The 288,358-nt window shown below is 46.0% G+C and overlaps 9 protein-coding genes and 3 long non-coding RNA genes across 13 annotated transcripts; 8 read left to right on the forward strand and 4 right to left on the reverse strand.

The window, feature by feature from the left end:
* Positions 1–6,582: 6,582 nt before the first annotated feature.
* LOC139061006 (uncharacterized) lies at positions 6,583–44,413 on the reverse strand. The gene is made up of 4 exons (XR_011515133.1): positions 44,267–44,413; positions 39,119–39,179; positions 10,311–10,592; positions 6,583–7,028 (listed from the first exon to the last, which is right to left on the reverse strand). It is a non-coding gene; the product is annotated as an uncharacterized lncRNA (long non-coding RNA).
* LOC139061007 (uncharacterized) lies at positions 14,533–30,193 on the reverse strand. The gene is made up of 3 exons (XR_011515134.1): positions 30,154–30,193; positions 17,858–18,130; positions 14,533–14,978 (listed from the first exon to the last, which is right to left on the reverse strand). It is a non-coding gene; the product is annotated as an uncharacterized lncRNA (long non-coding RNA).
* On the forward strand, positions 23,310–28,641 carry LOC139046859 (TNF receptor-associated factor 6-B-like). Its single transcript, XM_070520778.1, has 2 exons — positions 23,310–24,091; positions 27,843–28,641. Exons 1-2 carry the CDS (start codon positions 23,789–23,791, stop codon positions 28,143–28,145), a joined length of 606 nt encoding a protein of 201 aa, XP_070376879.1. The 5' UTR covers positions 23,310–23,788; the 3' UTR covers positions 28,146–28,641.
* A 3,964-nt stretch (positions 44,414–48,377) lies between the features above and the next one.
* LOC139061004 (uncharacterized) lies at positions 48,378–62,253 on the forward strand. The gene is made up of 6 exons (XM_070540386.1): positions 48,378–48,561; positions 52,224–52,369; positions 54,475–54,552; positions 58,688–58,726; positions 59,444–59,494; positions 61,953–62,253. Exons 1-6 carry the CDS (start codon positions 48,405–48,407, stop codon positions 61,980–61,982), a joined length of 501 nt encoding a protein of 166 aa, XP_070396487.1. The 5' UTR covers positions 48,378–48,404; the 3' UTR covers positions 61,983–62,253.
* A 6,375-nt stretch (positions 62,254–68,628) lies between these two features.
* On the forward strand, positions 68,629–83,015 carry LOC135920951 (uncharacterized). Its single transcript, XM_065455235.2, has 6 exons — positions 68,629–68,804; positions 73,048–73,193; positions 75,251–75,328; positions 79,463–79,501; positions 80,219–80,269; positions 82,714–83,015. Exons 1-6 carry the CDS (start codon positions 68,648–68,650, stop codon positions 82,741–82,743), a joined length of 501 nt encoding a protein of 166 aa, XP_065311307.1. The 5' UTR covers positions 68,629–68,647; the 3' UTR covers positions 82,744–83,015.
* Positions 83,016–89,457: 6,442 nt separating this feature from the next.
* Positions 89,458–111,172, forward strand: LOC135920953 (uncharacterized). Its single transcript, XM_065455236.2, has 6 exons — positions 89,458–89,637; positions 93,881–94,026; positions 96,073–96,150; positions 100,470–100,508; positions 101,228–101,278; positions 110,880–111,172. The coding sequence occupies exons 1-6, from the start codon at positions 89,481–89,483 to the stop codon at positions 110,907–110,909; spliced, it is 501 nt and encodes a 166-aa protein (XP_065311308.1). The 5' UTR covers positions 89,458–89,480; the 3' UTR covers positions 110,910–111,172.
* LOC139061008 (uncharacterized) lies at positions 93,971–216,694 on the reverse strand. 2 transcript variants are annotated; one of them, XR_011515136.1, is made up of 3 exons: positions 216,250–216,694; positions 139,061–139,184; positions 93,971–94,052 (listed from the first exon to the last, which is right to left on the reverse strand). It is a non-coding gene; the product is annotated as an uncharacterized lncRNA (long non-coding RNA). The 2 variants fall into 2 exon arrangements; XR_011515135.1 differs by lacking the exon at positions 93,971–94,052 and adding an exon at positions 122,110–122,240.
* On the forward strand, positions 117,628–129,489 carry LOC139061005 (uncharacterized). Its single transcript, XM_070540387.1, has 6 exons — positions 117,628–117,810; positions 122,069–122,214; positions 124,221–124,298; positions 126,138–126,176; positions 126,896–126,946; positions 129,199–129,489. Exons 1-6 carry the CDS (start codon positions 117,654–117,656, stop codon positions 129,226–129,228), a joined length of 501 nt encoding a protein of 166 aa, XP_070396488.1. The 5' UTR covers positions 117,628–117,653; the 3' UTR covers positions 129,229–129,489.
* LOC139061003 (oplophorus-luciferin 2-monooxygenase non-catalytic subunit-like) lies at positions 136,443–168,242 on the forward strand. Its single transcript, XM_070540385.1, has 5 exons — positions 136,443–136,560; positions 161,001–161,388; positions 163,564–163,810; positions 166,758–166,950; positions 167,999–168,242. Exons 1-5 carry the CDS (start codon positions 136,557–136,559, stop codon positions 168,157–168,159), a joined length of 993 nt encoding a protein of 330 aa, XP_070396486.1. The 5' UTR covers positions 136,443–136,556; the 3' UTR covers positions 168,160–168,242.
* Positions 195,026–204,804, forward strand: LOC135916316 (leucine-rich repeat and immunoglobulin-like domain-containing nogo receptor-interacting protein 2). Its single transcript, XM_065449649.2, has 5 exons — positions 195,026–195,117; positions 195,797–196,181; positions 199,175–199,421; positions 203,687–203,873; positions 204,552–204,804. Exons 1-5 carry the CDS (start codon positions 195,114–195,116, stop codon positions 204,725–204,727), a joined length of 999 nt encoding a protein of 332 aa, XP_065305721.2. The 5' UTR covers positions 195,026–195,113; the 3' UTR covers positions 204,728–204,804.
* A 5,786-nt stretch (positions 216,695–222,480) lies between the features above and the next one.
* On the forward strand, positions 222,481–226,740 carry LOC135916311 (leucine-rich repeat transmembrane protein FLRT1-like). Its single transcript, XM_065449641.2, has 4 exons — positions 222,481–222,819; positions 224,626–224,872; positions 225,267–225,453; positions 226,516–226,740. The coding sequence occupies exons 1-4, from the start codon at positions 222,554–222,556 to the stop codon at positions 226,689–226,691; spliced, it is 876 nt and encodes a 291-aa protein (XP_065305713.2). The 5' UTR covers positions 222,481–222,553; the 3' UTR covers positions 226,692–226,740.
* A 33,594-nt stretch (positions 226,741–260,334) lies between these two features.
* On the reverse strand, positions 260,335–260,760 carry LOC135916296 (interleukin cytokine-related protein 17.1-like). Its single transcript, XM_065449626.2, has one exon. It carries the CDS (start codon positions 260,758–260,760, stop codon positions 260,335–260,337), a length of 426 nt encoding a protein of 141 aa, XP_065305698.2.
* Between the last annotated feature and the right edge of the window lie 27,598 nt (positions 260,761–288,358).

Here is a 288,358-nt window from a genome sequence, read left to right on the forward strand (position 1 = left end):
TTCTGTAGAAGAAAGCGCTCGTAAGTATTAAGAAGAGCGCCAAAGACACCCCTGGTAAATACGGACCCCAATAAAAAGCATGCTCAGAAGTGGCGTCAATTATGATGTCTTTAGAAGGAAATTTCTCATTTTGACGATCAACCATTACGTCATGTGCACCATATAAAATACAGCGAATTGGGACGGTAGAAATGGCTAATAAGAAGAATACACATCTTGCTGACTCTTGCAGCAGCTGTTCCACTTGTGAACCACGCGTCCGGAGCGTGAAAATATTAGGCAAGAGCAAGCTAAAAACCGCTAAAACAAACTGAAAACTAAGAACCGTGAAACGCTAGAGGCATTTCTTTATCAGAAAAGTCAGTCAGGATTGTGTAAGCGAAATATCGATTGCACTCAACAATGCAGAAATGAAATTCCTTTCGCGCTTGGTTTAATTACTTCCTGTTGGACGAATCCCATTTATTTTTCTTGTAATGGTGCATCTGCGCAGCTTGTGCATATATATACTTATGTGTGTGGCTTCAATAGAATGAGTTGTTTGTGCCTGTGTTTATCTTCCTTTTGTTGTTCCATCCCGTTGCACTGATACTCAATATAGTTCTCATGTCAAAATACCAACTAGCCCAACATTCAACTCCTTTAAAACACCATTACGTGTCTAGTCTTCACTGGTGGCTACTCTTTCTCTGAACACGGCACCCAGCATGGCAATATCTCCCAGCGTATCTCAACACGAACGATGCATACTCGTAGGACAAACACGTTAACACGCTATTAAAACACATTTCAGTGCAGCATATGTCTAGCCCTTCCATGCACTTGAGCGCCTGCAAACAAGGTCAGTCCTTGCCGTTCTCAGTGTCTCGGTGTCTCTTGCCGTTCTCGTGTTCTCGGTGTGCTACGATGTCTCTAATCATCACATAAATAAGGAAGATAACTCGGACAAAATTTTGTCACAAAAATCTTGGATACGTTAGGTGCCTTGCCAGGCAGCACCTGTTGGCACAAAATGAAGCACTGAGCCCACAAACACGCAAAAGAAAGGAAATCATATGCGTGAGCTATACTGGCCAGGCGGAACAGAACTATGCTGCCCTGAATATTATAACAAAACAAACAGTATGAAACGAACCTTTGAGAAACGCAAGAAAAAGAAGGCACTACGGTGGCCCTTCACCCTTTCTGCAATTTTCGTACCCTCTTCTCTAAGTGACGGTGCAACGCGCTTATGTACATACAGGAAATATGACAAAACAACACTGCCTTTAGTCGCGATGTTTCTTCTCTGGGCTTGGAAAGGTTCACTGGATTTGGTCTTTGATGGAGGCTTGTGTACTCGTGCAACCTTGACCTGACGTTTTAGAAAAAATTAACTGAGTACAGCTACTTTTAGAAATGGGTTCAGGCGCAAAAGGTAAGGCACGGACAACAGAATAAAAAAAAACATGGACAAGCGCATGATGCGCCTGTCCACAAGGCGAACACTGCGGTTACTAAAACCATTTCTAAAAGCCATGTATAAACTAGCCCGGCAGCAGACGTTACTAAAAGATGGCAGCTACCTTCATAGAAAGAAGTTATATGGCTGTAAGTGTCAGGAAGTGTAATCTCTAGAATTTCTTCATTGAAAGTTTGGTACCTTGACTAATATATAAAGTGGGTAATTATTTTTTTAACCAATGACTTCAGTTCGTAGTAAATATGCTTATAATTCCTCAAGAGAACAGCGTACAAGACACTGTTGCATTATCGCAGTGCTTGCGCATATTTCTTAAATACTTTGCGCAAGTTGCCTGCGACACCCCCTATAGGAGCTCTCTACACGCAAGGCCACTTGCTTATAATTAAAAAAACTATAAAGATAGACGTACAATCAAACAACTATTTAACAAAGCACTTTCATTTTCGTTCATGCAATTGGGTGTCAAAAGTCCACGAACGGAATTTTTCTAGTCTTACGGACGCACAGATTCTACAGCATAGACCAAACGGTCTGTATACCTTTAAAGCTCATTGGTGAACCTTAACAAGGGTCGTTTAGAGCCAATGTCTAGAGAACGTGCATTTGGAGCGGCGTTAGCTTGCTCAGCTACGCCATCACACTACGCTAAGGCTACAGTGGGTTTGGATCGCCAAGAGCGAAATTTCTTCGCTGCAGTCCCACACAGGCTTTAAAGCTGCCGCCATGATGTCTTTGTCAGTGTGCCATCGTCATACCACCGTCTTCGAACCATGGTTGTCACGCCATCGTCATTCCGTCGTCATCATGCTGGCGTCATCGCGCTGGCGTCATCGTGCGGCGGCGTCACACCCTCTTCGTCATCCCCTCGACTTCGCACTGCTGTCGAAGCGCCGTTATCGTGACGCTCTCGTAAATCCGTTGCCGTAATGCCATCCTCGCCATTCCGTCGTCGTCATCCTGGCGTTGTCACACCGTTTTTATGAATCGATCGGTGTCGCCCCGTTGTCGACGCACCGCCGTCTTCTTGATGCTGTCTTAAATCGGTTGCTTTTATGCGCTCGTCGTCACAGCGTCGTCGTGAAACTTTCATTACCACACCGCCATTGTCGTCTTGTCGTTACGCACGTGGTCGCATCATACACGACGAGACATCTGGCAGGTTTGTACTAGGAAGACGTTGCATCACTTGGGGAGTCGCGTCCTCCCGATGGTTCTTCCCGAATTGTTATCTGGATGAGCAGGGCGCGCGCTAGCCATTCGAAGAAGGAAATGTATGTGGGAACTACATACAGTGGAGTAACGGAAAGATGCGTCTCGACAAGCTGCCTCGGCCTGGATTCGCTTGCCAAGCGGAAATCGGTGACCGCTGATGGAAACTGATAAAATCGTTGGCAGTTACAGCCGAATCCAAAGTATTGAGAATTACAGTAAAATATACCGGGGCGTTCGAGCCTCTCGGGTGGTGTTTCTAGAAATACGCGAACACAACGTGATGTGACACAACGCGGGAAATAACAGCTGTGTCACGCAGCAGCAACAGCGTATTGGCAAGTAGGTGCCAGTTTTGTCAAAACGCTGCCTCGATGAGGAACGCATGGTAGCAGCGTTGGCTGCGTCGCACCACCACGGTGCAGGAGACAAGGCAGGCGGAAATACTTCGCCCTCGTTCAGCGCAAAGGATAAAGGCCTAAATATAGTCCGACGTAGCGTAAACGGGCGCACACGTTACATCACGTTGGCGAGTACAACAGCGTCTATAGTTCGATGAATGGTTCGACGCACGGGCACCGCCAACGTGACCGGACGCGGCCAGCGCCCTCCGACGTGGCCGGCGTCTAACGACGCTCACCCGTGCGCCGATGGCGTCGGTATAGAAACGCGCTTTAAGGGATGTTGAGTTCGACTTTAACTGTAGGTTCGGCTCAGAGCAGTGTATGTACGTACCATGCTACCATAAGCACACGGGTCCTCAGCAGCAATGTTTGTGCAAACAAGGTTCTTGCATCTAAAGGACGCCGGAGGAGGAGGAGGAAGAAGTAAACTTTATTGCTCTAGAAAGAATAATACAGCGGTCAAGGCGGATGTTTTCGTCTTCTACTGGTTGATGACGATCTCCGGCCTGCATGGTTGGCGCCCCTATTCCAGGGCACCACTGAGCATGGCTGCTCGTCGGGCATGATCCACCAGCCTTCTTTGGAGGCTAGGGTCGCCGCTGGAGAGCAAACTCCCCCACTGCTCCGCACCGGAACTCTTGCCTGGCTTCGGCAAAGCCGTCTGTATTGGCCGGCTCGTGTATTCCTTTGTCTTTGTCGTTTTCGCAGCCAAACGAACACTGCGAGGGTTCGGAGATCTTGTGAACCTCCATGCGTTAATCGAACATGCTCGTCGACACCGTTACTGCGCGACAGCGGCGGTGATGCCGACGGCGCGTCCGTGTCCCTCTGTACTCCGTTTGAGACATCAGGTGCAACGCTGGGGAGGCTAGAGAGACTTTTTTCAATGGCTGCGTTCGCACTTAGAAATAGTTCGATGTTCTGAATCGCAATTGTGCGAAACTGTTCTTTGCACAAGCTAAGTCTTGGATGAAAAAAAATATGTTTCATTCCTCAGAAACAAACTGTAGTGTACGCCAATTTAACGCGTTGTTTACGATCAATTTGTTTTTCGTTGCGTTTCTTTTTAGATTTTTGTTATCGGTAGACCGCCGCGGCCACACGCTCGCGCGAGCGAACGTCGTTGGCGCACAGCGCAGCATAGATGAAACGCACAGAGTGACACGTTTTCGTCACCGAACTTCTTGCGTAACATCTCCACATGATGCTGCACATGTTTGAAACGGAATATAGTGTTTGTATATTTACCATTTAAATCACACGAGAAAATAATATAGAAAAGAACGATCGCTTTCAAGCAACTTGCCGAAATGAGGACATGTAGCGGCTGCATGGATGGCTGGGTGAGTGTGAAGATGCAGCAAAGTAAACATTTGTGCGCGAGACGGAAGCTCTGGTTGACAGGCCAGACAACATTGGGGTGTCGCACATGTCCACATGCTCCACCCGCGTGGCTTTGGCTCCACTTCTCTAGGAAACATTGTCCCCGAGCACAGAAACGCACGTAAGCACCACCAGGCGCCACCTTCGCCGAAGCGCCGCAGAGCATTCGCATAGGTTACAATAGTTTCTCGATGCGGGGCAGTGAAAAGAGTGCTCGATTGATGGATTTAGCGTGCCACAGTAACACACGAGCTGTGAGGGGCGGCAGATCCGAGTGCTGAGGAACTGACTTTGATCAGTGTTTTAGGAGACGAGTTTAGGCGAGCGAAGCTCGACCACCTGAAACGCTTGCTCTCTTTTCTGGTCAAAAAATGGCTGTGGCTTAGCTAAGGTTAAGCCCAGGATGCGAAGCATACTAGCCTTTATTTTGACGCGACAGCGTTAAGGAGCTCGTGTCGCAGAAAAGCCGGTGTCGTCGGCGTCGGCTCAGGCGTGCGTCGCTTGCTCAGGCGCACATTTCGTTGTCGCGCCGAACGCTGCGTTGCTCGACGCTCACCGCGTCCGATGCGGGGCGCGTAGTCGCTGCGCCATAGCCCATTGTCTTACACCCCTTGGCGGGTCGACGGGAACGCTGTCGCGTTCCACTCTTGAAGGCGAAGCTTAAGCGTCCGCTTTGCAGCTGTTATGACGTCGTATGGTAGCTACGCGGCCGCGCGCGGTGCAGCAAGGAAGAGCGTGGTTGTGCGGCTAGTATGCTTCGCATAATAAGTGCGTTATACTAATCCTACTAGTGAACAGCTCCTTATTAATCAAATAAAATCTTTATTTTCCACCATGTACATTACAGACGGAGGACAACGAAAAAAAAAAGCTGCCAGTAGGCGGCTTGACGAGTCCGCAGCTCCACGTAATTAGTGGCGGTTGGACATCAGCAATGAAAAAGAGTCAATAAACAAATGTAAACACTTGATCAGTGCAGAATAAAAGCAAAACACGATGATTCGAAAACAGTGAAATAAATAAATAAATGTCAGGATCAGTAAATTAGTTTTCTTCTTCTGCAAAAATAGATCTAAGTTTAGCAGTGGGACAAATAAATAAGTCAAGATTAGTAGATTGATAATAGTTTAACAGTGATGGCAAAGAATAACATAGGCGTTCCATGCCAGTGGTCAAGTGGGGTGCAACAACGTACCAATATTCTCAGTGTCTGGTAGCATAATAGTGCTCATTTTTTCTAATTGTGCCAGTTCACATTGGTTAACTATGTTATATCTCACTTCATATTTAAATCTAGTACTTAAACGATAGTGGTATAATTTATGAGCCATGATAATATGCACTCTATGGAAAAAACCTGCAGTTGTTGCATTAAAATCAGCATTGTACACGTGGCGTAGGTATCGTTTCTGCATAACATGAATTTTTCGTAGGTTCGCAAATGTTGTTGTACCCTTGACAAGTTGGCAGTAGTTAACATTTGAATAGAAAAGAGAATTTTAATTAGGTATTCTAGCTTTTGCAAAAAGAATGTAACTGAGATGACCAATTATTCAAGTTATTCGAGCAAGATTTGTTACTGGTAGGTTCACATGGCATTCCCTGGACATGTGTGCAGTAAATGTCACACCGAGACATTTAAAATGGCAAACATGGTTAATATGTTCCTTACGGAATGCTACCTCTGAGGCTGGGATTGAATGTGCTTCATGGCTGGCGGCTTCTTTGTTACGGTAGATATAACGTCTTCACACCAGGTGACATCCTCCTCTGGCTCTGGGAGTGAGAGCGCGGGGTGGTGTGAAACGAGGAACGATATTTAATGCAGAACACCTCTGTTTATATGTTGTGAGGTGCATTTGCGAACAATCTCCGAAGATGTAAAGCATGCGCTTGCAGAGAAATTACTCTGCGCGTTACTGTGCACGTCAAGTTTTGGCAATGCCGGTGCAAATTCCACTGGGTCCAGTTGGAAAAAGTCAGCTTTTAAGTTTTTAAACTGTCATTGCAGCTGCGGCAAAACTGTTGGAAAAGTTGTAAGCACTAACACTTGCACGCGTCTCGTAGATATTTAAAAGCCGCATGACCAATATTTTCGCGAAATGAAGTAAGAGTCAGAGATTCGACAAATCTAAAATTTATTGCAAGACCTACGACAGAAACTGATTCAAGACCTGCGACAGAAACAGGTCTGTGAATCAGTTGAAAAAAATTCGAGTGAATAGGTTTTAAACGAAAAAAATAACCAAATCTACGAAAACTCCGGTGCCGATCGGAGCCCGTGCCTGAACAGTCCACTTGAATCGTCCGGGCGAACGTTCATTCCGGTGGGGCTCGACTCTTCTGCGATGCCCCCTTCTCGGCGGACGGAGACCTTGGGGAATGTGGTTCCACCACAGCCTCCGTTGTGGACAGCCACGCTGACTGCTGTCGTGTTCTGCCACGTGTGTCCCCCTGTGGTAACGTGTGTGGTGTCCAAGGCAGCGTTCGTGGAATAGTTGCTCAGGTGAACAGTACGCGCGAACGTGAACCGCATGACGAGGGGGAGGGCCTTTGCTCTTGAACGCCTGCAAAGCAATGTTTGAGCGGTTTACAATTACGCTGAACATTTTCTGCTTACTTGTACATGTGAGCTGCGTATGTCTTCAACTGTGATCGGCGACTTAAGATAAGTGCTGGAGAGATTATTCGAGCATGCCGGAGGAAATGATAACCACTTACTAGAGCCAGGCTATTCTTACGTCTTGAAGCAGCGTTGGAAAACGCAATCGTAATTCAGACTCGTAGAATACTAAACACCAGGAAACGACTGACGCGAATACTGACGCCCGAGCGGAGACAACGTATGTAGCTGAATAAACTGCAGCTACATTAATTAAGTAGCATCTAGGTGAAATGTTCGTAAATGATTAACCGCTATTTCAAATACGAAGCGATACCTAAATTTCTAACTTCCTGAGTGTACGTGAATTCCCAGTTCCTCACTCAATTATGACCTAAAATGCTCGCGTAACAGCTCCCTACTATTTTTGGTTGCGATTCTGCTTGGTTGCGCGAGTATGCCATGACTGCCATTGGTAATGCCGTATTTGCACCTGTAAGGTCCGCACGGTTTTAAAGTTTAAACGTATCGATGAAATTCCTGCCTTAGAGTACTCGGACTGAACCAGCTTACACAACATGCACTAGATGTCAGTATCGTTTCACGTAACATGCAATCAATGACAGCCTGTAAAAAAAAAGCTTTTCCTTCTTTATTCACCCTTCACTCTCTCTCTCTCTCTTGTAGCCCAAACTAAACTGTTGTAGGGCAGGCAAATTGCTAGAACTATGGGGATGCTTGGTACTGCTGTTTGTTGTGCCTATTGCTTGTCCTGCAGTTATCCAGGTTTTTGGAGAGTTTTCGTTACTGCAATGAAATCATTTCTGTTGCTGTGATAGGACGCAAGCTGACTAGAATTACTCCATTGTGACGGCCTGCAACTCTCGAAGGTTGACGCAAACAATTTTTTTTAGAGCATACCGTGTAGTAAAACGAACCCATAGAGCACCATCTCCACCCCTGTCCTTGCTACAATGGTTAGTCAACAAGATTATCTGCGTGCTAGCCCAGGTCGCCTAAATGACTCATTGCCCTTGAAAAAATATATCCTGTAGGACACTGGCCAAATTATACCCTTGTACGCACAAGACTACTCTGAGATTATTACGCAATGGGGGGTTACGACCTCTTTTGACAGTGCCAGCGAGTGTTCCTCAGCAGATGTGCATGCTCTTATGTCTTGCCCCACAACAGTAAGCCTGAATATCTCAGTGAGCGTGACATACCGTCCTGTTCGCTTTTCTATCCGTCTATTTCAACGACAGTTCAGCACTCCGAAGGTTTAGCTGTGGAGCCTACACACTATACAGAAATGAGCCGAGGTGGTCATAAACGCCTCGTTGCTCTGTGCACTACCGAATGAGGGCATAATATACACTACTTGGGTGCAGTTTTAGTTAGCGCCACCTCTCAATAATTTTTAACATATTAGAAATATACTCGTGCGTCGCCCACTGCTTGCAGGTTAGAGAAACGCGGGTGGGCAAAAAGAATCAAGATCCCTCACAATGTGTATTTCATAGCCCCCGGACTACTTTGAGGCCTTTCGTCAATCATCGCAGTGAATCAATCAAATCGGTCAATTACTGAAAAAAAATTGAATACTGCATTCAATATGATTGAAAGGTAGCGGATGGGTGCTTAGACATGACGGCCAAAGCTACAGGGGTACTGAAATTTCAAACAGTCAGCCATACATCTGGAGGCCGGGCAAGTTACCGTTCTCTCGCCTTTCCGATTTCTGAGAGCCACTATCTCTTCTAGAATCTTCACATCGAAAACCACATTGGACGTCCCTGTCGTTGTCTTCCGCCTTCGGAATGGTGCATATTTACCTCATTCCCGTACTGTGCAATTCAGAACTACTTTTCAAGCTTCTCTAAAGCTCTTTGCATGAAACAGTAAGTGGCACGCGCGCTGCTGCAGCTAGGGCGACAATTAGCAAACAAGACGCATCCACAAGATGAAAATAGCACGCTGGACGATATCTGGTCTGGCTGGTTTTTGCGTTACTTCATTGTGCAACAACTTTGTTGCAATAATTCGCTCTACACTGGACTTTCTAAAGCTGCACTGGCGCAACAAGCTTTTCGAAAGAGACTGCGTCGAAGTTCCCCGCCATTTGTTTTCCGCACTCCTCATATATTGTGCAGGCGTTTCTTTCGCTGGTTTCGCCTTAGCTATGTTAGAAGAAATAAACACGGTGGCGATATGGGAGGGAACACGAAAATTGAATTTAATCCCACAATTACCCGCGACGTGTGGCTTCTAACATTAGGTGCTCGTACGCAAGAAATGGTTTTCTGATGGGACGTTTCATCTCACTGAGCATTTATTTTTTGCAAAGAGCATGATTGCTTTGCCGGAAATTTCGAAAGTAATTTCGAAAGTGTTGCTTTTCGTACTGCTCGATGGTAAAATTTTCTGATCAGTGAAAACCTTCTCAATTGATCCCGTGTATCATGATGTGTATTGTCGACGAAGTAAAGGCCCGTTTATAGTCCGACGTTATCGGCGCGCGGGCGAGCGTCGTTTGCGGTCAGTCACGCTACGTCGGTTGCGCTGCGCCAGCCGACATGCCATCCCCTCTATACTTCAACGCGCGCGCCGTAGGCTGCTATCTTCGGAGCATGCGCAGAAGGTTCACCAAGTCGCGCGCCGTCCGCAAAAGCCGTCTGCGGAGTTGTGTTGGCGCCTTTTTCTTCGCGCGCAGTGCATTGTGGTGCGAGAGTTCCGCCGACTTCGACGCGCGAATGGCTCCGGAGCCAAATCGGCGCCGGGCCCGTCGGGGCGCGTTGGAAGCCGCCGGTTACGTTGGCTACGCCGGTGCGCCCGACTATAGAGGTGTCGTTTTCGCCGACGTGACGTAGCGTGCGCGCGCGCGCGCGTTACGTCGGACTATAAACGGCCCTTAACGGGCATGGGAAGGGGGTGCAGTGCTCAGCTATTTAAACGAGGCGCTTTGAGTGCGTGGCTGCCCCCGCTTTTTCGCGTTTCCGGTGATCGCTGGATGCTCACTGTGGGACCAAATGCTGTCAAAATGCCTCACAATGGCTCTCGAGCTCCCATTGCGTATCAATATGCTGGTTTCACCGCCCGTATGCTCGGTGTCCACAGCGCTCAGGCTGGGCGTAAAGAGCACCGGCAGCGGTGCTCTCCACGTATTGCGTTTCAATCGCGAAACCCTAGGCGCGTAGAAAACATGCTTATAGAACAACGAGCTTGAAGCAATAACATCGCAACTTGCCTGAAATTGACCCTGCTGACCCTGCTGAAGTCCGTGGCTCCACAGCGATTGGAGCTGCGCGCTCGGACGAGACTGGACAGGCCGCTGGTCAGGTGGCTTTCCCGGGGTTCAAGAATGGAGCGAACGTCGCTGGGTGGCATGCTGTAATAGTCCGACGACCCGCTGACCAATCTCGTCGTTGTTCTCTCCGTGGCTCGAAATTTCTACACGGCTGATCTCTGGTTTCGTGAGCGAATTCGATGACGAGAACGCGCCGATCGCACTTCTTTGTCGTCCTCTTTCCTGAAACGCACGAATGTTTCGTTTCGTTTTTTTCTTCTCATGTCTACTGCGGGGAATCGACCGAACGCGAGCGCGCGTTCGTCTTCACGAAAATATACGTTTGTGTTGCTGCGTGTTTTATTTTGTAAAATTTGTGTAACAATATTCAGGATAAGAGACTGCATTAAAGAAATAATTATGTACGTGCGTGCGTGGATGCAGAGGAAGAAGACACAAGGTGTTTTGTTATGGGTTCGTTTCGGTATGAAATCAAGAAGAAATTCGAAGAAGCATAAGATTTCCGTCATTTTTTTTTGCCTTTAGAGCAAATAACAATAATAACGCTTGGTCACACCTTTACTTTGGCCACGTGCCACAACTCTCTCCGAAAAGAAGACAAATAAGTAGGTAAAGCGGTCAGCATGTGGCGACGTGAGGTGTCTTAACTTAAGTATACTTATTCTGCAAATCATATTGACCGCAAAAAAGACGGGGACATAGGAAGAAAACACATAAACAGCACATACATATTCTGTCGAGATCATGGTATTTCATGTCCTATCACTCCCGGTTAGAGGAGCATGGACGGGCATAAGTTGCGGTGTTGCATATGCCAGAGAGGCTTGCGACCCGGATATTGTACATCTTAGTGCAGTATAAAGTGCAAAAGAGAGAGCCAGATATGGGAACGCGCACGAGTGACTGACGAAGTCACCCTGATGACATTCAAAATCTCATGCAAACTAGCACTTCTTTGTTTAAACTAATTTGTTTAATTTGTTTAAACTAATTTGTTTAAACCTTTGAGAAGCGCAAGAACAAGAAGGAACTATGGGGGCCCTTCACCCTTTCTGCAATTTTCGTACTTTCTTCCCTAAGTGACAGCGCAACGCGCTTATGTACGTACACGAAATACCGCAAAATAACACCGATCTCAGTCGCGATGTTTCTTCACTGGACTTGGAAAGGTTCACTGGATTTCGGCTTTGATGGAGGCTTGTTTACTCCTGCAACCTTGTCATGACAGTTAAAAAAAATTATTCCAGCTACTTTTAGAAATGGGTTTAGGCGCAAAAGATAAGGCACGGACAACAAAACAAAAGACACGGACAGGTGCACTGCCCACAAGGCGAACACTGCGGTTATTAAAACCATTTCTAAAAGCATGTATAAGCTAGACCGGCAGCAGACGTTGCTAAAAGATGACACATACTTTCATAGAAAGAAATGATATGGACTGTAAGCGTAAGGAAGTGTAATCTCTACAATTTCTTATTAAAAGCTTGGTGGGTCGACTAATATATAAGCCGGGTAATTATTTTTTAACCAACGACTTAAGTTCGTAGTAAACATGCTTACGATTCCTCAAAAGAACAGCGTACAAGATATGGTTATATTATCACAGTGGTTGCGCATATTTATTAAATACTTTGCGCAAGGTACCTGCGACACCCTCTATTGGAGCTCTTTACATGCAAGGCCACTTGCTTATAATTAAACAAATTATAAAAATAGACGTACAATCCATCAACTACTTAACAAAGCACTTTCGTTTTCGTTGATGCAATTTGGTGTGAAGAGTACAGGAATGGAATTTTTCTAGGCTTACGGACGCACAGGTTCTACTGCATAGATAAAACGGTCTGTATACCTTTAAAACTCCTTGGTGAAATTGAACAAGGGTTGCTTAGAACCAATGTCTAGAGAACGTGCATTTGGAGTGGCGTTAGGTTGCTCAGCTACGCCATCACACTACGCTGAGGCTACGTTGGGTTTGGATCGCCAAGAGTGAAATTTCTTCACTGCAGTTCCCACACAGCCTGTAAGCTGCCGCCATGATGTCTTTGTCAGTGTGCTATCGTCATACCACGGTCTTTGAGCCATCGTTGTCACGCCACCGTCATTCCGTCGTCGTCATGCTGGCGTCATCGCGCGGCGCCGTCATAGCGCGTTCGTCATCCCCTCGACTTCGCACTGCCGTCGAGGCGTCCTTGTCGTGGCGGTCTCGTAAATCCGTTGCCGTAATGCCATTGTCATCATGCCACCGTCATCGAGCCATGGTTGTCACGCCATCGTCATTCCGTCGTTATGATGACGTCACCGTGCTGGCGTCGTCACACCGTCTTTATCAATCGATCAGCGTCGCCCCGTTGTCGACGCACCGCCGTCTTCTTGATGCTGTCTCAAATCGGTTGCTTTAATGCACTCGTCGTCACACTGTCGTCCTGAAACTCTCATTACCACACCGCCATTGTCGTCTTGTCGCTATGCACGTGGTCGCATCACACACGGTGAGACATCTGGCCGGTTTGCACTAGGAAGACATTGTATCACTTGGGCAGTCGCATCCTCCCGATGATTCTTCCCGAATTGTTATCTGGGTGAGCAGGGCGCGCGCTTGCCATTCGAAGAAGGAAATGTACGTGGAAATCACATACAGTTGAGTAACGGAAAGATACGTTTCGACAGGGTGTCTCGGCCTGGATTCGCTCACCAAGCAGAAATCGGTGCCCACTGATGAAAACTGACAAAGTTGTCGGCACTTTCGCCCGGAGGCAAAGTATTCAAAATTACAGCAAGATTCACCGGTGCGTTCGAATAATTCTCCCAGTGTTTCTATCGATATGCGAAGACAACGTTGTGCGGCGCAACACTGAAATCAACAGCTGTCAAGCGGCAGGAACAGCGCCTCGGCAGATAGATACTAGTCTTGTCACAACGCTGGCTCGATGAGGAACGCATGGTAGCAGCGTTGCCTGCGTCGCACGTCCATCGTGCAGGAGACAGGGCCGGCGGTAATACTACGGCGTTTTTCAGCGCAAAGGATAAGGGATGATGAGTTTGACTAACTGTACGTTCCGCTCATAGAGGTATATGTGCCGTTCTATGGTAAACACGGCTCCTCAGCAGGAACGCTGATGTACTACGTTCGGACAAGGTTCATGCAGCTAAGGACGCCGGAACTGTTGCCTGGCTTCGGCAAAGCAGTCTAGGTTGGGCGTCGTTGTGTATTCACTTGTCATTGTCGTTTTCGCAGCCAAATGCACACTGCGATGGTCCGGAGACTTTTGAACTTCCATGCGTGAACCGCACATGCTCGTCGACACCGTTACTGCGTGACAGCGGCGGTGACGCCAACGGCGCGACCATGTACCTATAGTGTTTACATATTTGCCATTTAAATAACAAGAGAAAATAAAATGAAAAAGAATGATCTCTTTCAAACAGCTCGCCGAAATAAGGACATGCAGTGGTTGTATGGACGGCTGCGTGAGTGTGAAGTTGCAGCGAAGTAAACATTTGCACGCGAAATGTAGACTCTGGTTTGAGAAGTCAGACAATATAGGGGTGTCGTACAGGGGCACATGCTCCACCCGAGTGGATTTGGCTCCACTTATCTAGGAAACGTTGTCCCCGAGCAGAGAAACGCACGTAAGCATCACCAGCCGCCACCTTCGGGCAAGTGCCGCAAAGCGTTCGCATAGGATACACTAGTTTCCGAATGCGGGGCAGTAAAGAGAATGCTTGATTGATAGGTTCAGCGCACCGCAGTAACACACGGGCTGTGAGGGACGGCAGATCCGAGTTCTGAGGAACTGACTTTGATCAGTGTTTTAGGAGACGAGTTTAGGCGAGCGACACTCGACCAACTGAAACACTCGTTCGCTTTTCTGGTCAAATAAGCGCGCTGTACTAATTATACAAGTGAACAGCTCCTTTTTTGTGCGTTCCTTAGGGAATACTGCCTCCGAGGCTGGGATGGAATGTGCTTCATGGCTGGCAGCATCTTTGTTATGTTAGAGAGAAAGTCTTCACGCCAGGTGACGTCCTCCTCTGGCTCTGGGAGTGAGAGCGTGGGGTCCTGTGAAACGAGCAACGATATTAAACATTTGCACACGTCTCGTAGATATTTAATAGCCGCATGACCAATATTTTCGCGAAATGTAGTAAGAGTCAGAGATTCGACGAATCTAATATTTATTGCAAGACCTACGACAGAAACTGATTCAAGACCTGCGACAGAAACAGGTCTGTGAATCAGTTCATAAAACTACAAGCGAATATGTTTTGAACAAAAAAAGTAACCAAATCTACGAAAAATCCGGTGCCGATCAGAGCCCATGCCCACATAGTCCACTTGAATCGTCCGAGCGAACGTTCACTCCGGTGGGGCTCAACTCGTCTGTGATGCCCCCTTCTCGGTGGCCAGAGACCTTGGCGAATCTAGTTCCACGACAGCCTCCATTGTGGACAGTTACGCTGACTGCTGTCGTGTTCTGCCCCGTGTGTCCCTTTGTGGTAACGTGTGTCGTGTCCAAGGCAGCGTTCGTGGAATAGTTGCCCAGGTGAACAGTACGCGCGAACGTGAACCGCATGACGAGGGGGAGGGCCTTTGCTCTTGAACGCCTGCAAAGCAATGTTTGAGCGGTTTAAAATTGCGCTGAAAATTTTCTGCTTACTTGTACATGTGAGCTGCGCCAGTCTTCAACTGTGATCTGTGGCTCAATGTAAGTTCTGGACATATTATTCGAGCATTCCGGAGGAAATGATAACACCACTTACTAGAGCCAGGCTATTCTTACGTCTTGAAGCAGCGTGGGAAGACGCAATCGTAATTCAAGACTCGTCGACTACTAGACACCAGGAAACGACTGACGCGAATACTGACGCCCGAGTGGAGACAACGTATGTAGCTGAATAAATGGCGGCTACATTAATTAAGTAGCACCTAGTTGAAATGTTCGTAAATAATCAACCACTATTTCAAATACGAAGTGATACCTAAATTTCTAACTTCCTGAGTGTACGTAAATTCCCAGTTCCTCACTGAATTCTTACCTAAAATGCTCGCGTAACAGATCCCTACTATTTTTGGTTGCGATTCTGCTTGGTTGCGCGAGTATGCCATGACTGCCATTGGTAATGCCGTATTTGCGCCTGTAAGGTCCGCACGGTTTTCAAGTTTAAATGTATAGACGGAATTCCTCGGACTCGGATTCCTCGGACTCGAAGAGCACTCGGACTGAACCAGCTTACACAACATGCACTAGATGTCAGTATCGTTTCACGTAACATGCAATCAATGACAGCCTGTAAAAAAAAAAAAAAAAAACTTTTGCTTCTTTAATCACCCTTCACTCTCTCTCTCTCTTGTAGCCTAAACTAAACTGCTGCAGGGCAGGCAAATTGCGAGAACTATGGGGACGCTTGGTACTGCTGTTTGTTGTGCCTACTGCTTGTCCTGCAGTTATCCAGGTTTTTGGAGAGTTTTCGTTACTGCAATGAAATCATTTCTCTTGCTCTGATAGGACGCAAGCAGACTAGAATTACTCCATTGTGACGGCCTGCAACTCTCGCAGGTTGACGCAAACAAATTTTTTTAGAGCATACCGCTTAGTAAAACGAACCCATAGAGTGCCATCTCCACCCCTGTCCTTGCTACAATGTTCAACAAGATTATCTGCGTACTAGCCCAGGTCGCCTGAAGGACTCATTGCCCTTCAAAAAATATATCCTACAGGCCACTGGCCAAATTATACCCTTGTACGCACAACAGTACTTTGAGATTATTACGCAATGGGGGGTTACGACTTCTTTTCACTCTGTCAGCGAGTGTTCCTCAGCAGATGTGCACGCTCTGATATCTTGCCCCACAACAGTAAGCCTGAATATCTCAGTGAGCGTGACATACCGTCCTGTTCGCTTTTCTATCCGTCTATTTCAACGACAGTTCAGCACTCCGAAGGTTTAGCTGTGGAGCCTACAGACTATACAGAAATAAGCCGAGGTGATCGTAAACGCCTCCTTGCTCTGCGCACTACCGAATGAGGGCATAATATACACTACTTGGGTGCAGTTTTAGTTAGCGCAACCTCTCAATTTTTTTAACGTTTTCGAAACACACTTGTGCGTCGTCCACTGCTTGCAGGTTAGAGAAATGTGGGTGGGCAAAAAGAATGAAGATCCCTCACAATGTGTATTTCATAGCCCCCGGACTACTTTGAGGCCTTTTGTCATTCATCGTAGTCAATCAATCAAATCAATCAATTATTGAAAAAAAAATTGAATACTGCATTCAGTATGATTGAAAGGTAGCGGATGAGTGCTTAGACATGACGGCCAAAGCTACAGGGTGACTGACATTTCAAACAGTAAGCCATAAATCTGGAGGCTGGGCAAGTTACCGTTCTCTCGCCTTTCCTATTTCTGAGAGCCACTATCTCTTCTAGAATCTTCCCATCGAAAAACACACCGGACGTCCCTGTCGTGGTCTTCCGCCTTCGGAATGGTGCATATATACCTCCATCCCGTACTGCGCAATTCAGAACTACTTTTCAAGCATCTCTAAAGCTCTTTGCATGAAACAGTAAGTGGTACGCGCGCTGCTGCAGCTAGGGCGACAATTAGCAAACAAGACGCATGCAAAAGAGAAAAATAGAACGCTGGACGATTGCTGGTCTGGCTGGTTTTTGCGTTACTTCATTGTGCAAAAACTTTGTTACAATAATTCGCTCTACACTGGACTTTCTAAAGCTGCACTGGCGCAACAAGTTTTTTGAGACAGACTACGACGAAGTTCCCCACCATTTGTTTTCCGCACTACTTGTATCTTGCGTCTGCGTCTCTTTCGCTGGTTTCGCCTTAGATGTGTTAGAAGAAATAAACAGGGTCGCAATATGAGACGGAACGCGAGCATTGAATTTAGTCCCACAAATATTCGTGACGTGTGGCTTCTAACGTCACGTGCTCGTACGCAAGAAATGGTTTTCTGATGGGACGTTTCATCTCACTGAGCATTTATTTTTCGTAAAGAGCACGATTGTTTTGCCGGAAATTTCGAAAGTAATTTCGAAAGAGTTGCTTTTCGTACCGCTCGATGCGAAACTTTTCTGATAAGTGAAGAAGCTTCACAATTGATCCGGTGTATCATACTGTGTAACGTCGACGAAGTAACGGGCATGGGAAGGCGGAGCAGCGCTCAGCGACTGAAACGAGGCGCTTTGAGTGCGTGGCTACCCCCGCTTTTTCGCGTTTCCGGTGATCGCTGGATGCTCACTGTGGGACCAAATGCCGTCAAAATGCCTCACAATGGCTCTCGAGCTCCCATTGCGTATCAATATGCTGGTTTCACCGCCCGCATGCTCGGTGTCCACAGCGCTCAGGCTGGGCGTAAAGAGCACCGGCAGCGGTGCTCTCCACGTATTGCGTTTCAATCGCGAAACCCTAGGCGCGTAGAAAACATGCTTATAGAACAACGAGCTTGAAGCAATTACATCGCAACTTGCCTCAAATTGACCCTGCTTAAGACCGTGGCTCCACAGCGATGGGAGCTGCGCGCTCGGACGAGACTGGACAGGCCGATGGTCTGGTGGCTTTCCCGGCGTTCAATAATGGAGCGAATGGCGCTGCGTGGCATGGTGTAGAAGTCCGCCGACCCGCTGACCAATCTCGTCGTTGTTCTCTCCGTGGCTCGAAATTCCTACACGGCTGATCTCTGGTTTCGTGAGCGAATTCGATGAAGAGAACGCGCCGATCGCACTTCTTTGTCGTCCTCTTTCCTGGAACGCGCGAATGTTTCGTTTCGTTTTTTTCTTCTAATGTCTACTGCGGGGAATCGACCGAACGCGAGCGCGCTTTCGTCTTCACGAAAATATACGTTTGTGTTGCTGCGTGTTTTATTTTTGTAAAATATGTGTAACAATATTCAGGATGACAGACTGCATTAGGGAAGTAATTATGTACGTGCGCGCGTGAATGCAGAGGAAGAAGACACAAGGTGTTTTGTTATGGGTTCATTTCGGTATGAAATCAGAATAAATTCGAAGAAGCATAAAATTTCTGTCATTTTTCTTTCTTTTTTGCATTTAGAGCAAATAATGATAATAACGCTTGGTCACACCTTTACTTTGGCCACGTGCCACAACTCTCTCCGAAATGAAGACGAAGAAGTAGGTAAAGCGGTCAGCATATGGCGACGTGATGTGTCTTAACTGAAGTATACTTATTGTGTCGAGATCACGATATTTCATTTGCAATCAATCCCGGTTAGAGGGAGATGAACGGGCATAATATGAGGTGTTTCATATGCCAGAGAGGCTTGCGACCCGGATATTGTACATCTTAGTGCAGCATAAAGTGCAAAACAGAGAGCCAGATAGGAGAACGTGCACGAGTTACTGACGATGTCAACCTGATGACATTCAAAATGTCCTACACGCTAGCATATCTTTGTTTAAACTTATTATAAAGATATCTTGTGGCGTTTTACTTGTCAATATATAACGTATTATATTCTTTTCCAAGGTATTATTTGCTGTTGAAACTTTATTTCTCTTATTGCTGTGTAGTTTAATTGCAGCACTACGTTAGACAAACCTATTTTGTGATCTCTGCGCTCTACTTGCATTTGTACTCTGCAGAGGCGGAGAACACATATTGTACAAGGGTCAAGACATCAGCCAGGTGCCAGGAGCGCCTTTAGTCTTTTGCCCTTTTGTGCTCGTATGGTGCTGGGAAACAATAACAAAATTTGCAAATAACAATCCGTAAGCACTCTTCAGTGCGCGTTGCTGCGTAACATTTATATGGAGTAATTTCACCTCAGCAGTTGGCAGTAAGGCAACCTCAGCTATGTCAGGCACTTCATCGACTATTCAACAGAATTGCGCAGAACGCTAGTTAGTGGTGGATATTTTAGACTACACGCCATATCACGTAGGTCATGTCGCATGAGATATTGTGATTTTGTCCGGGATTTCATCCGTACATTGTCATTGTCAACAAGAAGGTCCAATAAATTCTGGTTCGTAAGTATGGTCAAGCGAGGATTTTGTGCCGATGTAGTCAATGCAGCTGCACCTCCGTAAGCTGCACTGTATATAGTTTTCAGGTCGGAGAAGAAGCGTGGCGTGATGGAGGTGAACGAGACTGACGGCAGGAGGGAGAAGGTGAGCGGGCGTAGCGGGGCCTTGTCGGAGGTACCATAGGGTCAGGTGAAAGATTGATCACAGAAGGAGCGATTGAAAAAAGCGAACTAGGGGGGAGGAGAGTGATCTGCGAAAGAATAGAGTGTCCCAGAAGTCTAGCGGCTGCGCCAGCGGCAAGCGATATGCCCGATGCGTCGGCAGTTAAAACATGTCGGCTTGTCGTCAATGGTGCGCCATTTGGATGGGTTGTTTTGTCCATAATAGTAATAAAAGGAGCGAGCTGGGAACATGGGTGGATAGAGAGGTTAATAGCGCACGGGGCTAAGGGTCTGAAGGCCGAAATTTGTCAATTCTTGGCAGACGACGGCCTGTATCAAGGAGAGCATCGCCGGGGAAGGATCAAATGGCAGCAAGGAAGCGGCCGCTGGCTGTGCTGTTTCGACCTCACGAGGAATGATGCGGCTACAGTTGTCACGTGGTGAGGGCTGGTGGAAGAGGTCGTCACAAAATAACGTAGCAGCTGTGTCGGTAAGGCACGTGATGTGTAGGGATACTCGGTGGCCTTTAGCATGCTCGAGAGGGCGGCATTCCTTGAGAAGCGTATCGATTCTGGTGGCGTTGTTAAACACCGGTAGATTGAAGGCGTCGCCAGAAATGCCCTTGAGGACTTGACTAACCTCATCTTCGTCCGACATGTTCTGGTCGGCCTTGCTACGAAGGACCAATACGTCGAGAATGTACGACACGTAGGATTCGGTCGATGTCTGTAGGCGTGGGGCAAGGGCCTTCTTTGCATTGAGTTGGCAACCAGAGGGATTGCCAAAAAGTTCATGGAGCTTTTCATTGAAAAGATCCCACTTCGTGATCTCCTGTCGTGAGTCTGGAACCATGCCCCTGGAGTGCCGTTGAGGTAGAAAATAACGTTTTCGAGCAAAATAGTCGGATCCCACCTCTAACGTTCGTACAAGCAGAGCCAGTCGTCACCATCAGGACTGCTGACTCAAGTGAAAACGCGAGGATCACGAGGGGGGGGGGGGGGGGGGAATAGTGACCTAGGTCGTGGCTTCAGGCGTAGCGACTTGTGTAGATGAAGTGGCGTGAGCAGGAGCCGAAGTTTCAGTGTCGGAGGTGCGACCGCTGGGTAGGTCCATGGCGGGCACGGGGAATGTTCACCTCCACCAGTAATCTTACATGTGACTTATGCACAAGACTACTTACAATATATTTACAAGTGGACCAACGGTGGCCAAGATGGTGACCCTATAGCAATCGCGAATTTCCTCTCTTCATCGGGTCTTCCTCCTTAGCGCAGCCACAGTGTGGCGGCTGCTTCGTATCAATGTTGAGCAAGGCAGTACAAGGTGAACCATGGAAAAAAATATTCGGGAAGGGTGGTACTTAAGAGGAAGCTTTAGCATGGCAGCTCCTATCTAATTCATAGGAATGGGAAAATCACTTTTCTTCGCAACCACTGCACCGATTTTGATGAAGCTTGTTGTATCTAAAGAAAGAGCTTAAAATCTCATGAATGCTGGAAACAGAATTTCCATTTAAGCCAGTAATGCTTTCATAAATATTGTTACATTTTACAGTATTTCGGAAAACGAAACTTTAAATTTTACAACTCACCATCTGTGAAATTAAAAACGATATCACATGTCTCTAAATTGTGTCTGACATTACATCTAGAACAAACAAAAATTGCTGTATTATAAGTGGCATTCAAATATACCACTAATTGCGAGCAGGGACTCTTACAAAAACCTTTTGCACTTTGCAATAATTTCATGCAAGCTGTGAATTTATATACTAAATTTGCCCTGTTTCGATGTTCAAACGGACAAAGCCTACATAAGTGTCCTACCTGTTTTTGTGGCAGAGTTACGGATTTGCAAACTCCGCGCTGCCATTTTTTTAAATTAACCAATTTATATATCAAAAAGATAATGTAGAAGCTTTCTTCCACTGACTCAAAATTACGCTTCCAGCAGTCACTTGCATATAAATTTCCCTCTCAAGTGCAAAAGATCTCATTTAAATCAGTTCTGGCGTTATTACATCAAAGCCTTTCCGCGTTTTACGCATGATGGGACAAGTGGCATCAGAGTGGGGCGAGAGCTAAAGCTTCCGCTTAGATTGACATTCAAGAGAAACAACACATCAGGTTAGATTGACCAGGTCTACTCTAAGCCTACATTTTTCGTTCATTTTTTTTACGGTGAGAGGTTGATTATTACCATACAAAATGAACGTAAAAGTCCAGTTTTTTTTTATACTTCGCGCCAGGAGCCCCAGCACCTGTGCGCCAGTTATCGGGCTTCAAGAATTTCAAGCTCTCTTATCGTATGTTTGGCCTTTCTGGCTCGGTAAAATTTCTTGAAACTCACTATATGAAATTTGACTTCTTTAAAATACGATGTAGTCGACATTTATCCACAAGATCATAGGGTTTACGGATACAATTACTACAATAATTACTAAATTACTCTGGCGCTAGTGCCTGTGAGAGCTGCATTGGGAGTGCTTCAAGCCAGCATGGGAATTACGGGAAGTACATGGATTTGCCTGAACTTCGTCCTTCCGGCTTCAAACGGCTTCGTGACTTTGTAAACGCGTCATTTTCAACAATGTTCAGCGTAATAACTAATTAAGTAGACAATATTAAAGATGTCCGACGTCAAAATTGGAACACAGGACCTCTGGCACAGAAGCCCGACATCGAAACGGATGCATACATCGACAAGCGATATGAAACTCCTTTATGAATTTATAGCGGGCTAGCCATTGCCTTGAGGCGCTTTGCGCGTTTCGATTTGGCCACCTTGACAAGCTCAATCGTTAGTAGCGATTGTGCGTTTCCGCGGCGACTCGTACAATTCCGAGAGTACAGACTGCTTTGAAATTTAGTACAATTAAGACTTATGTAGCGTAATAAACAGAGCCAGAAGAGCGTCTGAATCCACAAGCTCGAAGATCCGACAAATCCATGTGCTTCCCATCATTCCGTTGGTGGCTCAACAATTGCAGCGCGATAGTTCCCTCGAGCACATTGTACGCAACTATACGGGTAAGGAATTAACTAGGCCCGAGCAGGCGCTACTAAAGCCTGTGACGTCAGGGCCATCTGATTCGGGAACTTTAGGCGACGCCGCCACCCGTCTTTCGGCTTTTGCGTCTTTTATGGCTTACCATGCCTCCTGTCAGGTTATGAACGACGGTTAAGGTTTTGATAGTAATATTAATGCACCTAAATTTGTTTATTTTTCTCTTTGGCGTCCCGTCAATTTCACCTGCAGTTCTGCTATTCCACATTATATGATACATTAAAGAGCAACGCGCTTATGTAAACACGCCCAATTTTACCCTTAATATCTCTCTATTGTCGACTGCACGGAGCTTAAACGGTGTTTATAGCGGCGACAGGCGGCTGGATCGGTGAGAGTATATATGCGAGGGTTCGCAAGGCAATTTCGATGAAGCTCAAGGGCACCTGCTGTGACGTTCATTTAGGAGTACCCTTCGACGCTGCAAGGCTGCTGACGCGACAAGCGGCTAACGGTCGTGCGGTATTAATAAAAAAAAAAGTTTACAAGTGTCTACATACGGGAAGGATGGCGAAACAACGCCGCCATATGTCGCAATCTCTCTCTCTCTCTTTCTCTCTTTTTTTCTACATTTTGAAAGGTTCTGTGGCCTAGCTGTAAACACGCATGTTTGGGTACTGGTGGCGCAACCTCGTTCTGACTCACAGCGACATACGCGCATGTAAATGCGGCGAGCCCGTACTTTCCGCCGCCGTTTTCCCCGGCACTTCGACGGGTGCGTTGGCTGCTCCGGCCCGCCCCCGTCGAAGCGTTTATTTTTAACTCGCGTGGCCAGTTGCAGCGGAAAGCGAAACGTGGCCAGACGAAAAAACAAACCTCTAAAGAACACGAAACAAAAAGATGCTAGAGTTCTCGTCTCCTAGCTGCAGTTATCCGCCGAAGAGAGTCGGTCGGCATTTTCATCCGGCTCCGTGCGCTATCTTATCACCGTTCGCATCCACGTTATCGGATGTAGCGGTACGTTCGTCCAGTGCTCCGCAATGCATTCAGACACACGCAATGCAGGTTCTAGCGAGTGAGAGAGTAGTGAAACGAGTGGGCGTGTGCAGAAACGACGAGTTAAAATTTTTTTCGCTTAGCACGCTGTTATGGAAACGAAAGTAGGTGCGGTTGTTCGTTTCTGACACGTCGCAGACGCCCCCTTCTCCTGCGGTCGGATCAGCGCAGGCACCGCAGCAAGAACAACATGGCCGATGCCGACAGGGACCCTCCTGTGCACAGAGTTCGTCACCACGCGGGCGGCGTCAACTGGCGGCCCACGCGATTCGTCGACGACGTGCCGTACTACCACACCTGCGGCCTGTGCAAGGTGATACCGAAGCGGACGGTGTTGCTGCCCTGTTCACACGTGCTGTGCCAGTCGTGCCACAAGGGCAGCGTTGAGGAAGAGGGTGGCGACAGTGGCGTGTGTCCGTTGGACCAGGAACCGTTTCAAGTGAGCGAGTGCGCCCGGATTAAGTTGTCCGTGACGAAGGCTAACAGCCTCAAAGTGAGTAAGATACAAATCAGATTTTTAATATTATTTTTTTAAGCATTGCCCCAAAATGGGATTCTCAGCTGTGAAATGGTCTTTCAAGTCCTGACCGTATATATGTCTTAACCGCATTTGTCAAAACATCGCCTATGCAGTGCACGTTTTACACAGACTGCAATGGATGCGATCGCCACTGTATTGTGTGTGTAATGTGTGCGATGACTTGCGTAATGTTTGGCGGATCCTAACACCCGCTTTGCAACCACAAGAACAGTTTCAGAATGTGCTCTAAATTTACCTGACCGCTCTTTCGAATTTAAACGTGTTCTTTAACATTGGAGCAGCGCTGCTACCGGTCCACGCGCAAGAAAGGCGCTGTTAGTATTTGTCTGAGACGCTAACCTGAGCCTGGCACTTTAGATGCTTGACTGTGTACGCTTGTGCTTAATACTTGTGCATGCTGTGTGCGTGTACTGCATGTCAGTGCATCCGCAGTAGCATACTAAGCGTACAGCTAGGTATACATCTCCAGCACCAATTAAATATGTCTCTCGCTCTCTCAATGAAAGTGTATGCTTTGGCGAGTTAGTCATAGATGTCGTTTAACGGAACGCATAATCGAAGAGCATATTAATCCGCTATCTGGCAGCTCAACGATACTTTTGGCCCCAGAAAGACATCCGCCAAAATTAGACAAATACAAGTATTGGTCTGCGCTTTTAAATTTACTTTTATATCTCTACCTGTGCAAAACCAGTAGTAAAAAAATATCGATCGCGCGCTGCAGCTGCAGATTTTTTTGTTGTTGTTATTGTTGTCTCGAAATTGGTGACCAAATACGCAGGCTTAATCGTTCTCTTCTGAGCGTACGTCGTGGTCATATTCTTTCACTGCGAAAATTGTTTCATTTGTTTAAACAAGCTACTATTTTTTATACACGAAGAAGTGTATCTCAGGAACACACATTAGCCATGTCAAGGCACGTACCAAACACCATTCGTAGAAATTACATTTACCTCTAACCAGCAGACCAGCAATATTTGTGACCCACTGTATCTCGCTTAGCTGTTGGAGAAACATTATCATATTTAATTTGGTACGTATTTGTGCATTACGAAGAAGAAATAAAGCAATAAACAAATTCTAAACCAAGTCTTTCGCACCTTGTCAGCAAAAGGGTTGAAGGCGTACAGCACTCTGGTGCAGCTGTTCCTTGTCCTGAGCGTAGCATTGTTTCCTCACACGTCACACCTAGTCTCCCAACAGGTGTCACCGTTCATGCCAATCATTTGTACACCCCAGTACTTGTGGCCAAATTGGGCGCTAGAAGCTGTGCTTTATAGTGACGCAGCAGTCGCGGGATGATCGGACAATGTGTTTGAGACAAATGGCTAACGAGAAACCTAACGCATTAGCTTTGGTGTTTCGCACAAATGTGGGCAATAAATCAGTTTCTTTAGACCCATTTGGCTTATAGCGTCATTGGAATGTTACATTCACGTCACGAGACTAATATATTGCCTCATGTCTAATACGTACAATGGATCAGTATTGATACCATTCCGCGGTTCTCTGGTAATGGAGGATAAGGATGTGAGTCACTGAATATATCAAAACAGTTTACCCGTCTTGAATGTTACACTAACAAAACAATGCTTATTTACGGATAAGCATGCTCCGACCTGCAGTATATTATTTGTACCTTGGAAATTAATTATGGAACAATAGATCACTCTCTCACTCCTCAAAAGGAGCGTCACGCAACAAGGGCATTGTAGAGCTGAATCTTACTCAAATGAGTCTTCATAAGGCCATGACAACCGCACATGTATGTGCGAAATACAGCATTTTATGCTTATCTAAATGATTGTCACCACCAGATCGCCGTCTGGTCTTCGTCTTTTCGTAAAGCACTGTGTAACGGGCACGGTTACGCTAGTACCTGAGTGTTGGCGGATCTTGGAGTCCATGTTCTGCTACCAGCTTAGTGTCTAGAGAATGCAGCGGCTGCCACCCTCTCGCACACGGACATTGCTGGCATACGCGCTGCCGCGCCATATTGCATGGGCTTCAGTGTCTTTTCTTGCGTCGGTCGAAGTCGGCTGCACCTTGTTCAAGGCGACGGCAAACATAATGGGTCATAACAACGGCATTAGTCGTTTCGTCGTCCTTCAGCGTACTGTAGTACTCGCTGCTGCTTAAAAAAATGCCGCCTTGTCGTGCGCCTGCGTCTACGATGGCAGATATGTTATCTCTTTGCGAGTCCGCTTGGTCTAAGGATAAATGATAAGAATTACTTGACGTTTTCGCAGAGCCATTAAGCGCAGGAAAAGGTGTTCTTTGAAAAAGAACACGATGTCCTTTTTGTCAGCTACAAAATTTAGTAATGTAATGTATTCCATGCAGTTAAAGTATAGTAAAGGCTCCTCAGTACCGGATTTTAAATTGTAAATGCTATTTGAGTGCGGCTAACGTAGCAAGTAGATTAGTTAGCGCATTTTAACTTGCGATATGTCAGCGCTGTTCGTAGTCATTATTCCAGATGTGTGTGGTTTGCGTGACTATTCTGGATATTCGGCACGTGACGGCTCCACTTCAAAATAAGATGGAACAGCCCTCGTCTCGCGATGGTCATGCATTGTACACACGGATGCAATAATACCTCGCCAAGTCTAAAAGCACGCTCTGTCACAGATTTTGCGTATCCTACACGAGCTGTGGAATCGTTTGAACATTTCCGCAGACGATCGCCGAGTAATAGTTGGAAGAAATGCAGAAATACATACTAATTGAAAGAATCCTTCCTTGCATTGTTTCACGAATGAGATGAATTATATATTTGCGGAATAAGCCCTGAACTTGCCACTGCCATTCGAACAACAAGAACGAGCCAGAAAGTAAAATAAAAACACGAAGCCAGACTTGTGTGCATCGACCATTAAGTTGGAGCAAAAGCTGCCCTACTTTGTTGAACTTCTTCCTGGACAGCAAATTTATGCACCCATGCCCAGGCTAAATGGAATTTCTGCGATGTTTACACAATTTATTATGGATACAGTTGCCTTATAATTTCGATAATGTACATGTTTGCGTGTTTTTTACAGTGGCAGAACTAGCAGTAAGTACATTGCCGCTGGGTTGCTCAATGCGCGATGCGACAGCATATCGGTCATGTCCGAGTACTATAATCTTGTTCTGCTGGCACTTCGACTCGCAGTAATTTACAGCATGTTCATTTTAATCTAACCACAGTATACTAAACCTCATTAATCAATCAGACAGTCGGGCTCACAAGAGTTTTGCTTGCACTGTGCTGCTTTCGTTAATGTAACTGCCGCATGATCGAAAGGTGACTGAAAAATAAAAGGAACTTACTTTTTGAAAAAGTATAGACATAAGGACGGCGCACTTCTTACAAACAATAACAAAAATTTAATTTCTAAGTCAGAACGAACTTGTCTTGAGGGACAATATATATTTTTATTAATGGGCAGTTTTAGTGGCCGCATAATAATTTTTTGCTGATACGGTTGGTGCTGTAGTGTTGTAGCACCTGGCACAACTGAAGCATCACCTGTCGTTGGCGCGTGCGAAAATTCTATTATAAAATTTTGAGTGTGTGAAAAAAAGTTCACGTCTTTCTACGCATTTCTAACAAAGCTGCATCCTGGTAACATGCCACACTTAGTTTAAACACATGTCGGTTCAGAAGATACGGCAATGTGTTGACAGCTACTCGTTCTCTTTTCTTTATTCTTAATTCTAGGCGTACTGCTGGAACCAGGAGCACGGCTGTGAGTACGTGGGTACTCTGCAAGACATTCTCGCACATTGCGAAGAGGAGTGCGCCTTTCATGCCGTATCCTGCCCGCGTTGCAGAGAGAACGTTCTACACGCCGATCTGCCGGCACACTACACGGCCGGTTGTGGTGGGGGAGACAGCGAGTCGTCGACCGAAACCCAAGAGTCTTCGGAACAGAACGGTGAATGCAACTCTCGCGACGAAGGCTTCAGTCTAGAAGATGTCAAGGCGTTCCTGGCGGAGCTTGAGGTACTCGACACTGATTAGCAGGAACAAAATTGAGAGCCTGCTGTCTCGACCGAAACGACATGAGAATTCTTGCGAGAACGACCTTTGTTATTTCCCCTTTATGTGATACAGTCGTGATGAATCGGGAACAATTTCTCGAGTATTTATTCTTCTTCGATGTCGGCTGACGTTTGCAAGCGTATTTAGCAGCCGTGATATTTGTTACAAGAATGCAGGGCCTAAGACTGTTCGACACAACGACACACCTTAGTTTGTGTGTGTGTGTGTTTCTTTTGCATATTCGTTGGCCAATCAACACTGATCATCCCAGGAAGATGAAGGCTTCAAGCAATGAACAGTGATTGAGACAGACATCTCTCCTTCAGCAACATGCCATCTTCGACCACTGTTGGCGAGTTCTTGTGTTGCTTTGTTTCCATTTGTTCTTGTTTTTCAATCTTTGCGCTGCCTCTGACTCGTCGAGGGAAGTGCGGGAATTGAACCAGTGAAAATAAAGATTTTCATACTTTTGCTATGCTAATTGCGTAAGTGATAAAAGTTGGAATGTGCGCAGCACACATCCCACTTTTTCTTTCCGCCAATGCAGTGGTGTAGCAGTCGGCGTGCTGTTTTCAACTTTTCAATGTAAATTCCAGTTAGGCCTACCTATGATATTAAAACCATGTAAGCGCGCATTTACACCGAGAGACGTATGTGATTTCTTCATTTTGTCCTCGTCTTCCGTGCCCTACCCTACACCAAACCTCACAACCAAACCTTAAGACAGCTCAGCCTAAGCAACCTAAACCCACTTTAACCAAACGTTGGGAGAGCACATTTTTGTTTGATGTGCTTTCCCATGATGTGATTTCGCACGATATGATGTGCTCTCCCAGAACATCGGTAGATGGCTTAATGAAGAGAAAATTGATAACTGCCACTGATGACAACTGCACCACAAATGAGGAGCATCGTAATCATCATCGAAGGCTGTGTGACCATTTTTTTTTTCTTTTTGTGTAATGTGGCCACTTAGATCCTGTTGCCATTTGTCAAACCTAACGTTTTCTTTTTTTTGCTCTTTCTTGTATCTACAGTTCCCATATCATACTGTCTCGCTTATCATCCTCTTTGATGTAAGCCACACCCGCCGTGGTGTTTAGCGGCAGTGGTGCTGCGCTGCTAAGCACGAGGTTGCGGGATCAAATCCCAGCCGCGGTGGCCGCGTTTCCACGGAGGCGAAATGCAAAAATGCCCGTGTGCCATGCACTGACGGCACGTTAAAGATGCCTTGGCGGTCAAAATTCGAGAATTGGCGGTCAAACAAATCGAGAGTTTGGCACGAAACACACAAGAATCCAATGTGAGCCTGCCCTACGCAGTCCCGATATCGAAGCCCAGCTATGGGCAGTCTAAAGGGCCCACAACGTGGCGGAGAGGCTATGGGCCTTTCGGTCCCGACGTAGGAGTGGCCCGCTACGTGCTAGTGCACGTTCCGAAGGATCTCATTAAAGTTTTCCCTTCCATTCCATGTGCTCAGGCCATAACAGTGCGTGTGCATGCGTACGTGTGTGTGTGTGTGTGTGTGTGTGTGTGTGCGCGTGTGCGTGTGCGTGTGCGTGTGCGTGCATGTGCGTGTGCGTGTGCGTGTGCGTGCGTGTGTGTGTGTGTGTGTGCGTGTGTGTGCGTGCGTGTGTGCGCGTATGTGTGTTGAGTGCCGGGACAGACGATATAGGGGGGGGGGGGCGAATCCTAGGAGGAGGAGGAAATAACTTTATTGTGTGCCCTGCGAGTTGGTGGGGAGGGCCAAAGGGCCCGCCTAGGTGACGGCCAGGAGTTCTTGGGTCCTGGCGGCATCCTCGGCCCGCTGGACGGCCCATAATTGATCTTCGAGGGCGGGGCTGAGCAGCGCGGCTTCCCAGCGCGTGCGAAGGCTGCTAGCAAATAAAAATAACCTGCTGCAGCCAGGCCTTATCTGGTATTCTAAGCTTCGTGCAGTGCATGCACAAACAAGCCAATATCAGTAGTAAATGGACGAGCCGCTTACTTTTGGCATTCCGAAGATTGTTTCTCCATGTCAAAGCTCGCGCATGTTCTCAAATTTCGCTCTGTAATATTGGGGACAGCTGCAGGCGCTTGCACCTTCCTACATCTTACAGCTGGTGACCTGCGGATATATAAGTGTCATTCATTTTGCATCGGCATCCACTGTGACAGCTAACTTGATTACGTTCCCCTGCTGAATACAAAGTTGTGAGTTCGGTTCTCGTGTGTATCAATTTACTCCTGGTTAATGTGAGAGAAAACAAAAGAAAATGAAAAAGAGAAGAAAAGGAAACGCCCGTCTAGCGAGATTTGGATGCAGGTTTTTTTAGAAACATGAAGTTCGATCATTATTCCGTAGTCTAAACTATGGTCCTAAAACACCTCTTAATTTAGTATGTTGTTTGTAGGCCCCCAGCAAAATGCATGCTGAAGAAACAAGAAAGCGTTATATTGTGCGAACAAAAAAAAACGAATAAAACAGGAATGAATGTAGATTTAAAGCTGAATTCATTTCCCAGCCATCGGTGTATTTCAAAGAATTTTCGAAGTTGGACTTATTGCCATCGAAGACGAAGGACCTATATTTAACGGTTTCCGTAACGTCGCAAAGAGAACGAGGAAATCCCGAAGCAGATATATATGGTGGGACTCCCGTCATGCTTGCAGCGCGCAAATGAAAGAGACCGGCTGGTGATCGAAATGGCGCATACGTTGTAGGCATACATTAAAATGGTGTCAATTGAGAGCAACCGCGTGTATGTCATAGAGGATATGCAAATTTAAGCTTGCGAAATAATATTGACAATATCTAAGGCACTCACTAGTACCGCCATCGATGTGCAGTCAATAAGAAACAAAAACGGCAAAGGCTATGTAAAATTGGGCCTTCTCTGCCGGTGAACGTTCATGTTGATTGATCCGCGTTGGTCCAATGGCGTCGGGCTGCTGCGAAAGAGGTCGCCAGTGCAATCGGCATCGGCGGGAGCCGAATACCAATATAGGACGTATACGAAAACACCAGCGTCACGTCTTGCGAGTGCCCTTTAAAGAACGCCCGGTGGTCCAAATTAATCTAGCTCTCCACTACGGCATCTCTCACGACTCACTATGCAGTTTCGGTACGTCAAAACTAAAAAATTGATTATTTCAACAAATTGTGTTCGTCTAGGAGGACTTTTCGGGAACAAATTGACGAACCTTTTTATTTCAGCCGATCCCAGTATTATGCAACGTAGTGCGCCTGTCAATGCTTGTGTTTTCCTTTTGCAAACTTGTAAGCCATAAGTTTCGGGATTTTTCCAGGTGTACTTCAAGCGGGTCAGCACAATCTACGAGAAATCTGTGTTACGTATGTATCCCCTTATTTTGTGTAGCGTAATTCAATTTCTATTCCACTGGTAAGTGTGCCATACAAACCCCTAATCTCCTACTTTAGCGAGGTCTGCTTCGAGAGCTTCTTTATGCATCTTGCTATCCTTTTCAAAATCACCATAAAGTAGAGTGAAAATGGTAGCTGAGACGCGACGAGACCGGAGATTTATATAATTTGCTAAACGTCCACTGAACAGCTGACGTTGAGTTCTCGTCGCCGCTTTAAATGTGTGGGGTTAGAACAATGTGTCAAACAACCGACGTGTGCTACTATAAGTGAAGATCTGCCGCAACGTCGGATTTGTCGAATGTTCAAAAAGCGAATTTCCTGACGGATTAAAAGAAAATGTATGTCTAAACCATTGGCTAAATGCTTTATCGCGTTACGGCTAAATTATAGTGACCATTTATGGGCACAAAAATATTTGTTATGTGTCTCAGCATACAAGTTCGGACCAGTCTTGCTTTTCAAAAGAAGTTCAATCCCTCTTAAAAAAAGCACGGGCGGAGATGCAACAGCGCTACACATGGCATGTTGCGGATGCTACCAATACAAACAAAGAGGTTGTTTTCATATCTCGGCCCTCAACTCAACATGCGCTCCGAGATTCTCGTCATCGCTGCTCCTCATAATGACCCAGCCAGAGATATCGGAGGGCGAGCAGCACATACTGTTTCTAAGGCTTATCGACAGATGGCAGCACCATCAGTAAGTCTAGACCGACGCTATAAAGTCTCGTTGCATACTACTTTCCTGCTTTATAAAAACAAAGCAAACTGCGCTCTGAATTAGTTGAGGTCTCTCCGTAAATGTTACATTTAGCAATGAAGCATTAAAGAATGTTTTTGTGTTATGGTTAAGCGAGACTGCGGTCAATTATTTTGGCCACGAACATTGAAAATTGGATGAAGGGGACAAATGACAGTGTCAAGTATAGGTACCGCCCTTCGTTTAAAGGGTATAACAGAGTTTGTTATCATTTTTTTCACCCTAAGTAATCTTTTCTTTCTGCATGTAGAGTCACATTTCTTATTTTTTACTACGCAGCTAGCCTACCTGAAACCATTTCTAAACAAAAACCTTCCTTGGCGGTCTTCTTCAGCCAGTCAGAGCAATGCTGGCAAAACCTCGGTATATTCTCGCTTTTTAATAACCGCAGAAAAACGGGAAGGCAGGCCAAACTGGCGGTTGTTATCGCAAAACACAGTTGCAAAACTAAGGTTCTGTGGGGATGTCGCGGCTAGCGAAGGACGAATCCCAACATAAAAACGTAACGCTTCTTTATTCGGTGAACGATGTCAGCGGACGGGCATACCAACGCTACGTTCGTCACGGTAGCGGGTGGTAGAAGGCGGCTTTTATCAGCCAGGCAGCCTGTTCTTATAGCCACCGTCGGTGACGCATACCTCGGGTGACATGGCAGTGGCGCTATGCTTTATCGACCATGCAACCCAGCGTGCAGCTGTGGTATGCTTGGCCAGATGATAAGATGGAAGGGTGCGCAGAAATATGCGCGGTGTGTGTCGCCACATCACCCCCCCGCGGAGTGGAGAGCCCTCAGGGCTTGAAAAAATCTGGGCAGCGTACGCGACGTCCGCTGCGCGTAGTGACGGAAGCAGGCTGCGATGTCGGCGGTCGTGGATGGACGTCCGTGGGTGTACTGGTATTCGCTGGTTCGGCGGAATCGGTGTAGGCCGGCTTCAGCCGGTCGATAGAGACGCGGATGGCGTTCCCTTTAATGCGCAGGGTGAAGGTTTTGTCGTCGCGACGGATGACTGGGTAGGGTCCGCTGTAAGGTGGCTGTAAAGGCGGGCGGACGGTGTCGTCGCGGAGAAAAGTGTGCGAACACGTTGCCAGATCCTTGAAGACGAAGGGCGCGGTCTTACAGTGGTGAGCTGCAGGTGACGGGCGGAGGGTAGCGATAGTGCGTCGGAGCCGGGCGATGAAATCGGTGGGATCTGACGTCGCGGTGGTATATGGCGGTGCAGCGAGAAATTCGCCTGGAAGGCGGAGAGGTTCCCCGTAGACGAGCTCTGCGGGTGTAGCCTGAATGTCGGGCTTAAAGGTGGCGCGAAGACCTAGGGTGACGGCTGTGATGGCTTCAGGCCAGGTTGAGTCCGGGTGGCACATGATGGCTGCTTTGAACTGTCGGTGGAAACGTTCGATCATCCCGTTGGCGCATGGGTGGTAGCTGGTGGTCCTCGAGCGTTCGAACCCAATGGTCAGCCCGAGCAGCCGGAAAAGGTGCGATTCGAACTGTCGTCCTTGGTCGGTGGTGACGCGGCGAGGGGGCCCGAAGCGGGCAATCCAGCCGGCGAAGAAGGCCGAGGCGACGTCTTCCGCAGTGATTCCCTCGAGGGGCCATGCCTCAGGCCATCGAGTGTACCGATCGATGGCGGTGAGGCAGTAGCGATAGCGTCCAGCTGGAGGCAAAGGCCCTATGATGTCAAGGTGGACGTGTTGAAACCGACCAGAGGTCTGGGGGAATGCGCCGAGTGGTGAAGTGACATGCCTGGTCACTTTAGCGCGCTGGCATTGAATGCAGGAGCGCGCCCAAGTGCGGCAATCACGCTGCATGGAGGGCCAGACATAGCGGTCAGCCACGAGGCGTGCAGAGGCGCGTATGCCGGGATGGCTGAGATTATGTAGCTGGTTAAAGAGGCCACGGCGATGGGAAAGGGGCACGTAAGGCCTGCTTCGCGCTGTTGACATGTCGCAGTAGATAGTCTTTGTCGAGTCAGGTATGGGGACTTGCTGCACTTGTAGCGAGGACCTGCCCTTAAGAAGCTCCTGCAGTTCAGCGTCCGTAGTCTGAGCCTCGGCGAGGACATCAGCTGTTATCGGTGAAGGGCTCATAGCTGCCACACGTGAAAGCGCGTCGGCGACCACGTTGTCCTTCCCGCTGACATGTTGGATGTCGGTGGTAAACTGGGCGATGAACGAGAGCTGGTTCTGCTGAACCGGTGGGAGTTTGTCGCGGCGCTGAGAGAAGGCGTAGGTCAGAGGTTTATGGTCGGTGTAGATAGTGCAGTGTTGTGCTTCGAGAATGTGGCGAAAGTGCTGAACTGCTTCGTATATCGCCAGAAGTTCTCGGTAGTAAGCTGGCGAACTCGACGGCGCGGGGGTCGTGGTTTCGTCGGTAGGACTGGCCGCAGAAGGGGTCGTTTTGCGAGCTGAGAGTTTCTTGGAGAAGAACGCCAAGGGATGCCAGGTGTTGTCTACGTGCTGCATAAGGGCGGCGCCTATGGCGATGCTAGAGGCGTCCGTGAAGAGCCCCAAGGGAGCGTCTGGCACAGGATGGGAGAGAAGTGTGGCGGTGCAAAGCGCAGCTTTGCATTTTTCATAAAGTGCTGTTAAAGGCGGTGTCCACGTGATGGGTTGGTTTCCTCGTAGACCAGCCAAGGCATCATGGAGGGGAGCCTGGTACTCGGCTGCGTGTGGCAAGAAATGCCTGTAAAAGTTCAGCATGCCGAGGAAACGGCGAAGGTCTTTAGCGGTGGTTGGTTGAGGGTAATTTTGCATGTCTGAGATGCGTTCAGGTAAGGGTCGAGTTCCCTCTGATGAAACTTCATGGCCGAGGAATTTGACGACTGAAGCGCCGAGCGTGCTCTTTGGGACATTGACGAGAAGGCCGTGGTCGTCGAGGCGTTGGAAAAGGAGACGAAGGTGCCTGTGGTGTTCGTCGGCGTTGCGGGAAAAGACCAATATGTCATCAAGATAGACGAAGCAGAAGTCGAGGCCGCGGACGACTTCGTCGATGAATCGTTGAAAGGTTTGTCCAGCGTTCCGCAGGCCAAAGCTCATGAAGGGAAACTCGAACAAGCCGAAAGGAGTAATTATTGCAGTTTTCGGGACGTCGTCCGGATTGACAGGTATCTGCGTGTAGGCCTTGACCAAGTCAAGCACGGAAAAAAACGTGGCAGCCGGAAATGCGATGTGCGAAGTCCTGTATGTGGTGAACGGGGTACCTGTCCGGAATTGTGCGGGCGTTGAGGGCACGGTAGTCCCCACAGGGACGCCAGCCTTCGGTCTTCTTAGGGACGAGGTGAAGTGGTGAGGCCCATGGGCCGTCGGAGGGGCGGGCGATTCCCTCCTGGAGCATGGCTTCGAACTCTGCTTTGGCTATGCGCATGCGGTCCGGGGCAAGGCGACGGGCGCGACAGAAAACCGGGGGCCCTGGGGTGGTCCAGATGTAGTGCAAGGTGGTATGCCGCACGTCGCGTGGCAACCCGCTGGGGCGCGTCAAACCGGGAAATTCGGCGAGGATGGCGTGGTACGGTGAAGTATGTTCGATGCTGAGTACTCTGATGCTTGGCTGGTGGGTAGTCGTTCGCTGTCCCGGCGCAGAATGTCCCGTTGTCGCGTCGATGAGACGGTCGTGGCGGCAGTCCGGAAGGAGGTTGTAGTGCGCCAAAAAGTCTGAGCCGATGATTGGCTCTGTGACGTCGGCGATGACAAAATTCCAATGAAAGTCACGGCGTAGGTTTTTAAGCTGGACGCGCAGGCGGAGCGAGCCGTACGTTTTGATAGTGGAACGGTTTGCCGCGCTGAGCTCGAAAGACATAGAAGGGCGGGGACCTTGAAGGTGGGCTCGCGGGTTGCAGCAAATGTCGGAACCGCTGTCGACAAGGAACCGCTGCTTTGTAAATTGGTCGTGACGAAGATGCGACGGCCTCCAGGTTGGCAGCTCGCAGCCGTGGCTACGAGCTGCCGTCGGCGTTTCCCTGATTTCTAGCGGAGCAGGGGGGTCGACATTGCCGTGCTCTGTCCCCGAAGCGTCTATGGTAGCAACACCGGTCGTCGTCACCAGGCAGCTGCGACGGGGTAGTGTTCGGGCCACGGCTTTGCGAGTGGCACGTCGGCAAGTGTTGATCCAGGCGTCGTTGAATGGAGCTGAGCTGTCGGCTGATATCGTCGATACGCCGCGCAAGCTCTATGGTGTTCAGCGGTGCAGCGACAGCCTGGACGGTGGGCGACAACGGCGGCAAAAAGACCTCGATGACGCGATCAGCGATGTTGGCGAGTTGGTCGAGAGGTAGCGTAAGCTGAGCCTGCAGAATTGCCTGGACGTGCGGTGGAAGTCGTTGAAGCCAAAGTGCTCGCAGGAAGGAATCCTGGACTTCCATGTTGCCCGCGAGAGCACGCATGTGGCGGAGGAGCTGCGAAGGCTTGCGCTCGGCTAATTCTGCGGACTGAAGTTGTCGCACCTTCTGGTCTTCCGAGAGCGACAGGCGGCGAATAAGTTCCGTCTTGAGGTGTTCGTAAAGGTTGGCCGTTGGTGGGTTGGCAAGGATATCCCGGACCTCGCTGGCGTAGCGGGCATCGAGGTGGGCGACGACGTAATCGTAGCGGGTCCGGTCTTGTGTGATGTGCGCAAGGGAGAACTGGGCCTCGACTTGGGTGAACCATACCTCGGGCGAGTCGGCCCAAAACGGCGGAAGCTTGACAGCGAGACGCCAGACGCCGTGCGGGGCAGCGTGCGGGATGCCATCTACCGGCGTTGTGACGTCCTCGGCGGAGCCGGCAGGGTGCTGCTGCACGGAACCATTGAGCTGGTCGTGCTGTTGCTGAAGCTGTTGCTCTTGCTTCTGGATCACCTCTTGCTGCGCGTGAAGCTGCCTGTTGAGAAGTTCCAGCTGTCGTTGAAGGGCGTCTTGTTCGTCCATGGCGATGCGTTGTTGTTCGTTGTCCGGGTCACCAGATGTGGGGATGTCGCGGCTAGCGAAGGACGAATCCCAACATAAAAACGTAACGCTTCTTTATTCGGTGAACGATGTCAGCGGACGGGCATACCAACGCTACGTTCGTCACGGTAGCGGGTGGTAGAAGGCGGCTTTTATCAGCCAGGCAGCCTGTTCTTATAGCCACCGTCGGTGACGCATACCTCGGGTGACATGGCAGTGGCGCTATGCTTTATCGACCATGCAACCCAGCGTGCAGCTGTGGTATGCTTGGCCAGATGATAAGATGGAAGGGTGCGCAGAAATATGCGCGGTGTGTTTCGCCACAGTTCCATTCATTTCGCCATATAACACGCATGCGTATGCCACAAACACGTACATGCATACTCAGTGTAAAACAAAAAATAATAAATTTAAAGCACGAAAAGTAAAGCTAACCAGAAAAGGCGTCACGTATGCACCCGCGTGACTCATGTGCCCTCTGCTAGAGAGAGAGAGAGATAGAGAGAGAGAGAGAGCAAATTTATTTTCAGAAAGGCACACATTAAAACAGCATCATACGCGCACACGCGAACGTCATTGTTTCAGCAGTTAAAAATGCAAACACTTAATACAACCTCAATACAACATAAGGAGGAGGAGGAGGCAAAGGAGAGGAAAGACAGGGAGGTTAGCCAGTGTAAGTACCGGCTGGCTACCCTGTGCTGGGGAAAGGGGTAAAGGGGATAAAAGGAGAAAGAAGAAGAAAAGGAAAAAAAAATAAAAAGAAAAAAATTCGCACAGTAACGCGAAACTACGCTCTACAACGTTCAAAGGTGGTCGCACAATTCACATGTCCTTAAAAACTTCAACAAAGCCCTTAAGGCCTTGAATGCCGAAGCCCGTCCGGACCAATGTCCTAGAGCTTTTTCCTCTGTAAAGGGGCGATTGTCCAGTTTTGCGAGAGCGGTCACGAGCACTGTTCTTCGCACTGCGTAACGGGGACAGTCACAAAGGAGGTGTTCACGAACTCATTCCGCATTGGAATGGCCGACACCTGCGGCTGCGAGGAGACGATTGAATACAACATAAAGAGGTTAATCGAAGGATGGATAGTAGAGCGATAGCCTAGGCTTGCTTTGTAGCCCATTGGTATGGCTGGACCCACTACGGGGAATCAGCTTCGTGCAGCGCGCTGCCTCCCAAATTTGGCGTCAGCATCTTCAACGAGGCATTGGCGATGTTGTTGCTGGTGGTGCTCCTCTTCTTATTTACAAATACAGTTCGCAAGAATATACACAATAAAGGGATCACCTCAGCCGGACGGAACCTGTGAGTGCCGCTGTAAAGGCCTTGGGTTTTTTCGCAGCACTCAGTAATATTTCAACAGAGTGGCAGTTGTCACCATACGGCACATGTGGACATCCCTCTAGAATTCAAGGCCGTATACAAATTTACTTTTTGTTGGTTATGTAAAAAAATGATAGAAATATTTACGTACATGAAATATTTGCTACTGTTACTACTACTACTACAATGTTTGCTACTGCGCTTTCTTTTGATTACTGTAGCTGACTTTGTATTGTGTAATTCCCCTGTAGAACTAACAGCAGTCATAAATGTGTGTGTTTAATAACGATAACTCGTACATAGACGAGCTTGAAAATCTGTTCGACCCCAAAAGTGCTTACCTTGTAACTGCACGAATGACTAACATTGTATAAATTTTCTAACTTTGAATAAAAAAGTCATAGCCTTCTAGAATGTTGCAAACGCTATAAACTATGTTAAATGAGGCTTTAGAAGTACGATACAGCTCGATGACATCGGAAGAACAATGCTTGCCAGATGAAATCAATACCTCTTTCTCTCTCTCTCTCTCAACTTTTAATAGACAAAAGAAAGTCCAACATAGGTGCTGTCTACGGACTCACAAGAGTATGAAAGTAGGTTTCATGCATTCCAGGTTGTCTCGGTGAATTAGCGTCGTCAAATCTGAAAGAACAGAAAAGTTTTTTTTTTTCCTATGAGAAGAACAGCTTCTAAATTGTCCATTTCAGGGGCTCGCGTGCCAAGCCACCTGTCGCATTCGTTAACCACTGGCTTCAGGGAACTAGTCCCAGTGAATGAAGCAACTTTCAAGCATCCTTCAGTTTTCACATTCAGTTCTTTGAGGGAAACGAGACACTATGAGGAAAAAAAAATAATGTAGTAGTGTTAACGTCTCGGGCTCTGACAGGCTGCTGCATATATACTACACAAAAAAAAACGTCCAGTCACCATTTCATTTACATAGCTTTTGCACCTTTACTTATTGCTCGGAAGGAATTGAATTCTTCTTGAATATCTGGTTTGATAATTATGTACACTGTAGTCAATTAGTCATAGCTCATACCTTTCAATCTCCTCTCAATGACTCGCTTTCTGCATCGACACTTGTTCCCAACTTGGTAGTCGATGTCGAGCTTTAACAGAAATTTGAACCACAATAAAGTTTTGCTGAGATACGCAATCGAACACGGCATTGATCTCACTGGAGCTAAGTTGAAAACTGGTACCAACTGTTCTGTCTTTTTCAGGCACATATTATTATATGGAACCTAAAGTCAATACTAAAGGGGATGGGGGCACTGCAATATTACCCTGCCAAAACAGAATAAATTTAGAGAGTACTGGCGTCAGAAAAGCCCATAGAAAAACTGCACATAAATTAACAGCCCTCAGGACATTGGATGCGTGCGAGCGAGTTTTGTAAACTGATTAGAGACATGTTCGGTAGTAATGTGATCAGTCAGACCAATCGTTAACCTGGTTATATACTGCGTGATTCGCTTAATGTACTGTGCGTGCGGGATGACAGTTGCGGTCTGCATTACGGGAGTTAAGCACCTCGCGCTTCAAACTATTTTTCCCACTGTTTTTTCTTTCGCTGTCCTTTCACTTTCTTTGCAATTATTCGAAAACGGGTTTACATTTAGATCGCGAACACTTCATTACCATTTATTGCCTTCGATTCAGTAAACGGTGACCTGTGTAAAAACTCATAGCTTTTATATTATACTGTCGTTCAGCCCGATTCTTTTTCCGATATTATGCGTCACCTTGTTACACTTATCTCATGTGAGGAAACAGCTCTCACCAGTCTGAACGGCAACAATTATTCTCAATTTCCCATAAAACCACTTCACCTTCACCTTGCTTGTCGTAGCTTTGGCATGCGTTGGCCTCGGTCTTATTATGCATACATATCCAAAAGTGTAAAATTAAATTTTATCAACAATGAACATGTGGCCACATAACTACTTGTGTCAAAGACAAGCGTTTTGCTAACTCTATTTGAGTTGCGTTTCAGATGCATTGCATCCCTGTACAAATATAGTACAAATATGTACAAAGTATAGCAGCATTCAAAAACTGCCTTCAATCCTCCATTTGCATGCGCTAGTTTTTCTTGCCCGGCTATAGCTGTCTGTATCTTGGGGCAGTGTTGGTTCATGGCGCAGCTACCTTGCAAGATACGTAATAAAGTGTGTTTATTTTAGTGCCGTGTCTGTTGTTGCCCTAATCTAGGAACCTCGCCGTTAACACATGTACGTATAAATACGTTTCAAATTGGGCCTTGTCACACCGTACAAAGCCTAAATTTTGCGTCAGAAAAGAAACGGACGCCGCGGACTTTTACAGTGAATATCGCTGGCGATTTTTCACTTACTGTCACTTTTTTTCTGCAAACCTCATTAGATATGAATTCACGGGAGTAGTGCCATACGAATATACGTACGGAAAGCCGATTCACAGGCGTGCTTTGCTTTTTATTTTCACGTGGATGCCACACATTCGAGTTCCTCAAGCACGTGTAGCGCGGCACTTCGTGTTCAATTAGTTATAGCAGAAACTCAAGAAAAAAAAAACAATGGAAACTTTTTTGCGAGCCTCTCATTTCGTTCTCGCGAACGCCGACTAGCCGCAGCTGCAGAGTGACGAAATAGGCGGGTCACACCCTGCCGCCCCCCGCTATACATGCGACAAATATGAGAAGGAATGATGGAGAAGGGCTCCATCTTGTTTTGAAGAGAGAACACGGCGCGTGAAGGCGCGGTCACTCGTGAATCACGGTTCAGGCTTAAAAGAAACATCACAATGGTTGCCCATTCTCGCAATTCCGGTACAAACCGCTTGACTTTCATTGGATCCCCCGGACCGTGAAATGGTACCCACACGATGTTGCGTGTTGTGGGCTTCAAACCTTCCTCGTGTTTATTTGCATTGGTGGAATGAACGACACGGGACAAGCACGGAGTCTTCATGCTCACATTATTTAGGCAGCTGTGCGCACGCGGACATTGACATCACCGAAGACCAGACTGCACTTCGGTTTGAGGGCGCCAAAGAACCACAGCTTGAGTTGAATAGATAGCGTTGTGGTTCGATTCCATACACACTTTCGCCTACCCCTTCGGTTTCTATCACCGCTTTTTATGACCTTGCTGAGATGTGATCAATGTATGCTCGAATATAATCTAACGCGCTTGCTTTCGGCTCCAGGTTCAGCGTTAGCCCAATAATATGGGAGCCCAATAAATCTGCTGTCCCTGCTTGGGATGCAGGAGCGCTGACTAGACGAGCATGAAAAAAAAAAAAGATGAGAATACAAGAGCGCTTGTGTTGAGATCCCCTTCGTCCACAAACACTCGCAAGTTTCCCACTGTTGTTCCTGGTTTGTTTTATACTATGCACAGTGATCTGCATTGATAACTGGTTTTCTGCACAAAAGTTTTAAGCGTTTAACAGGATTGAACCATAAGAAAGCAATTTTTTTCAACCCTAAAGCCACTTTAACACTCACAAGTACTCAGTTGGTGCGTTGGCCACCTCTCCTTGGGCTTATTCTCCCAAACCATACTGTGTGCTCGGAAGCTGTTGATTTCTTTGCAAACCGCATCAAATCTACTCAGTTCTCAACAAAAAATTTTGGCATTGTTATTAATTATGGAAAATTTCTGCGTCATCGCTTCCAAGGAACCGTTCACGTACCCACACCAAACATATGCCTTATGGACTTCCATTGTATTAAAAAAAAAAAGATTGAAACTGTATCAATCAACGCTGTTTTCAAGGCATCTGTTCAAACCGTCTTCTCGCTACAGTGGCAGCTGCAAGAGAATACGAACAAGCGACACCACAGCCTGGTCCACTGCTTCCAGGCTGTGTCAATATTCCTTACCCCCGAAGAATGTCGTGATGCATTTCGTGCCACTCAGTCGACAACCCTATCATTCGCTCTGATAACACAAGAGCGTCGCGCTAGGTGCTCTTCCGGCGCCCGAGTTGCCTGGTTTTTGCGGTTTGCCTGCTTGGGGAGCGTTGCACAGTAATTCCGAGTAACGTATCGTGAGTGAGGTACTGCTTTTTTTATATTGTTCTCGGAGGAAGTCTATGAGGATGTCGGTGATAAAAACAATGCCCGGCTTGACATGGCGCCAGTCTCCTACAGCAATGATAATGTAATATATGAAACAGGCTTACACACCTGTTACCGAAAGTATATATATATATATATATATATATATATATATATATATATATATATATATATATATATATATATATATATATATATATGTATGTATGTGTGTGTGTGTGTGTGTGTGTGCATGTGTGCGTGTGCGTGTGTGTGTTTAAAAATTGGAGGACGCTTAAGCTTCGCCTTCAAGAGTGGAACGCGATAGCGTTCCCGTCGACCCGCCAATGGGTGTAAGACAATGGGCTACAGGGCAGCCATCACTTACGAGGCGCCCCGCATCAGACGCGGTGAGCGTCGAGCCATATGGTCGAGCAACGCGGCGTTCAGCGCAGCAACGAAACGTGCGCCTGAGCAAGCGGAGCGAACCAAAGAACTCGGTATCCCGGAGGGGGAAATGATGCACGCCAGCCAAACGCCGTGATCGGCACGGGCAGAGAGATAGAGAGATAGTGATCTAAAGAAAGGAAGGACGCTTGATTCTACAGAGGGAGCCAGGCGAAGCGTTGTCAGGGAAGAGAGTCCGAGCCGCGACAGCTCCAATGCGCGCGTGGCGCGCCATATGTCGGGGCAGCGCCGTACATGGAGAGGAGGGGGTCTTCTGTGTTTGCCGCAAGATGGCTCTCCGTGTGCGGAAAGCGCAGAAGAAATGCAGCGAAACGCACTTCGCTACTCGTGTAATTGCGACTTCTGTAAGTTACATGTTCATAATTACCGATATACACCACAGTATATCTTTCCACGGCTCGTTTCGAAGGCAACACCGCATTCACTAGAGGCGCGTTTGTACCTTTTGGAAGCATCGAAATCGTGGCTGAGTGGTAGCGTCTCCGCCTCACACTCCGGAGACCCTGGTTCGATTCCCACCCAGCCCATCTTTGAAGTTGCTTTTTATTTATGGAGTGCCTGCCGTGATTTATCGCTCACGGTCAACGCCGCAAAACGCCGACACCGACGCCGACACCCGACGACACCGGCTTTTCTGCGACACGAGCTCCTTAACGCTATCGCGTTAAAATGCAATGTTGTAGTGTTGAAATGCTTGCCTCGATATCAAGGCTGGTCAAGAGGACTGTGAACGCCTAACGCCACTTACACCACGATATGATTCCTCCGCTCGCTAGGCTATGGGCTCTGGCACTGCTGTCAACGTGGAAAGCTTGTGCGTCTAGTGTCCATGTAAAAAATAGGTATTGATTGATTGATTGATCGATCGATTGATTGATTGGTATGATGGATAGATTTCTTCTACCAAGCAGCCATGGAATGATACCATGAGTAATTAGCACGTGATTAGTATAACTATGAAACCTACATGAATTTTGCAAGTTTGAACGAGATCACAAAAAGAAAAAGACAGAAAGCCCTCGCTTTCAAGGGAACATGAAATAGAACTTTGCAAGTTTGCAATAGCTACGTTGAAGTGACGTTGTTCTGTTCAGATGGATGCCTTCTCCTTTTTCTAGAAAAAACGCAAAAATAAAAATGATCCAGTGGTTCAGTAGTAGTGTTATTATTTCTCCAATAAGAGCTTAACTATAGAAAAGTGCATTGCACGTACCAGCTCGGCATATGCATCCGGATTGTATCCCACCACCCGGAGCACCGTTTTAAGACACAGCGACTCCAACTTCGTCTCCTTGATCATTTATCAACGAGGTAGTCCTTCAGCCTCAAGTGGATACTTCACGTGCAAGAGTGTTCTTGGCCACCCGACATAACCGACACTAGTGTTCTACGCTACGACCAATACCTCCTGTCATATACATTTGCGCCGTTTCGGGATGCCTTCCTTTCTCTTTTTTCGCGAGTTCCTACACTCGCGCCATTCTCTTAGTCAAGCGTGTTCGCACTTGGCTGCTTTGAATGCCACTCGTTTTCAATGCACTCGTTACGAATTCACATATGAAAGCTAGGTTTTGGTTGGCAGACGAAAGGGGACGTTGAGTCACGTGCGAAGCACTTTCTGCGGGGCTGCACAAGCATAACAAGACGAGCCTTTCATCTACTCCTGTATTCGCCAAGTCTGCTCGTATATATTAAATGTGTCGCTTTCGTTCAGTTGACAAAATGCTCTGAGGACAGATGCGTGAGAAAAAAAATCCGAACGCTTTTCGGCACATTTCAATCCCTCATGTGACGAGTGTTGCATAGAGGAAACATACCAGAATTTTTTTTTGATTAATTTCGATCTTGGGTACAAAGTTTCTGGCTAACTGGTTTCGGCCAACACTGCATGACAGGCGGTAAACGTTATTTGCATGTCTAGAACAGAGGGCACAGGACGAGGAAGAAGATTGGTACGTGACGCGCTGGTTTTAATTGAATGAGGACAATTTCCTTGCTAATTTCCTAAATTTTTACCTTACTTCATTCTTTTTACGCGATCAAAACTTTCCAACAGTGCTTCTTTTTTGGCTCAACTAACTATTGTCTTAACTCGCACGATTCTTGGTCAATACCTCATAGTGGGTTTGACCCACTCATGGAGGCACGCAAACAAAGAAAAAAACAAAAAAACAACAAAAAAACAGACGAAGGCACGGTGACGGGAGACAGCGTGATGCGAAATCTCCGGCTTCAGTTGTGTCACACATGTGATGCAAATAAAATGAAATGTACACTTGTAATTGACATATGACAAGAGCTGCCTACAAATTCTAAACGAAGCCATAGGTGGCTTGGAATGAAGCCAACTGCCAGTTTTCTGCTTGATGTTTCCGTCTTACCTCTGAAAAGGTTTCTGCAAATATTTGCTTCCCTTCGTTGGTTACGCCTATTCTCCATCTGGTTTACACATTTGGATAGAGAATAAGCACTTTTTTAATATTTGTACGTCCTGTTATAAAGTGGTAAATTACAGAAAGTAAGACACAGACCTACGAAAATTGGGCTTGGAACCTAATGTCTCGGAAAGAGCAATAAGAGCAACAAAAACGCCGGCCAATACAACCCTGTGCAACCCAAAGAGAATGTGCATTCATGCGTTAGTTATTTATGTTGTGACGTGTAAATTTTCCCACCTGCGCCGAACGGCACGAGGCAGTGTTCTGCCTATACTAGAGTATTTCAGTAGCGCAGCAAAATGAATGAATGAGGTAATAAAAAAATAAAAAGATAAATAAATAAATAAATCAACCAATAAACCAACCAGCCAACGAAATAAATCTATCTATCTATCTATCTATCTATCTATCTATCTATCTATCTATCTATCTATCTATCTATCTATCTATCTATCTATCTATCTATCTATCTATCTATCTATCTATCTATCTATCTATCTATCAATGAATGAATGAATCAATCAATCAATCAATCAATCAGTCCTATCGACCCAATGGAAGGTTAGAAGCGTGTTTCATATTATGTGATATACCAACGACATAACCGTAGAGCTGCACCAAAGGTTAGCATAGCAGACACTCGTGTATTCTCATATAGTCGTGGATCCAAAACTCTCCCTTCACTCAGCAGCGTTGAGCAGAGCATACCCCATTGCCTCAAGAAGGCGTCATGCTTATTAATAATTGCCGTGAATTTTTCATGGAGCGCAGTGTTCGCGTCTCTCGGTGGACTTGGCTGTATTCCACTTTCTTGAGTCGAAGACAACTGTTCAGCAGAGGAGCATTGTAGATTGCGGGGTACCTTTGTTTCATGGTACGCCAAAGGGGTTAGAACGGTGACTATGTCTAAAAGAACTAACACCGTAACTTCGTACGGACATTGTATTCCCCAATTTATGGTTGACTACGTCCAAAAGAACTAACGCCGTAACTTCGTACGAACACTGTATTCAACACTTTGTGGCATTCAAGTCTCAAAATGACGAGTAGTCTTCGTATGCAGCCATGCTTTGTAGAACACGAACAAACTTGAGTAGGCGCCAAGGCATAGGCCTAGTGTAGTGCCATCGTCATCGTCTGACACATGGGTCTCTGAGTGCAACTGTCCATGACGTTGTCGAGGGCGACCCGTCCATATCTTCGCGGTGCGAGGGCTTTCCCTTTAGAAGCCTATGTGCCGGCGTCCATACATGTGGTCCCTTTCTGTTCATTGCCCTTAGGACCTTTAGCGCGCCAGTCAACTCATTTTGTGGTCTTTGAGGCCGTCGGCTGGTTGCTATGGAGGGCTCTGGACGATTCTCAAGAGAAGCGTTATCTCTGGCTGGCTGAGAGAGAGAGAGAGAAAGAGAGAGAGAGAGAGTGCGTGCCTTTCGCTAGCTGGTTCTTTTCGATTGTTCTCTTTTCTCGTGAAGTGCTCTCACGTGTTCCGGACCGTGTTTTTGGAGGCGAAGAATTTCTTACAAGATTTACTTGTGAAAACTCAAGTGATAGTTCTACGGGAGCTGTAATTAGGAAGGTTCGGCCAGCATGAAAGTGACGGGCGGTACATGGTTTTGCGTATACTTCAGGCTTCTGGCTTGAAACGGCTTTTTATATTTGTCCATGCAGAATCAACAAGATACCACTTTCTAAATACAACACATCGCAACGATAAGAATTTGCGTGAAGCCAATTCGTATTGCTCAGTTTAGAAAACTACGATTGCGTAGAATTTACAAAGATCAAGCACAATAAAAACAAGTTTCAAGAATGTTTCAAGCCAGAAGCGCGAAATCTAGACAAATCCACGCAATAAGCATAGTTCCCATGCGTAGTAGCTGATATGGTGCCTGAATGCTCGCCTCCTGGCGTCCGCGTAGGCGCCTTAGTTGCTGAACAATCGCAGCACCAGCGGGATTCCCTCTAGTAATGAATTGCTGCAGGGGACTCAACGGTCCGAGCAGTCATCGGGATTGAGAACATTTACAATCGTGCGACCACGCCTGAGTGTCGAGACTTTGTCGCTGTTGACGATGGTACATTATAACCCAGGCTACTCCACTCTAGCATCGAACCATAAAAAAAGAAAGAGAAAAGAACTGCCCCCTCCCCCCCCCAAAAATAATCTAACGAATATTTTGTGCATTATTTGCAACAACATAACCGGTGACCGAGACCTGGGATGGTTATGCTCGCAAACGTTTACTTAGGCTTTGCAAATGAAGGTCTCTGGATGATGCCGCCGGAAATCTGTATTGTGTGCTGCAATGAAAGAACTAAACATTTCTCCCAGTGAAGTCTGCAGTCCCTTTGCAATAGAACTGCTGGCAAATCTGTGGACCACGAATATATGAAAATAAACAGGACAACTTACGCCCTTTTCTCATTAGACATTGCACCGCATTTGCCGAGACTGTTAAAACAATCCTGTGTGCCGGGAGTACGTGACTATAATTTTTTTTTCCACGAGACTAAAAGGAAAGTAGGTGTTGTATGTGTGCGTACGCTTGCTTTAAAAGTCACTTTTGCGAAACGAAAAGCGTACAAAGACGAAAAAGACCACAGCGACGAAACATTTCTTTCTCGATCGCCGTATGTTCGCGAATGAAGTGATGGAAATGCGGCCATAGAATTCTCCACCAAGGGCACCATTATACAGGCTGTGCAGCGTACCCGTTTTGAACGACGAAAATGAAGACGACGAGGGGTTTCCTAGCCCTAACGACGAAAAGGCGCTATTCTGCTACTTTGAAAAAGAAACGCAAGAAAATTGGTGCTGTCACTCACGTATTCTCTTTCTGTCTGGTTCTATATGCGCATGAAGCTATTTAAGCATAGACAGCGGTTGTAGCCAGGGTTGTTGGTTTGCAGCGCATGGGAATGGGGGCTGCTCGACGCAGCTCAAGTAGAATAGGAATGAAGTTCACGATTGTACTGGCTCTGAGCTTCAGCACGCTGTTCGCTGCATCCTATGCACAGGGCGAAGAAAATGACGACATGGGCAGAGGGCGAAAAAAAACTGCTGACGTAGGTGAGCGACCTCACATGATATTTCCGCAGGCATTGTGACGTCCTTTCCTAGGCCGCCATTCGGTTGCTCAAGCAGAACGGCTGCTGTCTTAAATGTCTTTTAGTTCTCGCAAAATAGAAAAGTGGTTGATTTGACGCCTAGTGTAGGTATATATTTATCAAATATTGGATGCGCATGCGCTTATTAAAAACTTATGCTGCAATCTACAGCGCCTGGTTAGTAATGGTACACTGAAATTTATAGCATACCACGTTGCACTATCGGACACAAAAGTTCACAGGCGATCTCTCTTGAAGGCAGAGTGAACATGGAGCCTATGACAATGCTGTATACAACTTCTTCCACAGGTAATGATAGTGAGTATTTACCAAAGGCTGGATACTTATGTTTCCTTGCTGAACCTGTTTCACAGAAGTGCATTTCGACGCTACCTAGGTCTACGTGAGCCCGAATGGTAACCCTTCGGGTCGAGCCTGCGTCAACACGAGTTCTACCAATCAGCCTGAAATGAGTGCGTTGACTTGCCCAAACTATGTAGCAAGGTGCATATGAAAGAGGTCGAGTCGAGATGAACTAATGACTGTACCTGCTCGCCTGAAGTTCATGTAAATGAAGCTAATGTATCTATGTTAGCTACAATAAATATGCCACGTCTTGCATTAGAAACAGTGTGGTCTTTCTCAAATTCACAGGCGCTGCGTAACTGTGCCCGTACGACCTCTTAATAGGCTGCTAATTGGAGTTCGAATTGCGCCTTCGTCATGAGCTTTGCTACAGTTGTAGAGCAACCTAGGCTTGCTTCACAGAAAGCAAACACCTCTTCAGGAGCCTTGTATAAGCAGTAGGTGATGTAACCAGACGGCCTGACTAATAACAGCTCGGAGACAATCATTCGTTGTAATTAAGCAAACGCAAAGCGGCCTTTAGATTTGCCGTGCTCAAACGCAACCTGAGGGCACTATGTTTTATTTCATAGACTTTCGAGCGGTGAAAGTGACTTCCGAAACAGTAGTCCGAAATCGGTCGCATCTCATGTAGGGGGCGTTTAACTTATGTGACTGGGAACGCGCGCGATTCCGTCTTTATTTATGTACACCAATGCCGGTCATCATTCGCATTAGTCACAGGCGTCACCGAGAATAGCCGTAATGCTGATACTCATTCGAAGGATTCTGCAAACTGCTTTTAACACTAGCCAAGGTGCAGCGCGTAAATGGATGCGAGCGTACTGATGTCAAGACAGCGAGGAAAATTCTACGACCGAAAATTGCAGGACGTTTTCCCAAGTAGGTGATCCAGGCCCGGAGAACTTCAAAAGGGAATTTATTAACATTTTATTCTATGCACAAAACCTTAAAGAATTCGAAGACAAACAACAAGAACAAAAAATACTGATAAATGTAGTTAAAAAGCTCACATTACCGCTAAGCAGTGTCAGGAACGACTTCAACCAGACCTCTAAACCCTCTTAATTACTTGAAATGATTTTAAGTTACTCGAGATATTGTTACACGCTCGCTCGGCAACAATTATGCGTGGTCATCACTTCTGCAGCCTGAGAATCAGTATCAAATAGTTTCATTTCTACCAAACTATTTCCTTAGGTAAACATTTCAACTTATCGAATGAGTACAGATTTCTGCTGAGATACAATTTTCTTGAAGCGCTAAAGAAGTAATCATGTTAAAGCTTTATATATTTTTTTCCATTGTGTGTGCACTTTACGAAGTCTTCTTGCATTGCCTTTCATTCGATTTGTGGACAAGATCACGAAACCTTTGCCTGCAATCCTGACAAAAAAATTATGCATGCAGAAATACGCATACGTGTATATTAATTTGGCACTTTGTTTCAGTAAACTTCAGGTAAGCATTTGGCGTAATGTGAGAGGTCCACAATCGATGCGGGTCCTCAGCTAGCAGACAGAACTACCGGTTCGACTGCAGTTTGTTGCCTCTTGTGAAAATAATTATAAGGCGTTATTGTTGGGACCTCCGATTGGGGGCAGTGATGGCACTAAATCAATGCTTTTCTGGATACCCTAATGTAAACTATGGCACTATCAAATGCAGTGCATTACAAGTATGCGGCAAAAAAATAATCATGGCCCTAGATTTCTTAGGAGGAGCAATGATTTTGTTACGACAGTTACTTGGTATACACAGGTACCTATCCTTTTAACTGGTGCCTTAAGACGAACACAATAAAACACAAGAAGAGGCCGTAACTTCACTACCAACCTGCGATGGTATCGCAGTGACCATCTGTTGCACCATATTGGAATTAGCTATGCAATATTTCATGTTCCGTGTTTTCATGTATCATCTGTCGTGCGTGTTATAAAAAACCGTCCACCGTACAAGCTCTTACCGTTTGTTGCAGTATCGTGGCGAAGCAGGTCTTCCACTTCTCAGCTAGCTTTCCTGCATAGTTATGACATTTGCCTATCCTTATCCTTGTTAGCTGTACTTTACTGTAAACCTAACAACGTATGCGACAATTCGCACTGACCTTACGTTAACAGATACCTTTAGAGCACAGCTCTCAGGCGCCCGTTCCAGCGGCGAATGTTGGCGTCGGCGGCGTAGCCAAGAGAACGAGGATAGCGAAAGATGGAAGGGCGAACGCGGAGCGGGAGATGAAAGATGCGAGCCGCGAATGGCGAACACCAATGAGAGCGACCTCTTCAGTGACCTGCACGCGGGAAACTGGTGTCATGCCGTCGCGCCCGACCTCTCGATGCGTACTCGTATCTGGTCTCAAGAAATGGGCATGGGCAGGACATGTAATGAGGAGGGAAGATAACCGATGGTCATTAAGGGTCACGTAATGGATCCCAGGGGAAGGGAAGCGTAGCAGGGGGCGGCAGAAAGTTAGGTGGGCGGATGAGATTAAGAAGTTTGCAGGGACGGCATGGCCACAACTAGTACATGATCGGGGTTGTTGGAGAAGTATGGGAGAGGCCTTTGCCCTGCAGTGGGCGTAACCAGGCTGCTGCTGCTGATGATGATGATCATCTCTTTTCAGCCAGACCGCTCCTTTCGTACCACCATCTACTCGCATCAGCTCTCGCTCGAGCTTCTTGGGTTTGCTTAGTTTGTTCTGGTTCACGCATGTTCCGATCGTCATGGCTTGTGATTGCTTTGTAAACTGATCGTACGCGCGACACTAATATTGTAGTACTTTCTGCAAGCCACGCGGCACCAAGGCCCTTGTGCTTAAGGGCCTTGGTGGGGCAGTAGTGCTACTTGTAGCGACATATTTTAGTACACCATCTCTTTGTTTTACATCGTTTTGCCATAGCATTTGACATGCATCATTGTCTAGTTCTATTACGAATATATTTGCACACTTTCTAACGAATATTTTTATGCTTCTATACAGGCATGTTTCATCCACGTCTCGATAGTCACTATTCATTTAGCAATGGCAGTCTATTACCGCAGTCTTTGCGCTCTTTTGCCACTTCTTGCCCTTGCGCCAATAAACTCAAATCATCATCACCATTATCACCATCATCGTCACCATCATAATCATCATCATCATCGTCAAAACACGTATAGAGCTGCACTCAAATTTCATGAACGGTGAATTTTCCGTTTTGGTTTTTGAAACTGTTGTGCTATTTCAAATTGAATATATTGTATAAAAATCTCCTGCAGTGAGGAACATCATGAGCGTAATCCGCATACTTACGGATTTCCTGGTGCCAGAACCCGATATGCGGGAGAATCTCCACGAACACTTGGAGACGGCCACAATCTGCGTGAGGAAAGCTGAAGGCCTACAGCTGCACTTCATACGCCAGGCAAGCTCCGTAGTCGGTTCATCGTTCTAGAGTAGAAGTGTTAAAGAAAAAAATATATAGAAGTTCAAGGCAGGGCATTCTGTCTCTTCTTGGAGCAGCGAGAGTTGGTAGAAAGAAAACGGATTAGGTCGAAAGTAGGTTTATTCGGTTCGCAGTCACAAACCAAACATCAACATTGCTTCGTAAGATTTTTTAAGATTAATTCTCAGTGGGGGTTGTTGAAAACAAACTCGCAGTTCGACATATTGACTTTGCTCCTTTTAAGACTTAAGATGCTCTACAGAAAAGGGGTGCGTTATTGATGCATCTGCGCGGTGAAAATGCTGTGCCACATTTTTTTTTATTCAGTACCACAGGGAAATCAAAACTGGGTAGGAGATGACAGTGTAAGTCATTTCTATACAGCAAACTTTTCGTAACAGCATTAACTTCTTGCTATCCTTGCTTACGAGAAACGCTTTTCGTAACGCTGTTACGAAACGTTTTCTGTATAGAAATGACTAACGCTGTCATGTGTGCACGTGTATGTGTGTGTGTATATATATATTTATATATATATATGTGTGTGTGTATGTATGTATGTATGTATGTATGTATGTATGTATGTATGTATGTATGTATGTATGTATGTATGTATGTATGTATGTATGTATGTATGTATGTATGTATGTATGTATGTATGTATGTATGTATGTATGTATGTATGTATGTATGTATGTATTTATGTAGCTTATGCATTCTTGTGATATGTGAGATTGAGTCAGTTTTAAATAATATGGAAGATAACAGAGTGTAATTTTATACTGGGAGTTATATTACACAATTGTATTATAACTAGTTTCCATAACATGAAAGTATCTGCATATATTTGTATTTAAAATGCTGTTACGTCCACACTTTATGCGTGATTGTACTGCACACAAGCCGCTACCGTGCCTGTCTGGGAGAACGGAGCTTTGTCGAAAAGCCGAAGAAATTTCGGCTTTTTTTCCGGCTTTCCGTTGTCACTTTGTATTCAGTGGTGAAAATAAAAATCATGATGATGATGATGATCAAGTGTACTGCAATATCGCATTCATCATTCTACTGAATATCCCACCAGAATGCTTCATTTCCGCACTGCAATACATAGTTAAGTGGAACGACAAGGCATATGCAGATTTTGCGGAGAAATACCTCGAAACTTGTGTATGCCTCAAGATTTTTTTCTCAGTAGTGAGCACGTCATTTGCACTGGTCGTTTTTATCGACGCAGTTGGAACATGTTCGTTTAAGCATTTCAAATTTAAAATTAGTTAGTGATTCTTGATGACGCCCACAGTTTCATTGCGCGATTCGTTGTTCGAGTATGGTATGGTAAAACTTCATTGAAGTCCGGCATATTGTGGGCCTTCACAAAGCAGGCCGCTCCCACGTTGCAGCCGGAAGGCCAAGCCTCTCAGCAATGTCCGCCAATTTATGCACGGCGTATAAAAGGGCAAATTTGTGCTATGTTTCGTAAACAATAGACATTTATTCTTTCGACAATAAAAGAAAAACAAAACCAATGGCATAACTTGGCAGCGAAGTAAAATAATAACTAACATAAAATAAAACAAGTGTGGCTTTTCTCGCCGGCTAGAAGCCTGGTCCTGCTCTTTCGCAGCTTCTCTCTCGAGGTGTGCATCCTCAGTGCGCTAGATTAAGGCTTTCTACAAAGGCTATCGGAAAGATATTTGATTAGGTTATCGAACTTTCTTACGGCAATCAGTTTTAGGAGCCACCACCTCCAAGCACACACATGACTGTCAAATCCTACGTACGTCGTGTACCTTGCACATGTTCCGGCCCTCATTCGCGTCAAGTTCTCCCCATTGAAGGCCTTATTCATCGCATTGTCCAGTCTTTGAAAAATATGACATGCCCGGAGGAAGCTATGCTCGTGGGGGTACTTGTTTTCTTAGATCATTGAACAAGGTGTTCGACATAGCTCTATCTTGGGTGGCTGCCAGCAACAACTAGAGTGTATATAAAATGAAATCTATAGCTTTCTTCTTGCGCGGTAACATTGGTGCATATTTTTTTTTGCATTGCTACCTTCTTTACATTGGGTCTTTCTGTTGCAGTTCATTGCTGGGATTCCCAGAGCACTCGACTGCGTTGACATGGTATTCTCTGCTAAGAGCCAAAAACAGCGAGTCAAGGTAACGGCTAAAATGTGTGCTGTGTTGAACAAATTCCGAAACTATAGCGATTTGTGTAGTCCCTTAATAAGTCGAACCCACATATATCGAACCCACATATAACGAATTATTGTGTGTATGGGACAACTGTAGAATCACCTTGAAAATTTCTGTAGAATTTTTTCTTATTTTCGAAATTTTTATATCGGACTTTTCTTGTGTTACGCTTCAGATTCGATATATCTGGGTTTGACTTTAGAGCACCACATTGACAGCCATGCCCACGCGCAGATATTAAAGACTGAGCGATTAGTTTGTCCGATTCCTGCCTTATTTGTTGAAATCGGTGATGTGGGACACTTCATATGGTTGTTCGCGCAGTTCGGCGTGGAGGGAAGCACGTTGCTTCACAGCCTTGAGAAGAAATGTTTTGTACGCGAGAGATTTCAAGACCTAGTGGTCCCTGAAAGAACCGGAGTAACCAGGAACGTAATTCTAAGCCAGTTAATTGCCTTCCTTCGCCATGCTGCGTTCATCAGCGTCTGGCGACACGCCGGTGGTAACACAGCATGAGATGCTCTGGTGGACAGATTGGTGGCTGAGCACTAGGCTTTAAGCACTTGACTATTTCACTTGAGTTCTTTCGGCCCACATAAGGATACATCAAGAACAAAAGTACGCTGTAAATAAAAAGACATTACGCCGGATGATTTCGAAGAATAAGAGTCTACTTACACCGAGAGAGAGAAATACATGAGGTGGGAAAGACTGGCGAATTAGCCGTACCTACAGATAAAGAAACGAGGTAACGGGCTGCCTAGAGATTTCGAAGAAAGAGGTCGCATTGGGGGAAAAATAATTAATTGCTGCTCCGTAATTCTAATATGCGGTGTACGAGCATTTTCGCATTAAGAGGAAGCTTTAGCTCGGGTGCTCCTATCTAAATACATGTAAAAGAAGAATTCGTTTTTCTCGGCAACCACTGCACTAAATTTGACTGGGTTTGCTGCATTTAAAAGAAAAACGTAAAATCTAGTGACTGTTGGTTTCGAATTTTCGAGTTAGGCAGTCGATATTTTATAAAAAATTTACAAAATTGCAAATTTTTAGAAAACGAAACTATCAAGTTTACAACTCTGTAACTCAACAAGAAAAAATGATATCGCAATTCTGTGAATTGTGTCTGATAGCAGATCTAAGCCGGACAAAATTCGTGTGTTACACATGAACCTCAAAAAATGTCATGATATGTAATTACAACTTTTGCAGAACCCTCGTAAACAATGTAACGAATTCACGTAAGATGTAAAATGACATATAATATTTGTTCGCTTTGAATGATCTAATGGATGCCGTTTACAGAACCGCGATATCTGTTCTTGATGCTGAGCTATTAGTTTGTAAACTTCATGGATGGATGGATGCGAAACTTTAATAAGGTCCCGAGGTACGCGACTCAGCGCGCTGCGGGCCGCTCCCACGTTGGGACTGTCAGGCCTTGCCCGACCGCCGCATCGTGGGCCCTCTGGACAGCCCATTCCCAAGACATTCCAAGATTCGAATGGACGCGACTTTGTGAATGGGATCTCCGCATCTGGTGTAGAGATTAATGTGAATTTCAGTGGGGGGTTTCCAGTTCTGTGGCTTGCGGCCCTTTCTACTTGGGCTGTAGAGAAGGAGCTCCGATTTCTTTGGGGAGCACCGGAGTCCCGTGTTGGTTAAAAAGCGCTCTTTAGTGTCGAGAGCTTCCTGGAGAGCGGCTTCGACTTGTCCGTCACTGCCACCCGCGCACCAGACAGTGATGTCATCCGCGTAGATCGTGTGACCGATGCCCTGGACCTTGCCTAGATACCTTGAGAGGTCAACCAATGCGATGTTGAAGAGGAGTAGTGAGATGACTGATCCCTGGGGGGTGCATCTTCTACTCAGCTCCATTGTCTCCGATTCCAAATCTCCAGCCTTGAGGATGGCGCGTCGTTTGCTCAAGAAAGACCTGACGAAGGCATGGAAGGACGAGCCCAGGTCGAGCTTGGAGATGGCGTCGAGGACGAACTCGTGACGGATGTTATCAAAGGCCTTCTTCAGGTCCAAACCAAGGATGGCTCTCGTGTCCCGAGTGCAGCGTTCCAGGATTTGGATCTTGATAAGCTTCATGGCGTCCTGAGTGGAGAGGCCTGGCCTGAATCCTATCATGTTGTGAGGGAAAAGGTCGTTGGTCTCGATATACTCGGCAATTCCGTTATGGATGGCGTGCTCGGCCACTTTCCCTACACATGACGTCAGTGAGATTGGGCGGAGGTTGTCCAGGCTCGGCGGTTTACCGGGCTTTGGGATTAGTATGACCTTCGCCAACTTCCATTCTTCAGGTACAATTCCCTGCTTCCAAATCCGATTTATCTCATCTGTAAGAAACTCGATCGATGCGTCCTGTAGGTTTCTGAGAGCCTTGTTGTTAATGTGATCCGGGCCGGGTGCTGACCTACCAATGAGGTCGTGTAGGGCACGGCGCATTTCACTGATTTTGAAAGGCTCGTCCAGCGCGGAGTTCGGCTTCCCTTTGTATATTGGGTATGCCGCCTCATCGGCCTCAGTTTTGAGCGGCAGGTACTTCTTAGCCAACATCTCCAGCATGTCCTTTTCCGAAGACGACTTCTTGGCTTCGTGGAGCGCTTTAGCGAGGACACTTCTCTGGTTTGACTTGGTGCCGGAGTCGTCGAGCAAGTGTTTGAGAAGATTCCACTTCCCTCCCGTGCGCATCTGCCCGTCGATTGAATTGCAAATTTCGTCCCATTGCTGCCTAGACAGGGCTTGGCAGTGCTCGTCGATCTGCTTGTTGATCTCGGCTATCTTTTTTCTGAGCTTGCGATTCAAGCGTTGGCTTTTCCACCTCTCGAGAAGTGATTGCTTAGCCTCGAGAAGGTGTGCTAGCCTGCTATCCATTTTGTCTGTCTGTAGATCCGTCTATATGGTTTTGGTGGCTTCTATTTTTTTTTCAAACTTCTGAATTTTTTAAAAACCTTTCTAACAAAATTCAAGCCCTAAATCAAAATTCTGCTTCCAACAGTCACTAGAATTTACCTTACTCTCTCAAATGCAACAAATTTCATAAAAATCGGTCCAGGGGCTATGTCAGAAAAAAGTTTTTGCGTTTTTATATGTATTTGAATAGGCCGCGTCGGAGTTGGGCCCGAGCTAAAGCTTCCTCTTAAGCCCCCGTGGGAATGCGGTCGCTGAGGACGAAGTCGAGCCCGCGACCTCGTACAACAGCAGCGCAACTCCATAGCCACTGACCCACAGCGGTGGTTCATCCTAGTATCATTCCCGATGGCACTCGAGAAATCAATATGTAATATACTGACATATTGGGACAGCAGCCTACTGTGGATGTAAGCGGAGAATGTGCTCTGCCCTCCTTCCGTCCGTCTGTTTATTTGCACTATTTCTTGGCGTGTTTAGCATAATATTGATAGAGGTGGTAGAGTTAAACTTTTTCTTGTAGTGAGGTAACTTAATGAGTATACAATTTCAAAGTGTTGAGCCAATAAACTTTACAGAGGCTGCTTCTTTAAAAGTCAAAGAGGTGATTGAAGAAGAGGGTGATAATTCTCTTAGCCTTAGAGTATATATCACAGGTGGAGGTTGTTCTGGATTTCAATATATTTTTGCTTTTGATAATGAAGTAAAAGATGAAAATATGGTTATTACTAAGAATGGTGTTCGCTTTGTTGTTGATACGATGAGCTTTCAGTATCTAGTTGGTGCTGATGTTGATTATAAGGATGATGTTGAAGGCGCTTATTTTGTAATTAGAAATCCAAATGCCAAAACTACTTGTGGCTGTGGATAAAAAAAGGTCCGAGTCCCTACCATTCTCGCATTTTTGATACGTGAAACGGCCTTTCACTTGTCTCCGTTTTGATCTTTCTGACATTGTGGCTACCGTATGCATATTGTCCCCCTCACTGTATTGTATTTCTGCGTAACTATTTGCAATGTGTCATACGGACAACGTTGCTTCTGATATTCTCAAGTGCACTACACTACTCGGTTCTTCCCTTCTTATAACGAGTAAGTTTAGAGAATTTAGCGCGTATGTGTTTGATTCCTCGCATTTTGTAAAACCTGTTCTAACCATATTGATTGCTTTCTTTAACAGGCAGCGAATTGCTTCGTCAGGAGACTAATTCTTTTCCAGGTAAGACTTCAGATTTAACATTGCAGCGTCTGCAGTGTTGATTTGAACTGCATACTGGTATTGCTTCAGTGATAAAGCTCAACCACTTCAGATATCGGAAAAAAGAGGGATATTGTAACTTCACTGTGCAAAACGAGTTCTGAAAACCTGAAAAAGGCTCACGGCATATTGGCCCTACCAGTCACTTTTAATCGCTCAAATACGGTCAATGAGGAGCGCAAGGTGGTTTCGTGCATATATTATGATCATGGCTTGGTCCTAGCATTATAATCTGGCTTAATTCTTGCAGTGTTACACAGCTTATTGTTGTTACCAGCAAAAATATGGCTCGTACGCGCTATAGCCGATTGACTAAAAATAGCACGAATAATTCGAAATGATGATAGGAAATTATATCCCGAGCAAACTATGTGGAAAGGTGAAATAAGATGCTGCCAAGTAGCAGAAATATTAATCTTTATATAGTTTTTATGACTGTGAAATAAACGGCATGGTATACGCACGGGCAGTACCAACGAGCTCAATGTCTCGCAGTCATGTGTTATATGATCGCAGTGTCCATGGTACGACGCCACAAATGGTGTATTCAGCCACCACTTGAGCTGCACACTGCCAAACTTTTGTGCCTATGCAAACGTGAATTAGCGTACTTATAATATATCGATTTATATTATCGCTCAAATAATAGGTATCCCAATATCTCTATTTCTTATACAGAAAGAAACGCGATTACCGATGGATCAAGTAAGGAAAGTCGTCGCCGCCATTGTACGTATCACTACCCTATATTGTTGATGTATATTTTCGATCATGTTACTTATTCTCACGCTATATATGGTGACTTTCCATATCAATATTTCAATGTCATTAGTAATTCCAGCCAGCAGATGGCAAAATTTGTGTTCTGTCTAGAACGCGCGCCTCGTGTTATCATTTTTCTAGAAAGAAAATACCATCAGCACATGCCAACGTTTGTGTTATGTCTACTAATGGCATCGTGTTCTCATATTTACTAAAATCATACAGTAAAACGCGTAAATAAAATTTGCGAACTCATGCCAGCCGTGTGAGTTGGTGCATGCACTTTGCAATGCCCGTAAAAAAAGAAAGAAATCTAAAACATTGACACAATAAGGAGAAAAAATAAGGAGGAGGAACCGTGCTAATACAAAAACGTGCTATTCCAGAATAAAAAAAAAGAGAAACAGACGAATTACTTCAGAAAACATAAACAAAAACCAGGAATGTGTAGTAAAGGTCAGACCCATCTGAGCACCTTTTAATGGCTCGCATGAAACATCCCAATGCTGTAATGCGAGACCACGCATCACGTGCATATTAGAGTCATATGGGGGGGGGGGGGGGGGGCGGGGGGAGGGGCTCTAACCACTGTCCGTATTGATGGCAACCGATGACGTTGTCGCGAAACGCTCTTCTGCGGGAATGCGAGTCCGTCTACTTGGCTCACTGGCTAGACTTGTCATAGAGAGTTGTGCGCTGACAGAACTTAAATGCTACTAGCTGGTTTTGACGCACTGTTCTATGTGATAATCGACTCCGTTTCAATTTATAAGAATAGAAGATGCACAAATTTGTGAAGATATGCTGCTTAAGAACTTACGCACAAAAAAACCCCACACATTCAAGCGTATCTATACGTAGGGGAAATTGAGTGCACGTATCAGTAGGCCGTCGCGAGACGCCATGTAGACTCACGAAGAGGCACCGTTATTTTTGCAAACTTAGGAGCGTTGCGAAGAACTGAAAGTAATTTGTAAGGGCATTTTGTAAGTGTGCTCATGAATCAACCCGTAGAAGCTACAAAGTGGGAGAGTTTCATTGGTAATCAAAGTGATATAACAAATCTCGAGACTACAAAGAAAAATTTTTAAATTCTGGTGAGTTGCTCTGTCCCTACTTCATACAGTAAGGCACAACACTAAGATGTCATGTGGCATTTGTTTTTCATCATGGAATGGACATACTGGGGTTGATCTTTGGTGGATGTAACCGTTGCGCCAGTAGTGTGAATTCAAAGTTGCTGGACGAAGCAAGAAGATATTCAAAGTACTGGCTTGTCGATTTGCGACAGTGTGGCGCTTTTGTTGTCTTATTTGAGACACGAGTTGTTCTTTTTATTCATGGCTTTAGATACACTGCTGGCATAGGGGGGCATCACCCCTATATCACTGAAAATATCCTGTTAATCATATGCTTCAGGAGAGAAACTAGCGTCACATAGAGGGTGAAGGTTAGATTGTGCCAGTGTTACCGTTTTCAACATACTACTCTTACATGAGACCAAAGTTCATGAAATAATAGGTGGTCTTGTGGAGCTGAGGATACGCGAAAACGCATCACAATGTCATAGTAGTATATGTATTGCAGCAAGTAAATTAATGGGTTTATTGAGAATTTGATTTCGAAATCAACTGTGAACACATAGAAGGCTTTAACCACGGTGCAAATGACTCTGTTGGAATTAACCGGCCTTCAGAAGCATAAGCTCAAAGCAGTTTTCTTTCAAGAGTACACTAGGGATGAAGCGTCATAAAATCTGTGTCCAAGGGTCATCTCTCTTCTTTTCCTAATTACTGCAGCGCCGAAAGTGTGACATTTCTTATAAGAGTTCCTTCACTATAGGCAGTAACTTGTGAGGGAATGCAATATTACGCACCTTTATTGTCTCCTGGTGCAACACAATTTGAGAAAACGCGTATGCAAATCTTCACTTGGAAAACAAAACTGTTGCTATCGGGAATATTAGGTTTATCGATAGAGCGAAATTTAGTTTTGTGTGTATCCCGTTGTGGTGTCCTTGTCGCGAGATCTACAGAACGTTTCGAGTAGTCAACTTCATTTAGCCGAATTGTTACATTTCAGGCTAAGCCAAAAGCAGTTAACTTTCATGGCCTTGTCAGATATATCCCGATTGTATCGACTCAAAAACAGTGTATACGGCTTTGAACAAAACAGGGTAAAACCGATACTGGCTGATGCAACATGGAAGCATCGCGACATGCCTGAATAAACTAATTTCCTCAATCAATGACGCTCTACAGCATGGCTTTCTTCATTTTGTGGCACTCACGTAGGAGTAATGGTGGCCTGAGACGCTCCGCCAAGAATATATATAATTAATACCTCTGCAGAACTGGCCCCCAAAGCAGCGCATTTATTGCTCCTACCGTGAGGCCTTTGCACAACATTATTTTTAACATTTCAGGATTGCCTGAAAGCAAGCTTCCTGACGTGAGCTGCTTCAAACGTGACGGGCTGTGTTGAATTCAAGCTGCACCATTCACCAGCAATCAGTCAACAAAGAGAGCTCTGTAAGCAGGATAGAGAGGCCGACTGAAGAAGTTCACAAAAAAAGAAAAAAAAAGAATAAAGCACAGAGAAATACTCATTTAAATACCAAGGCAACAGTATAATGGGAAGGGCACTTCGACACGGCACCATTAGCGTCATTTTTTTTTCTGGTGTTTTGAAGTGCTTCAATAAACAAATGTTTCGCTACTTTCGCAGGCACTTGTTTCACTCCCTGAGATAACAAAAACACACCGAGTAAATGCGGTTAACCGCATAAACAAAGTTTATGCGGTTAACAATTCAGTGCGAATGCGATGCCACAAGTTGCTTGCCTATAAAAAATGGGGGCCACATATGGAAATACTCTGTGACATTAAAGCAATATAAGCGTGCGTAAAATGCCTCAGACAGACTGGCCAGCGTTGAATAGATGGGCCTATCTTTGTCAAAGGCATCTCACTAACCACCCGAATCTAGCACGCCAAGGATGACAAGGTGCCCTTTGACAAATATAGGTCCATTTATCGAAACACCAGCCATCCTGTCTGAGACAGTTTATCGCTGTTTATACAACTTTTACTCCATGGGTGCACTTTGCTATACCGAAATTTTAAAGCCTGCATGTTGAACTTCTGATGAAGTTTTTGGATACTTTTTGTCTGATGAAGGAAGGCCGCGACTAAAATAAACAAGTGTTGCGCGCACTTTATATTCTGGAAGACCAGTCCTCAGACAAAGTGCACTGAAAAGAGCGAAATTAGCTGTGCCGATCTCTAAAAGGGCCCCATACCAGGTGTGGCTGTTTTGACCTGACAAGCGCAGCGCATACAATGCGCGCTAACGGGCGTGTCTCCTGAGCATTATATCCCTAGGCGCCGCGGAAAAAGCTAAAAAAATTGAAGGACACTTTGTAAATTCCAAAGTGCGTTCCACGAAAGCCTGTGCTCATTCGACCGACTATGCCATGCCTTTTTTTATGTTAGTTATGTTAGCCCGCCACGTGCGCATTCGCTCATTCTTCTTTTGGCGTTTGGTATCGGGGAGATGCACATTCTTGGGGCGCTTCTCCGCACCGCTTGCGTGGAATCGTCACCGGGCCGCTTGGGAGTCATCCGACTAACTCGACTGCTGCAACCAGACGTCTGACTAAGGAGCGCTGCGGCGCGCGCCACTGTGCCATCACGTGGTTGCTGAAAGAGGGTAAGGGGGAGAGGCCACAGCTCCGGCAACTGTTTCTATGCGCCACTGTGCCATCACGTGATTGCTGAGAGAGTGTAAGGGCGAGAGGCCACAGCTACGGCGGCGCAACTGTTGCTATGCGCCCCTGTGCCATCACGTGATTGCCGAGAGAGTGTGAGGGGGGACAGGCCACAGCTGGCACCGTTCCAGGGTACGGACAGACGGAAGGACGGACGCCCCGAGTATGAGCCACTAAAGGCTTTCGCATTAAAATTTCAAGCCAAACGCCGTGTTCCCATCCCTTCGCGGGCGCCGCGCTCCCAGCCGTAGAGTCGACGTATATCGTGCAACTGTGCTTACGTAGATGGCAGCTGTGCTGTGGCGTCGCCCATACGATGACACGTGACTTCGAGAATTATTCACGGCAAGTTCAGTTATTTGTTTTAATCTGTTGCTTCAATAGACCAATTAAAGTTTGGAGAAGTAATAAACCGAAGAAACCAAATGCCTGTGTGTGTTTGCTTTTCTTCGTACCGTAGCAAGAACGATGCGCTTTCATTTCGTCTGCTTGTTCCCACGTCGTGATGACGTCGTGATATCGCGCGCGCAGAGAACGAAAGTGTCTCACTTTCTACCGTGTTCCAGCGTCGCGATCGCGCTCTTTCGTCCTCTCACGCCTGACTCGTTGCTCGTGATTGTGGCACTGATCAGGTGTTCTCGTGCAGAGCGCGCAAAACCGTCGGGTGAGCGAGACGAGAGAAAGGCAACAGCTCGCGCTTGAGACAGTCACCGGATGTGCGCCACTCAGCAATAAAAAAAAAGAAAGCGAGAGCAAACAAGAGAAAAAGAAGGCGGGCACTGTGACGCACTCGTCACGGGATACTCCGGCTCTGGTACGGGAGGACGCAGGGAAGGAATTTCGCTTGCCGAGGTTAGACGGGGCCAGTGGAAAGAGTGTCTATGCTGGCGGTGACGCTTGCCTCCTGAAATGTTGGGCTGGCGCCACTTCAAATGTTGCTATATCTATCTATCTATCTATCTATCTATCTATCTATCTATCTATCTATCTATCTATCTATCTATCTATCTATCTATCTATCTATCTATCTATCTATCTATCTATCTATCTATCTATCTATCTATCTATCTATCTATCTATCTATCTATCTATCATATGAAAATTTTTTGCCGCTTAACAGCTCTAGAGGGCACATAACTTCCACTTACAACCGAAATTTGCTATATGCCCTGGTGAGGAGCCTTTTAAGCAAGAGACCCTATTACAATTCCTAATTGTCTGAAGAAACTGCCCTGAGGCATGCAACATGCAATTTTTCTATTCGTGAACATTTTACTTATGTGAGAGAGAGAGAGATAGAGAGAGAGAGAGAGAATAACTTTATTGAATTGGGGAAATGGGGATAGGTGATTAGGAGCTTGATGGGTGGTGCCCCAAGTCCAGGGCTCCACTGGCTTCTGCCGCTAGCCGAACGTGACCAAGAAGGGCCTTCTGCACCTTCGGGTCTGAGCTGGCGAGTTGTGCCTCCCATTGCTCCAGTGTGTTGGTTAGATTATACCTAACTAAGTAGGCATTTAAATTCGGCGGTCTATTTTGGCATCCCCATGAGATATGTATACAAAGACGGTGGTGAGTCGCTACACCACGGACAGGCACGCCCGTACATCGTTGGGAAAATTTTGCTTAATCTTAGTAAATTTGGGTAGACCCCCATTTTAATCCTGCGGAGAACTATTGCGTCTTCCCTTTGCAAAGATGTGTGGGGGGCGCCGTATTTTTGCCGCCAACTACAGCGGTAAGAAAATAAAATCCGAACGCTTTTCGGGCACATTTCAATCCCGCATGTGACGAGTGTTGCATAGAGGAAACCTACCAGAATTTTTTCTTGATTAATTTCGATCTTGGGTACAAAGTTTCTGGCTAACTGTTTTCGGCCAACACTGCATGACAGGCGGTAAACGTTATTTGCATGTCTAGAACAGAGGGCACCGGACGAGGAAGAAGATTGGTACGTGACGCGCTGGTTTTAATTCAATGAGGACAATTTCCTTGCTAGTTTCCTGAATTTTTACCTTACTTCATTCTTTTTGCGCGATCAAAACTTTCCCACAGTGCTTCTTTTTTGGCTCAACTAACTATTGTCTTAACTCGCACGATTCCTGGTCAATACCTCATAGTGGGTTTGACCCACTCATGGAGGCAAGCAAACAAACAAAAATACAAACAAACAACAAAAAAACAAACGAAGGCACGGTGACGGGAGACAGCATGATGCGAAATCTCCGGCTTCAGTTGTGTCACACATGTGATGCAAATAACATGAAATGCACACTGGTAATTGACATATGACAAGAGCAGCCTACAAATTCCAAACGAAGCCATAGGTGGCTTGGAATGAAACCAGCTGCCAGTTTTCTGCTTGATGTTTCCGTCTTACCGCTGAAAAGGTTTCTGCAAATATTTGCTTCTCTTCGTTGGTTACGCCTAATCTCAATCTGGTTTACACATTTAGATAAAGAATAAGCACTTTTTTAATATTTGTACGTCCTGTTATAAAGTGGTAAATTACAGAAAGTAAGACACAGACCTACGAAAATTGGGCTTGGAACCTAATGCCTCGGAAAGAGCCATAAGAGCAACAAAAACGCCGGCCAATACAACCCTGCGCAACCCAAAGAGAATGTACATTCATGCGTTAGTTATTTATTTCGTGACGTGTAAATTTTCCCACCTGCGCTAAACGGCACGAGGCAGTGTTCTGCCTATACTAGAGTATTTCAGTAGCGCAGCAAAATGAATGAATGAGGTAATAAAAAATAAAAAGATAAATAAATATATAAATCAACGAATAAGCCAACCAGCCAACGAATCTATCTATCTATCTATCTATCTATCTATCTATCTATCTATCTATCTATCTATCTATCTATCTATCTATCTATCTATCTATCTATCTATCTATCTATCTATCTATCTATCTATCTATCTATCTATCAATCAATCAATCAATCAATCAATCAATCAATCAATCAATCAATCAATCAATCAATCAATCCTATCGACCCAACGGAAGGTTAGAAGCGTGTTTCATATTATGTGATATACCAACGACATAACCGTAGAGCTGCGCCAAAGATTAGGATAGCAGGCACTCGCGTATTCTCATATAGTCGTGGATCCAAAACTGCCTTCACTCAGCAGCGTTGAGCAGAGCATACCCCATTGCCTCAAGAAGGCGTCATGCTTATTATTAGTTGCCGTGAATTTTTCATAGAGCGCAGTGTTCGCGCCTCTCGGTGGACTTGGCTGTATTCCACTTTCTTGAGTCGAAGACAACTGTTCAACAGAGGAGCATTGTAGATTGCGGGGTACCTTTGTTTCATGGTACGCCAAAGGGGTTAGAACGGTGACTATGTCTAAAAGATGTAACGCCGTAACTTCGTACGGACATTGTATTCCCCAATTTATGGTTGACTACGTCCAAAAGAACTAACGCCGTAACTTCGTACGAACACTGTATTCAACACTTTGTGGCATTCAACTCTCAAAATGACGAGTAGTCTTCGTATGCAGCCATGCTTTGTAGAACACGAACAAACTTGAGTAGGCGCCAAGGCATAGGCCTAGTGTAGTGCCATCGTCATCGTCTGACACATGGGTCTCCGAGTGCAACTGTCCATGACGTTGTCGAGGACGACCCGTCTATATCTTCGCGGTGCGAGGGCTTTCCCTTAAGAAGCCTATGTGCCAGCGTCCATACATGTGGTCCCTTTCTGTTCATTGCCCTTAGGACCTTTACCGCGCCAGTCAACTCATTTTGTGGTCTCTGAGGCCATCGGCTGGTTGCTATGGAGGGCTCTGGACGATTCTCAAGAGAAGCGTTATCTCTGGCTGGCTGAGAGAGAGAGAGAGAGAAAGAGAGAGAGTGCGTGCCTTTCGCTAGCTGGTTCTTTTCGATTGTTCTCTTTTCTCGTGAAGTGCTCTCACGTGTTCCGGACCGTGTTTTTGGAGGCGTAGAATTTCTGACACGATTTACTTGTGAAAACTCAAGTGATAGTTCTACGGGAGCTGCAATTAGGAAGGTTCGGCCAGCATGAAAGTGACGGGCGGTACATGGTTTTGCGTATACTTCAGGCTTCTGGCTTGAAACGGCTTTTTATATTTGTCCATGCAGAATCAACAAGATACCACTTTCTAACTACAACACATCGCAACGATAAGAATTTGCGTGAAGCCAATTCGTATTGCTCAGTTTAGAAAACTACGATTGCGTAGAATTTACAAAGATCAAGCACAATAAAAACAAGTTTCAAGAATGTTTCAAGCCAGAAGCGCGAAATCTAGACAAATCCACGCAATAAGCATAGTTCCCATGCGTAGTAGCTGATATGGTGCCTGAATGCTCGCCTCCTGGCGTCCGCATAGGCGCCTTAGTTGCTGAACAATCGCAGCACCAGCGGGATTCCCTCTAGTAATGAATTGCTGCAGGGGACTCAACGGTCCGAGCAGTCTTCGGGATTGAGAACATTTACAATCGTGCGACCACGCCTGAGTGTCGAGACTTTGTCGCTGTTGACGATGGTACATTATAACCCAGGCTACTCCACTCTAGCATCGAACCATAAAAAAAGAAAGAAAAGAACTGCCCCCTCCCCCCCCAAAAATAATCTAACGAATATTTTGTGCATTATTTGCAACATAACCGGTGACCGAGACCTGGGATGGCTATGCTCGAAAACGTTTACTTAGGCACTGCAAATGAAGGTCTCTGGATGATGCCGCCGGAAATCTGTATTGTGTGCTGCAATGAAAGAACTAAACATTTCTCGCAGTGAAGTCTGCAGTCCCTTTGCAATAGAGCTGCTGGCAAATCTGTGGGCCACGAATATATGAAAATAAACAGGACAACTTACGCCCTTTTCTCATTAGACATTGCACCGCATTTGCCGAGACTGTTAAAACAATCCTGTGTGCCGGGAGTACGTGACTATAATTTTTTTTTTCCACGAGACAAAAAGGAAAGTAGGTGTTGTATGTGTGCGTACGCTTGCTTTAAAAGTCACTTTTGCGAAACGAAAAGCTTACAAAGACGAAAAAGACCACAGCGACGAAACATTTCTTTCTCAATCGCCGTATGTTCGCGAATGAAGTGATGGAAATGCGGCCATAGAATTCTCCACAAAGGGCACCATTATACAGGCTGTGCAGCGTACCCGTTTTGAACGACGAAAATGAAGACGAGGGGTTTCCTAGCCCTAACGACGAAAAGGCGCTATTCTGCTACTTTTCAAAAGAAACGCAAGAAAATTGGTGCTGTCACTCACGTATTCTCTTTCTGTCTGGTTCTATATGCGTATGAAGCTATTTAATCATAGAGAGCGGTTGTAGCCAGGGTTGTTGGTTTGCAGCGCATGGGAATGGGGGGTGCTCGACGCAGCTCAAGTAGAATAGGAATGAAGTTCACGATTGTCTTGGCTCTGAGCTTCAGCACGCTGTTCGCTGCATCTTATGCACAGGGCGAAGAAAATGAAGACATGGGCAGAGGGCGAAAAAGAACTGCTGACGTAGGTGAGCGACCTCACATGATATTTCCGCAGACATTGTGACGTCCTTTCCTATGCCGCCATTCGGTTGCTCTAGCAGAACGGCTGCTGTCTTAAATGTCTTTTAGTTCTCGCGAAATAGAAAAGTGGTTGATTTGACGCCTATTGTAGGTATATATTTATCAAATATTGCATGCGCATACGCTTACTAAAAACTTATGCTGCAATCTACAGCGCCTGGTTAGTAATGGTACACTGAAATTTATAGCATACCACGTTGCACTATCGGACACAAAAGTTCACAGGCGATCTCTCTTGAAGGCAGAGTGAACGTGGAGCCTATGGCAATGCTGTATACAACTCCTTGCACAGGTAATCATAGTGAGTATAATGCGAAGCATATTACTAGAGCTCAACCCAGCTCTTCAAGCGCGGCAGTATCGCCTTCAATACCACGTGACACCGTGACGTCACGACAGAGGAGAAACGGGGCTCCAACTCGCGCCGTCACTCGCGGCGTCGCCTTCAAGGCTGACCACGTGACACCGTGACGTCACGACAGAGGAGAAACGGGGCTCCAACTCGCGCCATCGCTCGCGGCGTCGCGGCGGTATATAAGCAGCTGCGCTTGCCTCTGCTAGACACTCACGAGGTGAGATGCCTCCTGGAGACAGAGCTGCTCGTTGGAATGAGAAGCGAAGGTTGCGGTGTGTTACAGAGACTGTTTCTAGGTGGCTTTGCTACGGCGCAGCAACTACGCGCCCCGCATCGGACGCGGTGAGCGTCGAGCAACGCAGCGTTCTGCGCGACAACGAAATGTGCGCCTGAGCAAGCGCCGCACGCCTGAGCCGACGCCGACGACACCGGCTTTTCTGCGACACGAGCTCCTTAACGCTGTCGCGTTAAAATAAAGGCTATTATGCTTCGCATGCTAGGCTTAACCTTAGCTAAGCCACAGCCATTTTTTTACCAAAAGCTGGATACTTATGTTTCCTTGCTGAACCTGTTTCATAGAAGTGCATTTCGACGCTACCTAGGTCTACGTGAGCCCGAATGGTAACCCGTCGGGTCGAGCCTGCGTCAACGCGAGTTCTACCAATCAGCTTGAAATGAGTGCGTTGACTTGCCCAAACTCTGTAGCAAGGTGCATGTGAAAGAGGTCGAGTCGAGATGAACTAATGACTGTACCCGCTCGCCTGAAGTTCTTGCAAATGAAGCTGATGTATCTATGTTAGCTACAATACATATGCCACGTCTTGCATTAGAAACAGTGTGGTTTTTCTCAAATTTACAGGTGCTGTGTAACTGTGCCCGTACGACCTCCTAATAAGCTGCTAATTGGAGTTCGAACTGCGCCTTCGTCATGAGCTTTGCTACAGTTGAAGAGCAACCTAGGCTTGCTTCACAGAAAGCAAACACCTCTTCAGGAGCCTTGTATAAGCAGTAGGTGATGTAACCAGATGGCCTGACTAATAACAGCTCGGAGACAATCATTCGTTATAATTAAGCAAACGCAATGCGGCCTTTAGATTTGCCGTGCTCGAACGCAACCTGAGGATACCATGTTTTGTATCATAGACGTTCGAGCGGTGAAAGTGACTTCCGAAACAGTAGTCCGAAAACGGTCACATCTCATGTAGGGGGCGTTTAACTTATGTGACTGGGAATGCGCGCGATTCCGTCTTTATTTATGTATACCAATGCCGGTCATCATTCGCATTAGTCACAGGCGTCACCGAGAATAGCCATAATGCTGATACTCATTCGAAGGATTATGCAAACTGCTTTTAAAACTAGTCATGGCGTAGCGTGTAAATGGATGCGAGCGCATTGACGTCAAGGCAGCGAGGAAACTTGGACCGAAAATTGCGGGACGTTTTCCATGTGGGTGGTCCAGGCCAGGAGAATCTCAAAACTACATTAACATTTTATTTTATGCACAAAATCTTAAAGAATTTGAAGACAAACAATAAGAACGAAAAAAATACTGATAAATGTAGTTCACAAGCTCACATTACCGCTAAGCAGTGTCTGGAACGACTTCAACCAGACCTCTAAACCCTCTCAACTACTCGAAATGATTTTAAGTTACTCGAGGTATTGTTACACGCTCGCTCGGCTACAATTATGCGTGGTTATCACTCCTGCAGCCTAAGAATCAGTATCGAATAGTTTCATTTCTACCAAACTATTTCCTTAGGTAAACATTTCAACTTATCGAATGAGTACAGATTTCTGCTGAGATACAATTTTCATGAAGCGCTAAAGAAGTAATCATGTTAAAGCTTTATATATTTTTTTCCATTGTGTGTGCACTTTGCGAAGTCTTCTTGCATTGCCTTTCCTTCGATTTGTGGACAAAATCACGAAACCTTTGCCTGCAATCCTGACAAAAAAAATTATGCATGCAGAAATACGCGTACGTGTATATTAATTCAGCACTTTGTTTCAGTAAACTTCAGGTAAGCATTTAGCGTAAAGCGAGAGGTCCACAATCGATGCGGGTCCTCAGCTAGCAGACAAATTTACCGGTTCGACTACACAGTTTGACGTTTCTTGTGAAAATAATTATAAGGCGTTATTGTTAGGACCTCAGAATGGGGGCATTGATGGTACTAAATAAATGCTTTTCTGGATACCTAAATGTAAACAATCGCACTATCAAATGCAGTGCATTACAGACATGCGGCAAAAAAATAATCATGGGCCTAGAGCTCCTAGGAGGTCAAATGAATTTGTTACGACAGTTACGTGGTATAAATAGGTACCTATCCTTTTAACTCGTGCCATAAGACGAACACAATAAAACACGAAAAGAGGCCGTAACTTCACTACCGACCTGCGATGGTTGTCGGAGTGACCATTTGTTGCGCCATATTGGAATTAACTATGCAATATTTCATGTTTCGTGTTTTCATGTATCATTTGTCGTGCGTGTTATAAAAAACCGCCCCCTGTACAAGCTCCTACCGTTTGTTGCGGTATTGTGGCGAAGTAGATCTTGCACTTCTTAGCTAGCTTTCCTGCATAGTGATGACATTTACCTATCCTTATCCTTGTCAGCTGTACTTTATTGAAAACCTAACAACGTATGCGACAATTCGCACTGACCTTACGTTAACAGATACCTTTAGAGCACAGCTCTCAGGCGCCCCTTCCTGCGGTGAACGCTGGCGTCGGTAGCGTAGCCAAGCGAACGAGGACAGCGAAAGATGAACGGGCGAACGCGGAGCAGGAGATGAAAGATGCGAGCCGCGAATGGCGAACACCAATGAGAGCGACCTCTTCAGTGACCTGCACGCGGGAAACTGGTGTCATGCCGCCGCGCCCGACCTCTCGATGCGTACTCGTATCTGGTCTCAAGAAATGGGCATGGGCAGGACATGTAATGAGGAAGGAAGATAACCGATGGTCATTGAGGGTTACGGAATGAATCCCAGGGGAAGGAAAGCGTAGGAGGGGGCGGCAGAAAGTTAGGTGGGCGAATGAGATTAAGAAGTTTGCAGGGACGGCATGGCCACAATTAGTACATGCCCGGGGTTGTTGGAGAAGTATGGGAGAGGCCTTTGCACTGCAGTGGGCGTAACCAGGCTGCTGCTGCTGCTGCTGATGATGATGATCATCTGGTCTCAGCCAGACCGCTCCTTTCGTACCATCGTCTACTGGCATCAGCTCTCGCTCGAGCTTCTTCGGTTTGCTTAGTTTGTTCTGGTTCACACATGTTCCGATCATCATGGCTTGTGATTGCTTTGTAAACTGATTGTATGCGCGACACTAATATTGTAGTACTTTCTGCAAGCCACGCGGCACCAAGGCCCTTGTGCTTAAGGGCCTTGGTGGGGCAGTAGTGCTACTTGTAGCGCCATATTTTAGTACACCACATCTTTGTTTTACATCGTTTTGCCATAGCATTTGACATGCATCATTGTCTAGTTCTATGACGAATATATTTGCACACTTTCTAACGAATATTTTTAGGCTTCTATACAGGCATGTTTCATCCACGTCTCGATAGTCACTATTCATTTAGCAATGGCAGTCTATTACCGCAGTCCTTGCGCTCTTTGGCCACTTCTTGCCCTTGCGCCAATAAACTCAAATCATCATCACCATTATCACCATCATCATCACCATCATAATCATCATCATCATCGTCAAAACACGTATAGAGCTGCACTCAAATTTCATGAACGGTGAATTTTCCGTTTTGGTTTTTGAAACTGTTGTGCTATTTCAAATTGAATATATTGTATAAAAATCTCCTGCAGTGAGGAACATCATGAGCGTAATCCGCATACTTACGGATTTCCTGGTGCCAGAACCCGATATGCGGGAGAATCTCCACGAACACTTGGAGACGGCCACAATCTGCGTGAGGAAAGCTGAAGGCCTACAGCTGCACTTCATACGCCAGGCAAGCTCCGTAGTCGGTTCATCGTTCTAGAGTAGAAGTGTTAAAGAAAAAAATATATAGAAGGTCAAGGCAGGGCATTCTGTCTCTTCTTGAAGCAGCGAGAGTTGGTAGAAAGAAAACGGATTAGGTCGAAAGTAGGTTTATTCGGTTCGCAGTCACAAACCAAACATCAACATTGCTTCGTAAGATTTTTAAGATTAATTCTCAGTGGGGGATGTTGAAAACAAACTCGCAGTTCGACATATTGACTGTGCTCCTTTTAAGACTTAAGATGCTCTACAGAAAAGGGGTGCGTTATTGATGCATCTGCGCGGTGAAAATGCTGTGCCACATTTTTTTTTATTCAGTACCACAGGGAAATCAAAACTGGGTAGGAGATGACAGTGTAAGTCATTTCTATACAGCAAACTTTTCGTAACAGCATTAACTTCTTGCTATCCTTGCTTACGAGAAACGCTTTTCGTAACGCTGTTACGAAAAGTTTTCTGTATAGAAATGACTAACGCTGTCATGTGTGCACGTGTATGTGTGTGTATATATATATATATTTATATATATATGTGTGTATGTATGTATGTATGTATGTATGTATGTATGTATGTATGTATGTATGTATGTATGTATGTATGTATGTTGTTATGTATGTATGTATGTATGTAAGTATGTATGTATGTATGTAGCTTATGCATTCTTGTGATATGTGAGATTGAGTCAGTTTTAAATAATATGGAAGATAACAGAGTGTAATTTTATACTGGGAGTTATATTACACAATTGTATTATAACTAGTTTCCATAACATGAAAGTATCTGCATATATTTGTATTTAAAATGCTGTTACGTCCACACTTTATGCGTGATTGTACTGCACACAAGCCGCTACCGTGCCTGTCTGGGAGAACGGAGCTTTGTCGAAAAGCCGAAGAAATTTCGGCTTTTTTTCCGGCTTTCCGTTGTCACTTTGTATTCAGTGGTGAAAATAAAAATCATGATGATGATGATGATCAAGTGTACTGCAATATCGCATTCATCATTCTACTGAATATCCCACCAGAATGCTTCATTTCCGCACTGCAATACATAGTTAAGTGGAACGACAAGGCATATGCAGATTTTGCGGAGAAATACCTCGAAACTTGTGTATGCCTCAAGATTTTTTTCTCAGTAGTGAGCACGTCATTTGCACTGGTCGTTTTTATCGACGCAGTTGGAACATGTTCGTTTAAGCATTTCAAATTTAAAATTAGTTAGTGATTCTTGATGACGCCCACAGTTTCATTGCGCGATTCGTTGTTCGAGTATGGTATGGTAAAACTTCATTGAAGTCCGGCATATTGTGGGCCTTCACAAAGCAGGCCGCTCCCACGTTGCAGCCGGAAGGCCAAGCCTCTCAGCAATGTCCGCCAATTTATGCACGGCGTATAAAAGGGCAAATTTGTGCTATGTTTCGTAAACAATAGACATTTATTCTTTCGACAATAAAAGAAAAACAAAACCAATGGCATAACTTGGCAGCGAAGTAAAATAATAACTAACATAAAATAAAACAAGTGTGGCTTTTCTCGCCGGCTAGAAGCCTGGTCCTGCTCTTTCGCAGCTTCTCTCTCGAGGTGTGCATCCTCAGTGCGCTAGATTAAGGCTTTCTACAAAGGCTATCGGAAAGATATTTGATTAGGTTATCGAACTTTCTTACGGCAATCAGTTTTAGGAGCCACCACCTCCAAGCACACACATGACTGTCAAATCCTACGTACGTCGTGTACCTTGCACATGTTCCGGCCCTCATTCGCGTCAAGTTCTCCCCATTGAAGGCCTTATTCATCGCATTGTCCAGTCTTTGAAAAATATGACATGCCCGGAGGAAGCTATGCTCGTGGGGGTACTTGTTTTCTTAGATCATTGAACAAGGTGTTCGACATAGCTCTATCTTGGGTGGCTGCCAGCAACAACTAGAGTGTATATAAAATGAAATCTATAGCTTTCTTCTTGCGCGGTAACATTGGTGCATATTTTTTTTTTGCATTGCTACCTTCTTTACATTGGGTCTTTCTGTTGCAGTTCATTGCTGGGATTCCCAGAGCACTCGACTGCGTTGACATGGTATTCTCTGCTAAGAGCCAAAAACAGCGAGTCAAGGTAACCGCTAAAATGTGTGCTGTGTTGAACAAATTCCGAAACTATAGCGATTTGTGTAGTCCCTTAATAAGTCGAACCCACATATATCGAACCCACATATAACGAATTATTGTGTGTATGGGACAACTGTAGAATCACCTTGAAAATTTCTGTAGAGTTTTTTCTTATTTTCGAAATTTTTATATCGGACTTTTCTTGTGATACGCTTCAGATTCGATATATCTGGGTTTGACTTTAGAGCACCACATTGACAGCCATGCCCACGCGCAGATATTAAAGACTGAGCGATTAGTTTGTCCGATTCCTGCCTTATTTGTTGAAATCGGTGATGTGGGACACTTCATATGGTTGTTCGCGCAGTTCGGCGTGGAGGGAAGCACGTTGCTTCACTGCCTTGAGAAGAAATGTTTTGTACGCGAGAGATTTCAAGACCTAGTGGTCCCTGAAAGAACCGGAGTAACCAGGAACGTAATTCTAAGCCAGTTAATTGCCTTCCTTCGCCATGCTGCGTTCATCAGCGTCTGGCGACACGCCGGTGGTAACACAGCATGAGATGCTCTGGTGGACAGATTGGTGGCTGAGCACTAGGCTTTAAGCACTTGACTATTTCACTTGAGTTCTTTCGGCCCACATAAGGGTACATCAAGAACAAAAGTACGCTGTAAATAAAAAGACATTACGCTGGATGATTTCGAAGAATAAGAGTCTACTTACACCGAGAGAGAGAAATACATGAGGTGGGAAAGACTGGCGAATTAGCCGTACCTACAGATAAAGAAACGAGGTAACGGGCTGCCTAGAGATTTCTAAGAAAGAGGTCGCATTGGGGGAAAAATAATTAATTGCTGCACCGTAATTCTAATATGCGGTGTACGAGCATTTTCGCATTAAGAGGAAGCTTTAGCTCGGGTGCTCCTATCTAAATACATGTAAAAGAAGAATTCGTTTTTCTCGGCAACCACTGCACTAAATTTGACTGGGTTTGCTGCATTTAAAAGAAAAACGTAAAATCTAGTGACTGTTGGTTTCGAATTTTCGAGTTAGGCAGTCGATATTTTATAAAAAATTTACAAAATTGCAAATGTTTAGAAAACGAAACTATCAAGTTTACAACTCTGTAACTCAACAAGAAAAAATGATATCGCAATTCCGTGAATTGTGTCTGATAGCAGATCTAAGCCGGACAAAATTCGTGTGTTACACATGAACCTCAAAAAATGTCATGATATGTAATTACAACTTTTGCAGAACCCTCGTAAACAATGTAACAAATTCACGTAAGATGTAAAATGACATATAATATTTGTTCGCTTTGAATGATCTAATGGATGCCGTTTACAGAACCGCGATATCTGTTCTTGATGCTGAGCTATTAGTTTGTAAACTTCATGGATGGATGGATGCGAAACTTTAATAAGGTCCCGAGGTACGCGACTCAGCGCGCTGCGGGCCGCTCCCACGTTGGGACTGTCAGGCCTTGCCCGACCGCCGCATCGTGGGCCCTCTGGACAGCCCATTCCCAAGACATTCCAAGATTCGAATGGACGCGACTTTGTGAATGGGATCTCCGCATCTGGTGTAGAGATTAATGTGAATTTCAGTGGGGGGTTTCCAGTTCTGTGGCTTGCGGCCCTTTCTACTTGGGCTGTAGAGAAGGAGCTCCGATTTCTTTGGGGAGCACCGGAGTCCCGTGTTGGTTAAAAAGCGCTCTTTAGTGTCGAGAGCTTCCTGGAGAGCGGCTTCGACTTGTCCGTCACTGCCACCCGCGCACCAGACAGTGATGTCATCCGCGTAGATCGTGTGACCGATGCCCTGGACCTTGCCTAGATACCTTGAGAGGTCAACCAATGCGATGTTGAAGAGGAGTGGTGAGATGACTGATCCCTGGGGGGTGCCTCTTCTACTCAGCTCCATTGTCTCCGATTCCAAATCTCCAGCCTTGAGGATGGCGCGTCGTTTGCTCAAGAAAGACCTGACGAAGGCATGGAAGGACGAGCCCAGGTCGAGCTTGGAGATGGCGTCGAGGACGAACTCGTGACGGATGTTATCAAAGGCCTTCTTCAGGTCCAAACCAAGGATGGCTCTCGTGTCCCGAGTGCAGCGTTCCAGGATTTGGATCTTGATAAGCTTCATGGCGTCCTGAGTGGAGAGGCCTGGCCTGAATCCTATCATGTTGTGAGGGAAAAGGTCGTTGGTCTCGATATACTCGGCAATTCCGTTATGGATGGCGTGCTCGGCCACTTTCCCTACACATGACGTCAGTGAGATTGGGCGGAGGTTGTCCAGGCTCGGCGGTTTACCGGGCTTTGGGATTAGTATGACCTTCGCCAACTTCCATTCTTCAGGTATAATTCCCTGCTTCCAAATCCGATTTATCTCATCTGTAAGAAACTCGATCGATGCGTCCTCTAGGTTTCTGAGAGCCTTGTTGTTAATGTGATCCGGGCCCGGTGCTGACCTACCATTGAGGTCGTGTAGGGCACGGCGGATTTCACTGATTTTGAAAGGCTCGTCCAGCGCGGAGTTCGGCTTCCCTTTGTATATTGGGTATGCCGCCTCATCGGCCTCAGTTTTGAGCGGCAGGTACTTCTTAGCCAACATCTCCAGCATGTCCTTTTCCGAAGACGACTTCTTGGCTTCGTGGAGCGCTTTAGCGAGGACACTTCTCTGGTTTGACTTGGTGCCGGAGTCGTCGAGCAAGTGTTTGAGAAGATTCCACTTCCCTCCCGTGCGCATCTGCCCGTCGATTGAATTGCAAATTTCGTCCCATTGCTGCCTAGACAGGGCTTGGCAGTGCTCGTCGATCTGCTTGTTGATCTCGGCTATCTTTTTTCTGAGCTTGCGATTCAAGCGTTGGCTTTTCCACCTCTCGAGAAGTGATTGCTTACCCTCGAGAAGGTGTGCTAGCCTGCTATCCATTTTGTCTGTCTGTAGATCCGTCTATATGGTTTGGTGGCTTCTATTTTTTTTCACACTTCTGAATTTTTTAAAAATCTTTCTAACAAAATTCAAGCCCTAAATCAAAATTCTGCTTCCAACAGTCACTAGAATTTACCTTACTCTCTCAAATGCAACAAATTTCATAAAAATCGGTCCAGGGGTTATGTCAGAAAAAAGTTTTTGCCTTTTTATATGTATTTGAATAGGCCGCGTCGGAGTTGGGCCCGAGCTAAAGCTTCCTCTTAAGCCCCCGTGGGAATGCAGTCGCTGAGGACGAAGTCGAGCCCGCGACCTCGTACAACAGCAGCGCAACTCCATAGCCACTGACCCACAGCGGTGGTTCATCCTAGTATCATTCCCGATGGCACTCGAGAAATCAATATGTAATATACTGACATATTGGGACAGCAGCCTACTGTGGATGTAAGCGGAGAATGTGCTCTGCCCTCCTTCCGTCCGTCTGTTTATTTGCACTATTTCTTGGCGTGTTTAGCATAATATTGATAGAGGTGGTAGAGTTAAACTTTTTCTTGTAGTGAGGTAACTTAATGAGTGTACAATTTCAAAGTGTTGAGCCAATAAACTTTACAGAGGCTGCTTCTTTAAAAGACAAAGAGTTGATTGAAGAAGAGGGTGATAATTCTCTTAGCCTTAGAGTATATATCACAGGTGGAGGTTGTTCTGGATTTCAATATATTTTTGCTTTTGATAATGAAGTAAAAGATGATAATATGGTTATTAATAAGAATGGTGTTCGCCTTGTTGTTGATACGATGAGCTTTCAGTATCTAGTTGGTGCTGATGTTGATTATAAGGATGATGTTGAAGGCGCTTATTTTGTAATTAGAAATTCAAATGCCAAAACTACTTGTGGCTGTGGATAAAAAAAAGGTTCGAGTCCCTACCATTCTCGCATTTTTGATACGTGAAACGGCCTTTCACTTGTCTCCGTTTTGATCTTTCTGACATTGTGGCTACCGTATGCATATTGTCCCCCTCACTGTATTGTATTTCTGCGTAACAATTTGCAATTTGTCATACGGACAACGTTGCTTCTGATATTCTCAAGTGCACTACACTACTCGGTTTTTCCCTTCTTATAACGAGTAAGTTTAGAGAATTTAGCGCGTATGTGTTTGATTCCTCGCATTTTGTAAAACCTGTTCTAACCATATTGATTGCTTTCTTTAACAGGCAGCGAATTGCTTCGTCAGGAGACTAATTCTTTTCCAGGTAAGACTTTAGATTTAACATTGCAGCGTCTGCAGTGTTGATTTGAACTTCATACTGGTATTGCTTCAGTGATAAAGCTCAACCACTTCAGATATCGGAAAAAAGAGGGATATTGTAACTTCACTGTGCAAAACGAGTTCTGAAAACCTGAAAAAGGCTCACGGCATATTGGCCCTACCAGTCACTTTTAATCGCTCAAATACGGTCAATGAGGAGCGCAAGGTGGTTTCGTGCATATATTATGATCATGGCTTGGTCCTAGCATTATAATCTGGCTTAATTCTTGCAGTGTTACACAGCTTATTGTTGTTACCAGCAAAAATATGGCTCGTACGCGCTATAGCCGATTGACTAAAAATAGCACGAATAATTCGAAATGATGATAGGAAATTATATCCCGAGCAAACTATGTGGAAAGGTGAAATAAGATGCTGCCAAGTAGCAGAAATATTAATCTTTATATAGTTTTTATGACTGTGAAATAAACGGCATGGTATACGCACGGGCAGAACCAACGAGCTCAATGTCTCGCAGTCATGTGTTATATGATCGCAGTGTCCATGGTACGACGCCACAAATGGTGTATTCAGCCACCACTTGAGCTGCACACTGCCAAACTTTTGTGCCTATGCAAACGTGAATTAGCGTACTTATAATATATCGATTTATATTATCGCTCAAATAATAAGTATCCCAATATCTCTATTTCTTATACAGAAAGAAACGCGATTACCGATGGATCAAGTAAGGAAAGTCGTCGCCGCCATTGTACGTATCACTACCCTATATTGTTGATGTATATTTTCGATCATGTTACTTATTCTCACGCTATATATGGTGACTTTCCATATCAATATTTCAATGTCATTAGTAATTCCAGCCAGCAGATGGCAAAATTTGTGTTCTGTCTAGAACGCCGCCTCGTGTTATCATTTTTCTAGAAAGAAAATACCATCAGCACATGCCAACGTTTGTGTTATGTCTACTAATCGCATCGTGTTCTCATATTTACTAAAAACATACAGTAAAACGCGTAATTAAAATTTGCGAACTCATGCCAGCCGTGTGAGTTGGTGCATGCACTTTGCAATGCCCGTAAAAAAAGAAAGAAATCTAAAGCATTGACACAATAAGGAGAAAAAATAAGGAGGAGGAACCGTGCTAATACAAAAACGTGCTATTCCAGAATAAAAAAAAAGAGAAACAGACGAATTACTTCAGAAAACATAAACAAAAACCAGGAATGTGTAGTAAAGGTCAGACCCATCTGAGCACCTTTTAATGGCTCGCATGAAACATCCCAATGCTGTAATGCGAGACCACGCATCACGTGCATATTAGAGTCATATGGGGGGGGGGGGGGGCTCTAACCACTATCCGTATTGATGGCGTCCTATGACGTCGTCACGAAACACTCTTCTGCGGGAATGCGAGTCCGTCTACTTGGCTCACTGGCTAGACTTGTCATAGAGAGTTGTGCGCTGACAGAACTTAAATGCTACTAGCTGGTTTTGACGCACTGTTCTATGTGATAATCGACTCCGTTTCAATTTATAAGAATAGAAGATGCACAAATTTGTGAAGATATGCTGCTTAAGAACTTACGCACAAAAAAAAACCCCACACATTCAAGCGTATCTATACGTAGGGGAAATTGAGTGCACGTATCAGTAGGCCGTCGCGAGACGCCATGTAGACTCACGAAGAGGCACCGTTATTTTTGCAAACTTAGGAGCGTTGCAAAGAACTGAAAGTAATTTGTAAGGGCATTTTGTAAGTGTGCTCATGAATCAACCCGTAGAAGCTACAAAGTGGGAGAGTTTCATTGGTAATCAAAGTGATATAACAAATCTCGAGAGTACAAAGAAAAATTTTTAAATTCTGGTGAGTTGCTCTGTCCCTACTTCATACAGTAAGGCACAACACTAAGGTGTCATGTGGCATTTGTTTTTCATCATGGAATGGACATACAGGGGTTGATCTTTGGTGGATGTAACCGTTGCGCCAGTAGTGTGAATTCAAAGTTGCTGGACGAAGCAAGAAGCTATTCAAAGTACTGGCTTGTCGATTTGCGACAGTGTGGCGCTTTTGTTGTCTTATTTGAGACACGAGTTGTTCTTTTTATTCATGGCTTTAGATACACTGCTGGCATAGGGGGGCATCACCCCTATATCACTGAAAATATCCTGTTAATCATATGCTTGAGGAGAGAAACTAGCGTCACATAGAGAGTGAAGGTTAGATTGTGCCAGTGTTACCGTTTTCAACATATTACTCTTACATGAGACCAAAGTTCATGAAATAATAGGTGGTCTTGTGGAGCTGAGGATACGCGAAAACGCATCACAATGTCACAGTAGTATATGTATTGCAGCAAGTAAATTAATGGGTTTATTGAGAATTTGATTTCGAAATCAACTGTGAACACATAGAAGGCTTTAACCACGGTGCAAATGACTCTGTTGGAATTAACCGGCCTTCAGAAGCATAAGCTCAAAGCAGTTTTCTTTCAAGAGTACACTAGGGATGAAGCGTCATAAAATCTGTGTCCAAGGGTCATCTCTCTTCTTTTCCTAATTACTGCAGCGCCGAAAGTGTGACATTTCTTATAAGAGTTCCTTCACTATAGGCAGTAACTTGTGAGGGAATGCAATATTACGCACCTTTATTGTCTCCTGGTGCAACACAATTTGAGAAAACGCGTATGCAAATCTTCACTTGGAAAACAAAACTGTTGCTATCGGGAATATTAGGTTTATCGATAGAGCGAAATTTAGTTTTGTGTGTATCCCGTTGTGGTGTCCTTGTCGCGAGATCTACAGAACGTTTCGAGTAGTCAACTTCATTTAGCCGAATTGTTACATTTCAGGCTAAGCCAAAAGCAGTTAACTTTCATGGCCTTGTCAGATATATCCCGATTGTATCGACTCAAAAACAGTGTATACGGCTTTGAACAAAACAGGGTAAAACCGATACTGGCTGATGCAACATGGAAGCATCGCGACATGCCTGAATAAACTAATTTCCTCAATCAATGACGCTCTACAGCATGGCTTTCTTCATTTTGTGGCACTCACGTAGGAGTAATGGTGGCCTGAGACGCTCTGCCAAGAATATATATAATTAATACCTCTGCAGAACTGGCCCCCAAAGCAGCGCATTTATTGCTCCTACCGTGAGGCCTTTGCACAACATTATTTTTAACATTTCAGGATTGCCTGAAAGCAAGCTTCCTGACGTGAGCTGCTTCAAACGTGACGGGCTGTGTTGAATTCAAGCTGCACCATTCACCAGCAATCAGTCAACAAAGAGAGCTCTGTAAGCAGGATAGAGAGGCCGACTGAAGAAGTTCACAAAAAAAAGAAAAAAAAAGAATAAAGCACAGAGAAATACTCATTTAAATACCAAGGCAACAGTATAATGGGAAGGGCACTTCGACACGGCACCATTAGCGTCATTTTTTTTTCTGGTGTTTTGAAGTGCTTCAATAAACAAATGTTTCGCTACTTTCGCAGGCACTTGTTTCCCTCCCTGAGATAACAAAAACACACCGCGTAAATGCGGTTAACCGCATAAACAAAGTTTATGCGGTTAACAATTCAGTGCGAATGCGATGCCACAAGTTGCTTGCCTATAAAAAAATGGGGGCCACATATGGAAATACTCTGTGACATTAAAGCAATATAAGCGTGCGTAAAATGCCTCAGACAGACTGGCCAGCGTTGAATAGACGGGCCTATCTTTGTCAAAGGCATCCCACTAACCACCCGAATCTAGCACGCCAAGGATGACAAGGTGCCCTTTGACAAATATAGGTCCATTTATCGAAACACCAGCCATCCTGTCTGAGACAGTTTATCGCTGTTTATACAACTTTTAGTCCATGGGTGCACTTTGCTATACCGCAATTTTAAAGCCTGCATGTTGAACTTCTGATGAAGTTTTTGGATACTTTTTGTCTGATGAAGGAAGGCCGCGACTAAAATTAACAAGTGTTGCGCGCACTTTATATTCTGGAAGACCAGTCCTCAGACAAAGTGCACTGAAAAGAGCGAAATTAGCTGTGCCGATCTCTAAAAGGGCCCCATACCAGGTGTGGCTGTTTTGACCTGACAAGCGCAGCGCATACAATGCGCGCTAACGGGCGTGTCTCCTGAGCATTATATCCCTAGGCGCCGCGGAAAAAGCTAAAAAAATTGAAGGACACTTTGTAAATTCCAAAGTGCGTTCCACGAAAGCCTGTTCTCATTCGACCGACTATGCCATGCCTTTTTTTATGTTAGTTATGTTAGCCCGCCACGTGCGCATTCGCTCATTCTTCTTTTGGCGTTTGGTATCGGGGAGATGCACATTCTTGGGGCGCTTCTCCGCACCGCTTGCGTGGAATCGTCACCGGGCCGCTTGGGAGTCATCCGACTAACTCGACTGCTGCAACGAGACGTCTGACTAAGGAGCGCTGCGGCGCGCGCCACTGTGCCATCACGTGATTGCTGAGAGAGTGTAAGGGCGAGAGGCCACAGCTACGGCGGCGCAACTGTTGCTATGCGCCCCTGTGCCATCACGTGATGGCCGAGAGAGTGTGAGGGGGGACAGGCCACAGCTGGCACCGTTCCAGGGTACGGACAGACGGAAGGACGGACGCCCCGAGTATGAGCCACTAAAGGCTTTCGCATTAAAATTTCAAGCCAAACGCCGTGTTCCCTTCCCTTCGCGGGCGCCGCGCTCCCAGCCGTAGAGTCGACGTATATCGTGCAACTGTGCTTACGTAGATGGCAGCTGTGCTGTGGCGTCGCCCATACGATGACACGTGACTTCGAGAATTATTCACGGCAAGTTCAGTTATTTGTTTTAATCTGTTGCTTCAATAGACCAATTAAAGTTTGGAGAAGTAATAAACCGAAGGAACCAAATGCCTGTGTGTGTTTGCTTTTCTTCGTACCGTAGCAAGAACGATGTGCTTTCATTTCGTCTGCTTGTTCCCACGTCGTGATGACGTCGTGATGTCGCACGCGCAGAGAACGAAAGTGTCTCACTTTCTACCGTGTTCCAGCGTCGCGATCGCGCTCTTTCGTCCTCTCACGCCTGACTCGTTGCTCGTGATTGTGGCACTGATCAGGTGTTCTCGTGCAGAGCGCGCAAAACCGTCGGGTGAGCGAGACGAGAGAAAGGCAACAGCTCGCGCTTGAGACAGTCACCGGATGTGCGCCACTCAGCAATAAAAAAAAAAGCGAGAGCAAACAAGAGAAAAAGAAGGCGGGCACTGTGACGCACTCGTCACGGGATACTCCGGCTCTTGTACGGGAGGACGCAGGGAAGGAATTTCGCTTGCCGAGGTTAGACGGGGCCAGTGGAAAGAGTGTCTATGCTGGCGGTGACGCTCGCCTCCTGAAATGTTGGGCTGGCGCCACTTCAAATGTTGCTATATCTATCTATCTATCTATCTATCTATCTATCTATCTATCTATCTATCTATCTATCTATCTATCTATCTATCTATCTATCTATCTATCTATCTATCTATCTATCTATCTATCTATCCATCTATCTATCCATCTATCTATCCATCTATCTATCCATCTATCTATCTATCTATCTATCTATCTATCTATCTATCTATCTATCTATCTATCTATCTATCTATCTATCTATCTATCTAATCTATCTATCTATCTATCTATCTATCTATCTATCTATCTATCTATCTATCATATGAAAATTTTTTGCCGCTTAACAGCTCTAGAGGGCACATAACTTCCACTTACAACCGAAATTTGCTATATGCCCTGGTGAGGAGCCTTTTAAGCAAGAGACCCTATTACAATTCCTAATTGTCTGAAGAAACTGCCCTGAGGCATGCAACATGCAATTTTTCTATTCGTGAACATTTTACTTATGTGTGAGAGGGAGATAGAGAGAGAGAGAGAGAGAATAACTTTATTGAATTGGGGAACTGGGGATAGGGGATTAGGAGCTTGATGGGTGGTGCCCCAAGTCCAGGGCTCCACTGGCTTCTGCCGCTAGCCGAACGTGACCAAGAAGGGCCTTCTGCACCTTCGGGTCTGAGCTGGCGAGTTGTGCCTCCCATTGCTCCAGTGTGTTGGTTAGATTATACCTAACTAAGTAGGCATTTAAATTCGGCGGTCTATTTTGGCATCCCCATGAGATATGGTACAAAGACGGTGGTGAGTCGCTACACCACGGACAGGCACGCCCGTACATCGTTGGGAAAATTTTGATTAATCTTAGTAAATTTGGGTAGACCCCCATTTTCATCCTGCGGAGATCTATTGCGTCTTCCCTTTGCAAAGATGTGTGGGGGGCGCCGTATTTTTGCCGCCAACTACAGCGGTAAGAAAATAAAATCCGAACGCTTTTCGGGCACATTTCAATCCCGCATGTGACGAGTGTTGCATAGAGGAAACATACCAGAATTTTTTCTTGGTTAATTTCGATCTTGGGTACAAAGTTTCTGGCTAACTGTTTTCGGCCAACACTGCATGACAGGCGGTAAACGTCATTTGCATGTCTAGAACAGAGGGCACCGGACGAGGAAGAAGATTGGTACGTGACGCGCTGGTTTTAATTCAATGAGGACAATTTCCTTGCTAGTTTCCTGAATTTTTACCTTACTTCATTCTTTTTGCGCGATCAAAACTTTCCCACAGTGCTTCTTTTTTGCTCAACTAACTATTGTCTTAACTCGCACGATTCCTGGTCAATACCTCATAGTGGGTTTGACCCACTCATGGAGGCAAGCAAACAAAAAAAAATACAAACAAACAACAAAAAAACAAACGAAGGCATGGTGACGGGAGACAGCATGATGCGAAATCTCCGGCTTCAGTTGTGTCACACATGTGATGCAAATAACATGAAATGCACACTGGTAATTGACATATGACAAGAGCTGCCTACAAATTCCAAACGAAGCCATAGGTGGCTTGGAATGAAACCAGCTGCCAGTTTTCTGCTTGATGTTTCCGTCTTACCGCTGAAAAGGTTTCTGCAAATATTTGCTTCTCTTCGTTGGTTACGCCTAATCACAATCTGGTTTACACATTTAGATAGAGAATAAGCACTTTTTTAATATTTGTACGTCCTGTTATAAAGTGGTAAATTACAGAAAGTAAGACACAGACCTACGAAAATTGGGCTTGGAACCTAATGCCTCGGAAAGAGCAATAAGAGCAACAAAAACGCCGGCCAATACAACCCTGCGCAACCCAAAGAGAATGTACATTCATGCGTTAGTTATTTATTTCGTGACGTGTAAATTTTCCCACCTGCGCTAAACGGCACGAGGCAGTGTTCTGCCTGTACTAGAGTATTTCTGTAGCGCAGCTAAATGAATGAATGAGGTAATAAAAAAATAAAAAGATAAATAAATATATAAATCAACGAATAAACCAACCAGCCAACGAATCTATCTATCTATCTATCTATCTATCTATCTATCTATCTATCTATCTATCTATCTATCTATCTATCTATCTATCTATCTATCTATCTATCTATCTATCTATCTATCTATCTATCTATCTATCTATCTATCTATCTATCTATCTATCTATCTATCTATCTATCTATCTATCTATCTATCTATCTATCTATCTATCAATCAATCAATCAATCAATCCTATCGACCCAACGGAAGGTTAGAAGCGTGTTTCATATTATGTGATATACCAACGACATAACCGTAGAGCTGCGCCAAAGATTAGGATAGCAGGCACTCGTGTATTCTCATATAGTCGTGGATTCAAAACTGCCTTCACTCAGCAGCGTTGAGCAGAGCATACCCCATTGCTTCAAGAAGGCGTCATGCTTATTATTAATTGCCGTGAATTTTTCATAGAGCGCAGTGTTCGCGCCTCTCGGTGGACTTGGCTGTATTCCACTTTCTTGAGTCGAAGACAACTGTTCAACAGAGGAGCATTGTAGATTGCGGGGTACCTTTGTTTCATGGTACGCCAAAGGGGTTAGAACGGTGACTATGTCTAAAAGATGTAACGCCGTAACTTCGTACGGACATTGTATTCCCCAATTTATGGTTGACTACGTCCAAAAGAACTAACGCCGTAACTTCGTACGAACACTGTATTCAACACTTTGTGGCATTCAACTCTCAAAATGACGAGTACTCTTCGTATGCAGCCATGCTTTGTAGAACACGAACAAACTTGAGTAGGCGCCAAGGCATAGGCCTAGTGTAGTGCCATCGTCATCGTCTGACACATGGGTCTCTGAGTGCAACTGTCCATGACGTTGTCGAGGACGACCCGTCTATATCTTCGCGGTGCGAGGGCTTTCCCTTTAGAAGCCTATGTGCCAGCGTCCATACATGTGGTCCCTTTCTGTTCATTGCCCTTAGGACCTTTACCGCGCCAGTCAACTCATTTTGTGGTCTCTGAGGCCATCGGCTGGTTGCTATGGAGGGCTCTGGACGATTCTCAAGAGAAGCGTTATCTCTGGCTGGCTGAGAGAGAGAGAGAGCGTGCCTTTCGCTAGCTGGTTTTTTTTCGATTGTTCTCTTTTCTCGTGAAGTGCTCTCACGTGTTCCGGACCGTATTTTTGGAGGCGTAGAATTTCTGACACGATTTACTTGTGAAAACTCAAGTGATAGTTCTACGGGAGCTGCAATTAGGAAGGTTCGGCCAGCATGAAAGTGACGGGCGGTACATGGTTTTGCGTATACTTCAGGCTTCTGGCTTGAAACGGCTTTTTATATTTGTCCATGCAGATTCAACAAGATACCACTTTCTAAATACAACACATCGCAACGATAAGAATTTGCGTGAAGCCAATTCGTATTGCTCAGTTTAGAAAACTACGATTGCGTAGAATTTACAAAGATCAAGCACAATAAAAACAAGTTTCAAGAATGTTTCAAGCCAGAAGCGCGAAATCTAGACAAATCCACGCAATAAGCATAGTTCCCATGCGTAGTAGCTGATATGGTGCCTGAATGCTCGCCTCCTGGCGTCCGCATAGGCGCCTTAGTTGCTGAACAATCGCAGCACCAGCGGGATTCCCTCTAGTAATGAATTGCTGCAGGGGACTCAACGGTCCGAGCAGTCTTCGGGATTGAGAACATTTACAATCGTGCGACCACGCCTGAGTGTCGAGACTTTGTCGCTGTTGACGATGGTACATTATAACCCAGGCTACTCCACTCTAGCATCGAACCATAAAAAAAGAAAGAAAAGAACTGCCCCCTCCCCCCCAAAAATAATCTAACGAATATTTTGTGCATTATTTGCAACATAACCGGTGACCGAGACCTGGGATGGCTATGCTCGCAAACGTTTACTTAGGCACTGCAAATGAAGGTCTCTGGATGATGCCGCCGGAAATCTGTATTGTGTGCTGCAATGAAAGAACTAAACATTTCTCGCAGTGAAGTCTGCAGTCCCTTTGCAATAGAGCTGCTGGCAAATCTGTGGGCCACGAATATATGAAAATAAACAGGACAACTTACGCCCTTTTCTCATTAGACATTGCACCGCATTTGCCGAGACTGTTAAAACAATCCTGTGTGCCGGGAGTACGTGACTATAATTTTTTTTTTCCACGAGACAAAAAGGAAAGTAGGTGTTGTATGTGTGCGTACGCTTGCTTTAAAAGTCACTTTTGCGAAACGAAAAGCGTACAAAGACGAAAAAGACCACAGCGACGAAACATTTCTTTCTCAATCGCCGTATGTTCGCGAATGAAGTGATGGAAATGCGGCCATAGAATTCTCCACAAAGGGCACCATTATACAGGCTGTGCAGCGTACCCGTTTTGAACGACGAAAATGAAGACGACGAGGGATTTCCTAGCCCTAACGACGAAAAGGCGCTATTCTGCTACTTTTCAAAAGAAACGCAAGAAAATTGGTGCTGTCACTCACGTATTCTCTTTCTGTCTGGTTCTATATGCGTATGAAGCTATTTAAGCATAGAGAGCGGTTGTAGCCAGGGTTGTTGGTTTGCAGCGCATGGGAATGGGGGGTGCTCGACGCAGCTCAAGTAGAATAGGAATGAAGTTCACGATTGTCCTGGCTCTGAGCTTCAGCACGCTGTTCGCTGCATCCTATGCACAGGGCGAAGAAAATGAAGACATGGGCAGAGGGCGAAAAAGAACTGCTGACGTAGGTGAGCGACCTCACATGATATTTCCGCAGACATTGTGACGTCTTTTCCTATGCCGCCATTCGGTTGCTCTAGCAGAACGGCTGCTGTCTTAAATGTCTTTTAGTTCTCGCGAAATAGAAAAGTGGTTGATTTGACGCCTATTGTAGGTATATATTTATCAAATATTGCATGCGCATACGCTTACTAAAAACTTATGCTGCAATCTACAGCGCCTGGTTAGTAATGGTACACTGAAATTTATAGCATACCACGTTGCACTATCGGACACAAAAGTTCACAGGCGATCTCTCTTGAAGGCAGAGTGAACGTGGAGCCTATGGCAATGCTGTATACAACTCCTTGCACAGGTAATCATAGTGAGTATAATGCGAAGCAGTAATATGCTAACCCAGCTCTTCAAGCGCGGCAGTATCGCCTTCAATACCACGTGACACCGTGACGTCACGACAGAGGAGAAACGGGGCTCCAACTCGCGCCGTCACTCGCGGCGTCGCCTTCAAGGCTGACCACGTGACACCGTGACGTCACGACAGAGGAGAAACGGGGCTCCAACTCGCGCCATCGCTCGCGGCGTCGCGGCGGTATATAAGCAGCTGCGCTTGCCTCTGCTAGACACTCACGAGGTGAGATGCCTCATGGAGACAGAGCTGCTCGTTGGAATGAGAAGGGAAGGTTGCGGCGTGTTACAGAGACTGTTTCTAGGTGGCTTTGCTACGGCGCAGCAACTACGCGCCCCGCATCGGACGCGGTGAGCGTCGAGCAACGCAACGTTCTGCGCGACAACGAAATGTGCGCCTGAGCAAGCGCCGCACGCCTGAGCCGACGCCGACGACACCGGCTTTTCTGCGACACGAGCTCCTTAACGCTGTCGCGTTAAAATAAAGGCTATTATGCTTCGCATGCTAGGCTTAACCTTAGCTAAGCCACAGCCATTTTTTTACCAAAAGCTGGATACTTATGTTTCCTTGCTGAACCTGTTTCAAAGAAGTGCATTTCGACGCTACCTAGGTCTACGTGAGCCCGAATGGTAACCCGTCGGGTCGAGCCTGCGTCAACGCGAGTTCTACCAATCAGCTTGAAATGAGTGCGTTGACTTGCCCAAACTCTGTAGCAAGGTGCATGTGAAAGAGGTCGAGTCGAGATGAACTAATGACTGTACCCGCTCGCCTGAAGTTCTTGCAAATGAAGCTAATGTATCTATGTTAGCTACAATACATATGCCACGTCTTGCATTAGAAACAGTGTGGTTTTTCTCAAATTTACAGGTGCTGTGTAACTGTGCCCGTACGACCTCCTAATAAGCTGCTAATTGGAGTTCGAACTGCGCCTTCGTCATGAGCTTTGCTACAGTTGTAGAGCAACCTAGGCTTGCTTCACAGAAAGCAAACACCTCTTCAGGAGCCTTGTATAAGCAGTAGGTGATGTAACCAGATGGCCTGACTAATAACAGCTCGGAGACAATCATTCGTTATAATTAAGCAAACGCAATGCGGCCTTTAGATTTGCCGTGCTCGAACGCAACCTGAGGATACCATGTTTTATTTCATAGACGTTCGAGCGGTGAAAGTGACTTCCGAAACAGTAGTCCGAAAACGGTCACATCTCATGTAGGGGGCGTTTTACTTATGTGACTGGGAATGCGCGCGATTCCGTCTTTATTTATGTATACCAATGCCGGTCATCATTCGCATTAGTCACAGGCGTCACCGAGAATAGCCGTAATGCTGATACTCATTCGAAGGATTATGCAAACTGCTTTTAAAACTAGTCATGGCGTAGCGTGTAAATGGATGCGAGCGCATTGACGTCAAGGCAGCGAGGAAACTTGGACCGAAAATTGCGGGACGTTTTCCATGTGGGTGGTCCAGGCCAGGAGAATCTCAAAACTACATTTATTAACATTTTATTTTATGCACAAAATCTTAAAGAATTTGAAGACAAACAATAAGAACGAAAAAAATACTGATAAATGTAGTTCACAAGCTCACATTACCGCTAAGCAGTGTATGGAACGACTTCAACCAGACCTCTAAACCCTCTCAACTACTCGAAATGATTTTAAGTTACTCGAGGTATTGTTACACGCTCGCTCGGCTACAATTATGCGTGGTTATCACTCCTGCAGCCTAAGAATCAGTATCGAATAGTTTCATTTCTACCAAACTATTTCCTTAGGTAAACATTTCAACTTATCGAATGAGTACAGATTTCTGCTGAGATACAATTTTCATGAAGCGCTAAAGAAGTAATCATGTTAAAGCTTTATATATTTTTTTCCATTGTGTGTGCACTTTGCGAAGTCTTCTTGCATTGCCTTTCCTTCGATTTGTGAACAAAATCACGAAACCTTTGCCTGCAATCCTGACAAAAAAAATTATGCATGCAGAAATACGCGTACGTGTATATTAATTCAGCACTTTGTTTCAGTAAACTTCAGGTAAGCATTTAGCGTAAAGCGAGAGGTCCACAGTCGATGCGGGTCCTCAGCTAGCAGACAAATTTACCGGTTCGACTACACAGTTTGACGTTTCTTGTGAAAATAATTATAAGGCGTTATTGTTGGGACCTCAGAATGGGGGCATTGATGGTACTAAATAAATGCTTTTCTGGATACCTAAATGTAAACAATCGCACTATCAAATGCAGTGCATTACAGACATGCGGCAAAAAAATAATCATGGGCCTAGAGCTCCTAGGAGGTCAAATGAATTTGTTACGACAGTTACGTGGTATAAATAGGTACCTATCCTTTTAACTCGTGCCATAAGACGAACACAATAAAACACGAAAAGAGGCCGTAACTTCACTACCGACCTGCGATGGTTGTCGCAGTGACCATTTGTTGCGCCATATTGGAATTAACTATGCAATATTTCATGTTTCGTGTTTTCATGTATCATTTGTCGTGCGTGTTATAAAAAACCGCCCACTGTACAAGCTCCTACCGTTTGTTGCGGTATTGTGGCGAAGTAGATCTTGCACTTCTTAGCTAGCTTTCCTGCATAGTGATGACATTTACCTATCCTTATCCTTGTCAGCTGTACTTTATTGAAAACCTAACAACGTATGCGACAATTCGCACTGACCTTACGTTAACAGATACCTTTAGAGCACAGCTCTCAGGCGCCCCTTCCTGCGGTGAACGCTGGCGTCGGTAGCGTAGCCAAGCGAACGAGGACAGCGAAAGATGAACGGGCGAACGCGGAGCAGGAGATGAAAGATGCGAGCCGCGAATGGCGAACACCAATGAGAGCGACCTCTTCAGTGACCTGCACGCGGGAAACTGGTGTCATGCCGTCGCGCCCGACCTCTCGATGCGTACTCGTATCTGGTCTCAAGAAATGGGCATGGGCAGGACATGTAATTAGGAGGGAAGATAACCGATGGTCATTGAGGGTCACGGAATGAATCCCAGGGGAAGGAAAGCGTAGGAGGGGGCGGCAGAAAGTTAGGTGGGCGAATGAGATTAAGAAGTTTGCAGGGACGGCATGGCCACAATTAGTACATGCCCGGGGTTGTTGGAGAAGTATGGGAGAGGCCTTTGCACTGCAGTGGGCGTAACCAGGCTGCTGCTGCTGCTGCTGATGATGATGATCATCTGGTCTCAGCCAGACCGCTCCTTTCGTACCATCGTCTACTGGCATCAGCTCTCGCTCGAGCTTCTTCGGTTTGCTTAGTTTGTTCTGGTTCACACATGTTCAGATCATCATGGCTTGTGATTGCTTTGTAAACTGATTGTATGCGCGACACTAATATTGTAGTACTTTCTGCAAGCCACGCGGCACCAAGGCCCTTGTGCTTAAGGGCCTTGGTGGAGCAGTAGTGCTACTTGTAGCGCCATATTTTAGTACACCATCTCTTTGTTTTACATCGTTTTGCCATAGCATTTGACATGCATCATTGTCTAGTTCTATTACGAATATATTTGCACACTTTCTAACGAATATTTTTAGGCTTCTATACAGGCATGTTTCATCCACGTCTCGATAGTCACTATTCATTTAGCAATGGCAGTCTATTACCGCAGTCTTTGCGCTCTTTGGCCACTTCTGGCCCTTGCGCCAATAAACTCAAATCATCATCACCATTATCACCATCATCATCACCATCATAATCATCATCATCATCGTCAAAACACGTATAGAGCTGCACTCAAATTTCATGAACGGTGAATTTTCCGTTTTGGTTTTTGAAACTGTTGTGCTATTTCAAATTGAATATATTGTATAAAAATCTCCTGCAGTGAGGAACATCATGAGCGTAATCCGCATACTTACGGATTTCCTGGTGCCAGAACCCGATATGCGGGAGAATCTCCACGAACACTTGGAGACGGCCACAATCTGCGTGAGGAAAGCTGAAGGCCTACAGCTGCACTTCATACGCCAGGCAAGCTCCGTAGTCGGTTCATCGTTCTAGAGTAGAAGTGTTAAAGAAAAAAATATATAGAAGGTCAAGGCAGGGCATTCTGTCTCTTCTTGAAGCAGCGAGAGTTGGTAGAAAGAAAACGGATTAGGTCGAAAGTAGGTTTATTCGGTTCGCAGTCACAAACCAAACATCAACATTGCTTCGTAAGATTTTTAAGATTAATTCTCAGTGGGGGTTGTTGAAAACAAACTCGCAGTTCGACATATTGACTGTGCTCCTTTTAAGACTTAAGATGCTCTACAGAAAAGGGGTGCGTTATTGATGCATCTGCGCGGTGAAAATGCTGTGCCACATTTTTTTTTTATTCAGTACCACAGGGAAATCAAAACTGGGTAGGAGATGACAGTGTAAGTCATTTCTATACAGCAAACTTTTCGTAACAGCGTTAACTTCTTGCTATCCTTGCTTACGAGAAACGCTTTTCGTAACGCTGTTACGAAAAGTTTTCTGTATAGAAATGACTAACGCTGTCATGTGTGTATATATATATATATATATATATATATATATATATATATATATATATATATATATATAGTTTATATATATATATATATATATGTGTGTGTGTATGTGTGTGTGTGTGTGTGTGTGTATGTGTATATGTATGTATGTATGCATGTATGTAGCTTATGCATTCTTGTGATATGTGAGATTGAGTCAGTTTTAAATAATATGGAAGATAACAGAGTGTAATGTTATACTGGGAGTTATGTTACACAATTGTATTATAACTAGTTTCCACAACATGAAAGTATCTGCATATATTTGTATTTAAAATGCTGTTACGTCCACACTTTATACGTGATTGTATTGCACACAAGCCGCTACCGTGCCTGTCTGGGAGACCGGAGCTTTGTCGAAAAGCCGAAGAAATTTCGGCTTTTTTTCCGGCTTTCCGTTTTCACTTTGTATTCAGTGGTGAAAATAAAAATCATGATGATGATGATGATCAAGTGTACTGCAATATCGAATTCATCATTCTACTGAATATCGCACCAGAATGCTTCATTTCCGCACTGCAATACATAGTTAAGTGGAACGACAATGCATATGCAGATTTTGCGGAGAAATACCTCGAAACTTGTGTATGCCTCAATATTTTTTTCTCAGTAGTGAGCACGTCATTTGCACTGGTCGTTTTTATCGACGCAGTTGGAACATGTTCGTTTAAGCATTTCAAATTTAAAATTAGTTAGTGATTCTTGATTACGCCCACAGTTTCATCGCGCGATTTCTTGTTCGAGTATGGTATGGTAAAACTTCATTGAAGTCCGGCAGATTGTGGGCCTTCACAAAGCAGGCCGCTCCCACGTTGCATCCGGAAGGCTGAGCCTCTCGGCAATGTCCGCCAATTTATGCACGGCGTATAAAAGGGCAAATTTGTGCTATGTTTCGTGAACAATAGACATTTATTCTTTCAACAATAAAAGAAAAACAAAACCAATGGCATAACTTGGCAGCGAAGTAAAATAATAACTAACATAAAATAAAACAAGTGTGGCTTTTCTCGCCGGCTAGAAGCCTGGTCCTGCTCTTTCGCAGCTTCCCTCTCGAGGTGTGCATCCTCAGTGCGCTAGATTAAGGCTTTCTACAAAGGCTATCGGAAAGATATTTGATTAGGTTATCGAACTTTCTTACGGCAATCAGTTTTAGGAGCCACCACCTCCAAGCACACACATGACTGTAAAATCGTACCTGCGTCGTGTACCTTGCACATGTTCCGGCCCTCATTCGCGTCAAGCTCTCCCCATTGAAGGCTTTATTCATCGCATTGTTCAGTGTTCGAAAAATATTACATGGCCGGAGGAAGCTATGCTCGTGGGGGTACTTGTTTCCTTAGATCATTGAACAAGGTGTTCGACATAGCTCTATCTTGGGAGGTTGCCAGCAACAACTAGAGTGTATATAAAATGAAATCTATAGCTTTCTTCTTGCGCGGTAACATTGGTGCATATTTTTTTTTTTGCATTGCTACCTTCTTTACATTGGGTCTTTCTGTTGCAGTTCATTGCTGGGATTCCCAGAGCACTCGACTGCGTTGACATGGTATTCTCTGCTAAGAGCCAAAAACAGCGAGTCAAGGTAACGGCTAAAATGTGTGCTGTGTTAAACAAATTCCGAAACTATAGCGATTTGTGTAGTCCCTTAATAAGTCGAACCCAGATATATCAAACCCACATATAACGAATTATTGTGTGTATGGGACAACTGTAGAATCACCTTGAAAATTTCTGTAGAATTTTTTCTTATTTTCGAAATTTTTATATCGGACTTTTCTTGTGATACGCTTCAGATTCGATATATCTGGGTTTGACATTAGAGCACCACATTGACAGCCATGCCCACGCGCAGATAATAAAGACTGAGCGATTATGGTTATATTGCGCTCAGTTTTACAAAGACGATATTAAGAAAGGACAGGACGTGGAGGGACGGAGTTGCGCTACGTCCGTCCACGTCCTGTCCTTTCTTAATATCGTCTTTGTAAAACTGAGCGCAATATAACCATGAACGTTCACCAACTAGCCCCCTTCATTGCTTTACTAACTGAGCGATTAGTTTGTCCGATTGCTGTCTTATTTGTTGAAATCGGTGATGTGGGACACTTCATATGGTTGTTCGCGCAGTTCGGCGTGGAGAGAAGCACGTTGCTTCACAGCCTAGAGAAGAAATGCTTTGTACGCGAGAGATTTCAAGACCTAGTGGTCCCTGAAAGAACCGGAGTAACCAGGAACGTAATTCTAAGCCAGTTAATTGCCTTCCTTCGCCATGCTGCGTTCATCAGCGTCTGGCGACACGCCGGTGGTAACACAGCATGAGATGCTCTGGTGGACAGATTGGTGGCTGAGCACTAGGCTTTAAGCACTTGACTATTTCACTTGAGTTCTTTCGGCCCACATAAGGTTACATCAAGAACAAAAGTACGCTGTAAATAAAAAGACATTACGCTGGATGATTTCGAAGAATAAGAGTCTACTTACACCGAGAGAGAGAAATACATGAGATGGGAAAGACTGGCGAATTAGCCGTACCTAGAGATAAAGAAACGAGGTAACGGGCTGCCTAGAGATTTCGAAGAAAGAGGTCGCATTGGGGGAAAAATAATTAATTGCTGCACCGTAATTCTAATATGCGGTGTACGAGCATTTTCGCATTAAGAGGAAGCTTTAGCTCGGGTGCTCCTATCTAAATACATGTAAAAGAAGAATTCGTTTTTCTCGGCAACCACTGCACTAAATTTGACTGGGTTTGCTGCATTTAAAAGAAAAACGTAAAATCTAGTGACTGTTGGTTTCGAATTTTCGAGTTAGGCAGTCGATATTTTATAAAAAATTTACAAAATTGCAAATTTTTAGAAAACGAAACTATCAAGTTTACAACTCTGTAACTCAACAAGAAAAAATGATATCGCAATTCTGTGAATTGTGTCTGATAGCAAATCTGAGCCGGACAAAATTCTTGTGTTACACATGAACCTCAAAAAATGTCATGATATGTAATTACAACTTTTGCAGAACCCTCGTAAACAATGTAACAAATTCACGTAAGATGTAAAATGACATATAATATTTGTTCGCTTTGAATGATCTAATGGATGCCGTTTACAGAACCGCGATATCTGTTCTTGATGCTGAGCTATTAGTTTGTAAACTTCATGGATGGATGGATGCGAAACTTTAATAAGGTCCCGAGGTACGCGACTCAGCGCGCTGCGGGCCCCTCCCACGTTGGGACAGTCAGGCCTTGCCCGACCGCCGCATCGTGGGCCCTCTGGACAGCCCATTCCCAAGACATTCCAAGATTCGTATGGACGCGACTTTGGGAATGGGATCTCCGCATCTGGTGTAGAGATTAATGCCAATTTCAGTGGGGGGTTTCCAGTTCTGTGGCTTGCGGCCCTTTCTACTTGGGCTATAGAGAAGGAGCTCCGATTTCTTTGGGGAGCACGGGAGTCCCGTGTTGGTTAAAAAGCGCTCTTTAGTGTCGAGAGCTTCCTGGAGAGCGGCTTCGACTTGTCCGTCACTGCCACCCGCGCACCAGACAGTGATGTCATCCGCGTAGATCGTGTGACCGATGCCCTGGACCTTGCCTAGATACCTTGAGAGGTCAACCAATGCGATGTTGAAGAGGAGTGGTGAGATGACTGATCCCTGGGGGGTGCCTCTTCTACTCAGCTCCATTGTCTCCGATTCCAAATCTCCAGCCTTGAGGATGGCGCGTCGTTTGCTCAAGAAAGACCTGACGAAGGCATGGAAGGACGAGCCCAGGTCGAGCTTGGAGATGGCGTCGAGAACGAACTCGTGACGGATGTTATCAAAGGCCTTCTCCAGGTCCAAACCAAGGATGGCTCTCGTGTCCCGAGTGCAGCGTTCCAGGATTTGGATCTTGATAAGCTTCATGGCGTCCTGAGTGGAGAGGCCTGGCCTGAATCCTATCATGTTGTGAGGGAAAAGGTCGTTGGTCTCGATATACTCGGCAATTCCGTTATGGATGGCGTGCTCGGCCACTTTCCCTACACATGACGTCAGTGAGATTGGGCGGAGGTTGTCCAGGCTCGGCGGTTTACCGGGCTTTGGGATTATTATGACCTTCGCCAACTTCCATTCTTCAGGTACAATTCCCTGCTTCCAAATCCGATTTATCTCATCTGTAAGAAACTCGATCGATGCGTCCTCTAGGTTTCTGAGAGCCTTGTTGTTAATGTGATCCGGGCCGGGTGCTGACCTACCATTGAGGTCGTGTAGGGCACGGCGGATTTCACTGATTTTGAAAGGCTCGTCCAGCGCGGAGTTCGGCTTCCCTTTGTATATTGGGTATGCCGCCTCATCGGCCTCAGTTTTGAGCGGCAGGTACTTCTTAGCCAACATCTCCAGCAAGTCCTTTTCCGAAGACGACTTCTTGGCTTCGTGGAGCGCTTTAGCGAGGACACTTCTCTGGTTTGACTTGGTGCCGGAGTCGTCGAGCAAGTGTTTGAGAAGATTCCACTTCCCTCCCGTGCGCATCTGCCCGTCGATTGAATTGCAAATTTCGTCCCATTGCTGCCTAGACAGGGCTTGGCAGTGCACGTCGATCTGCTTGTTGATCTCGGCTATCTTTTTTCTGAGCTTGCGATTCAAGCGTTGGCTTTTCCACCTCTCGAGAAGTGATTGCTTAGCCTCGAGAAGGTGTGCTAGCCTGCTATCCATTTTGTCTGTCTGTAGATCCGTCTATATGGTTTTGGTGGCTTCTATTTTTTTTTCAAACTTCTGAATTTTTAAAAATCTTTCTAACAGAATTCAAGCCCTAAATCAAAATTCTGCTTCCAACAGTCACTAGAATTTATCTCACTCTCTCAAATGCAACAAATCTCATCAAAATCGGTCCAGGGGTTATGTCAGAAAAACGTTTTTGCGTTTTTATATGTATTTGAATTGGCCGCGTCGGAGTTGGGCCCGAGCTAAAGCTTTCTCTTAAGCCCCCGTGGGAATGCGGTCGCTCAGGACGGAGTCGAACCCGCGTCCTCGTACAACAGCAGCGCAACTCCATAGCCCCTGACTCACAGCGGTGGTTCATCCTAGTATCATTCCCGATGGCACTCGAGAAATCAATAAGTACTATACTGACATATTGGGACAGCAGCCTACTGTGGATGTAAACGGAGAATGTGCTCTGCCCGCCTTCCGTCCGTCTGTATATTTGCACTATTTCTTGGCGTATTTAGCATAATATTGATAGAGGTGGTAGAGTTAAACTTTTTCTTGTAGTGAGGTAATTTTATGAGTGTAGAATTTCAAAGTGTTGAGCCAATAAACTTTACAGAGGCTGCTTCTTTAAAAGTCAAAGAGTTCATTGAAGAAGAGGGTGATAATTCTCTTAGCCTTAGAGTATATATCACAGGTGGAGGTTGTTCTGGATTTCAATATATTTTTGCTTTTGATAATGAAGTAAAAGATGATAATATGGTTATTACTAAGAATGGTGTTCGCCTTGTTGTTGATACGATGAGCTTTCAGTATCTAGTTGGTGCTGATGTTGATTATAAGGATGATGTTGAAGGCGCTTATTTTGTAATTAGAAATCCAAATGCCAAAACTACTTGTGGCTGTGGATAAAAAAAGGTCCGAGTCCCTACCATTCTCGCATTTTTGATACGTGAAACGGCCTTTCACTTGTCTCCGTTTTGATCTTTCTGACATTGTGGCTACCGTATGCATATTGTCCCCCTCACTGTATTGTATTTCTGCGTAACTATTTGCAATGTGTCATACGGACAACGTTGCTTCTGATATTTTCAAGTGCACTACACTACTCGGTTCTTCCCTTCTTATAACGAGTAAGTTTAGAGAATTTAGCGCGTATGTGTTTGATTCCTCGCATTTTGTAAAACCTGTTCTAACCATATTGATTGCTTTCTTTAACAGGCAGCGAATTGCTTCGTCAGGAGACTAATTCTTTTCCAGGTAAGACTTTAGATTTAGCATTGCAGCGTCTGCAGTGTTGATTTGAACTGCATACTGGTATTGCTTCAGTGATAAAGCTCAACCACTTCAGATATCGGAAAAAAGAGGGATATTGTAACTTCACTGTGCAAAACGAGTTCTGAAAACCTGAAAAAGGCTCACGGCATATTGGCCCTACCAGTCACTTTGAATCGCTCAAATACGGTCAATGAGGCAGCGCAAGGTGGTTTCGTGCATATATTATGATCATGGCTTGGTCCTAGCATTATAATCTGGCTTAATTCTTGCAGTGTTACACAGCTTATTGTTGTTAGCAGCAAAAATATGGCTCGTACGCGCTATAGCCGATTGACTAAAAATAGCACGAATAATTCGAAATGATGATAGGAAATTATATCCCGAGCAAACTATGTGGAAAGGTGAAATAAGATGCTGCCAAGTAGCAGAAATATTAATCTTTATATAGTTTTTATGACTGTGAAATAAACGGCATGGTACACGCACGGGCAGTACCAACGAGCTCAATGTCTCGCACTCATGTGTTATATGATCGCAGTGTCCATGGTACGACGCCACAAATGGTGTATTACAGCCACCACTTGAGCTGGACACTGCCAAACTTTTGTGCCTATGCAAACGTGAATTAGCGTACTTATAATATATCGATTTATATTATCGCTCAAATAATAAGTATCCCAATATCTCTATTTCTTATACAGAAAGAAACGCGATTACCGATGGATCAAGTAAGGAAAGTCGTCGCCGCCATTGTACGTATCACTACCCTATATTGTTGATGTATATTTTCGATCATGTTGCTTATTCTCACGCTATATATGGTGACTTTCCATATCAATATTTCAATGTCATTAGTAATTCCAGCCAGCAGATGGCAAAATTTGTGTTCTGTCTAGAACGCGCGCCTCGTGTTATCATTTTTCTAGAAAGAAAATACCATCAGCACATGCCAACGTTTGTGTTATGTCTACTAATCGCATCGTGTTCTCATATTTACTAAAAACACAGTAAAACGCGTAATTAAAATTTGCGAACTCATGCCAGCCGTGTGAGTTGGTGCATGCACTTTGCAATGCCCGTAAAAAAAGAAAGAAATCTAAAGCATTGACACAATAAGGAGAAAAAATAAGGAGGAGGAACCGTGCTAATACAAAAACGTGCTATTCCAGAATAAAGAAAAGAGAAACAGACGAATTACTTCAGAAAACATAAGCAAAAACCAGGAATGTGTAGTAAAGGTCAGACCCATCTGAGCACCTTTTAATGGCTCGCATGAAACATCCCAATGCTGTAATGCGAGACCACGCATCACGTGCATATTAGAGTCATATGGGGGGGGGGGGGAGGGGCTCTAACCACTATCCGTATTGATGGCGTCCAATGACGTCGTCACGAAACACTCTTCTGCGGGAATGCGAGTCCGTCTACTTGGCTCACTGGCTAGACTTGTCATAGAGAGTTGTGCGCTGACAGAACTTAAATGCTACTAGCTGGTTTCCCACTTGAAAAACACAGCAGGAAATTTTAACAGTCTGTCGTATTTTGGGACGTTGTTTCTGTAGTTCTGTTGCCTGTAGTTCTGTTGCCTGTAGTTCTGTTGTCTGTAGTTCTGTTGTCTGTAGTGTGACGTCCTGTAGTAGAAAGTTCTGTAGTTCTTGATCAATATTTAATTAAAAATTGACAGAGACGTCCATAAGGTTATGTAAAGTTGTTAGTACAAAAAAGAAAAACATAAAAGTTAAAAAAAAGTTTTAAAAAAAAACGTCTTTGCCTAGGATTCGAACATGCGACCTCACGATTCCCAGCCCGGCATCTTACCACTGCACCACCGCTTTTTTTTTCTTTATTACCGGCTTGGCAAGTACATACAAATATTGTCAAATAAATCCGTATGTTAAAAAGTCTAGTCTTTACTAAGACTGACGTGTCATGTTAAAATGGCTTCATCGAAGCCAAACTGTTCAACACTGAAAGCCAATTTGGCGGATCACTTAGCAGTTTCAACACTTCGCTTGTATAATTAACATTCTCGGTAAAATAATACATTGCTGGCCTTGCATCAACATCAGCATTGCGTACAGCCATACGAGTTCGCCACACACTTTGCATACACAATAGCATCAACATGTCCACCGGCACACCATCAGGTTCAGCACATGGCAAAAACCTTATTCCGAACGCAGTGATAGGAAGCTCCTTTTTTAATGTTCTTTGCAGGATGTCCCAAAGAAAGCGGGCATCGTGGCAGTCAAGAAAAATATGTTCGACAGTTTCTTCCTTGTTACATATAAGACAGTTGTCTGACCATGGGACAAACAAGCCCTTGCTTCTTAGCCATGGCTTAACAGGCAGTGTGCCGGTATGCAGTTTGAAAAAGAATGATTTTGTGTTAGCTCGTACAGGCATATTATTGACTCGCTTGAAAACATCTCGTTCAGGCCCTAAGTAATACATAGAACGATACACTGGTGTAGGTATAAACACTTCAACAAGATCCTTATACAATTGTTTTCGTGACACTGCAAACAAGTAGTCTTTCGAAAAACGAGCGTTTAGAAGACGTATCGTCATGGAAACTTCACGCAGATAGCCCTTTAGTGCCATCGGTTTGATTGCGTGCGACGATACAACAAAATCGGGCAAAGCGTCGCGCAATCTCACTTGGATTACCGTCCGCAGAAACCCATCGCTTTGGTCGCGGAAGAAAACAAATCTCGATACAAGTTGCTTGAAAAACAAATGCGTTAAACCAAGTCCCCCACTGCGCAATGTGTGAAACAAATTACTTCTGCTCGTGCGTTCCCACACCGAACCCCAAATAAACTCTGCAAACACTCTGTGTATTTTTTGAATTGAAGATCGGCTCATGCATAGCACCTGCAGGACGTAGAACACTTTAGCTACTAAAAAGATATTACATACTTTGGCCCTAGCAAACATCGAAAAGTTGTGGCCTCCCCATTTGTTAGTTTGCTCTTTCATTCCGTCTCTCTCGCTCGTCCAGTATTCGATTGGCTCACGGTAGGCACTGAGTGGAACCCCAAGATAAGTGCCGGGTAATACACTCCATTGCATTTTGCAAAAGACCTCTGGTGCATCTGGCCAATTCCCGTGCCAAAGCCCTAAACATTTTGACCAACTTATGGCACTACCGGAAGCCTTGCAAAAAGCTTGGGCTTCCCTCACAGCTTCTGCAATGCTCTGTTTATCACGACAGAACACTGCTATGTCGTCGGCATAAGCTAAAACTTTTATTTCTCTGCCAAAAAATGTGTACCCGCGAATATTATGGTTATGTAGTAACTTTAAACAGAAAGGTTCTAAATAAAGTGCAAAGAGCAAGGCTGAGGTCGGACAGCCTTGCTTTATGCTAGACATTACTGCAATCCGCCTGCTCAGTTTGTTGTTAATGATTAAGTTTGTGGTACAACCATCATACATCATTTTTACCCCGTCCAAAATGACTGATCCGACATTAACATATTCAAGAAGTATAAACAGGATTTCGTGGGACACCCTGTCAAAAGCTTTGGCCAAATCTAGTTGTAGCATAGCTACATGATCTCCCATCGTATCGCAACATTCAAGTATGCTTCGCGCTATATGTATATTTGTGAATATAGTCCTGCCTTTTATACCGCATGTCTGATGTGTACCTACTAGGGATTTGACTACACTTTGAAGGCGATGGGCGAGCACCTTCATAAATACTTTATAGTCAATATTTCCTAAGCTTATTGGCCGGTAGGTCTCTACGGATTGAAGTTTAATGGGGTCTGTTGATTTAGGTATCAGTACTACGTGTGTCTGTCGGAAAGAAGGAGGCGTCCATTTTTGTTCGTAACACTTGGTTATGACGCGGTGCAGAGCCTCCGCCATTTCAACCTTGAAAATTTTATATATCGCTGCCCCAAGTCCATCCGGTCCAGGCGATTTCCTTACGCTAAGGTCATCTATAGCGTTTTCAATTTCTGCTACAGAAATCGGCCTCTCAAGGGCATCCTTGAGTTGACCATCAATTTTCGGCATAAGAGGTAAATATTCACTCTTAAACGCAGAGATCTCGCTTGTCCTCTTGCTTAGCAGCATGCTATAGTAGTCAACGAAAGCACGTTCTATCATTTCCCCGTCATTTGTAAGCTGCCCTTGAAAAACGATTTCTTTTACTTCCTTGGTCATAGCGTACCTCTTCTCTTCACTTAAAGCTCGCTTGGTGGGCGTTTCACCCAGCCATACGCGTTCAGCGCGTGCTCTTAAAACCGCGCCACGATATCTCTCTTCATCGATCACTTCAAGTTTCGCTTTAATTTGTTTAATATCATGTGCAAATATACCAGCCCCGCCGCTTTCCATGTTCAACAGGTATGCCAACGTGCATTGCAGTTGCTTTTCTTCTTGCTTTTGTTTCTGCCGCAACACGCATGCTCTCTCTAAAGCAATTGTTTTCGCTTCGGTTTTGAACATCTCCCAAGCTTCTACAACATTTTTTGCATCCTCAAGGAGAACAGCGTCTAATTTCTCTTTTATTCTTTTAAGAAATACTTCATCTTGCATAAGGTTGTCATTAAGTTTCCATAGGTGCCAATTAAATTTCTGTTCTTTCTTTTTCATACCTATCGTAACCGTTACCAAACAATGATCGCTGAAACTGACACATTCCACACCATATTCAGAAAGTAGTGGAACTAAGTGAACAGGAACATAGATGCGGTCTAACCTTGAGTGGCTGTCTCCTTGAAAATGCGTATATTGCACATGACTGTAAGAACCAAGAACACTCCCAACATCCTCTAGATCAGCATCACACAAAATTTCATGCAGAAGTGCGGCACTTTTATCGTGGCTAAGTTGTTTTTTCGATCGATCTATCGGCCGGCATACACAATTGAAGTCGCCAAACATTAGAACGTGTCTTTCACACCGCAAGAAAGACCTCAGATAAACGAAAAATTGTTCACGTTCTCGAGCATTATTAGGGGCGTATACACATACCGCCCGCCACAGCAATCCAGAAAAAGAAAAATCACAAATAAGCAAACGCCCCCCTTCACATGAAGTAACTTGTTGCTCTATTATCCCAATGCTATTTCTAATAAACAAAAGGCAGCCCCCAGAAGTACCACTCGCGTGGCAAACGCATACATTGTACTTATTTCTGAAAATTTCAACCAAACGAGCCGTTTTTTCTTCAGATTCAATTTTTGTTTCTTGTACAGCCATCAAATCAATGTCTTTTTCTAGTAACATGCGACTTATCTGACACTGTCTTCGCCTCTGCGACAACCCTCTGACGTTTAATGTCGCCAAACGAAGCGGACTGGTGAGGTTAATACCGTCTGCCATTGTTTTAGTTAGATTTAGGGTACGCCCCTACACAATTTTTCTTAGGAAACATACGGACTCTGGTATGCAGTGATGCTCGTTGAACATGGCCCTCCCTTTCGAGCCGACGACTGCCAACCCACGTAGTCGCAGGCCCGTTCCCGATCAAAGATCGGGTTTTGGAAGTTCTTCCCGGGACACAACCTCCGCTAAGGCGGAGGTGGCCCGTGTAGCAGCCGTCTGTCTGGCGGCTCGTTGAGTTTGACCTTCAACGTCGACCTTCGGCCTGTCTGGGTTTTCTGTGGCGGTCTTTCGGTACCCGCGCCGTCGGTGTCTTGGCTGAGGTCCTCAACATCGTCGCGCAACCGTTTTCCGGCACCTTTAGCGTTGGAAGTCATGTCCATGCTCTCGGAGATGCTGACTGTCTCGTCAACCGCGGTGGTTGGGGTTGCTTGGATAGTTGAAGACGCACTCGTCGCCTCAACACCACTTTCCTTGACTTGAACCTTGGCAGGTGGAGGCGTCGAATCGGGCACGTTGCCCTTATCAGTCCCCTCCGAGTTCACATTTTCGGTCTTCATCTCCAGAGATGTAGACTGAGCATCCGCCCCTTCAGCTGCTTCCTTAGCGGCCTCCTCGGCATCCTCTTGATCCATAAGGAGCTCCGATGTGTCTTCGCTCCCGCCTGGACCAGCAACGTTGGCGTACGTTCTCACGCACTGGGTCTCGTCATGGCCGAAGCGACGACACAGCCCACAGCGTGGATCCCGGCATTCTCGTCTAATGTGTCCGGTGCCACGGCACCGGAGGCAGAGGGGTGCTCTGCCCGGGACAATGACGAGAGCCAGGTCTTCCGCGACCCGAAGCTGATGTGGTAGGTCGTCCGCTGTCATTCCGGGCTTGAGTTTAAGGACCACAGACCGTGTCGTGGTTCCTTTGTCGTTGCAGCCTTGTACTTTCCACTTCTCCCTCGTCACTTCGGTCACTCTCCCGAACGGTGCCAACGCTGTTCGGACGTCTTCATCAGGAACACCGTGCAGCAGCCAGAAGAGCTTGAGCCTGACACCCTGATTGCACGGGTCAATGACCACGCATCGATGTTCTTTAACAAGAAATGCTTCAGCGTCAAGTATCTTCTTTTTTGCCGCCTCGTTCGAAAAAGTTACGGCCCGCACATGATTCATCTGATAAGCCCCGAGGGCCACCACTTCCGGCAGCAGCATCAGTCTTGAAAGCGCGTCCCTGAAGTGCTCAACACGATAAGGCCGTGCTTTAACTTCGCCGTGGATAAAAATAGTGTTCAAAACACTAGCACCTGAAGGAAGTTGTGGTAGAACCATCTGGTAGTCCGGAGAAGGCTTTTCCGTTGACCGGGAACCGCGGCCAAGGGCCGATGTAACCGCTCCTGGGGAGCAAGACATTCCGCGTCCGTTCACTGCGGTGGCCGGAAGTGGAAGTCACCACTGCACCACCGCTGACATGCTTTTCGAGTGTACGTTTTGCCCATGTGAATAGTACGACGTGCTGATGCGCTGATGTTTACATTTGCATTTTGAGAGCCAAGATCCGCTATCACTCCACGGCGTCAAGTGCCGCATTTCTAGAAGAGCAAGAGTGTTCGTACCATCGACAGGTACATCGTGCAGTGCTAGAACATCGATTTTGATGTACGATATCCATATTAAATAAGGAATTCAGAAATAGGCAACGTTGACTTTTAGGGTTATTACTGCTAGTTTCGACAGTAGTCTCTCGTTCTTTACACTTTTGAGCGCGCATATAATTCGTGTGTTCAATGCAAAATAGCTACATAAACATTCGTGGATGAGAGTTCTTTCTGACAGCATACGGGCTTCTCACGGCAGCACTGTACCAGATTAATGAGACCCGAGCGAGACAGCTTTTCACGCAACTTTGTGGAACAACCCAAATCTTCTCATCTGCTTCGCATAAAGCTTGTGAAATATTCCTGGGAAATTAACTAATGTGTCAGTGTAACAGCACATGTAAGTCCACAGGCCTGTGTGCCACATCTTACCAAAAAAAACGGATACGCAGCCATTCCCGCAGATGGTATGATTTTGATCAGCGGCCGATTTTGAGGAGGCCGGTAAGGCGTTGCTGGTGCCGCGTCGTCACGGCACAATTATAACTATTTGCCACGTCGACTTTATTACCGATGTCGGTGCCATCAGCATTGCCGGCTTCAGAGAAGCGCGATTGAATACCGCGCAAGAAAAAAGTACAGTGTACACCACCGATGCGAAAACATACAATTTTAAAGGACCGCGACGGAAAGCGCTTCTGTTGCGACTTCGGAACTCTTGGCCGTCGCGACCGAATGTTTCTGCTGCGACGTCAGAATTGGTGTCGTAACGTCGGAGTCGCTGTCAGGATATAAAGCTGTTGTTCCGACTTCAGAACTCTTGTCGCGACAGAATGCTTCTGTTGCGAAATCAGAATTTCTGTCGTAATGTCAGAAATGTCTCCCAATTAAGAAATGTCAACAATTTCTGTCGTACAACAGAATTTCTGTAGTTGCGACAGGAATTCCTTTTGTCTTTTTCAACAAGTCACTACAGAAGCTTGTCGCATCACACAATTTCAGTGCACTTCTGTTGTCATCATTGGGTACATGTTGCGGCGATAGGTTTCCGTTGTGGAACAGTTCTCTGTAGTACAACAGAAGTTTGTCCATTACTTCAGGAACACTTCTGTTATGACAACTGGGGGCCGGTTGCAGTGATAGGCTTCTGTCGTACAACAACATTTTTCTGTAGTACAACAGAAGTTGGTCGCATTACTTCAGGAACACTTCTGTTGTTACAATTGGGGGCCTGTTGCCACAATAGGTTTCTGTAGTATTTCAACAGCTCTCTGTAGCACTACAGAAGTTTTTCGGGTTACTTCAGGAACATTTCTGTTGGGACAACAGGGTGCCTGTAGTGATGACAATTTTTTCTGTAGTACTACAAAAATCTGTTGTAGAGCTTCAGCTTTCTGTTGTAACAACAGACATACGACAGACTGTACTTCTGTAGTAGCAACAACAAATGTCTGTTGTACATCAGAAAAGTCTGTCGCTCCATCAGGAATCTGTAGTTACTACAGAAAAATCCTGTTGTACAACAGAAATTTCTGTAGTACTACAAAAATCTGTTGTAGAGCTTCAGCTTTCTGTTGTAACAACAGACATACGACAGACTGTACTTCTGTAGTAGCAACAACAAATGTCTGTTGTACATCAGAAAAGTCTGTCGCTCCATCAGGAATCTGTAGTGACTACAGAAAAATCCTGTTGTACAACAGAAATTTCTGTAGTACTGAACACAACCTCTGTTGTCATTTTCAACTGGGTTTTGACGCACTGTTCTATGTGATTATCAACTCCGTTTCAATTTATAAGAATAGAAGATGCACAAATTTGTGAAGATATGCTGCTTAAGAACTTACGCACCTATACGTAGGGGAAATTGAGTGCACGTATCAGTAGGCCGTCGCGAGACGCCATGTAGACTCACGAAGAGGCACCGTTATTTTTGCAAACTTAGGAGCGTTGCGAAGAACTGAAAGTAATTTGTAAGGGCATTTTGTAAGTGTGCTCATGAATCAACCCGTAGAAGCTACAAAGTGGGAGAGTTTCATTGGTAATCAAAGTGATATAACAAATCTCGAGAGTACAAAGAAAAATTTTTAAATTCTGGTGAGTTGCTCTGTCCATACTTCATACAGTAAGGCACAACACTAAGATGTCATGTGGCATTTGTTTTTCATCATGGAATGGACATACTGGGGTTGATCTTTGGTGGATGTAACCGTTGCGCCAGTAGTGTGAATTCAAAGTTGCTGGACGAAGCAAGAAGCTATTCAAAGTACTGGCTTGTCGATTTGCGACAGTGTGGCGCTTTTGTTGTCCTATTTGAGACACGAGTTGTTCTTTTTATTCATGGCTTTAGATACACTGCTGGCATAGGGGGGCATCACCCCTATATCACTGAAAATATCCTGTTAATCATATGCTTCAGGAGAGAAACTAGCGTCACATAGAGAGTGAAGGTTAGATTGTGCCAGTGTTACCGTTTTCAACATATTACTCTTACATGAGACCAAAGTTCATGAAATAATAGGTGGTCTTGTGGAGCTGAGGATACGCGAAAACGCATCACAATGTCATAGTAGTATATGTATTGCAGCAAGTAAATTAATGGGTTTATTGAGAATTTGATTTCGAAATCAACTGTGAACACATAGAAAGCTTTAACCACGGTGCAAATGACTCTGTTGGAATTAACCGGCCTTCAGAAGCATAAGCTCAAAGCAGTTTTCTTTCAAGAGTACACTAGGGATGAAGCGTCATAAAATCTGTGTCCAAGGGTCATCTCTCTTCTTTTCGTAATTACTGCAGCGCCGAAAGTGTGACATTTCTTATAAGAGTTCCTTCACTATAGGCAGTAACTTGTGAGGGAATGCAATATTACGCACCTTTATTGTCTCCTGGTGCAACACAATTTGAGAAAACGCGTATGCAAATCTTCACTTGGAAAACAAAACTGTTGCTATCGGGAATATTAGGTTTATCGATAGAGCGAAATTTAGTTTTGTGTGTATCCCGTTGTGGTGTCCTTGTCGCGAGATCTACAGAACGTTTCGAGTAGTCAACTTCATTTAGCCGAATTGTTACATTTCAGGCTAAGCCAAAAGCAGTTAACTTTCATGGCCTTGTCAGATATATCCCGATTGTATCGACTCAAAAACAGTGTATACGGCTTTGAACAAAACAGGGTAAAACCGATACTGGCTGATGCAACATGGAAGCATCGCGACATGCCTGAATAAACTAATTTCCTCAATCAATGACGCTCTACAGCATGGCTTTCTTCATTTTGTGGCACTCACGTAGGAGTAATGGTGGCCTGAGACGCTCTGCCAAGAATATATATAATTAATACCTCTGCAGAACTGGCCCCCAAAGCAGCGCATTTATTGCTCCTACCGTGAGGCCTTTGCACAACATTATTTTTAACATTTCAGGATTGCCTGAAAGCAAGCTTCCTGACGTGAGCTGCTTCAAACGTGACGGGCTGTGTTGAATTCAAGCTGCACCATGCACCAGCAATCAGTCAACAAAGAGAGCTCTGTAAGCAGGATAGAGAGGCCGACTGAAGAAGTTCACAAAAAAAGAAAAAAAAAGAATAAAGCACAGAGAAATACTCATTTAAATACCAAGGCAACAGTATAATGGGAAGGGCACTTCGACACGGCACCATTAGCGTCATTTTTTTTTCTGGTGTTTTGAAGTGCTTCAATAAAGAAATGTTTCGCTACTTTCGCAGGCACTTGTTTCCCTCCCTGAGATAACAAAAACACACCGCGTAAATGCGGTTAACCGCATAAACAAAGTTTATGCGGTTAACAATTCAGTGCGAATGCGATGCCACAAGTTGCTTGCCTATAAAAAATGGGGGCCACATATGAAAATACTCTGTGACATTAAAGCAATATAAGCGTGCGTAAAATGCCTCAGACAGACTGGCCAGCGTTGAATAGATGGGCCTATCTTTGTCAAAGGCATCCCACTAACCACCCGAATCTAGCACGCCAAGGATGACAAGGTGCCCTTTGACAAATATAGGTCCATTTATCGAAACACCAGCCATCCTGTCTGAGACAGTTTATCGCTGTTTATACAACGTTTAGTCCATGGGTGCACTTTGCTATACCGAAATTTTAAAGCCTGCATGTTGAACTTCTGATGAAGTTTTTGGATACTTTTTGTCTGATGAAGGAAGGCCGCGACTAAAATAAACAGGTGTTGCGCGCACTTTATATTCTGGAAGACCAGTCCTCAGACAAAGTGCACTGAAAAGAGCGAAATTAGCTGTGCCGATCTCCAAAAGGGCCCCATACTAGGTGTGGCTGTTTTGACCTGACAAGCGCAGCGCATGCAATGCGCGCTAACGGGCGTGTCTCCTGAGCATTATATCCCTAGGCGCCGCGGAAAAAGCTAAAAAAATTGAAGGACACTTTGTAAATTCCAAAGTGCGTTCCACGAAAGCCTGTGCTCATTCGACCGACTATGCCATGCCTTTTTTTATGTTAGTTATGTTAGCCCGCCACGTGCGCATTCGCTCATTCTTCTTTTGGCGTTTGGTATCGGGGAGATGCACATTCTTGGGGCGCTTCTCCGCACCGCTTGCGTGGAATCGTCACCGGGCCGCTTGGGAGTCATCCGACTAACTCGACTGCTGCAACGAGACGTCTGACTAAGGAGCGCTGCGGCGCGCGCCACTGTGCAATCACGTGGTTGCTGAAAGAGGGTAAGGGGGAGAGGCCACAGCTCCGGCAACTGTTTCTATGCGCCACTGTGCCATCACGTGATTGCTGAGAGAGTGTAAGGGCGAGAGGCCACAGCTACGGTGGCGCAACTGTTGCTATGCGCCCCTGTGCCATCACGTGATGGCCGAGAGAGTGTGAGGGGGGACAGGCCACAGCTGGCACCGTTCCAGGGTACGGACAGACGGAAGGACGGACGCCCCGAGTATGAGCCACTAAAGGCTTTCGCATTAAAATTTCAAGCCAAACGCCGTGTTCCCTTCCCTTCGCGGGCGCCGCGCTCCCAGCCGTAGAGTCGACGTATATCGTGCAACTGTGCTTACGTAGATGGCAGCTGTGCTGTGGCGTCGCCCGTACGATGACACGTGACTTCGAGAATTATTCACGGCAAGTTCAGTTATTTGTTTTAATCTGTTGCTTCAATAGACCAATTAAAGTTTGGAGAAGTAATAAACCGAAGAAACCAAATGCCTGTGTGTGTTTGCTTTTCTTCGTACCGTAGCAAGAACGATGTGCTTTCATTTCGTCTGCTTGTTCCCACGTCGTGATGACGTCGTGATGTCGCGCGCGCAGAGAACGAAAGTGTCTCACTTTCTACCGTGTTCCAGCGTCGCGATCGCGCTCTTTCGTCCTCTCACGCCTGACTCGTTGCTCGTGATTGTGGCACTGATCAGGTGTTCTCGTGCAGAGCGCGCAAAACCGTCGGGTGAGCGAGACGAGAGAAAGGCAACAGCTCGCGCTTGAGACAGTCACCGGATGTGCGCCACTCAGCAATAAAAAAAAAAGAAAGCGAGAGCAAACAAGAGAAAAAGAAGGCGGGCACTGTGACGCACTCGTCACGGGATACTCCGGCTCTGGTACGGGAGGACGCAGGGAAGGAATTTCGCTTGCCGAGGTTAGACGGGGCCAGTGGAAAGAGTGTCTATGCTGGCGGTGACGCTCGCCTCCTGAAATGTTGGGCTGGCGCCACTTCAAATGTTGCTATATCTATCTATCTATCTATCTATCTATCTATCTATCTATCTATCTATCTATCTATCTATCTATCTATCTATCTATCTATCTATCTATCTATCTATCTATCTATCTATCTATCTATCTATCTATCTATCTATCTATCTATCTATCTATCTCTCTCTCTCTCTCTCTCTCTCTCTATCTATCTATCATATGAAAATTTTTTGCCGCTTAACAGCTCTAGAGGGCACATAACTTCCACTTACAACCGAAATTTGCTATATGCCCTGGTGAGGAGCCTTTTAAGCAAGAGACCCTATTACAATTCCTAATTGTCTGAAGAAACTGCCCTGAGGCATGCAACATGCAATTTTTCTATTCGTGAACATTTTACTTATGTGTGAGAGAGAGAGATAGAGAGAGAGAGAGAGAATAACTTTATTGAATTGGGGAAATGGGGATAGGGGATTAGGAGCTTGATGGGTGGTGCCCCAAGTCCAGGGCTCCACTGGCTTCTGCCGCTAGCCGAACGTGACCAAGAAGGGCCTTCTGCACCTTCGGGTCTGAGCTGGCGAGTTGTGCCTCCCATTGCCCCAGTGTGTTGGTTAGATTATACCTAACTAAGTAGGCATTTAAATTCGGCGGTCTATTTTGGCATCCCCATGAGATATGGTACAAAGACGGTGGTGAGTCGCTACACCACGGACAGGCACGCCCGTACATCGTTGGGAAAATTTTGCTTAATCTTAGTAAATTTGGGTAGACCCCCATTTTAATCCTGCGGAGATCTATTGCGTCTTCCCTTTGCAAAGATGTGTGGGGGGCGCCGTATTTTTGCCGCCAACTACAGCGGTAAGAAAATAAAATCCGAACGCTTTTCGGGCACATTTCAATCCCGCATGTGACGAGTGTTGCATAGAGGAAACATACCAGAATTTTTTCTTGATTAATTTCGATCTTGGGCACAAAGTTTCTGGCTAACTGTTTTCGGCCAACACTGCATGACGGGCGGTAAACGTTATTTGCATGTCAAGAACAGAGGGCACCGGACGAGGAAGAAGATTGGTACGTGACGCGCTGGTTTTAATTCAATGAGGACAATTTCCTTGCTAGTTTCCTGAATTTTTACCTTACTTCATTCTTTTTGCGCGATCAAAACTTTCCCACAGTGCTTCTTTTTTGGCTCAACTAACTATTGTCTTAACTCGCACGATTCCTGGTCAATACCTCATAGTGGGTTTGACCCACTCATGGAGGCAAGCAAACAAACAAAAATACAAACAAACAACAAAAAAAACAAACGAAGGCAGGGTGACGGGAGACAGCATGATGCGAAATCTCCGGCTTCAGTTGTGTCACACATGTGATGCAAATAACATGAAATGCACACTGGTAATTGACATATGACAAGAGCTGCCTACAAATTCCAAACGAAGCCATAGGTGGCTTGGAATGAAACCAGCTGCCAGTTTTCTGCTTGATGTTTCTGTCTTACCGCTGAAAAGGTTTCTGCAAATATTTGCTTCTCTTCTTTGGTTACGCCTAATCTCAATCTGGTTTACACATTTAGATAGAGAATAAGCACTTTTTTAATATTTGTACGTACTGTTATAAAGTGGTAAATTACAGAAAGTAAGACACAGACCTACGAAAATTGGGCTTGGAACCTAATGCCTCGGAAAGAGCAATAAGAGCAACAAAAACGCCGGCCAATACAACCCTGCGCAACCCAAAGAGAATGTACATTCATGCGTTAGTTATTTATTTCGTGACGTGTAAATTTTCCCACCTGCGCTAAACGGCACGAGGCAGTGTTCTGCCTATACTAGAGTATTTCAGTAGCGCAGCAAAATGAATGAATGAGGTAATAAAAAAATAAAAAGATAAATAAATATATAAATCAACGAATAAACCAACCAGCCAACGAATCAATCTATCTATCTATCTATCTATCTATCTATCTATCTATCTATATATATATCTATCTATATATCTATCTATATATCTATCTATCTATCTATCTATCTATCTATCTATCTATCTATCTATCTATCTATCTATCTATCTATCTATCTATCTATCTATCTATCTATCAATCAATCAATCAATCAATCAATCAATCAATCAATCAATCAATCAATCAATCAATCAATCAATCAATCCTATCGACCCAACGGAAGGTTAGAAGCGTGTTTCATATTATGTGATATACCAACGACATAACCGTAGAGCTGCGCCAAAGATTAGGATAGCAGGCACTCGTGTATTCTCATATAGTCGTGGATCCAAAACTGCCTTCACTCAGCAGCGTTGAGCAGAGCATACCCCATTGCCTCAAGAAGGCGTCATGCTTATTATTAATTGCCGTGAATTTTTCATAGAGCGCAGTGTTCGCGCCTCTCGGTGGACTTGGCTGTATTCCACTTTCTTGAGTCGAAGACAACTGTTCAGCAGAGGAGCATTGTAGATTGCGGGGTACCTTTGTTTCATGGTACGCCAAAGGGGTTAGAACGGTGACTATGTCTAAAAGATCTAACGCCGTAACTTCGTACGGACATTGTATTCCCCAATTTATGGTTGACTACGTCCAAAAGAACTAACGCCGTAACTTCGTACGAACACTGTATTCAACACTTTGTGGCATTCAACTCTCAAAATGACGAGTAGTCTTCGTATGCAGCCATGCTTTGTAGAACACGAACAAACTTGAGTAGGCGCCAAGGCATAGGCCTAGTGTAGTGCCATCGTCATCGTCTGACACATGGGTTTCTGAGTGCAACTGTCCATGACGTTGTCGAGGACGACCCGTCTATATCTTCGCGGTGCGAGGGCTTTCCCTTTAGAAGCCTATGTGCCAGCGTCCATACATGTGGTCCCTTTCTGTTCATTGCCCTTAGGACCTTTACCGCGCCAGTCAACTCATTTTGTGGTCTCTGAGGCCATCGGCTGGTTGCTATGGAGGGCTCTGGATCATTCTCAAGAGAAGCGTTATCTCTGGCTGGCTGAGAGAGAGAGAGAGAGAGAAAGAGCGTGCCTTTCGCTAGCTGGTTTTTTTCGATTGTTCTCTTTTCTCGTGAAGTGCTCTCACGTGTTCCGGACCGTATTTTTGGAGGCGTAGAATTTCTGACAAGATTTACTTGTGAAAACTCAAGAGATAGTTCTACGGGAGCTGCAATTAGGAAGGTTCGGCCAGCATGAAAGTGACGGGCGGTACATGGTTTTGCGTATACTTCAGGCTTCTGGCTTGAAACGTCTTTTTATATTTGTCCATGCAGAATCAACAAGATACCACTTTCTAAATACAACACATCGCAACGATAAGAATTTGCGTGAAGCCAATTCGTATTGCTCAGTTTAGAAAACTACGATTGCGTAGAATTTACAAAGATCAAGCACAATAAAAACAAGTTTCAAGAATGTTTCAAGCCAGAAGCGCGAAATCTAGACAAATCCACGCAGTAAGCATAGTTCCCATGCGTAGTAGCTGATATGGTGCCTGAATGCTCGCCTCCTAGCATCCGCATAGGCGCCTTAGTTGCTGAACAATCGCAGCACCAGCGGGATTCCCTCTAGTAATGAATTGCTGCAGGGGACTCAACGGTCCGAGCAGTCTTCGGGATTGAGAACATTTACAATCGTGCGACCACGCCTGAGTGTCGAGACTTTGTCGCTGTTGACGATGGTACATTATAACCCAGGCTACTCCACTCTAGCATCGAACCATAAAAAAAGAAAGAGAAAAGAACTGCCCCCTCCCCCCCAAAAAATAATCTAACGAATATTTTGTGCATTATTTGCAACATAACCGGTGACCGAGACCTGGGATCGCTATGCTCGCAAACGTTTACTTAGGCACTGCAAATGAAGGTCTCTGGATGATGCCGCCGGAAATCTGTATTGTGTGCTGCAATGAAAGAACTAAACATTTCTCGCAGTGAAGTCTGCAGTCCATTTGCAATAGAGCTGCTGGCAAATCTGTGGGCCACGAATATATGAAAATAAACAGTACAACTTACGCCCTTTTCTTATTAGACATTGCACCGCATTTGCCGAGACTGTTAAAACAATCCTGTGTGCCGGGAGTACGTGACTATAATTTTTTTTTCCACGAGAAAAAAGGAAAGTAGGTGTTGTATGTGTGCGTACGCTTGCTTTAAAAGTCACTTTTGCGAAACGAAAAGCGTACAAAGACGAAAAAGACCACAGCGACGAAACATTTCTTTCTCAATCGCCGTATGTTCGCGAATGAAGTGATGGAAATGCGGCCATAGAATTCTCCACAAAGGGCACCATTATACAGGCTGTGCAGCGTACCCGTTTTGAACGACGAAAATGAAGACGACGAGGGGTTTCCTAGCCCTAACGGCGAAAAGGCGCTATTCTGCTACTTTTCAAAAGAAACGCAAGAAAATTGGTGCTGTCACTCACGTATTCTCTTTCTGTCTGGTTCTATATGCGTATGAAGCTATTTAAGCATAGAGAGCGGTTGTAGCCAGGGTTGTTGGTTTGCAGCGCATGGGAATGGGGGGTGCTCGACGCAGCTCAAGTAGAATAGGAATGAAGTCCACGATTGTCCTGGCTCTGAGCTTCAGCACGCTGTTCGCTGCATCCTATGCACAGGGCGAAGAAAATGAAGACATGGGCAGAGGGCGAAAAAGAACTGCTGACGTAGGTGAGCGACCTCACATGATATTTCCGCAGACATTGTGACGTCCTTTCCTATGCCGCCATTCGGTTGCTCTAGCAGAACGGCTGCTGTCTTAAATGTCTTTTAGTTCTCGCGAAATAGAAAAGTGGTTGATTTGACGCCTAGTGTAGGTATATATTTATCAAATATTGCATGCGCATACGCTTACTAAAAACTTATGCTGCAATCTACAGCGCCTGGTTAGTAATGGTACACTGAAATTTATAGCATACCACGTTGCACTATCGGACACAAAAGTTCACAGGCGATCTCTCTTGAAGGCAGAGTGAACGTGGAGCCTATGGCAATGCTGTATACAACTCCTTGCACAGGTAATCATAGTGAGTATAATGCGAAGCATATTACTAGAGCTCAACCCAGCTCCTCAAGCGCGGCAGTATCGCCTTCAATACCACGTGACACCGTGACGTCACGACAGAGGAGAAACGGGGCTCCAACTCGCGCCGTCACTCGCGGCGTCGCCTTCAAGGCTGACCACGTGACACCGTGACGTCACGACAGAGGAGAAACGGGGCTCCAACTCGCGCCATCGCTCGCGGCGTCGCGGCGGTATATAAGCAGCTGCGCTTGCCTCTGCTAGACACTCACGAGGTGAGATGCCTCCTGGAGACAGAGCTGCTCGTTGGAATGAGAAGCGAAGGTTGCGGCGTGTTACAGAGACTGTTTCTAGGTGGCTTTGCTACGGCGCAGCAACTACGCGCCCCGCATCGGACGCGGTGAGCGTCGAGCAACACAGCGTTCTGCGCGACAACGAAATGTGCGCCTGAGCAAGCGCCGCACGCCTGAGCCGACGCCGACGACACCGGCTTTTCTGCGACACGAGCTCCTTAACGCTGTCGCGTTAAAATAAAGGCTATTATGCTTCGCATGCTAGGCTTAACCTTAGCTAAGCCACAGCCATTTTTTTACCAAAAGCTGGATACTTATGTTTCCTTGCTGAACCTGTTTCAAAGAAGTGCATTTCGACGCTACCTAGGTCTACGTGAGCCCGAATGGTAACCCGTCGGGTCGAGCCTGCGTCAACGCGAGTTCTACCAATCAGCTTGAAATGAGTGCGTTGAGTTGCCCAAACTCTGTAGCAAGGTGCATGTGAAAGAGGTCGAGTCGAGATGAACTAATGACTGTACCCGCTCGCCTGAAGTTCATGTAAATGAAGCTAATGTATCTATGTTAGCTACAATACATATGCCACGTCTTGCATTAGAAACAGTGTGGTTTTTCTCGAATTTACAGGTGCTGTGTAACTGTGCCCGTACGACCTCTTAATAGGCTGCTAATTGGAGTTCGAATTGCGCCTTCGTCATGAGCTTTGCTACATTTGTAGAGCAACCTAGGCTTGCTTCACAGAAAGCAAACACCTCTTCAGGAGCCTTGTATAAGCAGTAGGTGATGTAACCAGATGGCCTGACTGATAAGAGCTCGGACACGATCATTCGTTATAATTAAGGCAAACGCAATGCGGCCTTTAGATTTGCCGAGCGCGAACGCAACCTGAGGATACTATGTTTCATTTCGTAGACTTTCGAGCGGTGAAGGTGACTTGCGAAATAGTAGTCCGAAATCGGTCGCATCTCATGTAGGGGGCGTTTAACTTATGTGACTGGGAACGCGCGCGATTCCGTCTTTATTTATGTATACCAATGCCGGTCATCATTCGCATTAGTCACAGGCGCCATGGAGAATAGCCGTCATGCTGACACTTGCTCGAAGGATTCTGTAAACTGCTTTTAAAACTAGTCAAGACGTAGCGTGTAAGTGGATGCTAGCGTACTGACGTCAAGGCAGCGAGGAAGATTCTACGACCGAAAATTGTGGGACGTTTTCCAAGTAGGTTGTCCAGGCCATGAGAATTTGAAAACGAAATTTATTAACATTTTATTCTATGCACAAAACCTTAAAGAATTCGAAGACAAACAACAAGAACAAAAAAGGTACTGATAAACGTAGTTAACAAGCTCACCTTACCGCTAAGCAGTGTCTGGAACGACTTCAACCAGACCTCGAAACCCTCTCAATTACTCGAAATGATATTAAGTTACTCGAGATATTGTTACACACTCGCTCGGCTAGAATTATGCGTTGTTATCACTTCTGCAGCCTGAGAATCAGTATCGGATAGTTTTATTTCTACCAAACTATTTCCTTAGGCAAACATTTCAACTCATCGACTGAGTACAGATTTCTGCTGGGATACAATATTCATGAAGCGCTGAAGAAGTAATCATGTTAAAGTTTTGTATATTTTGCCCATTGTGTGTGCACTTTACCAAGTCTTCTAGCACTGAGTTTCATTCGATTTGCGAACAAAATCATGAAACCTTTGGCTGCAGTCATCACAAAAAAATTATGCAGGCAGAAATACGCGTACGTGTATATTTTTTCAGCACTTTGTTTCAGTAAACTTCAGGTAAGCATTTAGCGTAAAGCGAGAGGTCCACAATCGATGCGGGTCCTCAGCTAGCAGACAAATTTACCGGTTCGACTACACAGTTTGACGTTTCTTGTGAAAATAATTATAAGGCGTTATTGTTGGGACCTCCGATTGGGGGCATTGATGGTACTAAATAAATGCTTTTCTGGATACGTAAATGTAAACAATGGCACTATCAAATGCAGTGCATTACAGACATGCGGCAAAAAAATAATCATGGGCCTAGAGCTCCTAGGAGGTGAAATGAATTTGTTACGACAGTTACGTGGTATAAATAGGTACCTATCCTTTTAACTCGTGTCATAAGACGAACACAATAAAACACGAAAAGAGGCCGTAATTTCACTACCGACCTGCGATGGTTGTCGCAGTGACCATTTGTTGCGCCATATTGGAATTAACTATGCAATATTTCATGTTTCGTGTTTTGATGTATCATTTGTCGTGCGTGTTATAAAAATCCGCCCACTGTACAAGCTCCTACCGTTTGTTGCAGTATTGTGGCGAAGTAGATCTTGCACTTCTCAGCTAGCTTTCCTGCATAGTGATGACATTTACCTATCCTTATCCTTGTCAGCTGTACTTTATTGAAAACCTAACAACGTATGCGACAATTTGCACTGACCTTACGTTCACGGATACCTTTAGAGCACAGCTCTCAGGCTCCCGTTCCTGCGGCGAACGTTGGCGTCGGCGGCGTAGCCAAGCGAACGAGGACAGCGAAAGATGAAAGGGCGAACGCATAGTGGGAGATGAAAGATGCGAGCCGCGAACGGCGAAGACCAATGAGAACGGCCTCTTCAGTGACGTGCGCGCGGGAAACTGGTGTCATGCTGTCGCGCCCGACCTCTCGATGCCTACTCGCATCTGGTCTCAAGAAATGGGCATGGGCAGGACATGTAATGAGGAGGGAAGATAACCGATGGTCATTAAGGGTTACGTAATAAATCCCAGGGGAAGGAAAGCGTAGCAGGGGGCGGCAGAAAGTTAGGTGGGCGGATGAGATTAAGAAGTTTGCAGGGACGGCATGGCCACAACTAGTACATGACCGGGGTTGTTGGAGAAGTATGGGAGAGGCCTTTGCCCTGCAGTGGGCGTAACCAGGCTGCTGCTGCTGCTGCTGCTGCTGATGATGATGATCATCTGGTCTCAGCCAGACCGCTCCTTTCGTACCATCGTCTACTCGCATCAGCTCTCGCTCGAGCTTCTTCGGTTTGCTTGGTTTGTTCTGGTTCACGCATGTTCCGATCGTCATGGCTTGTGATTGCTTTGTAAACTGATCGTACGCGCGACACTAATATTGTAGTACTTTCTGCAAGCCACGCGGCACCAAGGCCCTTGTGCTTAAGGGCCTTGGTGGGGCAGTAGTGCTACTTGTAGCGACATATTTTAGTACATCATCTCTTTGTTTTACATCGTTTTGCCATAGCATTTGACATGTATCAATGTCTTGTTCTATTACGAATATATTTGCGCACCTTCTAACGAATATTTTTAGGCCTCTATACAGGCATGTTTCATCCACGTCTCGATAGTAACTATTCATTTAGCAACGGCAGTCTATTACCGCAGTCTTTGCGTTCTTTGGCCACTTCTGGCCCTTGCGCCTATAAACTCAAATCATCATCATCATCACCATCATAATCATCATCATCATCGTCAAAACACGTATAGAGCTGCACTCAAATTTCGCATTAGGGAGTATTGTGATGAACGGTGAATTTTCCGTTTTGGTTTTTGAAACTGTTGTGCTATTTCAAATTGAATATATTGTATAAAAATCTTCTGCAGTGAGGAACATCATGAGCGTAATCCGCCTATTTGCGGATTTCCTGGTGCCAGAACCCGATATGCGGGAGAATCTCCACGAACACTTGGACACGGCCACAATCTGCGTGAGGAAAGCTGAAGGCCTACAGCTGCACTACATCCGCCAGGCAAGCTCCGTAGTCGGTTCATCGTTCTAGAGTATAAGTGTTAAAGAAAAAATATATAGAAGGGCAAGGCAGGGCATTCTGTCTCTTCTTGGAGCAGCGAGAGTTGGTAGAAAGAAAACGGATTAGGTCGAAAGTAGGTTTATTCGGTTCGCAGTCACAAACCAAACATTAATATTGCTTCGTAAGATTTTTAAGAATAATTCTCAGTGGCGGTTGTTGAAAACAAACTCGCAGTTCGACATATTGACTTTGCGCCTTTTAAGACTTAAGATGCTCTACAGAAAAGGGGTGCGTTATTGATGCATCTGCGCGGTGAAATGATGTCCCACTTTTTTTGTTTTTTATTCAGTACCACAGCGAAATCAAAACTGGGTAGGACATGACAGTGTAAGTCATTTCTATACAGCAAACTTTGCGTAACAGCGTTAACTTCTTGCTATCCTTGCTTACGAGAGACGCTTTTCATAACGCTGTTACGAAAAGTTTGCTGTACAGAAATGACTTACGCTATCATGTGTGTATGTGTATGTATATATATATACATATATATGTGTGTGTGTGTGTGTGTGTGTGTACATGCATGCATGCATGTATGTATGTATGTATGTATGTATGTATGTATGTATGTATGTATGTATGTATGTATGTATGTATGTATGTATGTATGTATGTATGTATGTATGTATGTATGTATGTATGTTGCTTTTCTATTGTGATATGTGAGATTGAGTCTGTGTTAAATAATATCGAACATAACAGTGTAATTGTGTGCTGGGATTTATCTTACACAACTGTATTATAACTAGTTTCCATAACATGAAAGTATCTGGATATTTTGTGTTTAAAATGCTGTTACATCCACACTTTATGCGTGATTGTATTGCACACAAGCCGCTACAGTGCCTGTCTGGGAGACCGGAGCATTGTCGAAAAGCCGAAGAAATTTCGGCTTTTTTTTCCGGCTTTCCGTGTTCACTTTGTATTCAGTGGTGAAAATAAAAATCATGATGATGATGATAAAGGGTACTGCAATATCGCATTCATCATTCTACTGAATATCGCACCAGGATGCTTCACTTACGCACTGCAATACATAGTTAAGTAGAACGACATTCGATAGCAGATTTTACGGAGAAATACCTCGAAACTTGTGTATGCCTCAAGATTTTTTTCTCAGTACTGAGCACGTCATTTGCACTGGCCGTTTTTATTGACGCAGTTGTAACATGTTCGTTTAAGCATTTCAAATTTAAAATTAGTGATTCTTGATTACGGCCACAGTTTCATTGCGCGATTCGTTGTTCGAGTATGGTATGGTAAAACTTCATTGAAGTCCGGCAGATTGTGGGCCTTCACAAAGCAGGCCGCTCCCACATTGAAGCCGGAAGGCCGAGCCTCTCGGCTATGTCCGCCAATTTATGCACGGCGTATGAAAGGGAAATGTGTGCCATGTTTCGTAAACAATAGACATTTATTCTTTCGACAAGAAAGGAAAAACAAAACCTATGGCATAACTTGGCAGCGAAGTAAAATAATAACTAACATAATATAAAAGAAGTGTGGCTTTTCTCGCCGACTAGAGGCCTGGTCCTGCTCTTGAGCAGCTTCTCTCTCGACGGATGCATCCTCAGTGCGCTAGATTAGGACTTTCTAGAAAGGCTATCGGAAAGATATTTGATTAGGTTATCGAACTTTCTTCCGGCAATCAGTTTGAGGAGCCACCACCTCCAAGCACACACATGACTGTCAAATCGTATGTGCGTCGTGTACCTTGCACATGTTCCGGCCCTCATTCGCGTCAAGCTCTCCCCATTGAAGGCTTTATTCATCGCATTGTTCAGTCTTTGAAAAATATGACATGCTCGGAGGAAGCTATGCTCGCGGGGGTACTTGTTTTCTTAGATCATTGAACAAGGTGTTCGACATAGCTCTATCTTGGGTGGTTGCCAGCAACAACTAGATTTTTTGCATTGCTACCTTCTTTAAATTGGGTCTTTCTGTTGCAGTTCATTGCTGGGATTCCCAGCGCACTCGACTGCGTTAACATGGTATTCTCTGCTAAGAGCCAAAAACAGCGACGCAAGGTAACGGCTAAAATGTGTGCTGTGTTGAACAAATTCCGAAACTATAGCGATTTGTGTAGTCCCTTAATAAGTCGAACCCAGATATATCGAACCCACATATAACGAATTATTGTGTGCATGGGCCAACTGCAGAATCACCTTAAAAATTTCTGTAGAATTTTTTCTTATTTTCGAAATTTTTATATCGGACTTTTCTTGTGATACGCTTCAGATTCGATATATCTGGGTTTGACTTTAGAGCACCACATTGACAGCCATGCCCAGGCGCAGATATTAAAGACTGAGCGATTAGTTTGTCCGATTCCTGCCTTATTTGTTGAAATCGGTGATGTGGGACGCTTCATATGGTTGTTCGCGCAGTTCGGCGTGGAGGGAAGCGAGTTGCTTCACAGCCTACAAAAGAAATGTTTTGTACGCGCGAGATTTCAAGACCTAGTGGTCCCTGAAAGAACCGGAGTAACCAGGAACATAATTCTGAGCCAGTTAATTGCCTTCCTTCGCCATGCTGCGTTCTTCAGCGTCTGGCGACACGCCGGTGGTAACACAGCTCGAGATGCTCTGGTGGACAGATTGGTGGCTGAGCACTAGGCTGTAAGCACTTGACTATTTCACTTGAGTTCTTTCGGCCCACGTAAGGTTACATCAAGAACAAAAGTACACTGTAAATAAAAAGACATTACGCCGGATGATTTCGAAGAATAACAGTCTACTTACACTGAGAGAGAGAGAAATACATGAGATGGGAAAGACTGGCGAATCAGCCGTATCTACAGATACAAAAGAAACGAGGTAACGGGCTGTCTACAGATTTCGAAGAAAGAGGTCGCTTTGGGGGAAAATACTTAATTGCTGCACCGTAATCCTAATATGCGGTGTACGAGCATTTTCGCATTAAGCCCCCGTGGGAATGCGGTCGCTGAGGACGAAGTCGAACCCGCGTCCTCGTACAACAGCAGCGCAACTCCATAGCCCCTGACCCACAGCGGTGGTTCATCCTAGTATCATTCCCGATGGCACTCGAGAAATCAATCAGTAATATACTGGCACATTGGGACAGCAGCCTGCTGTGGATGTAAGCGGAGAATGTGTTCCGCCCTCCTTCCGTCCATCTGTTTATTTGCACTATTTCTTGGCGTATTTAGCATAATATTGATAGAGGTGGTAGGGTTGAACTTTTTCTTGTAGTGAGGTAATTTTATGAGTGTAGAATTTCAGTGTTGAGCCAATAAACTTTACAGAGGCTGCTTCTTTAAAAGTCAAAGAGTTGATTGAAGAAGAGGGTGATAATTCTCTTAGCCTTAGAGTATATATCACAGCTGGAGGTTGTTCTGGATTTCAATATACTTTTGCTTTTCATAATGAAGTAAAAGATGATAATATGGTTATTACTAAGAATGGTGTTCGCCTTGTTGTTGATACGATGAGCTTTCAGTATCTAGTTGGTGCTGATGTTGATTGTAAGGATGATGTTGAAGGCGCTTATTTTGTAATTAGAAATTCAAATGCCAAAACTACTTGTGGCTGTGGATAAAAAAAGGTTCGAGTCCCTACCATTCTCGCATTTTTGATACGTGAAACGGCCTTTCACTTGTCTCCGTGTTGATCTTTCTGACATTGTGGCTACCGTATGCATATTGTCCCCCTCACTGTTTTGTATTTCTGTGTAACTATGTGCAATGTGTCATACGGACAACGTTGCTTCTGATATTCTCAAGTGCACTACACTACTCGGTTCTTCCCTTCTTATAACGAGTAAGTTTCGAGAATTAACGTGTATGTGTTTGATTCCTCGCATTTTGTAAAACCTGTTCTAACCATATTGATTGCTTTCTTTAACAGGCAGCGAATTGCTTCTTCAGGAGACTAATTCTTTTCCAGGTAAGACTATAGATTTAACATTGCAGCATCTGCAGTGTTGATTTGAACTGCATACTGGTGTTGCTTCAGTGATAAAGCTCAACCACTTCAGATATCGAAAAAATGAGGGATATTGTAACTTCACTGTGCAAAACGAGTTCTGAAAACCTGAAAAAGGCTCATGGCATATTGGCCCTACCAGTCACTTTGAATCGCTCAAATACGGTCAATGAGGCAGCGCAAGATGGTTTTGTACATATATTATGATCATGGCTTGGTCCTAGCATTATAATCTGGCTTAATTCTTGCAGTGTTGCACAGCTTATTGTTGTTACCAGCAAAAATATGGCTCGTACGCGCTATAGCCGATTGACTAAAAATAGCATGACTAATTCGAAATGATGATCGGAAATTATATCCCGAGCAAACTATGTGGAAAGGTGAAATAAGATGCTGCCAAGTAGCAGAAATAATTATCTTCATATAGTTTTTATGATTGTGAAATAAACGGCATGGTATAAGGACGGGGAGTACCAACGAGCTCAATGTCTCGCATTCATGTGTTATATGATCGCAGTGTCCATGGTACGACGCCACAAATGGTGTATTACAGCCACCACTTGAGCTGCACACTGCCAAACTTGTGTACCTATGCAAACGTGAATTAGCGTACTTATAATATATCGATTTATATTATCGCTCAAATAATAAGTATCCCAATATCTCTATTTCTTATACAGAAAGAAACGCGATTACCGATGGAGCAAATAAGGAAAGTCGCCGCCGCCATTGTACGTATCACTACCCTATATTGTTGATGTATATTTTCGATCATGTTACTTATTCCCACGCTATATATGGGCTATTAGAGCAATTAAAATTTGCGAACTCATGCCAGCCGTGTGAGTTGGTGCATGCACTTTGCAATGCCCGTAAAAAAAGAAAGAAAACTGAAGCATTGACCACAATAAGGTGAAAAAAAAAGGAGGAGGTAACATGCTAATACAAAAACGTGCTATTCCAAAATAAAAAGAAAGAGAAACCGACGAATTACTTCAGAAAAAAAACAGGAATGTGTAGTAAAGGTCAGACCCGTCAGAGCACCTTTTAATGGGTCGCGTGAAACATCACAATGCTCTAAGGTGAGACCACGCATCACGTGCATATTAGAGTCATATGGGGGGGGGGGGCTCTGACCACTATCCGTATTGATGGCGACCGATGACGTTGTCGCGAAACACTCTTCTGCGGGAATGCGAGTCCGCCTACTTGGTTCGCTGGCTAGACTTGTCATAGAGAGTTGTGCGCTGATAGAAATTAAATCCTACTGGCTGGTTTTCGACGCACTCTTCTATGTGATAATCAACTCCGTTTCAATTTATAAAAATAGAAGATGCGCAAATTTGTGAAGATATGCTGCTTAAGAACTTACGCACAAAAAAAAAATAACCCCACACATTCAAGCGTATCTATACGTAGGGGAAATTGAGTGCACGTATCAGTAGGCCGTCGCGAGACGCCATGTAGACTCACGAAGAGGCACCGTTATTTTTGCAAACTTAGGAGCGTTGCGAAGAACTGAAAGTAATTTGTAAGGGCATTTTGTAAGTGCGCTCATGAATCAACCCGTAGAAGCTACGAAGTGGGAGAGTTTCATTGGTAATCAAAGTGATATAACAAATCCCGAGAGTACAAAGAAAAACAGTTAAATTCTGGTGAGTTGCTCTGTCCCTACTTCATACAGTAAGGCACAAAACTAAGATGTCATGTGGCATTTGTTTTTCATCATGGAACGGACATACTGGGGTTGATCATTGGTGGATGTAACCGTTGCGCCAGTAGTGTGAATTCAAAGTTGCTGGACGAAGGAAGAAGCTATTCAAAGTGCTAGCTTGTCGATTTGCGACAGTGTGGCGCTTTTGTTGTCTTATTTGAGACACGAGTTGTTCTGTTTATTCACGGCTTGAGATACACTGCTGGCATAGGGGGGCATCACCCCTATATCACTGAAAATATCCTGTTAATCATATGCTTCAGGAGAGAAACTAGCGTCACATAGAGAGTGAAGGTTAGATTGTGCCAGTGTTACCGTTTTCGACATATTACTCTTACATGAGACCAAAGTTCATGAAATAATAGGTGGTCTTGTGGAGCTGAGGATACGCGAAAACGCATCACAATGTCATTGTAGTATATGTATTGCAGCAAGTAAATTAATGGGTTTATTGAGAATTTGATTTCGAAATCAACTGTTAACACATGGAAGGCTTTAACCACGGTGCAAAGGACTCTGTTGGAATTAACTGGCCTTGAGAAGCATAAGCTCAAAGCAGTTTTCTTTCAAGAGTACACCAGGGATGAAGGGTCATAAAATCTGTGTCCAAGGGTCATCTCTCTTCTTTTCCTAATTACTGCAGCGCCGAAAGTGTGACATTTCTTATAAGAGTTCCTTCACTATAGGTAGTAACTTGTAAGGGAATGCAATATTACGCACCTTTATTGTCTCCTTGTGCAACACAACTTGAGAAAAAGCGTATGCAAATCTTCACTTGGAAAACAAAACTGTTGCTATCGGGAATATTAGGTTTATCGATAGAGCGAAATTTAGTTTTGTGTGTATCCCGTTGTGGTGTCCTTGTCGTGAGATCTACAGAACGTTTCGAGTAGTCAACTTCATTTAGCCGAATTGTTACATATCAGGCTAAGCCAAAAGCAGTTAACTTTCATGGCCTTGTCAGATATATCCCGATTGTATAGACTCAAAAACAGTGTATACGGCTTTGAAGAAAACAGGGTAAAACCGATACTGGCTGATGCAACATCGAAGCATCGCGACATGCCTGAATAAACTAATTTCCTCAATCAATGACGCTCTACAGCATGGCTTTCTTCATTTTGTGGCACTCACGTAGGAGTAATGGTGGCCTGAGACGCTCTGCCAAGAATATATATAATTAATACCTCTGCAGAACTGGCCCCCAAAGCAGCGCATTTATTGCTCCTACCGTGAGGCCTTTGCACAACATTATTTTTAACATTTCAGGATTGCCTGAAAGCACGCTTCCTGACGTGAGCTGCTTCAAACGTGACGGGCTGTGTTGAATTCAAGCTGCACCATTCACCAGCAATCAGTCAACAAAGAGAGCTCTGTAAGCAGGATATTGAGGCCGACTGAAGAAGTTCACAAAAAAAGAAAGAAAAGAATAAAGCACAGAGAAATACTCATTTAAATACCAAGGCAACGGTATAATGGGAAGGGCACTTCGACACGGCACCATTAGCGTCATTTTTTTTCTGGTGTTTTCAAGTGCTTCAATAAACAAATGTTTCGCTACTTTCGCAGGCACTTGTTTCCCTCCCTGAGATAACGAAAACACACCGCGTAAATACAAGTTTGTGCGGTTAACAATTCAGTGCGAATGCGATGCCATAAATTGCTTGCCTATAACAAAAATGGGGGCCACATATGGAAATACTCTGTGACATTAAAGCAATATAAGCATGCGTAAAATGCCTCAGACAGACTGGCCAACGTTGGAACAGATGGGCCTATCTTTGTCAAAGGCATCCCACTAACCACCCGAATCTAGCACGCCAAGGATGACAAGGTGCCCTTTGACAAATATAGGTCCATTTATCGAAACACCAGCCATCCTGTCTGAGACAGTTTATCCCTGTTTATACAACGTTTAGTCCATGGGTGCACTTTGCTATACCGAAATTTTAAAGCCTGCATGTTCAACTTCCGATGAAGTTTTCGGATACTTTTTTCTGATGAAGGAAGGCCGCGATTAAAATAAACAAGTGTTGCGCGCATGTTATATTCTGGCAGACCAGTCCTCAGATAAAGTGCACTGAAAAGAGCGGAATTAGCTGTGCAGATCTCTAAAAGGGCCCCTGACCAGGTGTGGCCGTTTTGAGCTGACAAGCGCAGCGCATACAATGCGCGCTAACGGGCGTGTCTCCTGAGCATTACATCCCTAGGCGCCGCGGAAAAAGCTAAAAAATTCATGGACACTTTGTAAATTCCAAAGTGTGTTCCGCGAAAGCCTGTGCTCATTCGACTCACTATGCCATGCCTTTTTTTATGCTAGTTATGTTAGCCCGCCACCTGCGCATTCGCTCATTCTTCTTATGGCGTTTGGTATCGGGGAGATGCACATTCTTGGGGCGCTTCTCCGAACCGCTTGCCGTGGAATCATCACCGGGCCGCTCGGGAGACATCCGACTAACTCGCCTGCTGCAACGAGACGTCTGACGAAGGGGCGTTGCCGCGCGTGCCACTGTGCCATCACGTGGTTGCTGAAAGAGGGTAAGGCGAAGAGGCCACAGCTCCGGCAACTGTTTCTATGCGCCGCTGTGCCATCACGTGATTGCCGAGAGAGTGTGAGGGGGGACATGCCACAGCTGGCACCGTTCCAGGGCACGGACAGACGGACGGACGGACGCCCCGAGTATGAGCCATTAAAGGCTTTCGCGTTAAAATTTCAAGCCAAACGCCGTGTTCCCTTCCCTTCGCGGGCGCCGCGCTCCCAGCCGTAGAGTCGACGTATATCGTGCAACTGTGCTTACGTAGATGGCAGCTGTGCTATGACGTCGCCCATGTGGTGACACGTGACTTCGAGAATTATTCAAGGCATGCTCAGTTATTTGTGTTAATCTGTTGCATCAGTAGACGAATTAAAGTGTGGAGAAGTAATGAAACGAAGAAACCAAATGTCTGTGTGTGTTTGCTTTTCTCCGTACCGTAGCAAGAACGATGTACTTTCATTTCGTCTGGTTGTTCCCACGTTGTGATGACGTCGTGATGTCGCGCGCGCAGAGAACGAAAGTGTCTCACTTTCTACCATGTTCCAGCGTCGCGATCGCGCTCTTTCGTCCTCTCACGCCTGACTCGTTGCTCGTGATTGTGGCACTGATCAGGTGTTCTCGTGCAGAGCGCGCAAAACCGTCGGGGGAGCGAAACGAGAGAAAGGCTACAGCTCGCGCGTGAGACCGTCACCGGATGTGCGCCACTCAGCAATAAAAAAAAAGCGAGAGCAAACAAGAGAAAAAAAAATTACCGACGATTACGTTACTTCCTAATGCGAAATTTGAGCGCAGCAAATAAGCTGTTTCACCTTTTCGATAGATTGAGGCAAAGAAATCGAGCAACACATGTATGCGCTATCACAGAATTTTTTTTTATTTTTCACACGTATTCCTTTAACAAAGACTCCACTAACAGTTCTTGACAGTCATGAAGGAAGCTTTGTGGTCGGAGAAATATACTGATATATGTTCGACTTGGTACACCAATGCTTGATTCTCAAAGACGAGATCTATACAAGTGCCTCGCGAGGTTGTCACAGCCGTGGGACGCGTTACGAGCGAGAGGAACGGGATGTTCTCCCGCATAAGTGTTAGGAAATTGCTGTTTGTCTTTATGTCAACATTAAAGTCCCCCACTACTAACATCGGTGTGGATCGATGGACGGTTAATGCGAGCTGCAGGAGGTGCACGACGTCTTTCGTGAGTGCGGTAGGGGCGAAGTAGGCAGCTACTACCAGCAAGCCGTTGGGCAACTTTGCGGCGCACAGTTCGCCAACTTCAAAGTTCGAGCCGGCGCTTTGACAACCGGAAACTCGCAGGAAGAGGTGGGAAGGGGGCGGCGTGTACACCCAGCGGCAAACGATGGGGGCTGAAGCGCGTGCAGCAAGCGGACAACACGATAAAGGGAGGAGGGAAGAGATAGCAGCGACTGACTGATGCCGCTGACGCCGATAGTGAGTCAACCCCAGCTGCGGAGTTGGTTTCAGGGACAACGCCGCCGATGCCGACACAAACAATATGATACCCTCGCTTCCGCAGCGCTAAGAACCAGGGGGGGGGGGACCCTTTCCTCCTCTTTCTGCATGGCGGCGACGGCGTTCTATGCAGTCACGTTATCTTCACTCTCTAGCGGCGTCAGCGGCATCCAGCGGTATCAGTCGGTCGCTGCTAGCGCTGGGGGGATGAAAGGGGGGCGGAGCTGGTTACGAGGCCGACGACGACGACGACGACGACGACGCGAAACCCAGGAACGGACGCCAAAGAGCTGCGCTCTAAAAGAAGGCGGGCACTGTGTCGAATGCGTCACGGGATACTCCGGTTCTGGTACGGGAGGACGCAGGGAAGGAATTTCGCTTGCCGGGGCTAGACGGGGCCAGTGGAAAGAGTGTCTATGCTGGCGGTGACGCTCGCCTTCTGAAATGATGGGTTGGCGCCACTTCAAATGTTGCTATCGCTGCTATTATGGAACTAATACGAAATTTTTTTTGCCGCTTAACAGCTCTAGAGGGCCCATAACTTCCGCTTACAAACGAAATTTGCTATATGCCCTGGTGAGGGGCCTTTTAAGCAATAAACCCTATTACAATTCCAAATTGTCTGAAGAAACTGCCCTGATGCATGCAACATGCATTTTTTCTTTTCGTGAACACTTTACTTATGTGAGGCCAACTACAGCGGTAAGGGAGGAATAAGGTCAAATAAACATCATTGTCATAAAGTGGCAGAAGCAGGAAAAACGAATTCATGTTATAATGTGTACCGGCAACTAAACTAATTCCTTGCCTGATGATAAAAGTTCGGCAGCACGTCACACACCCGTAACAGCTGAAGGCGAAAGCCTGCTTGACACGTGGTGATACATGAAGTTATGCGATCGGAGGAGTCAGCCTTCCTGCAAGACAAAACGAGCCGCAGTGTGAAGTAAACGTATGGCGCTGTAGGTCGACCTCCTCAGCGACACATGGAAGCACCTAAAGCACTACCTATTGATTCTCTAATCCGTTCTCTCATTGTTTCCGTCCTTTTTTCTCTCTTTTTTCCTTCTTTCTTTCTTTGTTCTTTGGTTGGTTCTGTCTTTCTTCAGTTCATTCTTTCTTCGTTTCGTCAGTGTGAGCCTACGATGGCGGCTGTTTCCCGCGCGCAAGGGAGGGATGCTGGGAGGAAGCGCGCTGTCCACTGTTGCGCGCAAGGTACCGGGGGCAGGGGAGGTAGGTTGGGGGGAGGGGCGGCGTCTACTCCCGCTGCAGCTGCTTATGGCGCGGCCGCGCGGGCCCTATCTTGAAAGCGATCTTCGGTCACGCGCAAGGCGCCGGGAGGCGGGAAGGGATGCGGGGAGGGGGCGTTATACTTCGGCGGCTTCTGCGTATGGCGTGACCACGCGGCCCTTACGTGGAAAGCGAACCGCGGTGAGTACAGAGTCTAGGTGCACGGAAGGCTCCATGTTTCGCGTGCGCTTTGTTCTCGACGCTTAGTTCGCGTTGAAGCGACAGGCAGCATGACGCTCGATTCGCTCGCGGCAGCTTCCGCGATTCCTCACTCCCGCGTTTTGACTGCGAGTTTCCGCGGTAGTCGAGTGAGATGCGCTCATGATTGCTTGTGCGCACGTTACGCCGTGCATGTTAATGTAGTTAGTAAGAAAATGTTACCAAGCTTATACGGCCGATAAAACTACTATCGTCTGTTGTTATAGCTGTCTACTAATTTTCTATCGTAATCGATGCTTCGCCTTTCGGGTGAAACGGCGGCTTATTATTTGGACAGACAAAACATTCCAAGCGTGACAACTTCTGAACCGCTATTGGGAACATTGTTTTAGTGCGATAGCAACTATATGGACACTCGAGGCGCATTTCTGCCGTCGCCGTTGGCAGGTTCTGTATGAGTGAAAGCGTGTGAGGGTGAGCCGGCGAACGCGGTTCATTCTCGCGTGCGCGAGCGAGGAACGCGGCCCGGATGCGTGCCCTCTCCTATGGCATGCGAGGCAGTGGTGTAAGGCGATGGAGGAGGGGCGTTCTTCTCCGGCGGATGCTACGATGCCTCGATGTCCTCGTCGCCCGCCGCTCCGTACAGAGTGGAGACAACCGCCGCGTCTCCTACGGCGTTGGCCACGCGAATTGCGGACGCCGCAGTAGACGCCTTTGGCGGACGCCGTAGGGACGTGTTGCCGGCGCTCGCGTGTCTTGAAAGTGGTCTCCGACGTGGCTAAAGTGCGCGCCGGCGCGGGCCTCATCTTCAAAGCGATCTGCGATGTTTGCAGATTGCGCGTAGTACCGGTAGCTTCGTATGCGTTGAGCTTTCGACATTTCGTACGCGTTCAAGCTACAGATGCAAGTAGGTCAATTGGCTCGCGGCTGCTACCGTGATTCCTAGCTCCAGCGCTTTGACAGACACTTTCCGCTGTCATCGAGCGATGTGTGTTCATGTTTACCTATGCGCGCGTGACACTGCGCTGCTTAATTTAGTTAACACACGCTGACTGGCCAGTTGGTTTGAATCCATGATAGAGTGTGTAAGTATGATTGAACACGGACGTAGAAAGAAGCAGACAGACAAGGACAGCGCTGTCTCCGTATGTATATTTCTTTCTGTGTCATCGTTGAGTCACGATTAATATTCTATCATTGTTAATTTAGCTAGTAGGTGAATGTTCACAAGTTTATACGTCCGAGAAAACTACTATCCTTACTTCATACTGCTACCTACGAATGTGCTATCGTAATCGGTTCTTCGCCTTTCCGGTAGAACTGCGAAGTTCTTGTGCACTTCCGGTTTTGTGGTCTCTCAAAGGAGTCATCTTCTGAAGCGATCCTAGAGGGGCTACTTACGGGGTGCAATCAAAATCACTCTAATTTACGCATTACCGCTGCTAACCATTGCCGATGAATGGAGAAGCGAAGCTGCGAAATGAGATTTAGACCGTCATACGGCTTTAGTAAATGTGGAAAATTCCAAAAATAGGTAATCTGTTCAGCCTTGTTGCTCAAAAGGCTGTCGTCGATGCAGATGGACGAGAAGCCCATTTGCAAATCTTGAAGAAGCAAGAAAAGTTTATATATTTGGTGTGTGTAGCACAGAGCTAACATATGTAATATGGCCCATATCGGCTGAGTTTGGTTCTGCTGAGTTTGGTTCCTGCGTTGCTAACGAGTATACAGACTGTCGTATTTATACAGGTTGTCCAAGCTTCACTACACCAATATATTAAAACACAGGGATCATTATACGACAATATGATCAAATACATGTTTTCGCGTTTGTTTGCTGAACGACCAGTATTCTGCTAAGCGCTGACAGCCGGGTATTAGTTCATTAAAATGAATTAGTGAACTTTTTAATTCTTCTTGGTGTCCAGATGCCAAATGAAGAGCTGAGAGGATCGTCAGGCACCTAAAATATAGATGCTTGAAAGGTGGTAAATGCCGTATGTTTACTTTTCTAGCGAAGAAAGAAAGCGAAATATGAAAATCAGAATCCAATAGTCCACTCCCAAAATCCAAACCACAAAAGAATCTCACTTGAGAAGCAAGCGGTTCATCTGAGGCTCACGGTCAGGGCCGCGAGCCCTCTCCATCTTGGTGCTCAAACACCACCGGGAGAAATTGGCGATATGTGAAAAGACAAATGTTCTGCTGTTCTCGCCCCTGGGCCTAGAAGCAGATGAACCGCTTGCTTTCCAATCAAAATTAATGGCGCTGCTGTACCTTGAACGTGGACGCTTAGGCACATAGCATATTTATACTTCGTGGTCCCTCTGCATTGGACGGGAAAAATGAGGACGTAGTGCGTACTACCTGAAAACACCCCATTTTGACATATCTTACGATTATCTATGATCCCCTAATTGACATTTTGATTATTAGAAGACATACAATGTCAGCTAATCATTTCTAGTTAACTATGTGGATGTCCGAGACTAGAAATTACTGGCGGTGCCTCAAGTGGACTCCGAGAAATGTGAATTTGTACTAGCTCGCGTAGCATGGTCCGTCTTTCAATACAGGTTCGTTCGTGGTAGCTGGGACACAAAATGGATCGTCAGCTTTCAGTATTTGGCAGGTATTCTACAGAAGTATGAACTTTGGTCTTGTCATCCACTTTTTAATGAGGGCATCAGTACACGCATTGTTATAAAAAAAAGGATCTCAAAGCAAGCAACGGTGACCGACTTGCGTTGGGGGTTAAACAAGAAAGAAACAAAGAAGATGGAAGGTGTTATCTCCGCCGAATCAGCCCATTCAGAATGGAGCTGATAACACGAGTCTAATGGACAGCCTATAGATTAGTCTCACCATGGTCTCAACCTTGCACTTATTTTCTGATTACGATAGACAATGTAAAGAAAAGACAACAATGCTTCTGATAAGGTCTTACAGTTGCGGAGCGTGCGTCAATGGGCCAGCGTAATGATACGTGTGCCGATTGCACGCAGATAAGCCAATAGGGCATGATGGATACATGACCGTTAAGCAATCTGTGGGTGGCAATAGCAGTCTGCGTGTCACTGCAGCAAAGAATTCCGTTCGAAACTGAAGGCATCTATCAAGTCCGAGGCCATCCGCTGCCAGTAACATCAGGCTAGTGGAAAAGACATGGGTGAGAAACTTCGCACGCAATTTTAAACGTAGAACCAACAGTGGGCTTGCCTTCGCAGATTGACTCAGCTTCAAATGAGAAGAATGAGTAATGTTTTGTCTTTTCGCGCAGGAAAATACTAATTCCGTGTGTTTTTTTTTCTAATTTGTACAAGGTTTGAAAAATACTGCGTGGAGCTAATGGCCGGTTTAGGTGGTTCACCCAAAGACGTGTGCGCTATTTAGAAATAGCCATGTCCACTTGGCTGCTCAAAAAGATTCAACAGGGAAGATTTTATTTGAACTTAGGGAACATGACTCTGAAGACGCGTATTAGTGAAATAATGTCCACTCAGCAAAAATCCTAAAGCTACTACCAGATTCGAAGTAGCCGTCCCAAATATCTGCTATGTCATTCATTAGGGGTACAGTTTCAATAATCGCGAAATGCTTGATGCGCGCTTTGTGTACTGTTAGACAAAACACCAACGTATTTCGTCGCGCACATGGAAGCGGCACGTCTTCAAAGTGGTGCTTGTGTTACGAACCCTCTTACATATTTCAATACTGCTCGATTTCAATTTCACACTTGAAACACGTGCCGTAAAGTGAATAATCAGAATCTCAATGAGCTAATCTTCTTCATTAGCCATTTGGGTATTCTGATTTACCATGCAGGTAAGTTTCACCTGCTCAGTAAGTGCACCAGAAAAGGATGTACAGCGCTAAGTGTCATCGGCGATTAATTTTGAGTATGTTCGAGAAATAAAAGAAAAGCTGGCGGAGCACCGGCCTTTCATTTCAGAAACAGAAGCAAACTTTTTTGAATTGGCAATGCAATACAATACAATACCTCAGTGGCGTTGCCACAGTCCTATCTGTTCTCTTATGCTGTGATTGGTACGATCTGAGCTTTGATATGCACTATATTCACCACTAAAGTAGCCGAATCTTGACATTTCGAATGTGCTGCAACAATTCACGTAGTGTCTGTTACAGTAGTTCTCTTTTAAGGTCACTGAATACATGTGTTCTTGACAACTATATAGCAATTTCTGACCCATTGGTCCTTGATTATGTAACAAGTTCTACTTCACAAACTTCAATGTGAGAGCACTGTACATGCGCTTTATGGTTCAGGAATCAGAAGTATGAAGCTGTTTGAAAGTGATTGCATTGAAGCATGAAAGACGGTGGAGCAACCTCTTATATGTACCTGTGTATAGATGGCATTGTCTAGACCATTTCCTAGGGCTTGCTACAGCACAAAATACTTCTCGAGGTATAAAAAATTAACTCGCCATCCCGACTCTGCGAAAGTAGATGTCCAAGGAAGCTGTTGTAAACCACCCCTACAACTGCTGATGGGGGTATGCAGTGCCTTATGGCTTTAATACTATGGCAGTAATACTATTTTACAGTAATGGCAGTAATGATAATGTTGACAGTACATCATTGCTCATAGCGGTGCTGAAACAACAATGAAACCAGTTGCTACGCTGGTTAATTTATACAAGAAAAGCTAGTGACGTCACTTACCCATATCATAAGCTTCTGTTGCCGTGACAGCTTGCGCTAGAGTAATTTTACCGGGAAGCGTATGCGGGAGCGCGACATGCTTCGAAATGTTATGAGGAGCGCCTTATGATCACTTTGTGGTTCGGATGCTTATTTTGAGCTTGTTCTTCATTGAAATGAACGTTGTTTCGTATGTTGTATGTATGATTATAAGGAATGTATGCACTGTTCGCTTCATTTTGCTGAGTGCTTGTATCTTCTGCCTTATTGCTTGCTGATGGGGGCATGAGTAATTGACGAGTCACTGCTTGTAGACTCAGCCTCAAGGGCGTATGAGCCATTGCTCTGCCCTGCACTCCCTTTGGGATACGCCCACCATTGTTTTGAAGCGAAGCTGTATATGCCCAAGGTTCTGTGCATTTGTGTCGTCCGTGAACAAAAACTATCATCATCAATGGCGCATACCTCCATAAGCAAGCAAAACCTGCAATGGTTCATTGCCCAATAATGCAGAAGCTACAAGCACTCAGAAAAGTGAAGCGAATAGGGCTTAAATGCTTTCTAATCACGTATACAACATACAGAAAAACATGTCGAAAACTGTCATCATCAATGGCTCATACCTCCCGTAAGCAAGCAAAAAATGCAATCACTCATAGTCCCGTAAGCTTCGTGGCTACTCACTTTGCGTGAATTAGCTGATATGACACTACCCCTGTCGTCGTTGTCGGTGTTTTCAATGTGGATGGGTCGGTAACAAAAAGGGAGTGGTTTACGCTTTCCGTATTGCATACATAACCCTTGCGATGCCACACCTATCCGGCCCAACTGAACCCAGCGGCGTGCGCTCATCGATTTGACATTATCAAAGAATGTGATTGCGGTTGCGATTGAAATAATGATCACCGGTCAAGACAATAAATGAGTGCGCATACCTTTCGACGCGATGACCACGGATCAAGACAATAAATGAGTTCATACCATTGTTCAAAATTATGTCTCACCTTCGTGTCGTGTGCTAAATACCTTCGCTGGTCAACCACCTTCACAGAATGGAATGGCTCATGATGTTTGCTATCGACGTCACGCCTTGCAGAAGTCTTGGGATCCTAGTCATAGAAAGCTCCACTATAAAAAAAGAGGAAAATCTATTCATGCATGCCTCATTCATACAACATACACCACAAGAGGCATATGTAAGAGGACATATGAGAGCTCGCAAACATTGCTAAATTAGGCATTTATCTTGTGCTATAGAGTTCATAGACATCGCTCAAATCTGGCCAATATCGCTCAAATCTGAACAAAAGCAGACGTTTGTCCATGTAGGCAAGACATATTGATAAATGTTGAGCCGTAGTCGAGTATACGGTGAAAGTGAGTGCACTAGCACACATACGCTAACTTCAATAAATTCTATTTCAGACTGGACATAAACATCATTGTCATTATCAGCATCATAATTTTTTCTGTTTACTGCAGGATGAAGGCATATCCAACCGATCTCCAATGATTGTTGTCTTAAGCCCAACATTTGGCGCACAAAATTGTTTGATCGTTTATGACAGTACTGGCGATGGTGAGGTACGACGTATGCATGCCGATTGGGCGAGGAAGCAAGTTTGTCAAGTCTAAACTTGAAATAGTATTTGTGAATGTCGCAAAACGAGCATAGTTATTAATGCGAATACGATATTGCCGCTATCAAAACCGTTTCGGCAGCAACCATACTAAAATATAGCCAGAATCAATATTAGCTTTTGTATGTGACCCTGCTGCCTATCTGCATGTCATTCCATGGTTAACGACAAACCTTATATGTAAGTAGACAAGGCTCTTTTGGGGAAGAATCAGCGACAACATTCAAGAAACCTCAATGCAGTAGGCTTTCCCTGCGCGGGACAACTAGATAACAGAGACAATATGGTGAAATTAAATATCGCACTATTACACACACGACGTCTCGTATTTCTCCCGCACCTAATTTTGGTGGCATCACGCATCGCATGGCTGCTCTCACCTGCGCTGACCCACCTGCACTTTCTCTTCCGCTTTTGTACTCTCCTCCACTCCGCTCTTCTCTCCCTCTCCCGCTTATAACTGCAGAATGCCGGCCGTCCAATGAGAGTTCTCTCAAACCTATTTCTGGTCGAAATACCCCAAGTGAGCGAAGTAGAAAAGGAAAGCTATAGCTTTAGAAGGCATTTCAAGTTCACTTCTTTGTGTTCGCATGCTTCGTGTCTACGTGGTCGACTGCGCTTGAAAGTTGTGCGCAGAAACCATCGTGGAAACTTCGAGCAGGTTCCTTGCCAGCTGTCGCGTCGCCTGCTCGATCAATCATCGCATATTTGGTGCTTAATTAAGGGATAGAGCTCAGCATTTCTATAGCCTCAATAACGTGCACACTTTAGCATGTAAGCAAGGTCTATTCGCTTATTATAAAATTTAACCTAGATGGATTTTTCTCCTCTGCCTCTGGTGACTTGCGAATTGCCTGCTCGGCCAGTAAACGTGCAAGAAGACTCCGGGAAAGCGAAGGACTTGACGAGATAGGATGAGCGCTTAGCGGCTGGTGCCGTAGTTTTCTAGCGTCTATTATGCCTCAGTTCAATTTGCTCGTTTCGAGAACCGCATGCTGCGACGACTACCTCGTATCCAGCTTTTCTGGACACAAGGGTTTAGTTCGCGTGAATGCCACCACGTGGCGCACTCACCTTAAACTTTTCAAACTTCCCGCGGTGACGCGTGATGACGTCAACCAAACAAAAATAAAAAAAGTAAAAGCTCTCCCTGCGCATTGAACTTCGCCACAATGCTCGTCCCGCCGGCGTTATCAGTGTTCTTGATCAAGCGTATTCGCTCGTCGCCTGGAAATTGCTCGTCATCCAGCGTTTACTCGCGACGAGCAATTGTTGGTTCTGGGCTTTTGATTCGGTTCTTTTCTTTTTTTTCTTTTTTTTCATTCTACGGAGTAAAGAAGCTAGCCTAACCGTCGGAAGCACTTCGGGGCAGCCTTTCTTCAATCGGCATATATTGTTAACGTCCGAACATCGCACCGCGCCTACTAGGGACGCCGTCGTGGATGGATTTTGATTTTCCCTTATCGAATTCGTTAAGGTGCACACAATTATTTCACTAGCGACTTTGCAATGCGCACTCATGGACTATCGCCGCAGCTGCAAATCTAGATGTGCTTAAGTATTAAGACATATACATGGATATGTTGGTTTTTCACCTTGACACACAAGTTACGAAACAAGAGTTGAGCAAACTGTTCCTGTGCCGTCGAAGGGTATGAGAGGGGGCTAGTTGGTATTCCATGCTAAAGTGACTAGCGCAAGAGTGGACACGGGGCACTAAAGAGGCGACAAGGATAAGCGCAAACTTCCAACTGGGCGCTTGTCCTTGTAGCGTCGCTCTCTTGTCCACTTTTGCGCTAGTCACTCCAGTCTGTGTCGTCATCCGTTAGCATGCTATGGCCGAAGCTACTCGCAATATTACGTCACATTTACTGGCCACCAGGACAGGTACACCATTGGGTACGACATATACAGTACATGCAGTTAGTTTCCGAAGTCGTCTCCTATGGCGGTTATCCACGTGCGTGGAGCAAGAACGCTATTTAAAATTATTGTGCAGTAATATATGTGGGATTTGTATATTCTCCACATTCTCTACCATGTTGCCGTTCCGCCTTTATTATATAGCCGCAATGTAGACTAGCAGCTATCGAACGCCATAAAGGCTATCCCAATATTCAACCCTTAATGACCCTCGGTTATCTTCCCTCCTCATTACATGTCCTGCCCATGCCAATTTCTTTTGCTTGATTTGAACTAAAATGTAATTAACTCGCGTTTGTTCCCTCACCGAATCTGCTATTTTCTTATCCCTTAACGTTACACCCATCATTCTTTTTTCAATAGCTCGTTGCCTCGTCCATAATTTAAGTAGAATCCTTTTCGTAAGCCTCCAAGTTTCCGCCCCGCAGGTGAGTACTGGTAAGACACAGCTATTATACACAGACTGGATTCCAAGGGAAGGGAAGCGTAGCAGGGGGCGGCAGAAAGTTAGGTGGGCGGATGAGATTAAGAAGTTTGCAGGGACGACATGGCCACAATTAGTAGCTGACCGGGGTTGTTGGGGAAGTATGGGAGAGGTCTTTGCCCTGCAGTGGGCGTAAGCAGGCTGATGATGATGATAATTATTATTATGATGATGATGACATATTCAAGGACCTCATGCGCAACTCCTGACACTTAATTGTATTCAAGAGTTGTGCGACTGCCCAGGACATCCTTAACGAATGTTACATAACGCATTATGAGGATTTACTTGCCAAAACCACGATTTCATTATGAGGCACGCCGTAGTGGAGGATTCGGGAATAATTTAGACCACTTGGGATTTTTAACGTGCGCCTAACCCTAAGTACGCGGGTTTTCGCATTTCACACCCATTGAAATACGACTCCCGTGGTTGGGATTCGATCCCAAGACCTCGTGATTAGCAGCCGAACCCAATAAAAGCTAAGCGACTACGGAGGGAAAGGAATGTTGGCAGTAGGAGGAAGGTGAGAGCCGGCACGTAAGACAATTTGTTCCCATCCTCATTGCGAGAGAATGGGTACCATCTGTCCAAGAATGACACCGTAGAATGCACTGCATTCAATGTGATGGAGTCCACGCCCAATATTTCAGACCCGAATCATACTGTAATTACTGACGACCAGGCATCTCGCTAATACGTGCAGTCGTTTGACAGCTGCCGAGCGCTGGCGTCGGCCACAGGACCTACTTGACCTTTGTTCAACACTTGCCGACATTCTCGCCTTATTTCGCACCATTGCGTTTCAGCTAAACTGCTTCAACAGCTGATTTATTTGTGCCAGAATTTGGCCACCCTGTCAACGTTATGGTTTCTTATTTTTAAGTCATCTTTTATATTTAGGCTTAGGCTGTGGTGAAATATCCAGCGGTTTCACCTTTCCCAAAATGCCCGCATTTTTGTCGGCCTCTGTTAATATTTTGGAGGATTTTTAATAGACGTGGAAACCATTGCATGGTCCCCTGACCAAGCTGCTCAAGAAGTCATTTTATATCCCTGAGGTCATGCGCAAGCTTCCGCCTTCTTGCCGTTCATCAACCTCCTGATTTCCCTGTCACCTGTATTCCATTTTGACGACTCCATTCCCACGGAAGTTGGCGACGATATGTCCATGGGATTAAAGCCATTTAAATCAATTCTACTGTGGATACGACAGCCGCTTTTGCTCACTGTGGATGGCAATGTTGCTCTAATGAGCGCCATTCTGAAGCATCTAAATTGATAGTCACAAAATTATGCGGATCCCACGTATTTGCGAATCGATGTAAGCAAAGCTTTCTGTGTTTGTTGTCATTGATAAACGTAATCTCTACAGAGTAGTCAGGCACCCTCTAATGAAATGCTGTCAATGTTTGCCTGATTACGCCCACCATTGTGATGCAAATAAAGGTAACTCCAACTCATTTTCTCAGAAATAAACGCTGAATGAAACGCTGACGTCATCCTGAACAAGATCAACAAGCGCCCTAGTGCTCGATCTTATGATGCCCCTATTCGTAAGCTTATATTCGTGATTTAGTTATTTGGGGGGGGGGGGGAGGGAGCGATGTGTTCTTATACCGTAGAAGCATGCCTCGGACGTCTCTGTTGTGCTCGTTTTTATTCTGACGTACTCAATGAAAACTGTAATCGCTGCAACTTCATGATGTCCTGGTGGCAGGCCACCATGGCATGTCGCGCAAGTATGACCGCGCTGATTCATTTGGGTTGGCATATACTATTTGGTGCGTCATACTTCGCCACATTCATTTTTCAAGCAGAGCTTGAAAAGGGCGGCCAACTCACTACGTCCCTTTCCTCTGTTTACTTCCGCAAAGTGTGTGTCTATCGCTGTGGTTACCAAATACGCCCAGCGGTATGCTACCACTCAAGCCTTTCTGTCGGCTGAGAAACTGAAGTCGCAGGCTTTCTTCAACACGGCGTCGACGTTCAATATGGCTATCCTCAATTACTTTTCGCGGACTTCGCTCACCGCCTTCTCTCCAATGAAATCTCCTATACTACTCGCTCCTGCTAGATACAACACAAACACGCAACAACCTTAATGAAGTATCTATAACACGCTAGTTGACATGCTATCGACGTATATTTCCGCTGAGGACCGGGATTGGAGCGTGGTCATGTCTATGGTGATATTATCGGTCTACAGCTTCGCTCAACAACGCCGCTCGTTACTCCTCACTTTTTTTTTTTGCCGACAATAGTATAGCGTATCTCCTCTGAATGTACTTTCAGCTTTATAAGTTGGACCTTGCACGCCCGCTTATTCTGTTACGTTAACGGCGACCGTTGTCGTCAGGCTGCTGCCTAATTCTGAGCGTCGCAGTCACCAGAGTGCACAGAAAGCTGTCTTCCCAAACAAACCACCGGGATTCGAGCCCATCTCCCAAATGCAGCATATTGCATTTGGGAGATGGGCACTCTAACCATTACGCTACCACCTGCCTCCACCAATTTCCGTTTATCTGCCTTCCCACGTCTCGTTTTTGCCGCAGACGCAGAAAGAACGGATGCAGAAACGAAAAAAAAAGTAAAGATTGCTTCAGACGCCAGTGACGCATGACTTTAACTTTGGCAGGTTACCCTCATTGGAGCGCATGTAGGCTTGCGACTTCGTGCAGATGGTGGGTCGCCTTAGCTTTATTGTAAATTTGCTTTCACCAACTCTTTTCAGCTAGAACTGAAACGCCGGACAAAAATGAGACCTACCGTTGAATATTTTTCTTGTTTTCTAGGTTTAAAGCAAAAATGCTCATTAACACAAATAGTGATTTTTTTTTAAATGGCGTAAGGATACTATATTTCAAGGTCATGTTTTGTCAATACGGCCCGGCACCACGTATCGACGAAAGGGCATCACAGTGCCGATGCACGCGGCAGGTTACTGAATGAAGAAAACAGGAAACGACTGTTTTTCAGTTCTCGCAACATATTGTACACAGAACACAAGGCACCCACCACCATGACATCCTTTTTTTTACAACAGCGACACACAATGCCGGACTGACATACTTCCTAAAGGGGTCTCATTTCATTTTTCATCGCAGAACTGCAAGCACAGTTGCGTCGCGCGTGCTTGCAACCACGTACTGTAGCCGTGCTCCTTTTCCTCTAACAATATGGCCGCCGGCGGCTTCAAGCGCTCCCGTAGGTGGCGCATTGGACTGCCGCTCGAGAAGTTTAAATACATAACCTCTTTGCATTGAAACGATGGCATGATTGTTAACGTCATTGCTCTCCAGACTGATCTTGATGAGTTAATTCATTGGTGCGGTAGGGCAGATGGTAATTAACGCAGACACTGCTATACATCTCAAGTTTACTTCCGCTGCTAAGACGATTCCTAATGCCCACACAGTTAATAATACTATCATTGAAACTTCAGCGTCGGTAAAATACCTCGGTGGAAATTTTAGCTCTTATTTGTCCTGGAGCACTCATATTGAACTGATTACTACCAAAGACTTAAAAGAACTTGGTCTTCTTAAACGCCGACTACGCCAAGCCAACCAGGATATAAAACTACACGCATTCAACACGCTAATCAAGCCTGTGATAGAATACGCACCCGTGATCTGAAACCCTCATTATACCTATCTTGTTAACATGTTGGAATGTATACAAAACAAGGCTGCTCGATTCATCCTTTTTCGTTACTCTCGGTATCAAAGTGTAACAGTACTGAAAATATCGCTCCGTCTCCCGCCTCTGGTTATCCGTCAAACTCAGCCGTTTATCTTTTTTCCATACTCTCTACCACAGCAACACACCATTCGCAAGTTCATATCTTCTCCCGGTGCCGCACACACCGGCTCGTGTAGATCACATGAAGAAGACTAAACCCATTTTCGCTCGGACAGAACGATACAAATACTCACCTCTGGTCCTGGCTATTGAAGAGTGGGATTCGCTTCCTTCTAGCATTGCGGCTATCGCTGGAACATCATCGTTTCAAACGGCTCTTTGGTGCCCTCCCATACTTAGAAAATTCCACTCTAGAATGATGTGCGTTTTTTTCGTTTTTCTTTTTCAGTGTGTGCGTGTGGGCCGTAATGTTCCGTGGAATGTTAGATGACATGTTTTGTAACTTCTGAAGGTGCGATTTTTGTTTCATTTTGTGGGATTTGCTACATGTGCATTTTTTCAGTACCTGTTCCTAGCCATTTCTTCCCCTGTCAACTTGTACCTGGCTTATTAACTTGTTTATTCCTGTCGTCAGCCGTTTATATTCTGTGTTGTATATTGTTAAGTTTTCTTTGATGAATCCCCCCCTACGTAACGCCCGTATTGGTCCATTAGGGTATTGAAATAAAATAAATATTGTTGGCTTGGTTAGGTTTAGCACGAGGCCCAAGTCGGTACCCTGTCTTCTAACACATTCTTTTGTTTTCGTCTCTGTCTTGAAGGGACGCGCACCGTAACATGCTGCAATGGTGCTTGCGTTGCGCGTATGTAAGGTGAGAAACGCGGTTCTAAAATGTCTGTTCACTAACTTGTGCAGTAAACCTATGTTTATAGTATTCGCGCAATAGTAAGAGTCACGAGTATGGCAACCGTAACCGCAAGCGCCACGTTATAGTCGTAACTTGTCGCGACAGCGTAGTTGAAATCCACTGACCCTGCCACTAAGAAATACGTGGCGAGGTATGGCTGATGAATAATTAATTGCGAAGATTGGTTTTCAGTAAACGTTTGTTACCAAGAACGGCGGGTGCTTATACTACCGCAAACGACGGATGCTTGGTGGTGACTCCAATCATTTACTCGCCACATCAAAGATCTACACTAGAATTCAACTGGTTTCACCAACTCTTGCTTATATTCTCTCGCCCCTAAACTGCGACTTCGCCTGCCACCCGGCCTCCAGCTTTTCCTCTTTTCCCCCGCTTCTTTCCCAATCTGCTGAGACGTGCTTCCACTGATGTTTGGTCTTCTTTTTTCTCAATAAATGAAGGCATTCATTCATGCTTTCCTATGTTAGTGCAGAAAATAGCGTGTCTTTATCTACATAACCACCCTGTCTCTCACCTGGACTCTCCAATCGCAAAACAAAGTTTTGGTGTTGCAAATGACTGGGCGTCACATATACAATTTTCTAGGAATGGCCAGTAGCACGGCGGGCAATTTTCGGTGGGTGACGAGACAGTATATAGAACACCTTCTCTGCAATATCCACACTCAGTGCTCTGCTTCGTGAGCTACTATTAGCCGCTACTACGAAGTACGAAATGAAAGAAACCTAGCTGGGCTGTTCACGGACAGCTCTTTTTGGATTCGTGATGCGTCGATATAAAATATATATATTTCGTATATAAGCCTAAATAACAGCGATATAAGCGAGGTGAGTTACGCTAGCTCGTTGGTTTTGACTAACGACGCTCTTCATGCAGCACTTTCGTCTTATGCGTGTTTGCTTACGGGAATGAAAGACAACAGGGTAACACGGCTTCCTCAAATTAAACATTCGGAATAACTCTTTGTTTGACGGTTAGACATATGTTGAGGGCCCCCGATACGAACCACCTGCAAGTCTGTATGAGCTTGCAAAGAGGAACTCAGATTAAACGTTGTCAAGAGGATAGGCTTTTAATTATCATAAAGATATCTTTATTGAAATTCCTTACCATGAGGTGAAAGCCGACTAATAAGCATTTATATTTTCTGTGTTATTAAGACGTCCTGTTAATAAAAGGTTGCTGTGCTTCACAGCCTCCTAAATTAGGTTATAAAAAATAAATTGATGCGGTAAGTGTGTAAACGCAGACGCAAGAAAAGGCCTAGTCCGTTTCCAAGTATTCACTCAATGAAGATGGAGCGCCTCTATACTCTCACATTGTAGGGATGTCAAGAACAAAACACTTCCAAAGAGTGAGTCACGAATATAACTAATTATAAGGTGAGCTTTCGCTGGAAAGGAAAACGCTCAAAGCGCAACGATGGCTGCGCGCAAAGTGCTTCCTCTGATTTCGATCTATCAAGGCGTCAGTTCGTCAGACTGAAATGGTCGTACATTGCAGCGCAATCTCGGGCCCTCAAATGTGACGGCGAATGTAGGCCAGTATTCGCTTCACGCGCGTAATCTGATAAGATAACGCTCTTTCACTATTGAATCCGTGACAACATACTGGATATTAGAAACACATGCAGGCGCATCTTGAGCTAATTGATAACTCTGGAACTGTGGTTAGACGCTAAAAAAAGCCTCCCCCCTAAAAAAAGAATGCAGTTGCTTTCAATATTAGCTGAAAAATAGTACTTGTCGTTTAAAAAGGGCCTCCAACACTGAACAGCGGCGCCGACATAGAGGAAATTCAAGCGCGAACTATCAAACCAGCATATCGTGGTTCAATGTATCCCAATAGTACAGGGGCCAGTTCCACCACGGGTACTGTGTCGGAGCTCATATTTCACGTCAGCAATAATTGTCACAAAATCACAATATTTTTTCTTTAGATCTTATCATTAGACAGCTAAAATACATCCAGCGAAATCCTCACCTTAATATTTCAGTACTTTTCGTTCTAACGTACACATCCGTGCTGATTTATATGTTACAAAGTCAGCAGTTTTTATTCCATATGATGCCAGGAAACCGAGCCTGATGCCACCAACGCTCAGGAACCTAATCGGGAGCGCGCACCATGTTCTCGCACACCTTGTGGGATGTACCGTAGCGCTGAGGTGCTTCTTGTATAATATATGAGAATCGGTTGTAAAGGCAGTCGTGCAAGGTTTGGCACATGTGCTTAAGCTCATGAAGTTGATTTGTGTCAGGATAACCTGTCCAAGCTTTCACACTTACTTTATAAGAAGTCTACAACACCATCAATATGCCGGCTGCTTTTAACTGCACGAAACAAAACTATTGAAATGATACAAACAATGTTAACATCATTTTATCATTCGAGTGTTCAGATTGGTAATATCTAGATGCGGAGTAAGTTGAGAAGTTGTTTGCGTAATTAACAAAGCTACGTTAATTAAATTTTCAGTAATGGTTCTTACGTGGCTAAAGAAAATGAGCAGTTTGGAGCCCGTCCACGAGATTATGCAGCCAATTGAAAAACTTTCGACTAAACATGCTTCTGTAAGAGCCATGCGAACAAAAATTTTCCAAGTGAACACTCTTGGAAGGCGTAACTGACACAGAAAAAGGACATCTGTAAAGCCACAGAAAGAATTAACAGCAGTTCACGACGGGACACAAAGGAGGAACCACACACAAACTGCGCTAACAACTTCAAACGCTGTTCTTTATGTGATAATGAAGCAACTATTACGTCAGTCATTCCTTCCAAACCTGTAAAGTCAACCTGACCACATGTAGCCTTTCGGGATGCTGTCATCAATAGTATTGCCCCGCGAACATATTCCCCGTGGCCTTATATTCGCGCTCCATTTTTATTCATGCTGTTTTCTCGAAAGCAAGCAGTTTAAAGATTTGGTGTCAATGCGGCAGTGTACGTGTGCCGCCGAAAGCTTGCTTGGTCGCAGGAGCGATGCATGACGCAATGATGGTGCAGATTTAGCGCGTCGCTGGCATCAAGACAATGCGCTGCCGCCGGGAGAAGGAAGATAACGAAAGTGAACAGCTTGGTAGCTGCTCACGGAGCCGTGCCGATGGGGACGGTGCCATCATGACGAAATCTGAGCCGGCGATATTGATGGCTGAAGCGTTCTTGTTTTCTTTTATACTTTTTTTTACAGCGAAGCCGTTAAGAGGAAGCTTTAACACGGGCCCTACTCCGACTCGGCCTATTCAAATAGATGTAAAACGCCGAAACGCTTTTCTTAGATAACCCCTGGACCGATTTTAATGAAATTTGTTGGGTTCTGGAGAGAAAGGTAAATTCTAGTGACTATTGAAAGCGGAATTTCAATTTAGGGCCTGAATTTTGGTAAAAGATATTCAACAATACGAAAGTGCGAAAAGTACACAAGCACGAAGTTTACAAATTATTAACTCCACATCAAGAACTGATATCGCGGTTCTGTAAACAGCATCCATTAGACAATTCCAATATGCCGATTTATATCTTACGTGAAGTCTTTACGTTGCGAACAAGGCTTGTGGAAAAGCTGTATTTCCATATTACTAAATGTTTTGAGATTCATGCGTAATATATCAATTTTGTCTGCTTTAGATGTGCTGTTAGATGCAATGTACATAATTTTGATATCAGTTTTCATTGCTGAAAGAGAGTTGTAAACTTGATGGCTTCGTTTTCTTAAAATTTGCAATTTTTGACAATTTTGAACAAACAAATGATGACCTAATTCAAGAATTCGTAACCAACAGACACTAGATGTTAAGTTTTTGTTTTAAATGCAACAAACCTTGTCAAATTAGATGCAGTGGCTGTCGAGAAAAACGAATTCTCCTTTAACATTTATTTAGATAGGACCACCGGAGCTAAAGCTTCCTCTTAAGGGCTACTTTCCCCACTATCGCGTCCGCGTGTAGAGCCAAATCCCGAAGATAGCGTAATACCGGCCCAACCCGCAGTGGTGGTGAAGCATGCGTTCAGCGCTCCCCATACGTGGGCTGATCCCGAATGTAACGCGATGCCGGGGAGACCCGCGGCGGAGATGAAGCAGGCGTTAAGCACTCCTCATACGTGGGCCGATCCCGAAGACAGTGCAATGCGGGGCCGACATACGGTGGAGGTGCAGTTCGCCATTAAGAGACCCACATACACAGCTTTGCAGGTCATGTTTCTTCACAGAGTGGAAGGGCACTGAGATTTTTTAGTTATCCGCGTTTACCCTGCATGCGTCTGCGATGAAAACAAGAAGCAGGTATGCCTAGAAAATCTAAGGTGGTGGAAGCAGGTGGTAGCGGAGAGGTTAGCATACTCAGCCCCTGCACGTACTTATATCTGCATTGACATGGGTTCGTGGTAGTGATAGCGACCAAAGCTCTACTTTTTCTGCGTACTCTAGTCATTGTGAAACTAAGGATGTGCTTAGCATGCCCAGTCAATGAATGCAAATTGCAGCAGTTACGAGTGGTGTAATCCCGCTGGGGCTGATTGTGAAGAAAGCTTCCTTTCTCTGTCCACTCTCGCGATGGTGAAGCTAAAAATGAGGAGGTGGCCTGACGGACACAACGTTGATCGTCACCATAACAGAATGGATGGACGACCTCCGGAAAGGACAAGGCACACCAAGTTTTTAGCACTTAATTTGTCCTACAGTAAAGCGCTACAATGGCTAGTATGCCCTCATGGGAATGGTAGACCGAACTGCTTCTCACTGCTAACACTGGACTGATACTAAGAAAATACTCCGTCCGCAGGCACCACGCTACACTGAAACTAGTAAAACAATGTGAGTTTATAAACTGATATTGCCAATTATCTGGTGTCCTTCCTGTGTGTGTGGAGGGCATAAAGGTCCTGGGAATGAAATAGTAGTAGTTTCGTTTTTGCTGCAGTTGCACACAAACAAAATTCTTTGAAGTGGTCTGACAGCGATCTACCGGCGGAGAAGACCAACCCACAAATTAAAAATAATTGCTGGTTTCAGATCTTTCAATTTACTTTGCGCTTAGCTACCATCTGTTATATTTTTTTTGTGCTCTTATAAAGAAGAAAACTCCACATTACCACAATATCAACAACCGTACACAAAATAGACTGGCTTTGAAGCTGTGACCACGCACCGCACTTTTCTACATTTAGCACCTGTAGTATTGGGGCCACTTGTTTGAACAAAATGATTAGGTTTTCGGTCAAAGCACTGTGACAGGCGGGAAAAAACTCGTTGTCATGCCCGGTCGAAACAATACCATCTGAAATCTTATTTATTTATGTTCAATTTTGAAAAATCACTATAACCGTTTATACATTTGCTTCGTATGAGTTATATACTAGCTTGCCTCATCAATCTCAAAAATGTATTCTCTTTTCGGGAGACGGCCTTCGTGAAAAACGACGGAACATGACAGTAAAACATCCAGCAAGGCTCTATCCAATGATTGGTGAAATAGTGCACTGAGAGCGTGTCGACTAGCGTGCAATGGAAAGTTGAATTATGATTGTTGTAAGCTTGTGTTGCGTCTAGCACGCGCGAGTAGTGTTAACGATGACATTGGTGTGAAAATGGTCAGCTCGGTCTGTGATTTGTTCTTGTGGATCTCCACATTGAACGTCGCAGTCGTCACGATGAGAGCACTCCTGTGACATTATCAGCTCAATGGGCTGGGAAGGCTCGAGTGGTAGCTCACTTTGAGGGGTATTGGCTAACAATTATTAATGTACGTACTTTGCGATGATGAAAAAGATGCAGAAACACCGCCCAAATTTCAATTGGCCCACCCCAAACATTAAGTAGGCTCACCCCCAAATTTCAAGTTGGCACACCCTCAAATATAAATTGGCCCACCCCCCAAATTTACATTCGGCCACGCCCGATTTTCTTTTCGCCCAGCCTTAAACTCAAATCCCAATCCCAAATTTCAATTGGGCCACCTCTAATTTTCAAGTTGGTGCATGCACGCATGAATTTCCATAAATCGACGTCGAAATTTCGAGTCGGCGCACCCCAAAATTTAGGCTAGTCCACCCCCATATCGCCCCCAAATTCAGATTGGCCGACCCCGAGATTGCCCCCACATTTAGGTAGGACCAACCCCATATCACCCCCGAATACAAATTGGGCTGCCTCCACAACACCACCAAATTTAGGTTGGCCCACTCCAATACCACCTGCAAATCGAGGTTGGCCCACCCCATATCCACCCCAAACTAGCGCTAGCCCACCCCTCGATCACCTCAAATTTAGGATGGCCTACCGCAAATCACCCACCAATTAAGGTTAGTCCACCCATATATCAACCCCCCCCCCAATTCAGCTTGGCGCAGCCGCACATTACCCCCATGGTTAGGTTAGCCCACCCCAATGTCACCTCAAATTTAGGTTGGCCCACCCCCATATCATCCCCAAATCCAGGTTGGCCCACCCCCATATCAGCCCCAAACTTAGCCTGGCCCACCCCTCTATCACCTCAAATTTAGGATGGCCCACCGCAAATCACTCCCACATTTAGGTTAGCCCATCCCCATTACACCCCCGATTCAGCTTCGCCCAGCCCCATGTCACCCCCATGGTTAGGGTGTCCCACTACCCATATCCCACCAAATTTAGGTTCTCCTAAAGCCCCTGCATCTACGCGCCACCGCCGGCTAGAGAGCGGCGGTGGCGCGTAGATGCAGGGGCTTTAGGTTCTCCCACTCCCGTATCATCCCCAAATCCGGGCTGGCCCACCCCCCATATTCCCCCAAACTTAGGCTTACCCACCCATATATCACCTCAAATTTAGGTTGAGTCACCCCCATATCAGGCTCAAATTCAGCTTGGCTCATTGCCATTTCACCCCAAATTTAGGTTGGGCCACTCCCATATCACTACCAAATTCAGCCATGCCCATCCCTGTATCACGCCCAAATTTATGCTGACGGCACTTCCAATTTCAAGTTTCAATGGCACTGGCCACCAGGTGGCATTGTGGCCCAGGTGGACCTGATTCGCTCGGAGTATGTGCCATTAAGGAGAGGCGAAAGTCGTGAAAACGGACCTTCCAGAAGAACGCAATAAGAATAGCCATTTTGTTCTCCCTCGTTCCACGCTACAAAGCACTAAAGTATTTTTTTTTTGCATAACACGAAGCTATGCGCAAGCTTCTAGTTATGATGTCCAATGAATAAAACATTCACAAATGCGATGACCTAGCTAATGAGCACAACACTGCTATATTTTAGGAAGGAAAAATAGAAAACATAATATTTCAAGAGAACCACTGCAAAACCAGAGCCGAAAGCAAACCATGAGTTTTGTGTTTCTGCCATCTGGTGGGAGACTGTAAAACTAAGTCCTATGCGGCTTCTAAAAAAAAAAAAACGGCGCCGCTGCAAAACCAGAACCGAAAGCAAATATTGGATTTTGTGTTTCTGCCATCTAGTGACAGACTATAAAACTAGGCCCTATGCGGCTTAAAAAAAAAAGTGCCAAGCGGGAATCGAACCGCGGCAACCGCGAGGGGAGACGAAAGGTGCGCGCGTTTCTAACCACTCGGCCACGGCTTCCGAGGATTCGCCCATCGGTACGCTTATGTTTTTATAGATACCACGTAAATTTTCACGACAGTGTTACAAAAAACGCTTTTGGGAACAGTGTTGCGCCATGTGTGGAGAGTCGAGATAGGCATCAATCGAAAGCTGAGTCTCCGGACTACATACGCTGCACTGCGTATTACGATAGACGTCGTAGGTTAATTACAGGCACCGTTCGTGCTTCGAAAATCGAGTACAAATTTTCGTCGTTTCCATAGGCTTCCATTGCTAAACGTTTAACCGCTGTGGGAACAAAATTCTTACGTGCCACAGCGTGATCACTGCATTTGGATCATGTGGATTGTTTTCCAGAACACGTCTGTCGCCTGCGTTTTTCGATAATCGACCTGCAGCTTTTGTTATTCGCGAAAAACGCGCTCGTTCCATTGAAAACGCGCTAGCTTCGTGCCGGGGCCGCTTGGGGCGCTAGTTGGTACGTGTCCAGGAAAGCTGGATATGAAGATGGCCGTGGAAGCATAAAATCTTCGGTATGCCAAGTGTATTCAGAATTGATAAAAGAGAGACAGGATGTAATGCGACTTGGATGATGCACTCTCGTCTTACATTGTTATGCGAAGCATACTAGCCGCACAACCACGTTCTTCCTTGCTGCGCCGCGCGCGGCCGCGTAGCTACCATATGGCGTCATAACAGCTGCAAAAGCGGAGGCTCAACTCGTGCGCTCGCTTGCGGCCGCGTAGCTACATAGCCGGGTCTCAGCTCGTGCGCTCGCCTGCGGTTGCACAGATGGTACTGCGGCCTAACTCCGGCTCCTCCCGCTAAGGCACTTACGTCACAACAGCTGCAAGCCGGGCTCAACTCTTGCAAGATTGGCTGGGTGGGAATCGAACCAGGGTCTCCGGAGTGTGAGACGGAGACGCTAGCACTGAGCCACGAGTACGATGATTCAAAGCGGTACAAAAGCGCCTCTAGTGAATGCGGTGTTTAGAAACGAGCTGTTTCTAAGGCTCAGGCGTGCGTCGCTTGCTCAGGCGCACATTTCGTTGCCGCGCCGAACGCTGCGTTGCTCGACGCTCACTGCGTCCAATGCGGGGCGCGTAGTCGCTGCGCCGTAGCCCATTGTCTTACACCCCTTGGCGGGTCGACGGGAACGCTGTCGCGTTCCACTCTTGAAGGCGAAGCAGGGTAACGCATGAGTTGTTTCTTCGTCTAGCCGAACCAAATATAGCCATAGAAGCAACAGCAGTTCACCAGGCTAAACAGTGGTTCAACAACTAAAATAAAGGCTAGTATGCTTCGCATACTGGGCTTAACCTTAGCTAAGTCACAGCCATTTTTTTTTATTTTTCAAGAAATTATAACGTGCCTACACCTTTCTTTCATAGTCTCCAAAGATTTTGCGGTTGTGTTTGCTCTATATCTTTAGAACTTTGCTCACTCGACGTTTAGTCATGTTCGATGTGGACCTCATTCAGCGGCCGTGACACCTTATTTTAACAACTCAGTTCTTCATCTCAACCTGTTCTTTGAACCTGCAACGTCCACTATCTGATATAGATGTGAATTGTAGGATGATGATACATTTAACATAATTGTTTTTTTTTTATTTATTAGTGAATTCTTTTGAAGTCTCGCAACTGGCGCACAATCGCAGCTGCTGTGATCATTAGCCGTGGCCCTTTCATTGCAATCATCTGCTGTCGCGGCAGCTAACAATAATTTGCCTACAGCAGCTCTCAAAGGGACACTATCGATTTGTTTGACGAGAAAAGCAGTCAGAGCTTCGCTAAAAATAAATAATGCGTTAAGTTAGCAATATGTACAAATCGTCCGTGTCTATTACTACTAGCTTGGCTTGAAGTTCGTGCAGGCCAATTATTTCCACGCAAACACACTGAACTACTTTGCTACGTCACTTCGAGAAGCAACAGTGAAATGCCACCCGTCGAAGACGACAATTATGAGGGAACGCTGTCCACCACACCGCGGCCATTACCTTTTGCATTCCCGCCACAGACATACACGCACAAAATATCTCATTATTGCAATATCGATTTTACTGACGCCGGAGGTGACGCTTTCTCCGCCGGCGTGTTATGATCGATGCGTGGCGATGCAGAAACGACGAAGCCGAGCAGACGCGCCATCGCCTTCTGCTCAGTCGGCTCTGCAGCGAAGCCAGGGCAGCGTTCTAGCTTCCGCAGCTGGCATGAATGTCGTGCGCAAAAACACGTGTGCGTCTGCTTGCACGTGGTGGTCCGATCTGAACAGACCTCAAGATAGAAACGCGGGTGGTTATTAACGCGACAGCATTAAGAAGCTCGTGTCGCAGAAAAGCCGGTGTCGTCGGTGTCGGCGTCAGCGGCGTTGGCCGTGAGCGATAAATCCCAGCAGGCACTTCATGAATAAAAAAAAACTTGCAAGATGGGCTGGGTAGGAATCGAATCAGGGTCTCCGGAGTGTGAGACGAAGACGCTACCACTCAGCCACGAGTTCGATGCTTCAAAGCGGTACAAAAGCACCTGTAGTGTTTTTCTTTTCTCTTCAGTCTCAGTTCGTGCACCAATGAGGTATGACGCCTACAACGCCGCTGGCGGCGCCCCTCGCTATGTCAGTGTAACTGCGGGAGCCATGTACAGTAACTCCATGTCAGCGTTGTGAGACGTCTGGTAGCCATCAGGGCGCTCATTACGCTGCGAAGCAAAAGTTATGTTGCGTGCTGCGCTGGGTCAATACGTATGCCGTCTCCAAATATTGTTAGAACACAGCATGAGGAGGCCTGTGCAGGGTATACAACGCTATCTATATCTTGTTATCGCCCTTTGTGCCAGCTGCGCAACTATGTTCCAGACCATACCGACTTCTGGTGAATTGAATAGGAGTCATCAGTTGCTGCATTGCTTAATATGCACCTATCGAGGCGACAGCAGCACGAGGCCAGAAATGTGGTCTCAGTCCGCATAGCCTTGAACGAATGAATGAATTTGTTGTTTTATGGCGCAAGGGCCAATTATGACCAAAGAGTGCCAGGTCAGTGATGATGGGTTTGCGGTGGGTAGATGAATTCCCTAAGTTATTGTGACATAGCTGTAAAGGGGCCTAGAAGCGATCTCTGTAAAGTGCATAAAAGCTATATGTAATAAAGTTATGGCAGTGACTAATGAGTACTAATAAGAATACAAAAGACACATTGTGATAGAATGATCACATTTTAAAATACTTGAAAGCAAACGTTTGCAAGACGCACTACTGCCTAAGAGAGCCCTTAAAAAAGCGACGATAGATGCTTTGTAGCGGTGTCGTGCCCAATGGAGCCGCTCGAGGGTGTTAGGCGTGCCTTGTCTGTCATTTCACGATTGTGTTCTGGCTTGGCGAACATGCTTTTGTTACTCGCCGGTGACGTTGAATCGAACCCGGGACCCGACTTTGATACTGTGGAAAAAAACGCTTGCATCTGTGTTGGAAACCGTTCAAAAACTAGACAGTGGGCAGGAGGCAATATTAAGGGAAATACGAGGCTTAAAGGGCAAACAGGATGCCGCTTATAGACAAATCAAGTTTATTAAAGAAGAACAAAAATCAACCGCTGGGGAGGTCAAAAGCCTCAAAGATGAACAAACAGCAGTATCTGCTAAAGTCGCTGTCATGGCCAGCAAACTTGCAACCCTTGAAAGCACTCTTTATTCACTCACTATGGCCGAGATAAGCAAGGTTGACAGTCCACTGCGCAACATCAGCAAGCAACTGCAAACCATTGTCACAAGGTCCGACGACACAGAAAAAAAATGGCCGTGGCTTAGCTAAAGTTAAGCCCAGGATGCGAAGCATACTAGCCTTTATTTTAGTTGTTGAACCACTGTTTAGCCTTGTGAACTGCTGTTGCTTGGCTATATTTGGTTCGGCTAGACGAAGAAACAACTCATGCGTTACTCTGCTTCGCCTTCAAGAGTGGAACGCGACAGCGTTCCCGTCGACCCGCCAAGGGGTGTAAGACAATGGGCTACGGCGCAGCGACTACGCGCCCCGCATTGGACGCGGTGAGCGTCGAGCAACGCAGCGTTCGGCACGGCAACGGAATGTGCGCTTGAGCAAGCGACGCACGCCTGAGCCTTAGAAACAGCTCGTTTCTAAGGCAACACCGCATTCACTAGAGGCGCTTTTGTACCGCTTTGAAGCATCGTATTCGTGGCTCAGTGGTAGCGTCTCCGTCTCACACTCCGGAGACCCTGGTTCGATTCCCACCCAGCCCATCTTGCAAAAGTTGAGCCAAAGCCACCTAGAAAATCAGTCTCTGTAGCACGCCGCAACCTTCGCTTCTCATTCCAACAAGCAGCTCTGTCTCCAGGAGGCATCTCACCTCGAGAGTGTCTAGCAGAGGCAAGCGCAGCTGCTTATATACCGCCGCGATGCCGCGAGCGACGGCGCGAGTTGGAGCCCCGTTTCTCCTCTGTCGTGACGTCACGGTGTCACGTGGTATTGAAGGCGACACCACCGCACCTTAGGAGCTGGGTTGAGCTCTCGTAATATGCTTCGCATAATAGAAAGCGTAGGTGCAACCTTCGATTTTTTTGGACTTGGGTATAAGGAAGACTGGGCAGCTTCAGAATCGAAAATAAATAATTAAGTTTTGTTCGGATGAACTTCGGAAAAATATGGTCTATTGTTGAGTAGCTTTTACGGAATCCTGCCTGGTCCTTTGGTTGACAAAAGTCTAAGGGTTTCCTCATTCTATTTGCGGTTACATTAGTAAATACATTGTAGCAACGGACAGTAAGCTGATCGGTCTATAATTTTTCAAGTCCTTGGCGTCCCCTTTTTTATGGATTAGGATTACGTTAGCATTCTTCCAAGATCCGGTACGCTTGAGGTCATGAGGCATTGCGTATACAGAGTGGCCAGTTTTTCTAGAGCAATCTGCCCACCATGCTTCAACAAATCTGCTGTTACCTGATCCTCCCCAGCTGCCTTCCCCCTTTGCATAGCTCCCAAGGCTTTCTTTACTTCTTCCGGCGTTACTTGTGGGATTTAAAATTCCTCTAGACTATTCTCTATTGAGCATAATTCTATTGAGATCTATTGAAGCGCAAGTAAAGTAGATACAAGTGCTGGCATCGAGACATGGCTCTGCTTTGTGGCGAGCTTACAGTCCCACAGAGAACCACACAGGTTTAAGGGCGATGGGAGATGCTCCGATGGTGATCGTATCTTATTTTTTTTTGTGTTATTTGATAAGAAAGCCTGCTTAGTTGCAATGACGGCTACTGCAACTACTTATGGGTAGTGGTGGCGCAGTTGTCCATGTAGTACTGGTCCTTGATGTATCTATCAGTGAAACTGTGTACCGCGATGACTCGGCCCATAGCTGGCGTCAGCGTCGTGTCGGTGGCCTGTTAAAAACTAAAACAGGAACATAATGCGGTAGAAGACAAAATGATAAAACGCGTTTTTTTCTTTAGCCTTTTACTTCTTAGAGGGACATTAAAGGGGAAAATGTTGAGACATAACACTAAATTGCCCTCCGTGTTAACCAAAAAATACTTCCTATGATGATATGAGGCCTAATAAGCAAGAAAACAGGGGAGAAAACAATACGAATGACAAGCTTGCCTTGAAGTTTTCGCATTGTCCAATCAGGCACGATGCCATAAATTCTTACTGCTCCTTCACAGGCCAGGTTAGAATTAAATTGCTTATATGGGGCTACAACATATGCTAAACGAGCCAAAAAGTGAGCCTCGCTTGTTTCGAATTTTTTTTCTCTAAACTTAAAATCGCTATAAATTGAAAGTTTTGGCGCCAAACTTGCATGCTGGCGATGAAGCATCGCAAATAAAGTATTCAATCATTGCTTTGTTATTTACAAATGACTTACTGGTTCGCTTTACTCTCCCCCTAACAACACGTACAAACTAGCCGGACGTCAAGATCTCGTGCCGGTAGTGTGGTGCCCGCCTTGACGATGCGCGGTCACAATCGGCAGCTTCTGGTAAGCCTCGCAGACCACACTGAAGCGTGTGAAAATGTGACGCTCAGGTCAGCAGCTCAGTGTAGCCGAGTGGCCCATACATTTAAGACGACGTAGGCCCGTTTGCGCTGTGTATCGTTACGTCACAGGCTGAATGTAAAAAAAAAATGATGGTCAATGGCTTCGCGCTGACATCATGAACAGGCGAGTTTTCATAAATGAGAGCACACGGAGCTATGGAACATCTGGCTTATGTGAACGGACTGTTGCAGTTTGAATAGGATGTAAACCTCCAATATCCTTTTTACGTAATTTACGTAACTAACCGTCATGTTAATCATTAAGCTACCCTCGCACAGAGGAACGGTAGCTGTAGTATAAACGTTGCCGATGAAAATAGCAGTGGCTAGAGTGAAATATAATACTGCTTGTCACTATGATAACTCCAAGCTGACGCTTCTCTTCTGCGCCAACTTCTAATCAAGTCAAGTCGTCATTTTTTTTTTAAAACAAATCTTTTCTTTTGGGTTTGTACTCTTAACGTGTATATGAACAAGCGCTGAATGTCGTGTTTTTTTTTCCTCTTTGAGTCCATATAGCCCAAATATGTGGAACAACATCTATATGCGATGCGATTTTTCATAACTATACAGAACTTGTAATGTTAATAAAACGCAACCTCACTTTCTTTTGAGCCCTAAAATTCTTGCAGCTAGAAAAATAAATAAATAAATAAACTAATCGATTGTGCTGAACAGCGGCCTTGGTAAAGCTGGGCTCCACTCCTTTTTGTTGCAGGTTCGCCTCGTGCTTCATGCATGTGCGTCCTGCTCTTTTGTGTCGCGGCTTTGGCTGCGGCCCAATTGAACCCGTGCCCTGCGCCAGAGTCCCTAAGTCCGTGCAGCTGCGACCTCACCGGAATAAACTGCATGAAGGCCAAGAGCGCGGCAGAACTCTCGAAGGCGTTCAGCGGTAATGAGAAGACTACGCACAAAGCACTGTGGCTGCAGAAAGCGCCCGTCGTCAAGATCGACAACGGAACGTTCGGGGAGTACGTCTTCGGCAAAGTGTTCGTCGAAATCTGCAACCTGACCTCCTTCGAGCTGTCGGCGCTGGCAAAGTCGGTCAAGTACCTGTCCGAGTTGAGCCTATATGGGAACCAGCTCACTAGCATCGATTACAAAGGGTCAGTGTGACAGCTTATCTTTCGCCTCGATCGCAAATATTTTTTTCACAGGGAATACGTTTTAATGCACATGACTGCGCCAAAGCTGTCCTTCCATCCTCGCTCAGCCTATTATATCACGGGCCTTCGGCATCATACCATTGCACTTGTCTTGGATAATTTCAATGCATGTCGTTCGTGACTGTATATGTATAGTTTCTCTTGAACGACTAGCACGATTTTTTGGGGGAAGCGTGGTATTCTTGAAAACGGCACGTATCAAGAAAGCTTGTCAGGAAGTCACTCCCTACGCGTAAGCGCACGGTCATGTGGTAGACGTCTGTTTTAGCCAACACACCTTATTTGCGATGCACGTGCACAGTAAGCGCCAAACATTATTATAGGAGCTGACACGCTGCCGTGAACGCTCAATACGCATCGAACAACTTCAATAGTCCCCCAAGTGTTACTGTCTGTTTTCTCAGCGTATGTGGCTATCACGTCGTCGTTGGGAGGCTGTTAGAAATAATGGACGACTGCACGTGGTGCGACAGATGTAATGCGATCGTGGTCATCTCAACGAAACCAATATGTAAGGCTATTAGCAACGCACGTTGCTGGCATTCCAATCATGTTGAGCTGATGTAGTGGAAATGACAATGAAAAGAAGTTTTTTCCAGTGCCGTCATTGAGGTTGAAGTAATGCACATCCAGAAGTAAAAAAAAAAAACACGGAACCACACAGGCTAACCACTGTGCTACGTGGTAAGCACTAACCTAACGTGCTACTTTTATCGGAAGCGTGATGTACTGACGCTCAGCAGACGCACCCTAAAGTGTGGTACGACTTCGTGTTTTCTCGGATTCGGCCAGGTCGCACAGCCGGTATAGGTACTCTAAATAGATTACACAGTAACCACAGCATATATAGTAATTCTAGCCCCGGCAGATACAAGAACATTCTCATAAGCATGCTGAAGCTACACCAAGGTCGAAAAGGATGCCCTTGACATTGATGCTGTTTACAAAAGGAAGGTTGCACAAGTGACCCAAATACTCCTCTTAAACGCAGTGTGACATTCTCGTTTTTTTTTTCTGAGTACTATTAAGAAAATAACTTCATTTAAAAGACAGATATATTTGAAAAGTGCTTTCAGCATGGCACTAGAGTGAATTATCACCTGCACCGTCAATCACGTATACATAATTTATAACAGGGATAGGAAAGCCGTTAATTCGCGAACCTGAGCAGACCTGTTGAGCTAGAGAAAGTTGGATCGTGAATTTCCCGAGATGGTCCACAATTTTGTCGCTAACACTCTTCCTCTAAATATAATAATCCAGAAGTTGATTAAATAATAATAACTAATTAGGCAATCAGTGAAGATACAAAAATAGTATGACTAGCTGCTAGCGAAGAACAAAAACATTACCTTGGTTCTGCCCAGCTACTTGAAACTTGCACATTTTTAATCCTTTAACTGGCAAGATAAGAATGACATCCTCACATGACAATATTTTATTGCTTTATTTCTTGTGAATGTTGTTCAAATACATACTAAATGAAATATCAAGGCGTTTCTCTACAAACTAGGTAAGATACAGCAGGTCGAATATATTGTTGACCAGCTGGTCAGAGACAAATCTATGGTCCAAAAGTTGTGTTTGGTACTTGCTTCGGAAACGTAAGTGTGTGTTCTTGAGATGAACCTCAATGGAGAAAAAAAATAATAACTTTCTTAAATAAAGGGGAAAATATTCTCATTAGCAATAACATGACCATCACGTCCGCTAAGACACCTAAAAAATCTGCTGCTGCTCACGCTCGATATTTTTGTGACTACCTTTAATGAACAGGTACGTAAGTTAAGGTAAATTGAACGGCACTGAATAATATTTGGCTTTGTATAGTGTCAGCAGAGTTTTTTTAAGGTCAACAATATTGTTGAGCTGCCAGTTAAAGGGTTATTCATTGCCACAAATCGCGTGGGAAGCACAGAAGAGGCCCTGGACACATGGCATATGTCAATTGTTTCTGGAATTAACATTTTGTTGCGAATGCAGTGCATGTGTTTCCTACCTTTCCTTTAAGCGTCCCCGGGTTTCTAGCGCTATTTTTCCCCCTCAGCGTCAAACCTTACCAGCACATTCATCTCTCAGTCACTCTGAAATATCCGTCTCGTCCTAACGACGCAGGATTTCCAACTTCGAGAAACTGCGCGTGCTGAACCTGGCCAATAACAACCTGGGCAACGTGCCCGCATTCGCGTTCAAAAGTCCTTCACTGCAGACACTGGTAATGAACGAGAATCCCATCACCAGCATCGGAGCGTTCGCCTTCAGACACCTGCCCAAGTTGAAAGATCTACAGCTGCGAGCCATTCGCGTGAAGAGGTTGGCCGCTTACTCGTTCGCTATCCCCAGGCATCATCCGAACCTGCAGGTAAGCACATGGACAGGCTGAACAGGACGCGTGTGGAGGTGTCTTGATCGTAGAAACGACTGAAATAAAAGCCATTTTGGCACCGCCATTAGCAAAGGCTTGCTGTGTTCAGCATTTGCCTGTATTCCCATGAAGCTGGGTGCTGGTATTGGTGCTAACTTCGAGCTATAGCTTCACCTTATGTAAAGCTCACTCTTTTATTAGCTGAAACAAGGCTGTAACGCATTACAGATAAGCATTGACTTAAGCTTTTCGTGGTACCGAAAGTGAATGCAGGATTATATCATGTACGAAATGTGCGATGTTTGAAACCGTATTTCAAGCAATATGGCATCATGATTTAGTCATAGCCTCGTGTGTTTTTACGAGGCTGCCAGAAGAAGCAAATGCTACACACCAAAATCTAGCAAATCTATCGCGCCAAAACAACGAAAAACATGATTCTGTGCATTTTTCATATTTGTGAAGAGATTATTTCTAAGAATCATAGATGTGAAATTTTCGACGTTCTCATATCTCATTCAGGCCTTACGCGTGGAATACACAACATATAAACAGGTGAACGCTAGGTAATAAATTCGAAATCCCTAATCTTTTGTGCAGCTGTACGATCCCATGATTCTGAATATACGAGAAATGGGCTGGGATTAAATTTCAATGAGTGGAGTTATCCGTTTATCAAAGCATTACTAGAGAAGTTAGCTTGAGGGAAGCCGCTTGTACGTAGGAGGACTAAGCTTACACAAATCCATGAACCGCTCATCATTTTTCCAGTAAAACTGTGCCGTGTAAGAAGAAAGGACGAGGCGCAGAACCGATGAAGATGCAGACACTCTGTCTCTGTCCGCATTGACTTGCGCATTCTTACTTGATGCTGATATTCACCGATTGGCCTGATAATGAATGAAATAATGGACGCTTCACACTTCATTATTTCCAAACTGACTCATCCGCCATGTCGCATAGGCGCACCCGGGCTATCGCCCGGGTGCTTCAGACGCGGCGTTTCACAATTTCCAGGTAACATTGTGAAAAGCACGCAAGGAGTCTGGTTACATAAATCGCACTTCGCGTGTTTTCCACAGCAGTTGCATTTGATCTGGGGCTCTTTCTACGGGATAACGTCTTGATATATTGCAATACATGGGCGCAAGCTTGCGTCAACTCAGGTAATATGGCACTTGGTGCTTTCACTATGTGACGTGCCATGCTTCTCTAGCGACAGCAAGTTTTGCGCTGCGGCTGCTGGTCGCAGAATCTCGTCACAGCTGGCGCTGTAGCAAAATAGGTTCACAAGTGCCGGACATCCCTGAAAGAATTTCGCCGTTCTTTGCGGCATGAAACTACGCGTGACACTAACTTTTACATGGAATCCCGTAACACATACATATACCTTTCTTCCGTGTGTGACACGCTATTTTATTGTTGCAGCAATTATAGGTCTACTCGTGGGCCGTCCTTGCCGTCGCTATGCCCTTGTATGGACAGTGGATGCATGGCTCGCGCGTAGAGAGTTAGCTCGCTTCGAGGAACGCGCAATGCATTTGGGGCTGCGAGAACGACGCGGCGAAGTGCACATAAATGTCAGTTTTAGAAGAGAGTTGCTTACGCTCCGCTCTGCTCACATTCTACCCACACCCGGCTTAACTACGTTGATTTTGCTCGTTTACCAAACGCGTCTCCCAGACACGACAGCGACGTGCTTTCAACCTCGCTGTAAAGCCACAACGACACCAAGTAAACACACCCTCGCGCTTACATCAATCAGTTCTTGTAGTGGAACGTGGCAGCCATGGAGGAAGGAAAAAAAAGGAGGGAGCATACCGCTACGCGATTGAAGCCAAATCTGTTGGCTCAACACGGGATCGTCAGGTCAAAGTGCGCGGTTCCTTTTTGTGTTCCCGCTCTGCAGGCAGGGCAGCTGAACGAGCGTGCACCGAATAAAATGAACGAGTATTTGATGTTTATTGGCGCAAGGGCCAGGTGTGGCCAAAGAGCGTCATTCACGAATAAAATCTACTGGCATATCCAGTGGGAATCAAGCGTCTTAGCCAATATCGATTCTTGCTCCGTGATCTCGACGCAACAGGTCACGTGGTGAGCTTCCACTGTGGCTTCACGGATCGTTCGCTTGCCCAGGCAGGCGGCGTGACGTAATGCGCCCTCTCACATTTTTGCTTCCTACATGGTGGCAGTGTTCTACATTCCGCCTGCGTCATCCCATTCCTACGTTCTACGTCATCCCAGCGCTAAACTCTCTGCTTCATGTTTTGGTTTCGGCGTCGTCTGCTGCCGGTTCACGCGTGGTTCAGTAAGAGAAATGGTGGGGCTGATAGCTGTCAAGTACGTGTTCCGTGCCGGCTGCTACATAGCAAACTATTTTGTCAACTCACACAACAGCTCAAGTATTCGCACGCATGTCGCGGTGCGTGAATTTCTCCCATGGTCCTTCAATATTTATGAAGAATTCCTCGGCGCCTATTGCTTTGTTTCCCCTCAAGTCACCGCGTTATTTATTTACCCAGTAGTCTCCTCCTCGCTCGTACAACTGCACCCAATCAGGAGCGACCGAAATGGACAGTCCACTAGGTGGACTCTTACAGAATATCTCCCCCTGGTATCTGCCAGGGTGCGGTTTCTATACTGCGCAGTGGCTGGCTGTTTACGCATCGGTAAACGCATCGGTAAATAATGGGTGCCGCTTTCACTTTCAACGCTTCGTTTTCGAGTGAAACTTTATTTTTCTTTGCCCGTGAAGGCAAGCACTGATAGGAGTCTTTCTTGCCTAGGTAGCATTGTCTGTTACGTATGAAACGTATAGCGTAGAGTTACATGTACGAATACTCTGGTGGTGGTAAAACTTCGTTGAGCGAGACCATGCTGAACCGGATGGGGGACGGGATCCACGAGAGCCACCATTTTATTCGGGCTTTGTGATCTCACGCAGATTTTGCTGAACGCTGGTGAACTGGAGAGCATCGAGGAGAAGGCCTTCTTCGGAGTGGCGCCTCTTACACTGCGCCTCACGCTGAACAAGCTGCAACAGTTCAGCCGCACCGTTTTCCAGCCTCTGATGGAAGCAATGGCGCGGAATGCGAAGCGCAACAAACAGTTAGGCAAGGCCAGGATCACCACCGCAGGTGAGGCCTTACGGTGGTTGTTTGTTGGACTTTCGTTATCACTTGCAGATTCCGCGGAAAAATCAGTAATCACCTAAATTGTAGTCCCAGCCTATCTCATCTGTTTCATGAAAAGCGACTTCTTTCGCCCTGACACTTTGAATGACATTAAGACATGCTGTACGGTGCTGATTCTTCTGAGCCTATTCTACAAGCAATCATTTAAGGCGTTCCCTATTGCCTGCCTTCCTACTAAGTTAGTGGGGTGGAAACTCGAAAGATAACGGTGGAACTTAGCGGTGTATCAGCGAATGTCCTCGCCTTTTGCCGGTGTGTTTTCCGATGTGTCTAGGACTATATGTTCACTTCATTTATTCGCTCTTCTAATTCCTTTCCAGGTTTTATGAACCTGTTATATTTATTCTTAAAAATATGTTTCGCCTTATTATTACTGTTGTTTTGAAGGGAGTAGCTGCCACCTTTATATGTGACTAAATATTTTAAAATTTCAATTTCAAAGAAAAATAAGATAGGCCCAACAATGTATGCAGACTCTGCATGCATTTCGGTATATCTATGCTATATTCCATGCCATGCTATGCGCGATGTTGTAATTGCGGGTTAAATTTCTGCACTATTCTATGACTAAACTTAGTGATACCTGATCTGACATTCTTGCCTCAAGTTGTCCTCAGTTTTCAAAATGGCAGCCCACAAGCAACTGTCGTGAAACATAACACAAACAGCGCATGCTTTTACCTCAAGTCTTATCAGACTATTAAATATGAAAGGAACAAAAGAATATCAAAGCTCAAACCAGACAGTGGCGTAATTTTACTGGCGTGAATTTTTACAAGCAGCGTAGTGGTGCCTCTGCGATGTTCACGGCAGGGTAAAGGGTGCCAAAAATTTTGACGCACACACGCGTATTAAATCCGCTTTAGTCGGACCCGCGTATAGGTTGAATAATGCCCGAGAAATCCGAGCACAAAGCTGAGCCTTGCAATCGCTATCAATGCTTGGCCCTGCTGGCTAAACTGTCATTTTTTGTCTTACAACATCGGCACAGGCAACCGATTCACCTGTCGCGGCTGCGGTTTCTCCTGGCTCACAACCCTGCAAGACCGGCCCGAGATGATGCTCATGCTCGTCGACTTCAGATGCCCTGGTAGACTGGCCGTATGGAACGTGACTAACTCTCTCATCGGCTGTCCTCGTGGAACACCGTGAAGACACCGAAGTCACAATGGAAATGAGCCAAAGCGAAGGACTTCAGCGAAAATGACGAATAAATGATAACGAAGAAAGTTTAACCCTGTTTCAGGTCTGGTGTTGGAGCCTCTTGAGCATCAGGATACGCTGATGCTCAGAGCGCAAGAAAAAAAAATAATGGAGATCCAAAGCAACATTTTGCGATGCTTGTTTTGTTAACTCGTGTTAACTCGTGTTAACTCGCGCGCATTAACCATGGTGTGATTATGAGGCACGGAAGTAAATGCTGAGTCCGGAATAAGTCTGACCACTTGGGGTTCTTATATGTTCACCTAAATCAAAGTACACCGGCGTTCTTGCGTTTCGTCTCCATCGATATACGACTGCCACCGCCTGGCAATAGAGAGTTTTAGCGTGCCCGGCATTCCGGTTTGCGCAAGCGGTTACCGCGTTAGCCGAAGCATAAATGTGAGCGGCCTGATTGGTGGCGCTTCCTAATGTCACGGAGCTTAGCAAGAGAATAACAATAATATATTGGGTCTTACGTGCCAAAACCACTTTCTGATTATGAGGCACGCCGTAGTGGAGGACTCCGGAAATTTCGACCACCTGGGGTTCTTTAACGTGCACCTAAATCTAAGTACACAGGTGTTTTCGCATTTCGCCCCCATCGAGATGCGGCCGCCGTGGTGAAGGATTCGATCCCGCGACCTCGTGCTCGGCAGCCTTAACACCATAGCCACTGAGCAACCATGGCGGGTGCTTAGCAAGAGAAACACAGAGCTAATATTGCAGTAACCAAGCGTGTTCTACTTCGTTAAGTAGCGTAAATTTTCAGCCACGTTGTAATCGTGAATGCCTTGCCTTTTTAAGATGAATGTTTAGAGCACAGATCTTAGGCGTCTTTTCCTGTGGCGAGTGTGAGCGTCGTACCTCGGCGTAGCTGAGCGAACGAGCACAGCGAAAGATGAACGGGAACGCGGGCCGCAGCGGGTAATGGAAGACTCGAGGAGGAAAGCGGAGAGAAGGGTATGGCGAAAGCGTGAGAAGGAGAGCGTAGTGCGGCGACAATAGAGACTTTTAGCGTGTCCGGTATTCGGGCAAGCGTGGGCGGTTTGCCGGTTTAGCGGGAGCGCAAACGTGAGCGGCCAGATGGGTGGCGCCAGCTGGTGGCGCAAAGCTCAACCACACAAACACAGAGCTAATTACTATATTCTGCTTAGCTGCTGGTGTAAATTTCGGCAGTGGCGTAATCGTGTTCACAATTACGCCGCTGCCAAAAATTTGCACGAGTAGCGAAGCAGGATATGGTGGGTTACTGCAGTTTTAGCTCTGCGTTTGTCTGGTTGAGCTCTACAACACCAGGCGGCTTCACCGCTCCGGCCGCTCCCGTTCCATCCGGTAATCCGCCCAAACCGCTCCCGTTTACCGGAATAGCGTACAAGCTAAAAGTCTCTATTGGCTACGAGACGACGCGTGAGTAGCACGCGTCGCCTCAGAGGTCTGTCGGCGGCGGCTGCGGTTAATCGCGCCCACGCGTCACCCACACACCGGCTCTCGCGATCTCCTATTAGCGAGGCAGTCACGCCGCACTTTGAAGCATTTGCAACGTGCCGCACGAGGCAGCTTGTCCGCACCACCCAATATATCGCGAAATTGCGAAATGACAACACCGTATAGAGCTAAAAAAAATTATGGGGTTTGACGTGCCAAACCGACTTTCTGATTATGAGGCACGCCGTAGTGGAGGACTCCGGAAATTTCGACCGCCTGGGGTTCCTTAACGTTCGCCTAAATCTAAGTACACGGGTGTTTTCGCATTTCGCCCCCATCGAGATGCGGCCGCCGTGGCCGGGATTCGATCCCGCGACCTCGTGCTCAGCAGCCTAACACCATAGCCACTCAGCAGCCACGGCGGGTCTGCGCGGACGTGAAGTATTCTTTCGTTCTCGTTGAAAATCTTGCCTGTCTTCCTTCAGTTCGATTTAGTTGCTCAATACGGAGTTGCATTGATAGCCCCCAACTTGCGGGCGAGATTATTTGAGAGAATACGTACACTACGCAAGCGCGTTTCTTTACATTTCTCTTCTGGCTTAACCAACATCGGGGATGCTACGCACCAGAATTGAATATAAAACGCCAGCGTGTAAATGCGTGCCACCGTGCCTGCCTCATTTAGCTTTCAAAACGTGACTCTCCGCCTCAACAGCTAGCTGGAGCTGGGCCATCTTTACTAGCCCAAATTAGGAGGGTGAAAAGGTCTGCGTGCGTATTTCCGCGTAATGTCTTTGGCGTACGTGTATATTTCGTGTTGCTTCTCTTTGTGACTTCTATGTTGTTGTGGGTGTTCAGTGGTTCGGAGATACGACAACAGTGTTGCATGCGGCCCAACATACGATGTTACGTGCGTGTGCGCACAGCACTCTGTACAGTTACGTGGGACACCGCGCAGGCGATAGACGTTGTCTTCTCTTGTTTAGTTTACTTTTGTGTCAGCGTTCAACTACCTCGCTTAAACTTCAAGAGCGAGACATTTCGACACAATCGCCTTAACTCGGGCGTGGGGTTGTTTGCCGTGCGCAGCTCAATAGCACACGCTGTTTATCGCTGAGTTGACATCACTGATAGCAATGTAATGGTCTATTTTAGGAGCTTGCATGACGACAAAACAAAGCCGTTTATCCGCGTCTAGCGACACACAGCTTGGAATGCTTCAAAAAAAGCTCTGTCGGTCCTTGACTACAATGACAGCAAAGACCGCAAACTAGTGTCACGCAAGCTCCGATCGCGATGTAACTGACTCCTTGAAATACAGCGCCTCCCTTTATTGTTATTGTTTTACCGTGATCCCAACAACCTGACGGCGTTCATTCTGTTTTAATCAGCTGCTACTCGCAGTGAGCCCAAGTCAGGCCACCTTTGAAGTGCAGGCTAACGAACGGGTTGGTGGCTTTGCCAAACAGAGAATGAGAAAATCGGGTCAATGACATTCGAAAGAATAATGCCTCGCCAGTGCTTGTAGCTGTGAGGTGGTACGAATGACATCCCTTCTGTTTTCGAATTGTATTTCCCAAGTGGATTACAGTCGATGCTGCTGCGCTTATCCATTGCCAGGTTATGCCCATGTTTATTGACATGTGACAGTCTACGGGGATGCATCATGACACAATACCTGACTTGCACTCAAAGTGCCGGAGAGACTTACGTGAATGATGTCGCTTAGCTTAAAAAGCAGGGAGTGTTGATAGGGAATACGAAACAAGGAGACACCAAAAAACCAACGGATGTGTAGAATAGTGATTCATTCCATTGCGAAGTGGCGTTACATCTACTAGAATAAGACGAAATTCACAGTTCTACACTGCAGTTTTAATTTATTTACGCGTCATTTGTAATTTATTTTGTGGGTGCCCTAACAACCTGAGAACGTCATTGCATTCGTTCTTAGACCGTTTATGCTTGTTGTTTAAGATGGAAAGAGCCGCAGCTTACAAGTAATCTTCACAGTATTGCTGATGAAGCTATGTGGATGTGTGTCGCACAGCGATACTCAGTATAGCAAGCCGTAGCCTGCAAGAATCATGGCTGAAGCACTCGAGTCGTTGTCCGCAATCCTGTGCAAGATAGCTGATGCCATTCTGTTACCGGCCGCTAAAGACAATGCGCGGATAAAAGGCGCATGCAAGGCCACTGCAGAGAGAATTCTTTGAACTGAGAGCCACACGAATGAAATTTTAGTGATAAGAAAATCTGAAACTACGAGGTAGTATGACCCATGACAAGGGCGTTGCGGTATTACGTATCATTCATCTCGAGAATTTAATGACATCAAATATACAAAGTTTCTTGTTGGTTTTCTGAGAAAGGCCCAGTGGCATTTCTTGCATCGTTTGAAGATCAATAAGAGATATCTGCCTGGAATTTTTGTGGTTGTGGGAGCAAAATATCTTTATATACATACACGCTTCCATAAGTATGGTTCTGAAAATTGACTCATTCACTCATTCACCATAACAAAAAAAATATTGTAAACTATGACCAAACAGAAAATCCTTTACTGGACGACTTGAGGGTACCTTGCACATGTGCAAAAAGCAGCGGCAACAAGATAACCTCATATACCTCAAATGCGTTCGAGGCCATATATGACTCTGTACAGACTGACCTTCTTCATCCAACATCGCTAGAGTATACATACACAATGATTATGTGGGTGTTATTAAACATCTGGGGATGTTGGGCGGAGTTTTATTTTTCTTTGTCATTAGGTGGCGTTTATGAAAACCTGGCGCTTATGACAGGTTTCCAGCATAACACTTGCTTCCGGCGCATATAAATATATATACATATGTATATACACATATACGTGTGTGGGGGGGGGGGGGGACAGTGCAATTCCGTTTAAATCGGGACCTCAAAGATGTACGACGCGATGCTAGCGGATTCCTCTCGCATTCACCACTAGGGTACTGATTTGGACACTGCATATTGGGTGAGGGCGAAACGCAGAATGCGGAGGTGGCCTGACCACGTCACGACACAGCAATAGCGTAACGGGAAAGGAGGACATACAGAGCAAAGCCAGTTTTAAGCTTCCTTAACATCTGTCGCTGTAATACAAAAAAAAAATAAGTAGGAGCACTGTCGGTCAATGCTCAAGTGGCGTTGCGTCTGTTCGCACTCGGATGTGACCGGAATCAGTTACTCTAATAGTTTCAGACCCTGTGTCAACACCCGGGGACAACAGTTTATATTGTTATCAAACTTTAGCCAGGAATGATAAGCCCGAATAATGCAGTGTAACAAAAGATGGCTGTGGCTTAGGTAAGGTTAAGCCCAGGATGCGAAGCATACTAGCCTTTATTTTAGTTGTTGAACCACTGTTTAGCCTGGTGAACTGCTGTTGCTTGGCTATATTTGGTTCGGCTAGACGAAGAAACAACTCATGCATTACTTCTTCGCCTTCAAGAGTGGAACGCGACAGCGTTCCCGTCGACCCGCCAAGGGGTGTAAGACAATGGGCTACAGGGCAGCGACTACGCGTCCCGCATTGGACGCGGTGAGCGTCGAGCAAAGCAGCGTTCGGCGTGGCAACGAAATGTGCGCCTGAGCAAGAGACGCACGCCTTAGAAACAGCGCGTTTCTAAGGCAACACCGCATTCACTAGAGGCGCTTTTGTACCGCTTTGAAGCGTTGTACTCGTGGCTCAGTGGTAGCGTCTCCGTCCCACACTCCGGAGACCCTGGTTCGATTCCCACCCAGCCCGTCTTGCAAGAGTTGAGCCAAAGCCACTTCTCCTCTGTCGTGACGTCACGGTGTCACGTGATTTCATGGTCACCGCCGCGCCTGAGGAGCTGGGTTGAGCCCTCGTAATATGCTTCGCATAAAAAATCTAGTCGCAGGGAACGCAGCATGTGAAGTCTGGATATAATCTTGTTGCCACTGGTTTTCGAAAAAAATGATACTTTGTGTGAAGCGAATGGCGGCATCGTAGCCATGTACCGTGAGAAAATAACGTGGTTTAAGTTTCAAATGGAACTAAATGAGGCGGAGATCAAGGATGAAAAGTGAAGGCTACAAGCTGCCACTTATGCTAAAGGTATATGTATGTTTACGATAACAAAGTACTCTTTTATGAGAGCCAACTGCGCAAATGGATTCTCTAGCCATATATTAGGAAGTCCTGATACTTGCATGTACAATGCAGACGAGTGCAGCGCAACAATGCAGTCGACTTGCAACAACTTATTGAGGACCTTAACACAGAGTGTGTAGGAGTGGGAGTGAAGATAAATATGCAGAAGAGAAAGATAATGATAAACAGCTGGACTAAGGAACATGAGTTCAGGATCGCCAGTCGGCCTCTAGAGTCTGTGAAGTTGTACGTCTACCTAATTCAATTATTCACAGGGAACCCTGATCATGAGAAGGAAATTCACAGAAGAATAGAAATGGGTTAGATCCCATACGGCAGACATTGCCAGCTCCTGAGTACAAGCTTACTGTTATCTTTGAAAGGGAAGGTGTACAATCAGTGCATTTTACAAGTGCTGCCATATGGGGCAGAGACTTAGAGACTGACAAAGAAGCTTGAGAACAAGTTAAGAACCCCGCAAAGAGTGAGGGAACGAATATTGCTAGGCATAACGTTAAGAGACAGAAAGAAAGCGGCTTTGATCAGAGAGCAAATGGGTATAGACGATATTCTTATTGACATCGAGAGAAAAAAATGGAGCTGGGCAGGTCATGTAATGCGCAGGTTACATAACCGCCGGCCCATTAGGCTTACAGAATGGGCACCAAGAGAAGGGAAACGCAATCGAGGACTAGAGAAGACTAGGTGGAGCGATGAAATTAGGAAATTCGCGGGCGCTAGTTGGAATCGGTTGGCGCAGGACAGAGGTTTTTGGAGATCGCAGGGACAGGCCTTCGTCCTCCAGTGGACATAAAACAGGCTGATGATGATGAGGATGATGATGATGATCTGTGCCTTTTGAATAAGCAACTACTTAACTTCTTCAGAATCCTCAGAGACCAGACTCGGGTAAAAATAGACTTTAAAGGCTGTCACAAGTATTTTACGGTGTCTGATAATTTCAGATCTCAATTTATTTCAGATGATTGCAGGAAATATTAGAAACTTGACATATTGTCACGTGGTAGTGACGTTAAAGAACACAGTAGCAGCACTGTGAAAGACAAAACTAGCTTTTATTGGGCGAACCTGTGCCCGCAACACAGGCTACACTTAAAGCTCAACGATAGCGGCGAACACAATCGGCGATCGTCCAAAATCTGATCAGCGGGTCAAGAGCGCCGGCTTTTATAGAGCTGTCATCGAATGTTCCAGACAAATCGTTCGGACCCGCGTGCCTTCCACAAAGTTCTACACCATTCGCGTCACGCGATGAAATCAGATAACACAAGGTTTGGCGACAACAGGCAGCCGGCTAGAAGCATCGATAACTTTCCAGAAACGTCGGATACATGCAGGCACGTCCCTCGCTGTGCTATTACAGTTAAGCGGCGAAACGTGGTCGCCCGATAAAGATAAATACACGTGTCAATACCCCCCCTCTTAAAAAGCATCGACCCGATGCTGCAAACAAACGAAGGTAATAAACAAAAGCACTCGTAGCAAAGAAAAGAACAAAAATGACGAAGTTCGTCAGCGTCCGTAAAAGGGTTTGAGGCGCACCACGCGGACCACTTCAGATCGTGCGCGGCGCCGCTGTGAATGCGAAATGCCGCCTGGCACGACCTCATAGTCTAGAGCGCCAAAACGTCGGATGACCTTGTAGGGTCCGAAATAGCATCGAAGTAGTTTCTCACTGAGTACTCGTCGGCGTATCGGGGTCCAGACCCAAACACGGTCGCCAGGCTGGTACTCTACGAAGCGTCGTCGGAGGTTGTAGTGTCGGCTGTCGGTGCTCTGCTGGCTCTTGATTCGCAGGCGGGCGAGCTGTCGGGCTTCTTCGGCTCGCTGGAGGTAGGTAGCGACGTCAAGGTTCTCCTCGTCAGTGACGTGCGGCAGCATGTCGTCGAGCGTCGTCGTCGGGTTCCTGCCGTAGACCAGCTTGAACGGCGTGATTTGTGTTGTTTCTTGCACCGCCATGTTGTAAGAGAATGTTACGTACGGCAGGACGGCATCCCAGGTCTTGTGTTCGACGTCGACGTACATCGCTAGCATGTCGGCGAGGGTCTTATTCAGCCGCTCCGTAAGACCATTCGTCTGCGGATGGTAGGCCGTTGTCCTCCTGTGCCTTGTTTGACTGTATTTCAGAATGGCTTGGGTGAGCTCCGCTGTAAAGGCCGTTCCTCTGTCGGTGATGAGGATTTTTGGGGCGCCATGTCGCAGCAGGATGTTTTCGACAAAGAATTTCGCCACTTCGGCTGCGCTACCTTTGGGCAGTGCTTTAGTTTCAGCGAAGCGGGTGAGGTAGTCCGTCACCACGACGATCCATTTATTTGCGGTTGTTGACGTCGGAAAGGGTCCCAGCAAGTCCATCCGAATCTGCTACAATGGTCGGCAAGGAGGCTCGATTGGCTGTTGTAATCCGGCTGGCCTTGTCAGCGGTGTCTTGCGTCGCTGACAGTCTAGGCATGTTCTGACATAACGGGCGACGTCGGTGGTCAGGCGCGGCCAATACTTTTCTTGTATCCTCGATAGTGTCCGGGAAAATCCGAGGTGTCCAGCGGTCGGATCGTCATGTAGGGCGTGCAATACTTCTGGACGAAGTCCTGACGGGACCACAAGAAGGTAGTTGGCGTGGACTGGTGAGAAGTTCTTCTTCACGAGTAGATTGTTTTGAAGCGTGAAGGAAGATAATCCGCGCTTAAATGCCCTGGGGACAACGTCGGTGTGCCCTTCCAAATATTCGACGAGGCCTTTTAGCTCCGGGTCTGCCCGTTGCTGTTCAGCGAAGTCTTCCGCGCTTATCATTCCAAGGAAGGCGTCGTCATTCTCGTCGTCTTGCGGCGGCTGGTCAATGGGGGCGCGTGATAGGCAATCGGCATCGGAGTGTTTTCGTCCGGACTTGTAGGTTACAGCGATGTCGTATTCTTGTAGTCTGGGGCTCCACCGCGCCAGTCGTCCTGAAGGATCCTTTATACTCGTTAGCCAACACAGCGCGTGATGGTCACTGACGACTTTGAATGGCCTGCCGTAAAGATAAGGGTGAAATTTAGCTGTAGCCCAAACAATGGCGAGGCATTCCTTTTCGGTCGTAGAATAGTTGCCTTCCGCTTTTGACAGCGAACGGCTAGCGTAAGCTATCACCTGTTCGACTCCGTTTTTCCTCTGGACTAGAACGGCACCGAGGCCTAGGCTACTGGCGTCAGTATGGATTTATGTATCGGCATACTCGTCGAAGTGCGCAAGTACCGGCGGCAACTGCATGCGTCGTTTGAGTTCTTCAAATGCGTCGGCCTGCGGCGTTTCCCACTTGAACTCAACATCACATTTGGTTAGACGTGTCAACGGCTCGGCGATGCGTGAAAAGTCCTTGACAAAGCGCCTGTACTAGGCACACGTGCCAAGGAATCTACGCACTGCCTTCTTGTCGGTGGGCTGCGGGAACTTTGCGATGGCAGCTGTTTTCTGGGGGTCGGGGCGTACTCCGGACTTACTGATGACGTGGCCTAGGAACAGAAGCTCATCGTAAGCGAAGCGGCTTTTTTTGGCTTCAGAGTGAGCCCTGGTGACTTGATGGCCTCTAGTACTGTGGCAAGCCGCCTAAGGTGATCGTCGAAATTTCTGGCGAATACAACGACGTCATCCAAGTAAACGAGACAGGTCTGCCACTTCAACCCCGCTAAAACCGTGTCCATCACGCGCTGAAATGTTGCAGGCGCCGAGCACAGTCTAAATGGCATAACCATGAACTCGTAGAGGCCGTCTGGGGTGATGAATGCGGTCTCTTCGCGATCTCTTTCGTCGACTTCTATTTGCCAATAGCCAGACGTGAGGTCCATCGAGGAGAAGTACTTAGCGTTGCAGAGCCGATACAATGCGGCGTCTATCCGTGGGAGGGGGTATACGTCGTTCTTCGTGATCTTGTTCAGACGACGATAATCAACGCAGAAACGTAGGATTCCGTCCTTTTTCTTCACCAGGACAACAGGAGATGCCCACGGGCTTTTCGATGGCTGGATGATGTCGCCGCGCAGCATTTCGTCGACTTGTTCTCTTATAGCTTCCCGTTCTCGCGGCGAAACTCGGTAAGGGCTCTGGCGGAGTGGTCGAGCGCACTCTTCGATTATTATGCGATGCTTCGCGACTGGTGTTTGCGACTGGTGTTTTCGACGTCATCTTCGATGACGTCGAAAAGCGGCCTTTGTATCATCGAAGCAGACCTCTGAGCTGTTGCCGCTTAATCACGGGGAGACTTGGATTTATGTCGAAGTCTGGTTCGGGAACCATGGTTGTCGGGGTAGATGCGGCGGAATCCGAGAGGGCTAACGCGTTACTTGTTTCCAGAATTTCCTCGATGTATGCGATCGTCGTGCCCTTGTTGATGGGCTTGAACTCTTGGCTGGAGTTTGTCAGCAACACTTCAGTTTTCCCTCCATGCAGTCGAGCGATCCCTCTTGCAACGCAAATTTCACAGTCTAGCAGTAGACGTTGGTCGCCTTCGATGACACCTTCTACGTCAGCCGGTATTTCGGTGCCGACCGAAATAATGCTGGAGCGAGGCGGGATGCTCACTTGATCTTCGAGCACACTCAAGGCGTGGCGACTACAACGGCTCTCCGGCGGTATCGCTTTATCTTCCGACAGCGTTATTGACTTCGACTTCAGGTCGATGATTGCGCCGTGTTGGTTCAGGAAGTCCATACCGAGAATGACGTCTCGTGAACACTGTTGGAGGATAAAGAAGGTGGCAGGGTAAGTCCGGTCATGAATGGTATTCTTGCCGTGCAGATTCCAGTCGGCGTAATCAGGTGTCCTCCAGCGGTGCGAATTTGAGGGCCTTCCCATGCAGTCTTAACCTTCTTCAACTAGGTGGCGATGTGTCCACTCATGACGGAGTAAGCAGCCCCATGTGTCCACTAAGGCTGTAACTGCGTGGCCGTCAAGAAGCACGTCGAGGTCGGTGGTTCTTTGTCTGGCGTTGCAATTAGGTCTTGGCGTCGGACAACGGCTGCGTCGTGTTGAAGTGAAGCTGGAACGTCGCCTCGTCAAGTCGTCTTTCGTTGGTGTAGTCTTGGCTGCCTGACTTTGTCGGGACGGCGGCGGGTCGTTATTATGTCGTCGAGATGGTCTCTCCGTTGTCTTCGTCAGCGGCGGGGGATCTTCGTCAGTTCAACGAACAAGCAACCGCACCTCCATCGGTTCCTTCTTTTAGTTTTCCGGATATGGGCTCGTAGAGCGGCCCCGGGCTGGGCCGGTGTATGGTCGGCGCGGCGGCGACAGGTAGCGGCCTGGTGACGGCGAACGGGACGGCCGTCGAGGGCTCCACTGAGTAGCGGCGAGGTAATCGGCGATGTCACGTGGGCGCTCGCCAAGCTGTGGACGCGGCGCGTTGATGGCGAACCCTCACAGTCCCAAGTCGCGGTATGGGCATCGGCGGTACACATGGCCGGCTTCTCCGCAGTGATAGCAGAGCGGGCGGTGGTCGGGGGCTCGCCAAATGTACGTCTTCCTCGCGTAGGTGCGCTGGGCGACGGGTGGGCGTGCTGGCGGCGGCGACGGTGGACGACGGAATTGCGGCGTCACAGTGCCCTGGCGCGGTCGCGGAGGGGGGCCTTGACGGCGTGCGACGGCGGCGTAGGTTATCGCTTCCGGCTGGGGCTGTGGTGATTCTGGTTGCACCTCAGGAACTCCGAATGATCGGTGCACCTCTTCTTTCACGATGTTGGCGATCGAGGCCACTTGAGGCTGCGACGAAGGCAAGCTGCGCAATTCTTCGCGCACTATGGCCCTGATGGTCTGGCGCAGATCGTCCGTGGCCAGTGATTGAATTCCTGCATAGTGGGTAGAGCTTGTACGGCGGTTGAATTGCCGGTTCCGCATTTCGAGTGTCTTCTCGATGCTGGTGGCCTCGCGAAGGAACTCTTCTACGGTCTTCGGTGGGCTTCGTATCATTGCGCCGAAAAGTTCTTCCTTCACACCACGCATGAGAAGGCGGACTTTCTTCTCCTCGGGCATATCCGGGTCGGCATGGCGGAACAGACGCTTCATTTCTTCCGTGAAGATGGCAACGTTCACGTTAGGTAGCTTCACTCGGGCGTCTAGCATGGCTTCGGCCCTTTCCTTGCGCACGACGCTCGTAAAGGTGCGCAGGAAGCCGGTACGGACGAGGTCCCATGTCGTCAAGGTCGACTCCCGGTTCTCAAACCACGTTCTGGCGGCATCTTCTAAGGCAAAGTGTACATGCCGCAGCTTGTCGTGGGAGTCCCAGTTGTTAAAAGTCGCGATTCGTTCGTAGGTCTCCAGCCAGGATTCTGGGTCTTGAGTCGCTGCTCCGTGGAAGGTCGGTGGGTCCCGAGGTTGTTGTAGGATAACGGGCGACGCCGGGGCAGCCATTGGGGTTGTTTTGACCACGATCTTCTTTGTCGACTCAGGTAGAAGTCCGTGCTCTGGGGGCAGTCCTTGCAGTCTGCGGCTGGCACGCTGGTCTTGAGCGATGTTAGTTTTGTCCTCGGGCTTTGGGTTTGGATCGCGGCTTTTGCGGGGGCGTTCGGTACATAAACGCACTAGCACCTCCACCAGATGTCACGTGGTAGTGACGTTAAAGAACACAGTAGCAGTACTGTGAAAGACAAAACTAGCTTTTATTGGGCGAACCTGTGCCCACAAAACAGGCTACACTTAAAGCGCAATGATAGCGGCGAACACAGTCGGCGATCGTCGAAAATCTGATCAGCGGGTCAAGCGCGTCGGCTTTTATAGAGCAGTCGTCGAATGTTCCAGACTAATCGTTCGGACCTGCGTGCCTTCCACAAAGTTCTACACCATTCGCGTCACGCGATGAAATCAGACAACACAAGTTTCGGCGACAACAGACAGCCGGGTAGAAGCGTCGATAACTTTCCAGAAACGTCGGATACATGCAGGCGCGTCCCTCGCTGTGCGATTACAGTTGTTAAGCGGCGAAACGTGGTCGCCCGATAAAGATAAATACACGTGTCGCACATTTTTACCGGAGAAGCATATACGAATTTTGAATCTTTTTTCAATGCCCTCGATTGTTCATTCAACACAGACGGCGCAAATCGTTTGACGCAGCAGCTAGAGTTGTCATCGCAGAACGCACGATCGAATTTTCGATGGCATTTAAATGTCCTGGTTGCACTGTCCGTATTCGACAAAAAGAGAGTGAAGGAAAAAGAACTGCCGAAACAGCAAAAAAAAAACATTTCCAGCTTGCTTTGAAACTCACGTACCAATGCTCGGGCTATTGCCGGTACCTTTCCAACCGATCTTCCAGGAAGAAAAAAATAAGAGACATCAAGATGCTTCTGCACAAACAAAGTTATCAGAATCACTGGAAATTTCCGTGGCCACCATGTCAGCAGTGTACAATGGCCGACACCGCAGAAACAATAGTATTGCGTACTGGTGGCTACGTCACCAGCAATAGCATTGCTTCGGTGATAGCGTGCTCAATGGCAGATGGTCACATGCTCCTTAAGCTCAAAATTATCTTCGAGTGAATGCGATACACGAGGTCAATTTCGCAAATATGCGTAACACGTCGAGTGGCTCAAGAACGAACAAAGCCGAGCTCTTTCGCAGATGTTTTGGTAGATGTCAATCCGGGCGGTGATGCCAGCCTATTATCAAGCAGCGCACCTTCCTGTGACCGTTACGCTATTAAAATCAAAGCTGTGTTTACCTCTGCCTCCGGATTTTGCGTGCTTTCATATTGTTTCTTGCTGCATAGGCTGTGCATATGTCATTGAATTTTGCCAAAAAATGTCAGTCTGATCTGGTCTGTCTGATGAGGCAACTAATCACATCAAGAAGCATGTTCATATAATATCTGTCTATATTCATCTCCAAACACCAAGCCTTCTAAGTGGAACAGCGTATGACATGCAACGGATGTGTTGATTTCCCTAAATATTTCGCCTGTATAACTTGCCAGCGGTGTAGTGCACAAACATTAAAATATCGTATTTGTGGTGCACAAAGATAAACAATGCTTCCAGTTACTACACGCTGTGCACGATGAAATTAATCCCAATTTTACGCCTCATCGTTATTTGTATAGCATATAAATGACCTTTTCCCTAAGTGTTTGCTTCACAAAAGTTGCAACATGTGGAAGATGGGTGTGTTTCGACTCTAACTTGGGCTGGTTGGTTATGAGTATTATGAATCATGGTTTACGGCACAATTTCAGAGGGGACACAGCGAGATACACAGGACAAACGCGGTGTAGTTAGATCGGCATTTATTTCGCGTATCATGCTATGTCCCGTCTAAAATTGCACCATACCCCATGATTCATAAAAATGCAACTGCAGATTCTTTTTTTCCAGCTTGTCTAATTCCAACCCTTCTTGAAACAGAAGTCACCAAACTCATAAAACCAACTGTCTATACATTTGATACATTGTAAATGTTTCTTCCAAATGCCGTCAACGTCAACGAATTTGGTGCAGCAGCTGGCGAGAAAAACAATATGCTTTTCCGTGTGTACTTAGACAGGAGACACTGCACTGAAGTAGGGCTTCCCCGAAAAGTCTTGACTTTATATGTTTCAGAACAGTTAATGAAGTCCTAGAGTTTAGCCCGGCATTTGGAGTACTGGAGGGCGCACGTATCCCGCGAGAGTACAAGCGTGGGGTTTTCCATTTGGGTTCGATAGCTGCCCCGACGGTACATCCTGTCATGTGAGTGCTCAGCAAACACGAGTCGCGCGAAGATAAGTAAACAGACACGCAGTATTTCTGGACTGGAACGTGTAACGTCATTTTCGACCTGTATGAAATGCGGCGAGAAGAGTAGGTGGGCGTTCTCAGCGACGTTTGTCCAACGTGCGGCGTACCTTAAATAGATGCCCCTGTCTCAACTAGCCCGTCGCGGTGGCTTAGCAGCTATGGTGTTACAATGCTACTATTCTCGAGGTCGCGGCATCTAATCCCGGCCGTGGCGGCTGCGTTTCGATGCTTTATGCCCCTTTTCCTGTACTTTTGATTGGCTTTCATGCCCGTTATTGCTTCAAGTAGAGGCGCGTTTGTCCCAACTTTCTTTTATGTTATTTTTAGATATAGCGTGGCGAAGAGTTCGGAGTGGCGCGAAATGCGAAAACGGCCATGCATTGGCGGCTCGGTCAAAATCAAGCCGGAGTCGTTCCGCTTCGGCGTGACTCATAATCAAATCGTGGTTTTGGCACGAAAAAAAAGCCCCCAACATTTATTTCAATTGTCTCAACTCACTGCATTGCACAGCGTTCCAGCTTCTGAGCTTTACCGTTGCGAATGATCCTCGACAAACCAAACGTTTCCAGTGGATACACTCAACCCGATGGCTAAACTTTTTTATGCGCACTGTATTCTTCCTAACTTGGCATATCTGCAGCGAAATCGAAGCTGTGCTGGCACTGGCAGTGGAAGTCCATGCCCGTTATGGTATCGGTGAAGTTCGCGCCTTCGTAATTTTTTCTCCGCGCGTGCCGATGAAAAGCAATGACGATAACGGTGATGAAAAACAAGGTGCTCGTCTTCGCATGGCACTTGACCGCATGTGTGTAGTATTGTAAGCGAAACTGATTTTGCAAGAGAGCGTCACATGATGGAGTGGCACAAGGGATGCAAACAGATAAAAGGAAATGATAAGATAAGCAAATTGAGACAAACATACAGATTCAGTACATGGAGAGAGGCTATCTAGACTTACTCTCATGAATCTGATGCTATGTTCGGTTTCAGGTACGGGCAGTTGCTACAACGCTTATAAAAAAATCAGCGTTGGCATCAAATGGGAATTCTTTGCCCAGTTGCATGGTAAATAACAAGGCTGGCGGAAATGTGCGGCTGCTTTGAATGTATAGTGGCACTTTTTCCCAAACGCATGTAACACACACCGTATTGCAACGGCTGAACTCAAACTGCGTTGGCAATTTCCTGCGAAGTCGCATACCTGGACAACAATTCGCGTTCTTCAGACAAGCACAGTCACTCGTAGAACAATTGATTTTGAAATTTTCATCGAATGTTCAACACTTCGTCTTTGAATTTTATAGACTCCACACAGACTTCCTGTATTTGTGGTCTTACATTGTGCGTAGACATACGACGGCAGGGGTATGAAAAGCAATATCTCTGCAATTTACTGGACCATAAAGTACCACATCAAAAATGATGATCGTGATAACGCCATTTGTCCTAATAGATCTTGCAGTGGAACGAATGCCAACACCATGCCACAAAACGACCGGACAGGCGAGAGAAATATAAAATATTTATTGCGTGTATGTCACAGGTACACGAAGAAGAACTGAGCCTAAGTGGAGTCTTCAGGATCTCATGAGTGCCGGCCGGAACAGAATAAGCAGGCTCCACGAGTCGACACTTACGGCAAAGCTTCCCACTGTGCTACACTGTATATGGCTGCCAACTAGGTTGCAAAGGGTAACCGAGAAAGTTATGGACTGATCATCCGCCATCGTGAGCGGGAGCCACAACCGTTGGCTGGTTAGCTGCGCTTCACTGAGTTCTTCTTCGCTGTCGCACATACGCAGTTGTTTCAAGCTTTTGGTGGAGGTAGACGGAGGGAGCCCTGTCGCACGCTTGTACGGACGTTGTATCATAACGTTGAATTTATTTGTGTCTGTTCTGGCGAATGTAAAGTAGGATGCGGCGTACGTAATGCGACTGCTAGGAGTGGCAAATGTTGCTTGAAGAAAGAAGACAGAAGAACAAGACCGACCACAAGAAGGAAAGTGCCCGGACTAGAGAAGAGAAAGATGACCAAGTGACGTGCTGAAGGAAGAGGGGGAGGAAAATCTTTATGCATGCCGGCAAGCAGAAACCATCTTGGCAGGCGGGGAGAAAGGCGCGTGTATCGAGGAACGAGGTGGCCGTGGAGCAGCGTTCCTGGAGTAGAACATGGCCATGGAACTCCAGGCTGACTTACGCCCCAGTGCAAAAGATGTCCCATTTCAGGCCCAGGCTCGGTCAGGTGCTTACCGTTTGTTCCGGAACATCTATCTCCAACAAGCCGAGCGCCATCTAGAACGAATGCCGATCTGCCGGAGTGCAACAGTAACTTTGACACGTTATTAGGCTATTAGGCGAGACGCTGACATCGGACATCGACGAAGGAAGACTACAAACCACACCGGCAACAACGTTCATCTCTGACGCACCGGTACCGTAAGGGTCTTGAAGCGGTAGTCGCAGGTCCAAGCTTTAATACGCTACTTTCCATTATAGTCATTTACATAGACGTGGGGGTAGCGCACAGCTCGAACATCTGAGACTGGTTACTATCCAAGTAAATGGCTATATAGTTCAATCTGATGCACTTCCAAGTTCTTTTAACAGTGAAGCTGTATACCTCTACCGTCCAAGGAAATGTTCGTGCCGTTGTAAGAAAAAAACTCCCCATACGTGGGCTGAACCCGGAGATAGTGAAATGCCGGGCCGAACCACGTTGGAGGTCAAGCAGGCGTTAGGCAATCCCCATACGTGGGCAAATCTCGAAAATAGTGCAATGCAGGTGCGATCCGCAGCGCATGCGAAGCAGGCGTTAAGCACTCGCCATTCGAGGGCCGATTCCGAGGCTAGTGCAATACCGGCCCGATCCGCGGCGGAGCTGAAGCAGGCGTTAAGCACACCACATACGTGGGCCAATCCCGAAGATAGTGCAATGCCGGACCGACCCGCGGCGGAGGTGAAGAAGGCGTTAAGCACTCCCCATACGTGGACCAATCCCGAAGATAGTGCAATACCGGCCCGACCCACGGTGCAGGTGAAGCAGGCATTAAAGGGAAGCTGAAGAGTCTGTCGAATTCAGTAAGACGCTCATATACGGATGCGGGTACCTTATAAACAATGCAGGTAAAAGTTTTTTTGAGGAGGGGATTTTTCACTTAGGATCGACACAATCGTCGGTTAAAATTGCGCTGTAGCTCCGCCCCCCGTCGAGCGCCGCGCGCTGCAGCTGACGCTGGCGATGCGAGCGGAGACTGGAAACCACGCCGTAGTGACGTCAGCACTGGTGTTCCGTTCCTTCGCAGTCTTCGCGACCGTGCGTGACCGGGCTTATTTTGGCGTCCGTGCCGTCCTAATCTGCTTCGCTCGACCCTACATTCCTTTGTTCGTGTGTATATAGGAGTGGTAGTTGACGTGCGCAGCATCAATTGAACTTGTAGGCCGATCATGCCGGCCTTAATTCTGTGCAGCCTACGCATGCACGAACACCAGCGGCGACGACGATGTTCCGATGTTGCATTAGTTCCTGCAAGACAAGAAGCTTTCAGCTAAGTGGGAGGCTGCTGTGAAGCGAAACAACTTCAAGCGCTCAAGAACAACAGTGTTGTGCTCTGACCACTTCCATGACGATTACTACCGGAGTTTATCAATAATGCGTGCTTTGGGTTCTCCGTGTTAGCACGCTGAACGGAAGGTGCATGTTTATCTCCCACCCTTGGCACAGGTTTCATCGCCAAGCGCCGCGAATTTTCTATTCGCACGTGTGTTGTGAAACAGCCTGCATGCAGCTACCACAACGCAGTGCAAGCGTAAAGTTTGCAAGTGTTCGAAAGCCTGCTCACGCCAGGACGCTGCGCTCCCCCTTCTCTCGCACACATAGAGGGACCGACCATCCCACGTAGCCGACGGATTTCGCCGGTTACGAGTAGCGTGCACATGGCGTGCTGATCAAGGTCCTATACTACACGTGCTACAACAGCCGGTAAACTTTCCGGCGTTTAAACCGTCTGTGTAGATTGCCGACAGCTTTGGGGCAGCGCAGAAAGGCCGAAGATTGCACCACCGCTTACGTTCTACGAGGAGGCATGCAGGAACATAACACTACAGTTGTTTGCCCGGAAACGTACTCACTGGAACGCTGAATGCAGCTTAGGAAAAAACATACTCGCCAAAGAATATTCCCAAGACAAGGAGATGCTAACACTTCGCCTTCGTTCTCATGGAAAGCAGTGCTTGCACCAGCATTTTTTGCTTCTTGGAGAGGCCGGCTCATCGCAATCGGCTCGTACATTTAGGGAGTAAAGTATAAACGCCTCACAAGTGATCTTGCACGCGACAGCGACAGCGCGAAAAGCGAGGCGATGGCTGTCGCGTTCACTCGTCGCCTGCAAGCCGAACTCCACGCCAGCGACGGCTTTGAGCGACGACTTCCCGGTATGAGGGCAGAAATATACGCGCCAAAAGAAGCGTGACGCATGCTTCATCAATTTAAGTTGATGTATTTTCCTGAAAAAGGAGCATAAAATATTCCTGAAGGTCTTGCATTAGGTTCTTATTCTTGGACGTGTAAAATTCAATAGTTTGCTCGTTCCGTGCGACGAACAGTAGTATTTGAGTTATGTACGTCCAGTTCCGGCTTCGCACTATTGGCTAATCGCTCATATAGCACTTCCGGGCGACGAGCGACGAGTTCTAGATTTCTAGAAACGAGCGATCAAGCGACAACACCGAGCAATCTGGTCAAGCGACGGCCCGTTTTGTCGCTCGAAGCTGTCGCCCGTCACTATAGCGCGCAAAATCGCTCTCGTGGAGCTAGGACTTAACGCCGAACTCCTCAGAGAAACGCAACCTCTCGAAATTTTCCATGACCGTCTCAGCAAAGCAGCACCAAACTACCTTGCACCGTGCTTCATGCGTAGCGGCAGCAGTCGGTCCGGACGAACACCAGTGTTGACGTCACGAGGCGCCCGACCAATCACAGGCGGAAACGAGGCGCGCGAGCTGGGCGTGTCTGCTGCTGTACTTTTTGTCGAAATAAAATATGTTGGCGCTTTCTTTCGCTCAATTTCGATGCGATATTCGAATTCAGAGGGTTGAAAACCACGACGTACTGCTCTTCACTCATTATTTCTGGAAAAGCTTTCAGCTTCCCTTTAGGCACTCCCCATACGTGGGCCGATCCCGAAGACAGTGCAATGCCACCAAACTACCTTGCAGAGTGCTTCGTGTGTAGCGGCAGCAGTCGGTCTGGACGAACACCATTGTTGACGTCACGAGGCGCCCGACCAATCACAGGCGGAAACGAGGCGCGCGAGCTGGGCGTGTCTGCTGCTGCACTTTTCGTCGAAATAAAATATGTTTGCGCTTTCTTTCGCTCAATTTCGATCGATATTCGAATTCAGAGGGTTGAAAACCACGACGTACTGCTCCTCACTCATTTTTTCTGAAAAAGTTTTCAACTTCCCTTTAAGCACTCCCCATGCGTGGGCCGATCCCGAAGGCAGTGCAATACAGGTCCGATCCACGGCGGAGGTGAAGCAGGCGTTAAGCCCTCCCCATACCAGGGTCATTCCCGAAGATAGTGCAATACGGGCCCGACCCGCGGTGGAGGTGAAGCAGGCGCTAAGCACTCCCCATACGAGGGCCGATCCCGTAGATAGTGCAATACCGGCCCGACCCGCGGCGGAGGAGAAGCAGGCGTAAACCACTCGCCATACTTGGGCCAATCCCGAAGATAGTGCAATGCCAGACCGACCAGTGGCGGAGGTGAAGCAGGAGTGAAGAACTTCGCTTACGGGGCCTAAGGCCGAAGATAGTTCAATACCATCCCATCCCGCGGCGGAGATAAAGTTGACGTTAAGTGCTCCCCATACGTGAACCGATACCGAAAATAGTGCAATGCCGGGAAAACTCACGGTGGAGGTGAAGCAACCATTAAGCACTCCCCATACGTGGGCGGATCCCGAAGATAGTGCAGTGCTGGGCTGACCCGCGGCGGACGTGCAGTTCGCCATTAAAGGGAAGCTGAAACGGTTTTCAATTTCCATGAATTGCTGGGATTGGGAAGAACAGACCTAATAATTTACGGTTCCGAAATTTTTTTCTTCGTTTTGTTAATATAAGGGGCGGAAATCGCTTTCTAAATCACCCCCGCGGACGCGCCCCCATCGCTTCCCGGTGCGCCGGTGGAGGTGGTTGCCAGAGGAGAGAACCGGCGAGAGCGACGTCACGCGCGGGGACCGAGCTGCCGGACCGGCGTGCTGGCATGTGTTGGCATGCCTCTTTCCGTCGTGCGCTTTACTGAACGACCCTACGAGAGATTAACCGCCGCTGCTCACGTTTGTTTTCTTTTGCGATTTTCGTAAACTGTTCTTTTTTTCGGTTCTGCGTGAGTGCCTTCAGCCGAGGATGCCCAACATGCCCTCGTTCTGTGCAGCATTCGGCTGCGCGAACCAGGCGGGTGAGGCGATGTGGTGTTTCACAGGTTCCCGAAGGACAAGCAACTTGCAGCGCAGTGTGGTGAGGGGAGATAAGTTCGTGCCGACGAAATCAATTGTGCTGTGCTCGGACCATTTCCGCGATAGCCGGATTGCCTTACGACAAATGCGGAAACGCGTTGTTGCTAGCGTTGCTATACTCCGTTTCATACATCAGGTGCAACGCTGTAGAGGCTTGAGATACTTATTGCAGTGGCTGCGTTCGCACTTAGAAAAAATTCGGTGTTTCTTGACCCCATTTTTGAGAAAAGTTTTCACATATAAGCTCAGTTCTGAATGAAAAAAAAAATTACCCATAGAAACAATACGGCTGCTAACACATTCTTTTAAATCCATTTCCTTTTCGTCATTTTTTATTTGCAGCCCGTCGCGGCAGCTTCACGTGCATGCTCGCGCGAGCAAACGCCGCTGGCACGCTGCGAAGGATAGACGGAAACGCGCGCAGTAATAAATTTTGGTGACCGGACTTCGTGCGTAGCTTCCACAGCGTTGCACCTGAGGTATGAAATGGAGTATAGGCTTGCCTAGTGACATTCGACGTACGCTTGCAGTTATTGTGTTTACCACACGGCGGTGCTAAAACTGCCTAATATCTTTATATCAACACTAGCATGGAGCACGCATACCGATTCTTGATCGAGCCACAATCGCGAAGTCGTCGAACCATAGTCTGAATATTGCACATATAATACCTCTGGCCATCTCTGGATGTGTATGATAAGCAACTTCCATGACTGTACCTCGCAGCACTGCATGAGCGCCCTTTGAAACGCGGCACTTGTGTTCGCGATCTCGTATCAACACTAAAAAACCACGGGACTTTAGACAAGCAGCGGCAAGGTGCTTGACATCGCGGAATTGCACCCATGATTACAATCTAATGAGAAGTTAGTGCTTCGGCATTCTTCCAGCAGCAAGTTCCCAGTGACACATTAGCGCATTTTTTCTCCCGTCATTGGAACGTGCAGCTACATGAAAAAAAAAAAAAAAACATACGTACCAGCTAAGATTTCCAACGCGCGAGAAGGTGCACACATCGCTCTCGCTTTTGGCACACTCAACATCGTCGTTGCCGCCGTTGCCGCCATCGTTTTCCGTATCGGCTGTCGGTTCGAACATGTACGGCGAAAATACAAACTGTCCGAGACAGCGAGAACGTTCCATAATGCTTACAACTCAGCTATGGAGCCAAAACAGAACAGCGTGCTTACGTTCTGAAACGGCGGCGCCGACCGGCGACTGCCGCGAGTGACGTCACAGCGGCCGCGACCAATCACGGGCAACAGCGGCGTTCGCGCGATACCATGAGGCGCTGGTGCGCGTTTTCAAGAAAAAACTGCCGCTTGCACTTGTTTTCACCCTTTTTGAACCAGATATTCGTGTTCAGGGGACTCAAAACTGTAGATTACCGTAGACAACTCTTTTTTTTTCGAAAAGTGTTTCAGCTTCCCTTTAAGGGGCCCACATACACAGCTGGTCATCCTTCTTCAAGGCGTGGAATGGCACTGATTTTTTTTTTTAGGCAAATGGCAGTTCAGCGTTTTGCTCAATGAAGCTCTAGTTTCTGCCAAAAACTTGGCTCCTGCGTTCATTTTGCTGACTCGGGCAAACGTACACGGCAGACTAATACGCATGACAGTAACTGATGATGAAGGCATGTGAAATTCAGAGTACATCGTTCTCTTTTCGGCAGCGCTACTTGTTGGTCATGCGGTGGACGAAGTGTGAGATCTGCGCAATCGACTGCCTAAGCTATTGCAGGGCGGCCGCGCTCCGACTGTCGATTTGAAATCATAACTCTAGAACGCTTAGTTGCTTGACGCTTGTAATACTTGTTCCAGCCGGCGTTACTTCAACCTCCAGTGGTGTGGTTGGCCGTCTCCCTCGTGCTTTCTGGCATAGCATAATGATTGCAGACATTGTGGGGGCTCCTTCCAGCGCACAGTTCCAACTCGATATCTTGATAGTGTCTGCGGCAAGCGTTAAGGAGTCTTGTTTGCCCACTAACCCTCGGTTTCAGTACGGGATGTCATCCTCGTACAGATTATTGTATTCCAAAGATTTCCACACTGAATAAAATATATGATCAACTTAAATTACGCTCAGGTGGGTATTTTGTATTGCTAACGTTTTATTCTTACCACCACTTTAATGTTTCCTGTGAAGGTAGACCAATGGCCTTAGCCGCATTTTTAAAGAATGATAAGGAACTCCACCGTTGTCTGTGTGCGTGACTTCGTCAACGTGTATGTGAAAGTGAGACTACTTAGCTTGTTTGTCTGTTTTTGTTCGCTGCAAGAGTCATTTTTTCCTTAATATGAATACCATGAAAGAGAACAAAATTTGCGCCTACTAACTAGTGCACAGAGCTTCGCTTAAATCGATTGAAATCCCGCTGAAACAGGTTTAGAAAAAAAGCATCTTCCCGCTTTGACAATGGCGAAGCTGCTGATGAAGAGGTGGCCTAACTGCACGCAAAAATCGTGGCTGTGTTTAGTCGTTGACACAGCAGGGGTAGTGGTCAGCGTAACAGAATGGACAGACACATGGACGAGGCAAATACGATTCCGTGCACTTAACTGCTGCTGTAAAAGTAAAATGTGGAAATAAGACAATGCGAGCGAAAGGAATGATACACGCACTAAAGTAAGTCCTTATAGGACACTCAGGACACTAATTCCGAAAGGCGCGGGCTCAAATCATGGCCATGGCAGCTGTATAATAATGGGGCAAAATCCGAAAACCGCCCCTCTACCCTGCATTTGGTGCACGTTAAAGAACCCCGGGTGGTGGAAATTATTTCAGAGTCGCGCACAACATTATGGATCATAATGATGCAACGAAATTGCGCAGCACTTTTATCTCGGCAGGAGATACTTTCCGCTTCCACACAAGAAGTTAAATAGAGCGCAGGCATTGACCCTCCAATTATTGCAAACAGGCTCATATCCCAACCCGGCTTTATTCTACAAAATTTATCCCGACACCTATGCCCCAAGTTCTTGCAGGCACTGCAATGACATCGCTAGCCTAGACCATATGCTCTGGCATTGCCCCTCGTTACGAGGCACAGAACAAATCAACGAGGACAAGTGGCTCTCCGCTATCAAGAGCCCCGATGCCGGGGCGAAACTATGGGCTGTTCAGAGGGCGCACTATGCGGCGGTCGGGCAAGGCCTGACTGTCCCAACGTGGGAGCGGCCCGCAGCGCGCTGAGTCGCGTACCTCAGGACCTTATTAAAGTTTTGCATCCATCCATCCATCTGGCACGTAAAACACAATAATTCAATTTTAATTTTTAATCATCGTCTTTCTCTTCTTTAGCTGACTCAGTTCATAATGCCCAACTTTTGCTATACATAACATGTCCATGGGGGAGAATCCAATTTTGTGGCGTTCGCATTCGTTACAGATATAAAACGGCATCGACAATAGCCTAGGACAGCGACACCTAAACGCTTTCGTGAAATAGCGTATAGCGTCGCATTTTACTGCTGAAATACTTCAAGTGAGCGCCATGTCTGTCCTCCATAATAAATCAATAAGTCATGGCCCATACCATTTGTGCTCGAATGGGACCCATGCTTTTCTTTACAAAATAATGTACAAATTTCTGGGGCCCCCTTAGAGTCGGCGATGTGGTTGGGCCACAACCGCCAGACACTGCTTGCTGCAATAAGGGCGATGCCAAGGGGCGGAAGAAAGTGTTTTACTCAGGAAGCCAAGAGAAGTTGGAATGTTCGTATTCACAGATCGTACGTCATTGTGAGCGACTCAAAAACCACCATCAGTAATTTCGGAGCGGTGTTACGTTTCGCCTACGACGCGCGGTATAGCCGGCGCGGATGCAACGGGCACCGGGGCTTCGTTCAAAGCGGCGGACATTTTGGCCCGTTCCGCGCCGCCGCAACGCCTCCCCGCCAAGCGCGTCCAGGCATGTTTCAGTGCCACGTGTCTTCAAGTGTGCGTGTGTGTGCGTGTGCATGTTGGTGCCCACGCTTGTCAAAGTGCGGCAGCCGGGGAGAGGAGCTCCCCAAGTGTGATGCGAGGAGGTCTGACCGGCGCCGGCCCGGCGGATGCGTCACTACACTCGTCTCAAGATGTCTCTCAGCTTGTCCGTGCCCCGCCGTCACGTGGCCTCACCCCGTGACGTTCCTTCTTGCCCTCAACTCCGAGAGTATAAAAGCAGCTGCCCCCGGACGCCAGGAGAGAGGCTCCGAATTCTTCCGTCGAGTAGTGTGCTCTCCCGTCTCTCCACTTCGGTCGACCTGACCGGCCGCTCTTTTGCAATGCTAGAATAAACCAGTTGTTCTGTTAGCAGTCGACTCATGCTTTGCCAGGATCTTCGGATGCTTCCAGTTGTGCCCCAGGCCGGCAGGCCAACGCTACCCTTGGGGCTTGCGACCCATTTGCAACAACGGGCGCCAGCGGTGCGATTCCAATAGCGGGCAGGGTTTCACGGCCAGGCTCTTTCCCTGATCCTCTCTCACGCTGTCACACAAGTGACGGGCCTCATTGCGGGTCTCGCCGGAAACGAGGTGGCTCACGCCAGCGCCCGATGATCAACGGATCGGGCGCAGGCATTAGGTGTGTCGCAAATCGTTGCCCCCGAGATGCCGCTTTCCTCGCGAGATCGCCTCTTCACGTTCGACGGCACCTGCGCACACTATGGGCTCAATCGCCTTACCTCTCCTCCGTTGGAGCGTAAATCCTCGCTCAAAGGCGAGATTCTGTGGCGGCAGTTTCAGATGTTACATTTCCATCTCCTCGGACGGAAAAAAAAAACTCTATTGAGAAAAGACTGCGACTATAGGACTTTATATGGAATCTCGCGGCGAAGCCTATGGTGATGGCGTAAATGCGCCTGGAGTGTCCACATAATTGCTATCGCCATAAAAGTTCAGTATCGTCGGACGTTTGTGTGATGGCCCCTATAATACGCTACACTGAAGTTGTTGCACTAAGCACCTAATAATCCGTGAAACTCGCGAGTGCACACAACTATGCGTTTAGCTCTTGAAATTCGCATGTGTCAGCCACTCCACCTTCTCCGCATTCATTTACTGCGACTATAGCTCAGCGGTCCTCTCCCTCCGGACCACTACCTTCTAAAGCTCCTTAGATCCTATTGGAAAACCCCATAAGTACGTGGAACGAAGACAATTGTACAAGAGCGATGAACACACAGAAGGAAGGGGATGACCACGTTAAATCATGATGATGACGATGAAAAGGTAACATGATAATGACGATAGTATAGCGACAATGCCATGAAGACTATAGAAATTCATGACGATCACGGCGATAAGACAACGTTGACGGCATGGGAATGACGATGCACAGAAAACGCCTCGACTAGGACTAACTAATAACGACAAAGGCGATGACACTGACAAGCAGACAATCAGGCGTTAAGATTTGATTACTGTTGCAGTAAAACGCATCAAAATGCATCAAATGTAAGCGGAGGGTTGGTCGCGTAGCTGTAGCAATGTCCGATGAAACGCGCGGCCTAAGCGGCCTCACTTTAGCTCAGTTCGCTTGACATCGCTGTAGGTGGTATGGGCCTTCGTCGTCATTTCTGCTCGCACACCTCACACGTTCGTAAGTGATAACAGCCGTTGTTTCAGTTCTCCACGGCAAAGATGTCGCCTTGTGGCGCAATGCCCGTGACACACGAACAATGCGCGGCGATACCATATCTCGCCAGGTAACGCCGCGGCCATCGGCTATTCCCACTCACGAACGCGCCCTAACCTCACCAGTTCTCTCCCTCCCAAATGTGTGCACACACACACACACACACACACACACACACACACACACACACACACACACACACACACACACACAGAACAAACGTACCAACGCTTACACACACGCACACCGAGGCACACAGAAACGCACAATCATAAGAACGCGCTGAAAATGCGTCGCGAGCTCTTACGTCAAGGCCGGCGATAACCTATCAGCGACGCAGAGCGTCAATCACCGACAGTCTCCATTTAAAGCGATGTGCCGGCCCCGCACGCTTAGTTTTACACCGAGGATCGTCCCAGCGTTGCACACCCCGCAACATCACACGCAATGGGTGAGTGGTTTACCCTCAAACACGCAGCTTTACGGGATGAGTGGCTTACCTCGTTCTACGACGCATCCGTTATCGTCCCAAGAAAATGTTACTACTAACGTTCGCCCCCCAAATTCGTCAAGAAAACGTGACGCACTTGGCCGCTCTTCAAAAATAAGATAGGAGATACGTAATGCTGCATTCCCCTCGTATGCCAGGTCGAGTAGTTGAGGTGCGGTGATAGGTTCTGCAATATACTGAGTTTTCTGCATCGACGCTTACTGGTATCACGTCGGGTGTTTCCGAACGAATTCTTTATAACTAACGTCGAGAATATAGCGCCACTTGAAATGTCCAGGTGTGTTATACCTGAAGAGGACAGACGCTACTTGCGCAACAAATTGCAACGCTGAGGAGGCTCACGGCAAGGTTCACTTATTACCTTCTTTTTTTAAAATGTATCACTGAACGTATACAGTTCAATTTCGAAACTTGAGTTTAGCAACAGCGAACTCGCGTCCTCTTATCAGGTGGTCCTAGGCCTCACGGCGCCTTCGAGATACCCACCCCCGAAATCAGCTATACAAACGCACAGGCTAAGCTCAAAAATGTTTCCTGTTCATTGCTAACTTAACCAGGAAAGATTAGCACCAAATAACGCTCGTTCGAAATTTCTTTTTTTGGCCCATGTCACTCTTAGGACGGTGGATTCCTTGTTTGGTGATTCTGGCCTTGGCGTGGTTAGGCCTAGCGGCAGCGTACTGTCCTGACGCGGCCAGACTGAGGCCATGCACGTGCGACCATTTTGGGATCAACTGTATGCGCGCCAACAGCACGGATCAGCTGAGACGGGCCTTCGGGAGCGGTAACACGACGACCCGAGAACACAACGAGCTGTGGATTCAGAAGACTCCCATCACGTCCTTCCCGAGCGGCGTGCTTGGAAACTTCAAGTTCTACGAGGTCCACTTGGAGCACAACGCCAACCTCAGCTCCTTCACGTTGGACGCTTTGGACAAGTTCAAGCAGCTCCTAAGCGTTCTAAGCGTCTACCGGAACGCCCTGCGGACGTTCGAGTTTGAAAAGTAAGCACGAGAGGCTTTGTCTTTTCGTTAGTTAGCGTAATTTAAAAATAAATAAATAAAGCTCCTGTCTAGTATCCGTGGTGGAAAAAGAATAGCGCAAATATTTAAACCGGGACGCAAGAAAAGACTGAACGACACACTAGCCGAGTATGAACTTACTTGTGAGAACACGCAAGTAGATTGACAACATGCAAGAAACAAATGCTGAGTGCTCCTAGACAGTGTTTTGTGATAGCGTCGCAATGATCCTTTTTTTTTTTCGGGGGATGACAAGTGATATGTAATCTGATTAGCATTCACTGACGCACGAGCACTTATTGCTTCCAGTGGTGGTGGTGGTGATAAACTTTATTGAAAGGGGGAAGGGTAAAGAGGGACGTGGCTGAGTGTTAGGGCTCAAGTAAGGCCCTGGGCCTGCTTGGCCATTTCCGCCCAGTCCACCAGTTCAAGTTGTCGGTCGACGTCCCCGGAACTGAGCCATGCTCTCCAGTCAGTCTCGCTGCTGACGGGGGGATGAGAAAACGGGAGCGAGGTGCATTCCCACATTATGGGTGTGAGTGTTCCTGTTTCCAAGTTTACTATGCGTCTATACAGGGCGTCCGAGTTAACTTGGACCACGATTAAAAAAAAACCAGGAGCTCTAGAGCAATTGTACCAACTGCATAATAGCGGCAGTAGTGTGTACTTACAGGCAGTATTTTTTATCATTAAGTATTAATTAGTTAATTGCCTTTAATGACTGAACACTAATTATTGCTTGAATCACAAGCATAATAATGACAATATATATATATATATATATATATATATATATATATATATATATATATATATATATATATATATATATATATATATATATATATATATTGTCATTATTATGACAATATAATATATTAATAATAATATAACAATTAATAATATAATATATATATATATATATATATATATATATATATATATATATATATATATATATATATATATATATATATATATACGCAGGAAAGACACGACGAACTTTTTGGAAGACTTCTTTTACTTAACGTTTTCGGCTGGTGGACCAGCCTTCGTCGGAGTACAGTAGTGTACAGTACTGTACTCTGACGAAGGCTGGTCCACCAGCCGAAAACGTTAAGTAAAAGAAGTCTTCCAAAATGTTCGTCGTGTCTTTCCTGCGTATGCTACGTCGGGTCCTGCGTGCTGAACTTTGAAGAAAACCCATATATATATATATATATATATATATGCAAGGGCGCCCGCATGCACACACGCACGCACGCACGCATGCCCACGCACGCAAGCATACACACACACACACAAACACGCACACACACCCATGCACCCAGACACACACACAGACACACACACAAACACGCACAAACACACACAACCACGCACACATACACATACGCACGCAAACCCGTTTTGTGGTTCATTCCAGCTAAATGTCGGCGTGTTTTAGACCACCTTAGATTTCGCTCCAATATGGTTACCTTAACGTGGGAAGTATGGACTCGAGCATTCTTTTTTTTTCATTAAAAAAAAATGTGACACCAGAAGGGTGCTTCGAACTTCGCGCATAGAAGTGAAATTTTCTCGTGAACAATAATTGATAAAATAACTATTGCTTTGGTCGATTACAGTCAAACTTGAATTCTGTTTTATAAAGACAGCTATCTTTCAGTAATGTTATAGTTTAATAATTTTATGTCATTTTGCACTACTATTAGCTATGAGGAAAGTCGCAAAATTCAGCCGTTCTAACATTCTTCAGCAAAAACAATGCCTTCATCAGGGCTTTATAGCTTTTTTTTTTTCAAATATAGGTTTGCAGGTGCGCGTATTGGATGATATAGTTAGGTAGGGAACAAGAAAAGCCAAAACGTTTCGTCAAAGTTGTGAGGAAGTTAGAAAAAATAGCTCTTTAAATCATTTGAGGCATCATTTTCGCAGTGTCACGGTCCAAGCAAAGGTATCACCTATTCCGCATCGCACTGATATGCTTCACCGCCAACTTTTAAAATGCTTTAAAATGTAATCTCGTTTTTTAAAAAGAATTAACACAATTTATCGTCTGGCCCCCTGCCCGGCCCAGGTCAGACGACTTGGCCTGGAGCAGGGCTCACCGCTATGCCCCTTGTACACCGGTAATGGCGGGATGAGTGGTAGACGACTGCTTTAAAAATGATCGGGCTTTACGTGCCAAAACCACTTTCTGATTATGAGGCACGCCGTAGTGGAGGACTCCGGAAATTTCGACCACCTGGGGCTCTTTATCGTGCACCTAAATCTAAGTACACGGGTGTTTTCGCACTTCGTCCCCATCGAAATGCGGCCGCCGTGCCCGGGATTCGATCACGAGACCTCGTGCTCAGCAGCCTAACACCATAGCCACTGAGCAACAACGGCGGGTGACGGTAGCTTTAAAACAGCACCAGGTAAGAAGACCTCCACCACGGTCACGACAACGAGATCCAGGAGGACATCATCGTTGCAAGGAGTTGGTTTAGAGACGGGGACGCCAGAAGTATCGAGCTGCATCGGTTGTGCCATTGTAATGAACGAGGCAATGGGACAAGCCACCCTTCTAACGGTTTTTTCGCTTCTGCCTTCTCTACCTCTCTTACCTCTCGCCCTCTGCTTCCCTTCATTATACATATATATATATATATATATATATATATATATATATATATATATATATATATATATATATATATATATATATATATGGTATGAGGAGGGCAGATAACCGATGGTCATTAAGGGTTACGGACTGGATTCCACGGGAAGGGAAGCGTAGCAGGGGGCGGCAGAAAGTTAGGTAGGGAGATGAGATTAAGAAGTTTGCAGGGACGGCATGGCCACAATTAGTACATGACCGGGGTTGTTGGAGAAATATGGGAGAGGCCTTTGCCTTGCAGTGGGCGTAACCAGGCTGATGATGATGATGATGATGATGATATAAACAATATTGCCAACATATGCAGGCTACAACGTTTCCCATTCCTGGTGGCTCTCAACATCGGCGGAAACCAGCTGTCCCGTATCCCGGCGTTCGCGTTCCATAACCAATTTCTGGAGAAGCTCGCGATAATGGACAACCCAATTACCTCCATCGGACGCGGGGCATTCTCCACCCTCACGAGACTCAAGGAGCTTGACCTCAGCGGCACCAGACTTGTCACGCTTGGACCACTCTCGCTCTCAATGCAGCGGGGACATCCGGAGCTTAGGGTAAGCAAACTAGCAGCTGTGGCGGTTCAAATGAAAAAAAGAAAACAGAACAGACGCGGGTGCATGCTAATTCCTTTCTGCAACTCCTTCTTCAGTTTAAGTATTGTAAAAATAGAAGTGTCGTCGTCTGCGAGGTCACTGGGTGTTGTGTTACACGAGTTTATGCCCCGAGAATAGCGCACAGACAACACAAGAAATAAACTTAGCAAAACCATTGGTATCCTTGCGAAAAATGTCAGCTCATACTACCAGTTGCCGCAAAAGCTTGCGTTATACGATACTCTCTCCACTGCTCGTCTGCGTTACTGCCGTCTTGTCTGGGCTACTTGTACAAAGAAATCGTTGCACAACTTAATAATACTTGAAAAAAAATGTCTCGCGGTGCACTGCAAATCTGCCGTAGAAAGCGCACACGTCCGAATTGTTTGCCAGATGTAACGTTCTAAAAGTTACAACCCTGTACAAATATCACCTCATGACAGCGTCTAGGTCGGAATCAATTCACAGCGGCAGCCACACTCGCGCTATAGCAAATTTATCTCATAATTCCGCCACACAACTAAGAAGACAAACCAGCTAGTGGTGTATCCCCAGGCCGCATAGGGAATCTTTCATTCACGTATAAACGACACACCGCTTGTGTCCCTGGTGTAGCAACCTCACAGCGACACTCGCGCACATAACACACGAATGTACCCACCGTCCGGGCGACGCAATTCCGCCACGAGTCACGACACAAACACTCACTACGTGGCCTTGGGAGGCGAGACTCTCCGAACTGGACCTCGAAAGCCAACTGGCGACCCTCGACCAGGCCCGGCGAGCCGCGATCGCCGGTGGAGCCCTGTCAGAGGGAGGAACCACCCAGGAATAAACCGCGCAACGGTTTCTGCAATAATAAAGTTCCTCCACCTCCTCCTCCCCCGGCCGCGTACTAATTAAGGACCCCAAGTATAACAGTAGTGCCTCAGGAGCTCATTGAGTAAGTTTAAACAAAGAGACGAAACTTTACGCATGGTAGTGAAAAAAATGCTATTCTAAATATGACATCATGAATACTTTTTTTCTCCACAATGGAACGTGAAAATTTTGTTAATTATACAGCTAAATCAGATCATCGCGTGGACTTGCTCTGCGTCACCTTGTTTCAGTTGCTGCCTTTGTAAGCGGAGGGTGGCGGGGCTGGTCAATCTGCTAAAATGCAGCTTTCTTTTTTTTTTCTCGCTGCACTCATCGTTTAGGTACATGTTGATATCTACTGATGTCCCAATATGGTAAAATGAAGCAATCTCGCAGTTACAGGCTTTAAACACAGATGAATACAGATGTGCAGTAGTGCCCGGGCGATGCAGCCTCCACTGAAAGAACAGCCTTGCAGCAGGTTTCCCTGTAGCGAGGCCCGACACGCATTATCGAAACAAGTACTTGCGATAAAATATTGTGGACTCTGTTAAATTCAAGTTTATTCTTGTTGAAAAATTGCAGAAAGGAATGTGAACCTCATAACTAAAACGTTTCTTTAACAGCGCTCATTTTCAGGCCTGTTTTATAGAAAACTGTCTCAAGGCCATAAAGTATTGGACGGTGCCTGTTAGCAATTACGTGGCATTGCTGATGTTGGGATGACTGCGAGTATGCAAATAAAGACACTGAACAATAGTGGAGCAACCGGCATGACCCAGTCGTTATCTAAAGGCTTCCCGCCTTTAGATAACGACTGCGTCATTTGGGACTGGGACTGCCCCAGTTGTATCAGAATAGTTGTGCACCATTGAGTAAATAAAGCCTGTGAATTATTGCGTGGCGTAGTGAGGCCTTGAAAGCGGGGTTACCTCCCAGTCACACTGTTAGAACGGCAGACTGTCCTCACAGCCTGAAGCCCTACCTACTTCTATGATTCTGTCCTCAAACACATACCAACGTAATACACAAAATAGGACCTTTTTCAAAGTATTTCATCTATATTGCAGGTTCTAGCTTCATTAAGATAATACAATATCCACAGTGAGCTATTAAAGTTGTTTGCGAATGATATTTTCATCCACGATATTAGGCGCCATAGCATTTCACTGTATGCCCCCCCCCCCCCCCCCTCCTACACCTATTCCTTAACTTGTTCAGCTATCCGGCCTCGAAGCGTTACCAACATAAATAACGAAGAAAAAGCATACGTTATTGGGGGTGAGGAATGTGCTTGCAGTGGCCACAGTATACTCATGATACTGCTAGGAAATTCCATCATCGAATCTGCGCATTTGTTTGCGCGGCGTCTCTACATCCTCAGAGTGAATTATTCGGAGAGGTTGCGCGCCCGAAACCAACAAACAAATACAGGGACAACGCGGAGAGTCGGGCGAGTTAGCAGAGTGCATTAAGACGCCCTTCCCGTCCCTAAACGACCACGAAAGAAGAGAAGAGGCCCACATAGCTCACTGATATGAGCGAAATGGTGAGGCATTTGTTGGTGGGTAAACCGCACAAAGACATTGTCCAGAGTCCGAAGTGCTCCGCTGCTGCATCTGCAGCTGATTCGCGCCATCTACTTTGGACATGCGGTGGGACAAAATTAAATTGCGAAAGAGTACCTAAAGGTGGTAAATTGAACAGTATTCAAGCCGAAGGCTATGAGCGATGGATTACGGACGAGACGTGTGAGTCACTATTGCAGAATTTCTATGAAGCGATCCTGCATGCTTGTACTTATTGTATTACCGACATTATGCTGCGTGGCAACCCAAGCGAATAATAAAAGATAAGGGAAAGTAAGAAGAACATGGACGAGAGCGTTCGCTTTATTCTCAATTTATGAAAAAGTGGAAGAGTGGCGAAGAGTGGTCCTTTTGAAACGCCCGCCATACGTTCATATGACGCCGTGTATTCCCACATCGTCTGAGGAAGAGGAGTAAGTTGGAGACAGCTACGGGATGATTCAGACGAGGCTTGCCGGCAATTCTTCCGCTATTGCGTCTCCTTCCGGAATGGGGCGATAAACATGCCACCGAGTTAATCGCAGCATCAGCAGATATAGTCTTACAAAGTCCAATCAAGGTGACTGTATAAGCAGAAGTAAAAAGCAATCCCTCCGCCAAGCTCACTCCGTAAACAATGTAAATATGTACTGCATGAAATTATCGGTGAAGGTTAAGGGCAATGCATGCAACACTACACCACTCACTGAAAAGCAAACTTAAGAGGTTTCACACCATGTGCTCGGGGCTGTATTAGTGTTTCCCTTTAAGGTAATGTTATGTTCAAAGGCTCAGAAAAGCACCTTTTGAGCAGTTCTCAATTCAAATGGTATACGCTCTAAAAACAGTTGCACCCTCCGAGGTGCATATTTTCCACACAACAATAGTCGACACCTGTCTTGCTTGTGTTTCCTTTCTTGAAAAAGCTGTGCTCGTTACTGTCTGGTCGAGAATGCTCTGTTACGCGCATGCCGTTATTACGCGCATGCGTAATTAAGCGCATGCCGTTACGCGCATGCCGTTCGTGACTTGGAAGTACCGGGCTCGCAGCGTTAAAGAAAAGAAATTCGGGCAAGACAGATGGCAATTATTGTGTTGTGTGGCAAATATACACCCCCATAGGGTGCAACTCGTTTTAGAGCGTACGATTGAATCGCGATATAACCATGTTGTAGCTCCACCGGAAAACTTCATTAAATCGCGAATACCGTTAATTCGAGGTTTTGAAGATTCATTATTAAAAACAACTTCACAAATTCCCAGAGCATTCCGGGTGGGTAATGTCTTCTTAGTAAGCATTTATAAACAAATCCTCAGCCTCCCAGCGCTCGTGCTTTGACAGCGGTTTTGCCACTCGAACTTTTCAGGCAGAAGGGCACTTGACATGTCTTCTGCCTCGGGTGACGCTGCTTTTTGCTAGATTTACTAGCAATACAGGCTCCATGTACTTTACTGAAACGGCCAAACACTTCAATAAATCGAAACTAGGTAACGAAGTTACTTCGTTAAACCGCGAAAAATAAATACTAATAAATAAATAAATAAATAATAAATAGTTCCTTACATCGCGAATTTAGTTAAATCATATGTGCTGAACAGCTGGAAATCGGTGATATAGTTGACACTTCGCTGAGGCCACTAATTCACGACAGCGATCTTTGACCACCATTTCTTTTGCGAGTAGTCAATCAGTTTCCCAGATGAAATGGCCACATGTGTATTGAGAGAATAATTTGTCAAAACTGATTTACGGTATCGCTTAATTGTCTATTTATTCTTGTGCCATCGTTTTCGCAGATTCAACTCAACCGGGCTCAGATCAGGGTCATTGACCCTACCGCATTTCATCTTTCGGCGCCCCTGGTGCTGAATCTGTCCCACAACAACCTCACTACGCTGGAACAGAGCGTCTTCGAAGATCTCGTCATACGAATGTACAACAACGCCAGGCGATTCAATCTCCTGCCATTACTCGGCCTCGAAGGTGACTCTTTAACATACCCGACAAATTCGATTATTATCAATTGGGAGCTTTCAGTCTTGCTTGACTGAGTACCCACTGAATGCTCGTTTTCTAGCCCCTATATTCAAGAATGCGTCACGCCGATTCTGTTCATCTCAAGCGGTTTGCTAAACGTCGAGTGAGATCCTCGAGCACGACAGCAGATTGCCACCGGCAATTCAGAAATTACTTGAACAATTCAAATGCACCCCTAGAAACATAACATTATACGTACGGGCATGTTGCTTATCCATAGTAAATAAGACAGTACCGAAAGAAAAGTGAGAAATTTCCAGAGTAGACGAAAAGCTTGATTTATTTCTCGTGCTGCTTCGTCTTTCATTCTGCATTGTTTCTTTATGTGTGCAGAGTCCACACTTGCAATTATTTTATTTAGTTCCCGTGGTTTTATTCCTTCTCAATGGCTCGGTAGATCTCCGCATTCCAGATATTGGCGGGATCAGCCCTCGGGTACTATGGTTTAGAAATGAATAGATTCAGAGAAAGATAATTTCTTATGAGTCAGCTTTTTTCGACAAACAAGCCGTTACAGTATCTGTTGAACACTCTAAAACGACTTTTCGAATACATCAATAACGTTCTCCCCTGCTTATTATCACACTAACCCCCACTCTTCCACTTCTTTTGTTACCATCCCAGGAAACCCCTTCACCTGCCGTGGATGCTCCTACGAATGGCTGACGCAGTACAGGTTCAACAGGCAGATGCAGGCCATTCTACACAAGTTCCGGTGTCCTGACGGCTCTGGCCTGTCCAGCATTAGCGCTCAGAGAATCTCCTGCCAGCCTTTGTGGAATTTTGCGAACATCGGCTAACTTATTTCACCCAAGCACACAGCATCAAAAGTAAATTAAACATTTCCACCATGATCTATCATGACCCTACACAACCATTATGTGCTCTTTCTATTCTGAACACCTCCAGTTCATCAAAGAAGAGTCCGAGCTTGAGCTCCAACATATGAACAATGCATAATGAATTAGGATCAGTACTTTTGAGAAGTCTCAAACAGGGGCTCTCTGGACCTCGCGATTACGGAGACACCGAAGAGCCGCAAGACACGGATTCAGGCAGGTAAGGCACATTTTCGGCGGCCCGGGTTTACCGATTCCGCGAGAAAAAAGAAGTTGGTTTTTAAGGACCCCGAGGTTTGGGACACGACGCTAGCTTGTGGAAGATGTTCTGCGGGTTATTTATGCAGTCAAGACCGGCAGCTGATAACTTTTGTCGCCGCGAAAGTGCAGAGTGACGCGGCAGTGCATCTGTTCGTTGGAGCAATCAAAAATGGGATTTTCCCTGCACAGTCCAGTGCCAAGGAGAGTTAGCGCATAATGCGCTCCACCCACTACGATGGTAGGCCGTTCGCGATAGCTATGCCCGGAGTTTAGGTTCCTGTGGAGGAGTTCCGAGTGTCTCTTTGGCTGCGGATGGTACGCGGTGGGTGTGAGGTAACGAATTGCCTCGCGCAAGTGAACAGACTGGGTGAACAGAGCCAACTCTAATTGCCGTCAGCAGTAACTAAGGGTCATTGACGGATGAACGAAACATGGCACCTAAGTTATGACAAGCACCGCGGCAACAGCGCCATAACGTCAGGGAGAATGGGGGTTCCGGCCTCGTGGTAAACTGGACGACGGACGAAAGCAAGTATAGGGCAAGCTTTCGCACCGGGGAAGAGGTCCTAGCATGTTTAGACGGGCCACTGTGAGCGGGCCACTGGGTTGCAGGAACGTTTGGGCAATGCGGTCTATAGGTATGCTAGGACCTTAGCCCACGCTGATAGACTTCGCAGGGAGGAAACCTCTTTCCTCACGCATATGGCGGGGAGGAAACCAGTTTCGAGCGCCGTGCGGTAGATGGCACAAACATAGTGTCTGGCCGCCGTGGCGCTCGTGTACAACGTGTGAACTCGTGCCCACGAAGCGAGGTAACGAGCGCGCCGCAGAACATACGGCAAACCGTCGTCTGCTCACCCATTCAGTTGCTCACGCGCAGTTGTGCATCGAAGCCACACCGCGCTTTCAAGCCCATACACGGCTTGTAAACACCAATTCTGCGTGTCTCCAGTATTTGAGACAGTCGCACCTGCGCACAAACTTCGGGCGAATATTGAAATGAATTTCTCGTGGCGTCCCCTCACTATCCTGGTTGCTGCTCTTTGCCACCACTGCGCTCCGTAACGATGCTACGCACGTGCATCGGTCCCAACTGCAAAAGGAAGCTCACAACGCTTCTCCGCTGGGATAAAGTTCCCACCATTCGAATCTAGATATATACTTTGTTGCTTAAAATGACGCACATTTTGTCCCAGCAGACGACAAAATGTCAGAGCTTACAGCATGGCACATCGGGCCATACATTCCAACTTGTTCCATGCTGAGATAGTCAGGAGAACATGCTGCTCTTTGCTAGAAGAACATGGGAGGAGTGCTGCTGGGCATGTTTGTGCGTGACAGTTTGAAAGTTTCGTGGCAGCTAACGAGCTTTGACACGGGGCTGACGAAACTGACGTGCGAGCGCGAAGCCCCAGCCATAGAGCCTCGGCCTCCGAGGTCGTCCGGGCCCACTGTACCATCTCGGGGGCACGACTGGATTTGACAATGTTTTAAGCAGCCTACGACAGATGGCGCACCGGGCACAGCAGCATCAGTGGTGGAGGGTAGCGAGCGGACGTTCATGAACCTTTAGACTGAACAGTCGGTAGTGACAATTTAGACTTCTGCTATTTTTAGTGTCTTCTTTATTACAGCGGAAGATGTATATGACTAACCTTTCGTAGTTTTGTCGGCGTCTGGCAAAAGAAACGGGATTAGTCATTTTTAACATACACATACACAATGGGCTTCATTGTTTGCTTCGTGTGTGATCACGTACGGGTGCAGTGCGTCGGCGCAGATGTCGAAATACGGAACAGATTAGAACGCTCGCCGTGAAAAATAGCGTGACGTCAAAGTTATCGTAGTATTTAGCAGGAGATGTATCGGCGCTAAAACCAGCTGTGTTATTGATGGGGGGGCACGTATAGTTCGTACACCCGAAGAACAACATGCGTACGAGAAGCGCCAGAGGTAACAGCAACGGGAATGTAAACGGCACTGTCACGAAACGACCACCGACGAAGAACGTTCCCGCGATGCTGAACGAAAACGACAATCGCGAGACCGGGCAACCATTCCACTTTGCGAAGATCGAATGGCAGCGAAATCACCTTGCTTTTTGTTTGAGAGCTTTGACAGTCGTCAGCTTTCACTGCCATTCCATCTTCACAGATAGGAATTGTTGTGATTTTGTTATTTTGTTTTGTAACACTGTTTTCTTATTGTTTTAATACTTGCTATCACTGCTAGAGCGCAGCACTAGCACCCGTCTTTTAAAGGGTGAACCCACATCAACATCATCAACATCACATCGAGATCACCGTAGAGCGCTGGGCGTGCCTTTGTCGTGACATTACCTGGCCGAGGGGTAGGGGGAAGTTACTCCTCCTGAGTTTTACTCCGTGAACAGGCGATGATGTGCCGGCGCAACCTGTGCTTCCAGAAGTCTGCAGCCGTTACAGCAGGGCTGAGGGGGACGCTTGAGTGGTGGGCACTTTTTGCAAGGGTGTCGGCCTCTTCACTGCCCGGGATCCCCACGTTTGCTGGTAGCCAATGCAGGGACAGTGAGCCTACACCTCCGGTCGAACCGACTGGGCCCTCCCGGCCGGGCTGCTCTAATGCTACTGGGACGACCCTCTACCTTTCTCCCTCCTACCCTATCTTTCTTTTAACCCCATCTCCACCACTCTGCTGGCACTGAGCCGTCCTCCCGCATGGGTTGCAGAAGATAGTGCCAGCCTTTCCTCCTTTCCCACAAGAACCACTTTTCTTTCTCCGTGAACAACACACACGTAGTGCATACTTTCAGCTGGTTTATTTGACATCCCTGTGGTCACAATCTCTGCTCACACGTGTGACACTTGAGCATGCGCACTGCACTCATCTCCCATTCAAAAAGCGATCTTAATTCTCCGTCAGTGTCACGAACGGTACACACACATTTTTATTTCTATTCGCGTATCATCTTGACCTCGATAATAAGCCTAGAACATTGATAGCCATTCCAAGCGAGAACTGCACAGCTCACAAATTTGTGAGTACAGGTGCACTTTTGGCAGCGATCGACGAGTTTTTCAATTTATAATTCAGCATTTCTATTTGCTATTTAATGACAAATAGAGCTGCTCGCAAATCATCTGCGGAACTCATCTCCACAAATCTTTGTCGTCATACGTTAGTATTAGATTTCAATAAAAACGCCACATTAAGAGAAACAACAAATAAAGATGGGTCATGGTAAGCCCTTCATTTCATTCTCTTATTTTTTATAACTGAGATAAAAACTTACAAGAAGCTTTTCACATGGACATGCTTTGCAGGAAATGTGTCGCATCGGAAAAATCAAATTCTGTGATTTTACGTTCCCAAAACTACGATCTGATTATGAGAAATGCCGAAGCGCGCGACTTCGAATTACTTTTGACCACCCGGGGATTTTTTAAGATTTTTAAAATGGTGCACTATATTACAATACCGGGAATTGCAATTGTTAACGTACGTTATCCGCAATGAAAGCATTCCTGTGTATATCCTAGACCTGTTGAGCCTGTACTCTGTCTGTTGTAGTTCTGCTTTACTTGTACCCAGTATACATTCTTGCAACACTGTTAATGGAATACTAACTAAACAACAGGTGAAGCTTCCTTGAATGTAACGCATATAGGTAAACATACTCTCAAAGTCACGGCAACCATTCGTAATGTAGCGCTACGTGCGCAGTGCATTAATTCACTTCTCAGTACCCAACTGCTGTTTACCTGTGTGCGACCAGCGAGTAATGCGATGCAACGTGCTAGTGTTACACTCTTCTAAACACAGCTATTAAAACAGTGGCGACATTTGGTTCAAATAGAGACGGTAGGCGCGGAACATACGATATCTTTATATAAGCTCGTTTTCGCTTAAGTCGATCTTGCGGAAAAAAGTCTTATACTGGATTCTTTAATAGTGACGTTAAAATACAATTTATCCACGACGGCTTGCTCACAACACGTGCGCAGTGTTCATTACATTAGGAACAATCAAACACGTTGTGGGGCTAGTTGGTGCATAGCTTTCAAAAGATGAATCGCCAAAAGTGACAGCACACTAAGCAGGAACCAAGACAGGACAATGCGCTTCCTGTCTGTGTTCCGGCTCAGTTTGCTGTCACTTTCGGCGCTTCATCTTTAGGAAGAACTACGCTCATTATTATCCAATGCGAAAGGGCGAATTTCGGGGAGAAGCCTGGTACGACACATTTTTTTATACAGTTTCTACGGCGTGCAAACAGTCGGAAATATTGAGCTTTAGTCCAAAACGAAGTACCCTACGCATACGAAATGGCTAGATCAGAGAAACTAAAGTGAATCAAAGATTGTATTTTAGGTATATTTCACTATTCCATTAACACATAGGTGTGCATTATAGACGCCTGTGAACCGGCACTATTTGTTGAGGTTTCATGCTGGAAGTTTTCTGTTACGCTGAAGTGAGATGCGCATCCTCAGTCATAACGCAGATTATAACAGCCCGTTCGCTGGTGCTTACATTCGGTGCACATAGAACCATAGGATATTCTATGGGGCGCATGTTCCAACTAACGTTAGTGAAGTGGTTCAAATAAATTAAATACTTCAAAACCACCGTGCAAAGCGCGATCTTAATCCCTAGATTCTTAGGTCACCATCCCGTGAACACCGAACACCGTACGTCTTATAAACGTATATTGCACTGTGTTTTTTTTTAATTTTTTTCTCCTTTGAACAAACTTCGCGGATGCTAGCTGGGACACATGACATATCCACAAATATGTACACCGAGATAGCGACCAACCAAGCAACAAGGCAGCCGTTGGAAACCCGGGAAAGTCAGCAAAGAAAGCTTCGCACTAAAATACACACGTTTTGTCTACTTCCGCATCCTGTATTTGCCGGGAAGAACAATATAAGCGTTCAGTTGGAGCGCAGTTTGCCAGCGTAGATGTAACTGCTCCAAATGGCGGGTGCGATTCACTGTCCTCTCTTTAGCTCAGCTCACACGCGATTGCCGTGGGCAACGCCCTCTCTCGGCGACACATTTGCTCGTTCACCTCGCATGTTGATAACTGATAAGAGCCGTTGTTTCAATCCTTCGTGGCAAACGTGTCTCCCACGTTGCGCAAAGCCCATGACCAAGAACAATTCGAGGGGCGATGACATATCTCGTCGACTAACGTGGCAGCTGTCAGTTGTTCCCGTGTATTGTAGTACAGAGATAACGACAAGGCGATGGCTTCGCGGTGGCCCATCACCGCCGGGTTTCGCGCGGGCGCAGGTCAGCTCTTTTGCGCGGTATAGTGGTTCCACAGTACAAGAAACACTCTGCCATGGCCGCCAAATTCTCTCGCAAGCACACGTATAGACGCACACGCATACCCTACGAAGTGTGAAACGGGTGCCCTGACCAGCGCCCGAAGACAGTGGCGCTTTGCGGGCTTTGCCTTCAGTTTAACTTTTAGTTGGTGGGAAAACGAACAGAAGCGAGAACATTCTGCGCCGAAGCCGTCGAAGTTTTGCATGGTGCCGCTTCCGAAGTCAGGTGTCGCGGGCATTCTTGCAGCGGGACAGGACATTGAGGTCGACAAGACGAACATATTGTCTATTATATCGCCTTGAAGAATTTCGCTTGCACCGTGGAAATGTCTGATCTAATAGAAAAAATGAAAAAGAAAACATTTGGACAATACATCTCTCCGTGCTCGTTTACTTCTCAAGACGTGTAAAATAAAATTAAAAAAAAAACGCATGAAATAAGAAATACAACTCTGGTTACGTTAAACGGAGCCTTCTATCTTCTAAACTCCCTCTTAAAAAAGATGTATTATTGAGGCTCTTCCTACTTTCATCCCCATAGTGCCAGGTAGCGAAATGGAGGACGCTGAACATTTCTACACCACTGTAAGGGAGCACAATTTCAGGGATGTAGTCTCAAGGCCGGTTGCAGCCCTTAAAATGCCATTTTCGGCTTATTTCCCTTTACAGTGTAACCTCTTCAATTCTACAAATTCCAAATATGAAGCATATGCCTATATGCCCCGATATGGGCACACGCTCAAATTCACCCACAACAAACGTAACCTCATTCATTCAGACACAAGGAACACACACCGAAACTAGCAATAGCACAGACATGTCGAGAATCCGGGGTTATTTCTTGCCTGAAGGCTGACGACACTCGATCGGTGACGATGACGATTGGCTGCATCCATCGAAAGCAGGCACCCTGCAGGTTGCAGTTAGTTTTCTATTAAGGATCGTCCGATTATGGCATCCATCGCAATGTGACAACCAATGTATACGTGGCTTACCCTGAACCACACCGCTTTAAGGCTAAGTGACGTGCCTTGTGCTGTGGCGCAGGCGAATGTAAAAAAAAAAAAAGCTTATACAGACGGCGTACTCCAAATTCATTACGAAGACGTGAGGCATATGTGCCGTTTTCAGGAACGTGGTACAAATTGTGACATTTATTGCTGCATTCGATCGCCTTGTATTCTAAGCAGTGGACTGGAGGCGATAGCTTGTTCTTATAGTTAGTAGTCCCAGGGTTAAAAAAAAAAATTATCGGGTTTTACGTGCCAAAACCACTTTCTGATTATGAGGCACGCCGTAGTGGAGGACTCCAGAAATTTCGACCACCTGGGGTTCTTTAACGTGCACCTAAATCTAAGTACACGGGTGTTTTCGCATTTCGCCCCCATCGAAATGCGGCCGCCGTGGCCGGGATTCGATCCCGCGACCTCGTGCTCAGCAGCCTAACACCATAGCCACTGAGCAACCACGGCGGGTAGTCCCAGGGTTAGTTGTAGTAGATAAACATAAATATATCCCAGAAAGTGGATGGCGAAACGGCGCCAGGTAGCTCAGTTGGTGAGAGCACCACGCACGTAGACGTGGGCTCGTATCCCACATGCGGCAGGCTCTTCTTTTCGTCCACTTTCATATACGCGTGTTTATCATTTGTTTATTTAAATTGGGAACTGTACCTAATTTAAGCCATGCTGAACTTGTCCCGTGGCCGAAACGTACGTACAGTCTTGGTATTTTTCTCCTACGTACTTCCAATCTTTGAAGTATTATATATATATATATATATATATATATATATATATATATATATATATATATATATACGTACATACATACATACGTACATACATACATACATACATACATACATACATACATACATACATACATACATACATACATACATACACACATATGGGTGCATGAATTGACTGAACGACGCAAAATGGTGACTACAAATTGATCTACTCAGAAAACATAAGGTGCATGGAAAACATGCAAGAGACAGCTCCCTCTCCTTTTTTCAAGACTAGAACCAACGCTCAAAAGGGCAAGTGATGGAGAAAGACGAGATCGCTGACTCGCAAGTGACACTTTATTGGCGAAAACATCTTTCCTATGCACAAGAAAAACACGCATGCGCCAGGCAGTGCAAGACAATGCAAATGACGTATCCGCTGGTAATCATTCATCAGGGAAGTCCAGCGTCGAGCCACATGATTGACGTTCCACTCATACACGTGTCCGTGTCCTTGTTTTTGTGTGACGCCTGATTGCGAGCCGAGCAGTAAGAACAGGCACGTGCGGCTGCCGGGCGTTTCAGAGGCCGCATGGCGGTGAGTGGAGGTTTGCAATGAAGCGGTCGCCATAGGCAGATGCTAGCAGCTTGAAAAGGGCGACGAAAACCACACTACATTCGTCACGGGACCGCTAAGCGCACCCTTCAAAATTGTTTCACGCTATGACAGAATCGGCGATAAGCCACTTCGCAAGGGACCTTATCACGTCATCTGACCATGCATTAAGGTTGCCTAAATAATCCGCGGAGTCTATTCATACTACAAGGTCGTTTGAGGAGCCGTGAAATTCCGGAAGAGCCCGTTCAGCTGGCGTAAGCAGTCGCTGCGCGCGACCACGCAGGTAAAGAGAAACAGAAAAAAAAGGGAAAGGCAGGGAGGTTAACCGGGTGGGAAGATCCGGTTTGCTACACTACGATGGGGATAGAGGGCAGGGGGCGGTAAAGTGATAGAGACAGCGATTGCTTGCAGCTGCTGCATAGATGTAAGGGTGTCACCACATCTTTCGAAGGAAGCTTCGGTAGGGAACCAGCCAAGATGCTGCGTGCAGGAGCCTTCGATAGGCCCGCGATACTAGGAATTCAAGAACGTACGGTTCAGGAGTGGAATATAGATGAAAGTGCACCATGCAAGGTGGTGTTCCCCATGGTCCCGGCAGCGGGATCCAGCAGGGCATCATCGCTTCTAGGGAGAGTTTGACGTCGAAACGCTTGTATTCACAGCGTCTGTCGGTTGCGCCGTTATAAGGAAAGAAACAGGCCAAGCCGTTCATTTATGCGTCTCTCTTTCACATCGCTTCTTCCCTCCCTATTTTACTCTTCCCACCCTGTTTCCATTGTATCCATTTTCGTTTCGCTTAATTTATCATTTGTACGTTTCGATTTTTTCTTGGCGTCATTCCCTGGCGACTTTCTGCTGTTATGACCCTGAAAAATGTGGCCCCTTGGTTCACCCTTTTTCATTTCTTTACATAGCAAAATGTTCGACTTCTTCAGCTTTGTAGCCTTAGGAGGTAGCTTACGAGCATTTACTCGCCATTTGCTTTCTCCCAAGTTCACAATAAAAGTAGCGTCACATACCATGTTCCATCACGTTTCACGACGTTCCATGTCGTTCACGTTCCATCTGCTACATCCAGCGCTATGGCCGTACGTTGTGGCACTGGCTAACGGCTCGCAGACATAAATCGAGTACACAAATAATATTCAAGAAAGTGGGTGCGAAAGCGGCACATTGAAGTAGGTCAATTCCTCTCATGGCGCACGTAATGCGAAGACGTGGGTTCGTAACCCACCCGCGGTCAATTGTCCTTTCACGCAAATTGATAAGGCTGTATCTATCCTTTTTACGTTGCAATTAGTGCAAGTAATTCAGGTTTTTCCTCTGACGTTATTTCCCGTTAGATTCATATGATTATGATTATATATATATGTATATATATATATATATATATATATATATATATATATATATATATATATATATATATATATATATATATATATATATATATAATGCCTCAGCCAGCGTTAGCCACACGGTTCAACAACAACAACAACAAAAGGTTGACATAACACGTTGGACGATACGATATTTAAGACCTACGGTACTTCTTCGTCAGACCACCGAAGTCCAAACATCGTAGGTTTTATATTCGTATCTTGCACTATGTTTTTCAGTTTTTTGGTTTTCCTGGAACAACTTGGATAAAATTAGCTGGGACTCCCTGTTTAAGGTATATGCACTTTCTCGAAGGTGACGACCCACCAAGCGAAACTTTAGTAGACCTGACTTTTTGTGTCGTTTTTGTCTTCACTTGCGTACTGCATTCAGCGGACTCATTGAGCTTTTTACTATATATATATATATATATATATATATATATATATATATATATATATATATATATATATATATATATATATATATATATATATATATATTGCGACGTTGTAGTGACGGTGGACAACACAGCAGCAAGGCTGTGAATGACAGGACTAACTTCCTATTGGGCTAACCTGTGGTCATAAAAGCAGGCGACACCCGAAGCACAACGATAGCAGGGGGCGCTGTCGGCGACCATCGAAATCTGCGTCGGCTATTAGCACTAGGCTCAATGAACCTTGCAGCGTAACTGCTACGCTCACGCAAGGTATAGAATGTAGACCAGTATTCCATTCGCACACAGAACTTCATTAAACGAGGTTCGTCGACAGCAAAGATAAGTAAAACCATCCATAACATTCGACAAGCTTCCGATAAAGAAATGCGCGCCTTGCGCTCAGCGAAAAGCTTTGACATTTGGCCGCCGGTGAACTGCGGTCACCGGATAAAGATAAAAAGTATACGTGTCAATATTATATATATGTACGGCCTAAATACTGTCAATGATGAGAGGGCGTGACTTCGCGAATGCGCAGTGACTACCCATGTTACCTACGAGTAGTCTCATTAGCCTCCTGCTCTTTCTCAGACTTCCTTTTTTTTAGTTAGTTTTCTTTCTCTGTTTACCTTCATATATGGAAAAAACTGTGCGTCGAGCAGTTACTACAGTGCTTGAAAAAGGTGGGTTCACCCACCGAAACCGCTGACGTAAATAAATCAAATAAAACAGTGAACGCATCTGATCGTTTTTTAAAATATGATTGGCGCATTGAAAAGTCCGGTTGGCCGCTGTCGAGCGGTAAGGAGTGCTATCGTGAGCACTTTGAGCTCACGGAAAGGGGGGGGGGGGGGAGGGAAGCTCTTCCGCTAACTTTTGGCACTCCGACCACGACTGCATTTATCAAAAACGGCAGCTTAGGGTAGTTCACTGGCCGGCGATAGCCGATAAGACGGCACGAGCACAGTAACTTTCAGCTAGTCATTCTTTTCCAGACACGCTTTTTTTTTTGAGAGCGCAGCTTTTATGTGCCCGTTCCTGCATTTAGTGTAAGGTATCTTCGGATATAATACCTTATGTATATTTTATGGAGCGCATCGTGTCCCGCGTTCCAGGGAGACGTACAGATCTGGCTAGAAAGTAGCTCTCGAATGTTTACGCTTCAAAACAGTGCAGCTATTAGCCATGTTTCAGTGCGCAAGGTTATCAGAAAGCGCAATGTCAAAAGGCTTTACCAATGCGCGCTGGTGATGCGGAGTTCCACAATTTGTATCAAGAGACGCATGGTGGAAGTGCCAACAGTTCTTAGAACAGCATCCTCCTTTCCAATTCGTTTCCGACGGCGGCCGCCACGCATCACCCATGGCAGGTTCGATGCTATCTGACACGCGCTCCTGTGTTCCCGATCATACTGCTCACGATAGTGCATAGGACCGACAGGACGATGCCTTAATGAACGCGTAAGAGAACATCATTTAAAATGTGAAGAATTTTCGTGACGGGGGTTCTTGTGTTCCACTGTCACTAATGTGGCTGCTCCCTTCAGTTGCATTATCGCGTGATGTTCCTCAAGCACAGATATAAACATGTGCGCGCAATTCTTGAGGGTCGGGCTACCATTCGGAGTGGTGAAAGCTGTACGCTCCGGAAGTGCTCCGTTCCCCGTAGCAACAAAGCTCGTTGCATGAACCATAAGCTACAAGAACGCTACAAAGTTCCAGATTTGCTCACCTTTCAAGATGTGACTTAGCCAGCAAACGGGCCTTCGTCTCGCTGGCACCACGGCGCCGATGCTCGCCTCGGAGCTAACGCTGTCAATTGCCGATGAACTCCAGCACACGGAAAGCACAATTTTCGACAAATTCTTTCACACAGTGTGATTCGAAGCCACAATACCAGGCTTTTGAAAAGAGCGTGCGAACAGGACAGAACGAAGGCACCTCGGATGGGCGCTGTAGTACGACACTTTTGACACTGGCGTAGTACAGGAAAAATGCGGCGCACTAATAGCGTTACACGGGTTCAGAGGTGTTGTGATGGTAAACGCACACGATAAGGACCACATTTTGTCCTGGCACTTCCAAAATGTAACTATATTACCGCCTGGTTGCAACGAACACTCATGGCCAGCAGCGTGGCCCCCAGCTCAATCTGCTCAACCTACTAAAGACAGGAGAATAGCAGGGAAAACATCCAGTAATTTTACCGGGCAACGCCATAATGCGGCAGCGCCGTACTGCGGTTAACAACGCGGCTGTAGTCTCCAAGATCTGCATTCACTGCAGCAGCATGCACTTTGGAAAAGCACGGCCTTTGATATTCAAATTTGTTATTCAGCGGAAGTCGTAGCTGGGAGGAAGGCATGTATTCAAATACCGATTATTGAGCTTAAGGTGCCTGGGTGTGCTGTCCTTTTCTGCAGCGTAGCTGTTAAGGGCTAGATCCCCTCGGATCGTGCCCGTGTGTAGACACAAGAGGCGGGCGAATATACGGGCGGACACAACACACGTGGGCGGCTATCGAAAATAGTGCGATGCCGGGCCGACCCGTGGTGGATGTGAAGCGGGCGTTAAGTACTCTTCATACGTGCGCCGATCCTGAAGATAGTGGAATGCAGGGCCGACCCGGGCGGAGGTGCAGTTCGCCATTAAGTCGCCACATACAGTTTCGCTGGTCATCCTTCTTTAGAATGGAAGGGCATTGTGATTTTTTAAGCATACATACATACATACATACATACATACATACATACATACATACATACATACATACATACATACATACATACATACATACATACATGCATGCATGCATGCATGCATGCATGCATGCATACATACATACATACATACATACATACATACATACATACATACATACATACATACATACATACATACATACATACATACATACATACATACATACATACATACATACATACATACGAATGCCCCCACACACATGCTTTCATCCCCTGTCTAGCTCTTCTACATGAACGGCTTTTCACACTTCACACAGACAGACAGACAGACAGACAGACAGACAGACAGACAGACAGACAGACAGACAGACAGACAGACAGACAGACAGACAGACAGACAGACAGACAGACAGACAGACAGACAGACAGACAGACAGACAGACAGACAGACAGACAGACAGACAGACAGACAGACAGACAATGAACTTCATTTGATCCTGAGGAGCTTCAGCGGAGGCCCCTATCGGGGACCCGCGGAAGCCGCTGGCTGCGTCCAAGTCGGGGCAGGAATACCGTGATGCTCCGCCCTTTCTCGGGCCCTCTGGATTGCCTCTAGTTGTGTCTGGAGTGATGGGCTCCGAGTGCTTCTTCCCAGTCGGCTTCGCTGGAGAGAGGGCCGTTAGGTAACTCGGGGCATTGCCAGAGCAGGTGCGCTAAGGAACAATATATTTCATTACACTCCGGACATCTCGAATCGACGTCTGTGTAAATACGGCTGAGAAAGCCCAGCGAAGGGACTGAGCCCGTCTGGAGCATTCTAAGTAAAACTGACTGAGACCTGTCTACCTTCGGGTGAGGAAGAGGAAAGGCCATTCTGCTAAGCCGATAGTGAGATGTTATCTCGTGAAAAGTAAGGAGCGGATCGTTCTGCTGGATTTCATCCTGTCCCCATAAGGCCTCCATGCCACCGCGGCGCGTTATATCTCGTGCACGGTCATGGGCAAGCTCGTTGAGGTTAGGTATGTGCTGATGAACGTCCGCACCCATATGGGCGGGAAACCAAGAGATGAAGTGAGTGCCAGGGTTTTTTCTCTTTTCCAGAATGGAGGCAGCCTCGTGGGCTAGGTTACCCGATTCGAAAGCTTTGATGGCCGCTCGTGAGTCGGGGAAAACGTGGTGCGCGAGGGGTCGGTCATGGCCAGGGCTATGGCGACCTGTTCCGCGACTCCACTTGAAGCAAACCTAACCGACGCCGAGGAGCGTAATTTCCCTTTGCCGTCAATGATTGCCAACGCGAACGTGCTAGAGTTGCCCTACTGAGCCGCGTCGACAAAGACAATGGAATCTTGATTCTCGCTGGCCTTCTGTAAAATCGCCCGTGCTCAGGCTTTTCGCCTCCCTACATTGTATTGCAGGTGCATACTCCGAGGGAATGTGCTGACCACAAAGGTTGCCCGTGCCTCCCTGGATAAGGTGATTTTCCGTTCATTGAGTATTCTTGGAGCCATGCAGGCCTAGTCTAGGATGCGTCTCCCTGCCCTGGTTGACGAGAGCCTGACTACCTGAGCGGTCACATAATTTTTTTTTCACTTTGACGCTTCTAATTCTAATGCATTAATTACAGGTTCATGCGAAGGTCTGTCTATACAGTGTTTCTAGGACGTGCCTAGACAATCTAAAATAATTTATTTCTTCGTAGGTCCCCTGCGACCTCTTGGCTTTGCGACCCGTGAAGAAATCTTCGACACGACGAACTTGAGGTGGAGTTCGAATGTACTGGAAAACGCACCTCTGCATACTCTCCTATATCCGTCATCAGTGCGGCGACAAGATTGTGGTGCTCCACAGTAGTTATTTGCGGTCCTCCTTGATTCGCCCCTACCTTCGCAAGCCCTTAACTCTTCACTCATAAGTGTTGTTATACTTCTGCAAGCGAGATTAAATAAGCAACGACAGCAGTTCTATATCAGCAAATTGTATATCAATAAAGATTTAAACAGCCTATGTGAACTTCCTATTTTCTCCCAAATGCACAACCAAGGCCTCTTATATGCGGTCTCCTCACGTTTCCTTTCCTACTACGCAGGAACCTCGCCACATCAGCGCAACCAAAGCCCTCAAAGCTAGCGTAAACCGCATTTCTAGGACATAAAGTAAAAAAAAAGATACAGTATAGCAAAGTAATTTACTGTAGTGGTGCATGGTAAATATAGGTCGGCGCGAATGTTCTGTGCAAATCAACATGCACTGCCCATAACTGAATAAAGAAAGAAAAGTCACCGCCCAAGCACTCCGTACAGATGGTTAACCAAATTATGCAAGGCAGCAGCTCCATCGCTTTCAAAACAAAGAAGGCAAGAAAAAAAAACGTTTGGTTGTTAGGGTGTTTTGTCGGCATCCACGTTCTTTGTACAACTGCTGATTACTGCTGGTAAGGTGTGTGCCCTGGGCCTTTGGAAGAATACCTTTCGTTCGGCTGGAAGTTGCTTGTGTAGAGGTAACAGCGCTGTAGGAATGATAATGCGCGTGCTTCAGCGAAACGAAGTTCTATCGCTGTGGGGACAACCTCCTTCGTCCGCTCCACACATCCGCCGTTACAGAACGCTCCCGTGTGGGAGCTGAAACGTCAGTTAAGAAAAGAAAATTTCACCTTAGTCCGCGTCTGTTTCCTGTTCACGCCATCTTTCTTCATCGTCATTTATATACGCTTACGTCACAGATTTGCAACTGATAAAGACAATAATCTGAATTCTTCCTCGTGCCACCTTGTACTGCAAAGTATGTGAAGGCGAACAATGCGAGCCGATAGCGTATCTCACATGGCAAACTTATTGCTCTCGGTTTTACGTACGATATCCCGTGCTCATGAAGCCGCCTTCCATTTGAATCGTTCTCTCTCTCCCAAATGTGGACTTGGATAGAGATAAGCACATACATGTACAAAAAGCATATCAACACTCAAACACTCCTGCAAATGCACGATCCCGTGAGTACGTATAGAATTCTGGGCTATCTCCTATGACGAGACTGATAATAATTGCTGAATGACGAAACGTGTCGTTCATCAGCAGTCTCCATTTAGAAGTGATATCTCCGCCGACGGTGGTTAGCTTTCCGTAGGAAATCGTAAGACTTCGCACGCATCGCAACATCGCAGAAGATGGGTAAGTGGCTTACCCTCAAACGCGCAGCTGTAAGGCCGGTTTGTTTACCTCGTGCTGTGCGGCATTCGTTATCGTGTACAAGAATGGCTGCTACAACGCGTGTTTGCCGGTTTCATTGTGAAAATACAGAGCTATTACGCGGCCTTCGAAAAACGGTTAAATTTACAAAATTCATTGCTGCACTCGCGGTAAGCGAGACGTATGGGTAAGGGGTGTAGTGATTGGTATGCAATATGTTGAGTTATCTGTCAATCACACACAGCTGCGTATGCAGCCTCGTCAAATCTGTGGCAGTTTCGTTTTTCGGAGCGTGGTTGGGCGTTCTTACCTGATTAGGATTTGCTTAAATCGGAAAGTTTTATCATGTTTTGGCCCTCCTAGCTGGCCATAACTCTAGCTTCTATCTAGGAACTCCTAGCTAGCAGTTCAAGAGCTCTAAATCTTAAGACGGAAGTTCCCCTGATCGAACAGCAGTGCCCATAATCCCAGTCATAGCTTTGCAGCGTCACCGCAGGTGTCTGCTACACATGCACAAATATCTCAATCGCATTTCTATACACTTCTTTTATGATGAAACATTCTTCTAGAAATTATTTTATGGAACTTAGAATTATCTTGTTTTTTGCATGCCAAAACCACGATCTGACTATGAGGCACGCCGTTGTGGGGGACTCCGCAAATTTGGGCCGTCTGGGCATCTTTAACGTGCACCGAAATCTAAGTACCCGGGTGTTTTCGCATGTCGCCCGTATCAAAATGTAACCGCCGTGGCCGGGATTCGGTCCCGCTACCTCGTGCTCAGCAGCCCAACACCATAGCGACTGAGCAACCACGGCGGGTTGAAAACATAGTTACGATGACAGAGCTAAGACGACGGAACGAGTAATGATGGCAGTGATATGAAGGCAATTAAATCAGGACGTCGAAATAATGAGGGTGGCATTACAGCGATGTCGCGTTTGTGTAGCAGCTCACTTCCGTCCACATACTTCTTCTGAAGCCCTGGGCCGCTTCAGCTTGCATTTATGCGGTGCTGGTTTTGCTGGATTTATGCGACCTCGTGCTTAGCAGCCCGACACCACAGATTTTATAGAACTATAGTGGGGACAAGATTAGAGAAAGTTTAAGCTATTTGCGTACTGTTCCTCAAGCCCGAAAAGAAGGAAGAAAAGAAAAAGCGTGATCTACGACCTGTACAAGGCTCAGCATTTATTTATTGATTTATATATCTATTTATTTATTTACATACTTATTTATTTATTTACCTAAAAAAGACATGACATATTTCAGACGTAAGAACTAAATTGGAATGATAATTTGAGTCAGTCCATTCCGCACGGGATGCCTACGATAGTGCACTACATAATAAATAATCAACGTGAGACCTAGTACGAATTCCCACAGCCCCACAGGTAATTTTCTTCCTGAAGTAAAGCGTACTTTAATTAAGAAGAGGGGAGGGGGGGGGGCTTTTTTATGGCGCTTTGACGCTACTCTTATACAACAGTACTTAATAGTACTAATAATTATCAAGGAATCGTACAAACAAGACACAAAAACAAAGCACACGAGCAGTTGTCTCTTGAAAAAAGCACCACAAGGATCCGCAAGAGGAGGGAAAAATGAGCAGGGAAAGGCACACTACAGAAAATCACACAATAAGCAGAATACGTCCACTGTACAAAACAGAGTGGACGGGACCCCCGTATTTGAGAAGTTTCCGACAACTTTGTGATCCTTGCACCGAGTAGAAGAGGCTCAACTTCTTGAAAATAAAAAGTCAGCGTGGTTACAGAAAAAATTGCAATGCTGGAACTTGCTCACTTGCAGAGGCTGACTACTGTTAACTGTCGGTCATTCTTAGAGCAGGTATTAAAGCGGTTTTTTTTCCGAGTAGCGCCCAGAAGCTGGGCATGAAATGCAAGCAAGGATTAGCAGCAACGTGAAAAATATGGAACGTGCGTTCTTTGCTGCCACTTCCTAGGAAACAATTAGCAGTAAACGACGCACGCTCGCTTGAAATTTGCTGCTGGCCATGTCGCTCGCAGGACGGTGGAGACTTTCTCCGGTTATCCTGGCTTTGGCGCGCTTGGACCTCGCGTCAGCGTACTGTCCGGACGCGGCCAGCCTGAAACCATGCACGTGCGACCATTTTGGGATCAACTGTATGCGCGCCAACAGCACGGCTCAGCTGAGACGGGCCTTCGGGAGCGGTAACGCGACGACCCGAGAACACAACGAGCTGTGGATTCAGAAGACTCCCGTCACGTCGTTCCCGAGCGACGTGCTTGGAAACTTCAAGTTCTACGAGGTCCACTTGGAGCGCAACGCCAACCTCAGCTCCTTCACTTTGGACGCTTTCGAGAACTTTAAGCAGCTCCTAAGCGTGCTAAGCGTGTATGGGAACGCCTTGCGGACATTCGAATTTGAAAGGTAAGCAGACGATCATTTTCGATTACTCCATTATTTCTACTAAACAAGAACGGTGTCCTTTGGCAGCTTCTATGCCCATTATAGATGCGGGAAATTGAAACTAGTCTCTATCGTCATCTACTTGATCGAATGTGGAATAAAGTGCCATCGTTCAGGTGTTTGAATACGCGGAAAGGTTGAAGCAAAATATTGGTTTTTGTGTTCCTTTCGTTCACAGTACGTAACTGTGAAACGGTGCAATGAAAGTACGCATGGCAATGATGTGAATTGCACCAACTTCACAAATTAGATCGGATGCCGTTTTCGGTGAGCTATCCAAACCTGTGATTCTCGTGTGCTCATTCTAAAATGATTCGAGGTAATGAAATTGGATATTTCATTGTGCGTTGATGCGTCTTGCGAAGTAAACAGCTGTATTTATGGAGAACAGAAACGCAGCTCCTGCTTGGAAAATTAGGTTTGCGTAACTTGAGCTTGAGCTTGCGTAACTTGAGTTTGCGTAACTTTGCGTAACCAATACAAAATACATTTGTAGTCCACAGCGAGGCCGCATGCCTGTTCCGTATCAGTACTTTCACAGCATCGCCAGTTGTTTCCGTGTTATTTGTAAAAGGCAATTGGGTCCATTTCCCTTCCCGCTCGAGTGGCAGCCGCTTGGATTTTCTTTTTGTCTTCCAGTGCTCAGAAAGCTTACGAGGTGTCCAGAGTATGAGTCACAGTGTGCGCTGTGGGGGCGTTGTACGGATGTGGATGACGATTTAGTGGAACGCGGTCTTGCATGGACCGAGTTCCTATTCCGCCAACTGCCACACTTTGTCCACTCAGACAAACCTTGAGTGGAACGGCTGTACGTCGTCTTGCGGCACCGTGTCCCGAATTCATTGCCGGCTGGGGGCGCCGCTGGGATTCGAAAAGGCTGTGCGTGCTGAGCGTTTCGCGCAGAAACCGTGACTGATTGAGTGAAAACATGAAGGGTGAACGTGGCTGTAAAAGAAAGAAAAAAACATTTTCCCCAATGCCTTTACCTGTAAGAGGTAGCCCATCCCTGGTAGTTGTGACCTAGCAAATCTCTTTGACTTTCATTGGCAGTTGTATCGGTTCGACCGGCCAATGGCTGTCTCCGCTATAATAATCCGGACGATATCATGCACATCAGTGGGCCCTGAAAGCAGGATTTCCGGTAGATAATTGAGGCTCCGTACAATGTACGCTAAGATGTGTCAGCGCTGCAATCAGATTTACTGGTCCATCAGCATTAAGGCAGCTGGTGAGGTGCTTGAGGGAGATGCTGATTGCTTCATTGTTCAGGTTCTTCTTCATTTTCTTTACCTGCCATGTTACGTGTAATTGTTTAGCTATAATCATTTCTTGTCCGTCTGGTCAACGTCGGTTCCTGTCGGCGTTTGATAATCACCACCAATCATCATCCGAGAAGTAAACTTCGCATTCCAACGAAGAACTTGTCAAAGAATCATAACCGCCATTAGACCGCCGCTGCCACTAAGGAACGAGTATTAATGACAGGCGCTAACGCGCATCGTTAGGATAGGTCAAAATAACCAAGAAACCTATCAAGGAGTTTCAATCAATGACCTTTCCAGCACAGCGGGCGCGTGACCAGCATTACTTCAGTGGGAGCGATCACACAATCTTCTAACTCGCTTTTTTACGTGTCTAGAGCACGCTAAGCTCGAATATCAAGCCAGCAAACCAGATGAACAGCAAGCTTTAAGGACAGTGCAAATCAGTCGCCTCATTTTCCCATGTTTGTGCCGTTTGGTTAACAACATCACTCGACAATTGCAGGGTGCAGCAATTCCCGGTGCTGGAGGCTCTCAACATGGGCGACAATCAGCTATCCCGCATCCCGGCGAACGCGTTCCGTAGCACGAGCCTGCGGAAGCTCATGCTGACGGGCAACCCGATAACTCACATTGGTGCGAAGGCGTTCTTCGGCCTGCCCAGTCTCAAGTATCTGCTCCTCAGCCGCACGAGGCTCATGACACTGGGACCGCACTCGCTGTCAATACCGCGCGCTCATCCAGAGCTCAAGGTAAGCAGCTTACAGCAGTGAAAGTAGGATGAGACCAAGAGATGGCCTCTTATCGGCGATCCTATCTCCCTGTTTTGCGGGCCTTCCAAATAAAGTCCCTTCGCTGGAATACCAGCAATTGAAAAAACAGGCTCGCTTTTGAACAGGAATATTTTGTTTTCTTTTCTTTTGGATAATACGGTTATTGTCGCACGGCGTAGTTCTCTTGCGTGTGCACATTACCTCTGCTTTCTTTTACTTCTTTAACTAAAGAGTATGGTAGCGAGTGAGGCGGTTTTCCTGTCCGTTTATTCTGTCTCTCGGCACCATATTTCCGTGCGCTGCTTCGTACGTTGAGGTTACCGGTCACCAACACGCCCGACTGTCAACGCTCCTGTGCCATCGTTTTTCGTAGATTCACGTCGCTGATGGTCGGATCAGCAGCATTCACCCAACCGCCTTCGACTCTACGTCTCCGATTGTGATGAACCTGTCTTCCAACAACCTGACCGTACTGGAAAGGCATCCGTTCGGAGCCCTCGTCAAACGCATGTTACGCAACGGCAGGCGACTGAATAGGCTGCCGCTCCTGGCCATCAGAGGTGACCCCTTCGCATTCGCAGTGGCTTATATTGTCATGGCTCGCTCTGGTCAGTGCATGATTAACTCCGCGCTTCTGCACGTTATCATAAAGCCATAAAGCATGCTTGAAATTTGATAGTATTGGGCTAAAAGACTCTTGCTAAAATGATATTGCGCGACATAAAAACGACACGGACGTGAAAGGCGATCCACTGTCGCGATCATGGGTGCAAGCCTCTTGAGGATCAATGTACGATTGTTTCCCGTGGCAGTACGCAGCTCATCCGTGAGATATCTGAAGCGCAGATGATCACGAAATTGGGTGATGCGTGTGTCAGCTTCCCGTCTCTGGCTCTCACACATAAAGAATTACGTTACTTGGACGCGGCATCACACGACACGTAACCATGTTACATGAATTCGCACTTCATTTCCTTGTAAACGCATGCGCGATCTGCGTTGCCTGCCATGTATAAAATGCAGTGGCACAATAAACTTAGTTGCAAGTTTGCGCTTGGTGTGTCGTCTTCTTTCACGTCCATGTCGTTTTTATGTCGCGCAATATCATTTAAGCAATGGATTACCAACTTGCCCGGAATGCTGCACTCTTGCTACATGTGGTGTGAGATTTTGAAGGACGAACTGATAAAATTATTGAGCTAATCAGAAAAGCAGAAAATTATCTGAGCTATGTAGGCGCACTGTTACAAAATTGAACAGGAACTGTGCGTTGTAGTTATTTCTGCTTAGCGCTCATTGTTGGTTTGTTGCCACGGCCTCACAATAAAACTCATTCCAGCTGTAGCAGGGATCGGTCCTCCAGTTCGACGAGGTGATAAAAAATGTGAATAGAGTAGCACGAAGACATTCTTTATTAAGTTGATCATGCTCATCCGCGGACCAGTATTTGGACAGACAAGCCGTTGTGGTTTTTCTTGAGTGTTCTAAAACCACTATTCGAGTACGCCTTACTACATATCTTGAACGTGAGCTGAACTTTTAAAGCGTTACCCACTCCAGCCCTCACCCTCCGCCTTCCCCCCGCCCTTACTCTTCTACACTTTTTTTCTTTCACAACGCAGGAAATCCCCTGACTTGCCGTGACTGCTCCTACGCGTGGCTCATCCCGTACAGGTTCAACTCGACGATGCAAAGCGTTCTCCGGGGATTCCGGTGTGCTGATGGTTCGGGCTTGTCTACCATAAGCGCTCGAAAAATCGCCTGCAAGTCTTCGTGGAACTACATGAACGTCGGTTAACGCGTCTAAAGCACGCGCATACGTTGCCCTTGAAAATAAAACAAATTCGATGTCAAATCATTCCAGGCTTACATTAAACTCGACCTCCTTGTTTCTTTGCCGTACGCACCGTTCCAGCAAGGAACATTCAAAGCTGCAGCTCCAACACCTGAACAATGAAGAATAAGTTGAAATTAGTAGCGTTCAAGTCTCGAACAGGTGGTTCATGGGCCACACCTTTACGGAGGCAGCAAAAGAGCAACACCCAAATAATCCAGGCCAACGAGGCACTCTTACAGAGGCCGTTGGTTAACGTACAACGTTGGTTATAAATCTAGAAACGCACTTCGAACATTTCGTGTTTCTTTTTATTTTAAAATGAATATTATTAGTCTTTTGTCTATCTGTGTGGTGTTGACGTTGGCTATGTTCCCAGAAGAAGCTTCCGTTAGTCTAGACACAATGCTTTCGCTGCCGGGAAAACAATAACAATCACTTTAGCGAGGCTTTGCGTCCACGGCTGACCATTTATGGCTGACAACGTCTGGTGATGGTGGTGGTGTTGCAGCAGGCGCGCTAGCCTGGCATACGTAGCCCGCAATTGTTCCGCCTGAGCCTCCTATGAGTGCCGCTATGTGGGTCACCAGATGTCGAAGAGCCCAGTGTCTCACATGAAGGCAATGAGCAGTTGTTGCACTCGCTTCCTGAAACCGGCGGGCACTCCGGGGAGAACTACGTCTTCAAAGATCGTGTGCGAAAGACAATTATTATGCAATCTGTTGACCATCGCTTATCTTTCTGTGTAGAACAACGGGCATAGCCAAATGAAATGTTCGATGTCGCCGATATAACTACAGAAGGTGCAGAGTGGGGAAGCGCATTGTCCAGTCTTGAATAATCAAGCAGGGGTGTACATGGAGTCGGTTCGGATGCAGTACAACAGCATTGCTTCTTCCCGAGTAAGTCCGCCACGGCGTATTCGCTGTAACGATGACTTCGTTGACGTAAGGTGCGGAAAAGGTCTGGCGCTGAGCCAAGCTCGCAATATTCGCACAGTGCCGGAGGCTATATCGGCCATTCACTTTGACACGTCTAGTGAGAAGTCACGCCAAATATCCCGAAGGTGATACTATCAGACTTGGATAAAACCACATTTCTTCTGACAGATACGCCGTGGCTGACGACCGTTACGACACGCATTCGTCGCCGAAATCCACTACGACTTCTTTATCGCGATTCATTACTAGGTCTTGCCGACTCATCCAAGTTTCATGTTCCGGATTCACCAGTGAGCGGGATGTGAATGATTTTTGTTTACTTTGCATATAAACCTTAGCGTCGATGCCTTAGTGTAACGGCCTCGTATTACGGCCGTTTGAAATCAAGAAGCCTGTTCAAAGCATCTTCGATGCAGCCTCGCATACGTTCAGAATGCGATGCACTTTTTTCCATACTGACAAAAAGTTATATGAGCCTGAGTACCCACAGTTGTGGTCATTACAGTAATGGCATACTGGTACGGAAACCGCACGCATCGCATTACCTTCAAGCGTCACCATGCTGGCCTACTAATCCTTTTTTCACGTTTAGTGATCGATGAGCTATTGCAGAAGCGATGTTTACTAATACAACCTAATATAACAGTCTGCTATAGTTTGTCTTTAAAACCTTGCCACGGAAAGGCTGCGCGTGCGGTATAAAGGTGTGTCATCGCAAAAGTACCGGCCACCAGCGAGCGCGTGCCAATTCGCCCGATCGCGCTACCACGAAGGCCTCGACGTTTGTGCTCAAGTGGCATCCAAGACCCGCGTGGGGCCAACGTGCGGCCCATTTTAGACATATCCATATCCATATGCTCTGCCCAACGCCGCGCTATTGTTTCGCGAGTTCGTCGTGAGTCACCACTACATGCCTCAGCTCGGCGGCATCTCGCAGTAGAGGCGGCGTTACGTTAGGTTACTTAGCGTTTGCCACGCCAACGTCTCCCGGTACAATAGCCATTTCCTTGTGAGCTAGACATAGGATACGGCGGCGGATTGCGCTGTACTGAGAATACGATAGGGCTAGTAGTCATTGTTTCCTGATCGATCAAGTGAATCGTTGCAAACAGAGCTGCAAGTTCTACAGCCATCCTTGAGGTCAACTGCAATGTCCTGAATCTTATCACTGTATATATTGCTGAGACAAATACTGCACCTGCGGAACAGGAGTGCATGACTGACCCATCCGTGTAAACGTGTAAGCGGTCACTGTGGACCTCATGCAATAGCAATAATGCTGCCTGCTTCAATGCTACAGACGGAATTTGTGCCTTCTTGATGCCTGGAATGGTAAGACATACTTGAGGTGAGTGCAGATACCACAGTGGCAACGAAGGCTATGCTGCTGGGATGTAATTTCATAGTAGCGATGCTCCTTGAGTAGTCACGAGACGGCTGAAACTCGTACACGACCTAGTTATTGGGAGTAGTTGTTGGAAGGCAAGCAAGATGGTGTAAGGGCGTTCTTGCGACATGCCGAATGTGGACTCTTAGAGCGGCGACTGCAATCTATGCTCTGATAGTGTGGTCGCGTGCTATGGCGATTCTGGTTGCTGTGTGTGCACACTTAGGGAGGTCGAGGCATATCCGTGGAACTGGGGCTAGTGTACTCTGGAGTGCACGAAGGTTCATTTTACTGTTGCTTTCCAGCACGAGCCGGCTGTATCCTTGGAAGCCCATAAATAATGTACGGCACAGCTGTAACATAGATTGCCCAGATGCACCCAAGACATTGCACTGACCAATTTGAATACATGGGCAATTGCAGTGAACCTCTTTTTTCATTTAGTAAATATGCGGTGTCCAACACAAATCACTGTCTATGATGACTACAAAGAAACTGTGCTTTGTTTCGTAAGCAGTTACTTGTACATTTATGCACACACCATGAAGTCATTGTTTAGCGCGTAAATGCGACTAAAAGGCATATTTTTGAGGAGAGTCTTAGGCCTTTCGTATTCAAGTAACAAGACGATCGTGTGACCGCCTTCTGCAGCCTCGCTCGTATCAGCGGACGTGTCACGCCGGACACCCAGAGGCAGATGTCATCTGCATAGATGCAAATCTGGACTGTCCTTGGTAATTATCCAGCAAGGCCCAACAGTCCTACTCTGAAGAGCGTGGGGCTTAACACTTCGCCGCGCAGCACACCTTTGCTGGTTAGATGTTGGGACGTCATGCCATCCTCGGTAAGCGCGAAGAACGATCTCTACTCCGAATAGCTGTGAATTCAGTACAGTGCACGGCCACCAATGCCCACATGGCTCAAAGCATCAAAAATTGCTTGGTGTGCTACACTATCATATGCGCCTTTGACATCAAGAAACATCGCCACCGTTAATCGCTTCATGCTCTTTTTACCTTGAATAAATGTTACCGAATCAAGCACGTTATCGATGGATGATCGACAGCGCCAGAAGCCCGCCATCGCATTCAGATATATCTCATTATGCTCTAGGTATCATTAAAAGCGTGATAGCACATTTCTATCCACTAGTTCCCCAACGAAACTGGCAAGAGCAATGTGATGGTACGATGCCAACTCTAATGGAGACTTAGAACTCTTAAGTAAGGGTACTAGGCTGTTGCGTTTCAGTCCCAATAAATCAATCCTTCGCGCCAGGATTCATTGCATCTCTTCAAGGGTGCACTGCGGGCTTTTGGGCCAAGGTTTCCAACTGCCTCGTATGTGACTCCGTCTGACGCAGGTGAGGATGACTTCCTACAAGTTGCCAGCGCAGCTTCTAGCTCTTCCATAGATAACATGATATCCATGCAGGAGTGCTGCCATGCCACAATATCACGTGATGTTGATAGAGACAGTGACGGCAAGCCAGCAATTCTTGTCCAGAAGTCCTCAGCAATGTAGACCTCATGCCATCCTTTATACAGGGAAAGCGATTAAAATGGCGGCGATGTTTCAGAGACGATTGTAGGTCCCACAGAGTTATCCATAAATAGGAGATGCTTACGAGGATCCAAAGACTCGCAAAAGAATTCCCACTTTTGAGATTGTAACGTATCGATGCGGCGCTGGATTTTCTTTCGGATCTGCCTTGCCTGCCTCAGATCGGAAAAACATTTGGTGCTCCTATATGTTCTTTCTGCTCGTCGGTGAATCGCTCGAAGCCTTTACAATTAACCTTCGTATTTTGTATACGTTGGAGAAGGCCTAAAAGTGAACATATCTTCTTACCGTGATTCAGGTCACCTGTCATTCTCAAGGAATGACGGCGCATTCTTCACATTCGTCAAGAAGACCGCCCTTGGAACTTCGTCCAGCCTATTTAATGGAAGGCAGTAGATAGAGACTTGGCCACTCCTTTGCTCTTCAAATAGCTAGAAACGCGATCACCTCCATGGCTTTCTATGTCTAAGAACCACTTTACCCAGTTGAAAAACACAACAGGAAATTTTGACAGTCTGTCGTATTTTGGGACGCTGTTTCTGTAGTTCTGTTGCCTGTAGTTCTGTTGCCTGTAGTTCTGTTGCCTGTAGTTCTGTTGCCTGTAGTTCTGTTGCCTGTAGTTCTGTTGTCTGTAGTTCTGTTGTCTGTAGTGTGACGTCCTGTAGTAGAAAGCTCTGTAGTTCATGATCAATATTTAATTAAAAATTGACAGAGACCTCCTTAAGGATATGTAAATTTGTTAGTAAAGAAAAAAAATATAAAAGTGAAAAAAAATAAAAAAGAAAAAAAACGTCCGCGGCCAGGATTCGAACTTGCGACCGCACGATTCCGAGCCCGACATCTTACCACTGCACCACCGCTGACTTTTTTTTTTTCTTTATTGCCTTTTCACAAACGCAAACAAAAAGATCAATTACACGACATGTACATATTCTAAAAACACCAGCCACAGCTCGGCCAGTGTAAGGTGTTTAGAAGGGCTTCACAGAAGCCAATTGGTCTAGTACAGGAAGCCATTCCGGGGGTTCACATAGTGCTCTGAACAAGTCGCGTGTGTATATAATGCTCTCAACAAAATAGTGTCTTGCTGAGTGAGCCTGTATATGACAATGTCTGATGTCCATTCTCGTCTTCCATACGCTGTGCATGCAAAGCAGCATTAGCATATCACTCGGCGCTTCCCCTGTTTCTGCACGTGGAAGAAACCGGATTCCAAAAGGGCTTATCGGCAATTCTTTTTTAAGTGTTCTTTGTAGGACGTCCCACAGAAATACGGCGTCATGGCAGTCAATAAAAATATGCTCAATTGATTCTGGCTTATTACAGATTAAGCAGTTTACCGACCAAGGTACAGAAAGACCTTTGCTTTGTAACCATGGCTTTACAGGGAGAGTGTCAGTATGTAATTGAAAAAAGAACGTTTTAGCAGAGGGTCTCACTGGCATTTTTTTAACGCGCTTTAGCACATCGCGCTCAGGACCTAGCCTGTAGGCAGCTCGGTAAACCGGTAATGGTAAAAATACATCGAGAATATCAGAATACAAACGCTTTTTCGTGACATCACACAAGTATTCATATGAGAACCTTGCCTTGAGCAGGCGTACAGAAGTAACCACTTCACGCAAATAAGGACTGAGCGGTCCAGCTCCAAAAGAAACAGATGACACGACAAAGTCAGATAGATAATCCTGCAATCGTGCTTGGATCACAGTTCTCAAAAACACATCAGTTTGGTCCCGCACAAAGAAGAATCTGCTTACTAGCTGCTTGAAAAACAGGTGTGAGAGCCCTAGCCCACCATTTTTCACCTTGTGAAACAAATTGCACCGGCTTGTGCGCTCCCATTGCGATCCCCAAATAAAGGTCGCAAACACTCGGTGGATTTTTTGAACCGAAGTTCTTGTCATGGCCATCACTTGCAACACGTAGAACACTTTTGCAATTAAAAACATATTACAAACGGAAGCTCTTGCGAACATTGAGAAGTTATGGCCACCCCATTTATCGGTAGCATTTTTGACGCGTTTATTTTCCTCAGACCAATATTCATCAGCATTGAGGTAGTTATTTAGCGGGACACCGAGGTAATTTCCGGGGGAGACGGTCCAATTCATATTACAGTACACCTCGGGGGTGCTCTGCCAGTTGCCATGCCAAAATCCAAGGCATTTCGGCCAACTGATCACGCTACCAGTTGCTGTGCAGAACGCCTTAGCAACACTGACAACTTCCTGCACGCTTCTAGCATCAGTGCAAAACACGGCTATGTCGTCCGCGTACGCTAAGACCTTAACTTCACTGCTGAAAAAAGTGAAGCCTCGAATACATGGTGTTGCAAGCAAACGTAAACAAAACGGCTCCAAGTATATCGCAAAAAGTAGTGGGGACAACGCACATCCTTGTTTCACACTCGACCGCACAGGAATTGACATACTTAATTCTTTGTTGATCACTAATTTGGCTGTGCAATCATGATACACCATTTTAACGCCTTCAGTAATTACAGATCCAACATTTACGTGCTCCAGCAATAAAAACAGAACTTCATGTACAACTTTGTCGAACGCTTTATGTAAATCTAGCTGAATCATAGCTACGCGGTCATGCATTGCGTCACAACATTCCAGAATACTTCTTGCTATGTGTATGTTTGTAAAAATTGTTCTACCTTTAATGCCACAGGTTTGATGCGGGCCAACGAGGGACTTAATAACGTTTTGGAGCCTTCTAGCTAACACTTTCATGTATATTTTATAATCTGTATTGGTCAAACTAATGGGACGGTAGGACTCAACTGAAAGTAATTTTGCAGGATCGTCAGTTTTGGGGATCATTACTACGTGCGCTGTCCTGAACGAGAGAGGCGCTTGCTTTTTTTCATAGCATTCAGCGATCACTCGGTGTAAAGCCACTGCCATTTCTGCCTTAAAAAATTTGTATACGGCTGCGCCCAGTCCATCTGGCCCAGGTGACTTGCCATTACCCAAGTCATCGATTGCCGCTTCAATTTCGGCCACGGTAATTTCAGATTCCAGTGATTCTCTAACCGTGTCCTCTAATCTTGGCATAAGAGTTAGAAAGTGGGCTTTGAAGTACTCGGGGTCATAAATTCTTCCTCCAAGAAGTTCGGTATAAAAATCAACAAATGCACGTTTTATTTCTTCGCTTTCTCGTGTAATTTTGTTGTAATAGCGAATTTCATTTATCTCCTTATTTGCAGCATGCTTCTTTTCTTCACTTAGCACACGCTTATTGGGCGTTTCGCCCAGCCACAACTTTTCAGTGCGCGCCCTTATCATTGCGCCGCGGTACTTATCTTCGTCGATCAACTCGAGTTTCGCTTTCACCTCTCGTATTTCTTTTTTAAACGCTCCAGGCACTTCATGTTCTACCCCTAACATGTACACCAGTTCACTGTGTAACTGTTCCTCTTGTTGCCTTTCCTTGTGACGCAATACGCATGCTCTATCGATGGCAGCAATTTTAAAGTCGCATTTAAACTGCTCCCACACTGATATGAAACAGTTGGTTTCCGTATGCAGGGCATTTGAAAGATACTCCTTGGCTCTCGTGACAAACAATTCATCTTGCAGCAGTTTTTCATTGAACTTCCACAGGAACCAATTAAACTTGACACTCTTTCGTTTTTCGCCAATCGTAATCGAGACCAAACTATGATCGCTAAAACTGAGATATTGTGTTTCATAAGAGGAACACAGTGGTACAAACTTCGCCGGTACGTATATTCTATCAAGCCTCGCATGGGAATCACCTTGAAAGTGCGTATACCGTGCTTGGCCATCTCGCGTCATTGCATAACCAATGTCCTCAAGCTCTCTCTCATTTACTATCGCGTTCAACAGCTCAGCGCTTCTATCGCGTACTTTGAGGCTCGTCGTTTTATCTTCAGCTGTACAGACGCAGTTGAAATCCCCAAGAAGCACAACATGTCGTTCTGTTTTCAAAAATCCTTCAGCATACTTAAAAAAAATTTCGCGTTCATGAATTTTGTTCGGTGCGTAGATGCAGACAGCGCGCCACAGTAGACCAGCAAAAATAAAATCACATGCTACAAGTCTCCCACTTTCGCAGGTGGACACTTTTTCCACAACCGATATGCTATTGCGAATAAAAATGACGCAGCCTCCTGACCGTCCAACAGCATGGCACACACATACACTGTATCTAGATCGAAAAACTTGAACCATCTGTTCTGTTTGCTCCTCACTCTCAATTTTTGTTTCTTGCACAGCCAGAAGGTCAACGTCATTCTCTAAAAGCATGCGACTAATCTGGCACTGCCGCCTGCGCGAACACATTCCTCGCACATTCAATGTCGCAACGCGTAGGCTAGATTTAAAGTTAGACGCCATCTCATGGGGTTGCTTGGCCAAGCGTCCTACCGCTGACATGTTCTTGGGGAGTAAATTTTTGGCCTTTTGAACAGTACGATGTGCTGATGCGTTGATGTTTACATTTGCGTTTTAAGGGTCAAGATGCGCTATCACTCCACCGCGTCAAGTGCCGCATCTCTAGAAGACCAAGAGTGTTCTTACCATCGACAGGTACATCATGGAGTGCTAGAACATCTATTTTGATGTCCGATACCCATATTAAATGAGAAATTCAGAAATAGGCAACGGTGACTGTTAGGGTTGTTTCTGCTAATTTCGACAGTTGTCGCTCTTTCTTTACACTTTCGAGCGCGCATATAATTCTTGTGTTCAATGCAAAATAGCTACATAAACATTCGTGGATGAGTGTTCTTTCTGACAGCATACTGGCTTCTCACGGCAGCGCTGTACCAGATAAATGTGACCCGAGCGAGACAGTCTTTCACGCAACTTTATGGAACAACCCAAAACTTCTTTTCCGCTTCGCATAAACTTGGGAAATATTCCTGGGAAATTAGCTAATGTGTCAGTGTAACAGCACATGTAAGTCCACAGGCCTGTGTGCCACATTTTACCAAATAAAACAAAACGGATGCGCAGCCATTCCCGCAGATGGTACGATTTTGATCAGCGGCCGATTTTAAGGAGACCGGCAGGGCGTTGCTGGTGCCGCGTCGTCACGGCACAATTATAAGTATTGGCCACGTCGACTTTAATACCGGTGTCCGTGCTATCAGCATTGCCGGCTTCAGAGAAGCGCGATTGAAAACCGCGCAAGAGAAAAGTGCAGTGTACATCACCGATCTGAAATTGACATACAATTTTAAAGAGCCGCGACGGAAGGCGCTTCTGTTGCGACTCCAGAACTCTTGGCCCTCGCGACCGAATGTTTCTGTTGCGACATCAGAATTGGTGTCGTAACGTCGGGGTCGCTGTCACGATATAAAGCTGTTGTTGCGACTTCAGAACTCTTGTTGTCGCGACAGAACGTTTATGTTGCGACTTCATAACTCTTGGCCTTCGCGACAGAATGCTTCTGTTGCGACATCAGAATCTCTGTCGTAACGTCAGAGATGTCTCTCAATTAAGAAACGTCAGGAACTTCTGTCGCACAACAGAATTTCTGTAGTTGCGGCAGGAATTCCTGTTGTCTTTTTCAACTGGGAATTTTTAAACTGAGTTATGTCTTCACAGTAGGTTATGTGTCAAAACGAAATTCCGTGCTACATATATGTAGTACACACTACAAAAGCTTGTCGCATAACTTCAGTGCACTTCTGTTGTCATCATTGGGTACATGTTGCGGCGATAGGTTTCTGTCGTACAACAACAGATCTCTGTAGTACAACAGAAGTTTGTCGCATTACTTCAGGGACACTTCTGTTATGACAATTGGGGGCCTGTTGCAGCGACAAGTTTCTGTCGTACACCAACAGTTCTCTGTAGTACAACAGAAGTTTGTCGCATTACTTCAGGAACACTTCTGTTGTGACAATTGGGGGCCTGTTGCCACGATAGGTTTCTGTAGTATTTCAACAGCTCTCTGTAGCACTACAGAATTTTGTTGAGTTACTTCAGGAACATTTCTGTTGAGACAACAGGGTGCCTGTTGTGCTGACAAATTTTTCTGTAGTACTACAAAAATCTGTTGTAGAGGTTCAGCTTTCTGTTGTAACAACAGACATACGACAGAGTGTACTTCTGTAGTCACAACAAGAAATGTCTGTTGTACATCAGAAAAGTCTGTCGCTCCGTCAGGAATCTGTAGTTACTACAGAAAAATCCTGTTGTACAACAGAAATTTCTGTAGTTGCGACAGGAATTCCTGTTGTCTTTTTCAACTGGGTACACTGTTTCAAGGACACCGAGAGACCAAAGTCAAATCCAGACAACTGCTGTAGGTCAGTCCCTGTAAGTATGTCGAGCTGCCGTCATTGGGACAACACAGCCCTTGGTCCGAGGAAAATGCCACTAGTTTTCTTCCCTTGGAGTCCGTCTTCAACCTCTCCCAGACCGGGTGGTGCGCGTCGAACTCTCAACTACGAATCCAAGGGCCAGCTGTTGCTGATAACAAAGCACCCAGTGGTTGCCTGTGAAAACGAACTGGCTCGAAAAATATACTTATTGCATGAAGCTTATCGTCATGGCGAAGATATCCGTCTATGTATGTATGTATGTATGTATGTACATATGCATGCGTATATATATATATATATATATATATATATATATATATATATATATATATATATATATACACACATCTGTGTGGGGGGGAGGGGAAGCATTTGGCACAGCGTTGGTCTTCTTGCCAGGACAGCTCAAGCGCCGTGAAGGTAGGTGGCGCAATGACGCAATGATGCACGTGCTCGCAGCTCCGTTACTTTCACACACTGGATAAAAAATAGACAGATGAACGACGAAAGTAGGAATAGTACCCTTTTAAGCCCTTCTCAATGCATTGGCATTGGTAGAATTGCATCATGGTACGTGCGTTATTATAGCGGTGTCGAGCAGGGCACACTTATTTCACATGTATTCGGGAGTGCGATAAAGAAACCTTAATCAAATATGAACTTACGGTAAGTTACATTTTCTTTGTGCGCCGCATCATTCTGGGTCCCAAGTGATAAAGTTACTCAAGTGAGTAAAAAAAACGAATCTGCGAAATTCGGTATAGTTGACTACAAGCCAAGTTTAATTTAACCGAGCTGTGGTCACTTTAACAATGTTATTATAAACGAGATATCTGGAAACAAAAAATTTTTGGAACCATTGTTCAAGTGGCTAACCTCGGTCATCTTAGTCTGTTGATGCGACATCTTTCTTGATATCAGAGGACACTTACGGGAGCGTAGGGTAGCGGACTGCTGATCAGTTGTGGCAACTTCAATCGGCAAAAGCTCGAAGAACACGGAAGTCTGTCAAAAACAGATTTCATGCGCCCTGGTACTGAAGCCCCACATTCAACCATAGTCGACCCACTGCCGTTAGAAGGAAGAAATTGCTTTTCGCTAACCACTGGGCACAGCACATTTGGGGCATTCAATCTTAGTAGCACAAAGTCAAGGTCAGCCATCAAGGTGGTTGCTAGTGCGAGCCTGCACCGTGAAGTAGGGATTGCCCACAGCCAGGTACACCGTTCTCTTCTCGTTAAGTTGGCATGAAAATATAATAGCTCACGTAACCCTCTTCCTTTTCTTTTATTATTCTCTTACTCCCACACCTAGCAGCAGCAGCAGCAGCAGCAGCAGCAGCAGCAGACTGGTTTTCCCGAGGTGACAGCGCTGTTTTCTTGGAAGCCGGCATGGACGCAAGGATATAAAGGCGAGCGTAATGCTACGCAACTTTACAAATTACCTTCAGTCTCTGCCGTAGGCCAATCCGCCGTACCACCACGCAAGTAAGGGACGCAACAGGAAATGCTTGTGTGCAGTGTCTTCGTTCATTTCTAGCATCGAGCTTTTTAATGGCGTCCTTTTGTCCTGGACATCTGTGCATCCAATGCAACGTTGACGACTTAAAGCAACTCGGGTGGAGACTGGCGTGCGTAACCTTGTCCTTTCGTTAGGTATTACAACTACTACTACTACTACTACTACTACTACTACTACTACTACTACTACTACTACTACTACTACTACTACTATTATACTACTACTACTACTACTACTACTACTACTACTACTACTGCTACTACTACTAAGAGTAGTAGTAGTACTACAACTACTAGTAGCAGTAATAGCAGTAGTAGCAATAATAATAATAACATGCTTGCAAATCCTTAATGCCATCAAACCACCAGCCGTTCTCTACTGCGCTCTCCTTCTCTTGGCACTAATTCTGTAACTCATAGAGTAACGACTAACTCTTCTACGCTTTACGTGGAAAGCTCAACACCATGTCTTGCTCTCGCCTTCAACTAGACTATCGGATAATGCCGTTTGCATCCACACCACACCCTTCCCCTCTCTTAGCGTTAGGTCCAACATTTCTCGTTTCGTCTCTCGTTGCGGAGTCCCTACCTTCTTAAACTTCTGCGTTAGCCTCAAAGTGCGGTAGAATGCAACGATTGTAAACGTTTTGTTTCTTAACTAGCTGTAAGATGCCGGTCGTCAGCATTTTATGCCTGCCGCGCGCGCTCCATGAAATTATTGTGTACGTCTTTATAGTCATTATTACTATCTATTATAACCCTATTTACTCTATTACCCTAAAGCATGGGTGTTCCAGAGCATATAGCACGGTGATTTCCACCTACGCTAAGAGAGTGAAAAAAACCTGCATTCAGTTAACGCGAGACCGAGACTGACAATTCCTTCCGGCAATTAACATAAGAAAGGATGATGATTGCGATGATGATGATGATCTTAGCCTAGAGCAATTGCGATTCGATACCTCATGACATTTTGCTCAACGTACTGCTCGAAATCAACATACAATACTATTCGGCGATACAGGACGCACCACCAACCACCTTTCAACGTATGCTGTGACTGCGCACATTTCTGGTCGCTCATGTTACACATCACACGCTGCTTGTTGAATTTCTGAAGAATTGAACCCTTAAAAAAGGCACGATTTGCGATGGCGATATTGTCATAAAGAACCAGCGTTATCTAGTTTTCGCTTCGCTTAACTATGAAGTAAAAACAAAAGAAAACGTTTCTTTCAGCACTTGTTTTTATTCCGCCTGTGTCACGACGTATTTGTAATATAACTGTTTGTGGTGTTATTTTGTAAATGCAATATTTTTTTCTGCTGTACACGACCGGTGTCCTGCTGAATAAATAATTGTGCGTCATCTGCGGTGAACAAGAACCGTAAATCTGAACGTACGCTGTTTATGCAGCTGCTGCCTAAGTAACAGTGTATTGGATCGCTTGTCAAATACACTTTCACTGGTTTTAGCAAAGGGGGCAATTTTATCATACTGTCTGTACCGACAGTTTATTCGGCTTCTGAATTATCCAGGTTTGGTGCTGAATTTGGTTTCCAGAGCAACAGTTGTTGTTAACCTCTGTTTTTATTATGTTATTAGGTGCAAAACGCTCACGCTGACGGTGTGCGTTTTAACGGAGTGCCACTTCAAAACAAAGTGACGCGAAAGGTCGACAAGAATTTACAGAGAAGCAGTTGAAAAGGCAAGACTGTGTAGATGGTTTTGCTGACGTTGTCGGCTTGCCACATCGTGGTCGTGATGTCATCGTCACTTTTATACCATCGTTGCCTCCGTTACCATAGTCATTGTATTCGCCGTCAGCTGTCGTCGCTGTAGTCGTCGTCTTCGCAGTCATCCTGCTCTAGTTATACTTGTTGTTCAGATTTGTACAGATACGGCTATATCGAGGTGAAGAAACATTGGCCAGAGCAGTATGTCAAATTAAAAGAAGAACAGAGCTTGCGGTGATCTAGAATCGTGGTCAATCTGTTACTACACCGGCATGCCATAAGACAGACTGGGCCCGCGTTGCACAGTTGACGCTCTCACTGGTATTCGATTACTAGAAGTTGCAGAATTCAGCTGGGTATTGGTTATCTTGAAAAGCCTTGTTTGAATTCAGAGGCATTCGAAACATTCTCCTATTATGGCGTGCCACTTGGCGCACTCAATAGGGACACTCCGGATTAACTTTTACCACCTGGAGTTCTTAAAGTGCACCCGATGGATGCTACTCAGGCCTATTTCTATTCTGCATCCTTGAGAATGCACCCGCCAAGGCAGCGATCGTACCCACGACCTCACGTTAGCAGCTCAACGCCAGAGCCACTTAGCTACCGAGCCAGGTCGTATATACCTTTACACCCGGTGGCCCAGAAATTTCTGTAGTTACCCGAACATCCTACCATTCTGTTCTATTACAAAAGACAAAAACAGACTTATCGTATGCTATTTGTCAATTTTCCCTTTCGTCGCGCAGGTTGAGTGACTGCCGACATGCTGGACAAGCTTCAAGCATTTTTGACGCTCGCCTGCCTTGCGAGGTGGCTGGTCGTCGTTCAGGCCCGAACTCCTGTGCAGGGCACTCAACCAGGACGATGCGACCCCAAACCGGAGTCTTACAGCATCGAAAACAGGGCTAGCTGCCCTTTCACTCGCGTCGTGGACATCGATGCGCGCAGGATACCACCGGAAATAGCGAGCGTCAGGTGCAAGTGCCCCGGAAACATCTCAAGCCCCCAGGGTGACTACAGGTGTCAGGATGTCAAGGAGACGGTCAAGGTGTCCTATCCGGCAGGTGGCGCTTGTGGATCCAGGTCATCGGATTGGGTGAACAAGACGGTGCAAGTCACGACGGCCTGTGTTTGCGCCCTGAGTCGTGCGCTCAGAGCAGGTGAAGATGGCGTGTTGAGGACGCAGTTCAATCGACCCAAATGCGATCCTCGATGCTGAAGTACGCTTGAAAGGCTGATCAAATTTGCTTTGGTCTTAAACACCCCAACTGGATGTGTTGCTAAGTTAGTTGGCGCATACTTGCACATTTAAATAGCGCGCACCTCAGGCTAGGTAAAGTGGAGACGCCCATGCGGGCCAGGTAATGCAAGCAGGCCAGGTAATGGAAGCGTAGTTTTTATATCAGGCAGCGCTAGATTTGTGTCAGTGACAAACGTGCATTGTTGCCTAGCAACGAAGATCAGTTTTGAGGAAAGAAATGACGATTTGGTTGTTCATATGCATTGCAAGATGACTAGGCTGTTCCTGGCCTTTTATGCACAGTGTGGTTAGGTTCGTGGTTGTTTTTACGTGCGTGATGTACTCTGAATAAACTTTGTTTACGAGTAAGCGCTTCTCTTGTGTCTACTTCATTTGTCCGGTATAAAGTGTGCGCTTATTAAACATGCAAGAAACTACATTTCAAAAGCAAGGAAAGAACTAATGACTGCTTATGGGCCCCCCACGTGAAAGCTACGCATTAAGATTATGAGATGCACTCCCTGGATGATTAGCTGCTGCCATCGGTTTGACGTCATGGTTGGGATGTGGGCGTGTTCACGAATCATACCAAGGCGAGTTACAGCGAACAAAAAATACATGAAGACATGAGAATACACTTCGGAGACCCATGGAAATACCTTAGCAAATCGTTGTGTGGCACCAAGAAATATAAATATTTAACTTAACCAAAGACGGGCAGATGTGAGCATATGGATTCATGAAATCCATAACCTCATTGAAATTTTTAAACTTCAAAAGCTTCCCGAGCTTCGACAATTGTTTGCCGATCAAATTGCTCGTGTAGCCGTGTAGTCGTGTAGTATAGCCGAGTGTTTCCTGTACTCGCTCGTCCTGTGTTGCGCTGTTCCTGTTTGTATTCTAAAGATAAAGCAGTCAGCCCCATTGAACACACTGCTAACAGTATTACATCAGTAATTAAGGTTTGTCTGCTGCAGATCTGGTGCTTTACATATAGTTGACTGTTCAGAAATTAGCTGTTCACCTAGCGTTACTGACCAGGTCGTTGCGTTCTTTGGCAGAGGAGAAATGTAGAGGGCGAAGGCCCCTTTCAGGAAGCGATACAGTCAACCACGTGGCTTCAGTACGCACGTTATACGCATGCATAGACGGTACTTTGAGACAAATGTGGCCAGCGCAGCAACTGATACTTTTTTTCCTGATGCCAGTACGTGCAATACAAGTTCTGGTCACTACTTTTTATAGAAAACTGGTTTTATCTCCAGTTACACACCATTGCATGCTCAAACTATAGTTTATCTAGCGCTGCAGTGCTTCCTGCGGCTACAGCACTGCCCAAATTTAAGTAGCATACTCGTGTTTCCTAAAGTTCCAAAATTAATTTAGCAATGCCTGTTACAGAACATCTTTGTCCTAGCAAGATCCGCTTTTCTTTAGTTTTTCCTGCTAATGAAGAAAAATGACTACTTTTGATAGACAGTTAGGTCTTACTTTTAAGAAAGCTTTGTTTACTAAATACAGAGATGTGAAATACGGCAAAACAAAATTACTACATCAGAATCCTTGTTCAAAGCAAACGCCTTGGACGAATGCTCTTGCCATGGCTAAGAGCAAGTGTAAGGACGGAGCGATCGCTGGCCACGGAACGAATCTTGTCGGCAGGAAGTGTGCAGCCTCATTGTGGATGGCGGCCATTGACTTGAAACGTGCATGAGAAATCAGTGGCGATCTAGCGTCAAATCCGACAGAAAGGCTTTAGCACTACGTCGCCCCTCCTTCAAGTCTGGGATGCATGATTTGAATCGCGTACACTAATACAGTTTATAGGTTTGCAACTGTTGCAAACTGTTGCAAACCTTTATAGGTTGCAACTTGCAAACTGTTGCAAGTTTTACACACACACACACACACACACACACACACACACACACACACTCACGCGCGCACGCACGCAGCACGCACACACACACACACACACACGCGCGCGCGCACACACACACACAGACACACACACACGCACATATATATATATATATATATATATATATATATATATATATATATATATATATATATATATATATATATATATATATATATATATATATTCACCTCTTTTAGCGCAGCTCATTGTTTTCATGTGTATATAGTTATGATCATCCCAGATCCTTCTTGGTGGGTGCTACCTGCGTCCTCGCCGAATCAAAACGCTCGGCTTCGTTCCGCCGTTTAAATTGGAGGAGGGGCCGTTACTATGTGACCTCTACTTCATGACCGGTTTCCCAAACTTCAAATATTATACTTCCTTTTTTGCTTTTATATTCCTATTGTTAAGGCATTAACATTATGAACATCGAAAGTGTGCTAGCACCGGCAAAATCGCGCGATTGCATCTCGAGCGTCCGCTTTCAGCATGGCTTGCTGGCGTGCGCGTCGGTCCAGGCTCAGACTAAATACGAATTTCTGCCACCGAAAAATGCAGCGTTTACGAAAAAAAAAAAAAGGCTATACGCGGCCCGCAAGCCGCGATAATGAAATTCTTGTCAGCTCGCCCATGTCGATCGCGACTAGTTGAAAGTCGTTGTCGCATCAGTACACACAGACATATGAAACTTTCTCGTTACTCACGCAACAGCGTATTAGGCTGACGCCATGACAGTACTGAACGCAATGGCCAAACTACATACGCGCGACACCTACAAACCGATCGCCATGTCTGCTCGTTGAAAACACATAGCCTTGAAAACTTTTTCTTTTTTAAGAGTCCTTGGCATGGTATATGTACGCATGGTAATGCAACTTCGCTAGAGGCCGATAACGACCAGTAATGGTGCCTCGGGAGCCACCGCGATGCCTTCTAAGCTCCGCGAGGCCAACGTGTTGCGCGAAAAAAATGAACGTTTGCCGTTCGTGAGTGGTTGAGCCAAGTCGTGCACCTTTACTGCGAAGGCAGCGCCAACTCTTGTTTTTCGTAGGCACTGCATCAACATAGCACGCCACAATAGTACAACAAGCTAATGAAAATGTTTACGACAACATCGCGTTCCACTCCGGAACTAATATGAAGGCTGACCCATGGATATTTATATCCGTCATTCCAACACGGCCGTTATTACACTTGTGTGTCTTGGTTGTTCCGCCTCAATTCCGAGCATTATCGGGTAACCCAGACGTAGAACTGGGTACCGCATCCATGCGTCCCTAATGCGAACGCACATCTTTCATTTCTGTGTCAAGACAAAAAAAAAAAACAACAGCAACGCTATACTACAACAATTTAAAGAATGCACACTCTCATCTTTATGGCTACATTACGGTCTTAAATACATGTAGAATACCATCTGGCATATCTCAGCCCGCATTGCCATGGGCAAACTGCAGGGGCGCTGTTCTGGACATAGTCTAATTCAACCATACTGTCGAATTCGCCATCTTGTCAGCTCTGCTTGGCCCAGGGGGCTCCTACGCCATCTATGATCGGCTCAAAATGCCGCCACAGCCAAATTTGAGGAAATGGCGGAATTTGCCGATCTCCAGTACAGCGCTTCAAGAAGATGATGTAGTTTTGCACCCATTGCTGTGCTTGGACAGAATCAAACAGCGCGTGATTTCGAACTTTCGTATTGTAATGTTATTTTCTGTATGTTAGCGTCTGTCTCAAATATGTCTATAGGGAAGTAATGAATGTATATTTCTTTTTTACGAACTGGTGTTTTGCCTCGCACGATGTAGTCGCGCTGAAATAGCGCGTTTTTGAAGCGCGCTATGTTTGTTGTGCGTGTTTATGTGTGCTTGAACACACCTGCTATGTCACGTGGGTTCCCCGATCGCGCTCGTGAACATACGGGAAAGAGAAGGTGCGTTAACCTGGCGCGAAGCGAAAGCACACGCTAAAAGCAAAACACCGAGATTTTCTTTTTTTCATATCTTCTCATACCAATGTGTTCTTATTCTAAATACGCAAGCATCGCTATGCCTACCCGAGGAGGAAACCCATTCGGCCGCCACAAAATACGATCGCTTCCAAGATATAGCTCGTAGCAGCGAGCGAACTCACCTTCGTCCTGCCTCTCGCTTCAACGCGAAGCGGCGAGAACACAGCGCACACGAAGCTATCAGCCCTCGGCGCACTTTGTCCCCATCGCAGACCCCTTTCAAGATCGTTCGCGCGCGTCTCGCTCAGCGCGAGAAATAGCGAGAACACAGGCCCGCGCGACCGCGCCATACGTAGCCGCCACCGGAGCACAGTTGGTCACGGTCGATAACGGTTCGACGCGGATGGATAAGGCGCTAAAGAGCGATAGTTTCTCATAATGACCGGATCGTAATCGGCGCACCTGGCGCCGCCACCTGCAGCAGTATGCTTGCGTCACCAATTGGCCGTCTGTGTCGCCGTCTGTTTCAGCAATTGACGTGTGTGTCACCGCAGCGCTGTCGTTTATACTGGTCGGACCGAGTTTCATAACATTGACAATGACACCGGGCTGCGTGGCGAAGAACAAGTGGCGCAATGCTTACGCATATACTTAGACAACTCCCAGAGGAGTTCGTGCATCAATTTCTTTCTTTATTGTCTTTTCTCTCTTCCCCTCATTCGGATTTCGTTTGCTCGCGAAGATTCCTTCATTAAGACCTTGCGTGAGTGGAGAAAGCTCTCACAATAACGGTGCGCTAACAATTTTATTCCATAACAGACATTAAGGAATGCGAACTAATGCTCCCACATCGGTGAATCCGCCACCAACGGCGGCCGTTCTGCTATTGATGACTGCAAGTGCGATTGTGAAGCTTATTCACATCGACCCGATGGTATATATAAGCTCTGTAAACATCACTTACAGCGAGTACATAGACAGATCGACAGAAAGAACGACGAAGACAAGCACTGACTTCCAACAGAGCTTTATTTTTAGTAACACGCCTATATACCAAGATCCTGTAGGTACGATGTACGTGCGGTAAATGATGTTTGCAATGGAATACCAATTAGCTCGTACCGAAACCCTGCTTCGGTATAAGCACAGCTGCGTTAACATTGCGCAACCTTTTTCTTTGAACACCCTGAACTCTTCGAAGAAAACTTTACTCATAAAGCAACGAAACGTACAAAAAGAATCGCGCTAAAAAAAGAAAACTTGAGATTGCATTATATTGTCCTTTTCCCCCAGAATTGTTTGGTCACGGCCCCGTAAACATGATTCATCCTTCGTGGAAGCGCGCCATCGACGTCTTTTGGCGGCGTCATGTTACGCGCTCCATAGCCGCTGCCTCTCGCCCCCCCCCCCCACTCTCCCATCCGCGCCCCTCCTCCCCACAAACGCGCGCATACAACGTCCTTCATTCTACCACGCGTCGCCCGCATAAGACCGCGTAGAGGTTGCGAGAAGCAAGCAGCACGTGGAATCTAGCCGCGCATAAAAAGACGGGAAGTCATCGTTAGCGTCAAAGGGTCCTCCATTTTGTGAACGTTCGCAAACTGTGCTGCCTTTCAGAGCAGTTCTTGTCTCGACCCGCCTGTTTTGAACGACGAGCCACTGCCAGACGTTCTTTCTCGTCTGTGTGTCCGTCTGCGACTGCGCGCTGAAAGACCGCATCGCGCCCCAGAGAAAAGCCAGACGTCTTGACGGAAGATGCAGCTTGCTTCAAGGCTTCTGCACAAGCTCTCTCCTTGCGTGCGCCGTCTGCTCTAATTTGCACTCGCCCTACAAGAATCCTTCTAGAGCAGTCGCAGGCATTCACTTATCCGAACAAGCGAACTTCTCACCGCACCGGTCGATAGCGTTGATTTAACCTTCGAACACCTGAGCAAGCCCCAACAGGAATTAGGCAGCCATATTAACGAGTCATCAACCCTCCGGCAAGAGTGAAAGCATTCCGACTGCCAGGATGCGGGCGGTAGTTGCGGCGTTCGTCTTCATCGTCGGCTGCCTCCTGCTCGTTGGCGGCTCTGCCAGCAGCACGGCGAGAACGCGTTCCAGAGCGTCCATCGAGGCTTGCATACCGGACGGCGAGGCTTCGAGCATCGGTGACCGCGCGAGCTGCACGTTCACGCGAATCGTCGACGTCGACTCGAACCGGTTCCCCTCCAGGATACCCACCGTCAGCTGCAAGTGCCCCGGTGCCCTCTGCAGCCCGCTGGGTGACTTCCGCTGCCAGGAGATCAAGGAGCAGCTGCAGGTCATTTTGCGTGCCGGAAACGGCTCGTTCAGGAACGACACGATCGAAGTGACCGTGTCGTGTGTCTGTGCGATGAGTCGCAGTAGTCAAGGCGGTGGTATCGGCGTGAGAGTGGTAAACGAGGAGAAAAAGCGGCACGAGGCGGCGACACCATTTGGATCCGGTTTGCTTACAGCGCGGTAAAAAAAAAAAGATGGAAAAGCATGGCGGTGACCCGTGCCGGTGGCAAGTGTTAGAATACGTTAAAAATGGAAATGCTCACTTCCGTATTGAGTTGTCTTGGTAAACGCGGTAGATTAGAGGAGGGGTTTCTGGCATGTTATGTTGCCATGACGTTTTGTTCCCTCCCTCATTGCTTCTCCTGCTAAAGTAGAAGGAGGAAATAAAGAGAGAAGGCAGGGATGTCATTTTGTCACTGCGTTTTCTTCCCTCCCTCATTGCTTCGTCTGCTAAGCTAAATTTTGGGATAGTATGGCAGCTGCATAGCAGACTCGGTAATGCAGCGCAGTATTACAAAACCTGCAAGCTTGTGTCTTTACCGGATGTCTTATGCACTGTGTGTTAGGCATGCCTACTTACTATGCTCGTTTCTTTGTTGGAGCTACACTTCAAGACATGGCATGAAACGGGAAAAAAAAAAAGCTGTGCAAGGAGATGAAAGTGAATATCGTAAGGATAAGTTTGAGCTGTTCAGTTACAATGGAGATCTTCAAATATAAATGCCTTTTCAACATTTTTTTTTGCGTATTCACGTCTGATGTATTTTTTTAGTGCTACAAGTTACAACTGCATGAAGCAAGGAGCTTGCCTCACTGAATCGTGTACAGTTTGCCCTACTGTACACGATTTTTCAATAACAGTACACTCTTGGTCTTTCATTCGTCAGCTGTCACAAACTCCAGAATTTCAAGTTACCCTTGGATTCAAAGAGTGAAATATGTTACACGCGCAAACGTGACAATATGCTCATAGTTAATCATGTTCGTGAAGCTCCGATTGATATGAACCAATTTGGTTCGGTGGATGCGAAAAAGACGACATTTTGTCACCTCAGGATGTCTGCTATTTCCACCTTTCTCTTCAATTCGAAATTAATACGCCAATATGCTAAAGGAAGAGCATTCACGATTGAATATCAAATATATAGTGTATCTTCTTTAAAGGACAAACGCGCACCCTTTTCTTTCTTCAGAAAAACGCGTCAGGTGCCGTAAGAGCATTGTGACAATTACACTGACGCCGACATGATTTCGCACAGCAATTTGCAACTGTATTCCGACTCGGACAAAACGCAAAAGGCGCTCCATGTGAAATTCTTGGGGTTTAACTGTATCGCGGCGGCCCTGTTTGCGCTTGAGCCCTGGTTTGATAAAGTTGTTTATCTTTGTGCTCCCGCTGACTTTTCTCAGTGTCAGAGAGAAACCATCAGGTGGCAGCGCGGTCGCACTCTCCTGGTAGAGTACTCATCTCTCCAGTAGCAATGATGCAGGGTTTAAACTGGTTGAGGGGCTTACTGCACATGACACTTCGTCAACCACTGCATCAATGTCCCTTGCGAAACCAGAGAGCAGAGTTTGTCGCCGCCTCCCAAAAGTAGCCGGCAACTGCTGTGCCCACCGTGCACCTGTACAACGCGTGAGGGTCCGAAGCCCGTCACACAGAATTTCGTAGCGTAACAGCACCGGTCAACACGCGGGACATCCTACGTAGTGCAGTGGGCTGTGCGGCATCAAATCCACGTGGACCCACGGAGCGAACCATTTGCACCCTAATTCTTTATCGCGGAGAAACTTGAGGACGAGCCGAAAAGCACCTCTCTGCTGTATGTCTACTGTCCTCGCCCGGACAAAATAATGTCACTAGCGCTTGAATGTGGGGCCACCTTGCGATTCATTCCAGCCCCACTGTAATACCCGCTGACACTGTGGATACCGTAAAAAAATAAATAAATAAATAAATTATGCGTTACTATCTGCGTGAAATTCCGGACAAACCAATACGTAATACTTTGGGCCAGCAAGAGCCTTACATTGCAGGCGACAATGACGTGTTAAATACTGTGCTGCATTGTACGGTGGAGTTCTCAGTGAGGGTAAAACTTCAAATATTTTAACGTTGTTCTGTAAGCAGTCACTTCAAACAGAAAATCATTACTGCCAAGAACAATGTTTCTGAGCGTTCACATTTTATTTCAGTAAGAAATTTGGGTCTCTGTCGTCTGTATACTGACATAAAAGGCAATTGCAAAATACAAACGAGGAATCGAAGTCACACATGAAAGGTAAACACACCATAAGAAAACAGTGGACGTTCTTCAAACTCCCAGATTTTTAGGAACATCCCAAATGGCACAGCTCTATGTATAGCATCATTTAAATAACGCTAATAAAGGTTGCAGGACGACTTGGCGACATATTCTATTTCAAGGATAGAACACCCCTCAAGGTGGGATGACTTTAGCACACCTTTGTTTCCAGCCTTTTCAGTTAGCCGACTCCTCAAACCACACACAAGTAACAGTTTACTGAGTTTGCCTTTGTCAACCTTAACACACTCTTAGGTGGAATAAATACTGGTAGCCACAGCAATCGCAGGGCCTAGTCCACGAAGGTTCTGCCGCGTAACGGGATATTGCGTTAGGGCTTCAAAGCAGAATTTGTGCGGTGTGATCAGTCTACATGGTACTTTCATGTACCATACAGGTGGGTGAACCATGCGCAGATAGGCTTTTTTAGATTTTGTAAACACGAGCACTGCGACTAAAATACTTCAGCATTCTTCTGCACTTTTTGTTGCTCAGTGAATACGTGGCATAAAAATCTGTGTTGCTACTTGAATCCATCTTTGCACAAGAAAGCATATATTTCTCATACATGTCAGCGCCAATCTAAGCGCACACCTAAATGATACGAGAAAGAAAGGAAAATAAGATCGGCGGACGACCTTCAGCGACGATTTTAGTTTACTGAAATGAAATAAATGTAACAGATTGTCAACTTATAATGGTGACAGACAAAGGAATATGAGCCGCGGGCAAGCAATACGATTTTGTTGCGATACCTCTGTCGATGCTATTCCTTTTCGCACTTCGTCAGAGGTAAGAGCGACGCTCCGCACACGTCATCGGTGGTATCAACCGGCCGCAAACGGTGGGGGGTAAGAGTGGCATACAATCGAGCAATAGGCATAGCTACAAAATCGCTGCCTTTCGGTGGCGTATTTAGTTTATTCAAATGGGAATAAAATAAATAGAGTTCGTCGCCTCGTATTGGGGACAGCTACTTGTTTTTATGTATTGGTAATTAAAATAAGCTGTAATTTGAGATACTGAGAAGGCCTCATGTGTTCCAAAAATCGAGAGCCAAGGCAGATAAAGGGTATAAAGGAAGTCCCGACATACTTCAGGACGCACTGTGACAGAGAGATAAAAAAATGTGAGGACAAGTTGAACCACACACTAATGTGAGTTCCATGCAGGCAAATGAGGCAAAGATTAACAAGCTCACATAATAAAAAACACATCAATATGGTAATACGCGCACAGAGACACAAAAATCTGACACCTAAGCGAGCTTCAGATCTGCGTCGGCTGGAGGAATTATCTCCGCATCAGCGACTGCTACTCAAGAGGAAGTTTAGCTCTGGAGCTCTTTCCTAAATACACGTGAAAACGAAAATCGTTTTTTTCCGCAATTACAGCTTAGACTTTTATGAGGTTTGCTGTATTTCGAGAAGAAAGTTAAAATATACAAACTGTGGGAAGCAGAATGGCAATACCTGCTATCAATCTTTTTAAAGAAAAAAAAACATTGTGAATTACAAAATTTCGAGGGACACTGAAATATCAAGTTTGCATCTATGTAGCTCTAGAATAAAAAGCGATAGAATCATTCTGCACTTCCGCTGCACCTAATAATACTTCTCAAGCGGGCAATGTTTAATTATGTACATCGGTCCCAAATATATCGATAAAATGTGAGTAACACGCTTGCATAACTTTTCAGAACAATGTAACCACATCATACAAGTTGTAAATTGATCTATAAAGTTCGTTCACTTTAGATGCTCTAAGCGATGTAGTTTACGAAACTGCAATATCTGTTTTTGATACAGAGTTACGGATTGGTAAGCTTCCCACTTCTCTTTCTTTACCGCATCACTTTTCGGAAACTGTAATAAAAAAAATTGACGTCCGAAGTCAGCAGTCGGCTTACTAGAATTACGAGAAATTAACTTTCTCGCTCAAATGCAATAAAGTTCGTTCAAATAGTTAAAGCGGTTGTGTCTTAAAGGCACGTCCACCTTTTACGTGTACTTGAACGGCCGCCATCGGAGTTATCCCCGAGTTAAAGCTTCCTCCTAACATCAGCGAGTTTCAAAGCACATCGTCTCTCCAGACGCCACAGGTTAACAAGCTTCACGCAAATCGGCTGTCGTCTTCCTCGGAATCCTTGTGCAGGGCGTTGTCCTCGGTTCTGAACCGACCGCCGGACTTGGCCGAACCGCTCCTGCTCATGGCGCAGACGCAGGACGTGGTCACGTCTATGGTCTTGTTGTACAGCGCGGTCGGAGACTTGAGGCTGCGGTAGGACACTTGTATCGGGTCCTTCACTTCGACGCAGCGGAAGTCGCCGCGGGAACTGCACAGGCTTCCCGGACACTTGCACCGGACGCTAGGTATCGCGGGCGGTATCCTCTGCTCATCGATGTCGACGATCTTGGAGAACGTGCAGGTGGACCGGTCACCCACGCCGAAGGAATGCGGCTGCGGCGCGCACACACCCGTGGCTCCCTTGAACAGCGCCGACCCCGGGTTAGCCACGAAGGCTAAAGCGATAGTTAGGTGCATAAGCACTGGCAACGACGACGGAGATATCATCCTACTCGGTGGAGTTGTTGGTCGGGACACAAGCCTTCCGGAAGACGCCTCGGTGCCTTTGCCGGGGGTTGCGGTTTCTTCGTCTTAGCAGTCTTTCTCTTAGCACGATATGTCACGCGGGGGTGTTATCGCATCATCACACTTAGCAAGCACGGAACTTGAGCTACAGGTGACGCCGGCCACACGTTACGTTCGCCATTCCGCTATAGCCAGGAGATGTTGGGCAACGGCACTGTCACGGGGCGCGCCGGGATGTAGTCGCTGTAGGAAACGTCAAGGACAACGTGCGGCATCCGCTTGCAGCGCGCGCCTTTTATAAAGGCTAAGCGAAGGTCACGCGATAAGTGCGGGAAATCCTCGCGTGTCTGAAACCTGTACTCGCCGTCTTCCGTTGAGGAGGCCGTGTGCGTGTGTGCGGAAGAGAGCTTGCGCGGTGTAAATACGATTCTCCCGAGCACTTCTTCTTTTTTTCTTTTTCTTTTCTCCTCGCTTCGAATAATAGCGGCGCGAATCTAAGAATAGTGATTGTTTTTCCAGGGAGAAGGAAGGCACCTTGCTTCATAAAAGAACCGCCGCTAACGATATATGCAAAAGAGGCTTACGGACCGGTAGCTTAGGACAAGTGGCGTTTACGTAGGTCATTTTGGATGAGAGATTTATGCAGCTACTCTTACAGTCGCGTTTTTATTTCTTCTGAAACGTCTGCAGGTTCTATTTCTCCAGACACAACAGATGTTTTCCATTGCGTCGCGTAGTGACATCCCAGCTTTCTCAAATCGTGGTAAGCTTTGTTTCTGCCTCAGATGCAACCAATCTTTCACATAACATTATGCTAAAAGCACGTCGTAGGGGTAAGTGATGCAATAGCTGCTCCTTCTTGTAGAGTGAGATCGCTCGATAGCCGATAGCTTCAAAATCAGTAAGGGTGCGACACAGTCAGCAAATAAGCATGCATGAACAATGTTACGCTGTATGATCAGCCTGACTGATTTCATAATACATTTCCGCCACTACGCGCTCACTGAGGGAAATAAATAAAAACTAACAAACTATAACACACATTTTCTGGCCGCTATCAAATGGTATATAGAACCTCTTCAAATAGTGCTAGTCGATGTTCGGCAACAGTAGATGACCCGTTATCTTGTGCCATTGCTACCCAGAGTTTAGCGTCACGAAAGAAAAAGCACTGCGCAGTTCGTGATGCTGATCTTAGATGTTCCTGACATTTTATTGCGATAGCTGTTACATGGAAACTTCGAGCGAATTTTTGCCGTCGACGTCATGAGGTTCCTTATGTATATTTGGTTTTGTGTATGCTGTATGCCAAAGCCCTTCTTATGCCCACAAATAGAGTTACCGAAAGGTCCTCATAGGCTACAATAGCCAATACATTCATAGAACTCTGCAGATTGCACTAGTTATGATGTCGAGTTGGAGTGTTGGACAAGTGAATTTTATTGTTAAGTACAACAAAGAAAAGCCTCTACATCGAGCTCGATGCATGGCACACATTCTTCATATTTGAACACATCAAGTATATGTGTCTACAGTATGACATACAATAAAATACTGCTTTTTTATTATTTTGGCTACGTTGACTCTCAGAAATGCAGGACCGGAAGTTTTCTAGGGTTTTGAACAGGATGCTACCACAGCGCGGGAAAAAAATGGTCTATGTGACATGCGGTATATGCGGGTTATACTGCCACACTATTCTATCACTAACGTTGCTCACACCCGGTCTTACATTGCCGACAAAATTATTCCTCAATATTTTCAGAACGGCTGCCTACAAACAAATGTCATGAGAGCAAACACCCACATCGTATGCCTTTTATCTCAAATCTTCCCAGACTCAAACATTAAAAGTGCGAAACAACGGCTGGACTCAAACGTGAAAATTAAGTACCCTTATTGGAACGGCTGTGCGCTACCTCGGCATTGGCCCAGGAAATAGAACTGAAACATACACTGTAAGCAAAAGTGGTGGTTAATGTCGCTAAGAAAGGCGTTTGCTTTTCTAACGGACAAGTTAAATTGACCGATGGCAGAATTCAGGGGACCCCCAAGAACAACGGATCATTTTTACTTAGCTTGCGATTACTTCCATGCACAGTGTCACTACAGCTGCGAGTCTTACACTCCGTGCAATATTCTAAAACGTTACTGTCGCATTCCATGCTTTACCCTTCTGGCGAAACTGTGATATCTTTTTTTACATCATAATAACTTAATTTTATCTGGAAGGCAACTTTTCGTATTACTTACTGCTAGGCAATAGTTGTGCATGCGAACATCAGGCCACTCACAACTTTAGCATAAATCAACGTTTGATGTAATTATGGCCCTTGCCATAATGTCCTTGCCGCCAATGCCACCGTTCTTGGCACCTAAAGCGTGTGCACAATTTACGGTCTTCCAGTCGGCAAGCGTGCAAGTAGTCTACACGTTTATGGTCCCATTGACGAAGGCCCGTCGAGGTCTAAAAGTTCCAGTAGCACACCAGCCGCTTTTCGTTCACTTACACATCGTTGCATACTTAGTAGACAACGCAGCGAAAGCTAGAAGCAGGAATTCCCGTCGTACAAGTCTCAATGCTAGTTTTTTTTTTTTTTTCGCAACGCCATCGTTTTGATTTGCGACCGCTTTCTGCGGAAGAACCACTCTGTTTATTACAACTACAACTGATGGGCGCAATGTTCCATCAAGGTACGCAATTTGTTGCGCACCATTCTGCTGCTTGTATTAGAGGAACTCTATATGCTTTGATAGCGAGCGTAAGCTTCGCGGCTAGCCACAATGGTCACCGAGACGGGTAAGGTGCAATATTATTGCACGCAGTTTTTGGGCCATATTCTGCGGCTTAAGAGTATGCGAGCTAAAGTTACAATAATTTAGGCGACGCATACCTACGCCTTTCTTTCATACGTGACGCACTGTTTGCTTGGTTGAGAAGGCGAGCACTAAGAGGAGTCTTTGTACCCTTTGTAGCGTTGCTTGCTACCTATGTAAGAGGGTATGGGCATTAGAGTATCGACATTTCGAGCGTCAACATGCGATGATAGACAAAGGTACACACAACGCAAGCGCTTCTGGTGTGTACGCCTTTTCTTCGTCTATCGTCTTTCGCTGCGCTCTAGCTTTCTATACCGTAATGCAATGCAAACTAAAGCTCACGTATTCATCCTATTGCAGATATATATGCAAAGTGCGATTCACCAGAAGTGTCCCACAAGCTTTTAGAACTACTTTGCCTGAGGATTGGTATAGCGTGCCCTTTAAGTTACAACGCTGGAAAAAGCATAACCAGCACGCAGTGTGTCCTGCGTTGTGGGCAGCGAGATTCCTGCGTAGGTGTGCCGATTGCCCATTCTCCTCAAACTGACAGAAGGCCTTCCGAGGAGAGAGAGAGAGAATTTTAAGAGAACCAGCAGTTTAGTCGGCTGGGCCTAAGCCTCCCATGATGAGACGTCGAGGTCTTGCCTCTTCGCCGCTTCGAAGGCCTTCTGGGTTGCCCAGAGTTAAAAATTTAATTAAATTATGGGGTTTTACGTGCCAAAACCACTTTCTGATCATGAGGCACGCCGTAGTGGAGGACTCCCGAAATTTTGACTACCTGGGGTTCTTTAACGTGCACCTAAATCTAAGTACACGGGTGTTTTCGCATTTCGCCCCCATCGAAATGCGGCCGCCGTGGCCGGGATTCGATCCCGCGACCTCGTGCTCAGCAGCCCACCACCATAGCCACTGAGCAACCACGGCAGGTGTGCCCAGAGTTGGTCGTCGAGATGGGAGTTGCGCAGGGCGGCGTGCCATCTCGACGAGAGTGTCACGGCATTAAGGTCTGGGTATTGATGTTTTCACTGCCATAGCATGTGGGGGAGTGTTGCTGATTGAGTTTTACAGATATTGCACGTCTGGCTCGGGTATATGTCGGGGTATGTGATCTGATAGCGCGTGAGGGAGGGGTATGTATTGGTCTGTAACAGGCGAAGGGTGGTTGCCTGTGCTCTGTTTAGCTTGCGTTGAGGGGTGGGGAAGGTCTCTCTTGCGAGGTAAAATGACTTCACAAGGTCGTTGTATCTTGTAAGGCGGTCGCGTCCTGCGGGTGCACCAGCACCGCCTCCGGCACGGTACACTAGTCCTCGTGCTACAGAGTGTGTAACCTCGTTGAGGAGGTTGGTGAGGTGCGGGTGGACAATGCCGGCGTGTGCTGGGATCCAGACGAGTGTGATTTGATTTTCAGACGAATGCAGGGCTTGTTGTAAGAAAAATTCTTTTTGTTGCGCGAAACGTTAAAGGAAGGAAGAAGGAGACCGAACAGAGGTGCGTGTTGTGGGACATGAGCCTGCGCAGTTATTTCCCTCCCCTCTTTTATCACATTCTCCTTACCCGCTCCGACTGTACTCATATTGCCGCCGTCTGAGTAATAAAGTTGGTTGTAAGTGTGCGCTCTGTCCCATCACCTTCACCCGGCCTTCATCGTTTTGCGTACTAAAAAAGGGGGGGGGGGAAGAAAAAAATCCTTGTCTGAAGCAATGCTTACCCAAGTAGGGGCACAAGCAGCCGCCCCTTTCGCCAGTAAGCTGACAACGTTAGTCTTTTGCAAGCGCGTTTCATAACAAGAGCTTTTGACCAAGCGCATCATTCTCCTTTCTCAGGTACAGGTTCAGCTTTGATTGGTGTAAACAAGCCCCGCCAGACGGAATTCTCAGTGGAGTAGGCCTTGTAAGGCACAGTCTCCGTTCGTCTCCCACTTTCTTTGGTCTTCTTCATTGTTATTTTAGCGAGAGAAGCTTGGATGTCCTTGCGCGACAACTTAACGCTGCCTTTTACATCATCTTGATGGAAGTCCACTGCTACGGCTCAGTAACTATGGCTTGCAACAGCTGAGTACGAGCTTGCGGGCTCGCACTCGATGGCCGCACATCCATGTGGGTAGCGACGCATAACCGGTCGCGTGGCTTGCTTTGGGGCCACGTGAGAGAGCGCGAGCTGGTCTTAAAATATTCCAAAGCCCTTGGCAGCGGCGTGAATCATAACCTAGCTCCTGTGCAGCTTCGCTTGGTTAATCAACGCACTTCATTTTCTCGAATTTATGGAATTATAATCTTGGGTTTTACGCGTGGAAGCCACGATATGATCAAGCGGCAAGTCATTCTGTGGGCGACTCTGGATTCATTTAGACCACCTGGGGGCCTTTACATGTGCGCCCAAAACAGAGTAGACGTTTCTTTTTTTCCCTTTATTTTACATTTCTCCTCGATTGAAATGCGGCCTCCCGGCATGCGGGAACCGCACAGCGACCGGTATACGAAGTATACTCTGAACAGCAACGACTGTACGCTGTTATTCGCAGGACCGAGACAATCGTGAGTTGGGCGCATGTCACAGCCACCCGGATACTGTCCCTCCTTCGTAAAAGAGCCAGAGAGGCCGACGCTAGGAAAAACACCGCCAAACGGAGCCAGTAATCAAGGTCGCCGCAACTTCTGCGCATGCCTGTGCAACATCGGCAAGGCCAAAGTACGACAATGACTGCAACATCTTTCGCTGCCCTTGGTCAGCGGCTATTAAAGTGGGCGTGAGCCTATGAATTGCTTCTGCTACGCGCTGAGGTGCAAGAAGCGGCACTTTACGCTCCCGTTGTGCAACACGCTCCCCGAACGCGAACGATAAACACTTTCTGATAGCCCGTTCTAGTATAGCATGCATATCACTCGTCACTGAACAAGCCACGCCCGTTCTTAGGTATCCGTTGTTGAACTCCAGCTCCAGGCGCAGCGAACAGACCCGTTTGCACAAAAGAGATAAGTTTTCATTGCGTACATTCCATAAACTAGCGCTTGGTACATTGTTAGCGAAACTGCAACCTTTATAAATCTAACTAGCTTTAGCATAGTACAGGGTAACTACAGAGAAAGTTCTTTAACTTAGAATACAAGTCTGATTCCCAGCTGGTAGTGTCTCCATTCCCTATATCACGAATATATGAATACCACGAAACTTATATCCGAATATTCTGAATACCCGCCATGGTTGCTCAGTGGCTATGGTGTTGGGCTGCTGAGCACGAGGTCGCGGGATTGAATCCCGGCCACGGCGGCCGCATTTCGATGGGGGCGAAATGGGAAAACACCCGTGTGCTTAGATTTAGGTGCACGTTAAAGAACCCCAGGTGGTCAAAATTTCCGGAGTCCTCCACTACGGCGTGCCTCATAATCAGAAAGTGGTTTTGGCACGTAAAACGCCAAATATTAATATTATTATTCTGAATGTTCGAATATCAATGTACTGATCTTTGCTTGCATTCTGAAGAACTCCACCTCATCAAAGCAAGTCCACAGATCTCCTCCGGCGCAGCTTTGGTAGCGCGGTTGCGACTTCCTGAAGTTGAAACCCATAGTCATGGGAGGCTATACCTTACCGCGGAGTTTACCCAGCCGTGCACATTTTTTTTTTTTTTTGGGGGGGGGGTGGCTGTTAATGTGGTCAAATGCAGTACCTCTGGGAGCGTTAACCAGGGCCACTCCTGGTCACTGTGGTGGATATGAAACACTTCTACCATTCACCGTCGCGCTACAGCGATGGCGTGACGCATTAAATAACGTGTCAGAACTTCAAACTACGTTGCAGTCACTATCATCTGGAGCACTCGGATCGCGGAGTCACTGAGTTAGTCCAAGCTGGGCAGACCGTATGAGGTGTGCATGCTGGAAAAGCTTTGCAGTCGCAGAAGCAAACTGTGGTTTCCGTGCATTTAGATTTTAGTTTACGGCGGAGATCAGGGCACACGAGTACAGCATCTTGCACACGTTTTGTTTTCTCTTTTTGCATGCGCGTGTGTGCTTGTGTGTGTGTCTGGTTGTCATACTTCTCTGTTTTGCAAATAAACGAAACAGTGCAATTGTATTGGGTGCAAAGAGAAACGAAAAGTAAATTTTACGCTGATTTTCGGTGACGGATGCTAAAAGTATTACGGCAATGATCTCAACAAAGAACTCACTAAAGCGATAAAATACTTGGCCTAATCTTAAAAGGGATTTCTTGGAACCATGACGCTGAGTATCATGCAAAACTCAAGAAGGTTTCTTTTTTTGCTTTTCTTGCTCACCGTGGCAAGAAGAAGTCGCTACATGTAATAGTATACAGGAAGATAAAGATATTAATTCAACACTCATGTTTCTTTAAATTGGACAGTTATTTGAACATGAGCGCAGGTGCAGCAGAAATCGATGGCTGACGTACACTCTGACAGACATATTGTGCTCCTTGTGAGGGGGACAACGTCGCACGATACCACCCAGTGCATTTTTTTCAGTGAACACTACTCAATTCAACGAACGCTCTTTCTTTATTAACCGGATACTCAACACAAGTAACTACATTCAAACGTCAAGTCAGTGGGTTGGCTAGTATGAAGGTACCAAGCGTCAGTTCAGCACTATGCAGTGCAAAGCCGGAAGTTACAAGAGCAAATACTAATCTGCATAGCTTGACTAATTACGATAGTAAATTTTTTTACCAGAAAAAATTAGGCAGGAATGATCGGAACAGCATGCATAGTTCGCTTAACCGTGCCCTGCAGTGCAGTATCACGAAGCAATACTTGCTCACAGGACAGTAAGGGAGACGTAAGCGAGCTTAAAGGAAGTGCTACATCCATCTCTTTTCTTGTACCTTTGTGTGCTTGACTATATTGCGCGATATCACGACTCTTCTACATTGATCACTGACTCTCTTAATTCCTTGGTTACATTGAATTAGGCCTAAAATTGTGTGATATTAGCCTGCTACATTAGGCGCCTGCAAAGCTGGGTAATACGGGTCTTTAGAAGAACAAACAGCTCACATCCAATTTTTCACGTTGGGCACGTTTGCCGGCCTCACCGCACCACCCGGCGCTTGCCGGGTTTTAGCGACTGCACACACGCACGCCGTAGTGACCTGGATGACCTTGTTTCGAAGTGTCGACGAGCCTGGCACGCGGTAGGCCACGGTCATGTTGTGCGTCACCTCGTGGCAGCGAAAGTCGCCGGCTACGCTGCACGTGTTGTCCAGGCACCTGCACTTGACCACAGGTAGTTCCGGTGGCACCCGATTGGGGTCCCGGTCCAGCGTCGTCGAGAACGTACACGTCGAGCGATCCCCGATGGCTTCTGAGACACCGTTAGGGTCGCACGAGCCCTGAGTGCCCGCTTTAGTTTCTACGAGAAAGATTGCACTCAGGAACGCAAGACATATCGGGAGCCCATGGAACCGTACTGCCGACATCTTGTTGACTCGGTTAGTCGCGCAAAGACTTGTAAGGGCGCGGTGTGAAAAAGACGATTCGTGCAAAGCTCGGAGGCAGTGACGTGCTACGACGCTTTTACACTCACTCCCGGGGTACAACTCCGAAGTGACTACTACTACGGGTCAGCTGGCAACGCCGAGGGCCAACAATACGAAGTGACGATGCCTTTCTTTAACAGAGAAACCAAGTCTCACAACAGTGGTGCCTGATCTTCAGAGCTTCTGCGTGACGGTAAGAAGCTGGAAAGTGTCTGGAGGACAACGCCACACGTCGTAATAAAGTTTCACGGGGAAGAGACGAACGTTGGAAGCAACTTCCGAAAGTACCTTGTGTAGCCGGTGTCGTGTCCAGCGCAAGGGAGGCAGGCGAACTCGCGGACTAGGTGGAACCTGCCCAGGAAAGACAACAGGTTTGGTGTCTAACTGGCCAGAAAACACGAGTCAGACTTTTACGCCGAGGGTATCAGTATGGATGAACTGCTTCTCCAGTCTGCACCGGCGCTATAGTCTACCAATGAGCAAGGATCAAGTGCTCTGGCAACTGCCACCGAGGGCGATTCTGCCTTAAATAAGGCAAGGAGCTCCCGGTTCGCAGACTGGTGCTTAGGCAGACCTACGTGGGCGTCGTAACAATGCCAATGGGTGCACATCCTGGTCGCAGTAACACTGCAGGGTAACGGCTCAATGATCAGGCGCTTGCACTGTAGAACGTCCGGGAGGTGCGCGCGTGCGGCTTCGTTCCGTTATGCGCGCCGCATCGATGAAACCGGAGAAATGCAGTGCGCGAAACGCGTGACTGCATGGAAGTGAAGTGAACGGAACACAGTGCTGTGATGCAACTCCACTGAGGCGTGAGGCACCGGGGGATTAGTTTCGTTTTCATCTCGTAATCACGTCCGCTATACGTACTGCATAAACAATTCCCGCGGCACGCACGTACGCTATACCGAATGCCGTGCTTGCTTTCAATCATTGCACCCAGAGCTAACGAACATGGCGTAGTTAGTTATCACTCCTATATATTAATATGTTGTTGAACTAATACATCGAATTAATGTATTGCGAGCTCGTTTGTACAACAAAGCCCGCGCTTGCAAATATCATCTTGTATGGGACGGTTTCTTCATTGGGAAATGTTGGGATGCCCGCCACTCATCAAATAAAATACAATCTTTATTCACTTAAGATCAGATAGGTTACAGATATACATGTGTGCATGAGAAGATCCCAGTGTGCACAGAATGCTATAGTACCGTCCACATGCTGTATTATACGAACAAATAAAACAATGTATTGGTATGTGCAATAAATCAAACTATAGAATATATGAAAAAAATTGCATAAATACAAAAATTATTAAATAAACGAACACAATGAACATCGAAGTAAGAAACATAACAATGGTACACAACCACTCCATGCTTTATCAATCTAGCCATTTCAAGAAAGAGGCGTCTTCATTTGATATGGAAGACTGTTCCGCAAACTAACAGTGGGAAATAAAGATGTCATTTTACCGTAGATAGCATGAGATGAGGGCAGCAGGAAATTATTCTTTCGAGCCTTACCGAGCGGTTTTTCTAAACAGTAAGGTCGACAAGCTTCTATGAGAGTTCATTGCTAGCGTGTAGATCATGATGACTATGGTAAAAGGAAACCAATTATTCACCGGCAAAATTTATTTTCTGTGACATATTATTCATAAGACATTTCGAACCAAAACTTCTAGTAATATATAGAGCGTGATCTTGCATGTCTCGAGCAGAGAATATATGATAGTAATATGCGTTACCGCAAAATATCTAGGCCACAGCTGATGCGACTGTGAATAAGCGGGAGCTCATTGCTCCTGTCCAGATCATTGCATTTTTTTAAGTCTTGTAGAAAAGGAAACTAAACCAAGAAATCTGAATCTAGCGATGTTACGACATGTGGACAGAGACATGAAATATATGTCATCATTTTATGCGGACTTGTCTTTTGCGAGAAAATGCTTTCATAAGAGGTGAGCTAAATATTTTTACCACAACCTCTAGCTCTTATATTCGGATAGGTTCAGTTCAGCTGGTCACAGCTGCATAAATTATGAATTTGTCTCTCTAAAATGCGATGGTTATGTTGCACACACTTAAATATCACAGGGGAGGTGGAGGGAAATCTCTAATAAAATTCGAAGAGCATAGTTGATGGTTATCCAGATGGAATGATGAGAAGTATAATCATACTCGCCATGCACGTCGTCAATACACGATACATAAGATTTACACTCCCCAGATACAACATAGAAAAGTACATACAACATAAAAGTACATAAACTGTCGTGATTGTGTCCAACGCTCGTACAAATGAAGCGAGAGACAGCACAATCTTCATTAGATAAGGAATACCTGAGATCGACAGGTGAAAGGAGAATCACGAATACCGAGAAGGTAAACAAAGGAGAACGGAAGACGAGAGCCACAGTTATGCTTCGATGCGCTGGTTTGGCTGAGTGGCAATACGGCACAACCGTGCCACACGCGTTTCGAGCTTTAGCTTGATATTTCTCAATAAATAGAGGACCGCCTTTTCGTTTCCCTTCTTCTTTAGGCAGGAGCGTTTCAATACGGCAGTTTATAGTAGACTGTAAATGAGTATTTCACATACTTATCGCCTCATCCGCAGCGGGATCTGCCTGACCCTGGCATAGTTCGCCATATTTCGGGTGCCAACGTGCGCGCGCTCGCTCTGCCCCGGCGACGAGTGAGAACCGTGGCCATGTGGTTGCTGCTGCCTTTTTGTTACTCCGGTAACAAAAAGGCAGCAGTGCTAGTGCTAGTGCACCAGCACGGCACTAGCACTAGCACGGCACTAGCACTAGCACGGCACTAGCACGGCACTAGCTAGTGCTAGTGCCGTGATCGCGACACATCACGTGAGGGGACTACAGGTTTCATTGCGCCTTTGGGTTTCAGGAGACCCATTGGCTCACGCGTATGCCTAGAGTATCCAGTTTGGGACTTTCGAATTTCCGCCCTGAGCGTTTTTCGAACAAACTTGTTTTTGTTTTTGTCTTATTAGGAAACAAAGCGTGACATTATGAGCTTTTCGATGGAAATTCTGAATGTGCAGCGAGTACAGGGGATGAGACCCCAGTGAGAAACAAAGCAGACATTTACTTCTGCACTGTGCTTGGTAATGGCAGCACAATCTTATTTTCTTTGGGAACGGTTCATTCTCTCTATCGCGGCATTGCTGATCTTTAAGTAGAGCGTTCGTTTCGCCGTCTTTTTGCTAGTGCCTAATTTTTTGTTTGTAACGATTTCGTTGGCTGAAAGGGGGCAAGGTCGCGTTTCCCATGCATCGCATGCGTTACTTGAATAAAAACTAAGCCGTTTTGCAGAGCGAGATCTATCCTGGAAAACGTGGGTCTCATCTTTCACTGAAGCGAATATATAAAATTAATAATGGAGATGCGGAAACTAGCGTTAAACATAGGGCCGGGACACTTGACTTTTCTGGACGTTCGACATCGTCAGGAAACCGTCAATGCACTCCGATATTGGCCCGCATTGCTAATAGCTGAGTAGCAGCAGCATTAGTGACAAGGCACAAAAAAAAGAAAAAAAAGAAACCCAAAGAAAAACGAAGCAAAATTGAAATAAAGTCAGGAACCACCTGCAGATAAACGGACTGTCGCTTAATCAGATGCTCTCTTGGCCGCAACTGCTGCTGCTAATCAGGGAGCACAGCGCTTTCTTAAACCACTCCACGAATGGGCAAGTGACTAGCGCAAGAGTGAACACTGGATACTGAAAAAGCTACAAGTACAAGCGCTCGTCCTATTCGCCTTTGTGTACAATGTCCGCTCTTGTAGTCCCTTCGACGTGCAATACCAACTACCCCGTTCTCACACCCAGCTACGAATGAGGCCCACTGGCTAGGCAGCATCTGTATCAGCGTCGATGACCAGCGTTGGTTACCAGGTGAGTTGAGGTTACCAGGCGAGGCACTCCTGCAGGCGCAGGAGGGCTCCAGGATGTGCCAAATCGCCAGAAGCCACCTCCAAGGAGGGCACTTAGCGTTAGCCTGCATGTACAAGGCCAGCGAATTAAGGCGTTGTTGGCATGGCCGCGACTGCTGCGGCAAACAATAGCGATTGTCGGGGCAGTCACCCGAACCGTAGCAAACTTCGCTTCTAGAACATTGTTATGAACAAGGCCACCAATTAGTTTACTTGAAGTTCAATTATTATCAATCGTCGTGTTTATAAGGGTTGTATTAACGCTGAAAATGGGTGGTCCATCTTAAAAGAAAGTTGTGTCGAGGGCTAAAGCAATAACGAAAGAAAAAAAGAACACGTTTACACTACTTTTTAAAAAAAAGATTGCAAGTTTCGCTTTGATGGTCTAAGCTGAACAACTTATAATGGCTCACAAAAAACCAAGGGGAACTTTTAGACACTTGGCCTCACACTGACGTGCCGGTGCTGGCGTTTAGGCGCGAAATTCAAGAAACGACGCATTTAACTTCGGTTTCTCTTCGAGCCACTGCTCCGTTAGCTGTGTATCATCGAAAACAGACTTTTAAAAATGCTTTGTCATTGTAAACTGACGTAGCGCTTCTCCTGAATCGCGTCTTTAACTGGCACTCAAATCTCGGAACCAAAGCTGTTTCGAGCTGCTCCCCCCGTCGCAATGTAGCCGCCGTAGCTGGTTCTCAGGACCATGAATTCGGGCTCAGCAAAGCAACACGGTGGTCACCGAGTCATAAGGCCAGCACAATCAGTCACTATGTAGCATGTCCCATGGTTGATAGCTGCTGTACAAGTATGTTTGTTGTGGGACATTTAAAGGGTGCCTTTTCCGAGTACTATGCGATGTGCGAAAGCAGATTATGATTGTTTTTGCCGTATATAATAGGCACATTTGCAATAAAACAGACATTCAAAGCATCCGGGTGTTGCATTCACCGAACTGACTAACTGGGAATGCTCGCTGGGAAGCGAGAGCCGAACTTGATATTCTACAGTTCAACCGCTACTTACCCAGTTTCAACATGGTTCGAAAGTCATTTCTTTACAGGGACGCTAAAGGTAAAACACTGAAGCAGTAAGTATTCTTAAAGCATTCTTGCACAACTCCGCCCTCGATTATTTTCGCTACAGTGGATTGATTACCACCAGTGAAAAGGAGGGTCAATCTGTCATTTAAGAAGTTTCGCTCAAACACCCCAGGACCGGTGTGTTAGTGTGCCGCCACGCATTGCACAATCTTTTCATTGCACAATCATTGCACAAGTGTTATATAAGCACTTCGGTCGTTAGGATTGAGTGAGAGTTCTTGACAATTCCTAAGTTCAGTCTTTGCCTCTTCCAACGCACGATGCAGCCCATTTACTACAGATAATAAACATAACTAGGACCCAGCACAGGGCGTCGAACTAGATTACGTCACAGCGAGCTGGTCTGGCGCAATTAATTAATTACTAAGGCGGCGTCATCAACAGTATTTTATTTTTCCGTCCTTGCAGGCACCCTCGCTGTAAGCGTGAGTTTTTTCTCCCTATTGCAGAAGGGCAACTTATTCACGAAAATAATATTATTCTTTACCCGTAGCGTTCCTTTAATTTGTGAAAGCCTGTAAACTGAAAACACTCAAGAGACTCAGATACGTAACATTCTGCATTTCTGCATTTCTAACATTCTGCATTTCTGCATGCGTACACACACATAACAGATAGCGACCTTGTTGTGCAGTTCCGTGTTTTCTCGTGGGAGCAGCAGACTACATTAACGGTGCAGTGGTGTAGAAGTGTCAAAGCGGTTTCAATACGCTTTCTTGTTATTCCGTCTTCTTCGCTCAACAAAGTTCCTCTCAAGATACGAGGGTATTTTGCTGCTATTGTAAAAGTGCAGTTCGCTCATACAGCTTAAGAGGAAGCTTTAGCTCGGGGCTATTTCCAATACCGCCTGTTAAAGTACAGGTAAAACGCTGAAAACGCTTCTATAAAAGCAACTCCCCAGCCAACCTGGGTGAAATTCGTCCCAGTGGGGAGACAAAGTTTGATTCCAGCGACCATAGCAAGCAACATTTCGGTTAACGGCCTTAATGTTTTTAGAAAGATTGCCGGGAATTGGTACCTTTCAGGATATAGGAGCACAAAGTTTACGAATTACTAACGGCGCACCAAAATAAAATCGCAGTTCTCTAAACTGCACCTGTTAGACAATCTACAGCGGACCAATTTAACAGATAAATTGACAACACAAACGATTTTGAGATAAAATAATGATGGATTTGAAATGATCCTACTCCCATCATGATGGCGAATTTTACCGCGGTATAGAAGAAATTATATTTTGTTCGCTTTAGATGTACTATGAGGCGCAGTGTACAAAACGGTCGAACAATTTTTGATTGCTTAATTGAGGTGTTGTAAATGTGACAGTGTCATCTTTTTATTTCATATTAAGCACTTTGCAAGAATATTTAAAAATATATATTCAAGAGTTAAGTAATTATTCCGCATTCTACAGTCCCTGGATTGGGAATTTTGAATGCAACCAACCTCGCCAAGTTCGGTGCCCGCGTTTCCCAGAAAAATGGTTTTCTTTTTATTTTAATGTATTTAAATAGGATTCGCGAACTGAATCTTCCTCTTAACTTGCTTTTCTTTTTGGTGTCTTTTTATGAAATGCAGCACCAGATAACCCCTCTAGGCCTTCCCGATCACTTCCCGGTATACTCCGCAGTTTTGTACGCGTCAAACAGTAATGTATCGTAATTTCCAGAGCATATACACATGAACTTCCTATATTTGGCGTTGTATTACCTCTCTAGTTGATTTATCTGATTTGTATGAATCTTTCTTACACAGGGTTTCGGAACGAAATGTTCTTCCTTCTGGTTTTACTTCTGATCAACTGAAAATGTCCCGTTCCGGTTCTGCGCCGGAACAAAAAGAATCATTCGTAATGGTTCGTAACCATTTTGGTTCGTATGCGGAAATTTCCTGAGCGAGGAAATTTTATAACGCGGAACTTATCTTCATAAACAGAGCACGATTTGTTATCCCTCGCGAAAGCGTGGTTTAGAACTTTCCCCATTTTCTACGACGAGCGTGGGACCGTGCCGGAACTTGCACTGTCCGTACTGGACAGTGCAAGTTCGACAGTACTGGACGTCAGGCGGTGAACGCGATTCGGTATCCCTTTTCTCTACCGGTAACCCTTTTCTCTACGTAAAAAAAAAATGTCTTGTCACTTATCGAATATTAAGGACTATGTGAAAGCGTCGGAACAAGACATGCAACGTGTTATGTCGAAATCACAGAAAACACGTTAGTTGAAGTATGTGGCAGCCGGCACCTATTATTTTTTCTTGAGAGCGCTGAGGGACAGAAGCTGATTGTAGTATACATTGAAGGCGAATGCCTTTGATGACGCATTGTGGCGGCATTTGCATCCCAAGTTATCACTTTGGCGCCCTGATATAGAGCAAGAAGCACCGGTCGCTACGCAGTCCGATTACAAAGCTTCAATCACTGGGCATTGTAGAGCGCTGTACTGCATGAAATACGTCAATGCGGTGAGGGCACTAGTTTCAAACGTATGAGCGAAATAGTAAAAACGTAATTACATTACGTACGAATAAGGTCGCTAAGCCACTCCTGCTGGCCCCCCCACCATAACAAGAAATCAACACCTATACTTTCTGATCAAACTGCCCGTCTCCTCCATACAAAAAAGAAAACTAGAAACCTACAGAAAAGAAATAAAATAAAATAATGGGATGGGCGTAAAGACAATTTTTCACACAACATAAAAAAATCGACGAACTACTTTTAGCCTTCGACCCGTTGAACACTTAGTTCAGAGGTTGCCACGAAGGCTGCGACGATCCACGCACGAAACACGGAGGCATGCACAGCATGGACTCGTTAGCGTGCACACAAAAGCGACGAAAATCGTGCAAACGCCCGCGGCTCGACGCCAAATCACGAGAGACAAAACACGCTACTTGAACTTCGAAGGCTCATTGGGATCACCACCTGAGGTTCGCTTGCCTCCCCACAACCCTCCGGCGGACCTGTAGGCGACGCAGACGCACGACGTTGCCAGTTCCACCGCCTTGTGGGTCAGTTCCGACGAGTTGCCGTCGACGCGGTACGCCAGCCGGAACGTGCTTCTCACCTCGTGACAGCGGTAGTCGCCCACGTCGCTACAGCGACTTTCCGGGCAGTTGCACTTGGTAACGGGCATCTCGGCAGGGATCCGGGTGGGGTCCACGTCCGGGGTCATCGTGAACGGGCAACTTGCGCGGTCACCCAATTCGCGCGACTGTAGATTGGGCTTGCAGATACCCAAAGCGGACGCTCTGTGCATGGTTGCCAAGACCAGGAACAGGAAGGCGATGTTGGCGAGTTGCGTACGCGGCGTCATTGAAGCTCACGCTGTACCGACCTGCTGAAGATAAGCCACTGTCCTCGGACAAATTGAGGGCCGAGTAGGAATCCTTGTAGAAACTAAAGAAAAGGGCCTAATCGCAGCTTTCTCTTGCAACTATGCTTCGCATATTAGGATATCTAAAAACAATTGCTAAATCTGGTCTTGGGCCTCAAACGTACTGCGGCTCACGCGAACGGTCGCACGCTAGGCACCGCCACCCGAACCGAAAGAACCAACATAAAGGACTGGCTGCGGTCGTCGGCGAGCCACTGTGCTTCTCGAGAGCTACAACACGTTTTGCTTGACTCGCTATCGCAACAAGGGTAAGGGAGCGGCAACATTACGTGCGTCCGACCTTGGAGGAGTGGCTGTCATGACCGGTCGACGGTGAGGGAAAAACAACCATCCCTGCTTTTAAAGCAGAAGGAGGGAGTTCAGTTGACGGAGCAGGAGCCACCGCTGAGCAACCGCGCGCGCTGTGAAATTTACCCTCCCACGTGACCGACTTGCTCGAATTTGCCTTTCAGTCTGTTCGTTTGCACTTCTGGCAGCAGACGCGGGAGAGGCACAAAAGAAGTAAAAATAAAATGGTTCGATGAGCGCATACAGGGTTATCAGCCGCGCAAGCTGTCTAGGGTTTAAGAAAGACAGACAGAAAGAAAGAAAGAAAGAAAGAAAGAAAGAAAGGAAGAAAGAAAGAAGGAAAGAAAGAAAGAAGGAAAGAAAGAAAGAAAGAAAGAAAGAAAGAAAGAAAGAAAGAAAGAAAGAAAGAAAGAAAGAAAGAAAGAAAGAAAGAAAGAAAGAAAGAACGATGTAGAATGCGACATCGCATACGATTGTGCTTTACCTGAACAGGATAATAAGCGATACCATATATGTGCCGATGATACCAATTAACGTGTGGTGGATTTCCTTTTTTACACTTTTTTGAACTTGGTACTTCGCAAGGACTGCAGGCGTCCTATCATACCCTGGCCATAAGGCGTAATTCCGACTGAAATCGATCTCGATTGGCCTTAACTGGAATCGCAAATGTACCTTATGACACAGGTATCATTCAGTGGCGGACTTTCTTATGGTACTCCTACTCATAATGCGAGGCCCGATCCCCGTGAGAGCGCGAGCTTTTACCGAACGTGTTCAACGGGCATGGTGTTAGTTGGAACAACAAAATTGTACAATGAAGCGTTGCAAACATTGGAATTTATTGCCGCCAACGGGTTGCTCCGACCAAGAGAGTTCCTTTCTGAAAACGGTTACAGCAGCCAGTTTTATGGCTTCACAATTCGACGATGCGCAATCGCTCCTGCAAGGCTTTGTCAACAGCGCTTCGTCATGATCGCCTTGTTAAAGTAAATCATGGGGTGGTATTGTAGGCCTGAATAAGACAGTTTCAAACTCAAACCTGTTGATGTATACATTTTAATAAATAACATTTCTAAAACACTTTATTGTACCATCGCATTTTTAAATATACCTTTTTGTCCAGTCTATGTACGCACGTACCGTTTCCCGTCACTACATAAAAGAAGGGGCAGGATATTATCTATAGGCGTATCTGTGCTTGGAAAGGCACGCGTAAAATTTGGTATTATCTTTGTTCTTAAACATAAGAGATTGGGGAAGAATTTGGTGACTAATGTGAATAACTGCGGTCTACATCACAGCTTTTGTCATGGATCGTGCAACTATTTGTTAAAATTATAATCACCTAGCTTATGCGGGAAAATAAATTCCAATTTATTCCACGAATAGCTAAACAAGGTTTTCTAAATAAAATAGAAGAAACAACTGCGCTTAGCGAACAAATGGCTGTCGATTGCTTCTCCATTTTGCAGCGAAGCTGTTTATAGCTATGGTTCCATGCTTTTTTCGTCTCCGTCAACAAATCTGTGAACAAAAACTGCCATCATCAGCAATGACTCGTATCAAAGCTCGCGCGTTCGTCATCGCCGTCGTCATCGTCGTCGTCTTCTACCACAGCTACCTCCGATGGTGCTCATCATGCCAGCGTTGGCATAATGCCAGCACTGGCCTACAGTCAGTCGGTGCGGGAATTTCGGTCCCAGCTTCTGTATATTTATGTATATAATGTATATAACGAATTTATAATACGAATGAACACGGATGCGTAAACAAAGTGTGTGCGTCCCTTCCATCGTGAAGACCACCGATCAAGACAATAAAAGTGTTCGTACCATTGTTCAAAATTCGATTTTTATAAACGTTAAAGAAAATACCATGATTAGTGTAGTACTACTATTTTTGTTGTTTTTTGTTGTTAGTGTTGTTATGGAAATTCCGGGAATACATTCTCCATTTTCGACAAATCCTGGTTTGTTCCCCTCGCATTCTTAACTCTCTCCTATGCAGCTTTGAATTCCTCCTGGTTTTCTTGTAGCGGACCAACCGCGAAACAACACCTTTTTATTCTTACTCTACTTAGCTACCTATTCATGCAAATATTATTGTGCTTGCGTTGTTATTCCTATTAGGGCTTTTACTGCTATTGCATACAATTTGGTTGATTCTTGTATAACCCACGTCTCAGACAATCCCTTGTTGTGGGTACCTGCCACTATGTATAGTGGCACTGTGTGTGCCGTTGTATGTGTATGGGTACGTGCCACTGTATGGGATAAGCTTAACCACCATTATCGTTCTTCTCCCCTTGTAAGGGACACAGTCATCGAGATCAGGAATACCAAGAGGTCTTAAGTACTAGCAAGGTTCAAAGAACGAGGATAATTGATTGTTCCTGCTAGTATTGCGTTCACTTTAACAGGAAATTTCACCTTCTACAGCACTTAGTCCAGAGCAATTCCGGAATTTTATTTATCAATTGTCGTGGAATAATCTACCCATTTCTGGGCCAGTCATTAGTAGTGGGCAGGAGCCACACGTTCGGCACGCAACAATGACCACTGTCACGCACCAGAGTGCAATGAGTGCACAGTGGTGCTCACGTCTCCGTGTTCACTACTCAGAGCGCAGCTCAGAGCACTGCGCACTGAGCACCACAGAACTGCGCTCGCGGTGTGATTTGCGTTTCTTCCTTTTGTCCCCGTCTCTTTTGTCACGCACTGCGCTGCTCAATTATTACAACGACACATGGGTCTCCGGTATCGTTCCGCAGCAGTGGAAGATCAGCCGCCTGGTTGCTTACTTGAAGCCTGGAAAGTCTCCTTATGAGCTTACCTCATACCGCCGAGTTGCATTAGCCAGCTGTGTTGGAAAAGTTATGGAACGAATGGTCCTGGCGAGGCTCGAATGGTTTCTGGGAAGAAATTAGCTTTATCCGAACATGGTGACCGGTTTTCGGTGGGGTCGTTCTTCAATTGAGAGCCTCATTGACCTCGTTACGACACTGGAACATGAAAAACGTCAACGCCGTCTCCTCGCCGCTGTTTTCTTAGATATCAAAGGGGCCTACGAGAACATCCTTCATGAAGCCATTCTCGATGCCCTAAATGACTTGGGTATTGGTGGCCGGCTCTACCTGTGGATTGTGAGCTACCTCAGCGGCCGTTTCGTTTACTAGCCCATGCCTGACGGGGAGACTAAGCGTTATCAGGTATGTCATGGAGTTCCTCAGGGAGGAGTTCTCAGCCCAACATTATTTAATGCGGCACTGATTGGCCTGGTGAGCGAACTTCCACCTCACGTCCACATCAGTGCATATGCAGATGACATCTGCATCTGGGCTTCTGGTACAACACGCCCACAACTACGTGCGAAAATACAACGGTCTGTGTCATCTACTTCACGATGCATACGGCGTCAGGGTTTGCGCTTAGCTGTGGGAAAATATGCTGCGGTTGCATTTACACGCAAATCCGTCTGCCGCTACCCGACCTGCATTAACGGTGTCATAATACCTTATGACTCCCACCAGAGATACTTCGGTATTATCATCGACCGTGGTTTGTCATGGACGAGGCATGTTAACATGTTGAAGCAAAAACTTCATCTGTTTTACCATGTTCTGCACTTCACAACAGGCACGAAATGGGGCCTCACGGAAGGCTCATTACTAAGACTTTATCAGTCTATTTTCGTAGGCTACATTCGATACAGCCTTCCGATACTCTCAAACTTGAGCATTTCCTGCTTACGGACATTAGAGAGCGTCCAAGCGCACGCACTCAATATATGCCTCGGTTTGCCATGGCGTGCCTCCAACAAAGGCACAATTGAGGAAGCCCACGTATGCCCATTATCGATATACCTGTCCCACGAACCATTTCCAGTGTATTTACGCTTACTGACACGACACCACTGCCATCCACTGACGTCGGTTCTACATGAGCGGCCGGACAGCAGTTTCACAAGTGCACTCCGCTGCCATCTACCCCACATAACATCGGGCTATGCCCTTCCATATCACCCCGTCGAACCACCATGGCTGATGGTTCAACCATCCGTATGCGTACATGTCCCCGGCATACTAAAGAAATCATTGGTTCCCCTCAGTGGACTACAACAACATGCTCTCCCGTACATCTGGTCAGAATACCAGACATATGTTCATGTTTACACAGACGGTTCACGTCACCAAAGGCATCAACAGCAGCTGTGGTGATACCAGCCCAACAGATGACTCGAGGTTTCATACTAGACCATAATTCTACATCAACCACTGCAGAGCTTGTGGCTATTCGGGAAGCGATTCACCACATCTTCGGGGAAAGACCTCAAGGGTGGTGCAGTTTCGCGGACTCAAAAGCCGCGTAGATCACCGAGCTACTTTCATGCGCTCAATAAAAACACCACCGCATAGTGTTCCAATGGCCTAGTGTTCCAATGGTTCCAGCAATGGCCTGCGAACTGTAGTGCCATTCTCCAGACCGGACATCACATGCCTCCTGTCCGCATTAATGAGGAGTGCGGCGAGATGATACTGGGCCCAGCCAGACGCTCGTCACGTCCGCCTTAAAAGGCTGGATCCCGATATGAAATTTCCTATTCTGCGTGGAATTCCACGCCCTCATACATGCCTGATACACAGACTGCGATTAGGCCTCGCCTTCACGCGCAAATATTTGCACATTATTGGACGGACAGACTCCCCGGACTGTTCAGTGTGTGGCGCTGTAGAGACCATAGAACATGTGCTCGTGGTGTGCCCTGAGTATGCGCGCGAAAGACTGACAATGGCAGATACATTGAGACATTTACAAAATGGACCACTGTCGGAGGACTTTTTGCTAGGCGCATGGCCACAGAGTTGGCAGACGACAGAGACAATGCGTGTACTTTCACGTTTCCTATGTGACATGGGCCTGGACTCACGCCTGTGATACCAGTTGTGTAATGTGTCCTTCACTTCGTATCTTCCATTATCATCCTCCACTGTGACACTTCTCCCTCCCATCTTCCCTTTCCCTTACGTAGAGTAGGAGGCCAGATGCTACACTATCCGGCCGATCTCTCTGCATTTTCCAATCATTAAAATACTTCTTCTCATCTGTATTTCCCTCTTACCGCTAACTCATTGATCGACTTCTTATGTAGCAGTTTCTTCCGTTCCCTCCTCAAGTCTAGGCTAATTCGATTTCTTACCATCCTATGGTCACTGCAGCGCACCTTCCCGAGCACGTCCACATCTTGGATGATGCCATGGTTAGCGCAGAGTATAAAGTCTATTTTATTTCTAGTCTGGTCATTCTGGCTCCTCCACGTCCACTTTAGTCTATCCCGCTTGCGGAAGAAGTATTCATTATCCGCATATTATTCTGTTCTGCAAAGTCTACTAATAACTCTCCTCTGCTATTCCTAGTGCCTATGCCATATTCCCCGACTTCCTTGTCTCCAGCCTGCTTGTTGCCTACCCTGGCACTGAAGTCGCCCATAAGTTCAGTGTATTTTGTTTTCACTTTACCCATCGCCGATTCTACGTCTTCATAGAAGCTTTCGACTTCCTGGTCATCATGACTGGATGTAGAGGCGTACACCTGTACGACCTTCAATTTGTACCTCTTATTAAGGTTCACAACAAGACCTGCCACCCTCTCGTTAATGCTATAGAATTCCTGTACGTTACCAGCTATATTCTTATTAATAAGGAATCCGACTGCAAGTTCTCGCCTCGCCGCTAAGCCTCGGTAGCACAGGACGTGCCCGCTTTTTAGCACTGTATATGGTTAATTGTCCTCCTAATTTTACTGAGCCCTATTATATCCGATTTACTGCCCTCTAATTCCTCCAATAGCACTGCTAGACTCGCCTTACTAGATAACGTTCTAGCGTTAAACGTTGCCAGGTTCAGATTCCAATGGGCGCCTGTCCGCAGCATTCTTAAGCATTCTTGAACAAATCCGCGCTCAATCATTTTTGGTGTAGTGGATTGATTATCAGGCGAGAAAAGGACGGTCAATCTGTCATCTAACAAGCTTCGCCCAGTATGTTGGTGTGCCGCCACGCATTGCATAATCCTTTTTATACAACACTTCGGTCCTTGGGGTTGAGCGAGAGGCCTCGACACTTCCTAAGTTCAGTCACTGCCTTTTCCAGCAAACAATGCAGCCCATTTATTACAGATAAAAAACTTAACTAGGACCCAGCAGAGGATGTCGATCAAGATTACGTCACAGCGGGCTGGTCTGGCGCAATTAATCAATTAATTACTAAGGCGGCGTCACCAACAGCATTTCGTTTTTCCGTCTTTCCAGGAACCCTCGCTGTTAAGCGTGGCTTTTTCCCCCCTGTTGAGGAAGGGCGACTTATTCACAATATAAAAGTTATTCTTCACCAGTAGCGTTCCTTTAATTTGTCAAAGCCCGTAAAATGAAAACACTTAAGAGACTCACGTGCGTAACATTCTGCATATTGAGGAGCAAAAAAATGTTCCTAATTTCTGTAGGCGTACGCACACATAACAGATAGCGGCTTTGTTGCGCAGTTATGCGTTTTCTCGTTAGAGCAGCAGACTACATTAACAGTGCAATGGCGTGGAAATTTCAAAGCGGTTTCAATGCATTTTCTTGTTATTGCGTCTCCTTCGCTCAACAAAGCTCCTCTCAAGATACGTGGGTATTTTGCCGCTATTGTAAAAGGGCAGTTTGCTCATACAGCTTATGAGGAAGCTTTAGCTCGGGGCTAAGCCCAATGCCGCCTGGTAAAGTAAATGTAAAACCTTCAAACCACTTTTATAAAAGCAACTCCCTGACCAACCTGGGTGAAGTTTGTCGCACTTGGGAGACAAAGACATTATTCCAGCGACAATAGCAAGTAACATTTCGGTTAACGGTCTTAATATTTTTTAGAAAGATTGGCGGAAATTAGTACTTTCAAGATATAGGAGCACATAGTTTACGAATTCCTAACTGCGCGCCAGAACAATATCGCAGTTCCATAAACTGCATTTATTAAACAATCTACAGCGGATCAATTTGACAGATAAACTGGCAACATTAATGATTATTTATTAAGGTAATGATGAATTTGCAAAAGTATTACTTCCTTAATGATGGCGTATTTTACCGCTCTGTATGAGAAATTATCTTTTCTTCGCTTCAGATGTACTATGAGGCGCAGTGTACAATATGGTCGAACGATTTTTTATTGCTCAATTGCGGAGTTGTAAATATGACAGTGTCATATTTTTGTTTCATATTTGTTTTTGTTTCATATGATATTAGATCCAGCACCAGATAACCCCTCCAAGCCTTCCCAATTACTTTCCGGTATTCTGCGCGGGTTTGTACGCGTCGAACGGTACTTTATCGCGATTTCGAGAGCATATACAGATGAACTTCCTATATTTGGCATTGTATTGCCTTTCTAGTTGTTTTTTTGCGCAGTTCTATGAATCTTTTTCACGCAAGGTGTCGGAACGAAATGTTCTTCTTTCTGGTTTCAGTTCCATTCCACTGAAAGAAGTTCTGTTCCGGTTCTGCTCCGGAACGAACAAAAAAAAATTTGTTCGTAATGGTTCGTAACGTGGTTGGTTCGTATACGAAAATTTCCTAAGCAAGGTAACAATAAGGACATAGTATTCACTTTTCTGAATACGTTATGTATGAAGCAGCACGTCATCGAGTGTACTCGCCGAAATGAGAGACCACTAATTCCGATAAAACGAACTCGAATCAACACAAGCTAGCGATAAAGCTTCGGTAACAAAGCATTGTAATCGTATAGAACGAAACGATAAGCTCTTCAGCACGCAAGCGCTGGGTTTTGCCACGATGCTTATTTGCTAGTGCACCGCGCGGCGCGCTTAGATTAGCGGACGGCTCGACCGGCTATCGATCGCACTATCCCTGCCTTGGACAGGTGCTTATGCTGACCACCGAGAAACGCCCTAATGCTGACTGTGCCTGACGGCGGTTGTTTCAGAATGTCGACTTCATACTTTAACTAAAAACCAATCCAAAATATTTCGGCTTCACTCCGAAACAAAATAATAAATAATAATTTCGTTACGTTTTCGTTCCACTCAAGAGTGTCGTTTTTTTTCGGTTTTCTGCTGTTTTCGTTCCGTTTCAACGAACTGGTTTTATGCATTCTGCGTGATTTTTCGTTTACTGGGGAATTTCACCCGCATTCCATAACATCACCGGCACAGGAGCTGTCTTTCTGGCTCCTATTTTTAACGCCTGCTTTGCAAATTACTTTCACATGGTTTTGTTTTTGTTTTTGAGTTAAACATTTCTTATTTTAGCTGTAGCAAATAAAGAAACTAAAATAACGAGACAAAGGCTGTCATGCCGGAGTTCCCTGTGAAGCCTTTCACTTGTGTTAGCCTCCTTACTCAATGCCCTGTCAAGATACCTGTAAGGAACAATAAATAATAATAATAAAAGTGCTGAGTGATGCAAGAAATGATTGGTAACACGGAATTCATATTCATAAACAAAGAACTAGTTGTTGGCTTTCTCTAAAGCGCGGTTTAAAACTTTCCCCCTATTCTACGACGAGCGTGAAACCGTGCCGGCAAGTTGTAGAGCGTATCAAACGGTATACGTGGTGACTACTGGATGTCAGCCCGTGAACGCGATTTTGACCCAGCTCCCACACAAGCGCACTCACACACACCCACAAGACGAAGTGAGGTAATGGTACTGAGTTCATTTTCACGCAGGCGCTGCGTGAACGTCGTACAGGTCTACGCCCCTACATCCAGTCATGATGACCAGGATGTCGAAAGCTTCTATGAAGACGTGGAATCGGCGATGGGTAAAGTGAAAACAAAATACACTATACTGATGGGCGACATCAATGCCAAGGTAGGCAAGAAGCAGGCTGGAGAGAAGTCAGTGGGGGAATATGACATAGGCACTAGTTATAGCAAGGGAGCGTTAGTAGTAGAATTTGCGGAACAGAATAATATGCGGACAATGAGTGCCTTCTTCCGCAAGCGGGATAGGCCAAAGTGGAGGTGCAGGAGCCAGAACAGCGAGACTAGAAATGAAATATACATCATACTCTGCGCTAACCCTGGCATCATAAAAGATGGGAATGTGTTCGGCAAGGTGCGCTGCAGTGACCATAGGTTGGTAAGAACTCGAATTAGCCTAGAACTGTGGAGGGAACGGAAGAAACTGGTACATAAGAAGCCGATGAATGAGTTAACCATAAGCGGGAAAACAGAGGAATTTCAGGTCGAGCTACAAAACAGGTATTTGCCTTTAGCTCAGGAAGAGGACATTAGTGTTGAAACAAAGAACATCGCATCGTTAAATAGTGCGCAATAGAAGTCTGAACTCCGTTAGTCAGCATACCAGTAAGCTATCGCAGGAGACGAAAGATCTGATCAAGAAACGCCAATGTATGAAAGCCTATAACCCTCCAGCTAGAATAGAACTGGCAGAACTTTCGAAGTTAATGAACAAGCGTAAGATAGGTGACTTAAGCAAGTATAATATGGATACAATTGAACATGCTCTCAGGAACGGAGGAAGCCTAAAAGCAGTGAAGAAGAAACTAGGAATTGGCAAGAATCAGATGTATGCGTTAAGAGACAAAGCCGGCAATGTCATTACTAATATGGATGAGATTGTTCAAGTGGCTGAGGAGTTTTATAGATATATATACAGTGCTAGTTGCTCCCACGACGATAATGGAAGAGAGAATAGCCTAGAGGGATTCGAAATCCCACAAGTAACGCCGGAAGAAGTAAAGAAAGCCTTGGGAGCTATGTAAAGGGGAAGGCAGCTGGGGAGGATCTGGTAACAGCAGATTTTTTGAAGGATGGTGCGTAGATTGTTCTAGCGAAACTGGCCGCCCTGTATATGCAATGCCGCATGACCTCGAGCCTACCGGAATCTTGGGAAAACGTTAACATAATCCCAATCCATAAGAAAGGGGACGCCAAAGACTTGAAAAAAAATGGCTCTGGCTTAGCTAAGGTTAAGCCCAGGATGCGAAGCATACTAGCCTTTATTTTAACGCAACAGCGTTAAAGAGCCGGTGTTACCGGCTCAGAAAAGCCAGAAAACCCGGTTTTTTCTGCGACACCGGAGACGTTACTTCTGCGAACACCGGAGACATTACGTTCTGCGTTACCGGAGACGTTACCACTGAGCCACGAGTTCGATGCTTCAAAGCGGCACAAAAGCGCCTCTGATGAACGCGGTTTTGACGAACGCGGTTTTGACGCAGCTAGTGACGCACGCCTGAGCCTTAGAAACAGCTCGTTTCTAAGGCTCAGGCGTGCGTCACTAGCTCAGGCGCACATTTCGTTGTCGCGCCGAACGCTGCGTTGCTCGACGCTCACCGCGTCCGATGCGGGGCGCGTAGTCGCTGCGCCGTAGCCCATTGTCTTACACCCCTTGGCGGGTCGATGGGAACGCTGTCGCGTTCCACTCTTGAAGGCGAAGCTTAAGCGTCCGCTTTGCAGCTGTTATGACGTCATATGGTAGCTACGCGGCCGCGCGCGGCGCAGCAAGGAAGAGCGTGGTTGTGCGGCTAGTATGCTTCGCATACTAGCCGTACTAGCCATACTAGCCATACTAGCTTACTGTCTGTTGCCTACAAAGTATTTACTAAGGTAATCGCAAATAGAATAATGTACACCTTAGACTTCCGTCAAACAAAGGACCAGGCAGGATTCCGCAAAGGCTACTCAACAATAGCGCACATTCACACTATCAATCAGGTGATAGAGAAATGTGGGGAACATAACCAACCCTTATACATAGTTTTCATTGATTAGGCGAAGGCGTTTGATTCTGACGAAACCTCAGCAGTTATGGAGGCATTACGGAATCAGGGTGTAGATGAGCCATATGTAAAAATACTGAAAGATATCTATAGCGGCTCCACAGCCACCGTAGTCCTCCTTAAAGAAAGCAACAAAGTCCAAATAAAGAAAGGGGTCAGGCAGGGAGATATGATCTCTCCAATGCTATCCACAGCGCGTTTATAGGCGGTATTCAGAAACCTGGATTGGGAAGAATTGGGGATATAAGTTAATGGGGAATACCTTAGTAACTTGCAATTCGATGATGATATTGCCTTGCTTAGTAAAACAGGGGACCAACTGCAATGCATGCTCACTGACCTGGAGAGGCAAAGCAGAAGGGTGGGTCTAGAAATTATTCTGCAGAAAACTAAATTAATGTTTAACAGTCTCGGAAGAGAGCAGCAGTTTACAATAGGTAGCCAGGCACTGGAAGTGGTAAGGGAATGCATCTACTTAGGACAAGTATTGACTGCAGATCCGGATCATGAGACGGAAATAATCAGAAGAATAAGAATGGGCTAGGGTGCATTTGGTGGGCATTTTCAGATCATGAACATCAGGTTGCCATTATCCCTCAAGAAAAGAGTGTATAACAGCTGTGTCTTACCAGTACTCACGTATGGTGCAGAAACATGGAGGCTTACGAAAGGGTTCTACTGAAATTGAGGACGACGCAGCGAGCGATGGACAGAAGAATGAAAGGTGTAACGTTAAGGGATAAGAAAAGAGCAGATTGGGTGAGGGAACAAACGCGAGCTAATGACATCTTACTTAATATCAAGAAAAATAAATGGGCATGGGTAGGGCATGTAATGAAAAGGGAAGAAAACTGATGGTCATTAAGGGTTTTGGACTGAAGTTAAAGACAAGGCAAGCGTAGCAGGGGGCGGCAGAAAGTTAGGTGGGAGGATGAGATTAAGAAGTTTGCAGGGACGACATGGCCACAATTAGTACGTGACCAGGGTAGTTGGAGAAGTATGGGAGAAGCCTTTGCCCTGCAGTGGGCGTTACCAGGCTGATGATGATGATAGAGCGCTGCGTAGCGATGTTACCATGTGAAACTTATGTACAACTTATTTCTGGCGTGCCACGGGGTGGCCCACACTGGTTGGTGGTCAATGCCGAAGCTTATTACTGGCATACGCCTAAAGCTTATACTTCCACGCTACAATGCGCCAAAATATTCGATACGTTTTCATTTCGAGCAGCTATTTAAGTCGCTACGCAAGTTACATAAATGAAGCCATAGGTGATGGATTGCTGCAGAAACACTTCACCTTCCGGGGGCTGCTAACGGAGCAATAAAAGTTCGGCGTAAGAGCGTCTGTCTCATTGCGCTTGACTGGAAATGCGGCCGTCGTGGCGAAACTCGAACGGGAAACCATTTACTCTACGTAAAAAAATTACTTGTCGCTTAGCGAATATTAGGGACTATGTGAAACTGTCGGAACAAGACATACAACGTGTTATGTCGAAATCATAGAGTACAGTGCTCAGCGATCGAAAGGCGTTACTCGAAGTGTGTGGCAGCCGGCGCCTTTTTTTTTTCTTGAGACATGGCGGACCGCTTGGGGACACTAAGCTGGTTGTGGTATACAGTGAAACGAATGCCTTTTATGACGCTTTGTGTCAGCATTTGCATCCCATGTTATCACTTCTGCGCTCTCCTGTGGAGCAGGAAACACCGGTCGTCACGTGGTCCGAATACAGAGTTTCAATCGCCGGGCATTTAGAGCACTTTACTGCATGAAATACTTCAATGCGGCGAGGGCACTAGTTTCAAACGTATGAGACAAATACTAAGAAAGTAATGACATTAATATACGAATAAGGTCGCTAAGCCACTCCTGTTGCCACCCCAAAACAAGAAATGAACAGCTATTCTTTTGGATCGCAAACTCCCCGTCTCCTCCACAAAAAAAAAAAACAATGAAGGAAGAAAAAAAAACTAGAAAGGTACAGAAAATAAATATAATAAACTAATGGGATGGGGGCAAAGACATAATTTTTCACACAACATAAAAAAATCGACGAACTACTTTTAGCCTTCGACTCGTCGAACACTTTGTTACGCACAGCAACGCAGCATCCGAAGAAGGACACGGTCAATTCTTCAGACGTTGCCACGAAGGCTGCCACGATCCACGCACGAAACACGCAGGCATTCACAACATGGACTCGTTAGCATGCACACGAAAGCGACGAAAATGGTGCAAACGCCCGCGGCTCGGCGCCAAATCACGAGAGACAAAAGACGCTACTTGAGATTCGCCGTCGCATTGGGACCACCACTTCCGACTCGGATGTTTCCCCAGTTCGCTGCGGCCGACATGCGGGCGACGCAGACGCATGACGTTGTCAGTTGCACCGTCTTGCGGGTCAGTTCCGACGAGTTGCCGTCGACGCGGTACGCCAGCCGGAACGTGCTCCTCACCTCTTGACAGCGGTAGTCGCCCACGTCGCTACAGCGACTGTCCGGGCAGTTGCACTTGGTAACATAAATCACCGCAGGGATCCGGGTGGAGTCCACGTCCGGGGTCATCGTGAACGGGCAGGTTGCGCGGTCGCCTAAGAAGCGCGACTTTGGATTCGGCGTGCAGGTACCCAAAGCTGATAACACACCGAGCAAGGCTGCCAAGACTAGGAATACGAAGGCGATGTTGGCGAGTTGCGTACGCGGCATCTTTGAAGCTCACGCTATACCGGCCAGCTGAAGACAAGGCACTGTTCTCGGACAAATTCAGGGCCGAGTAGGAATCGTTAGTGCAAACTAAAGAAAAGGGCCTAATGGCAGTTTTCTCTTGCTACTGTGCTTCGCATATTAAGATATCTAAAAAGAATTGCTAAATCTTGTCTCAGGGCCCAAATGTATTGCGTCTCACAGCAATGGTTGCACGCTAGGCACCGCCACCCGAACCGAAAGAACCAACATAAAGGAGTGCTTGCGGTTGCCGGCGAGCCACTGTGCTTCTCCAGAGCTACAACACGTTTTACCTGACTTGCTATCGCAACAGCTGACGGAGCAGGTGCAACCGCTGAGCAACCGGACGCGCTGTGCGATTTACCCTCCCACGTAACCGATTTGCTCGGTCTTGCCTTGTCGTTTCTTTGTTTCCACTCCTGGCAGCCGACACGGGAGAGGCTCAAACAAAGTAAAAATAAGATGGTTCGATAAGCACATAGAGGGTTATCAGCCGCACCAGTTGTCAAGGGCTTAAGCAGGAAAGAAAGAAAAATAAAGAAATATAGAAAAAAAGAATGGTGTGGAATGCGGCAACGCATACGTTTGTTCTTTACCTGAAGAGGATAAAAAATTGTAGGACGCTTAAGCTTCGCCTTCAAGAGTGGAACGTGACAGCGTTCCCATCGACCCGCCAAGGGGTGTAAGACAAAGCGCTACGGGGCAGGGATCACTTACGAGGCGCCCCGCATCGGACTTTGCGCCCACCTATCACACGGAGAGCGTCGAGCAACGCAGCGTTCGGCGCGGCAACGAAACGTGCGCCTGAGCAAACGGAACGAACCAAAGAACTCGGTGTCTCGGAGGGGGAAACGATCTAGGCCAGCCAAACGTCGTGATCGGCATGGGCAGAGAGATAGACAGATAGTAATTTAAAGAAAGGAACGGCGCTTGATTCTGCAAACCGCGTGGGAGCACGGCGAAGCGTCGTCATGGGAGAGGGAGTCGGGGCCGCAACGCGCCTGGCACCGGTCCGCGCACTGCAAGGCCCAATGCACGCATGGCGCGCCACCTGTCGGGGCAGCGCCGTACATTGAGAGGAGAGGGTCTTCTGTGCTTGCCACAAGATGGCTCTGCGTGTGCGGTAAGCGCAGAAGAAATGTAGCGGAAACGTACTTCGCTACTCGTGTAAATGCGACTTCTGTAAGTTACGTGCTCATAATTACCGATATACACCGCAGTATAACTTTCTACGGCACGTTTTTAAGGCAACACCGCGTTCACTAGAAGTGCGTTTGTACCGCTTTCAAGCATCGAACTCGTGGCTGAGTGGTAGCGTCTCCGTCTCACACTCCGGCGACCTTGCATTAGTAAGATCTTGATGAGGGCTAGTTGGTTCATACTTAGAACTGAGGTGAAACAGCGCGAAAAAGACGAGGACACAAGGAAACAAATACCACAGACAAGCGCTGACTGCCAACTGGAAGTTTATTTGAAAATCACCGGACATTTATAGCTTCATCAGCATAGGCATGCGCACATCATTCACAAAACATCTGCAAATCATCATTTTAATCTTTCTTCCAAAAATTCTATTTCTTTTCCCGACAAGGCAAGAGAGGGAGTGCTCACACATTTATCGCCTTCCTTTCTTATATGAAAGGCCTCTACTATTTCCCTTTCCTTCTTGCTTATTCCTTTCCCTATGAATTTAGTCTTTTCAAATATGGGGGTGCATTGACACTTGTTACAGTGTCCAGCTAAATGACTCCCATAGCCATTCTTTAGGTTAGTGCTGTGCTGAAGAGCTCTTTCATTGAAGCACTGTCCCGTTTGACCTATATAAGATTTCCCACAGCTTAGCGGTATTTGATAGATGACATTGCGCCTGCACTCAGTGAAACGTGTTTTTTTATTAGTGGTGCACAAGTGCATTTCGCCCTTGTTCATGCGATTGCATATCGAGGACAACTTGCACGGGGCACTGAAAACCAAATAATATTATGTCTATTGGAAACTTTCTTCAGATTGTGAGATAGCTTGTGTAGGTATGGCACCACGTGCGCTATTCTTTTGTTTTTGTTTTTTTCTTGGGAAGCATCGGAACTTCTTTTCTCTTTCTGCAAAATGGCTTCGCATACTGAAGTGATCACAGAACTGGGAAACCCTGCGTTCTAATAATAATAATATTTGGGGTTTTACGTGCCAAAACCACTTTCTGATTATGAGGCACGCCGTAGTGGGGGACTCCGGAAATTTTGACCACCTGGGGTTCTTTAACGTGCACCTAAATCTAAGTACACGGGTGTTTTCGCATTTCGCCCCCATCGAAATGCGGCCGCCGTGGCCGGGATTCGATCCCGCGACCTCGTGCTCAGCAGCCTAACACCATAGCCACTGAGCAACCACGGCGGGTAAACCCTGCGTTCTGAGTGCAGGCGCAATGTCATCTATCAAATACCGTTAAGCTGTGGGAAATCTTATATAGGTCAAACGGGACAGTGCTTCAATGAAAGAGCTCGTCAGCACAGCACTAACCTAAAGAATGGCTATGGGAGCCTTTTAGTTGGACACTGTAACAAGTGTCAATGCACCCCCATATTTGAAAAGACTAAATTCATAGGGAAAGGAATAAGCAAGAAGGAAAGGGAAATAGTAGAGGCCTTTCATATAAGAAAGGAAGGCGATAAATGTGTGAGCACTCCCTCTCTTGCCTTGTCGGGAAAAGAAATAGAATTTTTGGAAGAAAGAATAAAATGATGATTTGCAGATGTTTTGTGAATGATGTGCGCATGCCTATGCTGATGAAGCTATAAATGTCCGGTGATTTTCAAATAGACTTCCAGTTGGCAGTCAGCGCTTGTCTGTGGTGTTTGTTTCCTTGTGTCCTCGTCTTTTTCGCGCTGTTTCACCTCAGTTCCGGAGACCCTGGTTCGATTCCCACACAGCCCATCTTGGAAGTTGCTTTTTATTTATGATGTGCCTGCCATGATTTATCGCTCACGGTCAACGCCACGGACGCCGACGACACCGGCTTTTCTGCGACACGAGCTCCTTAACGCTATCGCGTTAATAAGCGATACCATGTATGTGCCGCTGATACAAATGAACGTGAGGTCGATTTCGTTTTTTTAGCGGTTTGTTGAACTTGGTACTTCACAAGAACTGCAGGCATCCTACCTTACCCCCGCCATAATAGGCACTTCAGATTGAGATCTCGATCGCCCTTAATTGCAATGCCGAAAGTCCCTGATGACACCGTTATCATTCAGTGGCGGACTTTTTGATGGTACTCCTACTCATAATGCGAGACCGGATTCTCGTGTGAGCGTCAGCTCTGACCAAACGTGTTCAACGGGCATGGCGTCAGTTGGAACAAGGAATTTGTACAAGGAAGCGTGTTAACAACTGAAATTTACTTCCGCCAGCGGGTTGCTCCGAGAGAAAGTTCCTTTCTGAAAACGGTTAGAGGAGCCGGTATTATGGCTTCACAAATCGACGATGCTCAATCACTCCTCGAAGGCTTTGTCAACAGCGCTTTGTCATGATCGCCTTGTAAAGGTGAAACTTAGGGTGCAAATGTCGGCCTGAATAAGAGAGTTTCCAACTCGAACTTGTTGATTTTTACATTTTAATAAATAACATTTCGAAAACACTTTATTTTTCCTTCGCATTTTTGTATATACCTTCATGTCCAGTGTATCTACGCACTAATCGTCTCTGTCATTACATAAAAGAAGGGGCAGGATGTTATCTTTAGGCGTATTTGTCCTTGGAAAGGCAGCGTAAGATTTGGTATTATCTTTGTTCTCAAACATAAGAGATTTAGGACGAATTTGGTGTCTAATATGCATAACTGCGGTCTACATCACAGTTTTCTTCATGGATCGTGCAATTATTCGTTAATATTATCTTCAGCTCGCTTATGGGGGAAAATAATTTGCAGTTTATTCCATGAATAGCTAAACAAGGTTTTGTAAACAAAATAAAAGAAACAACTGCCCGTAGCGAACAAATGGCTGTCGATTGCTTCTCCATTTTGCAGCGAAGCTCTCTATAGCTATGGTTCTACGCATTTTTCGTCTCCGTCAACAAATCTGTGTGAGCAAAAACTACCATCATCAGCAATGACTCGTGTCAAAGCTCGCGCGTTCGTCCTCGTCATCGTCGTCGTCATCCACAGCCGGCTGCGATGGTGCTCATCATGCCAGCGTTCCCATACTGCCCTACCCTCTGTGAAGGCGCTGACGGCACTGGCCCACTGTCAGTCGGTGGGGGAATTTCGGCCCCGGATTCTTTGCCTCAGTGTACAGCGAAATGAAAATAGGAATGCATATAACAAATTTACAATACGAATGAACGGGGATGCATAAAAAAGTGCGTGCGTACCTTTTCTCGTGATGACCACCGATCCAGACAATAAAATTGTTCGTACCATTGTTCAAAATTCAATGTCGCCTCTTTCTCGGGTGCTACACAGCTTCGCTGCCCATCCACCTTCACAGAATGGAATCGTTCATGATATTTTTTATAAATAGTAAAGAAAATACCATTATTAGTTTACTGCTACTATTTTGGTTGTTTTTTGTTCTTAAAGTTGTTATTGAAATTCCGGGAATACATTCTTCATTTTCGATAAATCCTGGTTTCTTCTCCTCGCATTCTTAACTCTCTCCTATCCAGCTTTGAATTCCTCCTGGTTTTCTTGTAGCGGACCAACAGCGAAACAACACCTTTTTATTCTTACTCTACTTGGCTACCTACTCATGCAAATATTATTGTGCTTGCGTTGTTATTCCTACTAGACCTTTTACTGCTATTGCATCCAATTTGGTTGATTCTTGCATAACCCACGTCTCAGACAATCCCTTGTTGCGGGTACGTGCCACTCTGTATAGTGATACTGTATGTGCCGTTGTATATGTATGGGTACGTGCCAATGTATGGGATAAACTTAACCACCATTATCGTTCTTTCCCCTTTGTAAGGGACACAGTCATCGAGATGAGGAATGCCAAGAGATCTTAAAATCTCATGGTATTCTTAAGATCTTAAGATCTTAAGAATACTAAGAAATCTTAAGTACTAGTAAGGTTCAAGGACCTACGATAATTGATTGTTCCTGCTAGTATTGCTTTCATTCTAACAGGCAATTTCACCTTCTACAGCACTTAGTCCACGGCAATTCCGGAATTTTATTTATCAATAGTCGTGGAAAGATCTACCCATTTCTTGGCCAGTCATTAGTAGTGGGCAGGAGCCACACGTTCGGCACGCAACA

This window comes from Dermacentor albipictus, chromosome 6 (assembly GCF_038994185.2).
Source record: "Dermacentor albipictus isolate Rhodes 1998 colony chromosome 6, USDA_Dalb.pri_finalv2, whole genome shotgun sequence".
NCBI classification, from domain to species: domain Eukaryota; kingdom Metazoa; phylum Arthropoda; class Arachnida; order Ixodida; family Ixodidae; genus Dermacentor; species Dermacentor albipictus.

Coding starts and splice junctions, on each gene's coding strand:
- LOC139046859 (XM_070520778.1), top strand. CDS start 23,789: ATGGCCGATGCCGACAGGGACCCTCCTGTGCACAGAGTTCGTCACCAC. Junction 24,092..27,842: donor CGAAGGCTAACAGCCTCAAA/GTGAGTAAGATA, acceptor TCTTAATTCTAG/GCGTACTGCTGGAACCAGGA.
- LOC139061005 (XM_070540387.1), top strand. CDS start 117,654: ATGGGAATGGGGGGTGCTCGACGCAGCTCAAGTAGAATAGGAATGAAG. Junction 117,811..122,068: donor AAAAAGAACTGCTGACGTAG/GTGAGCGACCTC, acceptor AATCTTCTGCAG/TGAGGAACATCATGAGCGTA. Junction 122,215..124,220: donor AGCTGCACTACATCCGCCAG/GCAAGCTCCGTA, acceptor TTTCTGTTGCAG/TTCATTGCTGGGATTCCCAG.
- LOC139061003 (XM_070540385.1), top strand. Junction 161,389..163,563: donor ACTAGCATCGATTACAAAGG/GTCAGTGTGACA, acceptor CTAACGACGCAG/GATTTCCAACTTCGAGAAAC. Junction 163,811..166,757: donor GGCATCATCCGAACCTGCAG/GTAAGCACATGG, acceptor GATCTCACGCAG/ATTTTGCTGAACGCTGGTGA.
- LOC135916316 (XM_065449649.2), top strand. Junction 196,182..199,174: donor CGGACGTTCGAGTTTGAAAA/GTAAGCACGAGA, acceptor CAACATATGCAG/GCTACAACGTTTCCCATTCC. Junction 203,874..204,551: donor GCCATTACTCGGCCTCGAAG/GTGACTCTTTAA, acceptor TTACCATCCCAG/GAAACCCCTTCACCTGCCGT.
- LOC139061004 (XM_070540386.1), top strand. CDS start 48,405: ATGGGAATGGGGGCTGCTCGACGCAGCTCAAGTAGAATAGGAATGAAG. Junction 48,562..52,223: donor AAAAAAAACTGCTGACGTAG/GTGAGCGACCTC, acceptor AATCTCCTGCAG/TGAGGAACATCATGAGCGTA. Junction 52,370..54,474: donor AGCTGCACTTCATACGCCAG/GCAAGCTCCGTA, acceptor TTTCTGTTGCAG/TTCATTGCTGGGATTCCCAG.
- LOC135920951 (XM_065455235.2), top strand. CDS start 68,648: ATGGGAATGGGGGGTGCTCGACGCAGCTCAAGTAGAATAGGAATGAAG. Junction 68,805..73,047: donor AAAAAGAACTGCTGACGTAG/GTGAGCGACCTC, acceptor AATCTCCTGCAG/TGAGGAACATCATGAGCGTA. Junction 80,270..82,713: donor GGAAAGTCGTCGCCGCCATT/GTACGTATCACT, acceptor TTAACATTTCAG/GATTGCCTGAAAGCAAGCTT.
- LOC135916296 (XM_065449626.2), bottom strand. CDS start 260,760: ATGTCGGCAGTACGGTTCCATGGGCTCCCGATATGTCTTGCGTTCCTG.
- LOC135920953 (XM_065455236.2), top strand. CDS start 89,481: ATGGGAATGGGGGGTGCTCGACGCAGCTCAAGTAGAATAGGAATGAAG. Junction 89,638..93,880: donor AAAAAGAACTGCTGACGTAG/GTGAGCGACCTC, acceptor AATCTCCTGCAG/TGAGGAACATCATGAGCGTA. Junction 100,509..101,227: donor GGAGACTAATTCTTTTCCAG/GTAAGACTTTAG, acceptor TTTCTTATACAG/AAAGAAACGCGATTACCGAT.
- LOC135916311 (XM_065449641.2), top strand. CDS start 222,554: ATGCGCGCCAACAGCACGGCTCAGCTGAGACGGGCCTTCGGGAGCGGT. Junction 222,820..224,625: donor CGGACATTCGAATTTGAAAG/GTAAGCAGACGA, acceptor CGACAATTGCAG/GGTGCAGCAATTCCCGGTGC. Junction 224,873..225,266: donor GCGCTCATCCAGAGCTCAAG/GTAAGCAGCTTA, acceptor CGTTTTTCGTAG/ATTCACGTCGCTGATGGTCG.